Source organism: Ischnura elegans, chromosome 8, assembly GCF_921293095.1.
Source record: "Ischnura elegans chromosome 8, ioIscEleg1.1, whole genome shotgun sequence".
NCBI classification, from domain to species: Eukaryota; Metazoa; Arthropoda; class Insecta; order Odonata; family Coenagrionidae; genus Ischnura; species Ischnura elegans.
The window spans coordinates 24,516,825-24,805,182 of NC_060253.1; the positions used below are offsets into that span (position 1 = coordinate 24,516,825).

General features: G+C 39.3%; 9 protein-coding genes across 17 annotated transcripts; 6 read left to right on the forward strand and 3 right to left on the reverse strand.

Annotated features, from left to right (window-relative positions):
• Nucleotides 1-873: 873 nt before the first annotated feature.
• Nucleotides 874-15,407, reverse strand: LOC124164266. 5 transcript variants are annotated; one of them, XM_046541511.1, is made up of 10 exons: nt 15,316-15,399; nt 15,079-15,116; nt 14,753-14,995; nt 14,513-14,675; nt 14,194-14,365; nt 12,369-12,892; nt 10,227-10,296; nt 10,018-10,140; nt 6,892-6,991; nt 4,585-5,134 (listed from the first exon to the last, which is right to left on the reverse strand). In XM_046541511.1, exons 3-10 carry the CDS (start codon nt 14,965-14,967, stop codon nt 5,056-5,058), a joined length of 1,446 nt encoding a protein of 481 aa, XP_046397467.1. In that variant the 5' UTR covers nt 14,968-14,995; nt 15,079-15,116; nt 15,316-15,399; the 3' UTR covers nt 4,585-5,055. The 5 variants fall into 5 exon arrangements, with proteins under 5 accessions (XP_046397466.1, XP_046397468.1, XP_046397467.1 ...); XM_046541510.1 differs by lacking the exons at nt 4,585-5,134; nt 15,079-15,116 and adding an exon at nt 874-4,222 and having other exon boundaries at nt 15,316-15,407; XM_046541512.1 differs by lacking the exons at nt 4,585-5,134; nt 15,079-15,116 and adding an exon at nt 874-4,576 and having other exon boundaries at nt 15,316-15,407.
• A 152-nt stretch (nt 15,408-15,559) lies between these two features.
• Nucleotides 15,560-49,312, forward strand: LOC124164265 (splicing factor 3B subunit 3). Of its 2 annotated transcripts, XM_046541506.1 has the most exons (21): nt 15,560-15,651; nt 15,816-16,106; nt 16,186-16,356; nt 16,442-16,614; nt 19,467-19,721; nt 20,358-20,468; nt 20,579-20,709; nt 21,702-21,880; nt 24,210-24,365; nt 26,902-27,053; nt 28,863-29,018; nt 29,516-29,671; nt 30,409-30,663; nt 32,209-32,403; nt 33,642-33,776; nt 35,399-35,604; nt 36,371-36,490; nt 37,304-37,469; nt 43,614-43,826; nt 45,548-45,895; nt 48,865-49,312. In XM_046541506.1, exons 2-21 carry the CDS (start codon nt 15,881-15,883, stop codon nt 49,003-49,005), a joined length of 3,645 nt encoding a protein of 1,214 aa, XP_046397462.1. In that variant the 5' UTR covers nt 15,560-15,651; nt 15,816-15,880; the 3' UTR covers nt 49,006-49,312. The 2 variants fall into 2 exon arrangements, with proteins under 2 accessions (XP_046397462.1, XP_046397463.1); XM_046541507.1 differs by lacking the exons at nt 28,863-29,018; nt 29,516-29,671; nt 30,409-30,663; ... (6 more) ...; nt 45,548-45,895; nt 48,865-49,312 and adding an exon at nt 24,662-24,710 and having other exon boundaries at nt 26,902-26,944.
• A 1,887-nt stretch (nt 49,313-51,199) lies between these two features.
• On the forward strand, nt 51,200-127,032 carry LOC124164586. 2 transcript variants are annotated; one of them, XM_046541991.1, is made up of 13 exons: nt 51,504-51,594; nt 51,707-51,893; nt 92,934-93,011; nt 96,816-96,910; nt 97,563-97,652; nt 108,208-108,390; nt 111,596-111,671; nt 113,854-114,047; nt 116,145-116,289; nt 118,859-119,044; nt 122,435-122,559; nt 125,884-125,989; nt 126,450-127,032. In XM_046541991.1, exons 2-13 carry the CDS (start codon nt 51,750-51,752, stop codon nt 126,927-126,929), a joined length of 1,902 nt encoding a protein of 633 aa, XP_046397947.1. In that variant the 5' UTR covers nt 51,504-51,594; nt 51,707-51,749; the 3' UTR covers nt 126,930-127,032. The 2 variants fall into 2 exon arrangements, with proteins under 2 accessions (XP_046397946.1, XP_046397947.1); XM_046541990.1 differs by having other exon boundaries at nt 51,200-51,893.
• A 153-nt stretch (nt 127,033-127,185) lies between these two features.
• On the reverse strand, nt 127,186-131,180 carry LOC124164587 (ribonucleoside-diphosphate reductase subunit M2 B). 2 transcript variants are annotated; one of them, XM_046541993.1, is made up of 7 exons: nt 130,945-131,180; nt 129,789-129,866; nt 129,521-129,703; nt 129,196-129,431; nt 127,899-128,127; nt 127,553-127,771; nt 127,186-127,468 (listed from the first exon to the last, which is right to left on the reverse strand). In XM_046541993.1, exons 1-7 carry the CDS (start codon nt 130,993-130,995, stop codon nt 127,316-127,318), a joined length of 1,149 nt encoding a protein of 382 aa, XP_046397949.1. In that variant the 5' UTR covers nt 130,996-131,180; the 3' UTR covers nt 127,186-127,315. The 2 variants fall into 2 exon arrangements, with proteins under 2 accessions (XP_046397949.1, XP_046397948.1); XM_046541992.1 differs by lacking the exon at nt 130,945-131,180 and adding an exon at nt 129,993-130,155.
• Nucleotides 131,181-131,638: 458 nt separating this feature from the next.
• On the forward strand, nt 131,639-134,521 carry LOC124164588 (40S ribosomal protein S28). Its single transcript, XM_046541994.1, has 2 exons — nt 131,639-131,930; nt 134,380-134,521. Exon 1 carries the CDS (start codon nt 131,719-131,721, stop codon nt 131,914-131,916), a length of 198 nt encoding a protein of 65 aa, XP_046397950.1. The 5' UTR covers nt 131,639-131,718; the 3' UTR covers nt 131,917-131,930; nt 134,380-134,521.
• Nucleotides 134,522-138,976: 4,455 nt separating this feature from the next.
• Nucleotides 138,977-175,709, forward strand: LOC124163610 (tRNA (guanine(10)-N2)-methyltransferase homolog). Its single transcript, XM_046540627.1, has 12 exons — nt 138,977-139,187; nt 139,277-139,342; nt 142,374-142,485; nt 146,842-146,975; nt 147,092-147,226; nt 148,237-148,393; nt 155,243-155,349; nt 158,714-158,852; nt 160,302-160,420; nt 163,241-163,341; nt 164,758-164,887; nt 174,159-175,709. The coding sequence occupies exons 1-12, from the start codon at nt 139,122-139,124 to the stop codon at nt 174,264-174,266; spliced, it is 1,374 nt and encodes a 457-aa protein (XP_046396583.1). The 5' UTR covers nt 138,977-139,121; the 3' UTR covers nt 174,267-175,709.
• Nucleotides 175,710-186,749: 11,040 nt separating this feature from the next.
• On the reverse strand, nt 186,750-192,498 carry LOC124163761 (ER membrane protein complex subunit 2-like). Its single transcript, XM_046540844.1, has 8 exons — nt 192,388-192,498; nt 192,106-192,219; nt 191,864-192,014; nt 191,596-191,739; nt 191,349-191,505; nt 191,121-191,216; nt 189,432-189,529; nt 186,750-187,930 (listed from the first exon to the last, which is right to left on the reverse strand). Exons 1-8 carry the CDS (start codon nt 192,419-192,421, stop codon nt 187,828-187,830), a joined length of 897 nt encoding a protein of 298 aa, XP_046396800.1. The 5' UTR covers nt 192,422-192,498; the 3' UTR covers nt 186,750-187,827.
• Nucleotides 192,499-192,677: 179 nt separating this feature from the next.
• Nucleotides 192,678-227,355, forward strand: LOC124163760 (double-strand-break repair protein rad21 homolog). Of its 2 annotated transcripts, none has more exons than XM_046540842.1 (14): nt 192,678-192,938; nt 193,312-193,495; nt 193,858-194,087; nt 194,434-194,620; nt 195,815-196,052; nt 196,736-196,994; nt 198,368-198,693; nt 199,096-199,316; nt 204,443-204,685; nt 205,274-205,669; nt 214,359-214,586; nt 215,032-215,160; nt 217,286-217,447; nt 223,047-227,355. In XM_046540842.1, exons 2-14 carry the CDS (start codon nt 193,352-193,354, stop codon nt 223,170-223,172), a joined length of 2,889 nt encoding a protein of 962 aa, XP_046396798.1. In that variant the 5' UTR covers nt 192,678-192,938; nt 193,312-193,351; the 3' UTR covers nt 223,173-227,355. The 2 variants fall into 2 exon arrangements, with proteins under 2 accessions (XP_046396798.1, XP_046396799.1); XM_046540843.1 differs by having other exon boundaries at nt 198,371-198,693.
• A 41,695-nt stretch (nt 227,356-269,050) lies between these two features.
• On the forward strand, nt 269,051-270,978 carry LOC124163839 (leucine-rich repeat extensin-like protein 5). The gene is made up of 3 exons (XM_046540943.1): nt 269,051-269,311; nt 269,781-269,829; nt 270,488-270,978. The coding sequence occupies exons 1-3, from the start codon at nt 269,051-269,053 to the stop codon at nt 270,976-270,978; spliced, it is 801 nt and encodes a 266-aa protein (XP_046396899.1).
• Nucleotides 270,979-288,358: the final 17,380 nt, after the last annotated feature.

Sequence of the window (288,358 nt, forward strand, 5' to 3'; positions counted from 1 at the left end):
TGTATTGTATGAGTCATATTAATTTTTATTTGCGTTACAGGCAGTTTGATCTGTTTTTACGTTAAAATATAGGATTTCTTCTATAAAATTCGCGCAACATTATTCATTCAGTTATCCAAATAAACCATGATTTTATAGAAAATCAACAAAACCCCCGGGTTTCTGGCAACGCGCATATGAAAATACCCCGGACCTCAAAGAGATAAAAAAAGGCCGGTGAGGGTCTGACCTGGAGTGTTTTGCATTATGGTGTAGGCATTTGGACAGGTAAGAAAGAGGATTAAAAAAGGAGGCATTCAAGATGTGGCTGTGGAGAAGAATGAAGAAGGTGAAGTGGACGGAGGAGAGGTGGAATGATGCAGTGGATAATCAGAGGAAGCTTCTGGATGAGATATTGAGGAAACAAGGTTTGGATGGAACGAGTATTAAGAAGGGAGTGGAATCTTAAGTCAAGACAAGTCATACGGCATTATGATTAATCATAAAGCATCAAAAGAAACCAATGCCAAGACTATGAGCAATAAAAATCACCAGAAATGGATCTTCTAAATTTTGAATTATCTGGAGGCACTTCCCTCATTGCTGTCAATAAAAATCAGCAGTCTATTTTATAAATCTTTCCACAATTCCAATAAATGTGCAGAAAATTAGCATTTAAGTCATACATTTGCCACCCATATTGTTTGGGAATGGGCTTGTCATCACTTTTTCGTACCGTAGATTGTGTTGGAGTTTGAAAAAGAGACTTATATTTCCTCTTTTCTCGATCCATCATCCACTTCTTGAGATAATCGTGAAATATAGGACTGCTTGCAGTGGTAACTTGAATGGTTAATTTAAAATTGTTGGTTGTAAGCAAAAAAAGATAATAGGTCTTTATGTAAACTATTTAATATGCCAAATTTAAGTAACATAGCAAAACAACTCTTATAACATTGAGCTGAACAGTAATTTTTGTACAACTTCAAATCTCAATAAAAGTTAAAGCACAATTTACTATATGCGCTGTATAAAATTACTACTGTTATACAGTCATTCACAGCACAATTAAACAACATATGTAGACCTGTAAAATCACAGAATGTCTTTCATTTTTATCAGATTTAATTCAGTACAGAACAGGCAGAGAATAATTGAAAAATCAAATTTCACATTAGGTAATCATATTTCAAAGAAATTTACATAAAATGAAATTTATGACATAATTCCACTTAGTGGATCCATTTATTTTAAAACCTTATATCACTGCAGTTATTGAAAAAGCGCTGAGTTTAATGCATGACAATATGGATTATATAAGTTATAAAATATCATTGATGGCAGGACCAAATTTAATATGAAGAAGTAAATATATAGATATATGAATATATATTTTAATTATACAACATAATGCAAAAACAATTAAAACAATATCCCAGGAATAATTCATCACAGGCATACAAAAGCCCACTGCACCACCATATTCAGTGTAACAGAGCATCTTGTTAAAAAGTATACGGAAGTAACATCAAAAATTAGCAATGGAATCAACAACCATAAGAAAAGACTATTGCATTCCATAATTTGCACCAGAGCAAAATTGCACAAGTATAACATCAAGTGTAAAAGTTACAAATATCAATGTCATATCACAAATAAATTAAAATTGCCTTCGGAGGGGCACTGCCAACTGACAGGATATTTTTTAAAATTTGAATTTCTTCCTTCAAGATGACAGCATTATATGTAAGCACCCACAGTTTGTCTTAATTAACATCCACAATATTGAAAAAACATGCAAACCATACAGGATATTACTATGAATGACCTTTCAAATCGAGCAGATCGACAATAACCGAAGAGCTTAAGGGAAAGGGACATAGAAACTAGGAGATTATCAATTCATCAATAGCACACCAACCTCACACAAGTCATACACCACCACATTTATACATTTCTTTACCATAGACAGCATATCAAACTTGAAATAAGCATTAACAATATTGTTTTGGAATGCTAGTGATTGAAGAGATTTTATTTGCACTGATATCTATAGAGCTGTGGAATATATTTATACATACAATACTGCAGAAGGAAGAAGAGTGATGTGCCATAGGCCAGACACCTGGGTGCTTACGCTATTTTATGTTTATGTACTGATAAGTAACCATAGGAAATATATACCTACAAGAAGCAGTTTATTCTATGACACTGGATTTTTGTTTTCCTGCTTTTACGTCATCAAACGTGTCAGGAATGTTCTCATAAACACAAACAGCGAGTTGGCAATCACATTCTTTCCTGCATCCTACCCTGAATCAATCCACTTTTTCAACCGATGAGGACCAGGGGACCACCAAAGTTTCACATTTGAAACATATCCATAACATTCAGAAACACAAGCACACAAGAGCACATATAAAATTTCTTCCCTCTTGAACAAGTATGATCAGGAGGAACTGCCTTGGACCACACTGTCCTCACAAAGTTTCTATTCATGAGCTAAGAATTTTATCACAAAAGTACAAACAGGTAAACAATAATCAACCTTCAATATTTTTCGATGAAGCTTGATATAGAATTGTTGCATGCAATGGCATTTGTAAATTGAAAACTGCCGCATGCTGGTCCAAAGAAACTATGGACAATATAGACCTGGGAAAGGAACCTTAAATTCTCTCGGTACTCATGATGACTCACTGAAAATGAACTATGAAAGAAAGGCCTAGCATTCACTATTTGCATAAATGGCAACCAAAACCAGCTCACTGAGGCCAAGATATCACTGGTGGTCTTTAAATTTTTCCAGCATGCAGTTGATAAGTGTGAACAGCCATAAAACCACTGGCCGAGAAACATCATCAAAATTTCTCTTCAGTCTTGACCAATTTTAGAAAGCACCACGACAAAAACAAACAAAAAAATTAATAAACGAGGATATGCTCAGCTTGATTGAGCAGTAAGAAATAAAAAAACAATAATTGCATTAAAAACAATTTCATTACATCAAGAATGGGAAATGATGCTGCCTTAATCACTGGGGAATACTGCTCCCTTAACACTGACAAATATTATTCACTTATTCTATAGACATTAAAACATTATATGAAATAATGAAGTTTCTGAGACATTTACATCAATTGAAGCATTGATAAGTATTGCATGTGTTCCATTTTCACCAGGGAATATGAGAGTGCCTATCAATTAGTGGGTATGAAATGGAATGCGAGTAGCAAGTTATTGAGCCATCTGAATTCTATTAGACATTCTAATGCAAAGGAAGAGGTTGGTATAGACACAGACACTTGGTGATTGAATTCTTCACAATTCTTGAAGAGTATACAAATAAACAAATAGCAAAATGAATCTGACATGTGAAGCAGAATTTTATAGTGAACTGACTTTGAAAACATTTCGACATAATGCACGAATACTACGCATCTGTGAGTGACCACGCCAATTGAACCAATCACTAATACCACTTCCAAGACAAAGTCACAGTTAAAAGAAACCTCAAACCTGAGAAATAGATACCAAGTGATAGCACAATTTTTCACACATTTAGAATTATCGGTGAACAAAAAACTATTGCCCAGGAAATATGAAAGGAAAGTTGTCACACACTTTACTTTGCAAAGCAGTCAAAAATCATTCTTCGTACGATCGTTGGTTCAACAGGGTATAAACCAGAACACAGAATGTCAGGCATCAGTACAATGTCAGATTATTATCCACATCCATGGGGTCCTGAGGATAATGAGCTTTGGTTCCTCTTGATAATGCACGAAACACTCTTCTGTCTGTTCCACACACTCCCATTCAGGACTCACTCACTATTAGACAGGACACTGAAATTTCAGTCACAAGTTATCACAGATATTTTTGCACTCACTCTCACTTTGGTCTGACTAGAATACTGTCCAAACTGCCTCCTTCACCACGCTTCCTACCCCTTCTGCAAGTGGCACCCCGCCTGCCTCCACCTATGCCAACAACACCAACTATGCACTCTGCTTAGCCTGAGCCGCCTTGTGCACACACGCACTGGATCTCCAGGGCACACGCATACGCACACACAGCCAGAGAGAAGAGATGGCCAACTGTCATTCAATCGGAGAGGGCAGCACCCAACAGGGACAAGAGGTGGGACGAACAGGTCGACTCTCCACTCCTTTGGAACTGCGGCGCCTACTCCCCACGCAGCTGGTGCACAGCAACATTGGCATCCACTTTCGGATTTTGGCTTCAATCAATCAATGAAGGCCATTTATGTCGCAAGTTGAAAGGGAATTTGCACCCAATACCAGAGCTTGAATCATTACTTCCCCCAAAACCTAACTCCCCATATCTACCTCCCTCAGGAAAGCTCCTCCATGTGATGTCTCCTCATTTTTTTACACAACAAACGTATCTGCACAATTACTATCCACCATACCAGACATTGCCATCATATATCTACTTTCCTTTCAATTTATACCCTCATAATGATTTATTTTCTTAACGCCTCAAGAAAGTGAAAGCAAAACAACTTTAAAATGAAATTGTGCTTTATATATTTTGTTTTAAATTTTGCTCACAAGCTAATTTTTATTTGGTCCTGAAAAAGTTAAGCAGATAATAGACACAAATCCAGACAAGAGCAACACTTTCAAATTAAAAGGGCAAAAAATCAACATCAGCAATCAAAACACAAACATTTACAAGATAACAATCACAGACAATACTTCTTTCTGGACTGCATGTGACTGACATCTTCCTTTGCCAATACATATGTATATTTAAAAATGAGATGCTAAAATATGAATCATGAAAGAGGGATATCCTGTCCCAGCAATTTCAAAAAGCAGTGACGCTCATACATTGCCATAATTCTATACATTTTCTATTGTCCCATGCACCACCAGATTCAATGGCCATGCAATTTTTACCAACTCAATTTCAACAATTTTCACCTAAACATGTGAAATTCACATTAATTACTAAAGAAAAAATTCCTCAGGAGAGCGAATTGAACCATGGACCTTAGGATTTCTAGGCCACTGCACAAACAATTACTCTATCCAGGTTACTTGAATCCTACGGCAATTTACAGGGGTTCGACCTTCTTCCAAGCCCATATTCCCTTGCATTACCATCCTTGGTGGACTGCAAGGGCCTAGAAAGTAGAATCATGAACCTCAGTAAATTGCCATGGAAATAAAGGACCCTTGATAGTGTAGTGGTCTGCTCAGTGACCAGGTAAGCCAACTTTCTGTGGTTTGATTCCGGTCCAAGGGAAATTTTCCTGTGGCAATTATGTAATTTGAATTTCTCTGCAATTCAAATAGCAGAGCTGGAATATGTCACACATGACATTCTGGTTAAGTCCCAGAGTATTTTGCAACATAATTTAAAATAACAGATAGGTTTATGGACCAGAGGAAACTATTGACATCAGATCTGAATATTTCAACAGCTTATGTACCATTTTCATTAACCAATAGCCGGGTGATGTGCTAAAAGCCTTCATGATAACACTTATTGGCACAAGAAAGTTTGCAATTTTATTATGACGCTTTTCCTCAAATGCACACATACTATAGTGAAGCCACAGAGTTAGATTATTTGGCCATTAAAAAGTCAGCCAATCGGTGAAGATCTTAGATGCTGGTTTGACACAATGGGTCGAGGTATTGGAGGGAAGCAAATATGGTGACTTGTTTACATCAGGTGACTGGGTCAACATCAATAAGTTTCCATTTATTTATTAAGACCATGAGTAGATTGTCAATATGCTCTTAATATACTCATTAAATCACAGAGGATATACCGTATAAGGGCATGTAAGGGCTGCACACGCGTAAGAGACACACCCCTATTTTGAGCATCAAAGCTAAAGAAAAAAAAATTTTGCAACATTTTTTTATCCTATCGCGGACGTATGCCTGGACTTTCGACAGATATGAAAATTTCCTCTTTCAACACTAAAGATTTACTCGGCAATTTTTCAGCTAAATTTACACAATATGTATGGTGCTCAGAGATATGTAGGTAGTCACTTGTAGTCTTAACCTTATGATGCTTACAAGGGATGGTCCGATCTGATACCTCCGACAGGATACCTCGGATCCAAATATCCACGGATAATGCCCTTCACCTTAAACTCAGGATCCAAATTCATCAAAGAAATTGAATCTGAAATTTTAAATCAATGCTTTAGTGAATGCAAAATCCTATAAGAGGGCGTAGAAAGAGTTCTGATCCTCTCTTCGCAAACGCCGTTGCTTTATGGTGCTTGTCCTACTCACAAACAATTTTGTTTAAAAGCTCTCGTAAGAGTATTGCAATAGAATTGCAGCCGTGGAAAATTTTAAGGCAAAACACGACAGGCACATAGCATGAACCTTCCCAAGAGATTGAACAACAATCAGGGAAATCTCATTGCCGTAGGATAATAACCACGGCATAAATTTCATGGAACCACACTAGGCCCTCCATTAGCCCCACTCTTGTAGAAAATTTAGCGTGCCCTCTGGAGCAAAAAAAAATGCGCGATTCGTTTCCTAGTTCAACTCTGAGGTACAGACGCGACGGCACAATACTTACGAGTAAGAAATGCATACAGGAACATTGTAAAAATACGCCACCATGGGAGGAACTCCCATGCCTGCTGCTTGTTTTTGACCTAGGGTTTCAGATGACTGACTCACGCTGAAAACCAAGGCCACTCACTTCCTCTTGTACTTGTGACTGGGGAAGAGGAGGAGGGAGGGAGATAAGAAATTCATGTAAGAATCGCACAACCATTTTTGGCTGGCTTCAATTTCTGGGAATAAAGGTGCATCTCTTACACGCATTTATACGGTATATCACCAGGAATCATCAAGAAAAGAAACCATTGGATCAAAAACCAACACTTTCCATTGTCTTTACCTGTGCTTGTGCTCTTCATCCTTCCAGCTAGTGACTGCAATGTGGGGAGGAGGCAGGATGGAGCGAAGTGATTGGACAAGCTGAATGGTGTCCACAAGAGCTGGAGATAAGGAAAATGAGGCAATGAGAAATTTGCAAGTAAATATGAGGTGTGATTGACCTAATCAAAAATATATAAAGTCTAAGACAATGATTCATCGCATTTCATCAACTCATGTGTAGAATACTCTTTTATTATTTCATTTCAAATACACAGCACGTCCCCCCCTTGAATCCATGAGAATCTGTCAACATACTGCATTTCAAATATTGTGACGGATAGCAATTCACAGTGATTATTATTATTCATCTAAAAGGCATCCCTAATAAATTGTTTTCAGATTTTAAAACCTCTACGATTTTTCTTAATGTTATGCTTTACAAAATAGGTCCATGAAAAATTTATTGAGAAATGCAACAATACTTAATGTAAATAACTCTTAAATGAAGTTGAATCTGTCACATTACAGACATTTTTACTGTTCCATTGCATGCAACTATTTCTCAAACACTTTCATACTTATTAAAACATTTAATTGTGAGAGTGAAGAATTCATTTTTATTCTATCTAAAAAATTCCCGTGCCTCAAGAATTTTCATTTCACTGATTTAGTCAGAAGAATACTTTTTAATAAAGATTTTATCACGTTCTATGAAATCAGTGTATATTTAGTTCTGTCACACTAAAATACATGCATCATATACCTATGAGTCAAATCAATCGTAACTATGGTGAAGAGTTCATTTTTATTGCCAACCTGTATGGCCATTTGTCAGAATCTAAAGACGATTCACCTCCTTTCATGGGTAGCATCAACGAAGTCAAGCCGAATTCAAATCATTCTTACTGAATGATTTGGATCTTCCATCAAATTATTCACTTTGAATTGTTTGAGAGGAAAATGTAGATTGAATTCATTCGGTTCACTTTGAACGTTTCATTCATGAACGACACAGCTCTAATAGGAAGGCCCCATGAACCCTCCTCTCATAGCCAAACAATTCCATTATCGAAAAAAGCAGAAAAGAATTTAAGGATTCTTCTGGTGAGTAACCCATCGTGCGAGAAAGAGGGAGAGGGACATCTGAGTCGTATAGTAAACATATAAAGCACAAACAGTAGAAATAAAATTTTCGTGGCATTTTGAGCATAATACTCCAATATTTTTTTCTCCTCATCGTTGTGAAAAATACGTAAATATATCTATATATTTCAAACAAAGTCGAAAATCATGTTAGTTCGAACATTTATAACTCGAGAACGGCTGTACCGATTTTAATGATATTTGGTTTTTTGGATTCGTCTCTGCCCCGGATAACAGAATAAACAATAAAAAATAGTGAAAGTTGATGAAAAAATTTCTCTTGATCTTGGGGGTATTACTTTAGGAGTTGGTAACAGTACAACAGCAGTTAAGATGGTAACAACTATTAATTGAATTGTTTGTTTTCTTTTTACCGATTTAAAAACTGAGCCTCGCAACAACATAACATTTTAATAGTTAATAAGTGAGGGATAAGTGAGGGTAGAGATCCCCCAGACTAAGCCACAGACAAGCAAAATTCACACAATTAGGTTAGGGTGTTCCTTAACTGAGCCACATTTCACTTCAGGATTTTTGGAATGGAGCGCCGAAAGGCTTCACCTAGGATATGAATCCAGGATCCAATGGTTATCTCTCAACCCACAAGGCTAGCACACTCCCAAAAATTACTATTTACGACAATCAGTTTCTATCTGACACATAGAGGATTGCAAACTGTAACTGATTACAGTACATACATAACAGCATAAATTTACCAGCAAAATGTGTCCGTTGAAACTTAATTAGCAGCAAAAACAAAAACATGTGACGAAATTTATTTTACTAAAATCAGCAGAAAGAAGTGCGGTATCCTAGTGGCTGAGTGCCTAGGTGCTGATCAGAACCCTGGGTTCAAATCCTGAGTGGAGCCTTCGGACTCCCAAAATGAAATCCTCAAAATGCAAGGTGTCGAAGGGAAAGCAACTCGCCCCTCTACGCTGAATGCATGATATTCTGATGCCTGTAGCAAGTTTGGGGTGAGCTCTACTCTCACCAACCCAAACCAAACTTAGGGTTGAATCACTGAGTAAGTTAAAAAAATGGTTTACAGTAGGATAAGATAAAATGAGGGCTGAATTCCAACTTGATGTGCACGAGCCGGTGACTCAGTTAAATTACCCATCATGCTAGTCTATGGTAATTTCTTTGAATTATGTCTACAATTACCTTAAGCTCAAAGTTCTGGCTTTACACCTTGGGACAACCATATTGAGTGAATAAGCATGCAGTTTTCTGACATTTTATATCTACCAACATACACCACCATGCCCCCAGAATTCAACAAACCTGAGGAAGAAGATACCTTGGTAGCTTAATTACATGAGTACCAGCAAAATCTAGGATCACGTCCCATTCTTGGCCAACTTAACCCATTAGTGCATAGCGTCCGATATATCGGACGTGTGTACTTTATTTTCTTATGGGCTCCAGTTGACTGCCGCTACATTTTAATTACATTTTAATACTGTATTAAGTTCAAATGGATGTCTGTCTTCACCCCCCTGCTAATATTTTAGTTGACTCATTGAATTTATCGACTAGAGAAGTATTTTTGTGAGACATGGCACACGTCCGATATATCGGACGCTATGCACTAATGGGTTAAGGGTAGGTGGGAACATTTTATGGAATCCTATGACAGATAACATAATTACAGACAAAGTTTGCAAGGCCCACAGATTTTAAATAGCTTTGCACCTGTGCACATGACTGTGCACAAAATACTTGCTCTATGCAGCTCTTTTAAATTTGTGATCCCACTGGGTGTGGAGTGTGGCAATGACAGATACAACAAACCTTGAGAGTGACACAGTTTCTAAATATCCGAGTTGGTTAATAAAAATATGTGGACTTAAGTCTGTGATTATGTTACCAATTCAAGACAATTATTGTCACACTGTGAAATTTCCACACTAAATGTTCACTTGCAGGTGACACCACATGATATGCTGCGCTCAAGTCATGACTATTTCCTTAAATAATGCAGATATCAATGACTTACTTTTCTGAAGTGCTTCCGATTGCTTCCCATAAGGCTTGCACATTGCAGGTCTCACACAAGATTTGATCCTGGCCATGTTCATCATAATTTCAGCAAAAGTCCTCACAATTTTTTCCTGGCCTGCTTAGTGATAACAGGAATAATAAAATTAGTGAAATAATCAGAAGCAAAAACATTTTCAGCACATTTATTCCACAAAAAAGACTTACCTTCACCACTTGATTTCTTGTCACTACCTTCACTAGCAGGCCAAATACCATTTTGCAAAGCCAGAAGGTCCTGCAGGGATGAAATAAAAACATGGTAACTAGTTCGAATTATACTTCAGGGGAGAAGAAATGAATTAAATAGTGTACTCATCACTTTAGTGTTTTTATAAATATTTGTTTAACATTGTTGTGTTGAAGTAATTATTATTTGAATACGGATTCATTCAATGTATCGACTCAGCATTTTGAAGTTGCAAAAATATTCACTGGTGATTAGTGCTGATAAAGTTTATGTTTATATAAATTACATAATATGATATTAATTTCTTCATGGTGAACATACTGGCTCATAAATATGTGAAATAACTAGAGATGTGCAAAGAGTATCCGCAAATACTCGAATACTAGACAGTATTCGATATCTTGAATAATTATGCTAAAGGTACCATTTCGAATACCTCGAATACTTTGAATTTCCCACCATACACTGCCGCACGCACGTCATTGGTAGTTGACTCGGAAAAATGTAGAGAACTCTAGTCATTTACAGAGTCCTCTGGATGGCAGTTCTCTACACTACTCCCTCATAGGGTCTATGTAGTGTATTATCAACAATCCAGAGGACTCTGGTTGTTTAGTGCATGCAGCACCGATTTAGGCAAGTTGAAGAACTGCATCAAATTCACGGATTAGACCGGTGAAAAGAGTTCGACATGGGGAACCGAAAATGATCGAGAGAAATAATCTGAAAATCCCCTGTTTCCCCCACCAGGAGAACCTCAGTGCCGTGGGATAGTAACTACGCAGCACAATTCCCAAAATCCGCTACCCCCTCCATCTATCAGCCCTCGGCCCCTCCTCCAACGCTTTCCTCCTCTCCGAAATCAAACAGAAGGCCCCAGCTCCCACAGGGTTCGTATTACGAAGACCATAAATCAAAAGCTTCAAAAGAAAATATCAAGTTACAGGAGAATAATAGAATCATGTTTCACTCTTCCCTCTTTCTCCCCCACTGACCTATTTCTTCTCCCTGCTTGCTTCGAAGTTACCCATTTCTGGAGGTCAACTGCAGCATGAGTCATCTATTAGCCCAAAAGGTGTCTAAAGGCCTGTTTACACGGTACATTAACACGTACGAGTTAATGTACGTTTGCGTGAATGATTTTTGTGGACCGGAACGGAACATGTACGAATGCATGAACCAAATTAGAACAGGTTCTATTTTCTGTGCATGCATTCGCACAAGTTGGGTGGTTACACAGTGCATTTTGGCATTCATATATTTAGACATTAACCCGTACGAGTTAATGTACCGTGTAATCAGGCCTTAACAATGACTTTTCGCAATTGATATTACTCCTTTATTGGATTGAAATCATAGTAATTTGCGCATAATTTAAAGAAGAATAAGACCAAACACGACATATTTCTGACTTTATTTAAGCATTTTACGGGAGGAAATAAATGTCAAAATACGACGGAGACTTAGCATTCTGGCGAACGAAGGGATATTTTCTCAGGACATTTTGTTTCTCCCTGCTGGCAATTCAAATTCATCTGCTTATCTCGTGAGAACTTCCAAAGATGGACTGAAAATAATTGAAGAAGAATAAAATCCGGTGGAGAAGCGCGTGTATTTTGCAAAACGCCTAGCACTTGACAGTAAGAGTGGGGGTAAAGCAAGCTAGCTGTTGAAAATAAGAAGTTTGATGAAGCCGAGTGTCAGATGGGCATACCACTGAAATGGCATTTGGTAGATAAGAATGTAAACATCAGACAGAAATCCATCGTAGCATAGGATTACATTGGAATAACTCAATATGCAGCAGTTGAAAAGAAATGTGAAGCTGAATCGGTTTAGGTTGCGGAAAATTTAATGTCCATTTTAAGCCACAATAATTTCTTCCAGGGAGTTACCTGAAGCAATTGATCAATTTAGTCACTAACGGATTCCTCTCATGGTGAAATGAAAGGTGTAAATAGACGATGCACTACCCTCACATTTGCAGTTTTGGCATTTTCCCATTAAAATAAATGGAAGTCAGCCATTTTGGGAAGTCCTGGAATGAATTCAATGAATCCTGTATGTGACATATTTGCCCCTAGCATTACATTGTTTGACATTCAGTGGATATCACACACCTTGGCTCCAGTTAGCCCCTCCAGGCTTTCCAAGTTGGCACGAAGAAAGTCGGTGAGCTTGTACTGGAGGAGCGGGAGGGAGGGATCAGCCATCATTCCCGCATGAGTGCCTTGTCCTTCTGCAGCCACTCCACCAGAGGGCACACCAGCCATGGAGCCAGAGGGGGGACCAAGGGGAATCCTAGTAGAAGACATTTTCATTCCATGCATGGGCATCCCCATGGGGCGGCCAATATCCCCCTGCGACTGCTTACCCCTCTCGGCCAGTTCCGCCGGGGCACGGTGAAGGTGGGGCAGGGTGTGGGGATGGGGTTGGGGAGGGGGAACATGGGCGGATGCCGAGGAGGGAGGGTGGTGAGGGTGAGTGCCATGGGGTGGCATGTACACGGACGAGGAAGGGTGCGAGGGAGGACCACCTCCACCACTCGACCCCCCTCCCTCCTGCGGAGATGGGAACTGCGATGAAGATGCCCCCCCGTGCTGCTGTTGTTGAGAAGTCGGCACCTGGGTGCCACCCCTGGGCCCTGCACCACAAAGAAAAGAGTTAAGAGAGAAGTGAGTGACACATGCTCAGCAAAAGTGTCATCAAATCACATGATCACTATACATATAAGCTAAGTAACGGCAATCTTCAATTAAGTAAATAGCAGATCTACATCTACATACTAACCCACAAACCACCTCAATAGGCTAGTGGAAGGGAGTGTTAAGACGCAAGTCATTCACAGAAATAAGTAAGAAAGGGAAATTAGATGCACATTGGTAATATTTGACTGATGAATCTCACCAAGCATCTCTCCAAGGAGCTCTTATTTATTGCTAGTGGGAAAACAAATTTGTAAAACAGCGACACAATTTCAGCAAAATATTTCTCTAATTTCATTGTTTCTGACTGACATAGGAACATAGAGACGCCGTAAAATGAAGTTCACCGTGTCAATCTGAAGGATAAAAAACTGCTCAGGAGCAGTCGGTTAAGTAGTTTCCGAAATAGGGAATTTTGATTGTTTCTTAAAAAGTAATAAAAACCATCAGTAGAATAAAAATTTTCATAACAAAAGATTCTTAACATGTTCATTTTTACTATGATATGTTTTAAATTTAGACATTTTAAAACGCAACTGTAGCAAAATAATTCAGTCTATTTCCTAAAAAAAGAGAAAATAATTCTTTTAATCATAAATTATTTTATATAAACTTGAAAGACATTCCCTGACCTAAATAAATGACTTAGAAATAAAATTCTTTCAGTAGTGTTCAATGATTGATCTATAATTTTTTCCCAAAATTAAAAGTGAAAAAAAAATAATTTTTGATAGTTTGTGTGATGTGGATAGTTTGTGCAGTGAGGACCAAAGTTAACTTTTATCCTGTGGCTATCGTTTTCATCATTTCATAAGTTACCACATTTAATGAATTGAACACAACCTTATCCAACTAGTAAAAATAAGGGTAACTCTAATGCTTATCACATTAGGTTCTTAAGAAAATCAATCATCATTTCAAATGCTATCAATAATTTAAACAGTGGAAATCATAACATGTGAAACTTACTTTTTTCCTTAATGTACGTAAGAATGATGGACCGAATGAGAATTAAACAATTAGATGGCAGAAATCCATAGACATTTTACAAACAGAGCTACAGCATTTGACCGATTACTTCGACATTTTATGATAATGGGAACAATATTAAGACAGAGGAGGATGCTGACTACCTGATGATTGAAATACTGATTACTCACTGAAAAGTTCTGCTTTGATTTCCAAAACAAATAAAATAGGTATGAAAATACTGCACGTATTTACACCAAATAACACTTACCCCCAGATTCCATGATGTAAGTGGGAGCATTAAGATGGACAGATTTCTGTGACATGTCAACTTGGGCCTTATAATATCGGCAGGCAGGATTTGGACAATTCTGTACAACTTCCACGATGAAGTCTTTCTCCATTCCAAAACACTCTCGACCGATGGTGTAAGACTCCATAACCTAGTCAAATGAAAGAGAAGTTATAGCTGGATCATGATATCTCGAGATGCTTGATAATAATAAAAAATATAATTCCTAAAGCATAAATATGCATGTGCTACACCAGGATAGTAAAAATGCAGAAAATGATAGATTATGAAGTCTTACAGCTCGAACAGTGCCCTCCAGACCCAAATGAAGCCCATGAGGACCATTCATGTGTTTCAACATAACAGCATTTGCAAAATGCTCATATGGTAGTATTATTTTTCCATTCTCTCGCAAAACAAGCCTCCCTTGATTGTCCAGCGTGACTCTAGCGGCAATCATTCTATAAAGAAAACGATCATTTAGATGCTGACGAAAACTTCAAAACAAAATCACTACATATAATTTAAAAGTATATACTGTAAGTATGCTGCACTTGGCAGCATCGAGGATTCCATCAATTCTGAAAAACACTGCAACAGTTCCACGGAGGGGTTCCAACTTTTGTTTTGAAGGTAGAGTTGTAGAAGCATATACAGTTTCTCTGAAACATATCCATTTCCAGGGAATGGGGACACCATCTCGGGGTGAATTCCTTTCACTGCGGAATTTTTCATGGCATCAACAAGGTCCATTGGAAAACTACGATTTAATTGTTGTAGTCTGGAGAAAAAAATCAAAGACATACATTCCATGTGCGTGAATAAACAAGCTTAATCTAAAGCTTTCGGGCCACTTCAACGAACCCAGAGAGAGCTCCAAAAGCCACGAAAACCGAAGTCCACTGGAATAGATAAGCTACATATTCAGCAACACACTTAATTCGAAGAACAAAATTCTTTCATTTACTAAATTCAAAGAAACAAACGCTCCTTCCCCGTCATTTACATGATTTTTATGCTTACAGAGAGATGGCGTAACAAATTTTTCGCTAACTACAAGAACATCAATTTAATTCCATTTATTGAGCAAATGAAACTTACCCTTGGTACATGTACATCGACTTTTATAGCATTCGATTTTCGGGACCTTCCGACGTGATCTACTTGTTCTATGCACCTCTGCAACAATGTAATAATAGTTTAAGATGAGCAGTTGCGTCTCGTTACCATGGCAACAGGTGAGATGCCTTCGGAAGGTGGACGAAAGACGTCTTTTCAACTGTTCCCTCTCCCTACAAGGAAAGTTTGATTGATATATCGAACATCTTACGTGGTTCGATATAAGGAGAAGGGTATCGAAGTTGTGAATTCAGTGAACGCGTCTGGCTCTGAGATACGAGTGGGAATTAATTCATCTAATCTCTCGCCATCTATAAGGTAATTAGGATTAAAATATATATGCAGTAGAGAGAAATGATGTAATAAATCGAGGCAATCCCTTGTCCCTAGTATGTTCTGAAATAATGGCGGTATTCAGCTCATAATATTTCTTTGAAATTTGAAGCCGGCCGTGGTCTATTGTTGTTATTTTGATATTTCAGATGGTGGAATCTTTAACGAGCGTTTTACGTTAATTGGATATCAGACCTTTTTTATAAGTAGAAAAATGCATTTATACAACCTTACTTTGCAAAGAGCCACTGGAATTACTCATGCAGTGCATGGGAATTTCAGTGGTAGCAAAATGCAAGAAATCCTCGTTTCTCGAGGGAAGACTTTGGAGTTATTAAGACCAGACCCCAATACTGGTAAAGTGCATACGCTCTTAACTATGGAAGTATTTGGAGTCATAAGGTCATTGATGTCTTTCAGATTAACTGGAGGAACTAAGGGTAAGTTCATTACTGTGAGTGATCATGCTGTTGCTTTGTAAATTTCTGTTGTAATCGCATTTTATTATTATTTTTTTAGATTATATCGTCGTTGGTTCTGATTCCGGAAGAATTGTGATTTTAGAATATATTCCCCAGAAAAACTTTTTCGATAAAGTTCACCAGGAAACATTCGGCAAAAGTGGTTGCAGAAGAATCGTCCCTGGCCAGTATCTGGCCATTGATCCCAAAGGAAGGGCTGTGATGATAGGTGTGATTGGTGTCTTATGTTTATGCAGTGCCTTACGTTCATTGTTTACTTCGAATACTGACATGTATATTTCTTCTCATTTTAGGGGCTATTGAGAAACAGAAACTTGTATATATATTGAACAGAGATGCACAAGCAAGGCTTACCATTTCTTCCCCATTAGAAGCTCACAAAAGCAATACTTTGGTGTATCATACGGTCGGTGTTGATGTTGGGTTTGAGAATCCAATGTTTGCATGCCTGGAGATTGATTATGAGGTATGGTTTGATCTATAACTATACGTTTTGGGAGTCATGTTAGTTTGTCGATTGACAGTGTGTTTCAAGAAACACTTTACTTCCCCTCTATAGAAACACTTCACTGCTACTATTTCTTGTGACTAGCATTTTTACTATGTTGAAGGGAAGTGCCTTTTCTACTCTGCAAATCTGTTCTTGGGACTGGTAGGCAAACATCGAGCTGAATAGTCGTGTATTACTTTGCATTTGTCTTCCATTTAATAATACATTTGCTTTCGCGTAGAAGCTATGTTTTTCATCAGTGGATATCCCACGTTGAAATTAATTGTATTCAGCCAAGTGTGCATCAGTTACACGAAAATTAGTATAAAATTGAATACATGGTGTAATTTTCTGATGATGTGTCCCCAGTAAGCTCTTTTTTCCCCTGACTTTTCCATGGAGTTCAGATAGAATAATGTTTGGTTGAGTACATCTCATATTGATACCTGGATATTAATGCTTAAACTTGTGATAATATTTGGATACATATCGCTGTTTAAATTTCTGTGGGGGCTTAAAGTGATGACATAATCATTTTAATATAGAGAACGGGTGAAGTAAAAATGAGGTGATAGCAGGGTTTTGTTGAATCAACAGTTTTTCTAGAATGGCACTAAATTTAAGACTCATCATTTATTTCAATTTCTAAATAGAACAAACTATGGATGAAAGCACTGCAACAATAATTAAAATGTGTTTGATAAATATGGTAAGTACTCATCTCATTTACAGTTGGGTATCTTGATTGCTTTGCCAGCCCTTACTGACAACAAAGGATGGTCTAATCAAGAATGTGAATGGTGAACCTTACGATGTTTAGTTCTAATTTAAATGACAGATAGGATAATCAGAGAAAAGGCTGAAGTTATTAGGAACCTAAATTTGGTAACTCTTATCTCAAATACTGGCGATTGGATAAAACTCTTCTGTTGCCGAAAAATCACAGGCCCCCTAAGTGCCTATTTTTATTGGCAATTTTGAATTTAGCGATTGTAGCACAGGATCCAGATTTATTTGAAGAGCCTTGTTAGTGGAAGTAGAATTGTCAAGTGCTTAATCATTCTCTTGTGAAGCTGTGTTGCATAGTTTGTCCATTCAAAGGCATTTCTAGTTTGTACGCTGTAAGAAGAATTCTACTGCCGTAATTTCTTTTGTATTAGGACTAATAATATGGTGAGCTCATTTTAAATTGTAAATACACCCACAATTTTTTTCCTGGATGCTGTCACTGTTGTTGGATTTTTTTTGCATAATAGCATTCTATTCTGAGAGTGTGGTGTCAGGTTTTTGTCCGTTTAAGGAAAAATAAAACTGGCAGCATCAGGGCAACATTATTGAATTAGACATGAGAGACATTATTTAAACTTTGATATATTCTGCACAGTAATAATGGCTAGCCAGTTATAAGTTATAACACTGGTACAGACATTGTATACTATATTTGCTGGCCTTAGTGACAGCAGGGTGAAGCCCTTGTTCGTCAAACTGGAGGGTGCAGGTGCTACTCCCACCTGTTTAATATTTATGCAGGGCATGGGTGTTTGTTATTGTCTGTTGTTATCTGTCATTAGCCCCAGTGTAAAATGCCCATAGAGGCTGTTTTCAGGTGAATAGAAATAAGTAAATAATCAAGGTATTACAGAATCAGTCTATTCCCTTTCTGGCCAGTCTTGGCAATGGTAAGGATTTATTCCAAAACCACAGAAGAATCCTAATTTTAGTCATTTTTTAAGTATTTCTTCATAAAATGTGTCCTATATAACGTAAATTTCAGTTGAGGACCAAAAATCCGGAAAGCTTGGGACCAAAGGGTTTCTGGATTTCTGGTCTCACGCAGAAAAAGTGGTTAACTTTTTTTTTGCAAATTTTATTGCAATAAACCCACAACTCAGAAATTATACGTGAAAGAGTTTTAGCATTAACTAGCATAAACCATAGCAAAAGTACACTACATTGAAGGAGGCGTAAAACTTGCCGAGTAAGTCGTCCAATCACGACCGTAGTTTCGGCAGCATAAACTATACGTGCTCAATACTGGATGAGAAGGAGCAAGAATACATCTTTTCTTCATGCTTAATAGCTTTCATTGATAGCATTCGCTAGCAGATGTTGTGATATCTATTGATACCTTCCTTAGTTGGACAAAAATCTGTGCAAATGCTTCTATATTGTGGTAATTAATTAATTTATAAATGCGTCCTGGCTCTTGTGCTTGATATTAGAGATCCCTACATGTGCCTGTCTAGGTTGTTAGCATATGTTCATAGCACATACTAACTTCCTACTCGTCCCAGAACAAGGCTCAGAGAGTGGTGATTTTCAAACATTCCAGATTTCTGGTTTTGCGGGTTTCTGGATTCCAGGTTTGAGGTCCTCAACTGTACATGTCATATTTTCTATCCCCAAACCTTTGTCTTTGTAGTCAATTCATAATTATGCTGTGAAAGATATGGGTTTTCAATAAATTCTCATGATTGCATTTGCAGTAATCATATTTTCTGGGCTTCATCCACTTTGTTAGATGTATAATGGCAACAGTTTCAACTGGCAATCCAACCTGCATCTTCAGGTTAGAAATGGAGCAAGAAATATAAGGTCATTCTGTAACAAACTCTGCCTCTGATCTGAAGATGTCGGAGGTATTGCTGGTGAAACTATGTTCATTATGCATCAAACAACCTGGAGGAAGCCAGGATGACATTATTGCATTTCCAAGAAATTAATTTGTAATCTAATATTCCCTGAAGAGTGCATTGAATTGATTTCCAAATTGACTTGTTAAGTGGATAAATGGTTTCATGATTTTGATAATCTTTTGATTGTGGCAGGAGGCAGATTCAGATCCTACTGGAGAGGCAGCACAGCGCACGCAGCAAACACTGACTTTCTACGAATTGGACCTTGGGCTCAATCATGTTGTGCGTAAATATTCTGAGCCATTGGAGGAGCATGCTAACTTTCTAGTTTCTGTCCCCGGTGGGAATGACGGCCCATCTGGAGTGCTGGTTTGCTCTGAGAATTACCTCACGTACAAGAATCTGGGGGATCAACATGACATTCGCTGTCCTATTCCTCGGCGAAGAGTAAGTGTCATATTTCTTGATTAAAACTTCCACTGTGATTACAGCTCTTATGTATGTAGTGTGTTTTGGGTATACCACATATTCTGATTCGGTTATTGCGCGACATTTCTTGGATGTTGATGGTCACTTTCTGAGGGCATATGTTAACTTTCCCAAAGAAGGTTTTTATATTGGGTAATGGGTTGGAACGGGTGGGATAAGAGGAGTTTTCATTTAGCAGAATTCAAAGACGGTTGTTGCGTATGCCATCCTGTTTTAAAAGCTATTTTAACGAAATCCCGTACCCTTCCCTTTCCAATCTCTTCCCTTACATGGACCATCAATCAGTTCACAAGGCAAAATAGGCTAGCACTAAAAAGGTGACGGATACCCTCTAGGGATTACAGAAATGCGATAATAGCTGTTGCATGGTTCTGGAAATGCTTAACAGTGAAGTGTCTTATTTTTCTTAAATTGCTTTTATTATTGTCTTTGACAATTTTGGGTGCTTTAAATTGTATTATTTACAATAACTAGCATTAGTGGTGCTATTAGCATGATATTTCATCTTTTGAGAAATTTATCAAAGATGGAGTAGTGGAGGAGGTAGTAAAATAGCTATGCTCAATACCTTTCTGTTAAACTCTTCACCCTCAGAATGACCTGGATGATCCAGAAAGAGGCATGATCTTTGTTTGTTCAGCCACTCATCGTACCAAGTCTATGTTCTTTTTCCTGGCCCAAACTGAGCAAGGAGACGTGTTCAAGGTAATTCTTATTTTGAGTTTATGTGACCTAGTTGCTTGATATATGTACCGTTTTCACTGACGTCAATTTTTTCTCTAATTTTTAATTTGTTATTACATTTTCCTCTGTAGGTGACGCTGGAAACTGATGAAGATGTTGTTACAGAAATCAGATTGAAGTATTTTGACACAGTACCTGTGGCATCTGCAATGTGTGTGCTGAAGACTGGTTTTCTCTTTGTTGCATCTGAGTTTGGGAATCAGTGAGTAATTTTCTGCAAACATTTAATTCTCTGTGACATATTTTGGTAGTAACTTGTAATTTCAAGCTAGACTGTGCAGAAGCCCTTGCAATAATTGCACTTGAAAATATATGTAGTTTCAAGTATTAAAAATTTTGCTTGTGAAACTTGCATATATTTTCAGGTGCAGTTATTTTTCCTGTATTTACCAAACATTCCCTAGAATTTAAAAGGTTCTTGCTGAAATTTTGGTCAAACATGAGTTGTGTGTTAAAAATCTTGTTTAACCCATGATAGCATGGGCTTCTTTTGTGAGGCGATAGCAACTGGGGCCAGAAAAAGACGGAGGCAAGGTATACATTTAAAACTATGCAGGTGGTACTCAAAACCCATTGTGGCAAAGAGGAATTTCTTTGCTCAAAGCTGAGTACAGGGGGATGCAGTGCATGCATGTCAGAAGTAGCTGATGTGAATTACTGTCTAACTTTGATTAAACACTGTATGTGCCTTGGGTTGGAAAGAAACCTTTGATTTGTAGAAATAGTGTGTTTTGAGGTTATACATTTTCACTGCATAATTTTGTGGCATACAGTTCTCTATTGTCCATCAAAAAATTTTGAAATTTTGATGGCATTGTCTTCTCTATCATTTTAAACTAATTCATTCAGTGATGATAATGACCAAGAAGTGATTGGAAGTATTAGTTAAGATGCCAAGGTTAATTTGGTGGAACTGTTCGATTGTGTAAGAAAGAATTGCAGTTTTACACTTATAAAATACAAATCATGAAAACAACTTGTTTTGTTCCACAGTATCAAAACTATTTGTCCTAATAAATTGCTTTAATAAAATAGTTAGAAACTGCCAAATAAATTCCTACAGTACACACAAGTGAGAATAATTTGTAATATGGAGCAAGATGTGCATCTCATTATAATGAGGACATTTAACATTGTAACTGATCATTAGTATGGTAGTAGTTTAATTCAATGGAAACTGTCAATTCTTTGTAGTTATCTGTATCAAATTGCCCACTTGGGTGATGATGACGATGAGCCAGAATTCAGCTCTGCCATGCCTCTTGAGGAAGGAGACACCTTCTTCTTTGCTCCGAGACCCCTGAGAAATCTTGTGCCTGTCGATGAGATGGACTCTCTTTCTCCAATCTTGGCCTGTCAGGTTGCTGACTTGGGTAAGTCAACTTATCTCTCTTACTTTAACCAAATCGGAAACTTGCATGGGTTGTTGATGGCAATAAAAACTATTTTGAACAGGTAAACCGGATATATTAGCTCGCAAAAGTACCTAAAATTTCTCCGTTCAGCATCAAAAGAAAAGAAGAAATTGACTTTAAAATGGAGCAAAATTTCCCACAGCCGACTGTGCGAAGACACTCACAACTCTGCCCAAGCGAAGCGTGACATCATATGTGCCTAATCTGCCATTGAGACGGGAAATACACTGAGTGCATGATGTAAACATTGTTTTTAGGGATGATTTAGCCACTCATTGTCACTTGTTTATGTGCTGTTATTCTTCAGTAAGTTTTCCTGTTGCTATTGTGCCACAATTATTATTTGGGATATTAAAAATGAGACATCAGGATGATGAAATTCAAGGTTTTTACCCTGTATAATTCAGTTTACAGAAAAATGGATGATACAGTTGCCCCTCTTCGGATAGTGGACCTGAAATTGATGCAACGATCCTCATGTAATTTGTTGTGACAAATTATTGCTATATGTCGGCAGAAAATCGCAATGTAAAAGAAACTCGCAGTGTTGGAGGATAATGATAGGTTTAATTATGCATGAATGCCTCAATTTTCCCAGTGTATCGGGATGTTACATACCTAGTGCATTTTCTAGCCATGTACCACTCCATTTATTCCTTTTTCATCTAGTTTTATGTTTAGGTCAAAATACTTGACCTAAACATATGTGCTTGATGCACTTGTTGATAATCTTTGATGGATCTTCGGAAAGTACCTACGGTTAAGAGTTACTGGTTGAAATTGCTGTTGTTGGTCTCAAGAATTGTATATCAACGCATCTTTAAAGGCATTGACTGTAATATGTTTCAGTTTTAACAGGGTCACAAGCCCCTGCTTTTGAAACAAGGGAGTTCAACACAGTAGTGGTGGCATAAACTACTCTTTTTGGTGAACTGCCTCACCGCTCACAGCACACTACGCTGACCACTCGCACAGTGGGACTAGCGATAAGCAAAGCATTTCTGGGTTGTGGGGGAAAGAGGGGAATGGAAGAAAGGGAGGGGAAGGTGGTGAGGGGGGGATTATTTAGCGAACATTCGAAATGCATAATTTCCTACATCACTCACAGAAATATTTATATCATATCAATCACATATTAGCATTCAGAAACAAAATATGGGTAACTCTCTCCTCTGAAAGTTTATTTTGTATGGCAGTGATAGCTTTAGAAAAGATCCTTTTGCTGGGAACTGATCTACCTACCTAACAAAGTGTGGACACACTCAGGTACGCCATTAAATGAACCAGTCGGTATGCAACTCATTGCAACTTAACGTAAAATTTAGCATAATTTAGTGTATTCACAAATTAGAAATTTTCCTTACTGAGTTTTGACTAATAATACTTAACAGGTGATTTAACTTACCATTTCTGCCGGTACGTTAATCATATATTATCTTTCATGGAAGACTGACAATATATTTTGTCTTCTGTGCTTAGAGATGAAGACCAATTTAAAAACTTCATTGTATAAAAATATTCTCTCCAAAACTTCATGATCATGTTAACAATTCAAAATGCTTTTCCCCCATTAATCTCAGTTGTTTGTGCTAGAACGAATTTTCATTTCTGTGTCGTAATATCATTGGTCTGGTATTATTTTCATAAATTTGCTGATGGCAAAAACTTATACATAAGCATCTTCAACCCTCTTTCACTCAAGATGTAAGGAAAATGCAGGAAAGAGATTTACGATAAGAGTCATTTGAGATTCTTCAGAGCAATACCCAGAAAATGAATCAGAAGAACCTTTCAAGCGGCATGAAAAGGTGAGCAGTGAGCTTCCTGAGAAGAGTGTCTTGTGCTCCCCTTAACAGGCCAAATGTGCAATGAGCCTTGCACTCAAACATGCTGCCATTGTTATATTTTTGGTAATGCATGGAATATTTATCTCATTTTGAAAAAAATAGGGTAAATTCCTGGGTCATGGGGTCCATAAATCCTTGAAATTTTTTTGGAATGAGAGATTTATTCTTAAATGTTTGGTTAAATTAAGATTTTAATTAAAATTTGTTTTAGTGAGAGATTTATTCTTTAATCTTCAGTTTTTGGTTAAAGTACAACATTTTACGCCACGGCTAAGCTGACGTAAGCTTCAAGGCGTGATTTGCAATAGATAGTTATTTCCATTAGTCTAGTCTCAAATATTTGGGCGACTATACATATTTGGGAAAATATGGTATCTTTTGACCGGAGTGCTTCATGTTTATACACTGAAGGCTAATTTTATATTTTTTCTCCTCTCTAGCCAATGAAGACACTCCGCAGCTCTATCTTCTCTGTGGCCGGGGTCCAAGGTCCTCTGTAAGAGTTCTTCGTCATGGTCTGGAAGTATCAGAGATGGCTGTGTCTGAGCTGCCAGGCAACCCTAACGCTGTATGGACTGTGAAGCGCCGAGCTGATGGTAGGCTGTGAAATGTCATTAAATATTTTCCCATCCTCAATCAGTATATCCTTTTGATGCCATTTTTTTGGGCATTGAGAAAGTCACTGTAGAGCACAATTTTATTGTTTTGTGCAATGCCTCAATGGTAATACGAATACTCCATAAGTATAAATCGAATTCACTAAAAATATGTGATGAATTTCTTCTCCTTGCATGCCATTTATAATGTCAAAGGTAACTCAAATCTTAAATGGAAGTTACTAATCTGGTGGAATTGATAAAATCTATCAAACACCAGTCAATCTCTCTTACAGGCTGACTATAACTACTTGGCTGATGAAGAATTCCTTTTGGGCTTGGAAGGTGAGGATTGAATTAGTTTCCCATCATTTTACGGGAGAAATAAGAAATGTTTTGTGGGTCTATCATAATAGTGATGGTACCAATCTCCATTGTCCCTCTCTTGTGGATTGGCATTATGTAATTGAGAAGATTCAAGCAGTCTGCTCATAGCCATTTACTATCAAATTATTTCAACTATACGATTTTTATTTCATACTTAAATAATGATAGACATTGAAGTTCAAGGTTTTTTTCATGAGTTTGTTGGATTGCAGGTATGTTTAGCTTATTGCAATTAAACCATAAGTGCCTATTTTAAATATTATATGGTTTTGGTAATTTTTCCTTTGCCCCTTTTACTTTTTACCATCCACAAGTTTTCCTTGAGAAGCTGAAATTTACCATTTTGTCATAAAAAGTTAGCTTTTTTGTTATGCATAATTTTAGCAGGCAGTGGTCCTTAACTGAATCATCTAAAAATGCACCAAAGTGCTAAGAGGGATGTTCATTAGCTTCATCCTGTACTCACCTGATTCCCCTTAAATTGTGCCTTGTGCTTTCAAAAGCTAAGCTACCATTTCAGCCTTCATTGTTTAAAAAGAGTTAGGTAAGTATAATTTTTTGCGAGGAGGGATGGTAGCCTAACTGGTAAAAGAATACACTTCAAGCCTCTTCACATGATACTTGATTTTGCGAGGATGCTTAGCAGTAAAGTACATGTATTTGCTGGCGATGATGTCATCTCTCATCAAATAAGTGATCACTCCAACTTTGAAATTCTAAAATCAGATTTGAACTATATTTAAGGCCCTAGCAAACAAAATTACTCTGATTTTGTGGCTAAAAATTTCATGACCCTTCAAAATTGAGCTATCCATTTTAGAAAATCATGTCTCCAAACTTAAAGGTTTGAGTTTTCCCTCACAGGTAGTGAGGGGCAGCATGGCTGCCCAACTACAGTTCCAATTCCCCACAACAAAGTTTTGTAGATAACGCAAGCACAATGAAGGTCATTAGACCCTTGTCTATGGGTGCAACCACATTGACTATTTCACAAATTGAAATAATTGAAGTACAGTGCAACCTCGATATAACGACACCCCACGGTGCACTAATAAACACTCGCTATAGCGAATTGTCGCTTTACCGGAGGTGGAGCAAATAATAGCCAATATACCTGTTGCGAACAGATATACAGGAACAGGAGTGGTGCGGCGACAGATAAACATCTATCCGATAAACGTAAGCATAAATCCAGGCGAAAGGCGATGTTTTTTTGCATCACTAAATTTCCTTACTCAAATAACGACTAACTATTCAAACAATTTATATGCGCCGCACTGAATAAAAATCGTGCAAAGCATTGTTTCGTCAATCATTATATTTATCGCACGACAGTTTACCACATAAATTTGAGACTGAGCACTCCATTAACTTCATTTCTAACAGATCGCTAGCAATTACAGAGGTTAAGGAGTCTTGATGAAAGTCTTTCGGCGGTGAAACCCTCGCTATGGCGAGAGCCAACACCGAAAGGGTCTCGTAAAAACGAATTTTTTAACACGCTTATTATAGGGTCAATTGACGGTGCATCGGCTATCTCTCGTTATAGCGGGGGTGTCGCTATAGCCCGTACTCGCTTTAACGAGGTTCCACTGTAATTATGCCTGCCTGGACCGTGAAAATTCATGAGGCAGGGTTGTTATCTGTGAAATGTTAAGGAATCTTGTTTGATGTGCCAGAAAATATCATGGCGAGGGAATCAAAATAACATGCGGTTAACAGGCTTAATGGATTTTAGGGGGTCTAGTCTTCCCCCTTCCCCTTATGAGAAATGTGATCTCTGTACACAACTGATTTGCAATGGATTAAGGAAAATTAAAAAATTTGTACAGGAAATCAGTGAACTTAAAGGGAAATTAAAAATGGAAAGTTGGTATTAATCATGTGTACTCATTAGAATGTTTGCTAATATACTTGGAATCGTTCAAGATCAAGTGTCATGTTCTTTAAGCCAAATCTCTGGCGGTTAATGGCTTGAGTCCAGGTTAAGGTGAATGATTTTTCATCTTTGAAATTTCTTGTGTCTTAATTAGCATTCATAAATGGTAGAAAAATGTCCTGATGTGTTGTAAATATATATGGAAAGCAGTCTGTGCTCGTCAAATGAATTTGGATGAATATGTTTTGTGGTTGTTCTCTCCCTTGACAGAGGAATATGATGCGTACATCATAGTGTCTTTCGTGAATGCCACCCTTGTACTATCCATTGGTGAGACGGTAGAGGAAGTGACGGATTCAGGATTTCTTGGTACAACACCCACTCTGTGCTGTTCTTCCTTGGGCGATGATGCTCTTGTGCAGGTAAGAAATGCCCCTTTGTCTTTGCATCATGCTTTCTCTCGAACTAATATGTGAAATATGTAGTATGAGGTGTTTTTCCTTTGTATGCAAGTTGATATTAAGAAGACCAAATTGAATTTTTGTTAAAATTTTATTTTTACTTTTGGCCTTCCCTTTTATCTGGAGGGATTCTCAATCTGTGGAGGCAGGTTAAAAGCATAAAAAAATGTTTACAGGATAAATTGTTGTGGGTTGGTATCTGTTGCTCGCCAAATCATCTATGCAGTGTGCATGCATGGCACACTAACTGCAGCCCTGCCACAGCAGAATTTCAAATACATATGTGCTTACCTAAGAAACATGCTATTTATTTTACCCTCATTGTATTATTTTGACAAAGTAGCCTAATATTCTTATCTTAAAGTATTGGAAGGTTTACTTGCTATAAAAAAACAATCTTCTTGCTGTGTAGAGTAATCATAATTTTCTATTTCACTCATCACTGTGATGCAATTTGTTCTTCACTAGTTTTTTCAGAATTTTCCAAAATGGTGGAAGATGAATCAAAACATTTTTTTCAGTGTCTTTCTGTTTGAAAAAAGTGACTTTTAAGTACTGAAGTAAGATATGATGCTTTCCTTTCGAATTATGCAGGTAAACTTCTCTGGGGATTCCTACCTAGTTAAATACTCGATTTCTGCCAACGTTTTGAGCTTCGACTCTGGGCTCAACCAGAGGTCTGCTGAATGTCATTTTGAGGAAAATGGCCTTTTTATCAAGCTTACCAAGTTCCAGCTTATCTTGATAAGAAGACCACCTTCCTCAAAAGGACATTTAGCAGCCTTGAGGATGAGCCCCGAGTCAGAGCACAAAACGTCGGCAGAAATGGAGTTTCTACCTTGGTGGGAATCCTGGATTACCCAAATGTTGAATGCTGTTAGGATTGTACTATAGAGTCGGCTATTTTTTTGACCCACCTCAGTAGCCAATATTACTTCAATTGCGCCTTCATCACAACTTAAAAGGGTAGCACATTGCCTTCGTTAGCAATACACAAATACTGCTACATATTTCCGTGATAATGAAGCTTTGAAGATATCCCTAAATTTTTCTTTATTGCTTGAAATGTCTTCAGCTGTTTTAGTTTCAAAATTTATGCTTCTCTTTTTGGGTGTATTTGCTACTCTGCTCCTGTGTACTTGTTTTGCCCTGTATGCCACCACCAGCCAAATTTTAAACAGCATCTACTAGTACCATAGTATAAGTATACTTTAATTCATGGGAAATTCAGATGTTATTCTTATAACTTTGACCATTTGAATTGTGCACCTGGTCATTTAAACGCACTGTTAGAGATTGATATTTGTGTATAAAGAAATTAAATTTTGTTTATTCCCACCATTGTAACTGAGTGATGAGGCAGTTTTTTTCTAAATATAGGCTATATTTATAATTCTAATGTCTGAAATCAACGTTAAAGTGTATTATATTCATTTACTCCCCTATGTGTATGTTACATAAATGTGTAAACTTGCTTTCAGTCACTGAATGTGGCTGTGTGCCCATCTTTAGCATAGCACAATGTTTTTTTCCCATGCCTCTTCCCTGCTGTGAAGCCAAGTGCAGGCAAATGGTGTATTCTCCCTCCATGTTGGGGTGATGAGAGGGTGGGTGGAGTTATCCGCTTACCTGCATGGTTATTCCTTCTGAGCCCATTGCTTTCTGTGTATAAGTGAAATAATGAACCATATGGTACTTTCATTTTAGGCATACTTTATTGCTTGTAAATCTCAGATGTGCAAACATGTATCATTATTTCTATCTGGTTAGGTATACCCTGATGGAATTCGTCACATTCGTGCTGACAAGCGAGTCAATGAATGGAAGGCTCCAGGCAAGAAAACTATTGTCAAATGTGCTGTCAATCAACGTCAGGTTGTGATTGCATTGACTGGAGGAGAGCTGTTCTATTTCGTCATGGATCCGGTGAGTTGTTGTCCCATAATAAATAATGGTGGAATGCTATATAGTTAACTCTGTTTAATCCTTATTTCAAATTTGCTCACTTTTCATTTAATCAGGTTGTGCATGACTCCTTGAAAACCATTAAGTATGACAATTATTCTTAAATATACAAAACTGTGAAGTACAACTTGTTGGTTCCACATTTTAATTGTTATTTTTTCTGGTTCAATTCTTGGTATAAGTTCTCGGTTCAGATTCTTTATCATATTTTTCATTTTAATTGCTTGATTTTCAAACAAAATTAAATGAATTTCAGATGGGTTGTTTGAAAACCGCCTTAATTAATATATTAAGTTATCTGGTAATTGATTGGTTCCATCAAATTACTCTATGTAAAGCATATAGTTTAAATTATACCCAATAAAAGTTTTCATAGTGGTATCATCCAGCTGTGGTACTTGAAAAAATGATTAGAATGTGTTTGTGTTCATACTCTCTCTGTTCTGGTTGGAGTGCAGACAGGACAACTGAATGAGTACACTGAGAGGAAGGAAATGCCGTCAGATGTGGTTTGCATGGCCCTGGGAAACGTTCCAGTTGGGGAGCAGCAGTCTCGCTTTCTAGCCGTTGGACTTGCGGATAACACAGTGCGGATTATCTCCCTTGACCCCTCTGTAAGTATTTTAAAATCTCGTTGAAATATATTGCCAGTAGTGCAGTGTTACCCTAAAGAAACTTCTATGAAATTTTCACCCTGATTAAGATAGAGAGGAAAAATATTATCTGTTCTACACAATATTACATGTGACACTACTACCTTGCAGTGAAACCATGCCCTTCAAAGAAATCTGTGTTGATGAAATTGCTGACTTTTCTTTTCTTGTGGAACTTCATGGTCGAGATGCCAACTGCCTATGGTCTGTCATTGGATGCATTCTCAGACAATGTCTCGGAGCTCTCACTCAGTATGGGAGTTGACTGCTGCATAGCATATTCACTACCTCCCATGTTGGAATAAGTTAACTAAAAGAAAACTGATTTAAATATTAGGACCGATTATAAAATCTGACCCAATTTAAAAAGGGGCCTGTTATATCTGGCAATCATTTATCACCAAACTCAGTGTTTGGGTCCCAAAAAATTTAAATACAGTAGACCCTTGTATTAAGATGGATTTCATTTGCATATATGTTTGATGTACGATATGTGCTGATTTAATGCGTGCTTCTTTCTATATTTCAAATTTGCCATTTTGTTTTCACCCAATTAATATGACTGATTACTGTCGTTATGTGAGGGTCTACTGTATTTTGATATCTTGTGATTTATCACCCAGGCCTGAGGATAGTCTTTGCTCTCTCCTTTGTCTCTGTTTTTGAATTAACAAAGTGTATCTTGTCCCTCTTTCCAGGACTGCCTGTCTCCTCTTAGTATGCAGGCACTGCCGGCAGCTGCCGAATCACTCTGCATGGTGGAGATGGGAGGGGGTGTAGAAGGAGGACGAGGAGGTGGGGGTGCCCTTCACCTGAACATTGGCTTGCAGAACGGTGTGCTGCTCCGAACTGTGCTTGACCCTGTCTCTGGTGATCTTGCCGACACTCGCACTCGCTACCTGGGATCGAGACCTGTGAAATTGTTCCGAATTCGAATGCAAGGGAGCGATGCGGTGAGTGGGTGTTCCAGTGGAGGAATCGTTATTCTTGAAACCTATTTTTATCGGTGTGGAAACAAAAGTCAAACTTTGCTGGAATTCGTCTCAGGTTCTTCACTGGGTCAGCCTTTCCATGGCTGATCTTTCGATGCTCGTATTGTGCAAAACTATCAGGGCAGAAGAGTGTCAAAGTTAGGTTTTCAGTAACTACACGTACCTATGCCCGGGAGTCTATAAGACGATCGAAAACCTCAATTTAACAATCATCTGCCCTGAAGATGATGCACAAGTCGAGTATCTGAAGTCGGCCATGGAATACCTGACCTGGTTGAGAACCTGAGAAGAATTCCTGCAACTATTTAATTAGTTATGATCTCATTTCAGTAAAACTTCGATTTCACTCATCTTGATTTATGTGTAAAGATGTTGCTTTTCACCAAATGTCTTCAATATTTATGCTGATGATCAACAGTAATCTTTCTGAAAAACCAGGAATTCTCTGGGAATTCGATTTTCTCTGGATATATCACGGGAATGTGAAGTTGATATTGAAATTTTCTGTGGTGTCAAAAAATATGGAATAGCGATAAAAATCTGTGCCTTTATCTTCAAGTATTTACCGTATTTCTCCGGATATAGTCTCCTCCCTAATTTTGAGACTTAAGTTTCGGGAAAAAATTTAAAAAATGCATTTGAATCTAGTCCCCCTTTTACCTTTACCATGGGCATGTTTGGGAAAAAAGTGGGACTTAATTCAGATAAATATGGTATGTAAAATTGCCCTTCTGTTGTCTGCTATGTGTTCCTGTTATTATAAAAAGAAGATGCAATATTTTATGCATGAGTGCATTACATCCTTAATGGTCAAGGGATTGTGTTAGTTTGGTGGCAATAGTGCTGGCTTCCCACCCAGTCGATACAGGTTCAAATCCCAGCAGTGGCAGAGATTTTTCATAGTGCGATCCCTGCTTGAGTGCCTTGTGGAGGGATATTCAAGTTCAGTACTCCGTCAATCCTCCTCCAAATACCATGCCATTGTATAGTTTGTGAATCAGTGGCATTAAAAAAATGTGCCTTTTTTTTAACAAGTTTCATAGTCTTATTTTCCTTGCATTGTCACATTCTCATTAGCATTCCATCCATTACCTGGAGTGCAGCATTTGTGTAATCTCTGGAATCTCGAATTTTGTTTCTTTTCCTTCTTGCCGCCCTTGAGAAGTATGTCGAAAAAGTTTGATTCTCTCAGTTTGTTTTTTCCTTTTACAACAATGCTTTTAATAACTTAGTCTGACTGTAATTGAACCTTATTCCTGAGTGCCAGAATGATGCTATTTAAATCCAAGACAGGGTGTTCTATTGTTTTTTATATAAACTACCTTAAAGTTTTATAACATGCTTTTTTTATTTTCCTCCAAATATACTTGCTCAAAAAATATCTTCAACTTTAATCATCTAAAAACGTAACAAAAATTATGTCATAATCAATTAGAACATGTATAAATATTTAATGTCATTGTAATATTATGATGTAGTAAGTGATCAGTTTCATTCCTTTCAAAGGTTTTGGCCATGTCAAGCAGATCGTGGCTCAGCTACTATTACCAGAGTCGTTTCCACCTGACACCACTGTCATATGAGGCCTTGGAGCATGCATCTGGATTTTCATCAGAGCAGTGTCCTGAGGGCATTGTGGCCATTTCGACTAACACCTTGAGGATTCTTGCCTTGGAGAAATTAGGAGCTGTGTTCAACCAGGTAATTATTTAGGTATTAATGTAGGCATCTATTGATTTTGTTGGACTACCATCCCTCATCCTGCTCTCCAGCCTCATGCTTTGAACTCTCATGGTTTCTTCTGTTTGCACATGTGCAAACAATTCATTCTTTCAATTAGGACTTAGAATGAGTTATGGGACCAGAACTTTGATTTTAGCCACTCATGAAAAGTGAGTGGCACTTTTTTTTTATTTTAAACTTGTGAGAGAATAACTTTATACGGAAGACATTTTTTTTTGTATTTGCTATTTTTCCCTTTCATTGTCTGCAGTTGTTTAATGAACTAAGATTTCATCTCTGAGTTAATATCCTGATTGCTTGGAAAATTGCTTTTTCTTATGATGGCTTGGTGATGTGACTGATAGTATACCTGCTTGAAATTTGGGAAATACGAATTCGAATCCTAGTCTAGTCAATTAAGTTTTTGTAGCTAATATCCTTTTTTTATTTTAATAACTTTCCATGCCTGCATGCAACAACGCACAAAGTTACCTGTTTATGCAGTGCATAAGAAAAGTTTAGTCACTCTTTAAGTAGCATCATTGGATTTGAATATTTCTCTGAAAGTGGTGTGATGAGCACATTGCCATTGCCTTTGCTACAATTTGGATTGGTGATACAAATGGCTTTTTCACTTTGAAACCATGCCAATGAATTACTTTTTATACTTCCTCTCTGATTACATGATCACAATGGATATAAACAATACAGAATTATTTTAAAGGTATCTCTTGAAAATGACTTTTTATCATTGAAGTCAATTGAGATAATGTTATAAGAAATGTTGAAATGTATAAACTCAAATTATTACGGAGGCTTCCGCGGTGAGTTGATTGGTGATGGTTTTCCGGGTTTACACCGCGTTGATTCATGTTTTTGCGGACGACAGTTTTAGGCGCGTTCCAGCTCCCGTCTTCGGGTCCAAAAAAAAACAAAAACTCAAGTACATAAGTATTTCCTGTAGTAAGTATATTTTGGACCCGAAGACGGGAGCTGGAACGCGCCCGAAACTATCGTCCGCAAAAACATGAATCAACGCGATGTAAACCCCGAAAACCATCACCAATGTATAAACTCATTTGCAAGTGTAATTACTCTTACTATACTCCACAAAGTAACACCTCACTCCATCTATTTAATCATAAATAGTGAAATTCAGTTTATCACTGATTGCTTTAGACATCCATAAGTATTTCCTGTAATTTTTTTCTGCTTAGGTTTCGTTTCCAGTGGAGTACACACCGCGTAAATTTGTGATCCATCAGGAGTCAGCCCACCTCATCATCATTGAAGCAGACCACAACGCATACTCTGAGGAAGTTAAGAAGCAGAGGAGGATTCAAATGGCCGAGGTAATTGTCATGGGTTTGTTCACCACTGTTTGTTTGTGCTCTGAGTGTTTCTTCACTATCTCATCACCTCCACATCTCTTTCTGGGGAATTACTGGTATTTAGTAGGAATGTTCAAGCAATTTGTAATTCAAGGCATGTTGAGTTGAAGAAAAAAATTTACTCAACCTGTAAAATTAGGTGTTTCAGGTGAGATGTTGATCTGTTCCATCATGAATGAGATCCTTTGTTGATTAACCCAGAAACTTAATGAAGCAGGCAACTCACTAAAAAAAATTCAGATCATCTCAATTGTGTCCTTAGCTCTTTTCTATCCATAAATATACCAACATTTTGGAGGAATAGAAAAGTGGTTTTGAGATGAGATTAGCTGTGGAAGGATGTTCTACGAATTGGGTGGGGAAATAGGCGAGGGTTTCAGCGTGGCAACAGCTCCATCCTTGAAGATCTGTCTCTGTAGGTCTGTCAGTGGCATCTTGGTGTCCACAGTTCTCCAAATTAATTGGAAATGGTTACCCAGGGTGGGCCCTATGGGTTACTCCTCCCCAGTCCAAGACTTATGCACTCATGTTCCTGGAGAAGGGGGGAGGATAGTGGAAGGAGAAAGGGAAAGGAAGCATCACTGCGATGAGAGCAAGACAACGCCTCCAGAGTAGGAATAGGGATGGAAGGGTAGGGGATGGGAGAATTTTGAAGGTAATGCGAGTTACTACTTATGAAACTGAATTCACTCTACCTAGTGAGATGGAAGATTTTTCTATGATGAAGAATAACCCAAAGATTTTTCTCTAGGTATCCTCTGAATGCAGTGTGAGGTGGTGGGTGGGTTCTTCTGTTAGACAGGAAATGTGGGGATTGGGCATTTGAAAAAGTCGCATGGTTGAAATATGCCATGTGTTAAATACCTAATATTTCTTGTGTAATCTGAAAAGCATCCTTTACACATGCTAACCAAACCACTTTTTCAAAACTGAAGTTAAGGCGTTAAAGTTAGTGTTGGAAAAAGGATGGCACATGACTAAATAATGGTGAATATGTATGGCTAGTAATCCCTTCAAATTTAGTTATTCAAGGGAAGAATTTTTTAATCCAAGTACTCCTCTTTTTTCTCTAAATCTTGGGAGAAAATTAGTTTGAGGAACTATATTTGAGTACAAGTGACTGAGGCACCCTGAAAATGCCCAGGTTCATCGCAAAGTACCAGAAAAAGATAGAATAGTAAAGGTACTTATCTATCTTTTTCAAAGTCTTCTAAATATTTTTAATTTTAGTTTGGAGACCAGTATCTGTCATGTTTATTCCGAATTTCACCTATTTGAAAAGTTGATTTCATGGATTGGAAATTAAGTATGCCATAAGTGGCAATGGTGATTTTTCTCTGTAAAAATAGAATTTCTGATTAATACATATTTTTCAAGATTCAATGCCACCCCATGTAGCAAAATCATCCAGTCATGTTTATTTTAATCCTGTATGTCTCTGAATGTAGCTCCCTCTTATACGGCCTAAAGATCCTGGAGAAAAATAATAATTGGGTGGGGCCTTGATTGAATTATTAGGAAACCTGAGTCATCCTCAAAGCCCATTTTTTCCCAATACTCTATTACAAGAGTTCTTTTTGTAGGAAATGCAAGAGGCAGCCGGTGAGGAAGAACAGGAGCTTGCTCGTGAGATGGCAGAAGCGTTTCTGAATGAGGACCTTCCCGAGGCATCGTTTGGAGCCCCAAAGGCTGGCCCTGGACAATGGGCCTCTGCCCTGAGGTTGCTCAACCCATCCGATGGCTCCACTCTTCACATAGAAAGGTTTCCTCAGAACGAGGCTGCGTTAAGGTTAGCCTAATTTGTTTCTTGATGTTGAAAAACTTGGTTTGAAAGTGCTCCTCATTTTTAAATTCCGTATTTTTTTTAAATCTATGTGCCTTTATGAATGAGTTTGAAGTGTAAAATTTTCACTGATTTTCAAAATTTTAGTGTTTATCATGGATGGTTTCTATGAAGTAAACTGTGCTTATGGGTGGGAGTAAACAATCTATTTTGGATAATTGTCCAAAACCACGAATTATGAAGTATTCCTGTCATTCAATGGTTGAGGAAAAAAATAAAATGTTGCCTCAAATATATGGCTTTGAACTTTTGGCTGCAGATGGCACTTGCTTTTCTAAAAACTATATACCAGTTGCTGATGATATTTGTTCACTAAAATATACCGAAAAAATTTAATAAGTTTGAATCATTCAAACTCATCATATTATACAAGGTGATACCAATGGATCATTCTGAAGTGAAATGTTTCACTTAATTTCTGATGAATGGGGAACCGAGTTGTCATGCTCCATTAATGCCTCTAAGTAGATGGATACAAGAAATGAACTAATTCAATTGGTATAAAAGTGGGACAAATATTTTTATCAAGCTTTTTGAGGTCTTTTAAGACATTAAGTTTTTCAATATTTAATTTTGATTTCAAGGTTAAATTTTGTATTCAATCTCAATATTCAAATTTGGAGAAAAAAATCTTAATTTGCTGTAGTATTACTTTATTTGTTCATCCATTGCTGGAATGGGTGACTGAAACCATCATGTATTTTTCTTGCAGCATAGCCCTTTGTAAGTTTGCTAATCAGCCGGAAGGGCAGCAGTTCATTGTGGTAGGAGTAGCCAAGGATTACCAGCTGAACCCAAGACAAGTTGCTGGTGGCTTTCTCTATACATATAAGTGAGTTACATTATTTAAACTGGTAACTGTATTTATCTGATATTGTTTTTCACACTTCTGCCCTTCAAAAGCAAGAATATTGCTTCTATTATTTATTATAAGTTAAATTGAATAGTTGAGCTCCCCAAGTGCAGAAACTGTTTCCCACAGATAGCAAAGCTTATCCCTATTGTTGCTGTCGACAGAAGAACTTGTAGTTACACTTATAATACTCTCTTGCCAAATTAGAGACTACTACATGCTCGGCAAATGCTATGCAGATATGATTCAACGTGCCCTGACAATTAGGCTGTGCATTCTGGGCCCCACCGCAGAGTAAACAAAATATTGACATGAATATCAGAAGACTTTTTAAATACATTACTTATTGTAAAACATGATTGTTAGAAAATGCTGCACCAAAAAGATCTCTATTTTAAAAAATTAGAGACACAGCTATGTATTACATATTGCATAGCTACCTTACGGCCGAGTTGCGAGTGTCAGGTCATGAATATGGTGCAGTAGAAAAAGAGAGTGCTGAACCTATATATTTTGTTGTGGCTCTTGCAAAGAAACCTCTTTTAAACCTGGGCAAGCCTATTTTTTCCAGCACATCTCCGTTAGGAGAGTTGGTGAATTTTTTCCTCTCTTTCCTCTACATACTCCTCTTGAGACACTCTTCAGTTCCCATGTTTTTGCCAACCAATCCTCCCTTTCCCTTCCTCTGCTTGGAACCAGAAGGACACAAACTTCCCGGCAATAAATTGATCATCAGTGATTTTTGTGATCTATTTTTTTTTTTTTTTTTCAAATGGATTTTTGCCTTTTCAGGGTGAATCCAGAGTGTACAGAAATTAATCTTGTTCATAAGACGCCTGTCGAGGATGTCCCTGGAGCTCTGTGCCCTTTTCAGGGTCGGCTGCTTGTTGGTGCTGGGCGGATGCTACGATTGTACGATATGGGCAAGAAGAAGATGCTGAGAAAGTGTGAAAACAAGGTACATACTTGCCTCTTCTTTTCATACTGATATTTTAAGGCCGCTATACATGGTGAATGATCACGTGATCATGCTAGCAAAATAGAACATGTTCTAATTTTCACTGAATGATCATGTGCATGATGGTTCATTCGTGAATTTTTCAGATATACTCAGCGAATGATTTCATTCACATTATCATTCACCTTTTGTAGCTCCCTTTATACTTTTCCATAAAAAATTTTATTGCTCACATTAAACATGGTTTCACAGCTTAGCTGCATCTTCTGGTACAACATTAATTCAGTGCATTTTTTTTGTTTTTCCATTCATTACTGTCTTGGATAACACAACCATGGGCAAGCGGTTCTATGGTTCATAGATTTTTATTTATCAACCCTTGTTTAGAGAAAATGTGTCATTTTCATGGAAGTGTTTCGACTTTGAAAGTTACACAGTTTGTTGAAACCTGGGTTGGTTAATAACAATCTTTGAGCCATAAAAATGTATGTCTATGATTATATTACCTAAACAAGGTTCCTCAAATATAACCATCTAAAGGTTAATTGTTGCCCAAGTTACACGGGTCATGATGATGAAAAAAACATTTCATGATATTTAAAATATATAACTAAATTTGCATGCTAAAATAAAAGGAAAAATATGAATTAATTAAAGAATATAGGGTAGGATTGTAGCAGCCTGGTAAGCTAGAGTGGAAATAAATCTGGTTGAATGTATGCTAACCTTTTCTTTATATTCAATATTGTGTGCTTCTGGGATAAAGGTTATTTGATTTTAAAACCATTCCCGACAAGATACACTACAATTCTTCTTGAAGTACCTTGATTTAAGTAGACAAATACTCAACTCTCATGATGATTGTGGGAAAGAATCTATAAGTCTAAAACTTCGGAAAAAAATTAAAAGAATGGTGGTAATTATGGATCAGCATAACAGGTGGGATTAACAATTTAAAAAATTACCGTATAAGCTTGTGTAAGAGGCGCACCCCTATTTTGAGCATCGGAGCTATGAAGAAAAAAAATTTACGGCATTTTTTTAATACTGTCGCGCGGTGTTGCAGACGTACGCCTGGAATTTCGACAGTTATCGAACTTTCCTCTTTCAATATTAATTGAAAGAGGAAATTTTTATAATAGCGGCATAAGAGGGAGTAGAAAAAGTTCCGATCCTCTCTTCGCATAGCCGTTGCTCTACGATGCTTGTCCTATTCACGAAGAATTTTGTTTAAATGCTCTCGCAGGAGTACTGCAATAGAATTGCAGCCGTGGAAAATTTTAAGGCAAAACACGACAGGCACATAGCATGAACCTTTCCAAGAGCTTGGACAACAATCGGGGCAATCTCAGCACCGTAGGATAATAACCACGTCGTAGATTTAACGGAACCACACTCGGCCCTCCATCAGCCAATGCCTCTGCCGTTTTTTTTTCCTTTCCGAGACCCCACAGGAAAATAGGAAAACATCAAGTTACAGGGGAACAATCGAAACGTGTTTCATCCCTACCCTGTCTCACCAACTGACCTTGATGGATCCCCCAGTTTATGGAGGCCAAATGCTAGGTGAGTCATCTACTGAGCCCGAAGATATCTCGATAGCTTTCAATAATTGTATGGCACGCACGAGGTTCAAAAAGAAAGAGATCTAATAACGCGACGCATATCTGATAGAATTTAAGTTTTTTAAGCTCTAATTTGTTTGACACAAAGATTTATAGTTACAATAAGGCTACTAATATTCAAAATAGTCGAAACAGGACAATTTCGGAAGAAACAAGCGTAGCGTAAGCGCATTCAAACAAGACAAGATGGACTGGAAACTTAGCCAACGCAAACTGCGTATATCACATTGCTTCGCCTTCGGCCCTTCGCTTTGAAGGCAACGACGTCACATGCAAGTTCAGACGTGTTCTTCCCGTGCTCCTTCGCTCATAGCCTCGTAGCTTGAAATACGGAGGGGAGGGAGCGCGCTCCTTCCCCTCCGTATTTCGTTGCTTGCTTCGAAGACGGAGGGATCGCGCTCCTTCCCCTGGGCCTCTCCTTCCGCGCTCTTCACTTGTAAGCATTTCTGATTTCTTCCATCCACAATTTAGTCCAACAATGAATACACTCGTTCGAATTTTTTAAAGCGCAGGTTTTGGCACCAATATAATTTTCAGTTGCAATAATCCTCATATTAGCGTCTGAAGATAATTTTTGGAAAATCAGGTCCTCAGCATAATGGAAATTACTCGGCAAGACAGATATTGACTATTGACCAGGTATGTCATTCAAAAATACGCGTTTCTCTAAGTTTGATAACCGATTACTATATGCAGTATAAATGCCGCGGGATGCCCACTCATGGCAGTAAATTAAGCGCGCCCTCCGGAGCAAAAAATCCCCGCGCGATCTTTTCCATGTTCACCTCTGGGGTACCGACGTGACGGCGCGATGCTTACAAGAAAAGCGAACAGTAGCATTTTAAAAATACGTCACTAAGGGAGAAACTCCCCTGCCTGCCGCTTGTTTTTGACCTAGGATTACAGATGACTGACTCACACTGAAAACCAAGGCCACTCAATTCGCCTTAGACTTGCGACCGGTCAAGGGGAGGGGGGAATATAAGAAGTTTGTGTAAGAGGCGCACCCTCATTTTCGGCTGCAATTTCTGGGAAAAAAGGTGCGCCTCTTACACGCGCTTATACGGTAACTACGTGAATTGATCATGGTAATGTAGTCCAGTCTTAAATGGTTAATTTTATTTGCTAAAATTTTACATCAAACAGCTGATAATCCCTTGGAAATTGCTCGCCCTATCAAACACTCATTATATCTGAAGTTGTTCCATGATCCCTTTATCCAAATGTTTGTGGAAGATATGAATTTATTTCTATTTATTTTTCCAAATAAATCATTTTCAACTCTAATAAGAAGCCCATTTTGAAGAGGCCTGACTATTGATGATGATAACAATACTGTTCTATGATTTACATTCGTATCGTAATGGTTTTATTAGCATTTTAGTTTATCTTGAAGGTAAAATTGGTTAACCCATTAATCCCCAGCGTTGCGTAAACGCAACATTATTGAATTGAAATTATTATAAAAAACCTTTGCTTCAGGATAATGTTTTCTCAGGGTTTCCGAATTCCTGAAATACCATTCGCTCTTTTTCAGTTATTTTTGGAAAAATATTCATTTAAATAATAATTTTTATTTTACTTCGAAATTTGCCTATTTCGAAGCGGTGAAGTACTACAAATTGTAAATATTTTTTTACAAAAATTTATTGGGCGATCTTGCTAGAGGTAATGTTTTCTCTTAGTTCTAAGCTTCTTTATTCATCATGTTTATTTTTGTCACGAACCTTCATCGCTACTGGTATAAAAATGGTTGTTGTAAATAATGTTGCGTTTACGCAACGATGGGAATTCTCTGGTAGACCAGAGGGCTTGTCTCAAAGCATAACGAAAATCGTCAATATGGCTTTTAATCGACAACGTAGTCTTTTGGAGGCAGTTTAGATGCATTTGTGGCACTCACAGGTTGTGAGTTTGCATAGTAAAGGGTGAATGGTATCTTGAATTCCAACATGGCCATCGGTACGAATTTTACATCGAACACTCTGGTACTTCGTGGAGTCAAAATGTTGCGCGCACACGTGGAACCGATACAGGGCAATGTCATTCCCATGTCATTGAGTGAAAGGATTACTTCGTTGACGTTAAATTCAGCTTCAGATGCATTCATTTTCAGAGATGGTAGAATGAGAGGATGAGAAACCTATTAGTTGAAGCAGGATTGTGATGGAAGGTGGAGCGTTCCTCTAGTCGCTCATTGGAATTTTCTCCGTGCAATCCTGAGTAACCTATTTTTTCTTCTATCGCTTAGGTGATGTAAGGCTAATAATCTAGCTTCAGTTGGGTTCGTATCAGTGAAATTGTCCTCTGAAATTCATCTTTAATTCTCATTCATTAATTATGTCAATCATACCGCAGTAGTTTTTGCTCGGCTTTTTGCTAAATAATTTGTTCAGGGATTTCCTTCAGATTTAAAATTGAAGAAAATTTTATTCGTTATTTCTATGCCTCAGGCGTATACTTTATAAGAAGCGTCAAGAAGGTAACTGAAGAATATAAATTGACAGGAGAGGCGATTTATAATATTTTCTTAACTTTGGAACTACAATGGGGATTACATCTTCTCAGTATTTTGAATATTGCAGGAGGTGCTGCAAGGTAAATCATATTTTACTCAAGCAGTATCAAAAGAAAAATCGTCCAGTAAACGCGCACGCCCAGGTAAAAGATGCAGAGAACAAACAGCGGTTCATCTAAATGTGAAAAAATAGAATCTACCTCCGTAGGAGTCCCGAATTTCTGTGTGAAAAAGGGAATAGAAACACTTATTACTCAGTATGGAGGCCACTCACCAATTAAGCTCCGTCACTTATTTCTCAGTGGAAAATTAATTGAATTAATTTTGAGCTACTCAATAATTACGCTGAGGAGATAAATAACCATACATTTACTCAGAGTGAGGCAGATATAAAAAAAATGATTGGAATGGAAATGTTGTCGGGGTATCATGTATTACCACGCACTAAGTTGTACTGGACAAGCCAAGAGGAGATGTCTGTCGCAATTGTGAGGCAATTTATGACGACGATTTGGTTTGATGAATTAAATAAATATCGACAGCTCTCCGATAATTCTCAACTACACAAAGTGATACATTTTTGAATGTTGGACTTTTTCTCAATAGACTTAACCAAAATTCCATTCAGTTAGGAATTTTCCCAACAAATGGTTTCATATTTCAGGTAGCACGCAGCTAAAATGTTAATTCGTGGGGAACAATTTAGAGTAGGTTATACATTGTGGTGTCTGACCTCATCTACAGGCTATCTCAATCAATTTTTGCCATATGGTGAGGTGGAACTTGAAAGTGATATGCCTAGGATTTGTAAGTTCACTAGAAGAAAGGGTTGTAATAAATTGGCTGAATTTTTTTGTTAGTCTCCGAAAATTCTTGCCAAGTATTTTGATAATTTCTTCATCAGTTACAATCTATTAGTAACTCTTAAGTGAAAATTGTTATTTTTCAACGGGAAAAGCACGAGGAAATCGAACGGAAAACTGCGCACTCATGTCTTCGAGAGATTTGACAAAAAAACCTAACGGGGATTTCTAATATTCGTTTGACAGGTCAAAAAATATTCTCTCAGTGCGATGGCAGGATAACTCTGTCATCGCTGTTGCTCTAAATTATGGGAATATGGTACCCATAGTAAGGACGAAAAGATATTCCCGGAGATTCCCGTAGAAAATCGAAATATCATCAACGATTACAATCAGGGAATGGGAGGGGTAGATTTTCTCGATAATTATGTTGTATGTTACCGTATCCACTTTATGAGCAAAAAATGGAGGTGGCCTCTATTCCAAAAAGGGGTTGACAGTGCAGTGGTGAATCCGTGGTGATTTTACGCCTAAGTCACGGGCAAAGCAATTCCTCAGTTAGAATTTCGGTACGAGATCGTAAAACTTTACTGAGAATAGAAATTGTTTCCAATACAATGGCTGATGACATTTGGCATAAAAATCGATGTCCACATGCGGGACACCTTAGGAAAAATAACATGTATGTGGGGTTAACCGCAGCATGCCCGTGAAGGGAGAATACGGCATTTCATCCGCAGGCTATATATAATTCCCGGCGAAGATGTCAAATTTGCAAATCAAGGATAATTATGTTGTTCTAAGCGCTACGTTTAAATCCGAGCAGCATATTATTGAACATTACATCAGAAAAAACGATGAAAAATAAAATATGCAACCTAAGTTTTCACAATTTTTTTTTGCTTTTATTTTCCGGAGTTTTCCCAGCGTTGCGTAAACGCAACATTATGCAAATCATACATTATGCTGAATATATTAATTTTGTCCAAAAATTAATCTTAATTAGGCCATAATTAACCGTAAAATACGAAATAACCGGAGTTAAAAGCCCTATGTGCAGTCTGGGGAATAATGGGTTAAATCAGTAACCAAAATTGTCGACAATCATGTGTGTTTAAATTTTAAGGGCTGGTTGTATTCTCTGTGGTAGTAAAAGAATTATATTTTGAGTCCAGACTTTTTTTTTTATCTATTTCAGCACATACCAAATCTCATTGTTAGCATACAAAGTATGGGGCATAGAATATATGTGTCTGATGTTCAAGAAAGTGTGTCATTGGTGCGGTATCGTCGTCGAGAGAACCAGTTGATAGTTTTTGCAGATGACACCCACCCAAGATGGATAACGACGACTACTGTGCTGGATTATGGCACCGTTGCTGCTGCTGATAAGTTTGGAAATATTGCCATTGTGAGTGAAATATTTTTTTTATGTTTCCAAATAAGCTGGTCTTGCTGCTTATAAGCTCATCTTACTGGAAGATTGGTATTTAAAAGGATCGGATACCTACTTCATGCAATTTCTAATCTTTAGCAGACTCTATGTATTGGTTGCTCTCATCACAAAAAAAGTAACGCTTTGTTTTCCTTTGTTTTTTATTGCCCTCAATTTTTTTACATTCTTCATGATCAATTTCTGGTCTTTTCTGATGTTCTGCGATTGTTAGAAATTTACGAGTACTTCAGCCTTTTGTCTTGGAGTATATGAAATAGTCTCAGCAATGCCTGTATTAGAAATCATTTGAAGCTTGATGCAAACAAATGAGAGAATGTTTTATAAGTAACTATGACTCCCTTGTGGAGCCAAGCTATTTACAATCATTGTTTGATCTTGTTTCAATTATTTTGAAATTTTCACGATTGAATTCCACTTAAGCAGGTAAAATAGTCTTATGACCAATGAAGTAATATTCAGTCATGGTTTTTATGTTGTACTTGTGAAGAAAAGACTCATTACCACATAGTTACTCAGCAGTTGCTTTACAGTGGACGCTTGAAATAATGATACCTCACAGTGTCCTATTAAACCCTCGTTTTGGCAAATTATAGTCTGATAGGGAGTGGAGCAAATCGCCCCTATTGTCAGCATCTTTTTAGGTGCTGAGGTGGTTTGGTGGTTTAAGTACTTCCATTTAGGGAACTTATCGATAAATGTTAAAAGAAGAAGAGTGTTTTTATGGCAATTCTTATACTTTATTTACCAATTAGCCTTCAATGTACAAGCTCTGAACTGGCTCCAAAATGTACAAAAATTATCCCAATCCATAATTGAGCAAACCACACACATATGTGTATACACAGTGTATTTATTTCGCGACTCTTTTGTTTTTTTAATTCATATTACAAAAAATTCAACCATAGGTGGGTAATCAAAATTGAATCATGGTCATTTGTTGCCTTTCTTGTGTTTCTTTTGATCGTAATTGGTTATGATTGTTGCAGTCACATTTTGTAAACACCATTTGGAATCATGTGTCATAAATGTTTTGGCAGACAAAAGAGGACGAAAACAGACGGGAGTAAGATCCTGCCTCGGAAGATGTTTACTTTCATTAGCTGTATTTTTCGCGTTGAAAAGTAAACTGCTAATAAAGCAAAGAACACATTTGAAGTTGCTGATTTTTCAAAATGTTCTTTTTGAGATTGTATTAGGCACTCAGATCTATTAGAATATTCTGGATTGAGTAAACACAACCCAGAAATAATTTTAATAGAAACTTATATTTTTGCCTTCTCAAACTTTTGGAATCATGTTAAATGGAGAGGGACCTAATTATAACTATGCTGTATTGTGTTGATACAGGGATTTTTTAATAGTTTTAGAAGCCCTTCAATGGCGGTAGTGTGGAGGCAATTTGGAAATGGATGGTTTTTCTCATCTGACTTCAAAGTCAAACCTTGGAAAAGAGGAGGGAGGAATTTTTGTTTTTAAGGCTATCAGTTCAGTTGCAAATACCTTATGAAGTAGGTGGCAGATCAGAAAAGAGCAAAATGTGGGTGTTTATAGCTTTTTAAACTCCATAACAATTGCCAATAAAAGGAAATAGGTGAATGAGCTGATTATTATTATTAAATTTTACTCTGTGGCTTTAGTGGACGACATGTTTATGGATATGTTTTTTAACTTCGAAGGTTCGACTGCCGCCTGGTTGCTCAGATGAGGTGGAGGAAGATCCCACAGGCAGTAAAGCTCTTTGGGATCGAGGTCTCTTAAATGGAGCATCGCAGAAGGCAGAAGCAGTGTCATGCTTCCATGTGGGTGAGATTGTCACTAGTCTGCAGCGGGCCACATTGATTCCAGGAGGTAGCGAGGCTCTTGTGTACGCAACTCTCTCAGGCTCCGTGGGTGTATTGGTGCCGTTCACATCCCATGAGGATCAAGACTTCTTCCAGCACCTGGAGATGCACATGCGGTCTGAAAACCCACCTCTCTGTGGCAGGGATCACTTGTCCTTCCGGTCTTATTACTACCCAGTGAAGGTGAGTCAAATGTTTTGTCCTAAGAACTTCACACTAAAAAAGAGGTGACTGTTTCAGTGAAATTCACCACAAGAATAATCTTGACCGTGCAACATGAAGTGATTTACGGCATTAAACTCTACCAGTGCTATCAAAAATAACTTAAATAATTTTAAAAAGTTCTGTGCGAAGGGAATCCATTTCATGGGTAAAATATTTTGTGACAAATACAGGCCCAATATAATAGTGAACTTAAGGAGCATCAAATACAAAACTGTTAACTATGCTCTCAAGCAGGCATTCCTGCTGTTAGCTTCTTTACAAAATGTGATGTCTGCTGCACATTCATTTGAGTATTCACCTATTTAATACAGTCCTAAGTACTGAAGTTAGAATGAATATGCTTTTTGGGTTCTAATGATAGTGCATTCACAATCGCTTCATTGTTTCTGAAATTAATACCCCATAAACTCGTGTAAGAAATGCACCTTTTTTCCCAGAAATTGCAGCTGAAAATAGGGGTGCATTCCCCCTTCCCCGGTTGCAAGTCCAAGTAGAACTGAGTGGCCTTGGTTTTCAGCGTGAGTCAGTCATCTGAAACCCTAGGTCAAAAACAAGCAGGAGGCAGAGGAGTTTCTCCCATAGTGATGTATTTTTACAATGCTCCTGTTTGCGTTTCTTACTCATAAGCATCGTGCCGTGGAGTTGGTACCTCCGAGGTGAACATGGAAAAGATTGCAAGGGGTTTTTCGTTCTGGAGGGCGTCCTAAATTTACTGCTATGAGTGGGAATCCTGCCACATTTATACTGCAAATAGTAATCGCATATCAAACTTAGGACAATAGCTGGTTAACAGTTAACATCTGTCTTGCCGAGTAATTTCCATTATGCTAAAGGCGTGATTTTTCAAAAATCATCTTCAGACGCTATTATGGGGATTTTTGCAATTATAAATTATGTTGGTCTTTAAACAGGCAGTTTAAAAAATTCAAGCGAGTGTGTACATTGTTTGACTAAATGGTGGATAGAAGAAATCGGAAATACTTATAAGTGAAGAGTGCAGAAGGAGAGGTAGAGGGGAAGGAGCATGCTCCCTCTGTCTTTCAATGCCTGAACTTTGGACAGTTATCAAAATTTCCACTTTACATTCTAAAACTTTACGCTGCATTTTTCAGCAAAATTTACACGATGTGTATGGCACTCGGAGATAAGTTGGTATTTATTCACTTGTAGTCTTAACCTTATGATGCTTACTAGTCATGGCTGAATCGGATACCTCGGATCCAAATATCCACGGATAATGCCCTTCACCTTATACTTCGGATCCAAATTCATTGAAGAAATTGAATCTGAATCCAAAATTTTAAATCAATGCTTTTGTGAATGCAGCGTCCCATAAGAGAGAGTAGGAAGAGTTCCAGTCCTATATGCTATGCAATGCTTAAAATAAGGGTAAACACCACGTCACATTGGACAAATCAAAAGGCACCAAATTCGAAATTTGAAATTTTTGCATGCTCGTATCTCTGAAAGTTTGCAAATCGATTGTGCGTAGGAAGAAGACTAACTGTACGTCCAACTTACGAGCAGTTATGAGTGGGTAACCATGATTCCACAGGAATGAAGTTTATTATATGATGTTGTGTACAGTGGAACCTCGTTAAAGCGAGTACGGGCTATAGCGACACCCCCGATATTACGAGAGATAGCCGATGCACCATCAATTGACCCTATAATAAGCGTGTTAAAACATTCGTTTTTACGAGACCCTTTCGGCGTTGGCTCTCGCCATAGCGAGGGATTCACCGCCGGAAGACTTTCATCAAGACTCCTTAACCTCTGTAACTGCTAGCGATCTGTTAGAAATGAAGTTAATGGAGTGCTCAGTCTCAAATTTATGTGGTAAACTGTCGTTCGATAAATATAATGATTGACAAAACAATGCTTTCCATAATTTTCATTCAGTGCGGCGCTTATAAATTGTTTGAATAGTTAGTCGTAATTTGAGTAAGGAAATTTAGTGATGCAAAAAAACATCGCCTTTCGTCCGGATTTATGCTTACGTTTATCGGATAGATGTTTATCTGTCGCCGCACATTTCCTGTTCCTGTATATCTGTTCGCAACAGCTATATTGGCTATTATATGCTCCACTTCCGGTAAAGCGACAATTCGCTATAGCGAGTGTTTATTAGTGCACCGTGGGGTGTCGTTATATCGAGGTTGCACTGTATATACTGAAGAAAGAACCATAATTGATGCTCTTGCGCAGTCCACAAGGAGAACTTAAACGTAGTGCAATGGTGATAACGTAGCATAGTGTATGTTCACCTAAATGCTGTTACTTATGCATGGAACTTCGTAATAAAGTTCATTTTGTAACTGCCAGAACCGGGACTGAGGTTTGTGAATTTCGTATTAACGAAACTTTCGTAATAACATTTATTTTACTATAGATTGGATAGGCCTTTTCGGCGGGACCAACTACTTGCTTCGCAATGACGAGAACTTCTTAATAACGTTGTTCATATTAATGAGAGTCTACTGTACTGTAACGGTTGAGTCTAATGTGATGCAGCCTTTTTACTCCAAGAAATGATTAACACTCCATTGAAACTGGTCACTGAGTAAAGATATACCTGAGCAAAGCTTTGCAGTGGTACTAGGTAATAATGCAGGTGTAAATGTAAAAACAGCAACGGTTAAAGAGCTGATAGGAAATACCAGGTTTGACAACTCAGCTGGAAGGCTTGCAAACTTGCTTGCAATCAAGGTCTGAGAGCAATTGTGTTTCTGAGACATCCTAAGTCATGCATTGTGTCATCTGAAGTGTCAAAGTCATGTATTGAGAAACATTCCCGCCACTTAGTCCTTTTTTTTAGCTCACTCTCTTACCTACAAAAGGTATTTTGAACCCGCTGTATTGTAAGTGTTATAAAATTTGTCTGTATTCTGAGATTTGTATTTTTCATTTCTTCTCTTTCCCCCTAGAATGTTCTTGATGGTGATTTGTGTGAGCAGTTCAACTCCATTGATCCTGCTAAGCAGAAAAGCATTGCCGAGGATCTTGATCGTACCCCCAGTGAAGTGTCAAAGAAACTGGAAGATATCAGAACAAGATATGCATTTTAACGCAAAGACAAATCAAAATCTCAATTTCAGCTATCAGTGTTGCAGTTTTGGTGTGTATGTGTGTGTGTGAATATGTGTGTGCTGACATCAGTTGCTTTAAAGCATATGAAGACATTCCGTGTGTGTGTGTAGACAGCTCTCACATCCAAGTATATAATAATTAAAAATTGATCATTTGGTGTTTTAATCTTGTGGAATACACCTTTTAGTGAAAATGAAGATGAATGCTATGTGTGAATTCAGACTGTATGCATATTGATTTCAACTCCCAATCTTTTTTCTAGGAATAAATCCTATTAACAACTTCTGTCATTCTTGTAAATAAGAGTCCTAATTAGTAAAAAAATGTGTTTAGGTAAAGAGTAAGGGTTCCAAACATCTTAGTGGGTTAAGCAGCTGGACTACAGTCCGGCCGCCGAGAGTTGTCTGGTGACAGGCAAAAGGGGTATGGGGCAAGGTTGCCAGGTAAAAAGGAAAACCCCCACCTCACATGTAATGAAAAGGCTTCCCTTAAGAAAGGAGCCAGAAGGGACGACGAGCTTTGAAGGACCAAAGGAAGACTCCCTTGTTTTGGTAATTCTAAGAAAGGCTTGTTTTGGTGGTTCAGGCTTGCTTGGTGCTTCATATGCATGTGACAACATTGTATGACTAGGCGAGGGTGTGAGGTGCGTTTGGGGGACAGCGATTGGCTGTAAACCCTTCTTTCGCAGGTTTCTTTGCCCCTCCTTTAGAACTGTCATCGGACAACTCTCGTCGGCTGGACTGTAAAACATGGATGAGGGTGCCCATCATGTAAGTCTGGGTGTAGTCAATGGGCTTCTCTGATGGACAATGGGGTAAGATCTGGAGCTAATTAGGTATGTACCAAGTATGGATACTCACATCTACTTGTTTAAGGAGTCTCGTAGTCTTGTCTTAGATCTTAGGTAAGGACACATGAGGTTGTCTTTGCTCTAGTGCCATGACAATGTACGAGGGTAGAGGAGGATTTGGAGAGGATAATCTTCCCTCAGTGGCCCAGGAAAAGGTCAGCCACCCCACTAGAGCTGGCCCAATGCATCTTAAATGGTAATGAAATTCCAATTTTTGTTTCTGCTTTTGTCATTTGGTTAATACAAGCTTTGAAAGACGATTGACTGTGACGATTTGTATAATATTTTGGGTCATAAGACAGACTGTCTGGTTCCTCAGGCCGGCCATAATTTCTTGCCCGATGGCCATTTGCAATAGCAAATTGTGAGCTGAAAATATTGAGAATTGCAACTACCAGTGGAATTTCAGATGTGATTTGTCAGTTCAAAAACCAAATTGCAACTGGGTCATAATGGTCCTGAATATCACAACTTTTCCCATAATCTTGGCAAAAAGCATGGTGATGATCCCACCCAGAATAGCAACTAATGTTGGTGTCTCAGATTTTTCAAGTATTTGTATATGTGGATGATGAGTCTTTTTTCAAGTTTTTGTGATATTTTTTATGCCGCAAGAAAAGTATTTATGGAATCATATGAAAATTCCTCATTGGAAAAATTATTTACCTTGACCAGACTTCAAACGAGATCTCCTTAACTCCACATCCAGCTCAAATCCCTATTATGGTTCACAGGCTAGGTAAATGATTTTTCAGCCATGGACTTTTGCTTTTACTTGAGCTTTTGGGTGACTTCATAAGGGTATTCCTCGTGCTAATCTTTGGTTATTTGCATGAATATTTTTGGGAAATTATGAAAGCAGCCTGTTTTGCATTCTCAGGGTATGGAATTTGAGCTAATGGGCCATATCTGAACCTAAGAACATGTTCTTTTAACACTCCATAGTTAGACAACATTTACTATAAATGAAGCTGCTGCTTGATTCTTAGTAATTAAGAGGGAAGATTCTTGATATTAACACATCTTATTTACGCGTCATCAATCGCACAAAAAATTAATGGCTTGTGGTCCATGCGTTTGGATCTCATCAGCAGCAACATTGTTTTTAGAATTACTTTAATAAAGCGGATTCCGCTTCGTAGTGCCTAAGTAGCAGTTCTCGAAGTCCTTCACTGTAGTCATCTAAGATAAAACATTTTTATCCGTATATTTCTTCGATAACGATAAGCCTTCAACCGAAAGTTCAAGTGCCTTGAAATCTGTATATCCCGGTTAAATTCGAGCGTATCTGATTGTGCTGCCACCTTTTAAGCCGCGACATCGTTGCGGGAAACTGTCAGTTGGGCGGCAAGAACGGAGGCGTTTGGATGTGACCCTCGTATGAGTTGTTGAATCTATCCCAGAGTTCATTGATTGAATTTGTTGTGACGTTGGCTTCTTCTTAAGTAATTGTTGATATATTTTGAAATGGCCGGCGTACTATTCGTCGTTACCTTGCCTACAGCTGCTTATGAAAAATCAAGTCGAAGGATTGCGAGTGAACATGGTGTTACCAGTGCATTAGGTAGCGAAACTCCTGATCGAGGTTCGAAAACTTTAGGAAATTTTTCTACAGACCAAGGGAATCTAAAGAGTGATGGTAGTAGGTTAGCCAATTCTCCTACCAGTAAATCTGTGCCGAGCCTTTTAGAACAAACTCCGCGAGTGAAAAGCATAGGTCAAGAACTTTCAGTGTCAGCTCCTAGGATTCCTAATCTTGAAGGTTCTTATGTTGTAAATTTGGAAGATGAAAAGAATAAAACTTTTGCTTCTCCTCCATCACTGTCTAGGGCTGACTCTACTGAGGTTCTCATTGGAAAAAATGTAGGGGACATGAACACAGAACATAATGGTGAATCGGAAGGAGTGTCAATGGCACATGTTGACCGTGCAATGGCAAGTGTTCCTCCACCAGTGAAAGGTGTGCCTACTTCTGAAGCCTTAATTAAACCAGACATGATTTCTACCATGGAGATGGTATGTACCCAATGCTGAGGTAGAATTAGAAGTTGTTTTCATTGCCGCATGCAACTATTTTTGTCCTCCATTCAAATGTATCAAAATGGCGTTCTTTTTATGGAAACTTAGAGCCAATCTATCACTGTTTCTAGGCTATTTATATGATCACTGCCGTCGAAATGAGAAATAGTTATTTTTAACTTGCGTGTCCAGTGTGTGCAGCAGACGCTGTGTTCGTACCGTTCGTACGTGGTTCGTCTTTTGTTCAATGTATTGACTTCCCCTAAGCCCGCCAGTTTCATTACTCCCATAGCATGCCGTAGTGAAAAATCGTTGTTTGCGATGAATTCGCAAGTGGCACAGGCTTATTATTCATCCTGCGTGGTTTAATAGAAGTTTTCTTGGATTTTATCCGTAAATAGAAATTAATAATACTTTCCAAGGAATTCTCTGTCACAGAGGAAAAATAAACGTAAGAGGCATAAAGAGTCATCCGTCACGATGTGGCTGTCCTCATTCTTGCTTTATTGATATGCGTATCTAGTCCTTAGTAAAATACTTATATTCCACTTCTGGAATCTATGAAGGTTCTAAGAATCTGTGATGTTTTATGCTTCGATGCGTGTGAGCTATTCATCTTCAGTACTAGTTTATGCGGGACCCAGCTTCTGACTAATCGATAGATTATTAAGAGTAAAATTTAGTCCATTTTAACACTTAATGCAAGAAATTCAGTATCTTTCATTAAGGAGGAAAGATTACGTTTTACCGGAAACATCTTCGTCATTTCTTGAGAATTTAGCTATCATTAGGAAAATGATCTTGTGTAGAGTAAGAATTTTATATCGTTAAGAATGAAGTCTTCGAGGTGACTTTTAACCTCTCCTTTGGTCGCAGTATCTCGCCGATATCATACGATTTTTTTGAGGTCAATGCCTGTTATTTTTTTACCAAATTATTTCGAGAATGATGCTTTATGCCATGACTGACACTTGCAGACGAAGCACAGAAGTTGGTCGACGACCTGAGTGGGTGTTTCCCTACATAGTATTTGTCATCCACAATAATATTCCCGTGCCTTAAAAGGACGACGCATCATGTGCCTTTGGGCTGGTGAATCAGCCACTTGACCAAGAACTCTTTAAATTGTAAGGTTCTTGTGCTTGACCCTGGCCAAAGTTAACCGACTGAGACTGATTAAGCGCATGGATGTCTTAATGGTGACTTCCACGGAATGGTGCATTGGGAGCAGCTTGGCTTCGTCATAATCTACTGCGTTCACTGTTGTTGGTTGGTTCTTTAACGACAGTTGAAGCGGTCTTTGGGATACTCTTCTCCCTTTCTTTCTCCCGTACAACCTTTTCCTTACTATCCCTTCCAGGGGCGCAGCAAGGAATTACGGCTGGGGGGGTGGGGGGTTAGGTACAACCGGTACCACTAATACCGGGGTGTGTTGGGGTATGCAATACCCACTAGGATAAGTGGTAGGTGCGAGATTAATAAATTGCGGAATTTTAAGATAAATGTTTCAAAATGGTGAGTTTTAGGGCTTTCGGAGGGATATTTTATTAATTCTTAAACTATTCTATTAGTAATATAAATCCAATTAAATAAAATGGATTAAACTTAAAATTTCTCTGAGCTCTGGGTGGGGGGGGGGGGGGCTTTATCCCCCAAAACCCCCCCCCTCGCTGTGCTACTGATCCCTTCTGTAAGCACATTGTGGCTTATGCGCACTCACCTTTAACTAAACGATATGTGTATTATTGTGGCGGGGCTTATTAATATTTTTTGTACCTAGTTTTAATTCGTGGGGGTATAGTTGGTTTTACCAACGATAGAGAAGTAGGTTCTGTTTTTATTTCGGCCTAATGTTGTCGCTGAGGCTGTTTAGTTGTCACAGCAATGGACAGTTACACCTGGTGGAGAACCCGAAAGGTATGAGTACGTATAAGTTCGTGACGTCAATTACTTATCGGCGAAAGGGCGAATGCCGTTGAATTTTCGGGGCGAAAACCTTCTGAAGTAGGTGGTTTATCGAAAAACGGAGGTTGTTTTTTATACATAAATTGCTATGTGAAAATATCCCCCTGGAGTGGGAATCGAATCATGATCCTTTGGCTGTCTGGGGCGCTGCGCAGACCACTACGCTATCCAGGTTCCTGAATTCCCATGGCAATTGTAAGGGTTTTTGTTTATTTTTTCAAACCCTGTCACAGGGAACAAAATGACAAAATTGGTTTACGAACTGATTCCCCCGCCTACTTCTTCTTTCCTCCGCCCTTCCCTCAAGTAACTCGTCCGCTCATCCCTCGGCGTCCCTCTGGCCGATATAACTCCCCATTTTCCATTAGCAGACAAGCAGGAATGTGATGCTACTGAAGAGTGATGAAGACGAAAAGGATGGACCGAGTTAGCAATAAGAAAGTGGCTGCGAGAAAAGAGAAGTCTTCTCAAAAAACGTTACGACGACGCGATGACTTAACCGGCCTCAAGAAAGGCCAAATACGTATCTGAATGAGTTACGCAAAACAGGTCATTAAAGATGTAAAACAGAAGAAATACTTTGATATGAAAAGGATGGCTGAGAGAAGAGCTTAGTGGAGAGCTATTTCAAACCGAACCTAACTGGTCGCCCAATGGGTAGGGCGCTTGGCTACTGGTGGAATAGTCATGGTTTGAATCCGACCTGAACTCTTCGACTCTCAACTAAAGGAGGCAAAGGGGAAGGCCCTACCCTGAATGCGTGCAAACCACGCGCCATTGGCTTGGGATGTGTTGAGCTCAACTCTCACTTATCCAAACCATCTTTTGGCGGTTTAATCATTGATTGTGCAGGTAATTATTGGTGAATGCCTCCGTGATAGCTAGCCAGCGTATCAAATTACCCTCCTGCCTGGTGGGAAAAGGCTTTCCATGCTGATCTATGGAGATAAATGTGTTTTTTCCAATTCATGAATTAATTTCTAGCTAATACTCTTAGCCTTTTAATGACTTACTTCATAAAGAACTAAAGAAGTAAACCATAGAGGTTACAAGGGAGAAGTAAGTTGAATTAATTCATACACTCTTAGGTATCGCTCTCACCGTTCGATAGATTGACGCGTAGGAAGAAGGTCCCATTCGTAAAAGGGATGCCTTTCTTGACGAGCATTTATAAAGTTAAATTTTGCTTACTGATAACCAATAATCCAGAAGAAAGTCAGTACAAAAATGCATCCATAAAATATGTGCAGTCTTCAAAGAAAGCTAGCCTTTCTAATCGTAATTTCAACGTTTTCCAGACGAGATTATTTGTTGATATTCTGGGATACATCATACCTCAATAGTTTTTAGAAATACGCTCAGCTAATTTAGCTTTTCTTAATAAGCCAAGGTGAAAGCACTGTGCATTTGAAAAAAAGGACCACGATTAACGCCTACAGTCACGGAAAATTCTTAACCCGCTCACTGATCGCTAGTTTCCTCTGTGTTGCGTGTTTTTCTCGGTCAAGTTTCATCAAAATTTCGCGATTTATGGGTTGGAAGTGTTTTTTTCTCACCACGCTAAGCGATGAGAAATGATATGGAGTTAAGCGAAAACGTGTTTGCTATCTTTTTTCACTTGGGGCGTCTAAAGCCTGCGCTGAATGTCATTCCTCGCTCTGCAATTACGTGAATACACTTCTTCGCGTGTTCCATGCTATTAACGCGAATAGTAGTCGACGAGAGGTACATTCCAATCCCTTGGGCATAACTCTACGGTAGGCGCATAAATCTCGTGGACGCAAATTTTTATACGAATAATTGAACAATAAAACAGAAAAACTAATTGTACAATAATTTTTCTTGCTGTTTAAGGTTACATTGTAATTCTAGGAACCTCAGCAAAAGCAATATGGTTTTCGCCATCGAGGCGAAACAATAACTTTCATAACTCAACTCGGAAGCAAGCTCGAAGTAAATGTTTAAACAGTATTTAAGTAAAATATGATTTAATGCTTTCCCGGCGAATAATGTGGATAAACTTTTCTCGGGATTCCCACCGGGTTAATGTTTTAATATCGGCCTACGTTTCAAGTACCGTCTCGGCACTCATCTTCAGGGCTGAATATAATATTGGAACGTTGGCCGATATTAAAACATTAACCCGGTGGGAATCCCGAGAAAAGTTTATCCACAGTCTTTAAGTAGGCTGCGCGGTAATCAATCTCCGAGGCTAACTTTTAAACCATAGTAATTTTAAGTCAATTTCAAAATGTCAATTAGTTATTTGGCTACAGTGTTTGAAAACGACTTTATTTTTGTAGTGATTTTTTCTACTACTTACTTTAAATTGTTGGGAGTAATTTTATGTTGAATTGAAAAATAAATAAGAATTTCACTTTTGCTTAAAAATAACAAAATTGTGGTAGCGATGACACTTTTTAGACCCAAGTATTATTATGTGGATAATAGAAAAAATTGATAAATAAAATAATTATACATAGGTTTTATATAAATCCTTATACTTCTCCATCTTCGTGAATAATCTACTCGAGGGAAATAAACTTTCCAATGTCATTGGAGGGCATCAAAATAAATTCTATCGCCTCTTAGTCGACCCTATACACGACCATTTTTCCATTTCAATCTCGGTCGCAGTCGCAGAAGCCGAAAATCGCCCTTTTCATTGCACGGTTTTTCTTAACTTGCTTCATGTCTTTGTGAGTTCAATCGATGGAATCTTGTTGTTGATTTTTAACCGACTTCCGACGTCGGTTTGGCTTGAAATTTTGAACACATGCGTGCTTCTGATGGCGATATGGATATTCAATTATTTGAATTTTTTCCAGTGTTCTCTAATTAAATAACTAAATTTCCATGAGGAAAAATGATTTTAAAGATTCTCAATTGATGGCGTCAGTCATAAATGCTTTGACTGAAATTTCTTTATCAGCTCTGGTTCAATCGGTTGCATGATTCACAACTAAGAAGTGGAAATTTTAAATGAACTTAAATGAGTAAAAAAACGGTTTTTCCAAAAACTAGAAAATGTTCTAACGTTAAAAAATAATATTTTGATCTCTCGGAGAATAAAGCGTTGGCGCTGATTAAGTTTTGATATTAATATTGCGTGTCAGTCCTTAATCAGCCATCACTAGAAATGGGACGAGTCGTTCAATCATTTTGATTCAAGTCACTTGAATGATTCAATCATAGAAGAACCATGATTCTTCTCTCATGTGGGATTCACCGTTCCCCTTCACGATTCACGTCCTCGATATTCATGGGCCTGGTATGTACGTAATAATTGGTTGATTAAAAATCGCTTTAAAAAATTTTTAATCGCTTCTATATTCTACGCAGTGGATTCAATTATATGTTATAAGATGTGATGGATGCACTTTTAAAATTTATAGGTTATTTTAAATTAAGGTATTGATGATTATTTAATGCAGAGATTTTGTTACCACATCTGTGACGCACACTCACGCTGCTGTCAGTTTGGAGTTTTTTTTATTAAATCTTATTTATCTATATGACTATGGCCCCTCATTTATCAAAAGATTTCTCGTTGGGAGTGCCTATTTCGAGATTCGAAGGATTCGGTGGTCACCACAATAGAGGTTCTATCCTTCATGATCAGCACAATCGACGTTACACACATTGAAAATCATATACTTAACCGTTACTTCTAAATCAGGAACTGATACACGGTATCACTATTGTGGCATTCCATTTCTCAATCAATTCCTGAGCGTTTTCCAAATTTCAAACCAATAAAAACCTTCAGATTCCCTCAGATGTCCCGGCACTTATTTCCGGAAGTGGGACTGATGGATTATGCTTACGAGAAAAGAATCATGAGTCTTCTGATTCACATGGTGATTCAATCGTTTTGAACGAATCAATCGCGAACCACCCATCACTACCTATCACACTCTTTTACACTCTTTGGTGTTTACAAGGGCGTACCCAGGATATGAACTAGAAGGGGGCAAGTCGTGGTCGTTCAAGTTATAATACAGAAAAGGTTAAGAAACCAAAATTTCAAGAAAATTATAACAGCGCTTTAAATTACATATTTTATACTAATGTCACTTTCCATGAATTTACAGAAAATTTTTTCGAAAATTTCGTTTTGAACTAAATTTTCTTTTGCTTCTAGGGGGGGACTGCCCCTTACTCCCGCTGGGTACACCCATGGCTGTTTAGTCTGATCAGCACCCATACTTTACTCTCCGAATGATGATAATATTAATTTTGTCTTTTTATTGATTTTTCTAATGTTTTTAGCAAAAGCGTGTTTTTTAGCCTGTATATTTTTTGTTTCCCTGATAAGACAAGTCTTGGAGTCAAGGCAGTCACGTTTGCTTGCAGACAGGAAGATTCCCTCATGTCAGTGTGTGTGTGTGTGACGGCGCTTTGGCGGGCGAGATTCACTACGGGCTGTAGCGCTCCAGAAATTTCCTGTGACGCCCCTCACTCGCCGCAAGAGAGGCGATCCGTCGTGGTTTCTGGTTTCCCCCGTCTCCTAGACGCGTGTATTTGTGGGTCAGGCTAGTGAAGGCGACGCTGAGAATGGCTTGCCAACCCGGCATGCCAGGGGTTTATTGGCTAACTTTTACTTCGGAATCATAATTGGATCGTTCACTCAGATCCGTGATCGCAATTCATTAAAGAATCCGGTAGATGAAGTGAAAGATGAGTTACGAAGAAAATAATTCGATAATAATTTATAATTTCAAAATATAAAAATCGTGAAAGTTGCCACCCACTTTTCATGAGTTGGTGACGTCAGTAGAGTTTTGAGTCTCCAACTCGTCCAGAGTAACCGCTCGTTGAAGGAAGGAATCCCTAAAGAGAGTGAAAATATCTACTAACAAGACAGGGTTGATGAGCGAGGACCAGAAGTAAGTTGAGGCATGGTGACCCGCTCAGCAGAAGTCGGTGACGTTATCGACTTATCTGCGAAAGGGTTAAGGCAGTCAAATATTCGCCGCGAATATCTCGATAAGTTGGCGACTGATCGTATAAGCGAAAATTAAGGGTCTATTTAATTTAAAACTTTATCATAATCGAAATTTAAAAAAATGTTAATGGCAAATCCCTGATAATTAGGAAACAAACCTTTGTAAAGAAATAGGAATCCGAATTCATACGATCCCAATTAAAAATCTGAGGCGAAATTTGGCAAATAACCCCTAAGGATCGAATCTCTTCTGTGGCGGAGAATTTTCTATGGAAGTTATTACAGCAGACAAGTTGTAACATTTTGGTGAGACTTCGGAGGAAAGTAGAGTATGGATTTTGGATTAGAATTTTACCTATTGCCCTTTTTAAAATGCATGGTATTCTGCGTGATTGGTTCCCGTGAGCGGCGTATAGCAATCTTCATTCCATTGTTGTTCAATGGTTACAACAAGATCTATCGACACTAATCTTTATCGCGCGGCTGTGCGAATTATCAACTCTCCACGGTTGGTAGAGTGTGACGCGTAATTAAATTTGCGGGCTTGGTCTCGGCGCATGCGGTAAGAGAAAGTATTGCGGATAGTGCACGCTCGGGCGAAGTGACACTACTGGCATGCTCTTTACGAGTCAAACCAATTTCCCCGTACAACCGTGTCCCATTCTAGCGTGATAGCCCCGCTTCACTAATCCTAAGCGAGGTTGCACAGCGACATTAAGGAAAGATGCGATCATTAGGTGTTGGCTTACCCCACTGTCGATTTCCGTCCTCGTCTTTCAATGGTGAAATTAAATCGATTTAATTTGATTTATTTCTTTTACCTAGCCCAGATGAGGCCACGATCCTCTGGGCTAGGGCTCTCTTTCCAAGCTTACCAATACGGAAATATAGGAATACGAGCGTGATGCGCCCTCTCCAAGCGGGCTTCCCCGCTCTTTTCAATGCAGGTCCACTGAGGGATAGGCGCGTTTCTAATTTTAAAATGTAGAAAAAAAGGCAGGGTCTTATGTACAAATTTAATTGGAATGTTCATGTAAAAATTGAGGTCAGAGGACCTCTTTAAACACAACATTGGAAGTAATTACACTATCCTCTGTTAAACGCACATGATGACTTACGTATATACGGGAGACTTGAATGTGGAATCAGCTGCATTTTGACAAAAGTTATTTAAAGAATGCGAGATATTGTTGCAAATGAACAAACGTATTAGTTTGTGCGCCGTTAATGTCAGGAATATTTACCGGTTTTTGTTTTTTTTTATTATTTAAAAACCAATTTAAACTACAGCAATATTTAGAAAGTAAGATATGCCGTCGCATGTTCTCTGATAAATTCTGTGCTTTTTGGTACCTCATTTGTAGAGTTTGGTTGCGTATAAGTTGAGAAAAGTTATCTATACAGTAGAAATAATATAGAAGATAGACATCAGTAAAAAAAATTATATGATGTTAGTTAAATTTATATTATAATGTAGTTAGGCCGCGTTGTATTTTTTTCCAGCTGTCGGATCATCTTCGCCCTTGACCAGTCGTGTCTCTGGTCATCCGACAGGGCGTTAAATGTGCGGGCAAAGATACATATAAATGATCCCGCCATACGCGAGGACCTATGGATTGGGATTAGAAATTTGTTTCGCCCGTGTCGCGTGTTCCACGTGTGGATATCGCTGAGGAGAGCCATGCTGTTGTGGATGAAGGATGGATCACGGTGCTTCATTGATCGTCGATCATCATCATCACGGTGCTTCATTGATCATCAATAGGGCTACGATTTCGACGGTGGGAAAAATTTGATGCCGGAATATGGGCTGTTAAAAGAAAGATTGAAGATGGCTAAAAAAGAAATTGTTGGAATTCCAGCTGATCACCTTTTTAATATTTATGGTTTTTAACCTGGAAATCTTAAACATTCGAGAAATGAATTTAACTAAGTCCACTTATATATTAAAAAATTACCCGCATTGAGCATCACAATTAGGTCCAGCTCAGATATAGGGAACCTAGTTGGGTTTTAATACTTAAATGCATTTTATAAATGCCATTAATTTTATTTATGAATCTATGATTATCTATTTGGAAGTATCATCTAGTTTTCCATGGTTTGTTTCCCCATCAATTATCGTTGTGTGCAGCTGAATGGAGTTAGGGGAGCTAAGAAAGGCAGGAGAAGAGGACAAGCGTTGTCCTCGAATCAGCATGCCAAATATTGAGGGAGAACTTTTGAAAGTCAACGATTTTCATTTCTAAAAAGGAAAGGTATTAAGTGAAGTTATATTCATGGTAATATATCTTGCTCAAATAAAACGTGTTGAAAGCAAGGGCATTTTAATGCAAGTATCCAATAGGAAGTATACTATATTCAAGGCATGTCAAACAATGTTCGTGAGAATACAGCAGTTATAGGAATTATAGTTTTGTATCCTTTTGAAGTTTAGAGAAATTATTGAATATACATTTTTTAGTACAGCCGACGTATCTGTAAATTTTTTTAGCTTCCTCAGGGATAAAAATACAAGTAGCAAACGATAGTAAAACAAATTGGCTCAAACGATGAAAACTATAACTCGGTTTTAAATAAACTCTCCTCTCAATTTTGAGAAGGTGATAAAATAATTACCAAATCTATATCTGACTTTTTTATCATTAATTCATTTAGGCTGTTTTGGTTTTTTTTCAATATATTAATTCATGAGCCAAATTCGCACCTTAAATGTTACACAATTTTGTTTACAAAATGTGTGTATATGCAAAACTTTTCATTATTATTTTGTGAAAGTTTATGCTGTTTTATTTTCTTTGCTTACCGTTCAGTAATTAATTAATGAATTTCTTTAGGGATTTGCACCAGGTCAATGCGTTATTAATCGCCAACGTTTTTGTGGCTGAATACGAGTCCGCCATCATCTTCAGGTTCATACGGACATTTTAAGAGTATACGATTGAAAAAACAGACTCTGAATTTGTGTGTAAAAATGTCAGTTTTTGCCCTGAAGACAGTGAGTGCCGTGGGTGGGACGGAATAGGTACGCAGCCGCAGGAATGATGGCAGTTAGTAACGCATTGACCTGCTATCGTTATGCACGCTTATTATATAGTTCATGTTAAATTATTCACCAGTTGAGCCAATAATGTTCTCGCCATTATTCAATAGTCTAGTTGAATTGATGATAGAGTAAGGTAAAATAAGTAGTTGGTATTGTCATTTTAAGATTTTGTCGATTGCGAGTATCGTTTCCTTTGTAAGCAATTCAAACTTTATGCTTCACGACCCCTTATTATATATATATATTTTTTTTAGATCACGAGAGGTGGGATTGACCCACATCTCGTGATCTAAAAATAATATATATTTGTAAGCAATGGCGAATCTATAATGCTTAAATTTTTTGTTTCATAGTGATTCTTAGAATTGAAAAAAGCCTCAAAAATAAATAAATGGAGGAATAAAAATGACTTACTATAAAATAGAAACTTAGGAAACGGCAAAGTCATCACAGGAAAGTAAGTCAAAAAGTGGATGCCCTAATAAGACTTGATGAATTGATGAGTTGATGAATTGATGAGTTCTTCATAGTGCAGACGTAAATACTAGTTTTGTGTGTGTTGCATGAGTGTATGCTTCTCTCTGAAATATTTTATATTTGATAGTTCGTATTATAATTAGCTTCTGCATCGTAATCGGGGTTAAGTTTTTTGTCGTTCATAACGAAGGTACCTCATTTCTCCCCGTGGACTCATAAATCGCCCTGCCCTGCGTTCCCATTTCGGCGCGTGAAGTAGTACAAAGGCGTTGTTCTGAGAGGTTTCATGTATCAGCGTCATAAATCTTTCAAACTTACCCTTCTTTCTATTGTTAGTTCCCTTCAATCTCTTAATTTTATGGCCTCATAGAGGTGGTCGACTCCAAGTATTATATATTTTTTATATTCATAGTACAGCGTTATCTTTCCCATCGCTGGCCTTTCGCGTTTCCTGATACCTTAGTGTAATATTTTCCCGGCAATAGCTTTAGAAAAAATATACATTTTTCTCAAACTAAGAGGAGCTGAAAATATTTCTCTTTCGCCACCGGAATGCCTTTCGTCTCTTTTGTCTTCTACAAAGTATTTCGGTACTCCTGGGGTATTTTTGTGTTTTTAGCAGTTGTGAAAAATCGTTTTTGAGCTTCAATCATTATAAAGTCTAATTTAAAGTGTGCACCAGGCTCTACTGTTGATACTGAAGTGAGTGGGGAATACTTTTTGTGGGGTCTCTCAAGGACTCGGATAATGCTGTGTACACACGCCTATCCCGATGAAGGATGGATTGGTGGGAGCGTGCATGGCTTCGATTGATGTCACGCGAAGTGTTCGCAGAGGGTGAAAATAGAGGGTCTCCAATCCATTAGTTCGGTCGAAACTCTCATGACCTGTAGAACTTGAGGTGAAGCATCGAGCGGCGAAGGAGAAAGGTCCCAGGAAATTGCCATGGGAAAAGGAACGAAGCCCATTGCTCAATTTTAGGGCGATGCTTAAAATCAATCAAATATATAATTCATACGCGGAAACTGAAGTTGTTCTCCGCTTCCTTATTCTCAAGTTGAAACTAAAAGTATTTCAAACGTAAAAAGTCGCTTCCAGTCTCAAATGAGATTTCTTAAATGTTTACGATGTAATTTTTAACGAGGATTTTAATGAGGCTAGTTAATAAGTGCAAATTATTTTCTTTCTGCCCGAAATATGGGGGAAAAACTTGCATTCTATTCGTATAATAAGTTAATTTCATTGCAAAAAATAAGGTTGGCGTTGGATAAGATAAAAAAAATAAGTTGGCGGAACAATTTCACTGGCCACCTCTTCAGGCGCAATGGCTGATAAAAGTATTAATTAGCCGGAGATTTGAGTGGAAAACTGTGTCCGACCAATGTTACGATTGCGAACCAGTGATGATGATGAAATAATTAGCTGTTTCAGGCGTGACTTTATTTATGTGGAATTACAAAGTTTTATTTACTTTTCATTATGATGATGGGAGTTAAAAAATGTAAGTCAAAGATTGGCTTCACGGGTTTTTGCGCCCACGGTCACCTGATCTATGTCTATTGTAATCTCCTGGCATGCGACCAAGATTCATTTCCTGGTTCCGTGAACATTTTACCATAGCAAAGGAATGTGACAATACTGCGCATTTTGATCTGGTGCTAATGGTTTATCGGCGCACCTTTGTTTGGTGAGAGAAGCTTTTATCTCGTCGCTTACCCAAATATGCTCCTAACCCAAGGATAGTGACCACACCTAATGAAAACTAGTCACCGAGTAGAAGTCTCTCTTTAATGTAACGCCGTCTGCTCTAATCTCAGACCAAGAGAATGGAATTACCAAGCGAGCTATTTCTTAGAATTACTTCTTTATCATGGGATTATTATGAAATCTATCTATCAGAGGTTTTTCAAGATAGGCATTTTTGACGTAACCGTGTATTTCCGGTTTATTCGCTAAAATTTGACTCTAAATTCTCATACACGCCCTGATAAAGATACCTATTCGAGTTCTAGGAACACCTTTCATGACGTCACGGTAAAGTACCTCTTTCACCTCGCCTATTTGTTTGCCTTTTCCTTCCCGAATTTCACTCTAGGGCTTCTTTCACGAGTATTTCGCACACTTACGAAAGGTTCTGAATTATGAGAGGGAGAAATAAGATTATAAAATTCTTTTGACACATCTTTATATCCATATCATGGAACCCCTTACACGATATATCCAACAAACTTCATTTAGTGTTTTCTTTCTTCCATAACTTCGGGTACTCGCGAGGACTGATGGAGAGTATACGTATACTGAATGAGGGCATTTTCGACAGCACAATTAATGGGACCAGTGGCGCAGCAAGAGGGAGGTTGGGGGTATAAAACCCCCCCAGAGCTAAGAGAAATTTTTAAGTTTAATCCATTTTACTTAATGGATTGATATTACTAATAGAATAGTGTAAGGATTAATAAAATATCCCTCATAAAGCCGTAAAACTCACAATTTTTAACCATTTATCTTAAAATTCAGCTATTTATTAATCCTGCACTTACCGCTTATCCTGGTGAGTATTCCATACCCCCACACACACCGGTATTAGTTGCACCTAACCCCCCCCAGCCTTAATTCCTAGCTGCGCCCCTGAATGGGGCCAATTACAATGCTAATTTGTTTTTAAATCTTTGTCTGAGAGCGTGTCCTTCGATGCTGCAATTTCGCTTTTTCTCAGTGGGCTACATTTCTCTTTCCTTGTCGTCAATCCGAAGATGGGTTTTTTGGGTCTAGTTCTTTCTCCAATCCACCCGGTCTTGAGCCAGCCTCTTGAATTCCAAGCAGGAACGACAGCCCATTTCCACCGCAATCTGCTAGATGTATTCCTTCCTGGGTCTACCTCTCGCATTTTTTCTCTGGGGCGGAATTCTGTACACCGTACCGACGATTGTCGGTGCCGGTAAGCTGGTCCTACCGATAATTCTCGGTACGAGCGATTCAGGTGACAAGTTCTACCGACGATTGTCGTTATCCCACCGACAGTTGTCGGTAAACCCGTCGGTAGCTACCGACTATTTCCAAACGCTCGGTAGGGCCTACCGACACTTTTTTAAGCAACATGGCGGACTTTTGTTTACACTTTTCGGCCTAAGCTGACGATTTTAAATTATAATCTCCGACGCAAGATCCGTGGAAGCGCCCTAATTGTATGTTCTTTATAATAAAAATGATTGATAACATACTTGAAACATAAAATTTACGTAGTGGGGAGTATTTAACTTTGCCAATGTTACACCGTACACGTATATTGCATTATGCATTTAAATAGCGTAAGTTATTTTACATTATATATATTCCGTCATTTTACGAATGTAACGTATTGCTTTGCTGAAATTACTCATTACAAGAAACGATAAGTATCCATGATTGACTCGCGAAGTTTGGTTTCGAAATTAAATTATATTTTCAACAAAAGCGAATGGGCTGGTATTTGGGATTGATGCACTTTTATTGACATATTTTCATGGACATTTTGTTCACGGGTTTACCGACAACTGTCGGTGGGATAACGACAATCGTCGGTGGAACGTGTCACCTGAATCGCTCGTACCGAGAATTATCGGTAGGACCAGCTTACCGACACCGACGATAGTTGGTACGGTGTACAGAGTTCTGCCCCTGGGCCCTCTAAAATGATACCTAATAGTCTCTCATGTCTTATTGTGTGCCCTATGGGTCTCGTCTCTTCCTCATGGTGTTCCACAGGCAATAAATTTTATATACTCTCCGTATAACCTCTTCATTAGTTTCTCTATCCATTCAAGATACTTTATTGATTCTCTGGTGGCTCAGCATCTCAAACGCCTTTATCCTCCTTCTTCCTTTTCTAATAATAATTTCCCATGTTTCACTTTCATACGGGAAAATTCATTAAACAAACACCTTAAGTAGGAGTTCTTGAAAGCAAAGTATTGCCGTTTGAAGTTCACGTTTGCTGCACTTCTTTACATTCGAAGTTGATGAAATCTTTGGACTAGCCCCGTATGTGGCGACTTCTCTTTCAAGGCACTGTGACTCTTTACCCCATTGATCTTCGTGTTTCGATCCGACTAACTCTATCAATATGTTTAATAAGCATTCTCCACTTTCCACTGATACTGCTATATCATCAGCAAATCATAACACATCAAGCTGCCTGCCTTGAAAAAACATTCCACCACTTCCTTTCCTTTATAGCTCTATCCATACGTGTTACTTTTTAAGGTATGAATAAAAAAAAAGGTTTTCATCAATCATTCTGGTAAAAAAATCATAGGAGATGAAAAGAAAATTTCCGCCAATCACAAGGTCTCATATTCCTGACGGTGAAACCTTGGAATATCAAGAGAAAATATTCTTCTATAGTATTTTTTCCGTGGTACTCGCCTATAAAATATTTTTACCTTGGTCATATCTGCTCATTTACGTTCCAAAGATTGTTTATGAAAGAATGACAAAAGATAGTGGAACTATGAAATAAATCGGTCGTTTCGAAAAGGCCATAACTCCAATTTTTTTCTCAATCATACTAAGATGGTCAACAAAATAGTTGGTGTACATTCAAGGTGTACGTACATAGAGGTTTTTTTGAAGTGCTTTTCACATGGCCTGTTACAAAGAACGATAATGACGAGGAGGAAAATGTTTGAAAAATATTTTATCTAGCACTGATGTGAATGATTTCATGACGTCATTTAATTTTTTTAATAAAAGTATAATTTTTTTGCATTGTAATGTACATTGTTGAAAATTCCACAAAAATCGTTTGATTAAGAGCAAAAATAATACTTAACATCTGAAAAAAACGGTTCCTCTCACTTCTGTTCATTATTACGAGTTACTTCCAACCAAACAAGGCGTGAATAAAGTATTATTCCAGTACTGCTTCAAGGTAATTGTGAATTGTTTCTAATACTGTGTGCGGATTTTATTTAAAATACTTTTCTGAGTTCTTGAAAAATTTTGTTTTATGGAGATATATTCTTTATATAGAAATTACCGATTCAAATCTTTCCGTACTCTCCCAATATTTAATGATTACTTAACTTATATCCACATTATTTTTTTGCTCCAATGCGGTAATTTATATTCTGCCTTATGCACTGTGTTTTCCCTGCGATCAGAAAAAATATCAAAGGGGGATTTTTTTCCGCTAGCATCCCGTTGCTGGCATTTCTTCCTCATTCTTGACATATCTTTTGATTTATAACCTGCCTTGCTTTTTAAACCGGTTTTATGCTCATGTTTACATGCATTTGAAAAATTTTTTCTCTTGAAAATTTCAGGTTTAAATTACTTGGTGTGTTCCGTGCTATTGATTTTTCTCTTGGTACTTTTTCTCATTGGATATGTGTAGTATTTTCGTACGATATTTCAGAGTATTTACAGAAAATTATTTCTTTATGTTACTTTCCATGTTTCCACAACGAATGGCATTTCTTTTGCTTAATATGATGTGTAGATGAATAAAAACATTCTAGAGGACGTGTATATGCGTCAATAAGCGTTTACTTGTCTTGCTTCACCCTGAAGTCTCTCAACTGCAGTTGGGTAATCTGAGACAAAATTCTTTGCAGATTACCGTCGGCTTATTGGTGAGCATTTTTTTCGTTTTTTTTTGTGAGAAATTACTTGTTGCGAATGGAACGGACTGTCCGAGATAGCAATCGCCGCTTGGAGACCCACCTTGCCATTCATTCGGCCCCCGCGACGGGCAGTTATCGATCCGCATTTCGCCGCCCCCACATCTTTTTTAGGAGGCGCCACACCGACTGCCCTCCCCTACACCCCTGGCGGAAGCCGGTGACCTGCCCCTGCCACTAGGCGTCCCTCGTTTCGGGGAGTGTTCACCGCAACATCATTGATGCCTCGTTCTGATTACGATTGTTCCAGCAATCGTCGGAACAATCGTGCATTCACACGACGATGGTTAAATCTGTGCTGCCCTCTAGTGCTGACATCGTAAGTGAACGAGAAATTGACGGTTATAAAGCTGTTGAGGCTTGCTGGGTCAAGATATTACTGTGTTCAACGTGTATTTACCGAATAATTTTTCTTCCTCCCATATTCTTCCTTCCTAGGACAAATCCATGAAAAATAAATAGAGCGAAGAGAGCCTCACTAACTTTTCGTCTTTCTCTTGTCGCTTCCGTTTCCGGTCTCTCAGCGTCTAACCATCGTAAAGTGGCAACGTTCGGAACTACGTGAACTATTGTCAGGAGATGCATTCACACGGCTAATTCGGCCAACTATCGTTAGGACGATCGCTCGTACAATCGTAATGTGAACGAGGCCTGAGTGTAGGTAGTGGGATGATGAAGGGTCGGTAGTAGGGATGAGTCGATTCCACTTTTTTTTTCGATTCCTATTCTGATTCTTTGAAATCGATTCCGATTCCATCGATTCTTATTCATACTAACTGGTAGGATATTGATCTGTTTGTAGCATTGCTGTCATTAAAATTTAAGAATTGAAAGGAATAAAATAACAAAGACTAGTATGTGGCCCCAAAAGTCTATTTATTGAAAATAGTGAGTTATTATTGTAGTAATATGTCCTCAGCTTTAGTAAAATAATAAACACCTTACCTGTTTCAGACATTAATTGTGAACTTAATAATGTGCAGTGCTCAATGGCTCAGATGTGTGGCGGCCTTTATGTCCCAAGCTTATAGTCTATTTTCAAAATGCTTATCTTCCCGCAGTCGATGGAATCGAAAACGACTTTAGGCGATCGATTCTCAATTCCGATTCCGTGCTCGATAATCGTTGAAATCGATAATCGACATTTGGAATCGACTCATCCCTGGTCGGTAGTGGTTTTCTAAGGCTGAGGCTAATAATAAGTAAGTATTCATTAATAGGAAGCATAATGGGGTCTTGACCGAAGGTATTTCGCCTTTCGCTTTTTACCGCTGTAATACTTGAAATCGTCTTGAAACTTTCAGGGTGTATAGCGTGAAATTTTTTCAATACTTTCCTATATCTCAAATATTATTATGTATCCTCTGAGAAAATGCTGAGCTATACTTTTAAAATGAAAGTTTCAGGCAAATTTCAACATGGATCTACTTCATTAAAATTTATGATTTCAAGGTGACAGTCTAATTTTCATGCGAGTAAGACTTCCTAAGAGAGGACGGTGAAGCAGGGTTGAATCGTTTTCTTATGGAAAGAAGTACACGGCACTAATCGTAACAAATAGTGTTTGCGCATGTGTTAAAGAAAATATACACCATCATAGACGACATCCGAAGACAGGAAAGCCAAATTCCAAATAAATTTGGAGGGAAATTATCTCCATAACAGGGTTTTTGATTATTAGGCAACATAGAGAAGAACAGGTGTTGATCTTAGTAAGGAATAGCGGAGCGAGTAGCTAGCACCTTCGGTAAACAAGTCATCCCACACATCACGTGACGTGGTAAATTCGCACATCAATGAGCCCGAGAGTAATAATTAAGCACATATCAAAATTAAATGCGATATATTAAAATATTTTCAACTTTACACCTAGAAAGGTTGTTGGACATCCTTGGAATGATTTCTCGCGGTACGCAAATTCACAGCAATAGTGTACCATTCGCTAATCGAATGCAAGCCACATGGCTGGTCAACGTTATCATTGAGACAATTAGGTGTTACTGCCTTTCCGAAATTACCCATTCATTTCATAGTTCAACTGTCTTTTATCATTCTTTCATAAGCAATTTCTGGAACATGAATGAGCAGATATGTTGGAACCAAAGTAATGACGTCACCCGCCATCTACTTATATCTTTAGTCTATGGTGTAACCCCCCCCCCCCCCCCCCCCCAGTTCCACGCTAATAGTTAAGTTTCGATTTCTGCCCGGCGGTAGTATAATGACGTAATTAGAAGCTCAACTGTATTATCTACTGTTTTATGCAGTTGAGCTTCTAAAATTATCAAAGGGATAATTTTTTCCCCCTAAAATCCCGTTGCTCGCATTTCTTCCTCATTCTTGTCAAACCTTTTATATATTACCTGCCTTGCTTTTTAATACGGTTTTTACTGATGTTTCTATGGACTACATCCATCTAAGATAAAAAATCAAAAATTAGGGTATCTACATAAAATAAGGATAAGTCAATCCTAGTTTTAAAGTGCCTAATTTTTTTGAGCTTTTGAATCAGCTGTTGCGCCATTTTTAAGTAACTAACGTCATTGAACTTCAGCTACAGTATTATTTTTTTATCGACATAAAAAGTTGTCTGTAGACAAGGCAAAGTTTTTTTTCGTGATATCTGCTTAATGATTAGTCTTACGTCAGTTTTTTTGCCAATAATACTTATATTTTTCATTAATTAACATTTTTCGTATGCTAAGGTTGTACATCCACGACACTATTGATGATATTGCATCGTTTCAAATACAGTTTCCGGAAAATATTGGATTGACTACCTTTTAGGCCGTTAGACGGAAGAAAAAAATTAGTAGAGGATATTTTGGTACTTTCTTAGTAAAAACCTGAAGATTGCCTTGAATTAGTTCTTCTCCCGATTTTTTATCACCAGAAGATTTCCCCACCCATGTCCATGGCGAAAGCGAGCTGGAGTATAGAGAGCGGTCACCTATGGCGCTCAGAGTTTGTGATTAGGGGACCCGCGAACTCGTTGGAGACTTTCACGCCTGCGTAAGCATCACGATATAAAATTAATTAATAAATATTGAATAGATTGGGAAAACCCATAGTTTTTGGTTTAAAACGATGCATAATATTCTGTAATTTTTTGTTGTATTGTTATTGAAACGAATCCCTGTAAACTACTACCATGCATTTCACATATGAGTTGAGAGAATCGTACCTCTAAGGATATAAAATCAAACATCCCACTTCCGAACATCAAAATCGGAAGTAAATTTCCTGCAGAATGTAACTCATGACATTAGTGGAAAAGTGATGAGTAAATTGATTACTTAAATCGATGATTCTGTTGAGTTTCCACTTTTTAAAGAATAAAAATGTATATATGTAGGCTGAGAGCTTAGCACCTTATCCAGTGGCGAATTTAAGAGGGGAAGCGGAGGCAGCAAAAATGACACCCCCTCTCCCGCCGTAATGGACAAATTTCATCGATGATAATCTTTAAGGTGGCTCTCCAATGACATTTTTTATTCCACGAGCTTAAAAAATTATGAATCAAAATAATTGATGAATATCTGAAAGCCACTTGTTTACTCATATCAGGTCTCAGACGCATTATCTCTGAGAGCAGTTGGATACCACCAAGGAGCAAATGAAAGTTATTACTCCCAAGCACAATGACCTTAATCTGACCCTGACCTTATATCGCTCACCACCGCTGGGGACGGACATTCTGCCGCCAAATTTCGTAAATGGCTGAGCTGACCGAAATGCAAAACCGGGAAAAACCTCTGAATGGCCCTTTTCATTATTTTTGGTTGTTGTCGAAACTAACACTGAAAAATGCACCTCGCTTAAAAGAATCACAATAAATTTTGTATAAAACTAATCTCGAGTTGACGTCGGTGATATCTTGTTGCTGTCGATGGCTCGACGAGTTTGAACGTGAAAAAAAAGATTTATGAACCCTAATTTAAAAGTGAATTGGTTTTTGTTCGTTAATGTTATTGCTCCTCATTATTTAAGTGTTATGATCAAGGAATGTGAGGCTCAACATAAAAGTAGATGGTCTCAAACTTGAGCAGGTAGTGCATGTAAATACTTGGGCAGCACTCTGGAAGAAAAGGTGGAAAAGGGGGTAAATGACATCAGGAAGAGCATTGCGTTGCAAATTAGTCGTTCATGAACTCGAAAGTGCAGATGAGAGGATTATTTTTTTAGAGTTAAAGAAAAGCCTACTGAGACTCTAATCTGGTGTGTAGCCCTCTACGGTGCAGAAAAATGGGTAATTTGGAAGGAGGACGAAAAAGACTGGAAGTACTCTATATGTGGGTACGAAGAAGAATGAAGAAGCTGAGATTGACGGAGAGGAGAAGGAACGACGAAGTGCTGGACATGGTGGGTGATGGGAGGGATCTTCTGGATTAGTTACGAAGGGGACAGAGAGTTTTGATGGAGCGAGTAATGAGCGGGGAGGAGATGTTAAAAACCGCGTTAGAGAGAAGAAAGTTAAGTAAGGGATGAAGGGGAAGGAAAAGATTACGATTTATGGATGGAACCAGGACCGTATCTTGGGCGGGGCAGAGGGGGCACGGGCCCCGGGCGGCAGATTTTAGCGACCGTAAAATTTTGAAAACTTTATTTAAAAAGTTATTTAGTTTTTCTAATTAGATTATTTAACTATTATCATTAATTTATAAATTTAAACAAATATAACAATTAAACTTCTTATTAGCAAACTTACGTTGTGTAATTTCAACTACCGCATCTCAAAAAATACCTTACAGATGTAAAATATTTTAGTGGGGGGGGGGGAGAGAGGGAGCGAGGGGCAAACTGATCTTCGCCCCCCTGACAAAACTCCTAGTTCCGGCCCTATATAGAACGAAAGGGAGTAGACCTAGTGAATTTATGAGGGAAGTCGAAGCTGGGAGGGTGGACAGGTCGGGGTAATCTGCAAAATCCTCATTGTAAACCTACCTTAACCTGTAGAATACTTTAATTGTAGCAATGCAAATCTGGATGTGTTATTTTCGTTCTGGCTTCCTCATTCGATTTATTACAACAGTGACTTTTATAATCCACTATGGTCAAATAAAAACTTGCACAATTCGGATTTCAATGATGGAGCATCACCATCAGATGTTATATTTCAAAGTGGGTGAAGTAAAATTTTAAATAGAAATAATGTCTATCCCATTTCCCATGCTTTAAGAAATGGTGTATGATATGGATCAGAGTTAGCTAAATTGAGTGGCTTTCTCTATAGTACGGTTTTCTTTGAATTGTAATTTGAATCAGATGTCCTTAATCTTGACTGTTATTGACTTAAAAGAATCTTACTGCATGGTGTATTCCTCAGCTAGACCCACGAAGGCCAGTCATGCTATTCTCAGAGTTTGAGTGTTTCGTATATGTGGCGACAGGCGGTGATCACCACATTGAGTTGATTTGCATTTGAATCGTTTATATTCATGGGGTAATCACCGTAATCTTTGTCTCCGGAGTGAGTGGATGCGGAATGAATGAAAGGCATCTCCGACATCTTTTAGCGCGTGCTTTATTTCCCATGATGGACTTCATAATTTCGTTTTTTCCTGTTGATCTACGACCACTGTCATTAGGTATTTCAGTAGATATCCATGCTCCAACGATTGCATGTTTTGAATTTTTACATTTTCAAATTAGCGTGTCATATTTATTACTTTATCAAATACAGAGCTTTTTCTTAGCCTTTTTTCATTATCAAACGTACATGTTCTTTATCTTTCCCATCATCCGATTCCCGTTTATTTTTCTCCATCAGTTCATTACCATTTAGCGTTTCGCAAACTTGACGCTGCGGATGAAAGCGCGATGATGTAGAACGTAATATGGACTCAGTCGTTATTTTTTATTGTTAACCAATGCAATAGAGTTAAAAAATGATGATATCCACATTTTTACGTTTTTCGATTCGACGCGACGCGTCATATCGACTACTTCTCGAGATGTTCATGTGAAATGTTGACAGGCTTACCTCTTTCGCTGATAAGTTCATGACGTCACTGACTCTTGTCGAGCCGCTCACCGCTTCTCTGCTACTTCTCGGCCACTTGAATCCGTCTCACGTGGTTCGTTTTCATTAACACTCTGATGAGCGATTTTCTCCGTCGGGTATCCGGTCACTCTGAACGACTCTATGAACCATAACGTTAATTACGTGACTAACTCATGGAAAATTGGCCGCAAGTTTTGCATTTTTTTATTTTAAAGTTATAAAAAAAGCCTGTATGTTTGAGAATTTTTGGTATAACTTATGTTGCCTATCCATCTTACGAATTATCTTATTACAACACAATTTCGGATCCGATTGAACGGACCCGTTGTGATTACCACTTGCGTTGAGGATAACTTTGCTCAGAGTAATATTCAAGAATTAGTGGGCGATGTCTCCTGTGGTGAATTTATGATACAAATCCTCGTAATGTGTGTATGTCATTGAGTTTCACATGTTGGGTTAGGCTCTTTTCGTTTTTCCACTGCTCTTTTCAGTATCCGGTAGCTGTGGATTTTTTCAACTAACCTCAATTCTCATTTCCAACTAACCTCAATTCAGGATATTTGCATCGTGCGGCCTATTTCATTGCCCCAAGGTTGTCTGCCATTGCGAAGATATCGCAGAATAATCGTCGCCAATAATTTTCAAGATCTGTTTTCATTGATTCCCTTCGTTCACACTTCACTGGCTTTAGATGTTAATTGTCTGATCACCGCTCGTTATATCTAGTTTCTTCCAACCTTTTACCTAGATATCATCGCTTTACCAGTGTTATTCAGTCCTCCCACTTGAAAATTTGATCCTTTTTTTTTTTTTTTTTGGAAAAAAACATATTTATCGATAATTTACAATCTTTAGCTTGGCGTGTGCCCCTATCAGATAAAGATCATCGCTGGAGCAATGGAGCCGTCACCTGTTATCTGTACCACTTCAATCCCATTTAGAAATCCGCTCCCAGAGAGATAGTCCTCGTCTTCGGTTGTTTTTAATCCGAGTCGATGAGGCGATAAAGTAACTACGCATGAATTTTCAATTTTCATTTATTTACTAAGTCGGCTTGTGAGATATGCGATTGAATATTTGATTTTTATCTGCTATATTTTCTGTTCAAGTCGGCCGTGTTCGAAACACGGTAAACACAAGATATTGTACTCGCAATATTATTACAGAATGGCCAGGCAGAGGCATGTTCCACGATTATTTGAGCGTGGATCGTTCCACTGCCTTTATTTTAAGTACTGTCATGAAGTATTCCCATCATGTTTCGCCTGACGCTGTTTAATTTATCACAATATTATTTTCTGGATCTACTTCAGTCTCCAGCTCATTTTAATTACAATATTTTTCTAATGGTATTCTTCCTTTCCTTCTTTCTTCCTTCTTTTCCGGTAATGCTTCCGAATTCATATGCATAGAAATAAGCTATATTCAGGGCTGTACACCGAAAGTAATATTCATAATGATGTGATTTATCAAATTCTTAAACTCTTATTCCTCACGATTGTAAATATTAAATTGTTAATAAATAGAATAAAGGGATCGCTCTCACCTCATCGCCGCACTACGGACATTTTTCAAAGCGATTACAATACGTTGGAAGTGGCAAAAAAATCAAGCTTAACCGGTGCGTGCTGAATCGGCTGGGGGCGGCCATTGTGTCTTTGCAAAGTAGTCGACCGCGTTCCAATCGCTGTCCCAAATCTTCGACGCCGCCTCCCCCGCGGCTCCAGCCGAGCCTTCGACATCTCAAGACGCTCGCTATCGCTGCTGATTGACATTTTCACAATTCTCCTTCTTCGATTGACTGATAAGAATGGGATGCGGCGCCAAAGAAATCGCGGCAAACAAGGAGGGATCCCCATTACCCCTCGCCTCTGTGGGGTCGGTCAGACGGCGATTGTCCAGTTTTCTCTTTGGGATTCCTCTCTCGCATATCTAACTCTACAGTTAATTCCACGGTTTCAGGTTACCTGTAGCCTTGTATCTCCAGCTATGTGTTTTTCCCTTTCTCTTGCAGTCTTGATAAAAATTACTTGTCCTAAAAGTTATTCGTCGAAGAGTATTTTAAAATCATTCGTGTCAGCTCATTGATTGCGAAAAAGTAATATTGCTTTCGTGGCAAACATTTTTCAATACCATACAAATATTTTGTCAGCATAGTATAGAAGGTAGAGAAAAATTGTCACGAAGTTTTAACCTCGACTCACGACTTCTAATGCTTTGCCTGCCGGAGATCGCGGTGTATCCATGGCAATCGGCAACAGGGAAAACTCGCGGCCAATCGGAGCTCTTGACTCAACAAGTCTGTCCAGGGTCAAAATTTCGTGACACAAATTTCCTCCCCCCCTGTATATAGAGGGAGAGGGTTGAAACGTGAGATCCAATAGTAAAAACTACTTTTGGTAGCGGTGAATCCGGGATAGCATATTGACCTAACTTTACCGAGCATTGACAAAATATTCCTGCTACGGTATCAAAGTTAAGCTGTGATTGCGTTATCCAAGCCCAAAGTCAGTATTGGGAGTCAAAGTGCTGAAACCCATCCAAAATTTTCCCGGTTTGGGTCTTGAAATTAAGAGAGGTTGGATAAGTAGCCATGCATACTTGCATTGCCTCCCCCTTCGTCCTTCATCGTCTTACCCCACATTCTTTCATTGCCAAATCACACGATTGTCACTTTACGCATCAAACGCGTGTGTGTATATAATAATATGTATTAAATTTGCCGATATTTATTCATTATGTTCCTACTTATGGAAGTCAGCAGCAGTCTTGTCGCTTCGTTGACAAAATATTGCCTTTTTTCTAGAGTTTTTACCGGCATAATCGTTAAAATTTTCATTTATGGACTCAAATTCTGGTTATTCCTGGCTGCAGGTCTTAAAATAAAGAGCATCATTTCTTAATTAATAAGAAAATTTGTGCAAAGGTGCATTTCTCCTTAGGACAGCCTGGTGATTATCATTTTTCCATTATTTCCAGCGTTCGCCGCTAAGTGATCCCGTATTTGGTTGGAGTCGCCAATTCCTTCATATCTGTGGTTCCTCTCTCCATTCCCTTCCCCTCATCACCCAAGAATAGACCTGGTAATTGAAATTTTCGGAGATAACTCGGCCGTGGATGGTATTTAGGCCACATGGTACTCGACCCACATTTAAAACAAAGCCAACGGATGTATTTTTGCTTTTTTGCGTTTCGCAACGTATTCGCGGAAAATGATTTGGAGTGTTACCGCCCGAGTGGATAATTGATACATTGGAACAATCTCAATGTCCAAATGGACACGGACGAAAAAAAGCTCTCCCTTCCAAGCTATGTCTTATGAAAAATTATAAGGACCCATCAACAGTAAAAATGTAATTACATTTATTCCGCAATCAAATTACATTAAGTACGAATGTAGCTCACAATTTGTTGAGTAAACTTTTTGTAGTTCCAAAATCCATTCATGGTGCTACAGACCTGAGATTGGTGTACTGTATCCCTCCAATTTTCTTTTTCCCATGCCTGTTTCTTTTTTCCTTCCTATGTTTTCCATCTTGTTCTCTTTATTTGCCTGATGTACTTTTCTCGCGACCTTCTTGGGAGAATTTTTCTTCAATTTTTTTCCCTTCATTATATTCCTCAATCCTGCAATGTCCCCTCTGGCACAGCCTATCTTTCGGTTCCTTCTTTATCGTATGTTGCTACACAGTTCCTTCTCTAATCCTATTCTGCAGTATTCTCCCACCATCTTACCCTGGTCGACCATTTGATCTTCGGCACTCGCCTCCAGCGTCACACCTCGACGGTCTTTCTTCTAATAAGATTCTCCAAAGGCCCCTGATGGACCAGCCTTTTCAATTTTCCTGGGATTCCAGTATTGCATTAATAAAATTCATTGCTTGGATACTCGAATCGTAGATAGTCAATCCTTTGACCGGAATACCTAATTCAACCTTCCATATTCCGCCATCGCATGGCATTGCCTATACTTCCAATTGTCTTAGTTCGAGGCCAAAATACTACATATTTCAATTTTTTGGCGGCTTCTGACTCACACCAAGAAAGCTGTAGCGAGACTAATAATTTTATCGCTAATCAACGCCTTAATATTTAATACAGCTGCCACCATTGTGCACTGGCCGTGATCAAAAACTCATCCTAATTGAAGGAGCAATATTAAATAATTTTAAAGGATTACCTTCGGAGCATGCTTTTTTTACGAATAGGTTTGCCCTCTCCCTTTCCTGCTGACAATAAGACATTTGCCGCACCTTTCCACGTACATAGCTTATTATGCTCGCTGGTGACAACGGTGATGAATTTAATGAAAATTGTTCCAAGCGTTCTGGACTCAAGTTGAGAGATTAAAATGAATATTATAAAATAATTGTGTTTAAACATCATTTCCTGGGAGCTGTTTAGGCTAGTGGTATCCTTCGAGCTCCCAGAGCTGAAGCAAATCATCGAAGTGCGAGGTGAGAAAGAAATTGGTTTTTTCCTTCCCTGAATGTGTGGACGCTTGCGAATAAATCCAAGGGAGCTCTACCCTCGCCAATCTAAACCAACCTTCGGGTTGAAGCACTGACATTGAGTTAGTAGACGGCTGCTCCCTCATAACCATTCAACATACAAATTCACCCTCACTACTGAAAACAGACGTTCAGTGCTGATCTACATAATTATTTATTTTTTCTTATTGATTAATTAATTTCTACCAGTACAAATTTATGTACTCTTTCGGTGCTTCAACCTACGAGTATTATTTTGACAATATTTTTGAGGATGATACTCATATGTTATTTGATTTTTATGGTAATCTCGAAAATTTTCTCGATCGATCCTAAGTTTTGTAAAACGTTCATCAAGAACCAGTTCCTGATATGGTGATTTTAAACCGCCTTCGATATGGCTAAGCCATTGTAATGTCACCTCAGTTGGGATTACTGTAGACTTAAAGATTGTAATTTTTTCATTGGGAAGGTAGTAAGTACAGTAGTAGGAGGACAATAAGTTTCAATTATAGCCACTTGCATTTCATCATTTTCATCAGTAAATCATATTCTTAATTAGAGATGAAGTCACTCAGCATTAGTTCGAAACCCGATTATCTTAATAGTGATGCCAGTACTCATGATAGGACATAAAGTGCAGGCATTGAAATTTCCGACGGGGAAGGTAATAATGCAAACGTAAAGCATTGGCGGTTTCGAGTGGGTGAAATTGGAGTTGCAAAATGTGTTTGAAGTGCATCAAGTACGCTTTCATCGAGGCACAGAGAGATCATTGTATTTATTTCTTCGATAGTGCGCACTCAGCGGTGAGATAAGCAGCAGGTAATTAGAGCCTACACGTAAGAAAGTTGCAAAACAAAGGAGAATGGGGCGTGCGTTAGGTGTTAAAGCCATGTGACAAGGATAGCTAATTATATTTTATTAAAATAGTTAATTATATTTATGTGGTCATTAAGTCATTCAAATGACGCGTAAGTTGCGGCCGCAGTACCACCTCGAGAAATTACTGAGCGTTCACGCTGAGCTACTGTGTAGTACTGCTGACTACTATGTAGCGGTCTCTTTCAGGGGGCTGTTGCACAACTGTTGTGGTAGAGCACTCTGAGCTCTCTCTCCTTCTGAATTCACCCATAGATTTCACTTTATTCATCAGAGTACTGAGTCCACGTAATAATGTAATTTTGATATTCAATGTATTGAGTCGAGTATCGGTGTAATCATTGCAGTACTCGAGTATGAAATTAAAAATCAAGAAATAATATTATATTGGCAATCACCTGAGTATTCGGGTGATATTTAACAAGTACGTATTCGGATAATTAATATTAGCCTTAGAGTCACCTCTTCCGGTGGCATAGGAACATACTATAACACCGTTTGTATCTGGATAGCCAATGGAAAGATATTAATTCTTAATGTTTGAATGGTGATTTTTTACGATAGGATCTATCTGGATCGAGTGTGGAGGAATATAGGTCGGCGCACTTTATCTGGGAGTGATTCTTCAGCTAATTGGATCAGGGCGATTGATATAGGGACGATTATGTCTACCTGGATGCATCCGGTGCGATGCTATGCCAAGGCCAAGATAAAATACTGCGAATTGATCGAAGTTGTGTTTTTCCCGCGAGCGATTTAATGTAATCGCCGTCACCTATGCATTGTCAATGAAATTGCTGGGGCTATAAATATGGACGGCCAAGAGGACACGAGCCTCCCTCCCCTCCTTCTCCGAAATTCGGAAAATTTTTATCGTTTAAGCTATAGCGCTATGACGTCATAAACTGCTGTGTACCGTGTTTCAATTCCACAGCAGTTCGTAGGCACATACAAGTCAGTGGTTACAAAACAGGCATATGACAGTTCCAAATGGCTTACACAGCAAAAAATTTCCTTGAGCACTCTCTGTATTCCTCTTCTATCTCTCCATACCCATCTGAGTGCTATCGTAATTCCTCAATTTTTAAATTTCAAAATGTAATCCGAAGATCCAAGCGTGATGGAGTGGAATTTTTCCACATTGAAAGGAGCACTTGCCATTGTCCACGTATTTAATCGTGGAAAATTGCCGGTGTTTATTTCAGTATTTTTAATTTTACATTTAAGTATAAGATGTCGTGAGTTTTCTTTATTTGCAAATACCCAGGCTAGCTTTATGTAGATCTTCGCTCTCCCAAATATGTAATTTATGAACATTTCTGTTGCTACGTTTAACATGGACAATGATCACAAAATCAGAGAAATAGATTCTAAAAGGTAGAGGTTCAAAAATCCATACTTCCCGAGAATGATAAAAGACCTCATCAGTGTTCGCCGCTAAATTAAAAATGATCTTCCGTACGACAGATCTTAGTTATTTTTTACTATTTATTACCGAATATTCCCAGGTGTACATTAAAATTTAAGCATTCCATGTTATTTCTTGAATGCCCTATAACCCATGTGGGCCAAAGCACTGCCGGACTTGTTTTTGGACTGAATGGCAGCCGGCCTCGGTGGAGGAGGGGTAAAGTCCTCGCATGACAAACAGGAGGTCGGGGGTTCGAGTCCCGCCTGGGTAAATTATCCCTATCCAGGGCATGGTTGTTTGTGTACGTTAAACTCTTAACATGTTATTATCCCCGTTGTAAAAAGCCGTATGGAGCTGTTTTCGGTGGTATGGAAATAAATAAAATCTTGATGAGACCCATGCCACTTAATTCATGTGTAATTTTGGTAGTACCTATATGCTGAGTGCATATTAGGGCAGAAGTATTCACCCCCTGCCACACACCCTGGAGGTGGCTCGTAAGGCTTCCTTTAAATGTATATTTACTTTTTTTGAGTCTCCGCTATGATCATGCGATTCCAAACGGGCAGAGCTAAAATTAGGAGGATTAATTTCTTTCGGACTCCATTGCGTGTGTTGATATTGCCTCCAAGGATGAAATTCGACATGAATTACTCTGTTAAATAATCGCATCAGATGATTATTTGTGGAAGTTGTTGACCGTCGCAAAAACACAATTGTAAACATCGCACTTATTTTAATGTTAACGATTACTATGCTAGTAGTAGTAGTTACTATTAGTGTAGTAACTACTACTAGCTTCATTATTAGTTATTTTAATTTTTCGGATGCTCAGTGCCATTTACTTGGCAATAACTTGCCAACACCGGGGTCTGTCGACGAGAAAGTAAGTGTGGAATTCGCACTTGTGTTTTACCAAGAAGATGGCGTAATCATTTATCCTATCCGGTATTCGAACCTGGATTCAGGCATTCTACCAGTTTCGACTTGGAAGAAGATGGCACGGTGGTGTAACCGGTATTATACCTGACCGGCTACCGGAAGATCCGGGTTATAATCCCGGCTAAGCTAAAACATTTTTTCATGGGGATTTCTCCCTTGGTGGCTATGACTAAGCACCCGTGCGCGTGACTGCGAAATAAGGTTCTTGTTTCGTGCAATGATTGACGTAACCGCTCCTCTTCAGCCTAGCAGCCCTCTACAGTTCGAAATGATTACACAGAAAATTGACCGGGTTACGTAGGCGAGCCACTGCACTCGCCCGACTGGTAATCCAAGGCCGTTAAGTTCGGGCGACCAACAGCTGCCCGATCCAGTCAATACACGTGACGGCATCTCGGAAGAATCTTCCTGCATCTGAACGACATCTTGGAAACATTCGCAGAAAGTAATGCTAAACTTACACTTATGGACACCTCTAACTAAGGACATTAATTCCACAGCATGGTCATCAAAATTCGTATGAGAGTACACCGTCTTGGGCACCTTTTTGTTGATAATGGCGCACAATACATTAATTTTGGTTGAACCTACTTGTATATTTTAATTGCATTTTATATTTTTATTGAGAATAAAACTGGTTATTTTGGATGTGATGTGATGAAACCGTTCCATCATAAGTAAATGTAACAGACCCTTGGTGTGTTTCGTTTTTAAGATTGCTCTTGTAAGTTGAACCTGAAATGATCTTTCATTCATGATTTATTATGAGTATACTCAATGCCATAATTGCATATTAAATTTCACAGAGTACGCCAGAATTACAAATATATGCCTAGGTAACTTAAAAAATACCATTTTTGATGGGTAGGTATTCGATGGAGTGGAACAAAATTGCCTATTTTGTATTTCCACATAAATGGCAATTTCCTCCGTTACTAGGAGATTTCCTCGTGTTCATTTAGGGAAATACATTATAAACTTTTCACAAACTCATGGAGCTCTTTAAGAGAAATACAGAGCACATGTAGGTTTTAGCGAGACAAAAGAAAGAACGAATCCTTTGGGTTGACTCTGAAATAAGTTCTAGCAAAAGATAAATAAAAATTGTGATTGACGGCGGAGTTTGATAGTGAATTTAATAATTCATGAGCTTAATATTGAGTGTTCGATGGGGCTCACTGACATTTCATCAGCTCTTATATTCTCTTGTTTCCTAAATGAAACTCTCCGTGTTGCTTTTAATGATAGCGCCTTCGAGTTCTCTGAGATCTACTAGCTCAAGCTATATCTTGGAAATTGCTCTTTGCACTTCAAAGCCATTCACTATGGAGGGAATCGGTGGTCGGCCTGTCCTCGAGTCTGTGGTAAAAAAATATAATTTTTATGTGTTGATTGGCACATTTCTAATGCATGAGCAATTAGGTTGCGACGGTTACTTTGGGTTATGGAGTAGCCCCTGATATTGGTATTTTTTACTGTGTCTCGTATAAAAGGAAGAGTCCGCATGCTTAACTAAGAGGATAATGCGCGTAAATATTAGGAAGTTTCCACGGAGTGGTGTATAGTTGTGTAAATCATTATGCAAAGTAAACAATAATGCAAATTCGAGCGCATCTTACAACTCGGGAAATGGATTTGTATGATGCATCACGTATGAGAAATCCTCTTGGAGAGAGAGCTGCGATTCTTGTTTGCGTGGATAGGATAGATTAGTTTGTTTGATCCACGATGTTTAACATCCTCCTCAGGTACCCGGTGCTGTAATAGTTACTCTCTTTGCATGCAGCGAAGGTTGTGTCCGGAATCATCTCCATCGTAATCTGACTGCACCAGTGCTCGAAGTATCACCCATCAAGTCCCCAGTCGTCATCCGAATGAATTAAATGTCTTTTAATTTCTTCGATTGGCTTTTCTACGCATTCCTTCGTCACGGACATTCAATTCTTCTGTAAGGCCAGCGTCGCATTGACGCCTTAGCATTGCCTCAAGAAAAGTTTTATTTAACGAGATGAATCACCAAATATTTACATTATTATACCCTGCTGGTGGATGGCGCGGAATTAATTAGGTTTACCGATACTGTCTTCGCTATATTAATTCATAATGTGATATTAATTCTGAGGAAATTTTCATCAGCGAATTTGTATTACGTAATTGAGAGACGTAATGAAAATGGCAACACTAACATTGCCATTCGTATGGGTACTCGACTGTGAAACGGAGACGAGCGGCTAATGTCCTGTGCTCGCTTGGAATCACGGATCCGCGTTTCTTTTGTTTTCCGCTGTCCTTGAAGCAGGAAGTATTCGAAGGGGAGGGTGCGGTCACCCAGGCACGGCACATACGATTGCCTCAGCATTGGCCTCTTCCCCAATAACCTCTTCCTTCCTGCTCCCCCCTCCCTCCGCTTCCTCGCTCTAGTCGTAAGCCATTCACTCCAAATGCACGCAGCATAGACAAGGAAGTAGGCTAGCGCAAACTACACGCTAAACTTACTTAGGTATTTTGGAGAGGATTTTTTGTCAGATAATATTCTGTGATTACCGTCCTACTATGGTGGAAAGGACCATGGGTGTAAGGTAGAGGAAATGGATTGCAGAGAAATTGAATGTGTCATTCTTTCCTCGCTTTCTACGTCTGAATTATACCCTGCGAGCCGCCAATAGGGTGTTTGGCAGGATATGACCAGCGTGCATTAGGTTCTCCACATGCACACTACATGGTTATAAGAAAACATCATTATAAGTGGACTTTCCTAAGACTAGTGTGACGTAGCTCGTCATTCGCTCTCTTTGGGGATGTGCGAGAGTACTTTTTGATCTCGAGTCGAGCGTCGAGTCGAGTATGGCGATTGTGATCCAGGCAATACAGCAATGAATGCTCCAGCATATTCTCATTTTTCCCATCCCCAATTTTCTATTCTGAATTCTTAGCTTGATGTAAAAAGGAAAAGATAATGAGGAACGTTGATATAAATCGTGTCAGAATTAGGAAATGAATGAAAATTAATGCGTTTTAAACAGTTTCATAAGTACAATTAAAATGAATTAAAATGTAATAAAACGTCGTCAATCCAATTAATATCTCTATCCAAACTACTCCGAAGAGCCCTCGTTTAAGGTATTTGCACTATTGTAATAAAGATAATATACGTAAAAACGCATTATTTGATATTTGATCCTCTCAAATTCTTAAGCAGAAAAAACAATTGTATACATGCTCAGGCAGCAGGGTTTGACGTCTCCATGTTACAGATTTACCTCCAGAAAGTTGTCTTTCGTAACACATTTGTGCGGCTGGACAAGACTTCCTCGCCAAAGTTGCAAGAATTGGGAACTTTGGGAATTTATTAAAATTGAGAATTTTTATGGATAAATTTTCTTTAATTTTTACTTTGTAAAAACAACCACATCAACTCATTTTTTGTAAAATCAAGACGGACACCAAACGAAATAAAGGAATAATCGAAAATTAATTTCGGAAGTACGTAGTATTCAAAAAGGCTAAAAGGTTGCGCTCACTTGTGACGTCAAACACCTGGAAAATCGAAATTGTCCGCTAAAACCTAAAAGTGGCATTTTTTCCAATGAAATGTTAACAATTTTTACGTATTCCTTCAGTGTTAGGGTAGAGTACAAAAGTATCTCACAAGAAAGTATGAGCGGTACCTACAGCATGAGCGGTCCACTCCGATTAAGCCGCCGGGTCGGAAGACGATTGGTCGGCCACCGCAAATGACGAAAAGGTATTCTGTGCCCACTTCCACTACTATAGTGGCTGATTGCTACATTTACAGCAATCAGAACTTATTAGGCCAAGGGACTAGAACGACTTATCGACTTTGAAAACGATATCATTACATGAGTTTCCTGATAGCGCCTCCTGCCGGCAGATTTCTGAACACACTGGCCTCGACAGTTGTGTAACCGAAACTACTCGACTCTACTCAGCATTCGCAACACTTGGTACTCGACTCGAATTTTCGAGTACTCGCACATCCGTAGCTCTATTATCCACTTGCCTTTTCATGGTGACGTATTTCTTCTCTTTTACATCCCCTATAACCTGTTCCCTATGCAACTCATTCGGGCCTGTCCCTTATCCTTCCCTTCCGCCTGTCTTTTGACTATTTTCATCAGGTCATCATACCTCAGAATGTGGTCAACCAAATTTTCCCGTCTTCCCCTTAAGGTTTTTGTAAGTCTTCTATTTTCTCCCACTCTTCGTAGCACTACCTCATTACAAACACAATAATAAATTTAACACGTCCAAAGTCATGGAGGTGTTGTGAGCTCCCGCCAAACGTGCGTCGCTCCATTCAACCCGGGACCACAACGAAAATACACTATCGTAGAAATCTAGCTATCGATTAGTAATTATTACAATATTAATTACAATTGCAATATTAATTACAATGACAATATTAACTGTAGGTTATGCAAGGTTATAATAAAGTCAAATGTACTGGTACAAAGCAACTAAAGTACTATGGAATGAAGGGTAAACAATACTCGACGATGAAGGAATGGTAAAAAATACTGTGAAAAGTATGTGTAAACAAAATACAATGCAAATTGCTAAAGGAAGTATGCTATCAGTCTTCCTAGTGAGTCATGCATTTAAATTTATGAGTTGAGAAGATGGACACATTCATGGAGAATGGCAATGGCATGTGTGCAAAGAATCTCCAGAAAAAGCCTACTTGTATTGAATAACGTCATGGGGCTACGGTATTACTTCTTATCCATCGGGCGCAGTTATCATAGAGGTTCCTATATGGCAATTACCTTCATCATAATCGCTATCCTAGTTCTGATAGTCTCCAAAGTCCTGGAAACGGTCCCAATCGAGGCGAAGGTCGCCGCCGATTCGGCGTGTGTTCAATTTTATTCAATTCACATTGTGGAGCTTTCTGACGCTTTAGGTTTTATGAACGTAGTAATTTAAGGTAAATAAAATGCACAAACAAAAAATTTGCAATAAAAATTTACAATAGAAGTAAGTTTTGGGGGTATAAAGAAAATGGGGGGTATTTTAAAGATTTTGGGGGGTATAAATAAAGAAAAAGAAATTACGAAAATCATCGGTGAATGTACAAATATTTTAAACGGAGTAGAAAAAAAGAAAAAACCTCATATGATAGCGATAAAAAAGATTTGAAATTTGATTGAAAATAGTAACAATCTGGAAAGACAATTATGAAAAGTAGCTGATATTGTATAGATAGAGTATCTTGTACAAAATACTTACTTACAGGTCTTTCTGCTCTAAAATTACAGGAGAAGTATACACACTGGGAATTGTAAGATTTTTATGGAGTTTGTTGAGTAATTTAGTTTTGAACGATATTGTGGATTTTTGTTTTCTGATATGAGGTGGCAAGGAATTCCTTATTCTATCCGCTATTACGGTGTCGAGAAATATGGATATTGGGTAGCGTGACTGTTGTCCTAAAGGAATGGTGTCCCTTGTGTTTGTGTGCACACTGTCGAAATCGCACCTTTTGCGATAGCAAACGATTACTGACGTCTTATCATATCTTATATTTGATCGTTTTCGGTCGGTTGCTTTTTCAAATAACTCGCGATTACTTTCCGAACATCCTCTTTCTTGAGTCACCATCGGGAAACACACTTTACTTGCGGAAATATACGGTATTGCGCATTCGAAGATTTCGGTACTTGAGGGACCATTTCCTGGAAGACATTTGGGACGGGTTGTAAGTTTGCAAGCTGAAATCGAAAAAAAGCGGAAAAATTTAGGACTTCGTTTTTTGAGGTAGATACTTGATGCTCTAAAACTATAATATAAGTGAAATGACTAGTTCATAAATGAATTGGTTATCAATTGCTGCATAAATTCGCTATTTTTTTTAGATACAGGCATAAATATCTTAGTAATAATAAATATCTTCTCAGGCGTTCGTTTCGACGTCGAGATGCAATTGGGAACAACACACCATTTATAATTCTTTTTTGTATTCCTGTTCTCCGTACTAGTTGAAATTTTTAGGAAGCAAACTCCACCGATTCCCGGAAACTCTCACCACGCTAAAGAAGGCGACGGAATACAGCGATACTCCACTGCGTGTACTGCCTTGTGACGCCACATCTCAATTAACATGGAGGCACTGTGTTTCAGCGCAACATGAAATTTTCCGACTTTCAAAACGTTTTAAAGTGCATACCCCAGATGCAGGAAATAAAATCGACTACACTAATATTTCTTTTTTAGTCTAAACTTTCAAATTCGGCAATAAAAAAAATTAGTGCACTTCCCTATTAAGACAAAACCTTCTGTGGAGTGGCCGTTTTGAGTTTCCTTTGAATATCTTGCAGGTTTAGTACCTGCTGACGCTTTTGAATTTTTTCTATACGATTAAAGTGGTGATTTATATAATTATGATATTTTTTCTTTATTTTATTAAAGTTTCATAGATTCGGGCTGAGTTTTGGTTCCCTTGCGTTACAAAATGACGGACTCTAATTTTACGCGTTTCTTACGTGAAAGAGAACAGAAATCGTGTTTGAAAACATGTATTTTGCGAAATTCATTTAAAGGACTTTTATAAATTCTAATAATTTTCCTCGTTCCTCCTGTATGTAGTTTCCTAGGGTTTTTTTAACCTCAGAAGAAAGCGCTTGGGTGTCCAGTGCGTCCTCTCCTCTGCCCAATCCCCCTTCCAACCTCGACCTTACGCAAAGGAAAGAGAAGAAGAACCCATCTTACTTGATACCCTTATTCATGTTTTGGTGACATAGACGCACAATTATTTTGAATTTTATTATTTTAAAGTTTGTTTTCCTGATCATCACCATAATCACTAATCATCAATCCGAAGATTGATTTGAAGCAGTTCTCCACTCAATTTTCCTTTCAGTTTCATCTTTGAACGGTTAATAAATTCTTTTGATTAACATCCTTCATCACAGTCTGTATGTATCTCATCCGAGATCTTTCCTTCAACCTGATCAACAACAATAATTTTCATCCGACTGTTGTATCTTATGATGTAGCCGATTAAGTTGTCCCGTCTTCTACGCCCGTCGTCTAATGTATTTCAGAAAATTACGGAATAATATTTACCAGTTGCGTACAAATATTTACATTTATTCACCCTATTTGTAGAATACCTAGCAGAATATCTTTTCTGGAAAAATATAATTGCACGCATTTCCTATCCATTACACTTCATTTGGCATTTAAGACTTCCAGAGACCTTTAGGGACAACATTTTCGTTTATGATGCTACGAGAGGCCCGCATTATGAAAAGCCAAGAAGTGAACTTACTTTATTTATACTTAGTAGTTGATTGTATTGTCATGAATGGAAAACTAAACTGTATGAAATCTCCCGTGTCTTTAGAGCCGAGCTATTGCAATTTGAACATTTATGGCTGGCAACGACAGCACTTTTTTTGCGCATATAACCACTAGTAGCCAGGTGCCGGCCATAACCAACTCCACGACTCCGCAACCATTCCGCCTGGGTTAATATGCGTCGTTTGGTTTACCTTTAATTTCAAAATTTCAATAACTTTGCTCTAAAGGCGGGCTCCGGACGTTTCACACGGTTCATTTTCTCATCAAAGGTTATGTTACGTACAAGATTTTAATGAAGTCGATGAGAACTACTTCTTGAAGGTTCTTTGTAAGTCCACTCACGCGTCTTTCCCTCCTAAACCAACATCACTGTCTTCGCTGCAATCACGACACTATCTCTCAGCGCCCACTTGCCTCTGAGAGACGTATTGGTGACGTACTACGTTCACCTTGGCGAAACTGTTATCAATCCAGCGTATTGAGTAAACATGTATTAGTTCCAGAAGAAAATTACTTTCCACGGATTTCGTTATTATTTTAGTTTCCCAAAGGAAGTGTCTCTGACATCACCTTATCTGACGTCCGCTCATCCGTCCCCGACAGTCTCGTCCTTCATTGCTTCATGAGTGTTTCGAAATCTCACGCACTGAGTTATCGTTAAGTATTACACTGTGGGCAGCTAATTCTTATTCAAAGTCATTGCCTCCTCGTTATTACTGTGCCTATTAAAATATTAAAGGTACAACATTACTTCACCGTGAAATTAGATAGATAGATATACAATTAATTGGTTTATGGCATGCCATGTGAGACGAAGTACATTTTCTCAAAGTCGATGCTCTGTTTTACAAAAAAAATCATTACATAGTTTACATATTACATACATACAATGCAAGATCAATGGGATACGTGGTTTATACGTACATATTAAATAATATTTTTCCATTACACCTATAGATACACATAGCACAATCGTTATTTTATAAATATTTGTACACACTTTAATAAATTATCAGCGCCGGATCCAGGATTGGGACAAGGAGGGTTAAGCGGGTAGCCTGGTGGTTAACCTCCTACCAGTAGTGGGAGTTCGAACAAAATTACCATCATATGAAGTGTAAATTAGATACCCAAGTGGGGGGGGGGCTAATGCCTCTCCTAGCCCCTCCCTGGATCCACCACTGTTAAATATTATTTTAACAGTTTTTTCACCCATTTTTACTAACTATTTTAGATTAATAATTACTTTGCCGCCACCCATATCAATACCTCACTTCCTGTATTCTGTTCAGTCTATGAATGTTCATACAACTTTTTTTTTAAGATCTTGCCGTTGAAATTTATTTCAAAGCTAAATGGAGGGAGTTCCAAACTTTTATGATGTTATTTGGAATGAATTCTGAAAGGTGGTCACATGGTGCATGGGGATAAGGAAAATATCTGGATCCGAGCGGGTGAATTGAATCGGCGTTGAATTTTTTACTAAACATTTTGAACAGATAATAGGGGGTTATATTTTCAAAATTTTACATAAAAACACTCCTAAGCTATATTTTGTCTTATATTAAACCTTAAGCCACCTCAATTGCATGAGGTAGTTATGTGTTCGTCTGTAAGCAGCTGAAATATAAAACTTATAAATGAATTTATATTCCTTTGAATTCTTTTACTTATGTGAGGGGAAGATTTAGTCAAGCTAAACAACAATAATAAATTAGAGGGCATATCTGAATAACAGAATTTTGGGTGAAATTCATTCATTATATGTTTGTAAGAAATACAATTATTTTATCATTTGTGTCGATGTAATTTTTAAAAAGATTTATACTAAAAGAATATTAAACGAGGGGGATAAATATAAATCTATCGAAACGAAAACGCATTAATTATTTTCATGTAGTAATTAACCTCTCTGGATATTTTTCAAATGTTTTCAATGAAAGCAACTGTAAATTTAGTTATAGCTTCTTTCTTTTTAAAATTTTTATTGGCCATGTTAACTCACAGAAGATTTTAAATTGTATCTCTAATTAAGCCCAGTTACCTTTTTGGCACTTTGTCCATTTTTGAACAAGACAGCGCATAGTAATTTTCCGATCGACTGAAACAGGATTAATGAAATGACTCCACATCAAAAATATTCGCGAGTGCGGAGTACGTGCCGCGTCTTGCAGGAATGCGTAAATTGGGGCAAGTCGATCGTGGTTTGCGGGACAGAAGAAATTTTTGAAAACTAAATCTAGGAATTCAGGATTTTCTGCTTCGACAGCCTCAACTTAGCGAACATAAGCCTGCTTGAGCCTACCAGCCAATGACCAATATGTAAAAATTTGACCAAACTGTACCATACTGCTTCGTAGCTAATAAAGAAAGTATTTGAAGCGGTGTGTCATCGATTTTTATGATTCTTTACTTCATGAAGAGGTTAGCTCTGGGACTACTCGATTCAAAACCAATTCTCTATTACAATTTAAACGTTGATTAAAAAATGCCAATATCGCACATGTCTTTCATTGGTACTCAAGGGCTTAGTTAGACTTTGCAGCATGCGTCAGTAAAAACTCTTCCAGGCTGTCGAAGCCAGGTGTGTTAGGTGTCATTTTCATGGGCACTTTTTGATTTGACTGCCCATATTTTTCATTAGGTATACAAGTAGAATGGTGAGGAGCCTTCACTTTAATGCATCGCTTATACATAATACGATATGTCATGCATAACTAGATGATATACATAATACAAGAGTTTCTCAAAAGTCTCATTGATACATAATTACATGTAAAGACAATTATCTACTAATGTAATTTCAATTAAAAATTCTTCGATGCAAGGGCAATATTGTCATAAGATTTCATAGATATTTGTGTATTTTCGAATGTGTTCTGTATTTTCATTATTGCTACATTAAAAGCCAATTTGTTTACTGATGAAGACCTAGGTCATATTTTGATATTTTCACAAAATAAGTTCATATTTATATATTTTTATCCTGCGTTTGTTTATCACCTTGTGCGAAAAATTCGGTGAGGCAGTGCTCGCATACCGCCGTGATACTTGAGGGCATCTGCCATAGATTACAACGGGATATTCATGAATTCATTCGTAGGTCGAGGCTACAGTAAGATATAGGGCTACGGATACGCCATTTAAAGCAAATACTTCTCTCGTATGTATTCCAAAACATTTTCGAGTGAATACGATATCTATCGAGGTTAAAACGAAAATTAGGGTACATAGAATAACATAGTGAACGCCGCCAACCAGGACAGTTGGAGAGTATTGGCACCCAAAAGAACAAAATACGACCTACTTATATTAGCATCATCGGCATCACAATCGCCAACTGTCTATTGGAGGTCGTAAAATTCTTACCTTCAATTTAGTTGACCACCGAGTCGTTACAACAAAAGATTTCATGCACTTGATATGCAATGCCGAACGGGAACGCGCGTTTCTAGGGAAACTTATTCCAGCAAATGATCTGACATAAGGTCACAAAGAGTTGATCTCGCGCTCAAATTTTGAGATGCCATGGTGGCATCAAATATGTGTGTGGACTATAGAAAGGTTCGCGACTGCGCGAATCAAAACGAAAAACATTCCTCAAATTTTATGAAGGATAACTTTTCATCCGTTTCTGCTCTATGCATATATTGCAACACGCACGGTGGCATTAATCTATAATTATCTACGCCGAATGAACTTAAATGGTTTAGTTGAGTGTTACTGCCGTGTTTGTGTTTCGTATGCAAACACCGCGAAGTGGTGCCTTATTCGAGGCTTCGAAGTTTTCAGAATTTTAGTTTTTCCGAATAACCTGTGAATAGTTGCGACATGTGAAATATCATCTTGAACATCGATTTCATTTTTTTCTTTCTTGTGATTTCAGTTGCTGTCACTAGCCTTACAGAAGCTCGGCGTGGATAATGCTGTATGGAACCTCGATAAGAGTGGGCACTTCTTTCAGGTAAGTGGAATTCTCTGGACAGAGTATGGTAAGGTATTTAGAGGAAGCGACCGACAGCTGAGGTCATTTGCGCCATAAAGGAAGGTGGAGAGAAACCCGGCGTCGGCATTAGTCTCCCTTTAAAGAAAAGGCAAATGGAAATGGAGTTAATCAAAATTGATATTTTACTTATTTTTATGACATCTGATGGTATGAAACGCTGTAAGGTTGGGTTCACACGTCGGCATTGACTGTAATAGTAGTCAACTATTAACACCTATTGCACTCGACTCGAACATGATGAAAGCGACTTCAAAGAGAGTACGAATCGATAGAAGTTATCCCATCTATTAGCGAAGCTGAAGCAGTTCAACTTTGAGTGCAGTAGGAATGGATGTTTATGGAGACATTGCTTACGGTAATTTTCTTTAACTACGCAGGCAAAAACTTTAGATATAACTCACTATTTTTAAATTTCGTACCCACGGGGGAGTAATCGTACAACTAATTGTAAGTATATGTATTTTATCAAAAGCTGAAGAATTAAAATGTTTCTCTTTCATCACCGGCATTTCTTTCGTTTTTTTCACTTCCGCAGTCAGGAGTTTGACACTCTTGGGACTCATTTGGCTTGATAAATTGAGGGAGATATCGTTTTTTATATGCTATCAGTGCAGTTAACTTTGAAGTGTTAATTCGTAAAGGATTGTTTACCAACCAGTGTTTGCGGCACCTTAAGAATGATACGTTTGTGAAGGGCCGTGGATGCGCAATATTCTTTTTGACTGTTCTACATGGAGATTGGCGAAAATAAACACTAGGAACAGCTGAAATTATATAATACTGCCGTATCTACGTATTATTTGCATCTTTAGTGTGCGATTGTCCTGATCATGAATAAGAGCTTCGTTCTGATAACGTTGCGTGTTTCTATGTAAAATTCATTATTTTAATCTATAGGAGGGAGCGCTAACTCATCGTTAAAAGTCACGAAGGTGGTGCAACTTTAAAGTATTTGAAAAATCGTATGTTCCGCTTTTAAAGTTGAGGTCTAAATCGTGATAATAGCATCCATATCTATGTCGAGCAGTGTCCTCTTTGCCATGTGTAAAACGCGAGGCGTTCCCTTTATTGTGATCTGATTTTAGGGTCACTGCTATGCTATGGTTGTGAAAGTATAGTACAGTAATGAGTACAGATTATTTCGGAATTGATAGAATCACTTTTGTAAAAAAAAAGTTGACGTGGGTTTATAGATGGCACCGATTAGCTAATTCTTACGATTTTCGTTGCTAGCTAAATTGGCATACGTCTTCAATGGCTTCTATATTCCCTCAGCTCATCGGCGCCTCTGTGGAGGGGGCTGACCTTTCCTTGGCGGAGTTGGAGAAGGGACGACAGGGCTATATACCTCCTCCACTATGAGTTGCAGTGGGTCGTAATTCGATTACTTCTCTTTGTCCACTTTCTTGAAATTTCTTCCCGTTGACCGAGCGTCTGACGTGAAATCGGGTTTTGTTGAATGCGTGGCAACGGATGGGCACTGTCTGAGCAACCAGGAAGGAGATAAGATTAGATACTTTTGGAAATTCCGATCGTACATTCCTCACACATTGTGCAATAGTAATTTAAAGATAAAGATAGATATAGACTAAAAACATAATAATAACATCGTGTTATTTGATTTGCCCTCGTTAAGTCCTCAGGGGCCAAAATGAGTAATTTATATTGGAATGCACCTTTGAAATTAAGAAGGACTTAATATTGACTTCCAGAATAGTAAAATAGAGTACTACTTATCAGGCGTATGCCAACATTAATTCATTTATTTCTCATACAATTTATGAACAACTTAAGACTGGATGGCGATACTTGGTGGAGCTTGGTGACAGGAAGCATAATAAAATATACACTGTTGAACTTCTGTGTAACATACAACAGTGAATCTTTTACAGTGTATGAAGTAGTAGTGCATAATATAGCCCCAATAATTGTTGTCGATCTCACACAAAAATGCGTAAAGCAAAATTATGGAAGTTTTTATATAATTTAACTTATTAAAATATTATGTACCTAATCTAAACGCTGTATCTTAATTCAGCTTATTAAAACCACTTGTCTGTTTCCACACTATTTTATTTTGACCTTATACCTTGACAATGGCACAAGTTGCCGAAACCATGGTCGGTGAAAATAAAATAGTGTGGAAACAGACAAGTTGTTTGAATAAGCTGAATATCAAAGATTTCCACCGCATCACGCCGGACACTGTAGCTTAAAATACCAATTAATAGTATGAGGCGTGATTTCAGTGACAATGGATACATGTGCTTCTTCTCTAATTTTCTGTATTTATTTAGGAAAAATACTATCAGGCCAGCGCATGAAATAGAGTGGGAGCTAGCTGTAGATGATTCGTGTTACCGATTGAATGATATGCTTCCAACGCTTTGATGAAAAATCATCATCTCTTGTGGACATACTAGACAGAAGTTTTTTTGGTCTAATAACTCATTTAATCAAATTTAAATTTTAAATTGATTTAAGTTTAAATTAATTTAAACATCAAATAAAGAACTTAACCTGTGATGTAAATTTTTTTATTGCTGTTGAAAATATATTAGTCTCTGGTGAGATGTCTTTGAAAATTAAGGAAAGTGTATTTTCCCTAAATTTTTGAGGGACTTTTACCTACATACTGAATGTGCATGACGAAATTGCCGCAGAAAGAACTATAGCAAAATATTGAGGTAGTAGTTCAAGGTTGACGAAAATAATATGGCTCTATGATTTTACTCTGAAGTTTAGTTTGAATTAAAAAAAAAGGAGACGGCAATCATGAAAAAATAAAGCCGTGAAATTCAGGAGATTTAAGAGACAGACCAATTTCTTTGAATTTACTACCTACTATTTAAAGCTACCAAATCCATCTCTTCAGCTTTCCCTGTAAATAGATATGCTCTACCATGGTAAGATCGCTCGAAGAGAAACGCAGGTATTAATATGTAATTGAATGATATTAATACACCAAGGATTTACTCTTTAGCGGGCAAGTTAAGATAATCGATAAATGAATGACTTATTTGCTCTTAGATCTCAAGCATGCACACTGTGCGTTGCACAGTCTAGGGTAAGAATTAATTTCTTTATTTTCCCCGGATTTTCGAAGTAAAACATCTTAAAATATGCTTTGGGGAGTATGATCGATATTCTACAAATGTCAGGTCGTTTGTTATTATAATTATAATTTTATCCTTCGACGATTGTTTTTATCAGACTATGAAGTGACCGATGAGGTCGACACGTCTTCTTCTTTATTTTTTCCCATAGACGTCTCTCTTCTTCTTCTATTCTTAAAACTGAAACATTAATCATACAAATGCGATATGTCGCTGGTATCACTAAGGACGCAGCCAAGCCGACATAATTCATCTCGTTGGCGGAAATTTGAAAAGGAAAGAGATTACCTGAAAGCAGTTAGCGAAAGAGATATATTATAGCCTCCTCTTGTTGTTTTTGGCAAAATATAATTTAATTTTGGCTTACAATTACTCCATCAATTGGGAGAAAATGACAAACACCAAGCTGTAGTCATCATACCTATCATCGCGTCCCATGATGTGTGACACAAAAGGAATTAAAGGCAGTCACAATAAAATACAGAGTAAATAAAAGAAAAACTACATTCGCACGCTCACTCCCTCCCCTGCAAATTTTTGCTCCAGTTAGTTAAATTCTGCGCAGGTCTTGTGCGCGAACCTGCTTTGAGCATAATGTGATTTCTGATTCAAGGTGGGCTTTTAACATTGTCTCTTTTTCGCATAGGTGTACTTCACTGTGGACTCAGGGGAGCCTTGTGAGGACTGCCTGCAGGTGTTAAACGAGCATGGCTTCGGAGTTCGGGCGAACACAACCGTCAGGTAAGCCACCATTTACCTAACTTAAATAGAAGACAAACACTCACGGGACTGCTTTTGTGGTGCTGCTCGTTATTTTTATTGTAAAATTATTGTTTAAAATCTGTTGCTTTAAAATACGATTTTTTCAGAGTTAACCTTTCCGAAATTTACTTACTTACTAAATATAAATACTTTTCCTCTTCGGAGGTATTTTACGGAGGTATTTTTTCATAAAAAGCATTAAGATAAATTGTTTGAAAGATTGTTAGAAAGCGTTCACCTTATAAAATCTGAAAATTTCAAGAAGATAAAACCTCTTCATCTATGTCCTAATAGTTACTGTTTCTTTCCATCATAGTCTTCTCAATGTTATGTTTAAATCAAATAGCTATATAACTACAAGGAACACAGTTGTCTTTTATCAACGGGTGTGTAATCTGGTCGATGGAGAAGTACTTTGGTTGGTAATATCTGAATATAGTTTGAAGTATGTGTTCTCTATAACGGATTAATTATTATTGTATTATGGCGGGCAACTTCTATGTGCCGCATCTTGCCAATTTTTTGTATTTTTTTATGCCAAGTTATGCCGGTGTAAATAATTGTTTTATTCGATGGAGTGAATGGAGTAGTGTGGTTAATGGCGGTGTCTCTCTCCCTCTTTCCTTTATAGTGTCATCCCTTGCACCCTCTTCTACAAGGGTCTGGAGGACGAGCCGGATGGCGCCATTGGCGAAAGCAGTACACGCGAGCTCGAACCAGAGTAAGTAAGATACATTTGCGCAGTGGTTCAACGTAAAGGTGGGTTTGGATAGGTTAGGGTAGAGATCATTCCGGTCTAACCCACTGGCGTGTACACAGGGTGCGTTCCGAAAGTAATGCAATTATTTTTTAAAAGAAATTTATTGAACACATTTGCAAAAATACTTTAAATTTTTCAAAGTACTGTCATTGGTCTCCTACGTACGAGGGCCGTTTTTTTTCAACCTCCGATGGGTCATGATCGGAATACGAAGTGATTGATTTAAAATTATTTCATTGCTAAATGTTGAGCACACTTGTGGTGTCCTTTCGACATAATCACCTCGGCGATTGAGAAATTGATCGTGCCTGTGGGCAAGCTTGTCTATACCTTCTTCATGGAATGTTGCTGCCAATGACTTCCGATGAATTTAGCCTTTGTCCTGAAGCTCATCGCCCGTTTGAAAACGCTTTCCATCTAGCCACATATTCATTAAAGCTAAAAGATTGAATTCCCCCGGCACTAGGTCGGCATTGCACGGCGGGCGATCGAAAATGTCCCACGGAAATTGCTCAAGGAGCACTTTGGCAGCATCAGCGCTGAGATGACGTGCGTTGTGATGGATCAGAACACTTCCAGAAGTCAGCATCTCTTCTTTTGTTTTGAATGGTAATGGGAGTAATGTTTCGCACTGTTACCACATTGCATAAAAGAAAAATTCTCTTTTATCGGCATAAAGGTGAAGACGTGTCAATGCTGAAGCCATTCGACGAGTTTTATGGCTGTCTCTCCGCAGTGCACGCTTGGCGTGAGAATCAATCGAGGCAGTGTAGTTAATGAGATTGCTACTAACCTTAAACCTTCAACTTACGGTCAGAAATGACTTGAGCTTGTGGTGCGGAGACACACACCATTTACAGATTTTATAACTTTTAACAATATCCTTTAACTTAAAAATTTAATGGATATCTACAAGAATTTTTTTCCTGCCATCATTTTCAGTGGCCAAGTTTGTACTTCCTTCGAATAAGAATTGATTTATTTAGATTTTCACTGGTATTTTAACGCATCGGTCGTTATGTTTTCGTATTAACCTAATCATTTTGTAGCTATATTTCCATTATATATTCTATCATATGTTTTTCCACGTAATAACATAGAAAATCAATTATGTATTGAAACTGTATTTTCGCCGTATCCTTCAGGTTATACTGCACACCTTACTCCTTGCATCCCGGCAATTTGTGTCCGAGAAAAGCGCTTTGATGGAATTTTCTTAGTTTCTGTCACGACGGTCCCTTTTCATTGAGTCGTATTGTACTTCCATAAAAATCAATTTCTCACGATCATTACTATTTATTCCATTATTTCCAACTTCTCTTAAGTCTCTAGTCGTCTTCTCCCGTTCTCTTTTATCTCTCATAAAATATTTTCCTGTTCTCATGCCTATTAAGAGTATTTTCATCGCCATAATCATCTTACATTCACCATGATTTTTTAAAAGATTTTCCTCCCTAGTCCCTATCCTTTTCCAGAAAAATCACGTATTTTTTCCGTTTTAAGACTAATCATCACTATTAATTTTCTTGCTCGTTCTCATCGCTAACTGGGCTCTCTCATCTCTTATCATTCGCGTCTGAGACCTGACAAAATTAGCCTCCACTCGTCATACGCACAACTTTCTCTCTGTAAGTTTTCGATCCTGATACTTCCGGCCTCCACTTCGGATATCGCTGCAAACTTTTCCCTTTCATGCTCTCCCTTTGTTAACACCGTCCTCGCCAGAATAATTCTCTAGCCGACATTATTACTCTAAAAATACGATTTCAAATTCTCTCAGTAATACTTTTATTACGATGTAGGTTCTTACTTGTCGGAAGAATAAAATACGAGTCTTACCATCCATTTTTGTATGTGTTGATGACGTCCTTTTGTTTCATTTACTCGATCAGGAAGAGCCTTTCACTAATGGAAGGATTCATTCACAATAGTGTAAACAACAAGGAACCACGTGAGGTCCATGCACAACACTGAGATTTGCTGAGAAACGGATATACTCTCAGGAATATCTCATGACTTCATCAACTAATCTACGAAAGGGTTAGGACCGCCGATTTTTCGTCGTGAATAGCTCGATAAGGCGACGGAAAGAAAAAGTACTTTTATTTTTAAGAGTATCGCAATTGATTTTTTTTAATCCTCCGAATTTCCCAATGTCAATAAATTAGCGTAAAATTTGTATGTATTTTTCTTAAGATTTTTCACCTTCCATCATGCTCTGTGGCCAAATTAAGTTCTTTCTTCAAATAAGAATTGATTTATTTACATTTTAAGTCGTATTTTTTGCATTATTCGTTATGTTTTCATATTAATCATGACATGTTTTCCATGATATATTCTGTGATATGTGATTTACTTTACCATGTACCACCATTGAAAAATCAATTATTGAAACCTGTATTTTCACCGCACCCTTCCGGTTGTACAATGCGGTTATACGACATTGAATTCTACCCAGCACAGCCGCAATTGAAATTACTTTATCACGTCATTGAAATAGTTTTCAGAATAAATACAAATAGCAAACTGTTTTCTGAGCATTTTGTGGAAATGCTTTATCCTCTCCTCTATACAATCTCGTCTTAGCTTCCTTATCTCTGGAATTCCCTTAATTTTCACTTCCTCCCTTCACGCACTCAAGCTGTTGATTGTTTGTCCTTGACTAATTAATGGAAGCTCGGTCATCGCCCAACACCACTAGATACATCCGCTTCATTCCTGCTAACCCCTCTCTCGTTTTCCTTCTTGGAAGATATCTGATGTTGGGAACCCAGCTTTTATTGTCCAATCGAGACCCGTACTTATTTTTTGTGGGCCACTTTGAATATCGCCTATAGGTTCAAGAATAGATCCTTACTTTTAGGGGGTTAACAGGCGGCAACGCCACGCATATTTGCTGCCAAGTTCGAATACAAGAAGGGACTATGCGAAGGTGTTAAAGGACAGCCAATTATGACGGAAAAAAGGGACAGTGATCCCTATCAGTGTCACTATTCTGGGAAAATCGGTGTCTGAGAAAAATAACATGAGCTGTTATTGATTCTAATTCCGAACTTGTACTCGACTGTAATTCTATATTAGCCCCTAGTTTCCAAATAACCGCGCATCCCTGACTTCGCGATGTTGTGATCGTGCGAAAGTTGCCTTTACGAGACCACTGTGCCACTGATTTCCAAACAGTATGGATTTTCTTCCCCTCCCACACCGCATGATGGATGCCAATTGCCATAATAGAGAGATTGGCAGAATTTCAGGTCAATATTGACTCGTAGTTCACCCCGGCGTTGATTTCCAGATGTCTTCACTGCTTCTTGATTTCGCCGCGTGGAAATTATCTGAGACGGATTTCGCTGGTATTCTTACCAGCTTCTTCAGGTCGACTGTATGTCCCGAAAACGCTTATTGAAAAACGAACGAAACTAGTTTCATAATAATTTTTTTACGCTGTAGAACACAGAAGCAATGGAGACTTCAGCTTAGTGAGTGAGGCCTCAGCTTGGAGTCGGTCGTGAACGACTGACATGCGCGATTGAGATCTTAAGTGTGACCGACCGATGAACGGGATCGCTCCAACAAATGGCACAATTTTTTTGGCCGTTCGCGACCGATTTCTTTCGTCGGTCATTCGCGACCAAAGTCTTTGGTCGGTCGTTAGTAATCAAGAAAAGGTTTCCAGTCATTCACAATCAAAAACGGTCGCTCGCGAATGAAATCCTTCATCACCTGGGAGAACGTAGTTTTTCCAAGTATCGGATTAAGTGACAAATTATTGAATTCTATTCAGAATATATCGTCGGAGTCATTTTATTTGAATCGTAAACTACTGCACTATCATATATCTTATCGGAATCTGTATAATTTGCATGCGTTCATTATTTGGCCCCATAAATATGAAAAATATTGGGATTCATTTATTACCTCTACGCTGACAAACGAAATAAGAGCTATGGGTAAATTTCTATTCAATTTTTAGTGATGGATGAAAAATTGTACTTTCTACATAAATTTCATCAATTAATTAAGTTTGTTAAAAAAATAAAAAATTGGCCGGAATTAAGAGCCTCTGGGATAATTTTCATGACTTTGTGTCGATTAATTAATTCTGAGTTTAAATTCAAATTATAGGATCTTGGCGATACAAGTTATGCGTTGGGTTACTAATGTCTGTCACGCAACGTGGTTAAATATTTACCCGCGGATGATTCACTCGCTTATTTTTTTAACCAGAACAACATACAACCTCTTATCATAACATGGGAATGTTACCTATTCTATTAAAAACAGTTAAAAGAGGTTCGATTTTTTATTTAAGTTCCAAGGTATGATAATGTTTCCTACAATGCAATCGATGTTTGAAGAGTGTTTCATTACGATGTTTTTATTTTTCTCGAGTCTTATCACCTGCTGAAATCGAAACAACTCAGACTGTCTCGTCGGCCTTTTTTCGTTTGATCTGTAATTCGAATGAAATTTTGGGCACAGAGATTGCGGTGGCCTCTGCGTGAGTCTATCGAAAGGTTTGTCGGTTTGAGGTTGAAAATGCAGTCTTGGACGAGAGTGTGAGATAGGGTCGTTAACATTCGTCCGAGGTTGAGTGGACGGCAAGCTGCAAAATATGAGGCACGCCGACGAGACAGTCGAAGGGAAGAAAGCGTCTGGGTTGGAAGCGTACAAAAAAATAAATGCCTTGTTTTCATTAAACGCCGTCCCCAACGTAGACCCTCGACAGATCCAGGAGCGCTTTGCGCGGCTTTACTTTTTTTGTTTGAGACAAGTTAAATGACTCAATACGTACAATTCATGTTCAATGTATTATTCATGGTTATATTCATGTTGAATTTTACATATATATTATGCATAAATTATATATATTATGTGTATTACGGCAAATATTTCCTGTCATTTCGCTGTAATTGTTTCATTATTCATTATAAGTGCATTAATTAATTTAAATTCCTTTATTAAAATTCTAAACTTTCTCCAGTACTTATTAATTACGTTTAAAACTACATAGCGTGGATTCACATGGTGTTTTTCTTACTATCTTTCCAGAAAACATTATTAAAACAATAAGATGATCAAAGGTTATAAGAACTGTTGTAATAATTTTACTCGTCAGTACCTCTAGTACCCTGCGTAATTTGGTGCTTGGAATAATATCGGTCGCGAATGACAACAGTTATGATTGATTTATATCAATCACAATGGTGACCTAACATGGACCATTGGATTGACTTACTCAAGTGTATGGTGAAGCTCAAATGATAACATTAACTCGTCCCTCATTGAGGGTTCATCATCATTAAGTGTCAACAATGCGTAGGTTTGTTTGATTCAGCTCTCGACTCGGCGCAACTATCTCCTATCCTCTTCATATTTACGTATTTATTCTCTTTTTACATCCCTTTTCAGGGGCGCAGCTAGGAATGAAGGCTAGGGGGGGTTTTAGGCGCAACTAATACTTACGGGGGTGGGGTATTGCATACCCACCAGAGTAAGCAGGAGTTGCGGGGGCCCTCCTCCAGGAAAATTTGAAGAATACTGGTTCAAAATGGCGAGTTTTATGGCTTTCTGAGGGATATTTGATAAATCTTATCACTATTCTACAAGAAATACTGATCCAAAAAAGTAAAATGGATAAAACTTAAAAATTTCTCTGAGCTCTGGGTGGGGTTTTATCCCCCAAAACTCCCCCTCGCTGCGCCACTGTCCCTTTTAACCTGTCCTATGTAACTCGTTCAGCACCTTTCATTACCTTTCTTCGACGATTGTCTTCATCGGGCCATCATGTCTCATACTCAATGTTGTTCCATCTTCTTTTTAGGTTTTTTTTTGGAGCTTTATCTTTTTTCCACTTTTCCAAGCAGCTCCTCATTACTATAAGTTCGACCCGCCCCTTTTTATCTCCATCATTCTTTGGTATATCCACATTTGGTGCTACCGAAGAGAGTTTGGTCATTTGCTATACATTAGTTGTATAGTGCTTTCTTCGGTAATTTGCCTTCCCTTTGAACAACTTTGCTGGCCAAGGTGGCGGCGGGGTAAAGTCCTCGCTTGCCAAACCGAAGATCGCGGGTTCGAGTCCCACGTGGGTAAGTTGCACTTATCCAGGGTATGGGCGTTTGTGATTGTCCTTCTTTGTTGATTGTTGTTGATTCCCGTTGTAAAGTCCTTAGATGAGCTGTTTACGGGGAGATGAAAATAAAATAAATTTTAAAAATTAAAGATATCATATTATGATTGCTAATGTTGGATGGGATATTTATTGAAAAGAAATCGTGTTATTAAAGAAGGAAGAGGGTGGTTTCCTATTTTTTTTAATTGCCTAAATCGAAATATTATTACTCCTGGAGTACGTAATTCACACTTTTAGACTTTTAAATGGCTATATCCATTTTTCGCGATTAAATAAAAAGTGAAAATTTTCAAGCGCGCGAAAACGCGACGGCTAAGTGTGAATGTTGGGAAAAGCCTGTGTGACGTCATTCTGGTTCCAGCTGGCGACGTGTGAGGCCACCTTGGTGCGAGGCTATGAACGCCGCTACAATTCAGGCTGATAGCAGGTAGCAGAATACCCAGCTAGCAGGTAGCGTTTGGTTTAAATAAGGATTATTAAAACCCTATGAAATGAAGGAAACTTTCGGACCTTAGGCAGTTTTAATAGGTGATTATTAAGATATGTTTCCCTCAGCTATGTGCCTCATGCATGCATTGGTATTCTCAGTTGATGTAAAACTCCAATCTACTCGTATAGAAACTAGGTCCCTGTAACGTCACATGGAGTGGCATCGCATGGGCGCCAATCTGGCCTTTTTCAAATGAGGTTTAAATTGACCATTAACATTCGTCTAAACTGGGTTTTCTAAAACCAAATAAATTGTATATTATGAATACACTAATGGTGGGCAACGAATCGCAATCAATGCTTTTCGTTTTCTTTGATGAAGGAAACTACCCTATTAGTGGGATTGCGAAAGTGTAAACGAGGTAGAAGAAGTAAGGAAATGACAGAGGATTTGGAAGAGGAGACTCGCAATTGGGATTGAAGAGGAAGGCGTATAAGACAGTCAAGTCATCTAAAGGAGAGGTTACAGAGGACCTGATTATGAACAGACTACCGCAGTGACGGTGAGATGGTAGTCAATCTATGCCCTAGTTCATCTAGCATCGGAGGCAGTAAGCGTCATTATCGGCTGCTACGTCGATTATGTACTTAGGCTGTTATGACCGGATCGCGCATAAAGAAGCCGGCTGTTTTGCGTAATCAGAGCGTGCCGATCCCGTGTATCTTATACTCGTCGTGGGAAATTGTCAAAGGGATTAGTGGGCGCGTGACCTCACAGGCGGGATAATATCTCCTCGGTGCGATGGATCACGCGCACCGCCGCCGTGCAATTATGCCGTGGTGCCGCGGGATATACGCAGGGCACGCGAGTCGTGACGGCTTCGTTTGTGTGCCGGGCGACGACACATCTCCCTGTAGGCTTCTGACTCTCGAGGAAGGTCACGGTCAAGTGTACTTCATAGAGGAGGCCATTTGTCTCTCACAAAGGAGCTTGATATATTATGTTTCCAATTCGAGCGGATTTTAATCGGTTTACATAAATGTCCGTAGAGCGGCGATCAGTTCAAAGCCATTAATGTATTCTAGGATGGCCAAAAATGTTTTGGGCCAGACCGGACCATAAATATTGCCGGGGGTCTAGGGTCCTTAGCAGTGGCGCCGACCACATGGGGCCTGAGGGGGCCCGAGCCCCCTCAAAAATTCGTAATGGGTGTGTGAAAAAAATGTGTCAGGCTTGTCGATTTTTCCCGGAGTGCCCAGATATCGATATTTGAGTTATCAGGGTTCTATTGTTGATCATATGACTGTTCTAAAAAGCTTAAAAAACTTAAAACTCACTACTTATAAAATTTCCCGGGGCAAGATCCCCGGTTTGGGCCCCCCCAATATTTTTTGTAAGTCGGCGTCCCTGGTCCCCAGTGAATCCAAAAACCTATAGCATTACTCCGTATAAATGGTTTTTTATCAAAAATAAGATTATTATTTTTTTCATTTTTTGACAAATTAAAATCTAAACTCTTATTGTCGTACTCTGTTATGCTTTCTGTTGTAAACTGTTATTATAAAAAAATATTCCCATAGTTTTTATACGAAACCGGGACATTGTAAAGAATTTATGGAAACGGACGGGACACCCTCAAAATCGGTCTAAACGGAAGCTGTTCCGGTCAAACCGGGACGTATGGCCACTTTAATTTATTCTCAATATTTGCAATGGAGCACTAGCACTCACGAGGAACAGCATCGCAAATTAATGAATTTTATAGATTATATCACCGCGAAAAGTCCTAATTATAGACAATTTCTCCAAGAAATTCGGTTGGCTCTCCGATCATCGACACGAGCGGTGACTTTTGTGAACCCATTAAAAAGCAATTTGGATGGCAGCACACTTATTGTTAGTGGTAGCCTGATGAACCCTCTATGGTAACATTTGTGGTCACGACAGTGTGCAGTAGACGAGCACAAATGGGTGAAGTAAACTACCCTGGGCACACGTGTCAAAGACAATTATCCACGGAAAAACCGTAGGATTATTCTTCCTCGCAGAATAATCTTTCATCTCTCTAGGAAAATTAAATATAGTTTTGTTGGTGGTAGCCCGCATCGCCTTTGTAACGACGTCGAGATTCTATCATCCCACACCCTTCCACTCATATCCCTACCCTGGTGGCATCGTCCGGCTCCTATCGCGGCAGCGTCTCCTTTTCTTTTCTTTCCGCCCCCCTCCGGAAGCGACTGGGCGAATAAGCCTTCAACTCTTGGTCTCTGCCCTCAAGGGGGCCACCCTGGCCTCCCAACCGATGTCAAAGAAAGTACCCGGGCTCAGTTACACGGAGGTGAGTCTCGAATCACGCATGGTGCGTATCAATGCCGTAACGAATCTAGCTTAGGAGCGGGCCCGGAGCGAGCGTTACCTGTAAACGGATGATTCGTAACTCGGACAAAATACTGGGTTCAGAATTATCTCTTGATTAGGTTCTTGACTTGAAGCGCGAGCATCGCACAGTTTGTGAGTCGCACTTTGCATGCCCGACCCGCAACATCTCTCCAAACCCTCAAAACTTGGTGAGGAATGAGAAGAGTGGCATGCCAAGAGGTGAAAAATAGGACACGCTATGAAAAAGGAGGATGAATGGAGAAAAGTAGTACAATTAAAAAATTACGAAAATTTCATAATTAAGAACAATAAAAATTTATAAGCACTATGATTTTTCTTTGGATCAAAATTTTTCAAGAAATTTTTGCGTTTTTACAAACTCTTTTCATACATTTTAACTGAGGCAATGTTTGATTTTTGTTTCTCTCAGCAATCCACTGAGATGAAGTTAGAGAAAATACCCTTCTGAATTTGTATTGTGAAGTAAGAGAAAATACCCATCTACATTTGTATTTGCATTGTGCCCTGGAATGCTGAAGAAATATTCAGAAATTTTGAGAAGCTTTGAATGGCTATTATCAGATTTACTGTCATACATAATAATGATTTCCAAAAAGTAGAACATTTTCTGATTCTTAAAAAATCTGCCCGGGCACCAGACAAACATCATGTCCGGACTTATCGGACTTCACCCTCGTCACCCTAGGAATGAGTTCATGAGGTGAAAATATAAACGTTGGATGTCATTAGTTTAGGTTGATGTTGAGATAAGCAGCCTCAATTGTAAAGTATATAAAGGGGTCAATTGTTGACTTATAAGATCTAAGAAGTGCATCAAAAAAGTTTCATGCGATGAGATGAGTCGCTCCAGTGGCGCAGCGAGGAGGGGTTTCGGGAGATAAACCCCCCCCCCCCCCCAGAGCTCAGAGAAATTTTTAAGTTTAATCCATTTTACTTAATTAGATTGACATTACTAATATAATAGCGTAAGGATTAATAAATTATCCCTCAGAAAGCCGTAAAACTCACCATTTTGAACCATTTATATTACAATTCCGCAATTTACTAAGGTTGCACCGCTTATCCTGGTGGGTATACCAAACCCCCACACACCCCGGTATTAGTTGCACCTAAACCTCCCCCAGCCGTAATTCCTGGATGAAAGGTTAATGTGGCCCATACCCCACTAACCTTTGGCCCTCATGTCACCCTTGAGGTCGATCTAAGAATCTTATCATTATTTTTGGGACTGTTTAAAAACCAATGTTAAGACTGCTTTTTCTTAGCGTGACACATATCTCAGTGACCAAAGACTCCTGAACAACCCCTGGTGAGAAAATTATTGACAATAATAATAAGTAGGAAGAGAGAGAGAATGAAAGCTAGTATAACATATAAAAAAATTACTCAAAATGATAAGGAAAATATCTGAAGTAAGATTCCACTAAAACAGCTGAGTGGCAATTCAAAAAATACACTAGCAGTACAAGAAAAATATGTGAAAGTGGGCTTGAGGTGTATGACATACCCTGGATCCTCTACTTCTAACATTTGCATGTCTCCTCATCCAGAGACAAAGACCTGAGCGGTGGTGGCTACACGTCCCACAATGGCGGAGGCAGTGACAAGGTGTGGAACTGGAACCGGTTTGTGTCCTCAGTGCGAGCTCGCCTCACAGTGGCACAGGTGGTTGAATCAGTGCGGGCCAATGCTGAGCTCACGTTTGACTTCATAGCGCTTCTGCTCGTGGCCGGGTGAGTATACTCCCCTTACATTTACAATCCAATCTCATACTGTGGAACTGACCACGTATATTGCCCTTCCTTCCATCAGTTTTACAGTACATATATCTCATGTATGACATACATCAATATAATTAGATGGAATAATAAATAAAACAATAAGAAAAGGTACGACAAAATGTGCATGGGTATTTGTGAAGAGACAGATAGTAGCATCTGATAACTTGGTGGGTAAATTTTCTTCTATATGTCTGCATCCAATTTTTCTGTTGGTGCAAGCTGAGCTGCTATGGTACCATCTATTGATCACTCCTTTGGTTCCAAGCTAAAGAGGGTTTTCTGTTGAAGAAATCCCCACTGGAATCATGATAAACCCAAATGTTCTGATGGCTTAGCTTGTAGAGGACCCATCACGACATCAGAAGGCACAAGAAGCCATGAAGCCACATTGTGAGGCATTTCTTTCTTAGCACTTTTTAATAAAATATTTTTAGTGGGATTATAAATGTATATAGAAGCTTATTCAGGGATGCCGACTCACAAAAAATATTGGGGGGGCCCAAACCGGGGATCTTGCCCCAGGAAATTTTATAAGTAGTGAGTTTTAAGATTTTTAAGCATTTTAGAAGCATATATGATCAACATTAGAATCCTGATAACTCGAATCTCGAAATCTGGACACTCAGGGGAAAATCGACAAGCCTGAAACATTTTTTTCTCACACCTATAATGAATTTTTGAGGGGGCTCGGGTCCCCTCAGGCCCCATGAAGTCGGTGCCACTGAGCTTATTCCCTATCAAAAATTTTATCTAGTTCCCAATCAAAATTAGATATACAATTGGTCAGATCATCTGTGGAACAGTTATGGAACTGAAGTTCCTTATCTGGAATGTATGTACATATAAGGAACAGAGGTTCCTGCTCTGGAACAGTTATTAATCAGCATACCACTAGTTCTAACGGTATTAAAAACAAGAGTATAGTTTGTAGAGTAATTGTTGCATATAGTTTTTAATCTCAAAGATGAGAAGACTCTTTGTCAGACAGACCCTGTTCCCCCCCCCCCCCCCAGAAAAAAATCCTGGCTAAACCCTTGTCCCTGCATATCTTAATTTTACTAGTTTCCAATCGATCCCAAACTTCATACATTTATAGGTAGTTCCCAATTGATTTGATTTTCGAGTTCCATGTGTTCTATATCGTTTCCATACGCTCCAAATTGATCCTATACTGGTTCAATTTCACGTCCATACTTCTTCCCAACAGTCCAATTTCAGACCTGAAACATAATGTTCTAGATGTGAAATTTTTAGATCAGAAATTGTTGGTGGGGAATTTTCATTCAATTTATCCTGCCAACTTTAGAAAAATCCAATTCTTTTTCGTCAATGCATCGATTAAATGGGATTAGTAATATGGTGGTATATTTTATTTTCAATTTTGTGGCAGAATTGTGGCATACCGTAAGAACTTCTATTTTAGGAAATGCATGGTACATTATGAATACTATATAATTCATATCCCATTTATTTATTCCAATGCTTGGAAAATTAGTAATTTTATGCTCCCCCATAGAAGGAGCATGATTTTTTCTAGAAGGACTTAAGATTCTGCATCTTTCAATTGCATGACTGATCTCCGTATACATATAAGTAATCTTTTGTAAATATATAGCTTTTCTGTGAACCTCTTGAACCTGCATTTCATTTACTGTTTGAATTTGCCCCCTTCATTTCTAACCTAATTGATTGCCTATTTTCTTAAAGTTTTCTTTTCAGCTATCTTAAATCTCACTTGAACTTGAATATTTCTTCTTCACTTGCTCTTTTTTGATCTCATATTAAGGTAGCATGAAAATTTTCTCACATCAAAGAAAATTTTATTGGATAGTGGTGATTGTGTTTTTCTGTGGAACCTTTACCTTTTGATCAGTAATATGCGGTACAGACTGTAAATACCCAATGCTTGACTGACTATGGTTCTGACTATGACTCCTTGTTCAAGTGGAGGCATAGTTCCAATTAGAGACCAATAAGGTGTCTCATATTTCCACTTTTTTATCTGAGGGAGTCATAATACCCAGTGAAATTACTACCTCCTTAAAGTATAAGGCACAGCACCCTCCAGAGGGATACCATGTATGATAAATGATATAACACACGAAAAGGATATTCTTTTGACTCACATAATTTTATAGCATAGAGTTACCATGACAAAAATGAAATCAATTCACATCAAGGTGGCATGAACAAGCTTTAAACATTTCATTGGTATTTGTGTCCTACCAGCAATTTTGTATGCTGGTCACACTGTGTGTATCATATTTAGGCAAATTACCATATCATGAGATTGATTTCTTTAGTAAAATGTTGGGATAAGTAATTTTTGAAAATTATTCTCATAATCCAAATCAAAGGAGAATTTTATCCTAGGGGATTGTAATTGAACCACTTGTAATAAAACTTAGTGAGAAAAACTCAAGGTAGGAGGACTGGCACAACACTGCATTTTCTTTGTTACAAGGGATTAATCCTCAAGCACAAGGAATTCGGATGCTGGTAAGATCCTGATATACTATCCACTTATGGGCTCATTTACCAATTTTTAAACTCTTCATTTTGATGCGGTTTGAAAAAATAAAGATTGACCCTTTGGCAGATACGTATCTAGATAGTATCAAGAACTCATTCTGAGCTATTCACTGCTTATCAGCCAGTTTTGGACCTTGTTCAAGGTCCTTCGGGGTTTATTGTGGTTTAAACTCATGTGGGTTATTAGTTCCCTCGATGAGCTATTCACCATGGAATGAGTTTACAAACCAGAGTTCTAATTAAAAATAGATTTTAAGAAGTATTTGGTGTTTTTAGCTGATATGTATTAAATTTTTTTGTGCAAGATTTCTTACGTAGGATAATTATTGTTTTTTTCCAAATCAATTAATTGATTTGGAAAAAAACAATAATTATAATGTGTGAGCAAATTTATCCAGATATTCAAATGCACTCAAGAGACAAAAGTGGAAAAAAACCCTTATTTGCCAAAAATCCAAAAATTGACTGAAGTAGTGGCATTAGTTCCCTAAGGTAGAGATTCCACTGAACCTTTCTACCCTCTCTTTCTTCTCTTTTTTCTATTGGAGAAACATTTGTTATTTTTTCTAGTCTTTTTATCTTGCAGTGTCATGTACTGAACATTACTTTATTTGCATGCTTGCAGTATGGTGGCAGCCATGGGTCTGGTGGAGAATAGCTCTGTAACACTGGTGGCCAGCATGCTTATTTCTCCTTTGATGGTGAGGGGTCGTATGCAAACAGCTACATTCTACCTCAATTAGCCACTATTGGAAGTGTTTGATGAGATGAAGCTTCCCCGTACATTAATCACTAAAGGTCAACCCTTAAAGATAGCCCTAACATATTCATGGCTTGTAAAGATGGTTTCATTCACCTTTACTATGGTCAGTGATCAGTTGCTTATGACGTCATTATCACTCATTTTAAAATTGATTTGATTAAATTTGGGAAGGAAAATATGTCCACAACCAGTTTTTCAATTGTGTTAGGCAATAATCAAAAGGGAGGAGAACAGTTTTTAACCAGACAATTACGCTAAGAGGCTGCGGCTCGTATTCTCAGTCAACCCTGTAGGGCCAACTGACCCTGGATACGTCATCAGCCCCTACATAAACCGATCTCGCCCTACATATGCCAAATCAAGCCCTACATATGGCCGTTTTTGGAACTAAACAGGCCCTACTTGATGTAGGGTACCCGAACCAGCCCTACACTCTACAAAAACATGGCGGCCTAATATCATCTGCTGATCACTTTGATTAAAGAAACTACGTTATAAGGGATATTAAGGGAGACGAGCTCACACAAACCATTTTAAAATGTACAGTAACACAGCGGAAAGGCAATAATACTACCACTTCATAGCCACCAAGTTACGGCCATGAGGCATAATCAATTGTACTCCGCTTGTTAACACCTGTTCTCTCCCCATTGATGATTACCTGAGACAATCAAAAGCAAGGGTCCAGCAACATTGACACACTGGTTCCCGTAAGATCACCAAAGCTAAGCAAAGTTGGAGCTGGACTGAGGTTGGATGTGTGTCATGTGTTGACTGTGGTGATTTTGTCTGCTGTCTCCAAAGTCAGGATAAATATGGTATTTATACATTGGACCAAGAAAGGTCTAAGTGCCAGGGAACTGGACAAAGTACCCACAATCAATTAAGATAATCGATAAACTGGTCTTGGGGATATTTTTCCTTCCAGCTTAAGTTGACATTTGGATTTCCTGTCTACAAACATATTCATTTAGCCAACTATTACCTCAGCTTAATTATTCAACTCAAATTAAGGGTGCCTGTTTGCAAGGAAGACTTTCTTATCTTTTCCTTCCATCTGCTTGCAAGTGATTTTGGTGGTTATCCATTTTTTTCTATGTTCACCAAATTGGCAACATATCAATCCTATGACATAATTTTCCTCTGGCCAATAAAGTGACAACATTCAGTTGACCAGTGAGCAAAGGTGATTGTCAGGTGTGGTTCAATGCACCCAAAAATGTGCACTGAGGGAAACTAATTCAGAAAATATCTTGCATCAGAATCCTTACATCTAAGCAAATATATTTGGTCAATACATCATCATTTTGCAATGTCCTATAGATTCTTAGATTGTCGAATTCTTCTCTCGATTCCTTTATTTTTCCACGTTTTTAAATGTATGCATATATGTATTCAATTATTCAAGTAGTGGAATTCATCGGGGAGCATGGTAGCCTAGTGGGTAGAGTGCTTGGCTTCTAATCTTCTGAGCCTTTGGACATCCCTAATCAAATATCCCCAAAGTGCAAGTTGGACCAGGGAAGTGAAAAAATTCACATTCATGTGTGTCAGTCTGGGATGAACTCTACCCTCATCTAACCAAATGCATTAGTTGTTGGGTTGAAACATGGAGTGAGTGATGTGATTCAATGAACCAATTATCTCAGAAATGTCCATTTGAGGTCCTATCTACCTATTGATGAAAATAATTTCTAGGAAATTTTTTAACTGGATTAGTGGATTTAGGTACTTAAATTGCTAAATCATGTCATTCTAACTCATCAAATCATTCTGCATCCTGAAATACGCACCCTTGCTCTTCAAGCAGTTGAGGTTGGTTGTGGTATACCTTTTGGGTTGATCATTTTGTCATTCCCGATGCAGAAAATTGATGCTAGTCAGCTTAAAGCTCTCAGTATTTAATTCACTGGTAATAATGCTTTTGGCCAGTTACAAAATCACTGTTGCAGTGATTGAAATGTTGAAAATCAATGGTACCAGTGTAATACTAGATCTGTAAATTTATTTTCTATAAGGGTGATCTCTGCTAATTTCAGATCTAAATTTATGCCTTTAGCAGTATGTTTGCCGAGCAAGAGTATTAATTTCTTATGCAATGATTTAATGTCTATATATAGGGTCCAATAATGGCTGGCACATTTGGAACTGTAGTGCAAGACAAGCAGCTTCAGAAAATAGGCCTCCTCAATGAACTAGTGGGATTGGCATCATGCATCCTTGTGGGCTTCATATACGGCCTTGTGATCGGCTGCGTCACTGACCACTGGGGATCTCCTGATTCAGATTGGCCAACGCAAGAGATGATGTCCAGGTAAATTCTATGGAGGACTTCATCTTAATTACATTTAACAGCGTGAGATACAAGTAAATACTTTGATAATGTAAATACTTTGTAACCAGAATATTCTATGTCACATACATATTCTATATTATTGGCTAATTTTGCCCATTCATTGCAACTAATAAATAGAAAAGTTTAAGAATGAAGGAGAAGTAGTTAAGAGGTAGGTGAGCTATATGCCAAGGTAAAGTCACTATGGGGCAGTAAAAGAGGGGGCAAGCCATGTCAAAAATTAAGGCTAAAGATGTAAGGATGCTAACTGAGCAAAGCGAGGTTCAGAGGAGGAAGGAGTATGGAGGATCTGTATGATGGTAGTAACTGGACAGAAAAATTGATCATAGAGGAGGAAAGTGCTGTGGAGTAGTGTAATCTTGGGCCACAAATCTTAGACACAGAAATCGAGAGAGCCATCTGTCATGTGAAGGCTTGGATAGCAGTGGGAGTGGACAACACACCAGGGGCGCCGACTTATGAAAAATATTGGGGGGGCTCATATCGGAGGTCTTGCCCCGTGAAGAGGTTAAATTCAAAGTGTGTCGCAGCACCGAAACAGTATCATGATTCACACCACCTGATTCAGTTAACCTGCTTAACCTTATAATTAGGTATTTGTTTCAACACACATTGTTGAATTTATTTAAAAGGTAACTATCGTCAAACATGGGAAATAAAAATTACTAATGTATTTTTGTTATTTCACAAAGCATAATATAACTTAATTATTTTCTTGAATTATTGAAGGGGCTCCGCCCCCCCAAACGAATCTTTGAGGGGGCTCGGGCACCCTCAAGCCCCATGGAGTCGGCGCCACTGCAACACACCATGTTAGTTGCTGAGGAATCTAGGTAAGAATGGTAAGAAAAAGTTTTTTGAAATAGTCTGCAGGATCTATGATGAAGAATGCTGGGTGGAGGGTTTTGTGAAAACGGATCTAATTCTGCTTCCAAAAAAGAAGAAAGCTGTAGAATTTTGAGGTTATAGGAGTATCAGCCAAATATCTTATTCGGTGAAAGTGGTACTGAGGATATAAAATAGAAGAATGGAGTTGAGGTCAAACATGTATTTAGGCGAAGGTCAGTTTGGTCAGAAAAGGAAAGTGGACTTGAGATGTAATTACGGTAATGAGGCCCCTAGTGGAGATAAACCTTTAATATGACCAGGACGTGTATGTAGCTCCGTGGATTATGAAGAAGCATTTGATAGAGTAGACTGGGTAAAGTTAATGGATATCATCAAAAAAATAGGCATAGATAGGAGGGATAAGCGACTCATTCATAATATGTGTACGGCCCAGAATGTACTAGTGAGGGTAGCAGATGGAAAATCAAGGTGGGTAAGCATTGGCCAAGGAGTGAGGCCAGGCTGTTCACTATTGCCATTGCTTTTTAACACGTACACTGAGGAGATGGTAAGGGAGGCGTGGGATGAGTTGGAAGAGGGAGTAAAAGTGGGCGGAATGATGTTTAACTCAGTGAGGTCCTTGGATAATCTGGTGTTCATTAGCCATTCAGAAAGAGGGCTTCAGGCTCAAGAGGATGTGTTAGACAAGCTTTCCAAGGAATGTGGCATGAGGATTAATCACCAGAAGACCAAAGTTATGCAGTTCTGTAATGCATCACAAGCTAGGAATGTGAGTCTGAAGATAAAAGGTAGGCAAAAACTTTAGTGGGTAGAGGAATTCAGCAACATATTTGGGCAGCACATTAAAGGAAAATGGATACAATACTTAGGACATGAATACGAAAGAGCTGATGGGAGGATTGTTTTGTTAGAGTTTAAAGAAATAGCTAGTGAAACCCTAATCTGGAGTGTAGCACTTTATGGAACACTATAGGTACTTTGGAAGGAGGACAAGAAAGACTGGAGGAATCCAATTTGTAGCTACAAATAATAATGGAGAAGGTGAGGTGGATGGAGAGGAGAAGGAACGATGAAATCTTGAGGTGCACAATTTTTCCATAATCCAATGCATTTGATGACACATAACTGAACATGGATTGACTCTTTATAAGAAATTTTATAATGCTGGAGAAAAGTCATAGCAATTACTTTCTCTGTTTGAAACAGGGGTGTACTACGGTGTCTATGGGTTGGAGTCCTGATTGCCCTTCCATCTGGTGCTGGCGTTGCCCTATCTGTCCTCGGAGGGAACACAAGCTCATTAGTTGGTGTAGCTATATCTGCCTCCCTTCTCCCACCAGCTGTGAATGCTGTAAGTACTCCTTTCCCACATATATTAATGAAGGAAAGAGCAATGTTCCACTTTTTTAAATTATTTAATTTACGGGACGACTGGTTTTCATACACTGCATCTTAATAGAAAATCAAAGGTTTTCCGAGAAATTTATTCTAGTATATTCTTTCCAGGTTTACTACCATATTAAAGTGTCCTGTGTTTTTCTGTGTTTTTAAATGTTCATTTGCCCAGTTTTTTCAGACCTGAAGATGTTGGTAAAGTCTCGCAGTTAAATTTTTTTTCATCATGCTGAATTAAACCTGGTGTGAAATCCAAGAAGTAGTTACCAAAAGTAAAAATCCTTTGACAATGTTTTGATAGGTTTAACCATTTAGCTGTGGGAGTACTTGATTATAGCTATCAGCCTGTGTGGGAGAGAACCAAGAAATATTTTTCCCTCTAGCCTGGCCAAGTGTCTTGCGAGGAGTGAACCCTTATAATCCGGGGAAACCCATCATTCTTCCTTACCAAGGGATGGGCCTACATTTGGGTACTTGTCGTAGGCATATTTACCGAGTGGAGCGGGAAGGAAACAATACAAAATGGGGAGTATGATAGGAAATGCCGGGAGGAACACTCCCTGCCGTGAGGGATGGCCATGGAGAGTTAAGCTGCATTATCGACCCCTACATTGTGGGAAAGTGCACTTGGGCTCTACCCTTGTAGCGATAAAAATTTTGGGAAACTGGCGTAGGTAGTTGAGCAATGGTCAAATGTTGCAAAACGTTTTTCCCGCAGTCAGCGTACAACCCATTTAAAAACGTTCTCACAGTCGAAGGAATAAAAAAGATTGATAAGTAAATTCATTAATGCTCTCTCTGCATCTCTGGCCATGATAATTTGGATTAGGAAAAATGCTGTAGTTTTCACCCAGGGTTTTGGTTTCACTTGAAAGCTCCAGGCTTTGTATTAAATTGTTCTTCATCATGTTCCATTTTTATAGTGAAATAAAATTATTATTTGATCTAATGGCCATTTCAAATTTAAGTGGCATATCTTATGAGGAGAGATGTCAGTACATGCCCACAAATAGATATGCATAGACCATCTTAACAACAACCCAACCACATACACTTTATTTTTGTTTCATCAGTTGTATAAAAGAATTAGTGTTGGCTTGATTAGACATATTTATTGCTCAATCGCTGCAGGCATGGGCGGAGGTTTGGGGATCCAGGGAAGCTTCCCCCTCCCCCCCCCCAATTTAACTGGGTATTTGTCCTAAAAAAGTATGAAACCTGTACATTCAAGTGCAATGAAAACAGGAAATGCTGTTAGGAAAGAGGTTAATTTAAACAGGGATGCCACCTCCCCTGAGGGTTTCAGGGGGGGTTATTCCATGGCCCTTAAACCCCTGGGAGGATTACTGGCCCCCCAACTCTTAACTCTGCCCATGCTGACAGTGATTGAAATGAGTGCTTCAAAATGTGAAAGTGAATTTATCAAAGGAGTAGCCACAGATTAGCCATATACCCCAACCTTAACGGAGGCTCTGCTAAGTACACTGAAAGTGTAAAAATTCCATGTACATAGGTTAAAACATTTGACCTGACCAGAACTTGAACCCAGATCTCCTGACTATGTGCCAGGTGCTCTACCGCTAGAGCTACCAAGGCATCTCCTTCCCTTGCAGATTCCGCAAAATCTATTAAGGCATATGACTTTTCCTCTGCGGATGTTTCGCACTTTTAGTGCACTTGCAGTTGACTCCGTTAAGGTATGCCCCTGGTCTATAGTTACTTCTTGAATAGCATCTTGGTGAGGCCCTAGTGTTCATAATTCTTGCATTAGCTTTGGGATTGTGGCACTGAGCTCATCAATATTCTGCGTTGTGTATTTTATGTGCAGCCGTATGAACCTTTGTGTCCTCTAAAGCCAATGAAACTCCCCATAGGAAGAAGATGCCTTGGTAGTTCAAAAGGTAAAATATGGGGGCATATTCTGGAGATCCTAGTTGAAATCCTGGTCAAGGAAAATGATTTATCATCCGGAAAATTTCACAATGAAAGTAGAATACTTTCAGGGAAGTTCAAATCTTGGCTGTCAGTATATAAAACCTTTGTTGCAACCTATGCACTTATGTTTCAAAGTAAAGCTGTGTACTTATTTTAAAAATTCAACGTGTCTGTGATGATGGCATAGCTCTCAGCATTAATCCTATCTGTGTTAGATAACAGTGCCACACCAATGAGAACCCAAGGAGGGCTCTTTCAGGTTTCCAGCCACCGGGGCTGGGACCCAATAATACAATTGATATGCCCATGTTCCCGGAGAGGGGTTTGGAAAGGAAGGAAAAAGGTGCCCCCACAATAGGAGCCCAACGACGCCTCTGCGATAGGAATAGGGAAGGAAGAGAGGGACGGGAAATACCCTCACCGCTATAGAAGCGACCAGGGCCCACTACTTGCGAAACCTGGCATCAGCCATTAATGTGCCAACGATTTTGGAGGATTTCCCTATAAATAAGAAAAAACCATCGATCAAATTGTCGGATAGATAATAGTGCCAGGGAATTTCATGGGTTTCTCTCTCTCTCTCTCCTTAGGGTTTATTTTGGTCCCTTGCAGTCATCAAAGCTCTCAGTGATGCCACAGAGCCGGAACTGAATTCAAAGTACCACTTTTATTCAGATAATCAGTCTGCAGAGTTGGCTATGCTGGGAGTAGTGTCTTTGTGCCTCACTCTGGTCAACATTGCCTGCATATTTGTTGCTGCTGTGCTTGTCCTAAAGGTGAGCTGAGTTGATTTCCCTGGGTGTATTTCAATTAATTTCTTGATATTCTTTATAATATAGTATAGATAGCTCAATCTCTACCAACCTCACTTCATGTTTATTAAGTCCCATTATTCAAAGCTAGATATTTTTACACCCTAGTAGCACAAAAAGGATTATATCTAGATATAATACGTATCATTGTATACACTGTATACAGATTATATCTGTATAAAATCCATGCAAATGTCCTCTACCACGCATATAATATCTAGATATTATACGTATTATATCTGCTGCAATAATATGGATTTTATACAGATTAAATATGCGACATAATATAACCCTCCATAATATATATTCAAAATATAATCCATAATATAATAAGATAATATATATTAACCCTCCATATACCTACGAGATAATAGAGAGAGACTATACTTGCCACAAAGAACTATTAACAATGTGAATTCACGAGTATAATAATATTTTCAACTAAATATGTCTGAAAGGATTGTACTTCCACTATGCCAGCAAAAGCAAAGATCAATCTAGACCTCAACTACTAGTCCAACCTCAGCTACTAAAACGTACCAGTCCCAGGCGGATATGTATTTGAAATATTGTATGGGATGAGCAAAAGTTTCAATGTCACTTCAGTAGATGTAACAATCTAATAAAAATTTGAAAGTCCTGCCAAACCACCAGCATAAAAATATGTATAAAGAATATGATATCTCTTAAATCACATCTCAGCTCTTACCATGCATGAGGACATCACCATAATGAATTTTAGTGGCAGGAAAGAAAAAAACAATTAAAATACAGATATTTTTTTATTTTCATTATTCAATCACAATAATAGCTGCAATCCTCTATTGTTACCATGAAATACTTTGCTGAAACAAATACTGTCATTCTCTTTTGAACAAAAATTATTTTTAAGTGCATTGACAGAAGCCATACTATCTTCAATAGTTTCTCCAACGAATGTCTATTGTCACATCATCCACTTAAAAAAATCCACATCCACCATAGTTCTATACGTCACTAATACCACTGTCTTTCTGTCTTCTGAATGATAGTTTGGTAACTGAAGAAATGGCACCTTCCTCCAGTCTCGGCACCTTTAATTCAACACGAATTATCTCCCCATCTTCTCGTGCAAGGCCACAGATTCTTTTCTGATATCAATCGATGTGAAGTGCAGCTCACACACCTAAAATTAATAAATAAGAAAATACCAAGTAAATTACTTAGTCATTTCATTTTCAATTTAAGGCATTTCTGAAAGAAAAATATATCTAATGACTTGGCTGGTAAATACAGGAGATAACTATATACCTCAATGATTTTTTTATAAAAAAACTAGATATAAGCATAAGATAATTTGAGCTGATAAAAGCCGGACACAGTTAAATTCCAGTTCATTGCACCACTCACGATTGTAAGAGAAAAACGCATATTTCCATTCATGGCGGTTCATACACACTAATAGTATATAATTTTCTGACGAGACCAGTGGCGGATACAGATGGGGGGCGCGCGCCCCTCCCTTGAGGGGTCCGGCCGCATTGCCAAGCATTGCAGAACCAGAATTATGACTATTTTACATCATAAGATGGCATTGTATTATATATGTGTATACTTACCTTAATTAAAATTTTATTTTACTCTGCCTGTGATTTGATTACTTTTTATCACGATAAAAGTGAAGGCAACTCAATTTATCTTTTGCGCCCCCCCCTTGAGTGTTTTCTGTATCCGCCTCTGGACGAGACTCAATGAATTTCTCAGCATTGCTTTCCATGCAACTTATTAAGTGAGTATCACTGGTCTTGCGAAATGATACATAAGCTCAAATTAATTCGAAAGCATGAATACCTTAAAAGGTATGTGCTTTCCCCCGTAATATACGGTACTACGCCAAAAATACAATGACTCAGAAAGCCTCATCGAAAATACCCTAGTATATAACTTAGGGCGTAAATAATTCAAACAGCTTTTCAAATCTAAGTTAAATAAGTATTTTTAACTGAGTACTGAGTTTCAGACGCATAACACACCAAAGGGCAAGCTAAGAAATAATATTCGATACCATAAACTTGGCTGCTGAATTATAATTCCAACTAACTCCTTCAACCACACGTTTACTGAACGAAATAATACAAAAAACAACAAAAATAAAAGAATTTTCAGTCGAATTGCCGCTACAATATTTTAAACCACCACTTTTAGTATTGGAGACATTCATCAACATCCCCAAGCCACATCTAGCTAGAAATTACATCCAAATAATTACAGCGTGAAAGGGTACATACCTTACTGTTTTTCGTGGAGGTGAAATTGTCTCTTCTGATCGCCCGAATCCACTTGATCTCCAACTCAAGATATTTTCGAAAGCTAAAAACTTAAACTTTGGGTCCACTATGGAGTTTTCTTCGCACCCCGGTAGGTACTGAACACATGAAAGGCGTTTTTAACAAAAATGTCTCACAAACACACGTTTCTTAAGCCCAGCGGATGAAATTCAAGAATAAAGGAAAATTCACTATCCTCAGAAACTTCAATTTTCAATAACTTACACCACAAAAATCCCTAAAAAGTGGTGAAACGTAACGTAAATTCACTCGTAAACAACGTAGGAGTTTCAAGGATGTCACTACTTCGCTCAAAGATGATCTTATGAGTGGACTCATTAAAACCGATAATGTGCAACTAGGCAATTATTAGTTTTCAGAGTGAATATTAATCCAAAAATATAATTTTCCTCGGCAGTATACTCTTCTATATGTTACATTAATATTTTTAGTCGCTAATATGAACTCAGAGGTTTATGCCGGTATGGATACACCAATATCAACCAATATACATAATGTCCCTTCATATAATAACGCTGTAATACAGCAATAATACGTTACAAAATACATTATGTATAGTATACATCAATTTCCTTGTTAAATACATTATGTACGCGAGTTCTTGTGCTGTGTGGGGATGTTTGAAAGAGAAGCAGAGATTTTAAAAGATATGATAAATATATATATAACACAGATATGTGTATCTGTATATGATGTATACCAGAATCTTTAAAATATACAATTAATATCCTTATGGTGTAACCATGGATCATCAGACATGTATAAAATATGTATGATATACAGATTTGCAAATATGTATACCGATGTATTTCGAAATCTTAAAAATATACAGATATAATCCTTTTTGTGCTACTAGGGCAGTTTTCAATAAAAATTCAATAGTGCCAATTATATCTATGTATTGATTTTACCTATTCAAAGAAATGCAAATACGAGTGCAAAAGACAATAATCAGTCTGATCAGCCTTTTTAGATATGTATAGTTTGTGCATTTTATGTAAGTTTAAATATGTATGTTTTCCAACAGGTGAAAGAAGTTGCTCCCCAGGCAAGCAAGGATGAAATGAGGAGATTCTGGAAGCATGACATTAAAATTGCAAGAGATTATAACAGAACCATGCATGGAGACACAGCTAAGAACTTGGGAAAACAGTGAGTCCTCTTCAATACCTTAATATATATTTGCAAAACTAAAGAAAAGTCGCTTGCCTGCTGGAATATGACAGTATTTGCAAAGGAGAGTTATTTTTGGGTTTCCCAGCATCAGTTGTAAGATCAGCCAACATTTCTCCTCTGCTGTAGATGTCACTAGAGGTAATAATCTTTCCTATGTTGCACATCAATATATAATGTATCTGTCAATGGGACATTTTCAATATTTCAAGTATTGAAAATCTCATATTTCTTTGCCGAGAAATACTGAAATATGCTGGTCTCCAAAGCTTGTAGGGTCCTAGGACGGTTCACATCAACATGAGAAAACTCACAGGAAAATATCTCAAGGGCCCAAATCGGGAAAGCGGACCAGCCACTCTCCTTGGCGCTGAATTGAGATGAGGCACACATAAAATCCACTAAAAAAATAGGCATTATTGGCAAGTCGACGCTCCTCACTGATCCAACAAGTGATGACGACTGAACTTTAAGGGAAAAAAAACTTTATAGCCTCGCCCATATTGTGTTTATACATATTACAGTTGAAGACCTTAAATCCGGAAAGCTTGAGACCAAAGGGTTTCTGGATTTCTGGTCTCCAGCACGCGGAAAAAGTGGTAACTTATTTTTGAGAATTTTAGTGCAATAAATCCATAATTCAGAAATTACACATGAAAGGGATTTTAACATTAATGTGTGGATGGTCTGTTGAATAACCCCAAGAAGAACATTCGTCGCCTAAGATGGATTCATGTACACTTCATTGAAGGAGGCAAAAACTTGCTGAATGAGTCGTCAAATCACAACCGTAGCTTCCGCAGCATAAACTATACGTGCTTAGTACTGGATGAGAATGAGCATTAAATACATCTTTTTCGTCATGCTCAATAGCATTTGTTTATAGCATTTGGTAGCAGACGTAGCAAAATCTATTGATACCTTCCGTAGTCGGACAGTACATCTGTGCAAATGCTTCTATATTTTGTTAATTAACCTTTACCCAACTAAAGACGAAAATATACGTGTGGACGTTTCTTGACACTGGAAACGAAAGCTGCATATTTTTGTTGGAGGTTTTCTTACGCAAGTGAAGGAATGCCGAATATATACGTTTCCTGGCTCTCCCCCTTTTATGACGGTTGGGGGGCGACAAACGTCTTTGTTTCGGGACCCAACACTGCAGGGTTAAGGCTTTACCCTTGAAATCCAGGGGCAGGTTGAATTCTTTGTCTTTTGAGCAGCGTTTAGAATTTTGAAACGAAATTGTACGATAAATATTAACTTATATCTCGAGTTCTGTATAAACATCAACATGGAAATTGTATCTGCATCAAATGCGTTAATATTGACCTTAGAACTTTGTTTAAAATTTGACAATTCTCAGAAAAAAATGTGAAATTCAATTCAAAATCTGCAATTTACGTACAAACAACAATTATCCATGTGCCAAGTACATTATAAGCAATCCATAAGTTGACCGCGAACCAATGCCGCAGGTAGGGTCGTAAACCCGGAAAGGAGGGAGCACAACTATTCTCAGAGTCCAAGATAATGCAGAGTCCCCGCTGGGAGGGGTCGAAAAAGGTTGGAGATGAGAGCTTGTGATTATCCGCAATACCCTTTTTAACGAATGTCTCACAAAAATGCTCCGTACCAGGGGATAGAAGTCTCTTGCGGCTCAGTACAGCAGTCATGCTAAGACAAAAAATCCACTGTCACGAAAGGGTTAATTAATTTACAAATGCATTCAGGCTCTTGTGCTTGATGTTTGAGTACCCTACGTGTCCCTGCCTAGGTTTTTAGCGTATGTTCATAGCGTGTGCTAACTTCCTACCCATCCCAGAACAAGGCTCAGAGAGTGGTGCCACGAGGAGGCAACCAGAAACACTTCGCCTTTCAAACGTACCAGATTTCTGGGTATCTGGATTCCGGGTTTGAGGTCCTCGACTGTACTATCAATTTTCATGGCCACGTGCCTTGAACAAGACCACTAGGGATCCCATACTACATCAACCGGCTGAATAGCACGCATTTCAAAAATGGAAGTTATGTTGCCATACCCTGTACATATTAATGCACTACATAGGCAAGATTATTAGACCTGGCAAGTTCCCCATTAGAGGAGAAGAAACAGCCATTCTTACAACTGATGCAGGCAAACCAAAAAATAAACCCTCTTTCACTTGTGAACACCATCTACAAAAGTTTTAATATTCTGACGTAGTGTTTGGATATTAAAATGGCAGCAATGAGTATTGAATTTTGATACTTGATTAGAATTTCTGCAGACCATTGATTATAAGTAAATTTCTTCTTTGGGTGTTTTCCATTTAACACCAAAAAAGAAATTTATTTTTAAATTACGACATTAAAATTCTTTCATAAAAAAGTCATACTGAATTTTTTAAGTCACTTTTTTACATGGACTGCTATTGACAACATTCTGGAGAAAAATCTCTGGATTATCTCCTAATCATTAGAAGAATTAAGCTGAGCTAATTATCGCCTGAAGTGAAAAATTTCTGTGGGCATGTTGTTCGGGCATTTAAATGCCCGAAGACAGGGAAATTCAAATACCAATGTCAGTTGGCAAGTTAATTTGGAAAACCATATTCTTTAAACAAGTGTAGGCGTAGTGGGTAAAGCATTGGTTTGGGAGTCCAAGGTGAAAGGAATAGCAGACTCCTGTAAACGAAATTGTCACAGAGTATCCTGGCCTAGAGAAAGGAACTAGTCGTCATGCTCAAAATGTGAGAACTTCACATGCATTTAGCATATTCTAGGATGAGCCACAGCCAAAACTGATTACAAAAGTTTATTGTTAAATAATACTATTTAAGCAAAGATTTTGAATGATAAAATAATTCCATGAAGTCACGCCTGAGGCAACAATACACCACTTCTACTTTCAAACAGGCATATTGTATGAAATCATGCTTAAGTGCAGACAGTGCTCTGAAATAGGTTGGAAACCAGTTGCACTGGAGTCACGTTTCCAAGTGGAGTTGCAAAACAGACTCATAGGTGTAGCTGTGGCAAAATCTTCTCAATAAACCCTTCTTTGGAAGTAATTTTTCTTAATTTGTGATGGTTGGAAGCAAAGCTGTACACAGAGCTTTGGTCACCTCCCACCTGCATGGATGATGTCCCTAAGTCTCTTGTAACATTTGCAAACCCCACTAATAGGATTAAAGTCACATGTACTGCAGATCACAGGGCAGGACTTAACTCGATCACTTATTAATCCTATCAAAACCAATTTACTGGTCAAGGGTGGTTCGCAATAGAGTGCTGATTCTAACTTCACAACTGTCTTTCCAGGCTACTGGATGAATTGGCAGGATTGCCCAAAGAGCAAGTGGAAGCTATCGTTGAAGAAGCAGCTAACAGCAGACAAAGGTTAAGCATATCGAGGCATATATCTGAAGTAAGTAGTCAGAAATATTTGAGTTTTGAATGAAAACAATTTCTGCACTGATAATCTGAAAAATGAGTGAAAAATTAAAATATGCCATTAACACTAGGAGGATGAAATTTTGCCAAACCTTGGAGGCTGGAGGGGTCAATTTGAATGAATGCCCCCTGATATCATTTTAATCAGTCCACAATTAAGAAACCATCAGCAATTTCAAATTGTTGAGGGGTCAAATTTGACCTCATCGGCCTTCTAGTGTTCAGCTAAATATGTACTTGAATAGAAGATCTGAGTGCAAGCACTCAAATGTGGGTTACAAATGCATCTCCTCTACCTTAGGCAGGTACAGTGTCATGCATGAATGGGTAAAAGATAAGAAGAGTTAAACAGGCATAAAATAATACACATCGATGACAATTCAGTGCTCTCAATCTAAACTTTGTTCACTCATCCATTATTCTTTGTCTTTCAGAGTGGAATTCTGGATGGGATTGGAAATGCAGCCAGCCAATCTAACAGCCACCAATACACTTGGACTCCAGGAACTAACACAACACACTTCCGGAGAGCAGCATTCCGACGTAATTCTATATCTGTTCCTTCTGATCAGGAAGTTGAGGACATAGCTTATGCAACTTTAACAGCTGGATCCAAACTTGGCTACATAGATGCTGTAGTTCGTCCAGGGCCTCGTTTGACCAATCGCAAAATCTCTTCAACCAGCTGGCATGGGTCATGTGGCCCTCAAATCAGGTCCCCATCACGTATGCACACCTTGGAGCCACAACTTGACACTATTAAAGAGAGTACTTCCAGCCTCTATCATGTTCAAGAAGCGGGAGGTACACGGGCACCAACTGGTTCTAGGAGGTTTCAAGTGACACCTTGTGCTGACGATGTTGGAACCACGAAAAAGGGTAGAAAGACTTCTAAAGAACAGAGGGACAAATGAATATTACTCGCTGTCATAACTTATTCAGTTGTAGTTTTTATAATGATTTATAGTTTATTTACAGTTTATCTTCGTTATTAAAATTTATTTATAATCTTAACAATCTTCCTAAAGTCTTTTACTAGTGGCAGTTCCTGCTAGTTTACAGTATTCCATATCCATGGATTAAAACCTACTGCATTTACAACGTTAGCATGTCATTTCAAATGACAAGTTGAAAGTAGGGCCTGTCCAAGTAGATAAAAAAATACAAGAATACAATATAAATATATTTTATTGTATAAAAATGTACATGTCTCAATTAAATTCTGCATTTCCTACATATAAAAGCATTTTTTCCACATCAGGTAATGTCAATACAGGGGTAAATCTCTCATCCCACTGCTCTAAAAGTCAGCATCCAAAGTAAAAACAGATTCTTCCTTGGTGGCCATGACACCATATTTCTGATACTCTCCTACCTTCTTCTCAAAGAAGTTGGTTTTGCCCTCCAGTGAGATATGTTCCATGAAGTCAAATGGGTTCTCAGATCTGTAAACCTGTCAAAACCATAATATCAACAATAATCATGAAACGGTCAACGACATGATAAAACAATCAAAAATAATAACAGTAACTCCTACCTTATCACAACCAAGTTCCACAAGCAAGCGATCAGCAACAAATTCAATATATCTGCACATTAAATTGCAATTCATGCCAATCATGTCTACTGGCAGTGCATCAGTCAAAAATTCTTGCTCAATTGCCACAGCCTCCCTAATAATACTAGTTATCCTCTCGTTGGTTGGACGATTTACCAGATGCTTGAACATAAGACATGCAAAATCACAATGAAGACCCTGAAATGAAGGATTATGGTTTGATGTTAAGAGATACATTTTCATACAGGAATATAAGTAAGCAACAGATACTACTGGGCAAATAACATCCAAAGTTCATTCAATTAAAATTACAAGACATCATTACCTCATCACGAGATATAAGTTCATTGGAGAAAGTCAGTCCTGGCATCAGACCTCGTTTCTTCAACCAGAAAATTGATGCAAAGGAGCCAGAGAAGAAGATGCCCTCGACAGCAGCAAATGCTACAACCCGTTCCCCAAATGTCGCCTTATCGCTAGCAATCCATTGAAGAGCCCATTGTGCTTTCTTGCGTACACATGGTAAGGTCTCCACAGCATTGAACAGGAAATCCCTGAAATGATAAAAAAAACCATTAACACTTGAAAATTAAAAATGTGGTTCCACATTCAACTGTTATTTATACTTCAGCAAAGCTAATGTTGGTTTTCTCTTTGCATTTCACAACTTCTCACCATGCACAATAGCTAGAGCCGACTCAAAGTTAGCCATCCCATTCAAGATATTCTCACCCTGAAAATAATCTAATAAGAATGCTACTGAAAAAACTACTATCACCGACAAAGACAGCAAGAGACTGGAAAACATAGTAAAGAAATCAGTCTTGTTTATTAAGAAATTTAATGTCATGAAAAGAAACGCTAAATTTGACTTTAAATACACTCAATACTTAAAGAGTTGAAACAAGTAACATATGAACACAGATATAAAATTATCCTGATGGAGACCATATCCTGATGGCACCTTCACGCCCTGCAAACAATACATTTTCAGAAGAACTTTCATACCCATATCATGGCCTAACATAAGTATTTAACAGAAAATACTGAGTTGCAAACTGGGATAGCAACAGCCATTATAGCTCTCATTACTAAGATCTTAGGCCAACCACCTTCATACTAACAGTTCATTACCCATACCAAGTTCAGAATTAAATAAATCCAGAGTCAATTAATGAAATCTTACAATTTCAAACATAGATTTACTAAGAAAATACTATAGGCTGTGAGGAGGAAGAATTTAAATACTCTTGTAGATAATGACGAAGATAACTATAGCCACAAATCAATTTCACCAAACATTTAAGACAATTTGGCATGCAACCCACACCACGAAAATGATTTCGACGAAAAAGGCCAATATAATTTTAGGCATTCCTAACATGATCCCCATCACTTTCAGAGGTAATTAATTCTGGTCGAAACACTGTATTTAGAATTTACAACTTAACGATTTCACTGAACACTCCATTCTATACTGTAATAATATATTTTTTAGACTTCAAGGATTAAGAAATTTTAAGTCGTGAGAGAGAATCCATTTCGAACATTTAATATAGAAAAACATCCTGTTAAATTGTTCCCCTACTTGGATAACGTCTTGCTGAGGTATTGTTTCTTACCTTTCTTTTGGATCTTTGATGTAGGTGTCTATTAAGAGTGAGTACATCTCAGAGTGCACATTTTCCATCGCGATTTGAAAGCCGTAAAAGCAACGCGCTTCCGGTATTTGAACTTCTTGACTGAACCTTTCCACCAGGTTTTCATTGACAATGCCATCGGAAGCGGCAAAAAAGGCAAGTACGTGGGACAAGAAGTGGCGCTCTTCCTCCTTCAACGAATCCCAATCCGACATGTCCTAAGGGAAAGAAAGGAAAATGTTAACAATAATTGTTAAGAGCATAATTTAATGGATATTTTCGGGCAAATCTGAATTCTCATTCTTACCTTTGAGAGGTCTACCTCTTCAACTGTCCAGAATGACGCTTCCGCTTTCTTGTACATCTTCCAAATATCATGATACTGGATAGGGAAAATCACGAATCTACGGGGATTTTCCCTGAGTAAAGGCTCACTTTGTACATCGTCAGCGGATAACTTAGGGTTGGCATGCTTCTCGCCCAGAGGAACCTACAAATAAAATTTATTAAGCATATAACGCGGGAAATGAAGTATATAATGGCGGCTTCCTGATCCCAAGCATATCTATATTTACCTTTCCTGGCTGGTCGCCGGTCTTTATGTTTATTTTATCACTCAAAACCTTAACACCTGATGATCCAGAAACCTGGCCCTAGTAGAATAAAAGCGAAAAATGAATAAGGCACATAATTAAAGCATATTTCAACAGTAATGCCCGGTATTCTAAGTTGCTACCACTGTGCGCGAAAATATTCGGCAAATAAATAAAAACGCTCACCTTATCATTGACAGTAAAATTAGACAGCTTGTTTAAAACATTTTCCTTGTCATTAGCGAACTCCAAAGGCATTTTGACGAGGAACTCAACTTAGCACAACCGTCACAAAGAGAAGCTGTTGTCAGACTGGGAGAGACACCAAACGCGCGGCAAAACCCACCAATTTTGCCGGTCGTATCTGCCAATAACATTGTTCCAAATAGGCGGGAAGGGAGACGCAACAAACGTACGAAATGCGACGTGTCAGCTGGGCACAGCTGGCCAATGGCAGGCTGCGATTACGACGCAAAAAAATTAACCGTTCGTATTATTACAAATCAATGAACTAGAAGCTGAAGAGGCTGCTTATTGTTGAAGTGGAAGAATTACCTTAAATTTTGTATGTCAGTTAATGTATAATTTCATCGAACCAACCCATTGGCGGGAAATAAATTCATTAGCTGGCAACATTGAATCATTAAACGGATGTGAATCACCTGAAGCGAGACCCGAGATTCCGGGAAATAGCGTATTATCGCGAGTATCTTCGCGCGGAAACCACTACATAGTAACTTGCATGCCTGCTCGACAATATTCGCTTGAGAACGTCCCGTTGATTTGGGTATACTCTCTAATTACGGACCATTGCTCATAGCTACAAGCTTAGTACCAATAGTACTAATATATTAGTACCGTGGCTACAAGTGAGAGAGGTAATTTAGAATGATTTAGAAGCTTTAGTGATCTCCTTTGATGGAACGGATTATACAAGTCGTCGATTACGCCGTAACATTCTCCCCGAAAAAGGGTATAAATACGCTTTGTTGATTGAGAATGGCTCACGTATTCTGGCGGCGATGATCCCTATGACACGAGCAAATCAAATGTAGTTTCTTATTACTCCCCGAAGGATATATATTTTATTCATGGCCATCATTCACTGCATTGAAATTAAGAGAGTTTGGAGACTTACTGCATTGCTATCACAGATGGAAATGGATGTCCCGTTGGTTCTGTCAGCCATCAATATCGTTTATCAGTCCAGTCGTAACGCAGTTTGTAAAAACCATTTGGCTGTTCTCGCCAAATCACTTCGAATACTGAAAAACATCCGTGAATCAGAGGCGGTGTTACACTAGAAAAATCATGAGTGATCGCAAGAATCACCGCAAGATCAGTATAACCTCGAGTAGGATATCCATTTGTGACTGTGTAATATGAAATTCACTGTGGAACAAATCTTTACACTGCGCGGCTCGTTCGTCTTTGCTTTCCAAAATCCATGCTTTGAAATTGGTTAGAGTTCGAGCCTCTTCCATGCCAAATTGCTTTGTAGTTGAGCCCAAAAAATTATTATTATATCGGCGATCCTCAATACTAATCACATTATTCAACTTTTGTAAGCATATCGCTGCCATCTTGTTATTTATCCCTCTTTGTCATTCATGAGAATGGGCTCAGTGCCAGTCATGAATGCAAATTTAAAGGGAGTTTTGTAAATATAATTAATGATCTTGTAATTTTATCCTCCATATACGCATAAAATAGCATATTGAAAAAGTATTTGATTTAAAGCTGCCGCCAAATATACGATATAGGTCCATTTCGATGAATCGACTCTTCTATCGATAGACAGTTGGCTTTCGACAATTTCGAGAGTTGTATCCGTGTTATCGATCGTCCTTCAATAATTTCTCTTCGGCCATTACGTCTTGTGTACCTCGTGCACGTGGGTTAGTAAGTCAAAATGGATAAACCAGCAGTGCTTGCTCGAGTAATGAAAGTGTTGGGCCGTACAGGATCCCAGGGGCAATGTACGCAGGTGAAGGTTGAATTTATTGGTGACCAGAATAGACAAATCATCAGGAACGTTAAGGGCCCGGTCCGGGAAGGTGATATTTTGACCCTCCTCGAGTCTGAGAGGGAAGCCAGAAGGCTACGTTAATAAACCTTAAATTGGTAAGTATTGTTTGAACTTGCATTTGAGTTATGTATTATGAATCATTTTGGATGGTTTTGCTCGTGATATTGTACCCACTCGCTACATTTCACTCAGCGTGTCATATTAGTTCGTTACGTGGCTCGGAGTGAAATTTGGTAGATGATCATTAGTTGGAAACTTCTGTTCTACTCACGGAGTTTATGACTTAAGTAATATTTTAAAGCTATTCTTTAAATTATATGTCGCTATGTCAGCGTTGGGTGCGTTGGTTACAAGTTTGCCTTGTTGTGAGTAGAGGGATTATTTACCGCGCGTCAAGCCATGGGGCTTCGACGCAGGGTGTTTAACTATTATTTTAAGTAATCAGTGTAATATCTGTACGAAGAGATGCTTATTGTAACCGTGTTTTTAGCCATGCATTTGCATGGCATACCTTTTAACGTAAAAGTACACTTGCGCTAAAAAATTAATCTCAGCTGCGTTCGTGCAGAGTATGGTGTGACTGTACTATTTGGAAGATGTGTGATTCCGTCGCTCGGAATAGCATGGATCTTTTGAATTGTGTGTTCTGAACACTTCGATCTTGCGTGTGGTTATCCAATTATTAGCTCATGTTTTAACTCTGCGAAATTGCTCCATCTTCCCGGTTGGTGCATGCGTCTTGTGTACATGGTGCTTGATAGTCGCTTTCGCTGATACTCATGTGGCGGTCTCCTCGCAAGTTGTGCCAGATGGCTCGCGGAGACAGCTTTAAAGGGTTTACTCACGCTCTGTGGTTAATCGGCCGATAGAAAATCTCGCATTTGAATTTGTAATATTCCGTACCTTGTGCCCTGTAAATTGACTACTTGCATTATGTGATAGTAGATTAGCGGGAAATTCACTCGCCATTACCTCATGCCCGTGCTCGACTTGAAACGTGAAAAGAATGGCTTAAACGTGGCAGATTCAGTTACATATTTCGAGAAATGTACCGAATGTGTTGATAACGAGTTGTCTGTGAAGTCCTAGGCACGCGAAAAGTACTGCAAGAAATCAGCAATATTTTCATACCCAAGGTTCCTATATTGAAGTGATTATGTGGGGTGCAAATTCTTGATTGCCAAGAAGTAAATTAGTATGGTATTAATGCAGATATCTGAAAGCCCTGTTAGTCATGGTATTAAATGTCTAGCCCTCTCTTATTATTTGAGCCCCGTGAAATAGCTTGGTGGAGCGTTGGGTCTCTAATCAATGTGTCCCTTGTTAAATTCCTGGTTGAAGCCTGCAGTCCCTCCTAATAGCATCCTCTGGTTGCGAGGTGGTCCAGGATAAGAAACTGACCCCCTACCCTGAATGCATGAAATACACATGCATGTGCCTCAGCCCAGAATGAGTTCAACCCTCCAATCCAGACCAACTTTCGGGTTTAATCATTGAGTTTGTGAGTGTGTGAATTAGCTTTAGAGTGTTAAGTTTATCAGTCTATTTTTGTTGACCACCTGTTATATTTTCCCTGTAGCACAGGGATCATTTCCGCTACATTTTCTAATATTTTTAGCTAGTCATAGAAGTACCTGCTGTCGTTTTGTTAATTTCGTGACCTGCAAAGTTTGATACGAGGTGACCAGAATTTTCTCTCATTCATATTCAGGGGCAGAAATTTCAAGTAAATTGACTATAAATGAAGTTCCACACATTAGTACTGATAGCAACCCAGGTTTCAACTGTGCTACAGAAACGATCAAGGTACCCACCTTGGTGCAAATAGATTGTGTTAGGTGGTACTAGTTTATTTATTTTCATGAGCTAAGAGGTTTACTTTTACTCATGCTGCCATCAAGTCAGAGTGGAAAAGTGCTTCTGCCATTGATGGATAAAGACAATGAAGCGCTTACCTTTGCTTCTCCCTATGAGCCTTTATTAGAATAATGTTTTTTTGTGAGATTTCATGCCCCTAAGAGGATAATCTTAAGCAATTGTTAACGTATAATGACAAATGAGGTATGGAGCCTGCTCTTGTGATCTCTTTCATGCAGGGTGTAATCAGTCTTTTTTGTATTTTGCAAGTGGTGCATTCGATTTAACAGTGGCTGTTAAGGTCATGAGAGGTTTGTGGAGAGCGAATCTGCTATTCCTACCACTGTTGGCTGGTCAAGTTGAAATACTGGAGCTCTATTATGCCTAATATAACTCAATTGTGTCCTTTGAATACTTTGATTACAGTAAAATTGACGTTTTTTTAACATGCACACTTGTAAGAATCAACAAATATTTGGTTATCGTTATGGCTTCTGCTGGCTCACCTATTGCAATGCTCTTTCAAGGAACCTCTATGGTTGAGATTTTTTTTTAAAGAGTCTGTGATCTTGGTGATATCAATAAGTTAAATGCCCAGAAGATGCCTTCATTTTATATATTAGTATCTTTGGAATGCACAGTTCACTTGTTTTGTTGTTCCTTAAGTTTCATTTTTGTCTGTTGCAGAAGCTGTTTGCCGCATTCAAGGGGAGCCACCCAACCTTTACCATCATCATGGAAGCCCATCTGTCCTCCACGAAAATATTCCATACAAATACGGCCGTGTATCTTTCTTATGTTCTATAAAAATAAAATGTTATAGGCAAAATATGGTTTTATTGCATTATTTTCTGCCTTTAGTCTTCAGCGTTAGTCAGTGAAGGCTTCAAAATTAAATTTCCTTCCCTCGTTGCGTGATTTATCAACATGGGTAGAGACCTGAAGTGCCTTTTTAAACTTTAATTTTTTCTATGATCTTATTTTATGCTGCATGCCTTGGTTGCGGTTTTCTCTGAGAGAACCATTATCCTCTCTTTTGCTGAAAACAATTTGCTCCCAATCAGTGCTTTTAGCACACTTCATTCTATTCCCAAAAAATGGTCACATTTCTTTGATCTTCCATTTAAAATGGAATTAATTTATTTTGACTTCAAAGTTAGCATGAAAACGGCAGTTATTTTATTTACATAGTTAAACTTTTTAAAAGGAAAATTTCATTTGTCTTGAGGTCTGGTGCATTCTGAAATTGTCACTTAATGATAGGAAAAAACTTATGCACAGTATATTTGTCGTATCTGCCAGGTTTGGTGTTTGTTAGCCATTCAGTTATTGTGAAATAGTGCCATTGGTCTTAAACTGTTCACAGGTAATGCATGTTCACTTGAGTTGGTGTGGACTGTGTTAGTCCTGATAACCTCTGATTTAAGCTTGAAGCTGTATATTCCTTCCCCCCCCCCTATATTGCCTTCCTACTTGCTTATTTTGTTGTAAGCTGAGATGGGGAATTAAGTCAGTGCCTTATTACTTCTGAGGATATATTTATAATTCTCATTGTGTGTTCCTCTTTCTTACTTTTAAACTCCTAATTTTTATTTTATTTATTTCATATGACCTTTCAGGGCTGATCTTATGCTTTTTTTTGGTTCAAGTATTCTAAGATTTCATCATCAGCTCAACTGGTCTATTTTCGTGATTGATCTTGTAATGTTTTGGATATCCTGAAAGTTTCAGGGTAGGTAAGGTAAGTATTTGCAAATTTTACCTCCTGGGTATTTTGTCACTTTTGAAATTCATGTTGACAAGGGTGTACTCAGTACACCCTGAAATTAGCCTGTTGGCCTGTTATTTGGGCTATGGAATTCTTATGGTATTACACTGCAGGCTTTCTGCAATTTTTTTCCATGACTTTTCCAAAGTTGTCGTATTTGTGGCCTGAGTTCTTTGTAACATTCACATTGGATTTGAGGCAGTCTTCCCCCCCCAGGGATTTTTTTTAAATGGCATGCCTGGAAATACATTTCTCATGATTTTGACTCTTAAAATATGGGTTTCACTCGTCACTTCATGTGTGACTGATTTAGAGCAGGCGGATAAGTATGTGTAAGAGGCATACTCAGTTTTTGCTGTGACTTCTGGGGAGAAAGGAAGCCTTTTACATGAATTTATATTGTTGGAAGGAGTATTCATTTATCTAGTAATATTTTGGAGCTATTCCCAGCTCTATGTAATCTGCTGATGTACTGCTTTTCATTCAGCCCCAAGGACATCAACATGGCAACATTTTATGTACTTATAACCTTTCAGGGCTTAGTTCTTCCTCACTCAGGTGGGGGCATGACCCATCTATCAGTGCCAGAGCTTGCTGCTCTCTGGTGAGTCCATTGCAAACTCAGGTAGTCATGGGTCATGACTTTTGATTTTAGAATAACGCGCATTTTGATCACACTCTGCTCTCTAGAGGATCTTGTCGCATTACACCTTACTGCTTTTTTGTACCATGAATTATGTCATTTTGGTATGGGATATGTCATGGTTAAAAGCCAGTTAACTGCTACTGGTTCCTATGCCTTTTTTAATCTTATTGATGTACAGCTGTACTACTCAATTTCTATTGTTTTCATTTAAACCATATTTAAGGCTTCAGTAAAAGTCATTTTTTTATTACAACTATTATTGTATTATTCATGAATGAATTGTTTTTGCTTGCTAAAAAAATTGAAATCCCTCTAGAGTCAGGAAAGGGAAGTGTTGACATTTATTTTTAATAACCTCGAAAAAGAATTCAAACCTAGATTTGAAATTCATAATTATATTTTATTTGGATCCCAAGTTGATATCCATGGAATGCACTAAATTTTTTTGTATCAGCCTCCTGTTAATGCCATGGTATAAAAGGTTAACCTCTGCCGTTTGATGAAATCTGTAGCATTTGTTTTCCTCATTCAGTTTTTCCATGAGTGCCTCATGTTGACTCACCTCAATTAGTATATCTTGGAGAAACCCATTTGCCACTTTTGGCTTTCACCTTCCCTGCATGAAACTGGAGGAGTCTCCCGAATTCTGTCATCTGTGCCTTCTGCTCCATTGCAACCTCAGACTCAATGATACTGTAGTACTGGGGATGATGGGAATTCATTAGGATAAGTCTTAATCGAGAAGTGGGCATTGAGAGTTGAACTTTTAATTAATGTTTATGAATTACCCAACTGTCATAAGATGTGCAGAGTTGTTTTTTTTTTCTCAAAATGTTGAGTCCTGAAAAGTTCCTGCCCATGGAAGTTTGTGGCAATTGGATTGGGATGGCATGGGCAACTTTATGTGGCCCAGTCAGTCTGGGAGGTCCTGGTAATTGGCAATGATTGATTTTAATGTGTACTTGGCAATTTGGAAACATTGGGGTGACTATAGTAGTAATTTAGGTTTGATATATGTATAGAAAAAGTCAAGTGTAAGTATTATAATATCCAATTAAATATTTTATCTATGAAATCCAAGACTAGATGTGCCTTGATTTTACTTTAGTAAAGTTTCCTTTTTACATTAATCTGCATAAATATCTTCAATCCTTCTGTAAGTGTGCATGCTATATCACCAATAAAGAAACTGGCTGTATACTACAGGCATTTCATTTGGTTCTTGGGATGGACATTGAGAGCTCTTGTAATACTGTGGAAATGATAGCTATTTTGTTGAGAATACTCTACTCTTCTCCTTACAATGGCACGACGTCAGGCCCATGCTGGACCCCTTCTTAAGGCCTGTTTACATGGTACATTAACACGTACGGGTTTATGTCTAAATGTATGAACGCGAGAATGAACGCCAAAATGCACCGTGTAACCACCCAACTTGTGCGAATGCATGCACAGAAAATAGAACCTGTTCTAATTTGGTTCATGCATTCGTACATGTTCCGTTCCGGTCCACAAAAATCATTCACACAAACGTACATTAACTCGTACGTGTTAATGTATCGTGTAAACAGGCCTTTAAGGCTGTGAATTTGCTGAGGGCGCCAGTACTATGCAGGGGTAGTATTTCAGGGACGTCTGGGGGTGTGGAATATTATAAATAAATTTTGAAATTTTAATCCTTACCCTCATGAGATTGAATTGAATCTACCAGATTGAAATGTTGTTTAAATTATTTTCTTTACTCAGTACATGAGTGTTGATTTTGCTGCTATAATGAGAGCCGCTCCTCAGCTACACCTCACACGTTCGGCTACACCCAGCTGCTACACATCTCAAGAAGATCCAAACAACAGATAATAAAATCATCCGTAGAATAATTGGTGCACCGTAATTCGTTAGAAATCAATATATTTGAAAAGACTTGAACATTACACCCATTCCAATGAAACTCAAAACATCTCTATCAAAATTCTCCCTTTCTTACGACAAAACTGACAATGCACACCTCAGGAACTTCCAACCTCCATTAAAACCCATACACCGCCTAGCTAAATGTGCCCTTAACCCATCCCATATTCCTACTCCATAACCCCTTTCCAAGCTTTTTGCCATGACTCCAATTAATTAAAAATGTGATCTAAGTATTGCTTGAAACATCAAACTAGCGCATTGCCCTGGAGACAGATATCATCAGCTGGGAACTGCGGAACTAAGTGAAATCTACTTGGAACAAAATATTCTCTTTTTGTTTTAATATGAAAGTTATTAATAAGAAATTAAATGACTGAGGCTCCGCAATACGCGGTACAATACAAACATAATGAATGTCATTTTAAAATCTTATCCTTTAACCATAACGTCTGGGGGGGGGGGAGGCGTGCCCCTTTCTAGTTATCAGAGGGTATTATTAGATCATTTCACTATTTCTGTTTATCACAGTATCTGTTTCTCATGTTTTGTGTATTTTTCTATGGAAAAATTCTAATGAAAACGAAATGGTGTATCTTGAAATTTTTATAGGAACGAGGCTTGAGGAATTCTCATGAAAGAAGATATATGATCTATCAGTTGGTTCCGTACGTATTAACCTTAGCGGTAATTCATATTGAAGAAATAGGTTATATCTTTGATTATGATTCATCAACCATCATGTATGAGTTTGAGGCAGGGTTAAATTATTGACCTTTTAAAAGATTTGTGAACATTTGAGCTGGACGTGTATCATTAATTTTATCGATATAAAAATTAAAATTTGGCACTCCCTGTATTAATTTTACTTGTAATGAATAGCTTGGAAGCTTTGAACGAACAATCAATGAAACTTTAATATTCGTTTTCGGCGCCATTCGTTTAAAATTCGATGCGCTTAACCACAGTGAAATGTTATCACGTCGGCATGGATGGTTTTTACATCAAATTCAAGCGACGATGAACTCCTTGTTTCTCTGAAAAGTGTATACCTTGCATTATTTTCTCTTTTATTTTTTCGTTTATGTTAGTTTTTAAAGTATAATTATGACGCATCTATGGAGGCGATATTTATTGTGGTTCGCTAACGAACACGTGAATTTTCGTATTCCGGTGAGCTGGACTTTTTGAAGTGATTTTGCAGATGATTATATTGGTAAAAGAAATAACTATCAGCATAATTTATTTCCTTCATTTAACAGGAGCTGGAATCGATCCTGTCCATGTACGACATTCCCTTGCGGTGGTTGGAAGGTCCATCAGCACTAGTGAGTGCAATGTTTTGGCGATTTTACTATTGTTAGATTTATCATGTCAAGCAATGGAAATGGAAATATGTGAGGCTAATGCCCCTGAAGTAAGATATCGATAGAAAGACTACACGGTGGTGAACAACGTTTGTTGTGTCATGCAAGTTGCTAAGTTAGAGACGTTTATTCCGGGGAGAGGACAATTCGATGAAAGTTCCGTGCTTTTTTTATCTGAGAATAATTTTTAAATGTAGTGATGTTCCCATTACATGAGATATTGTCTATAATTTTACTGCTGCTAAACTGTACTACCAAATGGAAAGAAAGTTCACATTTTTTGGAATTGTGGTAGTGAAGAAGTCGTCCTGTGGGAAGGCTTAGGTTTTCGATACCTTGCGTCCAAAATGTAATACTTCACAAGAAAGGCTGTCACTTGACACGTTTAAGCCTCACAATAATCGGTTATATGCCAAGTATCAACTTAGGACGCTGGTATTAGGTCATATCCTAAAAAAAAGGTATCAAGGAAACTGGTGTGGTGGGAAAACATCATTGACTGATTAATTTTAACATAGTATAAAAATCTATCCGTTGCTTACCTCAAGTAACTGGTACACCTTTACTCGCAGGACTTTTAAAAGACTTTTGCTTCCCTAACTATTCTTTATTTATTTTATTCTCAAACCACCTGATACAGCTCTTATTGGCCATTTTACACCGGGGTGTTCTACAAATGTAACAAGTAAACGTACACAAACGACCATGCCCTGGACTGGGGAAACCTACCCAGGCGGGACTCGAACCCGCAACCTCTTGTTTGGCAGGCGAGAACGTTACCCCGCTGCCTCCGAGGCCGGCAATTCTGATTTGTAGGAGCAAAAATTCCTGGGTAACAGGGTGTCTATTGATGTCTTGTGTTGTAATAAGTTATGGAAGATTTGGAAAATGGTTTTCAGCTAATCATGAATCTTAAAAGAAGCATAATTTTCGTAGCAATGTGACACTTGTAAGTTTTCCTTGGGTGTATGTAGGACATACATCAGTGGGTCGATTATGTTGATGCCATAGGCTTTGTACGTGTAGGTTTTAATAAGACAGCATTTAGGTCTTCTTGTTAACCCTTTTACTGCCATCGGGCCGATATATCGGCCTTCGCTGGTTGAGTGAAAACTGCCAGGGGCTGATTTATCGGCCCGAATTATTTCACCTTTTTTTCGTGATTGTGGCCTTTTCAACGGCTGTAATTTATGTAAATCCCCATAATCTATCTATGGTTATAAGATTTCTATAAGATATATATCTTAAGAATTGGGAAAAAAATCTAGACCCATTAAATAAAATTAAGTAGCTGAAAAATTTTTAAATCTGAAATGTTGCTTATTCCGGCTTGGCAGTATTCGCACATCCTACCTGAAATGGGCTGTCAGTAAAAGGGTTAATCATAAGTCTCTGTGATAGCTGTGTCGTGACAACGATACAATGGATGCCTTTGAAATTTACATGTGGTTGACCTGCTGTTGTCAGCTCTCCAGGTGTCCTATTGGGTTCTGATGTCTGGCATCCATACAGTCCATCCATCCATCCTGTGGAGGTTACCAAGTCTGCTCTTTTTTTTTCTCCCAGTGTGCCATCTATCAAGATATTCTCACTTACCATGTGCCGTCATGTAAGATGTGCACCTTGTTTTTTTGAGAAATAAATTCAGGGAAACGATAAAAAAGAAAAGGCATTAGATAGCATGTTTTATTTAACTCTTAGAGTGCAGGAACGTTTTTAAACGTTTTGCACACTGACTGCGGCATTACCCAAAATTCCCTCACCCTAAGGATCGCTAAAGGGATGTAACTTGAGGAAAAGTATTGTATTCCTGGAAAACTGTTAAGCGGACGTTAAAATGGAGTGAATTTCGGGACTAAAGGGCTGTAAAATTGTGCATTGCCTCTGAGAATGATGTTATTTCCTAAAATTGGGAAAATTGAATGTTATTGCATTTATGCTCTTTGAGCGACCTCTAAATGTTAAAGAATTGGGCTGAAAAATTTAGGATATCCATTATGCACCCCATTGCATATTTTAAGAAGTAGAAATTAAAAATCCGAGAAAAAAAAGCAACATCCTACAGGGGTGCCTCCTGCACAGGGGGTCACTGGCTGGCAGCTAAAATCGTGAACTCCCGCAGCCCAAGGGTTGATGAAATTGTTATACATTATTGTAATGGAACGGTATTTTACCGCTTCCTCAGAAACAATTACATAACTTGCTTACCCACCATGCATACAAGGCAAACGGCAGCTAGTACGATTGTGGTAGGTGGCCGGACTGAGCGCTGCAACAGTCATAGTAAGATTTAAATATACAAAGTAATTGCTCAGCTGGAGCTTGTTGATTGTATCTCTGGGATGTGCTCTTCCTATGGATACAATTAAAAATTGGCGTGACCTGAGATGATGATGAAGATGTAATGAAAATGGACATTTACTCCACAATCTGGAAAATATTTATGATAAATGCAAATACATTTAGATGAATTTTATTGAGATACACTAAGCTTTTTTATATTTTTTTTGCCTTCAGAATATTCTTTTAAATTCAGTGCTCAGCAAGATGAAAAATTGTCTTGATAATCCATGAACGGAATAATTGGGAGCTGGATAATCAAGTTAACTGTGTTTTAAATATAAGAGAAAATAGATAGATGAGGAAGATATTATCCTCGTCATAACTTATCTTTCCCTTTCATCCACCAAATTCTTTTAATGGATTATAATGTCATTTGAGGGACTCCATTGTATATTTTGATCTACCTATGGATTTAGGTTTATGATTTCATGAGGGTTTAGTCAAATGCCTGACAAACTTGCCTGACATTTGGCTTTTATTTGTAAAGTTTCGGTTCATAGGCACAGTATTCAAGTAATTAATTGACAACTAATTACTGCCCTCAAGAAGTTCACTTAATAAACACGTTAAAATAAGTGGCCAAAAAACTAAGTTATCAATAGAATCAGGACTCTTTTCTTAAACTATGCATCATTTTTTTCTGTTTTAGCCTTATGTTATTGCAGAGCTTCCATCAGAAGAGTCTGTGAAGCTTCTTGCCAGCCGTTCCGTGAGCTTGAGGTGTGCTGTAGAGCTGTGGGCAAGAGCCAAAACACGAGATGGTAATATGAAATTTTTATTGATATTTCACCATAGCTTCTTCTCTTGTACTCAACTAATAACTATTTACTTATTTGTTTCCACTGATATTTAGTGTCAGAGATGATATTGGTTTTGGAAAAGAAATATATTAATTTATATTCCACTTGATTATTTTTTTTGTAATTTTTAGGTTAATTAGTTGGTAATTTTTGTCAGTAAAATCATTTTTCTGAAAATTAGCAGCCACTAGATTTGAACGGTTCACAGTATTGGATAAAAAGGTGAAAATGGGTGCAGCAGTATTTTCTACTGGAGGTGGGTTAAACAGGTCATTTTGAAGAACTTTTCACTTTGATCTTGTTGAGTAAAAAGGGCAGTTCAAAATATTTGTTCCTGGTACACAATTAGGATCATTCAGGTAGAAAGTACTGTTTATCGGGTGTTTAGAGTACAGTGGAACCTCGATCTATCGTTTTTCAGGGGGACGGATGAAAAAAACGATGAATGCGGGAAAACGATCGATGCGGGAATGTTTGACCAGGTTGCCTATGTCCCAGGAAACTCTGGATTTTTGCGAATTATGATATTCATTAAAGGATTCAAACAAAATTTTAGCTGATTACAGGATTATTATAACTTTATCGAAACATATTGTTGATTCGAGTTATATCTCTTTCAAATATCCTAAAGGAACACGCCACCTCGCTAAAAATGTTTGCACTGCACTTGGCATTTTCACTGTTATTATGGATTTCTGTCTGATTTAAAAATTCTTAACCATCCACTTAAATGGCATTTCAAGTACATGTATTTACGAGAGCAATGTGCATGGTATGCCTAAAACAACCGCTTTTGCCGATGCAGTGATTGATTGCGAGATGGATCAAAAAGGCCAAAAATAGTTAATTACTTGAAATGTTCCTTTCTAACAATTTAATTTTTGATATGATTGAGGCGATGTGTAAAGCGTTAACAATGTTGCATTAATCGTCAGTGGCACGCCCACCTGATCCTCGGCTTCATGCCACTTCTTGTTTTCACCAGGTATCTCGCTGTACCCCCACCCCCTGCCGTCATGTGCTAGCAGACAACCCGAGGCGCTCTGCAATATTCACGTGCTTATAGCGCAAATTCTTTTCTTTGTCTTCAATTATTTTCAGCCCATCTTTTAAAGTTCTCACTTGTTTCTTCGGAAGGGCCATGGTCCGAAGGCGAATAAAAATAAAACCATTAAAAATGAAACCGGACTTGATTGAACCCACACGGAAAACATTCACTGGTCAACTCACCCTGGAAAGTACGGAACCACTCGTACGAGGTGAAGTTCGGCACTAATGGTATCGCGTACGGCGTAAGCAGAGCTTACTGCAGAGGGTGAAGCATGACCATATGACTGCGCAATGAAATTTTTTGTCCTATAGAGAAGGCAACTTACCCACTCATTTCTAACAATAAGTAGCGTAGCTCTAGATGAGCAGATGAATTCAGTTTGCTAATAGGGAGAAACAAAATATTATGAGAACGCATCGCTTCCTTAGCAACTCTGACAAGTGAGACTTGTAGCATAATTCGTAAGTTGTAACCTGAAGCCCTGATTTCGAAAAAAAAAATGCTGCATCAACTGCCGATAAGCTCACAATCAGTGTGAGGATATCAAGATTCGCCAGAAATAACCATCGTTTTATTCCAACTATTTCCTTGCTTTAAATGCTTAAATAACGTTAGAAATACGTCGTGTTTGGTATCATTCTTTTTGGAATTACGTGCACATTACTAATATTTCTATCCAATAAAAGTTTAATACCAATTGCTGAAATTCATTTTTAGACACCTTTTGGGCTAATAGGTGATTCATAGGCTGAAAAAATTCAGTGGGCGAGAATCGGAGAGCATGAAACACGATTCTATTGTTCTCCTGCACCTTGATATTTTTTTCGAAGCTAAGGTCTTCATAATACGATCCCTACGCGAGCTGGGACCTTTTTTTTGTTAGGGAGAAGAGGAAAGCTTCAGAGGGGGAGGGAGGCTAATGCTCAATGGAGTGGGATAGCGGATCTTGGGAAATGCACTAATGTAACTATCCCACGGTACTCAGCTTCTCCCTACTGTATTTCAATCTCCTGGGGGTGTCTGTCATTATTAGCCACAAATAACACGTTGTAAACACTTTGTCTCCTTTTCGTTAAATGATGGATGCGGGAAAATTTTACGACGGGACTGCGGTCTTCAAACGATCAATGCGGGAAAATGATACTTTGGGGAACGATGGATGCGGGGAAAAATTACATTGTCTTTATGGGACTTTATTTGGGACCAAGAACGGCGAACGATGAATGCGGGGAAACGATCAATGCGGGAATTATAGATCGGGGTTCCACTGTGTATGAAAGCTTAGTGTGGTGTCATAAGATTCGTGAAGTGTGTTATTGTAATTTCAAGCAAATTCTGTCCCGGACCTTAACTTGGATATCCGTGTGCATATGGGCGTACCCAGCAGAGGGAGGCAGCTGCCCCCTCCTACAAGCATAAGTAAATTTAGTTTGAAAAATAAGGTTTTGAAAAATTTTCTTTGGATCAAAGAAAAGTGATATTAGTATAAAACATGTAATAAAAATAAAAATATTTTTTCCGACCAAATAATTGAAAAAATAATAAAGCGCTGTTTTGGTTTCATAACCTTTTCTGTGTTACAACTTGAACGAATACGGCTTGCCCCCCTTTAGTTTTGATCCTGGGTACTCCGTTGCGTGTACAAGAAATTATCTGCTAACCACTGGTAGAATAAGGCAGAATTAATAGTTATCAACTCAGCATGTGATGTTATTTGCATATTTAGCACCAGAATAGTTTTCTCCTCCATGCTCCTCTTATGAGCAACTTAGACTTTTATGTATGTACAGCTGTTCTTTATAAATATCTTGAGCATAAAAATCATTTGTGAATCTCTTTTTTAGAATCCTTTGTGAGGTATCAATTTTTTTCCTGGTTACAGCCTGTGTCAGGTATCTATCCCCTCTAACAATGCGATTAACAGGCAGTAATAGTATGTGTTATACGGTGAGAAATAATCAGTTTCATTGCTAAATTAGTGCTTTAGGTAGAATGTAAAAAAATAGTAAAAATATGTTACAGCCATGGAATTCTGTAACATATTTTATTAATGAAACATGGAAAACAAAGGAAGAGTTAACACTTTAAGGTTTAAATTTTTCTGCAATCAAGCTTAGTGATCATAATATAATACATAAAATGTCGCGACATAAAAAACCTTGACTCATCGAATTAAATCGTTGTAGATACATAACATTTTTTTCATTCCTTCAAAAATGATGGATATATGCCTCCGTAGACTTTCTCCGGAAGAGTATGAAGGATTCCTTCACACTCTTCCCTTCGATGTCTAATTACCCTACAAACAAGTCATTTGAGGAAAGCTGGAGCCAAATTTGTGTTTCCCACAATCATCAGTTCATACCTCTTAGAGCAACGCCGGGCAAAATATAGATTAACCCAGTTATAGTTAATATCATCACGAATAATTAAATGTCAAAATTAATGGGGGATATAGCATAATCTAACAATTTCTGTTTAACTTTTCTGTTTGCTGAAACAGATTTTTTGCATTAATATAACTAGTCAAAATGAAGTAATTAACCAAATGTTTAAATTAACTTTGAATCATAGCAAAAATGACAAACAGATATCGACCCGTGAAGTGCCAGGGAACCTGAGCCATCACATCTTGTTCATTGAGTGCAAATGTTCAAATGGACACAAAATCAAAATGAACACGAGATCCCAATTGAATGGCTGGAGGGAACCAGCAGCCTCCGAAAACTGAATGCCCTGGGAAAGTGAACGCCCTAATATTTTGAATGCCCTTTCAAAATATTACGGGGTTTAAACCGTTCCGCAGTTAAAGTATTCGTTTTCATGGACTGAGGGGAATGGTAGAGAAGGAAGGGGAGGGGCTCGGTCGTCTATTGTGTACTTCAAGCAGCCTTGGATGGTCTGCCTCGTAACCGCCATCTTTTGTAACCACAATGCACTTGCTGAAGTAAGCTGCAGTTCAAAATGTCTCTTGGTGAGCATACCTGTGGGACTGAATGTGCCACACGTGTGCAGTACAGACATGAACAGCGAACAGGGAGTTTTAGAGAACTGTTCATTTTCAAGCTGGTTTATTTCAGTGACCAGTGCCTCCCAGTGTATAGATTCTCATATACATATTCTCTTATTCTTTATTCATTCCATGACCTGTGGTGTGATAACAAATGATGGTTCAGGTGAAATACTAAATCTGTCTGCTAGAAATTCTAAGCTTGTTGAATACTAACAATGAAACATCCTTAACATTAACAGGGTTATTTTTGCAGGGTTGCATGAAGAAATGAAAGCATTTCCATCTGAAAGGACGTCATCTTATTTTTCGGCGGACAAGTCCTTTCGAGTGACAGTTGAGACATTTTGCAAGACAATCAGTCAGAAAGAGAAAGTGGAAAAAATAGAGGTAAGTGATAATGAAATGATACTTTTGACATGATCAGGGAATTTTTTATAGGAATTGGTCACGTCTAATTTTCTGGTTTGTGCTCCTCTCCTATTCTTAAAAATGTCTTCCATTAGGAATTTAGCTACCTACCTATAGAGGGTCCAGTAAACCTTTCAGATCCAGATGTTATTCTTCATCTCATAGAATATTATGGCATGGAGCCGAACAACATTCCAGAGAAGCCCTATGACTTGTTCTTTGGCCGTTGGGTGAGTGCAAATAATTATTATTGTGCCTTTACATAGTTGAGTATCTTATGATACAATGATATGGATGTGTTTATAGACTCAAGTTGTTGTTGAAACTGTAAAATTGTAAATTATAGGGGTTGTTAATGAAATTTGATTACTTTTGCTTATTGACAGCTGTCCCAGACTTATTGTTTGTTACCATGAGGCAAACCAAGTTTTGTTCTTCTTGTAGAATTAAGTTCTGCGTGGGAAACTGATTGAGCTAGTTGCTTAGTGAGTGATGAAAAATGTTGAAAATTTTGGGCATTTTTTGTTAGGAATTCAGAAGTCATTTTTTCAATTTGGCTTCAGCTTTTATTTACTGTCCCGCCACATTGAACAATCTTATTTACTTTTAATTTACACCGTATAAGAGCACCAAAGAGTTGACATGAGCATAGGCTGTAATTTATTTTCCTGTGTTCTGAGCTTGTTTTATGGCAAATAGAAGATGCAAATCAAAATGACACTTCTCAAATAAATTTTTACTTGTGTATGATGAGTTGTATTTTATGTCATTGCTAAGTACACAGTGTGCTTGATGATGACGTAAAAGGCATCACTTCATACGCCTGTAAAATGTGAGTGGAAATGCATTCCCATATTTTTTATTTGCATTATGATGTCTTTCCACTAAATATTGTACGTGTACTACATTTACAAAATATATCAAGCCTGCAGGAGCCAATATTTTTTATATCCATCACCCTGTAAACAGCTCTATTAGGCCTTTATATTGCGGGGCTGATAAGAATGGACTTTAAAAAACATGGCTGAATATGAGGAAATTAGCTCTACGGCCTTTGGCAGGTAAATGTAAAATGAGTTGTTCCAAAAGCGGTATCAAAAACATCCATTCGCTTGATAGAAGTTAGTTACCCAGGTTAGACTTGAACGTACAGCCTTCGGTTTTGCAGGCAGAGAATGTACTCTATTACCACCAAGGCCGGCGTATTGCTTAATTGGATATTTTTTCATTTTATTTCTAGGTCTGTGATGGGAGCAGGGATTTAATTTGCAAACTATCATTGAAGAAGCGCCGATTTATTGGAAACACAAGCATGGACTCTCAGCTGTCCATTCTAATGGCCAACCAAGGGAAGGTCATGCCAGGTGATTTGGTGTTGGATCCATTTGTTGGAACTGGTGAGTGAAAATTGTTAATTTTTTTACAGTTCCCAATTCAAATACTTTCGTTTGAGAAAATTACCATCGGCGCCAAAAAGGTAGAACGATGAACCTTAAGCATTTTTATAAAATCTTGCTTAAGCTCCATGTGCTCGTGTCATATATCATTTTACTCATTGTTTATTCGACTGCAAAAATGAATTATTAAACATGTTTTAAACGTAAATATTTAGCTTCTATGGTCGAAAAAGTGAAGAAGAACACGTGAAAAACCCAAAATAAACCAAATATAAAATTTAAAGTAAACCAAAAAGACGAAAATCGCCCTGCAGCAATGCAATCTACCAAAACGACGATTTTTGTCATTTTGGTTTAAGTAAGAGAAACAGTATAAACATTTTCTTGCGTGAAAAGTTTAGAAATATTTTGTACAAATAGAATACGTAACTGCAATTTTCTTTTTTACACCTGGGAAATTGAAATCTACCTTTCGGCCATTTAAAAAATCAAAAAGAATGGGTGAATTTTAATAAAAAAATTATTTGTTATAGGAATATGACGTTCTCTCTCTAACATATAAAATGAAATGCTCCAATTAAATGTTTTTCCCGTGACAAGATGAAGACTATTTGCCATTTTCATAGTTTTAATGCGTGTTTTTTTTCACTCTTATGACCAGAGATGCTAAACGTTTATATTTTAACAATGTTTTAATAATAGGGTAGTTTCCTTCATCAAAGAAAACGAAAGGCATTGATTGCGATTCGTTACCCACCATTAGTGTATTCATAATTTACAAATTATTTGGTTTTTGAAATACCGGTTTAGACGAATGGCAAGGGTCAAATTTTATCCTCATTTGAAAAAGGCCAGATTGGCGCCCATGCGATTCCACTCCGCATGACGTCACAGGGACCTAGTTTCTACACGAGAGGATAGGAGTTATACATCGTCTGAGGTTACCAATGCATGCATGAGGCACAGAGCTCAGGGAAACATGTCTTAATAATCACTTATTAAAACTGGCTAAGTTCGGAAAGTTTTCTTCGTTTGATAAGGTATTAATAAACCTTTTTTAAGCCAAGCGCTACCATGCAGCAAGGTACTCAGCTATCCGCTAGCATCCTGCGACGTATCAGCGCTAAGCCTCGCCTCAAGGTCACCTCACCGGGCGGGAGGGGGAACCAGAAATACGACGTACGGAGATATTTCCCGACATTCATACTTAAGCGTCTCGTTTTCGCGCGCTTGAAAATTTTCACTTTTCATTTAATCGCGAAAAATAGATGTTGTCATTTAAAAATCTAAAAGCGTGAAATACGTACTCCAGGAGTAATAATCTTTCGATTAAAGCAATAAAAAAATAATAGGAAACCACCCTATTCATTGCTGTAGTGAAATAAACAAAGAGTAGAACGATATATGACACGAGCCCTTGGAGATTTGGCAGGATTTTATACAAATGCTTTAAGTTCAGTGTTCTACCCTTTTTTGCATCGAAAGTAGTCACTACTACTCTCCCTACATCACTGAATTCAGATGCATACAAAAAATTATTTTTAGATGAATCACTGGCAAAAGTACCATGCGAACTTTGAATGGACTGCTAATTCATTCTTTTTGATGTGAATATCTGACTAGGTAGGCATGCGCTGAATATGACATTATTGTTTTATTATGTACAATTACACAATGTATTGATAATTTCACGTTTGTGTAGCATAGACTGCTCTATTACTTTGATGTTGTGTTGAGTTATTCTGGACAATTTTGACATGCTAATGACCACTGAAAACTGACCCTCCGATAAAAATTGGATACCATGCGTAGGGGTCAGTAACATTCGCTAATATCTGTTCTATTACCGTATTTCCTCGTGTAGTATTTTATATTTTCACTAAAAATTGAATTCGTCCTATTTAAAAATGGAATACAAATTTTTAATACATACTCACCCTTTCACGTACAAGATGGCTATAGCAGTCTTGTCTGAAAATTTTGTGTGGTTAATGAAACAAGATTCAGAAATTTACTTGACTTTTATTGCTAAACATTAGGAATACTTTGATGCCCCTGAACGGATGCTACTTGCATGTGACATTCATACTGCAAAACCCCCTACTGCATAATCATGATATTTCTGGCCCCAAAAAATTCATTGTGTGAATTTTTAACTGTACAATTACAATGTATGCCTGGATGTGATTTTTTCAAGCTCTTGAAAGCTGTTTAAGAGTAGGAGTTGGCAGCTTTAGGCCCTTAACCCGCCGTGACTCGCGCCCTAAATACGAACGTGAGAGCTCGCGTGGGGTGTTTCTGACACCCCACTCGTTTTTTTCGCTTTTTTCAATTGTTTAATTGTATTTTGCCTTAATTTTTGCTATTTACCTATCCTTTCATAACTCCTGATAATATTTGTTTGTTTGATATGAATAATTGTCGCATAGGAATATTTTGTTGTAATTTTGTTAATTTTCAAAAGAATTTGAAGTACAAAAGATGCGGACGTTGATACAATTTGTAAACATTCTTACATATTGGCTGTATTCTAATTAAAGCAATAATAATTTTGTTCACATAAATTAACAAATTGCATTACCTGGCTAAATAATTTTATACGTTACTTCGTTTCAATATTTTATATGAATTGATTTTTGATTATTTGATGGAAAAACCGGCCGCGAGTCTTGCGATTTGCCTGCTTTTGAGCTAATGGAAATGATTTGATGATTAGGGTTTTTTACATTTGTTATAACGATCAAATAGTATTCTAAGTTGTTAATAATGATTCTGAAAAGTATTTTTGAAGAATTTTATCTCAATCACTGGCTCTTTCAAGTGGGAAAATTCTGAATAATCTTCTAGTCTATAAATTCCAAATTTGCCTGGGAAATGCTGTATCTTTTCGGAAATCGAGGGTGGACCTGTAGTCTGTTCAAATAAGGAAGGATGGGTGAGAGATTTGGCATGGATCGAGGGCCCAACGATAACCGCGTACCTGCCGTCAGCCAAAAATTAGGTAGGAAGCTATGGTTGGACCTCGAGCGGTGCCTAATCTCTTACCCGCCTTCCCTGTTTGGATAGACTATACCAACGATCGGAAAATCTGGACTACTCCTTCCGTTGTTTATTTCTCACGCACAAGAACCCCCTACACGGGTTCTTACTCACGCCATTCATTGTGCCCTTGTATGTCATGTTATGACCGACTATCTCGAATTTTCGTCATGACTCACGCCAGGCTTGGGGAAGGACAGGGCATGGCAAATACCGCAGCAAGAAGTGTGAAAACCCCCCTACGCACCCAAGACTGGAAGCAATAAAAAGGTTTCACAAATGAAGCGGCGGTAGACGGAGGGGGAAAGATTCTCTTTCCTTTGTACGCAGCTGAGTCAGGGTCATTCGGATTTCGGAAATGTTTTGGGCTTAGGCCGGAAAGGATCTAGGTGAAGGTCTTCCCTACTCTCTTTGCTGAGAGGTTTACCCTGCAATAAATCCTTTTGTTCTGGCGGTCTCTGTATCCCAGTAAAAGAGAAGTTTGCTCTCCATTCGGCAATTCAAATATGAATTTTTACTTCTCTAAACAAGATTTGTCTTCGTTACTTTGTGCATGCGGACATCACGATAGTTACCACAAAAATTTCCCTGCGAAATCCTCGCTATTATTGATCAATATTCATATGCTCCTTTGGGATAGTTGCATTTTGATCAACTTTAGATATTATTATGTTTAAAATGAGACAGAAAATATTTACGAATTGTAGCAAGTTGGTATAGCCTCAGTTGACATTTGGAAGGGCTGATGAATGACACGAAAAAATCATTTACACGAATTCCTTCATGAAACTATTTTTTAATATTTTCCAAGCACTCACTACATACTTTCAACATGTGCGATGCACACATATTCCTTTCACAAATTTCACAAAACAATTTAGTTTTTATGTCTTTGGCTCTGGGGCAAATTACACACCTTCCACTTCCTCTTCTCCGCTTTTCCTGTGGCTCCGATATTGATGGCTCTCCGTATTTCTCTAACGTTTTCCTAAATTCTTTTGGCAAATTTTTTTGTGTACTTCTCTGGGCAATAAAAGGTTTTGTTAAGCCTTTAGCAATTTCTCGGAGGAATGTTCTTCTATTTGTCTTAATTTCAGGATGTAAGTTCCTGAAAATAACGAACGCATTGATGCCCAATGCATTCATCAAATGATAAAAAACCACCATAGGCCATCTCCTTGTGTTTCTGGCAACACTATAGGTAGCGCACATTTCATCTACCGTATCTACACCACCTTTCGTAGAGTTGTAAAAGGATATCATTTCCGGTTTTTTTTCTCACCTGTGGTCGGATCAATGCTAATATCGCTGTGCATACTCGAAATCATGAGGACGTTTTTCTTCTTTTTAGGAATATATGACACAAGAGTCATATTTTTTCTGAAGAGAAAAATGCTACTATACTCATCTCTATTTTTGACAAAAACAATTTCAGGGGGAAGCTCTGCCTTATTCTTCCTAATGGTCCCCACAATAGTAAGTTTTCTTAGAAGTAGATCTTCCAAAAGTGGCACTCTCATGAACCAATTGTCCACTGTAATGTTCCTCCCCGTTCCCAAAATTGGACTGACAATCCTTTTTACAACCTCCTTTGGGCTGTTGTCTACTCTAAAAGGACCATCTGGCTGAATACCTAGGTAAACCTCCATTTTTTGCGTGTAATACACAGTGGCATCTACAAGTGCAAATATTTTTATGCCGTACTTTGCGGGTTTATTTGGTAAATATTGGCGGAAAGAACATCTACCCCGAAAAGGAACTAATTGCTCATCTACTGTAGCAAACTCACCGATGTTGTACAATTGTTCAAATTTACGGATAAACATTTCAAATACCATTCTTATCGGAGCCAATTTATCAGTTTTTCTCCTATTTTCTCTGTCTCTGATGTCATCAAATCTTAGACATTGAAGCAGCAATTTAAACCTCTGGTAATTCATTGATGCCCTAAATATCTCCACACCCAAACCATCTTGATCCCACATATCTTTCAAGTTCTGGCGACCTGATTTGTTTGCCCCTAAATAAAAAAGCAGGCCAATGAGACATCTGATTTCAGATTCGTCTGTTGGCTTAGCATCTCTTTCTTGAGAATAATTTTGCACCTTTTCTGCAAGTTTGATATTTGTACTATTTACAATTATGTGACAGATGTTCTCATCAAAAATTATGTCAAAGCAATCTAGCGGAGAATTTATATCATTCTTATTTCCCTTGAAGCCAGCTGCCTGAGATACAATGTTATGAACTGGTGTTCGAACATTACGTCGTGGCTCAGAGGTACTCCATTTTGTCACTCGATCTTTGCCCGTTAAAAAATTATCGTTAGTCACAGTTGTATACTCAGTCTCTGAATCACTGATGTCCTGATCGCTACATGTGTCGTGCTCCGATTCCTGTGCTGAAGCTGATGAGAATTCAGTGTCTGAATCAAATTCTTCCTCTTCGGATAGTCCACTGGAAAGCAGAAGAGCAGTTTCTATGTCCCTCTCTGATCGTAAATAGGTCATCTAAGGGAAAATATAGGTTATATAAGATTCTGAATGATTTTCAGTGATTCCTAAAATTTAAATTTTTCATTTATCAAAAATTGAAAATGACATGAACTTACCTCGAGGTCTCTAGAGAATTTCTAGGCTTCCCACTAGCAATCACTTCTAAGAGAAAAAAGTTATACGAATTTTGGGATGAAATTCTTCCCTAAAATGGAAAAATAAAAGAAATATTGCGTATAGTCTCCTTTGAAATAATGAAGTAACGAAAAATAATGGTGAAATAAGCGTTGAAAATTTATAAAACGTAATGAAGCATTAGGTATCGAAATAATGATTGTAAAAATAAGATAAATTTTATAATTGTAAGTGAAAAGACTCACCAAATAAAAGAACGAAGTATACTTCGCGGCAGTATTCAGTAGAGGATCCAATGAACACAAAAAAAAGTAAACGCAAAAAAGTTTACGGCACACATTCAAGCATGAAACCAACACTCGAAAATTTCGCTCCGACGGGATGCGCACTGTCTTCACAAAAGCGTCTGATCTCGGCCGAAAACGGAAAGAAACTAACCAATTTTCCAGGACAGCTAGGAAATATCCCTAAACTCAGCTACTGAAAAGATGAGACCATAAAACTAGACCCGAAACGAACTCTAACCAAAACAAGATGCTGGGGTGCCTGGGACACCCCGCGCGAGTCACGGCGGGTTAATTTAGAAAAGCAGTCATTTTCACTGAAGTAATGGAGTCTTTTTTCATTGAAGAATTCTTGCTAAATCTCTGCTACTAATCATCGTAAAACAACTGTCAATGGAGGAATTAATTGAAATATGCTCAGTTTTGCAATTTATTTAATGCCTCAGTTGCATTTAGTATTATGTGGAAAAAAGTTTTAATTATTTTAATGTCGGCCCTGTTGTTTTCTTCTGGGTTAAAATTTCTTGACCTAATATATATTATAGTTGTGCATACTTTAGTGAATTTGTGAATAGAACAATGCAGATAAATATTTGGCATTTGATGATAGAGTTGGTGCACTGTAGTGCCCACTGTTACTGACAGGGTGAGGTACACTAACTTCCGGGAATAAGGCACCAACCCCTGTTACCATTAGTCCTCTAGGGCTAGAGTATCCTCTGCATCATCTCACCCCCTTTAGGTGCTTCCTTTTGGTAGAATTACGTGGTAAACAAATGCAAAGCGCCATCTGTGGAGAACTTGCTGCAACCTGCATTATTAGCATCTGTGTAGCATTGAGAGATGCAAGATAGGGATCTTAGATGTAACATCAATTTGTATATTCCATATTTCAGGTTCCCTCTTGGTGGCTGCTGGTCAATTTGGAGGATTTGTTTTGGGAACAGACATCGATTTCCTCATGCTTCATGGGAAGACAAGGCCATCTCGTATTACACAAAAGGTAACTACTGTATTATTTGTATCCTTGCAAAGTTTGCTGGCCTTGTATGGGTTTTTGGTGGCAGAAATTACCTTTCCAAGAGGTGACTGTGCCTTTACAGCTCAGCATTGCGTTGATATGATGAGAATCCCTGCCAATACCAATCCATGGGAATCCATACCAATGCCAATTTTTGTCTTTCCCAGCTCTTACTGTTACGTTTTGGTAACAAATAAAAGGCAACAAGCATCAGCACTCAAAGTGGCCCAAATGCATTGTGTAGCTTCAGTGAGACACATCCTGGTGGTACTATTAATTTATTAATACTTAAGCCCCTATAGTTGCCAGAGATGAGCTTCCATGCTGTGTACGTTGTATTAAACAGATGAAGGGCCACTTCAATGAGAATTTGTGCCCCTCAGCCATTGCAATAAAATTTGGGATACCATTTTGCTGATTTATGTGGGAAAGTCTCACTATTTAGTCTTTAGAACTTCAAAATGAAATAAAATATAAAATAAAGTACATTCTAAACTCCTTGAATATCTACTTCAGATTATTTTTACATTTGACCTTACAGTTTACCAATACCAAATGGAAATCCTCAGGGTAGTGATTTGTTTGTACCAGACATTGGTGTCAAGAGGAAAAATTTGATAGCAGTAGCTTCCAGGTGCATTGTTTGCATACTCTCATTCACGATGATTGTCTATATGGCTAGAATTGGTCACCACAAATTTAAAATTGAGTTCCAGGAATTGAGAAGTGCAAAGCTAAGATTAAATAGATACGTATTGAGTTTTTATTCTAGTACTGAGTATCTTCATGGAGGTAAATATCTTATTTTCAGTTAAATTTGTAGTAATACCTTTGTTTGGACCAGTTCTCGGTGTTGGCAGCATGGTGGTGATTACCTTTAGTTCTCACAAAGATTTCCAACATGAATGGATTTTTCTGTGATGATGGTAGCAAGCTTGTGACATGATGTTGTCAGTTCTCAAGTTAGGATAGGATTGGCTCATGAGTTGCAGTGTCAATGCAGCACCAAACTGTTAAGGCACTCTTAGGTTACTCTGAAGGCCGTTTTACACGGTACACGGAATTGCGCAATCTGAAGTACGTGCGAAGGCGCAATCAAAATTGCGTCGTGTGAAGCAGTGAATTGCTGGAATATGCGAGAATGCGTGGATGCGAGACTGCAAAATAGCCCCTGTTCTAATTTCGTTCATACATTTGTGCAATTCCACGCCATTTTAGAAATTAATGCAGCTCTAACCTGTGCAATTCCGTGCCCCGTGTAAACGGCCTTGAAGGTTTGTACACACAGTGCATTTCCTGGTGTGAGTATGTACTTGTGTGTACGCATTCATCATAAAAGTTGCATCCTGTAAACACCCAATAATGCAAAAATGCATGTCCAAGAAGTAGGATGTTCTAATTTTGTGCATTCATCCGAGCATGTGTACTTTCGTTGATAAAATCATTGTGTAAACACGGCTTTAATGCACTCTCTCAGTGCATCAATCAAAGGTTATTTTGTAGTGATGGGCAAAGTCGATCTTTTTAGTGATTCAATCATTTTGACTCGAGTCACATAAGTGATTCAATCAATTGATTCAATCACTTTGATCGAAAAGACTCAAATGAATCAAGATCAAAAGACTCAAAGGAATCAAGATCGAAAAGACTCAAAGGAGTCATGATTGAAAAGACTCAAAAGGAATCATGATCGAAAAGACTCAAAAGGAATCAAGATCGAAAAGACTCAATCAATGGATGTAATAAATCACTTTGAATAATCGAATAAATACTGCCTCATCTGCGAAGAGCATTGGTAACGCTGATTGCTATCCATATTATCATTTCATATACTATTTTTATTGTGAATTCCTAGATGAGTAAATTAGATTTCAAAAATGAAGGAAGTAGTGTCATGAAAATATTTGGGAAGGCAAAACTGCCTCAGTTTCTTAACACTAATAAAATAATTTCTAACTATAGTTGATGAAAATATAACACAAAATACACCACACACTATGCATGAATCTGATCTGCAGGATAATTTTATGAACGACACAATAAAATGTAACCAGCTTTAACTTCTACTTCTTAACGTTCTCCTACAGGAGTCATCTTAATATTTTCCTTATACGTGTATTGGTGTTATTAATACTGATAACTGCTGGAAAACATTTAAGAAAAAGATTACACAAGTATTCAGTTCTTCATAACATAGTATTTAATTTTCTCACAACTATTTCTGCCCTGAGGAAAAGAGATCAAGCATCTATCGTTCCAAATTTTGAAACAAACCGGAAACCGAGATGATTGATATGAAACCGGAAGTCGGAGTGATTGATGATTGATGATCGACTTGTTTAACGAAATGAATCATGAGTCATTTGATTCACCTAGTGATTCAATCTTTTTGATCGAATCGTTCATGATCGACCCATCACTATTATTTTGGGTCGGTGAGGATATGGTAGTCTGAAGAAAGTCAGGGAATTTCAAAAGCTTCTGGAAAATGGGGATAAGTTGTGGTATCTCGTCCATGGTAGCAGGGAAAATAATGCCATGACATGCGAATCAAAAGAACCTTTGTGCTGTTGGGTGTTTCAGGGCTTGTACCTTAAAACTGAACTCATAATAAGGAATGTAATCGAGGGAAAAATTAAAGGATTGGTTCCTAGGAGAGATATTTGGCAAAGTTTTGCTAATACATAATTCAATTATTTTTTGTGCTGTTCATTGGATTCCTAGTTATGTGCAACTCTGAATTACAGACATTTTTAGGTAGTTAACTCACCCATAATTCAAGAAGAACTCAGTCTGTGGCTCAGCCTAGAAGAATTTTGCCGTAATCATAAATGTAATAATGATTAAGTTGTAATAATCCTCACAATGTTTATTTACCTAATCTGTTTATACCCTTACGGTGCCATTATCAAAGGTATCTTGGAATGGCACAGTTGGTGCTGAAATCAGTTTTGTGAATAAACATTGTATGGAGTATTGCAAAGTCATTATTACTTCAATAGACTAGTAGCCCTCCGGTATTGTCTAGTGGTTAGGTTGCTTAGCCTTCACAGGAAGGCCCAGGTTTGATTTCTGTTATGGGAAATCTTTTTGCTGGCCTTGGAGGTGGTAGGGTATATTTGTTGCTTGCTAATCCTGGGTTGGCAGGTTCGAATCTCATCTGGATGGGTTTTTCCCGATCCAGGGTTTGGTTGTATGTATATGAATGTCTATATTATGTCAATTTTTTGAGAGGACTAGATATACAGTCTTAAAGTTGCTTGATGAATTATGACAAGATTATTGTTAGTATGTATTACTTATTTTGTTTACCTGATCCTATAGGTGATGTTATATGTACTTTCAGAAGAGGGAAGTAGGAGAGAGTGTTAAAGCTAACATGGAGCAGTATAGCTGCCTTGACAAGTACCTGGATGTCATTGTGGCTGACTGTGCATTGCCCCTCTGGAAGAGCTCACTTGTCCTGGACGCTATTATCACAGACCGTAAGCATTACAATTTTTTGTAGGCTTATTATTTATCTCTTATGAATTTAATGCTTGTAAATCATCTTTTGTATTGAGTACTAAAATCCTGCCTGCTAGAATTATATTTAAAACAGGATCATTCAATCAGACCAGAAGCCACGATTAATTGAAAGAATTCTGTAGGTGGAACAGAAGGATATGTTACTACAAAAATTTATCTTCTCCTTTAGTCATATCCTCCTGTTTAAAATAAAAACATGCAAAATTGCTACCAATTTTTCATGGATTGGTGGCATCAATCGAATTAAATTCATTCACTCATTTAATGATAATCTTTCATTGATAAAAGGAATCACTAACCAAAGTTTCGACTGCAACGGACCATACAAAGTCCATGTGTAAGGCCAGAGAAGTGGCAACTCACTTGGCATGAGTTGTTGATGTCATCAATTTATCTGTTAAAGACTTAATTGATTTCTCATCACAAATAGGTGGAGAAGTAGGCAAATGGTCAGGATCTAGTGGGATAGCATAGGATTTTAAGGGCTGCTTCCACCAAGGGCAATCAAGTCTTGGTGGCATATTAATCCCTTCCTATGTCAGTTGTTTATGCTTACCTCATTTCACCAATTTTAATGAGGGTGGTAAGAGATAGCAAAAATCATTGGTATTCACTTAACAAAGAACTAAACTTTATTCTAAACTATTCTACCTCACAGCCAATCAAAACCAATGAAAATACAACGGTAAGATGTGTATGAAGAAAAGATTAATATTTTTATTTTCTGAATCTACTTTTAGCTCTGTTTTGGCCACGGTTCGATACTGACTACAAAAACTTGAAGAAACAGAACTATGCTGTGCCAGTAATAATCCTGTAATAATGATGTGATATACCACAAAATGGAAGTTAAAATGGTGAATCTCATGAACGATGCATTTAAATTTGGTAACCTGCTACCTCAGGATTAGCAAGCAAGGCTTTCACTCTGCCTCCGCCAAGGCAGTCAATTAAGATTTCCCTTGCGGGGAAGCCTGGACCTCCCGGGTAATTAGAGCCAGGCATCCTAACCACTAGAAAGTTAAGTTATGATGTGAACTAAATCTCCCCCATTCTATTGTTTTTTCAGGGAAGAAAAGTTCATCGTAATAAAATGTGTAAGTTGCTACTGTCTTTTCATGAGTTGGTAACACCATTAGGATTCTGGTTCATATACTCGTTCAGGGAGGAATAATGTATTTTTTTTTGGGAAGTGCTTCAAAAAAGTCTGTGAAAGACCTTATTTTTAGTGGTGGACAAATGAAAGAGGAACACCTTAAATGGGAATGCATAGACCAGTAATAGTGTATTTGTTGACAGCCAGAATGCTACCACAGGCCAGCTCTTGTATCATGCATTCTTCTCTTCTCTGAATTTCTGGTGTTTTTACTTTTGGTGTTGAGAGATTTTTTTATTTGAATTTGCAGCTCCATATGGAATTAGGGAGGCTGCCGAGAGGATTGGGAGAGCGGTGAAGCCTGGGGAAGAGGATGTAGAATATCGTATAAGTGAAGAGCACATTCTGGCCGGCCACGTCCCATCCAAGGTGAAGAAACTCTGTACTCACACTCTAAATAATGCAATAAACAGAGTAGAGAAAGGAAAAACTCTCTGGGAGGCTTCATCAACATCAGTTGATGTCAATCCATCATGAAGCTGGTGTAACCAAAATTATCGTATGAAAAACTGCAAAATAGGACAAAACACTCATAGAAAGTCTCTACACCCATGTCTCGTATAGCGCAATTTCGATTAGCGCAATTTCGATATAGCGCAAATTCGTTCCTCGGGGAAACATTGCAACGCAGTGTAGCCTATTCAAAAATTTTAAACGCTCTCGTGATAAAACGTGAACTTGCGCTAAGTACACACGTAATTTCTACCAATTGACGCATATTAATATTATTTCTTGCCTCAAATCTTCTTTTTTGTTTATATAATAATCGAAATTCATTGCTGTGCAATTGCCAAAAGTATTACTCGTCATTGGGTCCAGATGGCCGGCCTACCGAAGTAATTTATCTCGTCTCCTTAACAGAATGAGTTAATTTAGATCATTTAGATCATAAGCGTGGGGCTAGTGGAAATGATTTTTTTTCAGCAATACGGTTTGAGACGTATCTTTGCCGTCATAGGTTATCGGGCGATTGACTTCCAGGTAGAGGGTCTACGCTAAAGCCTTCAAGGTCATCGGTATTCACGGGGGAGAAAAGAAGCGGTGGCCGAGTGGCGCATGAATAGCATCAACACATAAAAGGGTCCGCTATAGTCTCAAACACAATGGCTTCGTTCCCTCCCCGCAGTCGCAGGCCTTCTGCGTCTCAGGAATACAGTTCAGCAGTGGAAGGTGATATAGATAGAGCCATACAGAGTAAAAACCAAGAGAATATGGCAAAAAATAGGAATGCGTGTAGAAAAATCAAGAATTTATCAAGAAAAACTATAAACCTAGAAGAGGAATTGAAAGAGGTCAATTGCTTTGAAAATGGAGAGCCTCAAAGCGATATTGCGCAGAAGTTTAAACGCACGATGCCTTATTCTGAATAAAGACGAAGTTAAAACATAATAGTGACCTCAGCCGCACCAACTTCAACCAAGCGGTCTACACATACGGAAAATTAATAGTGAATCAGGACAAAAAGACGAGAGTGGTAATCGCTCCGAGACATTTAGAGAAAGCTCCGGTTGGTTCCAGAATTTAAACGGCAAGCAGGTATTTTCAGTGCGGCGATATCAGGTGAATCTGCAAGTGTTGATAGCGCAGTCACCGCAACATTTTCTGATGAACTCCAAGCTGTTATTGAAAGTGGCTCCTTTCCCCCTCAACTAGATCTAGTGTTGACGAGACGATATTCTTTTGGAAAAGAATGCATTCTCGTTCATTCATTTTCAGGGAAGGAAAACCTGGGTGAGGTTTCAAGGCATTTAAAGACTGTTTCACGTAGCTGCTAATGACTCGGAGGACTTCAAATTAAAATGATTTATCATTCATAAACTCCGCTAGCTATGAAATGGCATTTAAAGTAGCATTTTCCTGTCATTTCGATGAGCCACAAAAGGGCCTGGGTGACACAACAGTTGTTTTTAGACTAGTTTTAAAAATCGTCAACTGCCGGCAACGCATTACGATCCCCTGAGATAGCAGATGTTAGCCCACCCGCACGACAGGATGGAATTTCGAAAGCACGTAAGAATTTTTTTTAACGTGAATAAAAGTCTTTGAATGCGTGAATACTATCTTTAAAGATGTTTTAAACTATAAATATTTATAGAAATAATGTTTTCTAAGGCTATTAATGGGAATATAGATGTTTTAGAGGAAATTCAATACCAAAGACCTATGCTCCCAGGAACGCATCCCTATCTTCCCTATGTTAAAACGCTCTCATATAACGCAAATTCGTATAGCGCAAAGACCCCAAGGAACGCATCCCTTGCGCTATACGAGACATGGGTGTATGTGATAATTTGTGCTGGAGCTTGCTTAAATATGTTGATTCTTACTTTAGAAAATAGGGTAGCCTCTTTGTGATATCCCCTGTACCACTCACCTAAAAAGTAAAGGTAAAGTTAGCTACGTCTCGGAATGCCTAGCATTCTCTCTTACTTGTCAAAAGTCGAGACTAGATATTATTTGGGTTAAAATCCTCTTGATGGTTCTATTCAATCAAATATGAGTAGAGAAAGAAGTATTCTTCTTTTTCAACCTCGTATTTATTGTATTCCTCCAAATATAGTCCCCCCCCTAATTTTGAGGATTGAGTTTCGGGAAAAAATAAAAAAAATGGGTTTGAATATAGTCCCCCCCTTAATTTTTATCACGGGCATTTTTGGAAAAAAAGGGGGGGACTATATTTAGACATACGGCAGTATTGGTGATCTCGTAACTTTATTCTTCTGACCTCTGTCAAACCCCTCTCGACAGAGATTGCCCATTTTCAGCCCTGTGTCTACCCTATCCCCTCCCTTTCATGAGAGACAAGGCAGTACTTACAGTATAGTTCCCCTGGAGGTGAACTATCTCATCCAGTCCTTGGTCAACGTCTGCATAGGAGCTGAAGTATGGTGGGGTGGTTTCTTCGTTCCCTGTAGTGAAAGAGCATATTCTTCCTCTTTTGAATGACATCATGAGACATTTTCATTGTGTAACTATTGCCAATTTTGATTTAAGATGCGGAAAACTATCACGTGGAACTGGTTTGTCGAAAAGACGTTTTTCTGCACACAAAAAACTGGTAAAACCAACTAGTAGAGGATCCTGTCACTCAAAATAAAAAAAAACATAGGAATTAATAGATATGCAAGGGGATGGGGATGACCTGCCCCTATGAAGGAACGTGTCAAATGTTTTTTCTTCCATATACAGGTTGTGTATTCACTTAAGCAGATTTTCCACGACCTTTTGAGGTTTGCTGCTGACCATTTGAAACTGGGCGGAAGGCTGGTTTTCTGGATTCCGATAATCAGGTATGTTTTCAGAAATCCATTGGAATTTGGACGACAGCATAGCCATGGAACATTTTAGAGAGTTGGGGTGTTTCAGTCTTGCTGCATGAATGATGTTGAAATTCTCATGAATTGCCATGGTAAAAAATTCCCCTGAACCAGAAATCGAGCCTCATCTAGAAGTCATTTCATGACAAGAAATGTGAATTTCTTTGCTGTTCATGTGGCAGGAGTGAAACATTCTACAGATATCGCCAAGTGCCGCTGTAGGGCTGGAATGAAGTTCACTAATGGTAATAACTTCTTGGAAGCCCATATTTCTCTTGTTTCCATCTGTAATAGACCGTAACGGCCTGACATATAGCACTATGAACCTCCCTGAATTGCCATGGAAAGAAAGAAAACTGGATAGTGAAGTGGTCTTAGCAGTGGTCCATAATGCCAAGGACCTGTAATTCCATTCCTATGCCTCGGAATGTTTCTACTACTTACAAGTATTCAATGATGCTTTGATGGGTTTTGTCTAGCACTCGGTCAGTCGGGAATGAACCAATGAAAATGTGAGATCTACCCTTGATATCATGGTGTACAGCCGACCCATGGTGACAAATATATGCATATGAACTTATCTTGTCTTCATTGTCCATGCATTTTCATGAACTTGCTCAGTCCCAATTTCTTCTACTCTAGCATGGAGTCACTTTTTCATAAGGGTGCTAATCACTTACTGAAAGTGACTGTGGGATCTTTGAATTCGATCATATGAAATAAGACTCCAATTTGTATTTGCTGCATTAAATTATGGTACAGAGCAAATAAAAAAGTAAAAATAACAGTTATCCATATGTATTTGCTATGGCTTTACACAAGCTGCCTCAATAGGCATGATGGACATGTGAGCTTAAGCTTTGTGTAAACATGTTTTTGTAATTTGTGATTATGCATGTATTTGCAATACTTCGCTGTGTCATGTTAGGGTGTTAATGTGACCTTTTTTTCCCATTACTGACCTATACTGTATGAAATTCTAATTTTTATTTGAGTGCATAATTTTTTGATGTATCTCATATCTTTCTTACTCTAAGAAAGGTCTTGACTGAGATTCAAATCCAAATCTCCTGAAATCTTGAAATATTTAATGTCTATGATGAAAGTCCTATTAGTCAGCTATAGCCTTAGCTGTGGGACTTTGGCACAATGAGCCCAAATATTCTGCCTTGTGGAATTGTATGTCTGGCTGCATAAATTATGTTGTTCTGTAAAGCCAGCCAAACTCCTGAGAGGAAAATGCCATTGTAGCTTAAATGGTGGAGCACTTGATCATGTTTTGCAGTCTTAAGGTGGTGTTCCTTTGCCCACAAGGGATGACCTTTTTTTCAGTTCCATTCATTCATTTGTGGTGTTGGAGTCATTTTCTCTTCTCCTCTTTAATTCAAGGAGTGAATACCAGGATGGAAGCGAAGGAGACCTACCCAAGCACAAGTGCCTCACCCTGGTGGCAAATTCTGAACAAGTGCTGTCTGCTCACTCCAGCCGACGGCTGCTCACTTATGAGAAGACAGCTGAGGTGTGTCTCTTTTTTTTATCTCTGTCTTCAGTATTTTCTGAATGTACATTATTTGACACTGGGCTCAGTCACTATTTTTAAAATCATTGTTGATGGTGGTAGTGTTTGAAAAGTGAAGATGCCTTTCATTTTCCTTTTTCCACTTCTATTTGTGATGAACAATCAGCGGTCTTATCCCTTTAGCAGATAAGTTGAGGTGGTCACAAATTCATGCCAAGTGTCTCTCTTCTTCTCAGCTACTCCTCAGCTCTTTGCATGAGCCTCGCAATTTTCGTTGATGTTTACTCTCTTGTGAGCGTTTCCTTGCCTTACTGATAAAGAATTATACAGTTGATAAATTATCTAGAATTCTAATGTCGCCACGAACTCATGAAATGTAAAAGGCAACCTTGGCATTTTTTTATTGTGAACTTATGAGGGAATGGCTGAATGGAGAAATTTTTCATCTGAACTCATCTTTACCTTCCCTGTTCCGAATTCCTTTAATGAAATGCTCTTTAGGGTCTCATTGAATGACCCCTTTAAAGGTTTTGGAAGTGCAGTAGCCCTGTGTGCAGATTGCTTGGCTATGGACTGAAAGGCTCCAGGGTCAGATTCTGGGTGAAATCTCTGGACACCCTTAATATGGGCTTTGGGATTGGGAGATGACCTAAAGAAAGCAAATGTCCCCCATAGCCTGAATGTGGCAAGGTCACATGCCTGTGGTTTTGGCAAGAGTGAGCTCTACCCACATCCTGGATACCATGATAAGTTTTTGCCTTTGTTCACAATTTTAGGTGGGTCTACATTAAGGAGTGTGCAGTTCATGTAGGCATGCTGAATAACTTAAATATTGATAAGATAAATATGTACTGCAATCCACAAGAACAATTTTTCTGGCATAGAATTAGTGAGAAGAGGGTACCGTAAGTTGGGGCGAGTTCGGACACGTGGGGCGAGTCCGGACGATCGCGCCGGCTGATGCTTTATTTGATTTCATGCACCTAGCTCCGAGGGCAGAATGGTGAGAAATTACGCAAGGGTCGTTGGAGGCCGGCGCTCACACGGACACGACAACTAACAAATTGAGAAGGCTGTTGAGGCTGTGAAATCTGGAAGAATGAGTCTTCGGGGGGCCTGCAAGGAGTTTGGAGTGCCAAAATCCACAGTTCACGACATATTGAAGGATAAACACCCAAAGAAATCTGGAGGACAAACGGTTTTATCCGCCAAGGAAGAGGACCAGCTAGCGCAAGGGATTCTCAAATGTGCCGAGTGGGGCATTCCCTTGCGAGCAATAGACTTAAGGTTAGTCGTTCGGGAATACCTGAACAGGATGGGACGAAAAGAAAAAGTTTTTAAAGACAACTTTCCGCGAATGGAATGGGTTCGTGGTTTCTTGTCAAGACGGCGGGAACTCACCGTGCGTTTGGGAGAGAACATTAAGAGAGTCCGCGCAGCAGTGACAAGGGAAGTTCTGGAAAAATACTTTAATAATTTAGAGGTGGTTTTAAATGGTGTTCCTCCGGAAAATATTGTCAACTACGATGAGACTAATTTCAGTGACGATCCTGGAAAGTCCCGGGTGATTGTTAAGAGGGGGGAGAAACATCCGTCAGTGATTAAGGACACCAGCAAAACGAGTGTTTCTGTAATGATCGCCGCATCAGCGAGCGGGGAACTTTTACCCCCATACACGGTATATAAAGCCGTTCACTTGTATCCTACCTGGGTAGAAGGCGGCATTGAGGGATCGAGGTTCAATAGGAATATTAGTGGATGGTTTGACATCACAACCTTCGAAGACTGGTTCACCACGACGTGCGTGCCATTCTTCAAAAACAGGCAGGGGCCGAAAGTTATGATTGGGGACAATCTATCGAGTCACCTCTCGGTGGAAGTAATTAGGAAGTGTGAAGAAATGGGAATAGACTTTGTCATGCTTCCACCTAATTCGACCCATTTTTGCCAGCCCCTCGATGTAGCTTTTTTTAGACCTCTCAAAATTGCATGGCGAAAATGTTTAGACCAGTGGAAGCGCAAAAATCGTGGCGTTCTTCCGAAAAGTGAGTTCCCCAGGTTATTAAAGTCTGCCTTTGAGTCCATGGGATCTTCATTGTCTCCCAATATTTGTGCAGGGTTTAGAGCCACGGGAATTTTTCCATTCGACAAAAGTCGAGTCATTAGTAAAGTCCCCTCTTTAAATCCAAAGGAAAATTCTGACGCAGCCTCCGATGCTTGGTCCAACGCATTTCTGGAGATGTTAGCATCATCCCGCGCAGAAACACCAGAGGGTAGAAAATCGCGGGGGAAGAAACTAAATGTTGAAGCAGGAAAAAGTGTGAGTGCTGAAATTAAAAATGAATCTGTTTGTGATGATGTGGTTGACATTTCCTCAGAGAAAAATCTGTCTGTTGATGAGGTTTTGGCATCGCATGTCAACAATGAAGTCGATTTTGAAATTCCCGGCTCTCTCACAGAAAATTCGTTCGTGTTATTAAAATTTGGGACCAATAAACGAGATAGGCTGTTTGTAGGGAAAGTGATTGAAGTCTGCTCCAATAAAAAAATCCGTGTGCAGTGCCTTCGAAACAAAATTACAGCGAAGGAAACTTATTTCAGGTTTCCAGATGTTGCTGACGAGTGCATAGTGGGAAAATCGCAAATTGTTCGTCAGCTTGCTCCGCCAAGGGACTTGCGAAGGGGCCGCTTCGTTTTTAGTTCTTTAAGTGATGTTAATGATGTCGATTAATATGTCGAATTTTGTATCTGATTGTCATTAAAAATTCATTATTAAAACTGGTGAAAAATTGATATTATTGTAAATTTTTTCATTTCCGTTTTCATCGACAACCATTTCGAGGCCTCGGAATTTAACCTGAGCTATTCGGTCCGATTGAGAGTTTAACCTAAAGAAATTTCTTGTTTCAATGATACTTATTTCATACCAAAGAGTTAAATTAAAACTCCGTCTGTATTTAATGTATAAAATTGACGCGAAATGCCACCATATGTTAGGCCACATCTATCAATGCAACGCTCGCGAGATATGCGATTCGCTTTTCAATTTCAACAAATTTGCTGATAGTAAAATAAAAATAAAAGCTCATAGTTGCCGTTTAACATCACCAAGATAAGTAGAAAGTAATATTTTTAATAAATTAACTTGTTTTAAGAAAAATATTTCGTTCACAACAACATTAACGCTAACAACTCGCATGCGTCCGAACTCGCCCCAAAACGTGAGGCTTGTTCGAATGGTGTTATTGATCATTTTTCGAAGTTAAATCTAAGACAATATCTTATGATTCATTTGCTTAGTATTTTCAAAGGATTAAGGATTTTAAATTTCGATTTTCACGCATTTTGACAAGTTTTTCGATGCGTAAATCGCATTTATATGTAAAAAAGTGTCCGAACTCGCCCCAACTTACGGTATATGAGCAAAAATAGCCTATGCATGGTCAGAGGCACCCAATTTTTGAAAACAGGAAAAATGCAATGATGGTGAAAAATTGACTTGGTTATGCAAAAATGAACATTTTAGTGCTTTTTTGTGTGAAGGAAATGCTAACAGGAGAGGAAACAACATTGAATTACCTGAAGCCCTTTGCACAAGGCTGAGGAGTTGCTGAAGAAATGGTGAGTTTTCCTGGGCATCACACAATCACTCATACCACTTCTTTTTTACAGAGCGTGACCCAGGTTACAATGAATTATCATCATCTTCAGGTGCAAATTATGATTTAGGAAGATGATGATAATTCATTGAAACTCAGGTCGCGCTCTGTAAAAAAGAAGTGGTATAAGTAATTGTGTGATATCCAGGAAAACTTATAATGGAATACCACAAAGTCAATCAAGAGTTAGTGAATTTTGAAGAAATGGTGACCTGCCTGGCAAGATTGCATGACACCAGCAACTTGCCTTGCATTATGACCTTCCTTTTTTAGACAGATCAAGAAATAAGTCAAACCTATTCAGGAATGATATAGTGGAAGTTTGACTTGTTGAAATGAAATTAGTTGCACTTTTCCAAATAATTTAATGTGCACTACATGTTTTGGCTCACAGAGCCATCATCTGCTAAAAGACATTTTGGTACAGGGAAACAGCTTTCTACTCTCATGTTGTCACTCTCCTTTGGTGTTCTCATCTACTACAATGTCTTGTATCAGATGATGGCTCTGTGAGCCAAATGCATCGGATCTCCACATTTATCAAACTATGAAAATCAAGTATAATAAAAAATTACATAATAACTATAAATATAATACTCCAATTCCTCCCCATAGTGCCCTTTCCAGGTTTCGACCACCCTCGACCCATGAACCTAAACCTCTCCCAACCGGCCACCCAATTGAAATTTTTATAGATCTGCTGCTTTCAAAAGTCTGCAACCATTCTTTCCTAAAATCTCTTCAGCTCAAACCCAACCTTTCTCAATCGGAGAACATTGCCCTCCGAAAACTCATCCACAATCCTGATATAGTCATAACCTCAGCTGACAAAGGATCCACAGTAGTTCTCCTGAACACTTCTGATTACATTAACCCCTCAACGCCGTCATGCGTACCCAGTACGCGCCCTTTAAATTTCGTATGCCGCCGTCATGCGTACCCAGTACGCTTCCAGACCTACTGTATATAATATTTTTTCTCCGCCAGACATTGCATGTTAAATTAAAACTAATTACTCTATCATTTGAAGAAATGTTTTTCCTCTCCAATAAAATATCTACAACGGCTTTATGCCTTCAAAATGTTTTTAAAATGCTTCGATAAAATTCCGTTTTAAACCAGTGCGTTGACGACTTAGGTCCAAAAACTCAACGCCTTCCTTCAATTGTTCTATCATGAAAACTTCCGCCTATTCTGCTTGAGAGACGTCAAGAAGGGTCAGCTACTTTAGCTTGAGATACGGTATCTTCAGAACTGAATGCCTTCTCTCCGTCTTCTGCTTGTTTGTCGTCACCTCGAGCCCCAAGTGTGTTTGGCCCGCCTCGTTAGTCCTTAGCGTCCTAGGCGAAGGGGCCATGTGCCTCGCTCTGCATTTATTTTTTTATATTTTTTTTCTGGACAGTAATCAACGAAGATAAGATTCCATCTAAACAGTCAGCATATACTAGGGCCCCTTCGAGATATTTTCTCGTCTCTTGAGGGAGCTTCTAAACCACGAGCTTCAGTCCACTAGAGTCATTCATGCTGCGTGGTGTTCTTTCAGGCAGTGTGTTGAAATTCTCATCGGATGTACTTACTGTGAGTGGTATTTTTTTACAATTGGGGATCCTACGAAATGGGAATGGTATTGAAAGGCAAAAAAGAGACTCGGAAGTCTGTCAGTGTGTTAGGTTATAGTAAATTCATTGGTGGGGTGAACTTCAAGGACCTGTTATTGCATTCGTAACTAACGCAAAGAAAACGCCATTACAAGTGGTGTATGAAGTTATTTAGGAGACAAATGAATGCGGCAGTCCTAAATTCATATGTTGATCATAGGAAAAACACGTATAAAAATTTGACTTATCATTTCGCGTGCCATTGGTCGAGGTAATATTTTTGAAATATCCGACGTCATACGAACTGTTTGGACATGGCCGTCACTCATTGCACAATTTAGTACCAAGACTCGCAGAAATACATATCCTAAAGAAAATTCCTGCAGCTGGGAAGAAATCAAAGTCTCAAAGGAGGTGTGCTGTTTGTGCCTAATATGGGAAATGAAGAGACTACGTGTACTGGTGTGAAAAATGTGCAGTGGGATATGTTTGGATTTCTTCAAATCATGTCACACAAAGCAGATTTTCTAAGGTAAATCGTTTGAATATTCACATATTGACGTTCGAAACATTAGCACGTGATTACCTAAATGAAATGATACGGTAATAATGGAACAAAGTCAGAGAAGTGGGCGGAGCGGTAAATTTCAAGTAGGTGAAACGGGTAATCATATTGAAAGTATCCAACCTGTTATGACATTTTCAACCCCAAATAACTAAATTACATCATGTAATTGTATTTTTTAATGCATGGAATGTTAGACATCTCGTAGCATATTCGAAACCAAATTAAAATCTTTCGAAATTGAAAATTTATTCATTAGTTCATAAAAGGAGATACATGAAACAATAAATATTCTTTCAAATCGCTCAAAAAATTATTATGTAGTAGCGTATTATATTACGCAAGTTTACTCAAATTTTCAACGATACTGATTTCATATTATGAAAGATATAAATTATTGAATGATAGTATGCCAAAAAGGCGAAGTTATTTAAATCTCATCCGGCCGCTGAGATGGGATTTAATTAAATGCCAGCCGCGCTTGAGGGGTTAAGGAAGCTGAAAGACAACTGACTGATACCTCCTCATACACACTCATGCCTCATGACCCTAACCCCACCTTCCAGGAAAATATCAAGTCTTTTCTCAAGGAACATGCCCCACCGGAAGGCCTCTCTTCGTCTGACATCTCCATCCTTTCCCCCCCAAACCCACATACTCCACATTTTTACATTTTGCCAAAAATACATAAACCCAACCACCCTGGCCGTCCTATTGTCTCATCTTGCAACTCACCCACGGAAAGAATATCCGCTTTCATTGACTATTACCTCCAACCACTAGTTTTGTCTCTACCATCCCATATCAAAGACACATATAACTTCCTAGACCGTCTCCAATCCACCCAAATTCCTCCTGACACCCAAATTGCCATGGCCACCATAGATGTCACTTCTCTCTACACATCAATTCCTCATTCTGAAGGTCTTTCCTCCCTCCGCCACTTCCTTTCCCAACGCCCAACTCCTCATACCCCTAGCACCGACTTCCTCTTAGACCTAATTAATATCGTCCTAACACACAATTCGTTCTCATTTAATAATAAGCATTATTTACAGATCAAAGGTTGCTCAATGGGTAGTAGATTCAGTCCCTTCTACGCAAACCTCTACCTAGGCCACTTTGAACAAATTTTCCTTTCCCAATATCCATTGAAACCCCTCCTTTGGCTCAGATTTATTGATGACATATTCCTCCTATGGCCACATGGTAATGATTCCCTCGAAAATTTTATTGCTACTCTCAATTCCTCATCCTCTCTTTCTTTCACCTCAACCATTTCTAATTCCCAGATTACCTTCCTTGATGTCAATATCTCTCTTGTCAACAACAAATTTCTCACCTCTGTCCATGTAAAACCCACGAATAAGCAGCAGTACCTTCATTTCAGCAGTTGTCATCCTTCCCACACTGAACGCTCCCTTCCCTATTCCCTTTCCATTCGAGGCCACCGTATCTGTAATAATCCTGATGCCTTAAATAATTTTTTTCACAACCTTCACCGTTCCCTCCTCCAGAGAGGCTACCCAGAGTCCCTCCTACGTAAAAAAATTCTCAAACACAAATGCCCCCCAGAACCGTGCAATAGAAACAAACCACGAGACCTTTCCCTCTGCACCACTTACTTTCCTGGAATACAATCCCTGCAATCTATCCTTAAAGACCTCTTCCCTATTCTAAAAAACAATAAGGCGACAGCCAATCTTTTTGCCAAACCCCCTACTGTCACATTCAGACGACCTGCAAACCTTTTAAATTTATTCTGCTCAACTAACCCCTTACAGAAGTCACCCACTACTCCCATCAGCACACCTTCGCCCTGCGGTCGTCCTAGATGTAAGACCTGCCCAATTTTTACCCCTCCTTCATCTTGTCTCCTACCTACCACCACCTCCTGTACTTCAAAAAATGTAGTTTACCTTATTCAATGCAAGCACTGTCCCTCCTTTTATATAGGCAAATCCTCAACTCCCCTTAACCTTAGAATCAATAACCACAGAGCATCATGCTCTTCCTCTGACTTTGCATCCTTCCCGGTGGCGAAACATGCGGCCACTCATCAGCGTCAATTCAATGATTGCTACAATGTTTCAGTTTTAGCCTCCCTTCCCCCCACAGACCACCCACTCAAACTTAATTCTATTGAATTAAGTTACATTTGGCTATTCAAAGCATTTCTTCCTCCCGGCTTAAACATCCACCGATAATCCCTTAATTGCCTCAGCTCACTTCTTTCCCCCCCCTCTTTGGACCCTACCTCCCCTCTATTTCCCCTTCCCTCAGCTATCCTTTACCCTCTACCTACAGTCTTTTACCTAACTCCGAGGAAGGTGGTAATGCCACCAAAAATTTAGTGAGTGTGAGTTTATAATCTTTTTCGTGTGTGTTCTGATACTGCCCATCCTAGGGTTTTTTATGTTATTGTATAAATAATTATATACAAGGGCTGTACCAAAAGTAAGGTTCCCATATTTTTTACAAATACAAAACTTTGTTTATCTATATTAAAATTCACATTGTTGAAAAGCTTACACTTTTGATTATTTTTCAATTTAGTCTCAATTTTTTTCGACGCCCTTTCAAAGACAGTGGTCCAGCTTTTCTATCCCTAAGTTGAAGAAGTCTCCCACCAACCCGTTGAGAAAGACTGCAACCTCTGCTCGGACTTCATCGTCGCTCTTGAAGAGTTTGCCTCCTAAGAGTTTTGTTTCAGGGATATAATGAAATATCCACGCTTCATCTCCGGTGACGATAGAGACCAACAACTCCTCCCCCACCCTAAAATTGTTGAAGAAATTTGTGAACACAGTCAAGGCGTTGCGGCATGTGTCCGTCAGTCAGCATATGGGGGATCCAGCAAGCACACATCTTGAAATAACCTAACGTTTCTGTTAAAGTTCTTCCAATTGTGCCGAGGGAAGCTTCAGGAATGCGTTCAACAAGTTCACGGACAGTGACCCTCCGATCTTTGAGCAGCTCACTGTTAATCTTCTGGACAATCCAAAACTGGCGGTCTTCCACTCCGTTCTTCATCGTGAACTTCCGTGCGACCCTTGGCAAAAGCCCTGCAACACTTGCGGAGGAGCTGAAAGGACAAGCACTCTTCACCATAAAGTTCAGTCAGTTGCTGATGAATCTCCAACGGCGGTAACTTCCTTGCAAGGAGAAATCGGATTACTGCTCGATCCTCACAGTTGGCGGGAACGGGGATCATCACTTTCATTGTTGACGGTTGCTAAGCCAATAATGAGCGACACAGTGAATCGTGGACTGGCGGACTCGAGAGTAGGGGAACCACTGTGCACGGCTATGTTGTGGAATTTAGCCTAGCACCTTCGCTCAACATTGTATCTCATTGGGAACCTTACTTTTGGTACAACCCTTGTAATAATATGACAAAAGATCCCTATCTCTGCCAGTCAATTAAGGATTGTTATTATTTCTTTCAGGTTGGTGGTTCTGAAGACACCTGCGAAAGTGGTGTTGAAGGTGGACGTTTTGACAATAAGGCTTTTCGGGCATGTTACTTCAATCAGCTGAGACAGTCGGACACATGAGATTCTCTGCATGAAAGTGCACTGACATTAAAGGATCTTGTGAAGCTTACCTGCAGGGGATGTAGAATGGCATAGAGGAAGTTAGATGACTTTCTCATTATTTTTGCATCTTTTGGAGAGTGAAGGGAGAACTTAAAGCTGTTTTAGCATTTTTTGGCCTGACTGACTCTCCTCAGGTGAGTCACTCAAGTGTTTACTTTGGGTCAAAAACTGTTTCCTGGCAAATGGAGCTTGTGTGCCACTTAAGACTCTCTTTGAAAATTGGAATTGTTACTCTACTGTTGTTTGTTATCCTATGGCCATGCTCAATAAGTAAGGTAATATGGTAATAAATGCATTTGTTTACTTTTCGATCAGAAAATAATACTACAGAGATTACCCCTTTTCAATTGTCCAGTAGTAAAACTATTTAAATTGATTTGTCCCGTGTTCTGTTAAAACCTCGATTAAGGGGATGAACATACTAGAAAATGGGCATAGCAAAGTATGCTAGCAGTGCGTGGCCTTAAATATATAGCATACAAATATAAAGAATGTTTGTTCAAGAAAATAAGTGGTGCCACTCAATTTGTTTGGAGGCTTTTTTGAATCATAGTACAAATTACAAAGCCTATCTCTTGATGTGCCATCGCCAGGAGACATCCAAGGATGAGGAAAGATTGACTTGTTGTGGACCATCCACAAATTTCAAAACATGTTGCTGCTGTGTGGCAAGATGTCGTGAAATACACTGGCAGATAATTATATGAAATAATGAAGAAAATCTATTAGTACCTTAATTATTATTTCATATAATTATATGCAAAAACTGTTTACCTCTACATATTCCGAGTTCGTTCATATGCTGACACTGTTGTCCTTAGGAAGCATAGAAAGTGTTCAGAAGCTTTTAACTACTCCCCTTTATTAATTTAAAATGTTTATTAATCAGCCCCTGATACTCCTTGTATTTTAAAGTATCCTGATGAAATGCATCTGTAGAAATTCTTTTCATGTTATCAACTGGGCGAATGGCACCATTCATAAGGAAATGGAAGATTTAGAGATGGAGTCATTCACTAGGTTGACACTCTAGAAGAATTTTGCTTGCTATCCACTGGTAAAATCTCAAATCTTAAGTCTGAATTGCATCTTTTTACGAAGCAATTTGGGTCACATCGTCCAATCATGTTCTACCTCATAGTAATAATGTTGATCTACCATGGTTTTTGTTCTTTAAAAGAAGCTTTTCAGAATGAAATCTAATTCCCTTAACCTTTCAAATGTAGATTGACTGTTGAGGAGTGTGATCTGATGAAGTGGTTACATGTGTTTGTCCTAAATGTCTTCATTTTTCATCATTTAAGCTAATTTGTTGAATTTTACTCTGTATTCACAATTATGATACCCAATTGAATCAGTCCCTCACTGGTTGTGAACTAAAGTTGCCTATTTGAATGATAATGTACTTATTATTTTACCTAATAGTTGTTTGGGTTTTGATATGTGTAAGAAAATAGAGGCATGATATTTGGATGAGCTAGTGCAAGAAAACCAGAACTGGTTACCATAGTCTCTAAAATTGAGTGGCTAGCCTAAGGTCATGATATGGAAGTTAGAGGATGGAAATGCTATTCTATATCCTTATAGTAAGGTTTCATGTGTAAAAAAGTTTTCCATATGGAATCTGTGAAACAAGAGGGTGTAGGTTTTCTGTTGTTTGGTTGACCATTAGTTAGATTTTGTATCAGCCTATTCCTTCCCTCACCAATCCTCTAAAACATAACCCCCTCTCCCTTTCCAATCACAATCCATTCTCTCCTCATTTCATGATTCCATCTCATAACAACTTATTCATTCACAAAAAGACAAATTCTTTGCTGTGGAGTTGCTACTTTGGAACCGGCTCGGAAGGGTGGCGAGGATTTGAATTTGGTTCCCAAAGCCAAAATGGTCTACAATGAGGCCAAAAACTGAAAAGAGATGCATATACCGTATTTATCTGAATGTAGTCCCTCCCTTTTTTTTCCAAAAATGTCCATGGTAAAAGTAAAGGGGACTATATTCAAATGCATTTTTAAAATTTTTTCCCAAAACTGAGGCCTCAAAATTAAGGAGGGACTATATACAGAAAATACGGTATTACTTTCCGATTGCATGGCTTTCACATTTCTTTTTTTTTTTTGAGAGTTGCTCGCTAACTTGCGCATTTAAGGGTTCGTCAGTTTGTCGCTCTCGCCAACGTTGTAACATTTCCATGGTCTTTCCGCTCTCTAATGAGCTGACTATTTGCCTGCCGCAGTCCACGGCACGGCGACGCTCTTTCAACTTACCATCGGTCTCTATGGGCGTCTTCAAATGAGTTGAATCGTGCCGTTGACGGCACAGCGCCCATTTGACCCAGCGATGTGCCTTTCTACAGCGTGAAATACGGACAATGCTACATTGAGTCCGCTTTCAGACGAAACACCTTTTCGTCGGCAGCCATTCACGTGAAATTCAGGCGGCTTTCAGACAAGATGACCAGAGACGACTCTCTGCAACGCAGTGTGCCGTGCCGTGAAATTGTTTCGTCTGAAAGTGATCTTACGATTGAATCATGTACATATACAGTAATTCTTCGACATATGAGCAAGATCCGTTCCAAGAGTTTGTTCGTAAGTTGAGAAACCTACGCAAGGCATCGAAAGGTAGTGTTATCCTGCAGAATGCAACACTGCATTGCAATTTTGCGTTAACTCACGACCGCCCAGTTTATCCATGGTGTCGCTGTACCGGCATGTTGAGGGAGTTTCCCTATTGATTCTGATGCAGTATGTAAACTGTGCTCCAAGCATATTCCGTGCGGCCCTTCAAAATCAACATCGGCCACTACTGTTTTCAGTGAACGCCTGTTCATGGCAATATTTCTGCCAAAAAAAGAATAGATTAGACCCAGATTGGGTAAAAATGTTGAATTTTTAAAATCAAAACCTGGGGAAAGAATCAGTGGCTGCCTGATTTAATGTGACATATTGGTCGATCATGCTTTCTTTAGCATGCTGTTTGAACTTTTTTGCTTGGCAAATAAAATTATGGAGACGATCCTAGTTTTTTTAAGAGTGATTTCCTGTTAATTTACATTGTAGTGAAATTACTTTCATTCACTTCTCGTGGTTGTTTATTTAAATTTGCCATTAATTCAGATACTAAGAGTTCATCCGTGGAACTGGGTTTCGAGAACCGATGGGGGAGAACTGGACCGGTACTGAGAACCGAAAAAATTTAAGAACCGACTCATCCTTAGTAAAAATTACAAAAAGTCACCACGGATAGTTTATCCATACTTTACCATTTGTACTTCCCCTCTACATAGATTATATCCATTGAATAAGCAAATCTTGAAAGAAATAAGAAGTACATATCATGGACAATACACAATGGGGGTGGTATTCGGAGCATAAGGACACCTTTGTAAGGTATACATTGTACTTGAGTTTACTACTGTCGTTTTCTCTCAATATTGTTCCCCTTTATAGCTCACAATATCCAGAGGAAAGTTATTGGTGGAATGAAATTTAGAGTACAAGCAAATTTATTTACAACATGAACCACTGTGAGTTATAATTAATGACATAGCAGACAATATTTTTGCTTAATCTTTATAAAGGTGAACAATACTTAACACCTCTTCAAGATGACTTATTATTTTTACTATAGAGCGTTCCACATTTAGTTGACAGTATGGGCTCTTATGGAGAATCGTTTCCCATGTTAATCTCCATAAAGCCAGGAGCGCGGTGTTGTCAATAACAGCACGAAAATTAATGTTGCGCTACACACTGATTGAAAATTGCATTGTAATGTAGAAAGAGATGCTGCATTCATTGATGCTAATAGTTTTTTGATAAAAATTATAACAAAAGCTATAAAAAACATTTCCTTAAATTTCCGTCAGAAACGTGTATTTTTTTACTTTATCTTCTTCTCGCAATTTCTGCCTGACCGTTGTCCGTAGTGAATTGAATCTTCTGCAGAAAATTCTTCACACTATTTTCTCTTTGAAGGTCTTCACCAATTGTACAAATATTGAGTTAAAATGTTGTTATGCCGACGTAACACCCTTAAAGACAAGAAAATTTTGATTTTTGCAAGGTAAAAAGTAGTCGCTTACTAAATTACGTTTCTTACGTGGCAGGTCCCTACATGCTGCGTATCAAATGTGAAGAAAACTACAAAGTTATTTTTGGTGAAAAAACCATTAACTTACATCAACTCTGAAGCGAGTTTCAAGGTTTTGATCGTAAGAAAAAATATTACGGCCCCGCTGGGCCGGGCTTCTTGCTTTTTCTTGCGCGCAGAGGGAAAATTCTCGGGCGGAAAAGGAGTTTTTTGTCAATACATACTATGAATTGTATTTATCTATTCGTTTGATATCCTAAACAGAGAATACTCATACGTCGTAACAGCAGTGTTTATATCTGAATACATTGATACGCCAAAGTAAGCAAGCGGCTTGGAAATAAGACGCTTTCGCCTTGGGTGTTTCGGTCCCATCGCGGAAACCAAGAAAGAGAATATCTCATAATCTGTGCGAAACACTACCCCATCCAGTGCACGCCTTTTACAAAAGGGGGGCTTGGGTTTTTTCTGAGTTCCTTTCATAGGGTACCATAAAACCTGCACCAGAATCGACCCTAGCCGAAGGGGCCGTGGGAAGAATTTACGAAGGCGCTCAGTTTGTCATTGCATTTTTTTGGAGTGAACAAGTGTTGTGTGGTCTGCTGAATTTGAGAATTGTGAAGTGTGTTTTACACTTATCTCTGCTGTAGCACGCCCAATTAATATGTCCGTTACGAAGAAGAGGAGAAAAGGTGAGAAGCTCATAAGCCACGGAAAAACAGTTGGTGCTCTAAGTCTTCTCGTACTTAAGGAAATCTCTCAGCATTAGTGAGGCCTGCCGAGAAGCTTCGAAGGCTACTGGGTGCTAGGAGTCCTCTCTTAACAGAGTGAGAAAGGAAAGCTCCCGTGGTCTATTGGTAACTCATTCAAAAACTAAAGAAATTAGACAGCCTTACAAAAATTCAAAGGCAGTGATTTTCGACGATTTTGTGAGATCGGGAATTAGAAGGAAGGTACATGAATACTTCGTGAAAAATATTCTTCCGACTTTAAAATCCATCTTAAACTTGGTAGATATGGACAGTATTCTCCCAGAATACAAAAGGACAACACTATATCGTCTTCTTTTGGACATAGGCTTCGTGTAAAAACGCAGAGGGAAAAGATTCATCCTTATCGAAAGGGATGATATTATTCGTTGGTGGCACAATTTATTATTTAAGACAGCTAAAAAAATATCGTCGCGAACACGGGACGAATGTATTCACAGGCGAAAGTTGGATTAATGTTGGACAAATAGTGAACATTAGTTTGCGAAACAAACAATTAGAAAATCCGCGTCAAGCTTTCCTTGCTGGACTAAATACTGGGCTTGGCCCCCACTTCCCGAGGAGGACGATTCGCAATTTACACGCGAGAACGGAAAATGGGTTCATAAAAGGAGCATCGCATGTGTTTCTGTACAAAAAGAACTCAATGGATGATCGTGAAGAAGTGGGTGGCGAGTGTTACGAGAGATGGTTTGAGCACTCACTTCTTGCAAACTCACCCGAAGGATCAATTATAGTGGTAGGTAATGCCTCTTATTACTCAAGGAAATTGGAATCCTTGCCTACTACAAGGTGGATGAAAGAGAACATTAAGGAAATTAGCTTTGAAGATGTCAGCTTGAAAAGAGATCTTTAATAAATAAAGTATGGGTAATTTTTGAAAAATTAAAGATTTATGATGTCTTATACAACATCGCCTTTCATGTAATACTAGTCAGAGCCCAAAAATATTGCATAATATGGAAGGAATAGAAATTTTGTCTCATTCAGGAGTGGCGATAATTTTTATTATCCTTCAATTTATTGTTATTTTTTATATTACAGATTATTCATTATTCAGCTTGTGCATTGAATAAGTACATACATAAAATAACAAAAGACTTTTCCTTTTATATTGCAGCAAAGGTATTGTAATTTACGATAAAAAATTCCTTAATTTACGCCGTCTTTCGTGCGATCCCTAACTCCTTTTTGAACTAAACCATTTTGGCACTCTATTATGTGTGGTTGCATCAGTGGCGGTTTGCCCATAAGGACTCTCGGACGCCGCCCCTCCCAAATATTTGAAAAAGTAAAAAAAATAAATATCCATTAATTTATAATTATGCATCTGATTAATCAAAGCGTTTTTTCAGTCCCATACATCGAAAGTGTTGGAAAAACACGAAAAGAAATAGCGCGAGAAGTTCGTATTTGTAGCCGTGGGGCGCTGGCCAGAACGTCCCAATCCATCCCCATGCAGTTATATGGAGAGTGGTAGTGGTGGGGGCCGCTGGTGCTATGACGCGTCTAACGTTGTGTCTTATGGAAGTCTTGGGACGTCGTCCGAAAATGCGCAGAGCGACGAGTGAGTTGACATCGCTGCGCAGGCCGGCGGGCGTATAATCTGGCGTCTACTTGGTGCTGCCACAGAAAAGGGACCTACGGAATCAGAATGGTCACTGTACTGGGTGTAGTTATACGATTTTAATTTTTAATTACTGGTAGGTATTGCTACAGTAAATAAATTATCCCATTATGCTTGCATTTTTTGGTGTTTGAATTCTGGAACACATAAAATCCAACCAGTTAAAGGCTGTATTGACGAAGGAAAACTATTCTCGAGTATTTGACACAGTTCTGTTATGATTACCTAAGAATTTCAAGAACCTTGGGGAAACTAATATTATAATATTTAGGCCTTAACAATGTATTCATACCTTCCCGATGATTAGAAATGCGGTACCTATTTTTCAGAAAAATTTATCAAAAGACCTGCAGTATTAGGAAAAACAGTTAACATTCCCCACTGATTTATAATTTAAGAAATAGTTGCGTGCGTGATAGGGTGAAGGATTAAGTATGATTTAAATCGTTAAGCGCGACTTTAAATAGAGTCATTCAATTAATGTCATGAAGTTCCGCGTACAATGCACCTTTTGTGTGTAGGTTCATCATTTTTCTAGCCGTCCTTGTTGTATTAGTTCATGTTCACCTAATTCCTCAGCGGCAGAGCGGTAGCTGTCTGACGGAAAATGCCCACTTGGGTCTGATTTAAGTGGCCTCGAAGAGTTCATATCAGTGCGGAAATCCTTACAGCTCCTATCTGTGGCTCAGTCGAGTCGTCTTCTTTTACGATCTAGAACTTATTTTCTATTATATCATGGCAATGATTTCGAAGACACGGTTATTCCAAATGCGATCCGTTGGCGTCTCGTGTGTTTACCACATATGAATCTTAGACTCAAGGAGATGGTCCGTGACGTCCTTTGTTTGCTTGAATGGCTTTGCTGACCTTAAATTCGTCCCTCAGCTGAATCAGCATTAGTGGACCACGACTTCTATCTGCCTTGAGTCGTCCTTATAGTAACGGCAAGACTCTCGGAAAGAACGGAGTGAAATGAGTTCAGACATCATTTTCGAGGAGTTAATTGTGCGTAATTGCCGATTAAGAAGTTTCTTAGTGCTGTGTGTATATTCAAGAAGACAATTTTGAATTAATCAACAGTGCTCGTTTTTTTTTAAGGGAAATATAGGGAAAAATTTTCCCAATTCTGTGTCCAGGCACCTTGTTCTTTTTGGTCGTATTTTTCGTCGGCCTATTTTGTGTCGTCCCTTGTTTATTTATAGACTAGTGTCCTTGCCATGTGTTCAATCAGAAAGAAATTGTTGTCCAGCGCTGATTTCAACGAACGTGTAATTGGGAACGTGTAATCACCTTGCTGGACAAAATGAAAAAGGATGGACTTTTGCAATATAACTAAAGGCCTGTGAGTATTTCATATTTTGTTAAAAATGTGTAAGAAATGTTTAATTGTTGATTTTAAATCATACTGTATTCAAGAAGCAACGCGAACACCGCCATCAAAGTTTACATCTGCAATAGCAAAGCGCGCGCATTCTAGTAGTGTTTGTTGCCGAGTGGAAGTCAGTGACACTCTCCTCCCTCCTCAGGTGTTAAAAGTGTCATTGCTACCTAAATCATTGCAAATGTTGTATAGATTTGACAAATAACGCATTATGATTGCAAAACGAACAACAGAAGTGTATTTCGGGCATATCCGCACGAAGAATGTAGACGCTAAAACCTAAAGTTACGTATTTTCGTTTGTATTTGCAAAATATCGCAGCAAATATATTTTTATTCTTCAAGATCATTGATCAGTATCATCGAGAGTCCGGACTAAGCCGATCCGTATGACCGAGAGTCTACTGCATTTAGTATTTATTAATCAAGCTTTATTAGGAAAACTAGGTATTTTTGTTGAAAAAAACGGAACGTATGGCATCACAGAATTTAATTCCTAGATTGCCGTAAAAACTTAATAAAATACACGAAATATTAAAAAATTATGACCCCCCGGTGGAGTGCGCCCCCCCTAGCATTTGACTCACGAGCCGCCACTGGGTTGCATACGCTGTTAGGATGCCTGCCGGCGGAGCGGAAGCTTGGCAACACTGTTATCCATAAGGCCCGTACTGTCAACTAAATGTGGAACGCTCTATAGACGTGAATTATCTTCCATCAGGGTTAGCTTACAATTGACTGATATAAAAGAAACAATTTCATGATTCTAAGGTCACTTTTTTTTCCTAATGGTCATGGTTGAGTAAAAAAATTCTGCCCTCCTGAAATGGGGTATTTCAACAGTTTTTTAACTGTTGGTTGTGTTTAAAATAAATAGGATCCATATTGTTCTGTTTTTCAATCTGTAGCCTTCGTCTCAATCTATTCACAATGAAGATTTTACGGGCCTTTAGATAAGTTGAAGATGTCATGAGCTCATGCCAAGCAGCCACCTTTTCTCACCTACTCCTTGTCTTTGTGCATGGGCCTCTTGTGGTTCGATGCTGCCACTACTCTGTTGAATGAGTGCTTCACTCAGAGAAAGGTTCTCCCTGCACAAGTAAATGAATAGGAACTGTAATAATGTAACCAACTCATGAAAAGTGGGTGACAAATTTTCCATTTTTTACTTTAAAATTATGAGAGAAGGCTGACAGAGGAAGAAATTATTGCCCTAAATTATCTTATCCTTCCATTTACCAAAGACTTCTATTGAATTGCAATTTTGGGTATCAGTGACAGACCTCTTGGTAAAATCAATTCATCCCTTCATTTCAAATTTAAAAAAAATTCAATTTCTCTTTAAAGTTTCCTTAAATAGATTTCAGGTAACTACAGTGGATGGCTTTTTAACTTTATGGTCTTTTGTAACTTTCAAAATCAAACCAAACAAAGAAAACGCAAAGGCATCTTAATGTTATCCTCTACTAGGGATGATATGTACATTTTTTTACCGAAAGAATTGTTTGTTTTGCAGTTATGTGCTGAGAAACATGGAAATTCCAATATTTGCTGGGGAGAGACTAAATTGGAAGAAAAACGGTTAGCTCTTAAGTAGGGATGAGTCGATTCCAATTCCTTCAAATCGATCCCCGATTCCATCGATTCTTACTCCTTGTAGCAGGTGGGATTTTGATTTATCTGTAGCATTGCTGTCATTAAAATTTAAGAATAGAATGGAATAAAATAACTAGGGATGGACGGATCCAGGATTTTTGGAGCCAGATCTTTCGAATCGGATATTTTCGAATCCAAATGCATTTTCAAATTCCTGCCATTAAACAAAGTCATTATTCAAGTTTATTCTGGGTACATACAATCAATGGAATGCTTTTTAGATTTTCATACACATTTTTATATTTTTATAAATTAAAAATTATTTTATGGGCTTTCAAGTTGTTTTTTTTTTTTAAACATCTTTACATACTCAGGGCCTAAACTGTTACGCTTGGGTTTGGAAATGAAAATAGGAAAAATCTTAGGATGAACCACTGACCAGTGGCTAAGCTGCACTTGTTTCTTTGAAAATTGTGCTGTTTGGACAATGTTGCATATCAGTAAAGTCTAATTGTAGATAGAAAACTGAGTGGCAATCAATTAGAGCTGAAAAATAAACTGAAATATCGTCAGGAATGCGTCTCGTTTGGTCTAATTCTTTTTTAAATCTCGTGCATGTCATCTAATTGTCGAAGCTATCAAGATATCTTCGGGCCCAGAAAGTCACTCTTCTAGCATTTGTCGTCTAGAAATGGAGAATTGAAGCAGGAAGGCCAAAAAAGGTCTGTTGGTGACACGAGGTAGGGATGAAGCACGCTTCAATTGTTTTTGTGTGATTTGTTATTTTCCTTGATTTATGGTCCGTGTGATTTCGGAAACGAAAAAAAAAAAACAACAGAGGCACGGGCTGATGGATGGCCGAGGGTGGTTTTTTGAAATCTGCGATGTAGTTACTTTTGACATCGTTATTATCCTACGGCGCTGAGATTCCCCCTATGATTGTTCAATCTCTTGTAAAGAGTCACACTATGTGCCAGTCGTATTTTGCCTTTTTTATTTTCTGGCTGAAAATCCTGACCTGAAATTCTACTCGTAACCTCTGCGAGAGCTTTCAAACAAAACGGTTCATGAGAAGGACAAGAATCGCATGCGACGGCACATTCGAAGAGAGAATCGGAACTCTTTCCACCCTGATGGGGCGTTGCATTCACTGAAGCTATTATTTAAAATTTCGAATCCAGATCCGATGTCTTCTGCGACTTTGGATCCGATGTATCCGATGAAGGGCAATATCCGCGGATATTTGGATCCGAGGTATCGGATCCGACCATCCCTAAAAATAATAATAGCCGCGGTGGCTACATTCTCGTTTGGCCGCGGTGGCTGAACAATAATGTAGCGTTCATTGCGTCCATACATACCAGAGCAGCCTGGCGGGTGCGCGGTGGCAGCGGAACGTAACCTGTCGAGTCCTCCTGAGGCCGTGGCGGCTTATGCCAAGCAAGTATCAACTTTCTCAAGGGTTGCATTGATGAAACTGGGCTATACAAACGCGAATGTGTCTAAATTTTTTATTATTGATGCAGACGCGTGTTAGTCTAGAAAAGTTACATACAGAGCAACCTCGATATAACGACACCCCACGGTGCACTAATAAACACTCGCTATAGCGAATTGTTGCTTTACCGGAGGTGGAGCAAATAATAGCCAATATACCTGTTGCGAACAGATATACAGGAACAGGAGTGGTGCGGCGACAGATAAACGTAAGCATAAATCCAGATGAAAGGCGATGTTTTTTTGCATCACTAAATTTCCTTACACAAATAACGACTAACTATTCAAACAATTTATAAGCGCCGCACTGAATAAAAATCATGCAAAGCATTGTTTTGTCAATCATTATATTTATCGAACGACAGTTTACCACATAAATTTGAGACTGAGCACTCCATTAACTTCATTTTTAACAGATCGCTAGCAGTTACAGAGGTTAAGGAGTCTTGATGAAAGTTTTCCGGCGGTGAAACCCTCGCTATGGCGAGAGCCAACGCCAAAAGGGTCTCGTAAAAACGAATTTTTTAACACGCTTATTATAGGGTCAATTGACGGTGCATCGGCTATCTCTCGTTATAGCGGGGGTGTCGCTATAGCCCGTACTCGCTTTAACGAGGTTCCACTGTATATAAAAGAACCCGCTCTCAGCACGTATTTATAAGAAACTTTTTTTCACCGGAAAACTAGCTCTCTGCACGTTTATATTATTATCAGACTTCAAATATCATTCGAAAATAAAAAAATATATTACGATCTATTATACTTTAAAATTTGTGGTCCAGATGAATTCTCCGAATGTGATTCATAATTGCAATAATTTGATTTGCCGTGACCAGCGGTTAATAAAAGAACGGAAAACGCATGCATTGCTTCCTGATCCCGTGGTTTCCAATTTTCTTTCTCTGAAAGTTGCTCATGAACACGCACCATTTCAGGGTTTGTCGGTTTGTTGCTCTTGCCGACATTTTCATGTTTCCGAGGCCTCTTAGGCATGTTCGTCGCAGCACCCGCGTGCCGGGCGTATCCTCCGCGCAGGCAAGGCTGACACCGCGGCCGCTTAGGTGTGTGGCAGCCTTTATGCCCCAAACTTATAGTCTATGCTCAAAACATTTATCTTCCTGGAATCGATGGAATCGGAATCGACTTTAGGCGATCGATTCTCGATTCCGTGCCAGAGAATCTGTGGAATCGAGAATCAACATTGGGAATCGACTCATCCCTACTCTTAAGTGCAACTAATAGCACTATGAATCACTATCAACCAGTAGGCATACCCATTAATCTCAAGGAATTTCCTTAATACTGGTAGAATGTATACCAGTTATATTCAGTGTTGTTCATTATGAAATAGCTTTCAATGATAGGTGGCTATAAATGTTCTGTCAAGGATATGTACTGATAAAATAACAGTCTGAAATTAGAATAATTATACTGAGATTGATCATCTCCAGAAGAACAAAGAAAAACATCCAATTTACAACAAGTGAAATTCTTTATAAATAATCCATTCACATTTACAAAGTTGAGAACAGTTTCAACCCTGAGGCTAGAAGCTCTCATAGATCAAAAACCCACCCTGTTCAACAAATAGATCTGGCATGACAGCATGAGCATCCATCATACATTTCTAGATATTTTGGCTCATACACAGCCATTAAATCCAATAACTTAGCCTGCTTACGGTCAGACCCTCCCATTTCCAAGATTAAAAATCACTTGTTTCATGTAACAAGCATTATTAATTATTTCTCGATAAATATTCTCCGAGTAATACATTTTGTAAATGAAATATAAGAATAATCAAAATTTTTAGTTGTAAACTCAAACAAAAATACCTTGGACTTCAAACTTAATGCTGGAGGTTAAGGAGAATTTTGAACCATGGTACAAAAGCACAGGAAATTACTTCTTTGAGACTCAATAACTATGGAATGGCATGGCTCTCCGTAGCCACATGCATACTTTTTCCTGAGCACCGTTCAAATAAAATAATGGATCATTTCAAGAATTTTGAGCACATACCTTTAGAATAAAGGAGAGGTGCAAGAATGTACCATTTAGTCACCAAAGAACATTCAGTATTACTCACATATTTAAGTTATTTAGGGTTATGTGAAATTTTGTCTGACTTCAGAGTGGCAATATCTTTGGCACTTGTTTGCTCCACTGCAAATGTATCCTTATGCCCTCCTCTCACTAAAAACAGATCACAGGTACAGTGGCATGCAAAGAAATAAACATTCACACAGCATGTACCAGGCTGTGGGTTGGCCTTTGTCCTAACCAAGTGATCATCGACTGCTTATCATCATTAACAAATAACTACATTTATGATATAAATTGAATACTCCATAAAATCTTCCCTCCATTGGCTTTCAGTTAAAAACCATAATAACATAAACAATAATAATAACATGAGTGACTCATTGATGACAGCTGCAGTTCACTTTCCACCTCCAGAAAGTAATACTATTTTTCCAGAAAAGTGATTGTCTGCAATCGCCTTCAGATTCCAGAAACATCTGCCGTGAGAGGGTACCCATATGAAATCTCATTGGCTGGAAGTCTGGGGAGGAGGGGCAGCAATGGCTGTGCCCAGCTGCAGGCCACCCAGCATTCCCTCTAGGGCTTCCACCTGGCACGGTTCCTCATACCTGAAAATACCATAGGGAAGTCTCAGTCAGATTATATCATTTAACACTACAAGTGATTTCATCCCTGAATTCATCCACGCCAGCTTCACAAACATAAGATGAGTATAATGAAGGGACTATTAAATTGCCCAATCCAATAAAATAAACACCCCTAAGAAGGCCAAGAAATGAGTACTTGGGGCAGTAAATGAAGAAACAAAAGGAACTAGCTTAGGCAAGGGGGAAAACAAAGGACCGCACTATAGGAATCTTAAGATTCCTGTATCATGAATCAATGAGCATTACAGTCAAGAGAGGATGATAGGTAGAAATGCTTTCAGCATCAGTACGTATATATTTAGTTTCTCATACAAATTAAGATCTGTTTCCATGAAGTGAAATAAAAGGACATAGGTGGAACTACACCCAATCCTCAATTTAAAAGCCTTAACTTGTACCTTGAAACACTGTTTTGTAAAAAAATGCAATTTAAGGCATCAGACTGATTTAACGTAAGTTCAGTTTACTCCTGAGATATTGCTCACACTGAAGAAATTTAGTAACTTCTACTTAGAAAAGAATATGATGTGGTTAACATTGATTTACAAATTATAAAAACGTTATTATTCATTCTTTTTTATCCATTTGCTTTCACTTCCGAGGCTCATATGAATAAATAATAATGAAAAGTAGATTCCATAAAGTCATGCCACAAGCAACTAATTATAAATAAAAAATAACACACATTCTATTACACATTAATGACAAAAGACTAAATATAACTGTCAGAAACTTTTTTTGTGGTTTCTCTTAATCACCTCTGAAAATTTTAATTTTAATTATAATTTTCAGAGATGTTTAAGAGAAACCACAGAGTATTAAACTGATATAAAGTCTCAAAAAATAAATAGTCTATTTATTCTTCAGTATTTTCTAATTTATACTTAATGTAAAAAGGGCCTTCCAAGCAGTGGCAACGTTATATTATGTACGAAAAAACACACCCCGAATTTGCCGGACTGTAGTTTCCGTATTGGGACAATTTATTTCAATGAGTTTTTCTGACAGTTACTGAGTGAACATACATATAAATGTCCCACGAAAGATGGGCAAGTTGAGTGGTATATGCCTCTTGTCCTCTCCTGACTCGAACTGCTGTCCCCGCCACCCCCGAACACTCCACCCGCAAATCGCGGGCAGTGCCATGCCTTGTCTCTACGGCAAACCACGGCGGCGGGATTATTAAAGGCCAACAAAGGGGCTTCTCTGTTTTTTTAATAGCACACGTGATAGTTTCCACACACAACCTTTCTTCCACTGTTCCAGCAAAACATTTGATCGTGGATTATAGGATACCTAATTAGGATTCTTTGCGGTACAAAATTAACCCACATAACAGACAGCCTTTTCAGGAAATATGAATGGCAAGGAAACATAAAAATGAAGTTTTCAAACACTATCATTACTGAACTCTAGAACTGACTCATGTCAAATCACTGAGCTCATCAGTCTTAGATCATACCTTTCTTGTATCTGCCTTAATGCCCACTGAGCTAGCTTTCCAGCATCTTTTCTCTTTTGCGATGTAGTCTTTGGTGAAAGAGCTATATTTGAAGATGTCTGTGGAAAGAAAAATTAAAGCCATTAATCAAAGATATAAAATCAATTTTAACCTTAGCAATAACTGACATGTTATCCATCAGAAAAATATCAGATATATTTGTGGTGAAAGCTTAGGCTGATAGTTTTTGCACCTGATTACGTCCATTACAAAATTATAACATTCCCTTCACTCAGTAACTTCACTAAGTTAATATTTCACACAAATCAAAATGACACAAATTTTATGAAGAAAATTGGGGCAAGAACATGCACAGCAAATTCACAAATTGCAAACACATTTTTCTATGAAAGGTACTCGCAACAAAGACCGGGAGTGACAACACATTCCAATACTTCACAAATTTAATTTTCACTAGGTTGGCCAACACAATATAAAAGCTCTTCCCAAGAAAACATCGGGAGTGATGATGAACACACCGGCACGCCACTATTTTCATTGCAATACTCAATTAGTTTCCTAATCTTTGTTCTGCACCATCATCAAGCATTGTCATTCATTATTGGTCAACACCTTTGTTTCCATCTTCAACATTATCTGTTACAGTATGCACCAAATAACCTCTCATAGCCACTCTCTCTTCCCTTCCCTCAATAAATTGAACATGATAATAAAAAAATATAAAGTTTATCAAAAGTAATAGAAAAATTTCATTTATTACATATCTGATATTCACCCTGGAAAAAACGCTTCCACCAAATTCAAATACTTGTGAGTTATAGAAGGTGAAGTTGGCTTTTAAAAGCTCCAATGCTGGGTCGTGATGTAACGAAGCTGATCGTATCTTGCTTTTGAAATGGTATTTTAAACAATCTTGGCCATGTATTGTATAACTATAAGTTCAAGCAAGAGCTTCTATGAATATTTACATGAAAGAAGCTCATAGTGATGCAAAATAAGGTTATCCTTCTGCAAATGGTATACAACAACGTTAACACATTTTTATGTTTATTGCATAACACAAAGCATCAAACAAAAGAAATTTACCTTATCCCACCGCAATTAGCAACCTTATTATACAGTTAACCAAATAACTAAGAATTCTTAAGTTGATAAGCTTGGGAAAAAGAAGGGTTAAAAATACATGTGTTAAATTGGGTGTGTTGGCCAAGGGTATTTATAATTCAGGACGAACATCACAGTGTTATCATTTGTGCTACTACCTGTAATAATAAGAAGTAATTAACATTATATGGAGAAAGTAGGTTAAAAACTTACTATGCTAAAGTATCCTTGGAGAAATTCAGGAGAATTTACGCATTACCAATAATGAAACACTAGCTTATATAACCATGTTTTCCACCACTTGTACTTGGAAGTGGTGATTACTTGTAATCTCTGTTCAGCAACAGATATTGTGGTCGCGATTTACTCTGAATGAAGATGTAAATAAAGTTATTGTTCAAAGATACAGCCCAGGAGGGCAAGGATACATAATTAGGCAACTCAATTACAACATATGTAATCAATCAAAAATCTACTAATAATCATGGTAAGTGAATTTTTCCCATACGGCAATTAATTTAAATAGGAAGAATGGACAAAAGCAGTCCTTAAAGACTTAACTATTTCTATAGTTATGGTACTAACCAAAAAGAGGCCATACAGCGCTCGTATGTTGTTGGGATTGAGCTTAATTGCTTGACAATAGTGCGCTCTCGCAAGCTCCATATTTTCGTAACCACCCTGAAACATATAATACAACAAATGAATCACCACAGGTATCATTGTATTAAACAAATTTTCATTCATTGAAAGCATTTTTACACCACTATAATTACATCTTTGCTGAATTTGATGCTCGAACACAAGACAAACCTGAGTATAACGAATTTCTGCGTAGCGCTGGTGAACTAGATGATTGTGAGGATTTTGAAGGAGTAATTCTTCCATGCAAAAGGCGGCTCGAGGGAAGTCTGTTTCCATTAGGTATAGATCGGAAAGTTCTTGCCAAGCTTCTTGATCGCTCATAAATCTACAATTAACGAAATGAAAATAATCAATAAACATATTTTTCTCTGGAAATGACACAATGTTAAATAACAACGACGTAATGTTCACTCACTTCTTAAGGTACTCCGTCAGCTCCTTTATAGCTTCTGATATTCTCCCACGAGCTTTCAGTATTGCAACACGACGCTTTCTAGGGGCAGCATTCGTTTCATCTCTTCGAATGATATTATCCAGAATCTCTAATGCTTCATCATATCTGAAATCGTCGTCGTGATAAATTAAATTCATTCGAAAATATTGTGAAAAGTGACACAAGCATCATGAGCTGATAACCAGAAAGAAATGTAAAAAGTTGGGGTGGTGATATCAATTCTATGTACCTTTCCATTGCTTCCAATTTCATTGCTTGGAGTTTCCGGACTCTTAAGCTGCCAGAAAATTCTTTCTTAAGTGCCAAAAGGCACTGATCCGCAATGTCCATCCGATTCGTGTCCAAAGCAGCCAGGCAAACTTGTTCATATACCATTAGTTCTGCAATATGAGGGGAGAAAGAGGACATAAGCGTTACATCCTAATAGAGACATCCGCTCTTCTAATCAAGGAGCCATCGAGCAGCACCTACTCTCATCGCCAAGTTTATGAATTTTCTTCCGCAGAACATTTTCCCAGAGGTTAACCACCTCGCAGCTTTTACGATCGTTCAATTCTCGCCACGACCGAAACAGATCTCGAGCTTCTGCAATAATAAATTCCAGATTATGCAGAGAAAAAATAATGAATAAAACTCACACATAAATTAATTTCTGATGGCAGTCAGAAAAATGGTACTCTGGAATAAATAATCAAAAAGGGACAAGTTGTTTAGAGGAAGTTCTCTTTAAGGCAATGAGGAATTTACATTTACCTGGCCAACTCATTGATGTCTTAACACCCGCCATTGTGCTCCAATTTCTTCACTTTCATTGCCGGGATTAGTACATATTTTCTCCGGCAGCCATGGCACTGCATTCGAACTTGATGACGTAGCGTGGGTTTTCACTTTGGCTATTTTAAAACATTTAGGGACCAGATATCATCTCAAAGCCACGAATTAGATGAAAATTTTACACATAAATTTTCTCTAAGAACAAATATTCACAAAAAAATCCAATGCATCAAACTGTTACATTAATTTGAAAAAGGCGCCAACGTTGCCGAATGTAATCGACAGACGCCATTTTACTTTCAGTATGAAGTTTGTTTACAGATGTTCGTCATCGTTTTGTTTAGGATGGTGTTACTGAGTGAATTAATAATTTACGAATGCGTTTTAAACCTGACGTAATCTTGGAGTACATCCGCAAGAGTATTAGCAGCAAGTGATCGTGTCTAAAGTGGTGACCATGGTCTATAAGTTGTGAAATAACTTGCGTTGGACAGGTTTCGAGGTGTATGTGACTGAGAGGAAGCCGTAGTGTAAGCTTTTTCACTTCGACCGTTTAGGCTATAAGTAGTGTTCAATAACTTTCTCAAACTACCATAGATTGCGAAATTGTGTGTTACTTATGTCAACTTATCGTGTAAATCATAACTTGTTGATCTAGAGGCTCAATTTTGTGCCCATTGTTAGTGGCGGTGTTCATTTGTTCAGGAAATGGCGCCACGAATGGGAGTTACTGATCTCCTCGAGTAACGGTTTCAGGCATTGATGAAGTTTTATTCGTGCCCTTGTTTTTTCATGATTGCTCTAAATGTTTAATATTATTATTCTATCACAATATCATGGGTGGGTGGATGAAGTAAGCAATTTAAGGATGTTATTAATGTGTGTCAATTTCTTTACTTTCAGGTTTGTTGTTTTGATAATTTATCCCTAAAACGCCAATAAAATGTTTTACGCACATTTTGTGTTGGCCAAAAAGGGGCCCTTGGCCCGTATTTGGTTGGCAGCGCATTGGGATAAAAAATTAACCAAAGCTCATGTATTTGAAACCAACATAGAGAAGTCTGTTGATGGCATACTACAACCAAAGGTAAGATTAATCACTAAATGACGTATGCATTGAATCATGTTGCAGTTTATTGCATTCTAATGCAGATGTAAGGCTTAAGCTACAACTCTAACTAGACTTGGAGTTGCTTTTAGTGGAAATTGGAACCATGGAGTTATAGGAATGTGTTGTTAATCTGCCATGGTAACTTATTCAGTTTGATGTCATAGTTTTGTAAGTAATTCAATGATTTGTGGACATGTAAGTTTGTGATCAGCATTTTTAGAGCACAGACTCGATTTTCGTATATCCTAGATCTGAGGAGATGGTATTATGGACCTAATTCGATGGTCTAAGCTTTTCCTTAGCATGGCTTATTCATTCATTACCATTTCTTCCTGCAGGTTAAAATGGCCTTAAGAACTTCAGGCCACCTTCTATTGGGGGTTGTACGAATTTATTCTCGGAAAGCGAAATACCTCCTCGCGGATTGCAATGAAGCTTTCGTCAAGATTAAAATGGCATTTCGGCCGGGAATGGTTGATTTGCCCGAAGAAAATCGTGAGGCGGCAGTAACTGCTATTACTTTACCTGAGGTGTTCCATGATTTTGACACCGCCATGCCTGAATTGAAGTAAGTTATCTGAAGAAGTTCATATCCTATTAAAATGAAATATTTATATTTTGAATAAATAAATATGAATATTAATTGGTGTTAATTTCTTCGGAAGTTAGTGTATGATTCTAATATTTGCAAGTGGCTCATTGTTTGTTTGCTTTTTGCAGAGGCCCTTTGTTTCAAATGCTTAAAATTTAAGATTCATTTCTGCCATGACTTAATAATATACGTCGATAATTTTCCATTGATTAGATCCGGAGAAATGCTCTGGGTCTGATTTAATTAAGAATTTCCTATCAGTGGACTAAATATGTTACTAAAATTGTTGACATTCATTGAAAAACATATCTTTCATTTGTAGTGATGTCGACATTCAAGCACAGTTCACCATGAATCAGTCTAGGGCAGAAGAGATTACAATGAGAGAGGACTATGGTAACATTTCTCTTGTAACAAATGGTGATGAAGGATTTGGAGACATGGGCTTTGATACGGAGCCGCCTGAGCTTATGCGTGATGCAACACAAGTGGAAGCATCTCTTGAGCAGGTAAGCTGTTAAGAATGTGGCTTGGCCAAGTTGTTTAAGTTACGCATGCTTTGGAGCCAACAGAAGTTCAATGTAACCTAGGATTTCAAGCAGTGGATTGGGAATTGTTTGAGAGGAAAAAGGCTCCAGAATTAACAGGATAACCAAGCTCCAACCTTATCATGTGCTAGGAGAGCAATGAGTTGAAGTTTAGTGGCAATATCTGTTTGTTTGTTACTATTTTGCTTACACAGTTCTAGTTTGCAGGCTAAATGGTGTGTGTGTGTTGGATGGATTCTCAAATCATTGAATTGAAAGATCAAGGTTGTGAAGCATTTTGTATAAACAATCCCTTCAATTGTTTTCTGTATGTGAATGTAACTCTTGCTGATTGGACCAAATGTTAGGCTATATTTCCATAGTAGGCCTTCCAAGTCTCCACTTTTGGCTGTTATGAGCTTTATATATCTCCACTTATTGTGATAAGAATACAAGGCACATCAGAGTGATTAACTGTAATTTTGGGTTTCAAGAAATCCCTGTATGATTAGAGTTACTGTTTGAGTTAACTGTTACTTGTGGGATGACTGCATTGTCGTCATGGGGTAAGATTATATGAAGCTTAGAAATTAGCAATGGTCATTGTTTTTAATTTTATTCCCTTGTATGTGAAGGGAATGTTGTTTGGCATGAAGACTGACAGTAATGGTCCAAGTATTGACGGGTTAAATCCCATTGAGTTTTCCCTAAGCATGGGGTGTAATCTTGCAATTCTTAGTTTTGTGATGACTTGTTTTGATATGAAAACAATTGAAAAAGTAATCATTGCCTGGGAAATATATTTAGTTTTTCTGGCATCTAAGATGGTTATCTGTGATAAATGTAAATTATGGAAAAATATTGTTGTTATGGGTTTCTTCAGAGCTTCAGGTTACTGTTAATATTTGCGGTGATATTTTGTTACTAATTACATGCCAAGTTAAGTTTGGGAAGCCATCTAAATGCAGAGGAATTCATTGCTTTCACATGATTTCAATGGTAACTAGTGCTCAATATTTTTAATATCTTTACTTTATATTTTTTTTTTACTTCAAGCATACTTGGAAATATTGATTTTAAGTTGCCTATCAATCTAAACTTTTATTTATCTTCCTTAAACATTTTGTTCAGTTAGATATCTTATAGTTTGGTAATACGTGTCTCCTTGATTTGTAGGCGAATCTCTTGTTCAGTGAGAGTGTGGATATTGGCAGAGGCAAAGGAGGAGGAGCTGAGGGAGGGGATGTTGCCGGCCCATCCTCGGCTGTCACTGGGAATGCTGGGCCAAGTGGGAGTGTTGGCATCACACTCATCCCTCGTCCACAGCGCCCTGAAGTATCTGCCTCTTCCCTTGAAATTGATGCACCAATCCGAGATGATGGCTTTGGTGGAAATCTTGGGCAGGACATTATAGGTAATGAATACTTAGTATCACTCCTCAAATCATTTTGTAATTAGAGACCTTAATACTAGTCTACATGATAAGTGTATATTAATGAACTTGGTCACAAATTTGCTCTTTTTGCTTAAACTTCAGACAACTATTAAGGGAATGATTGTCTTGGTACTTGGAAGTACCTGGATAGTTGGATAAAGTACTTTGAAATTTGGATTGTCATTAGTTGCTTATCTCTGATGGAAATACCTTTAATATGTAATGCATGCACTTAAGATACAATCAATATTTAGAAGCAGTAGATAGGATAAAAAAATTGAAGGAAAGCAATTGTGGTTCAGGGCAGCTTAAAACTTAGACAAACCCACTTCTTTTTGTAAGACCAGTCAGGGAAAAACGTTAAGGTATTTATACATTATATTTATACGTACAAAGTTATGCATACATTTTTTCACGATTTTATTTTATACATAAAGTAACCTACGTGAATGATGAATAAGATGTAAATCTTTGGTCCCTTTGGCACCTTTTGTCAAGAGCAGGCTAATGTCAATGTTGGGCTTCTCTCAACCCTTCTTTTCCTACTGAGCAAATGATGTTCTAGAATGTTGGTCTAATCCTCCTAACACCTACCTTTTTTGATCAAGTTGCCAGGGATACATGACGTTATCTCACCAAGTGCTTCTCTATTTTTGCCACAGATGGAGGCCTCTTTGAGGGTGGGCTGTTTGATGACGCTCCAATGGGAGAAGTGCCTCCCGTGGAGACAAGTTCCATGAATGTGGGAGACGTGACGTTGGGTGATAAGGTTGGGGTGGACGGCATGGATGGTGGTTTGGATGGAGCCAAGGGGGTTGCGGGTCTGGCTGAAAAGGGTGCAGCATCAGCTCGTGACACGGATGATGAGGATGACATGGGAGGAGACCAGTTTGGTGGTCCTCCCTCTGTTGGAGGAGCAAGGTTGGCTATCTAGCTGTTTTTTTTTATTTTTCTTGGGCCCTTGAAAAACTTCAATTCCTGAAATTATCTTTGAATGTTCAGAAAAGGGATATTTCAGTAAATTACTTTTGATTTTTGTGTTTAAATTGTCATGTTGTACAAAAGTCAGAATTTGGCTTTCCTGTATCTTCTATTGCACTTTTTTCTGAGCAGAACATAAACAAGTACACTCGTGATAATTCAAATTCATCAGGACTCAAAAATCAACACTTAGCAGTATAAAATTAAGGATGTTCAACAATAGGGCCTCGAACTCTGCCCCCTGAGGTGAGAGTCGACTACGCTAAGCCCTACATCATCTGATCCATCGCGTGGCAGAATGTCGACATCCATTGCAATATTATTGTTTGAGCTTAGGCTGTTATCCTCCAGTAAATTCTATGGATTTTATTTTTTTCTAGGATTTCCGCCTGGAGGATGTCACAATTTCCTGCAGCTGCACTTAAATGAAATGTCTTTTCAGTGATAGGAATATCTAATAACCTCTTCAATAATTTTAATTTTTTTGTGATAATATTTTCCTCTTCTTTTTGGTTGTAAGACTCCTGTCCAGAAATTTCAGATCAATTCACAATGGAAACATTTCTTAGCACGTCCCTCTGCACTTAAATGAAATGTCTTTTTAGTGATAGGAATATCTAATAACCTCTTCAATAATTTTAATTTTTTTGTGATAATATTTTCCTCTTCTTTTTGGTTGTAAGACTCCTGTCCAGAAATTTCAGATCAATTCACAATGGAAACATTTCTTAGCACGTCCCTCACTGTATGATGCTCAGACACTTGCTAGGCACTCAACTGAAGCCCAACACACACTGTCTCGTAAATTAGTTGGGGCCCATGCTGTACTATCTGTGATTCTGAAGTGAAAAATAGCCAGCAACCTTGTACCACAGCACTCCATAGGAAAGCTAGATTAGTGCTTGTGTGAAGATATAATGTGAGAGTCATTCTAATCTCTGCTTGGAGAATTGGCTGCTACGAAGCCATTTTGCCTTCACTCAGGGCTTAAGCATAAAGTAAACTTATTTTCTGTGATTTTTTCAACCTCTTCTACCTAATCATAACTATCTGAGTATTTTCCCAACCTCTGTTGGTACATCCTATATAAAGTTCAAATGTGAGCAATTCAAGGGTATAAAACTTGATACATGGGTAATGGTTGCATTGTTTGGGCTAATAAATGAACTCCAGGCATAAATAATACCTGGTAAGCCCTTGCTTTTAATAAAGTCAGTAGTTTATTCAAAGATTGTTTACTTCGTCTCTTTCGACTGCAAGGTGTTTTTCCATAAACTGGCCTAAACCGGAGCTTCTTAATGTTTTTATTCCAGCAGTGATGGAGATTCCCGCCCTGGCAGCCCAGTGACTCAGGCAGCAGAGGTTGGGAAGACTCCTCCGAGTGCCACTCCCATGCGTGAAGATCCAACGCAGCTGGGAGGCGAAGGAGACGAGGTGACCACAGTGTCTGACCCATTGGTGCCATCATCTCAGCTGCCAATTGAGCCAGTGGACATGGGCCCTGATGGTCTTGCTGAGGAGTTGAAGGGAGAGGAGCAGAATGCAGCATCTGCTGCCCTTCCCATGGATCAGACGACCTTGCTCCACAATGAGGAGGAGACGTTTGCATTGGCACCTGTGGATGCATCCGCCCTCAAAGGTAGGCTATTACCGTATTTATCTGGATAAAGTCCCCCCTTTTTTTTCCAAAAATGCCCGTGGTAAAAGTAAAGGGGGACTATATTCAAACGCATTTCTTAAAATTTGCCCAAAGGTGAAGCCTCAAAATTAGGGGGGGGGGCTGCTATATTCGGAGATACACAGTATGCTTTGGTCAAGGGTGTATAAGGAAACAAGTTAGAACTGGCATCACCTTAAGGTCATGATAATTCTGACTATTGATGTCATCATTTGTATGAATTTTTTAAAAATCGAATTTTACTTCAAGCTAGGGATTGTATATCCAGCAAGTGTCACCTTGAGATGCCTTGGTGTTTCTTGTTTCTATTTAACCATAATACATCATGTTGTACCTGGAGTAATTTGATTCTTTCGTTGTTAGGTTTCACCAAGACCAAACGCAAGCGTAAACTTATCGTTGATGAGGTGAAAAATATCAGTGGAGAGGAGATGAAAGCGCAGCTCTCGGACACGAGTGATATAGTGACCACTTTGGACTTGGCTCCTCCCACCAAACGCCTCATGCACTGGAAGGAGACAGGTGGTGTGGAGAAGCTGTATGCACTTCCAGGAAGGCCAATCCCAGCACGTGCGCTCTTCAAGGTGAGATCTGCCATCCTATGTGGCCAGCTTTACTTTCTTGGTTCAAAGTATCAAATTTACTTGGAATTTTGTGATGCACTTTCCTTTTGGTTCCACTGATTTTACTCTTTTACTCACTTATTAAAAAACTAGGTGACTTCTCATTACTTGTAAAAAAGCTCACTTTCCTGTTGCGGTAGCTCCCCAATTTTTGATGAATTCAGCATGCAATATGAGTAGAGACATGTAAAATGCGGGGTTATTTTAGGAAGAAAGTGTTGTAGTTTTACCCAGAAATCATTACTATTTTAACGACGACAAGGTGGAAGTCATGATTGCAATTCTTGCAGTATTATTTCAGACTTTGACATGTGGTAGACTGGTAAATTTTAGTGAAAAACTTCCTCTACACACTTTATGCACATTTTTTAATTTTCAACAAAATAACATGAGTGAGGGTTAAATCACCAACGTCTGTTGCGTATGGTAATCCCTGTGGCCAGCAGCAAGCTCCGAACTGTGCCGCACATTCGGAATACCGATCTTATTTTGGGTTCGCTGGTGGTCGCAATTCTCCTTTTGGTATCATACCTTTTAGGTTTTGTGTTATATGCGGTGTAAATATCTCGAGGTAACTCGGTGATCCTTTTTTTATAATCCTACATATTCATAAAATTTTGACGAAAAACAGGGTCCGCCATTTTGTATCGTATTGGCCACAAATAATACAACTGAGTCGTGAAAGTTACCAAGAATTAACAATAATAAACTGCATAATAATACAGTGAGTCCTCGTTTAACGTTGTTGATTCGTTCCAGAAAAAGTCGACGTTAAGCGAAACAACGTTAAACGATGCAGTGTTTCCCATAAGAAACAATGTAAAAAATTTAAATTGGTTCCTAGCCATGTTCCTAACAATCCATTTCTTCGTGAAGAATCCAGAATTTCCCGGGCGAGAATCCAAGGAGGCCAATTATCGGAGCCGTAACTTTAAGCAGACTTCGTGACCAATCGGGAGACACCAGAATCGGGCCAAAATGAAAAAATCTGAATCTGACACTCGGAAGCACGAGGATGAAGGGCGAGTCAATTTTCGTGATGATATGAATTCTTTAACCCGGCGGAAATCGCGAGAAACATTCATTACCGATTATTCACTTCAGCATGATAACGATTCATTCGAAACGAAACGAATTTTCATAACGAAAAGGTTGGGAAGAAGGCATTATTAAATGAAATATAAAAACTAAAAAGAAAGTATTTTAATGGCGAAACATCGATATTTTCAGTAACAGAAGAAATTTTAATTGTAAAAACTCGACCTGTAAACCTAAAACTCGACCGATCTCTCCAGCAGTTGCACCTTCTTCAATTCTTTTAATAATACCAAGTTTTTGTTCTAATATCGCCGTTTTTTCTTCACGTCTGAAGAACCACCAGGATAGCCACTCTTCTTCGTTGACATTTTTTTCGGTTGGCATCAGAAAAATATACGGATAATGGGTAAATGAGGCGATAATTATTCGCTCATATGCATATTTAACATACGCTACCCACGCCAACCTTTTCTGTCGAACGAAAATTACCAATCGCATTAATATAGTAGTATTTACTATACATCAGATGCGCTTGCGTCCTATTTGCCATTCATTTTTTTTCGCCGCGCATAATTTGAACAACGTTATCGCGAAGCAATAACGACGTTAAATGATGAAGGGTTTCAATTTTTGGACAACGTTATCGTGAAACAACGTTAAACGGGACGACGTTAAACGAGGACACACTGTATTGTAAATTTTTATTCCATTGAATTGCTACAGAAGGTGTTGCATTAGTTTTAGCATGCTGAATTTCGAAAAAAATTCAATGAGGGCATTTTTTCCTAATTTTGTTCAACTTTAAGGACAAGTAATTCGTTTAAAAAATTTACTAATGAAAAACGGTTTGCATCAAAAAATGCACTAATGTATTGACAACGACTGTGCAAAGTTTAAATTTCCGCACTCAAAAAAATCGATTTCGAGGTTTTGTCCAGCTTTTTTTAATTTCAGCCCACTGTGGGCGGTGGGAACAAAAGCAAACATATTTTCGTGGCTTATTAAAAAGGTTTAAAATTACGAAACTCAATGTTACGAAGTGCCTATTTTCTGGTCCCGCTGACTTCGTATAACTGAGAGTTTACTGTATATTGAATTTCTCAAAAATAAATTTCACTTGGTACATTCTGTACCAGATAGTTTCTGGTTTTGTCACAAGGGTTCAAGGTGTATGTGTCCATATATTGCCCAATTGATTGCATTGTAATTTTTATCTTAGCTGCTACAGCTTTAAGAATTAGTTCCTGATGAACATTTGAAAAGGGTGGGGTTTTAGCCAAGAATCGATACTTGGTGCCAAATATTTCCATGGGAGAGGAGGTGGTACCAAAGCAAATGGGGGATGGTGCTCTTCATGCAAGCCCATTGGACTCTCCATGAAAGACATTGTTGGTGGGCTCCACTGATGGGAGGGGTCATGGAGTGAACCGTGCATTATCAAATGTACACACTCACATCTACTTCTTAAGGAAACTCTTTAACCAAAGTTATGTAAACTACACAATACAGTAGACTCGTTATTACGAAAATCATGGTACCGAAAATCCGGAGGTTCGTAATAACGAAGTTCGTATGAACGTTTCTTTTAGGAATCGTCGAAAAAAAACTGCATGTGACAAATGCGATTAAATTATGCGGAAATATATATAAACAGGAAAATTCGTTTCAGTTTCTGTATGCGGTATGACGTAATCGAGGGTTGATATCCTCCCGAGTACAGTAAATCCGATTTACGACCTAGATGCGTTCCAAGACCTTGTTCCTAAGTTGATAAACCTATGGTCCGACCACCGAGAGTTGTCCGATGACAGGCAGAATAGTCTAGGTCGGGGCAGCGTTGCCAGGTGAGAAAGAGAAACGCCAATAAAGGCCTCCGTGAAGAAAGGAGACGGAAAGGACGACGAGCGTGTAGGACCCAGTGGAAGAATCACTTGTTTTGGGGATTCGAAGAAAGGGCATGTTTTAGCGGATCAGGCTTATTTCGCTACTCTTCATACATTTGACAACGTTGTATGCCAAGGCGATGGTGTGAGGTGCGTTTGGGGGACAGCGATTGGCTGCAAACCGTGTTGGCGAATGGTTATCTGCACCTCCTATTGTGCCGTTATCAGACAGGTCGTACTGTAAGCAAGGCATCGAGGAGTACGGTTATCCTGCATAATGCAACACTTCACAACAATCGTGCGCTAACTCAAGATTGTGACGAATTGATCTAGCTGGGAGTGCAACGCAGCCGGAGCCGAAACAATCGCTATCCGCGGCAAGGAACATCGGGCGAAACGCTGAAAAGTTCCTAACTTCACACCGGAATGAATGATACTTTGTTCAGATTATGCCCAGAGAACGATTTCCTCTACGCCGCACGGCGTAGCAACGGCCAAATCAAAAGGCGCCAAATTCGAAATTTGAAATTCTGAATGCTGTCATCTCTGAAAGTTCGCAAATCGAATGTGTGTTGGAAGAGAACTAACTGTACTTCAAATTTACGAGCTGTAATGAGTCTGTCACCATGATTCCCCAGGAATGAAGCTTATTATATGACGTTGCGCGAATGGTGAAGAAATAACCATAAATGACGCTATTGGCCCCAGTACACGAGGACAACTTAAACGTGGCGAGCTTATTAAAACTTAGCGTAGTGAATACCCATCTAAATGCCATAGCTTAGGCGTGGAATTTCGTAATAAAGTTCATTTTGTAACCGCCAGGACCGGGACTGAGGTTTGTAATTTCGTAAAAACGAAAATTTCGTAATAACGTTTCTTTTACTATTGCTTGAATAGGCCTTTTCGTTGGGACCAACTATTTGCTTCGTAAAAACGAGAACTTCGTAATAACGTTGTTCGCATTAACGAGAGTCTACTGTATATGTGGGTCATCATTTGGGGAGGAGTGAGGATAAAGCTCCGTTCAGTGCCCCAAGAAAGGTTCAGCCTCCTACATGCACTATTTCCTGAGCGGGTGAAAGGCATGCCTGCCGTATGGGTTTGGATAGAAAAGGGTTAGGGCACCAGTGGGAAATGAAAGAATTGACATCTCTGCATGTAGAGTAATGAAGTTAACATGATGGTGGTCTTGATTTGTTAGGTTCTATGCCATGCCTTTTGTCACTTAATAGGGTAGTTTCCTTCATCAAAGAAAACGATAGGCATTGATTGCGATTCGTTGCCCACCATTAGTGTATTCATAATACACAAATTATTTGGTTTTTGAAATACCGTTTTAGACGAATGGCAAGGGTCAAATTTTATCCTCATTTGAAAAAGGCCAGATTGGCGCCCATGCGATTCCGCTCCGCGTGACGTCACAGGGACCTAGTTTCTACACGAGAGGATAGGAGTTATACATCGTCTGAGGTTACCAATGCATGCATGAGGCACAGAGCTCAGGGAAACATGTCTTAATAATCACCTATTAAAACTGGCTAAGGTCGGAAAGTTTTCTTCGCTTGATAAGGTATTAATAAACCTTTTTTAAGCCATGCGCTACCAGACAGGAAGGTACTCAGCTATCCGCTAGCATCCTGCGTCCTATCAGCGCTCAGAGCCTCGATCAAGGTCACTTCACAAGGAGAGAGGGGGAACCAGAAATGCGGCGCACGGACTTTCCTACTTACGCGTCGCGTTTTTGCGCGCTTGAAATTTTTCACTTTTCATTTAATCGCGAAAAATAGATATCGTCATTTAAAAATCTAAAAGCGCGAAATACGTACTCCAGGAGTAATAATCTTTCGATTTAGGCAATAAAAAAATAATAGGAAACCACCCTATTAGCTATAGAAAAGTCATATGCCTGATAAATTTTCCCCTCAACATTTCCATTTGCTTTATTGATGACCTCTCTGCTGCTAAGCTATTTGGTATCATGTATAATATGCGGTAAAAATGACTACTGTTATTCGTTTCTATTTTTCCACATTCTCCTCTTACTCTGTCGCAGTAAAAATGCTCTTTTTAACTTTTATCTGTTAAAAATTGATTAGAAACTGTTTATTTATTCATTAGTTTCTTTCACATTTCTTTACTGGTGTTTCTCTCTTACTCTACCAGAATTACCAAAGGCACCTCACCAGTCGTGCTGCCGACAATGAAGATTTTGGCATGATGGGGGATGAGGAGAGGGAGCAGATCCCGTTGGAGCAGGTGAGGGGAGAGGGTGGAGCTGGTGGCGAGTTGGATGGCTTCAACAATCTTCTAGATGGCGGCCTAATGCCCCCAGGAACTCCATTGCCACCAGGCAAAAAGGGCCGAAAGCGCAAGCACCAACTGGACACGGATGATCTTTTGCAGCAGGTGAGTTTTTATGTTAAGAGGTTTCATTGAGGTGATGAAGGCTATGCCTTCCCATGAGATCTTAATACAACTATGGTTCTTTGGGTCCATATCTTCTCATGAAAAATTTGTCAGATTCAAAGATTTTTTCAAATTCATGAATTCAAGATTAAGTCGAATCTTGGATTTGGAATTCAGTTCGTCAGATAATCTGGTAAACCAAAAAAAACTAGTATAATAAGGGAATTGTGGTAATTAGGGAAAGCTCTCGGGTTATTCAGGGAGTGTCATGGATTAATCAGCTTTTGTCTCCTGAAAACCATCCCAATGAGTTTTATAGTCCTGGCGCAACCAAATCAAAAATAATTCATTTCGTTTTGCTTTAAGTTATTTTGATATTCGCATGATTCTTGCTCATGATGTAGAACTGAATATTCTTTCTATCAAATCTACAAGTGCTGTGGTTAGGTAGTCTATTGATATTTCAAGAGTATTCTAATTCCTAAAATTCATTTGAAATTATAAGTATTTCATCTCTGGTTGACCTTGTGCCATAAATAATCGTGTAGTTTCTTTAGGAACTTTCCTCTGATTTATGTCCTGTTTCAGCAAAAGAAAATGATGGAGGAGGCGACTGCCAAGCAAGCCGAGTTAGATGCTCAGCAGCTCCTCGGAGTTCAGCTGGCAAATGAGCAGCAGTCGGTGATGACCCCTGCCCCCGAGCAGTCCTCCCTCATGCAGCATGCGCTTGACGAAGAGCTTGGCCCTGCTAGCATGGCTCCCCCGCCCTCTGTTCTTCCACCAACGACCATTGAGCACATGGAGATTGACGGCCAGCCCCCACCGCCCACACCCCAGCCTCCTCAAACACCCCTCATGCAGAATGGCTCTCTCCTGGCCCCACAGACCCCTGGACCCCCTCCCTCGGAGCAGCCCACCCTTGACCCTACCAACATGGACCCAGCTGATTTCACTAAAGAAATCCCTGAGCTTCATGCTGACCAGGTAAGCTTATGGGTTTGTTCAACCATATTCCTCACTTCCTGAACGTATCTTAAGCCTGAATCACACGATCATTTTTTTTTCGTCGCGAAAGTGATCACTGTCGCGATCACTGCGCAAAATGATTGTCGGCAGCAGTTGTTGATCGCGATGAGGATTCCCATCGCTATTTTTCATCACTCGTCCGGTCTCTAAAACTGTCACTAAAATCAGAACGCATGACCGTATGTACGCATGACCGAACGCAGAAGCAGCCAATCAGAACGCATGACCGTATGGTGTGATTGCAGCGCAGCGTTTGACAATTGTGGGAATGACATAAATAAACAAACACGCTACAGTAGACTCTCGTTAATACGAACAACGTTGTTACGAAGTTCTCGTTTTTACGAAGCAAATCGTTGGTCCCGACGAAAAGCCTATTCCAATCTATAGTAAAAGAGACTTTATTACGAAATTTTCGTTTTTACGAAATTACGAACCTCGGTCCCGGTCCCGGTGGTTACGAAAAGAACTTTATTACGAAGTTCCTCGGTTAAGCGACGGCATTTAGTTGGATTGACACTACGCTACGTTATTGTTATTACGATACATTTTTCTCCTCGTGTAGTGTGATCAAGAGCGTAAATTATTGTTCTTCATTCAGTAGGATACAATCGGAATCCACGCAACATCATATAAGAAGCTTCATTCCAGAGGAACCATGTTGACCCACTCACTACCGTTTGTAAATTGGCCGTATTCCGGAAGATATCAATCCTCTATTGCGTCATGCAATGCCAAGGTGTTGGTGTTTCGCACGTGGATGTGCTTGATGCCGGACGGCCATCGCAATGGAAGACGACAAGGAACTACCGGATGAATTCGGAGGGCAAGATCTAGGCTGTCGAAAATTGTTTTCTCCTTAGGATTAATCTCCAAGCAGATGAGTTCAAAGCCAACGAGAATTTTTTAAGATATTATTTTGTAAGGAATTTAGTCTTTAGTAGCAAACAAGTTCTAGAGAGCTCCATTAATGCATAATTTCATTTCAATGATAAGACGTCATTGTCATTTCATAACTATCATTAAGTCAATTTGATTTCAATCGAGCTATCCCCGATAGTTCTACAGCTTAATTACAGTCACGTATTATCTGGATTTTTTATGAATGACATTTTGTGATTGAGGAAGTGCCGATATTAATAACAGTCAGGGTCATCATAGGCTGATGGACTTCGTATCACTTGCAATCATAGGCGGGTCCAGGGGGGGGCACGGAGGCACGTGCCCCCCCCCCCCCAGACCCTTAAAAATATGCTAGATTTTATATACGGTCACATTATCATTTCGTTCGTTTTTTATAACGAGGTATCCTTGTGCCCCCCCCCCCCCCACCGAACAAAATCCTGGATACGGCCTTGCTTGTGCCTCTCCCAGAAAGAAATCCTGGATCCGCCCCTGCTTGCAATGCAAAACGTTTATATCTTTCTCACCTGAACTACAGAATGGACGGGTGCTTGATGATTGTGAAAATATATTGGACGTCTGTTTACATTTACTCGCGAGTTAAATTGTATCGAAAAGAGCGGAGCGAAATCGTGGTGTCGAAAATCCAGCGGCATAATTTTAAAAGACACTATTGAAATGTGCAGACAATATAAAAATGAGTTACATAAAAATCAAGCTTGACAATGAAATCCACGAATAAAATAGAATCTTTCTTCTCCTGGATAGAGATTCAAACCACATTGCTAGCACGTCATTTGATATGGCGTACCTGGCATTATGCAGCTCATCCTAAGGGGAGAGTTTTCAGCGAGCCGCCACTTTTGGGAGGCCACGGAAGGGCTCAAAAACACAATCGTGGAGAGGGGAAGGTGAAAAGACAAGCTTATCTCAGGGCCCCCAAATATCTCCGAGCGTTCCTGAGATGCAACGGGTGTGTTTAACATATACAGTGGAACTTGGTTAGTACGTTCCTCCTTAGTACGTTTTCCTCCTTAGTACGGCGATTTCCCTCGGTCCCGGTACCATCCGAACAAAATACAGGTAAAAGAATTTGGTTAGTACGTTTGAAAAAATTGCGCTTTCCTGGTTAGTACGCTCAATTGCTTGCCGTGACGCAACCCGCAATTCGTTCTCTAGTGTCTTCTTAAGGGTCGCAAACGTCTGAATTCATGATTTAATTTATTATTATTAGCCATTAACTTTCTTCCATTCATTCCACATCTCTTTCTTCTACCGTAATTTATCCAAATGCATTTCTGAATTCTTGTGACGTGCTGAATCATAAAATGCGGCCATTTTCCGGGAATGTCTGACTATGAAAAACTACAGCCAATAAGAAGCCCCAATTTTCCCCACCCCGAGCTCCTCACCTTCTGTTGCCTTTGGAGCGCTTGGGAGTGCCCACTGCTGCGCACAAAGTTCGTGAGTGGGCAATTGTTGCTATTGCACGAGTTATCATGATGAAGAAATGAGTCTTAACGGTATTAGACAATTCACACATTATCTAAAGCAGTGCTGCTCCATAAACTCGACGTCGGTGCGTATTTACTTGACTACTGTTGCGGGAGCAGACGATCCTCTGGATCTCCACGCGAAGCAAAGCTTAAAAATACTTTATCTCGGAACGAAAGCAGACGACATTAGTCAAATTTTGAAAGTAAATTTCAACTGTTTAATATAAAAATTTCTTGTTATTACGTCGTAATCTAATAATCTTGCGTGTCATCAGTCGATATATCGATCGATTTTACAATCGAAATGGTATCATTCCAGAAGCGAATGTCTACGGCTGTTGCCGTAATTTGAAAGTCAATATAAATTTGCCCAATTTTTATGATGTTTAAAAAACCAGTTGACTTACTCCGGGTTGTTGTTATATTCTCCGAGTACGCTGTGAGAGAGAAAAATGACTTGTCTTCGCTTGTCTGAGCTTCACTCGTCCTCGTTCTGTAAATATATATAGGTTAAATCACGGGAGATAGACGTCGTAATCATGAAATTGTCTCCGCGACGTCCATGAAAAATTGCGATTTTTATTCACATGGTATTGTTTTTCATGGTAGCGCTCATTTTCTTGATTTTAAATGTGAAAAGAGTTCAGGAAGGCGATCTTATGAGAACTACCGATAGTAATTGTAATTATGACGACTTTTTCACTGATTGCAATAACCCCGACTGCTATTATTTACTTTCCTCGTTAGTACGTTTTCCTGGTTAGTACGTTCATTTTTCGTGGTCCCTTCAGAAACGTACTAACCAAGTTCCACTGTAATCGATTATTTAGTGATTATATAATATATAATCGATTATTTAAGTGATTTATATTGTTTGAGTTATTTTCAACGAATACGATGTTGTCGTCTTTTTTAGTGGCGAATATGTTTGAAGTCCAAAAAAGAGAATTTGGTATCCAGCCAAAATATCGTAAATAATATTTAAAATATGGATGGAATTCCATTATCCTCTTCGCGCATACTCTTGATTAAATAAGCTTAAAAATTTCTCAAGTTTTGTCAAAACTACGACGTAAAGGAAAATTAATACGAACACATGAAGAGATAATTTTATAATTGAGTGGAGATCTGCATTAAACCATTCTACTTTGGCCTGTTGATGATTATCATTCCTTGAGTGATTGGCGCTTCACAAATGTGAACCGTAGTCTCACTGATTTACTGATCAATCTAAAAACTCGTGGGATTGGCAATATTACGCTCAGTCGTCAGAACCATTGTACTGCAGCTATCATAGGCAGATTAAGAGGGGCCACTGGGGCATGACGCCCCCCAGACGCTTAAACAATAGACAAGATTTTTAATACGGTTTTCAATTCGTTCATTTTTTGTGTATTACAGAGCCTCAATCTAAGCCTTGAACGCAAGTCAAGAAGATATATTTGCTTTTATTTGGCCATTCGCTAGTCAGAGTTCGAAAAAATGCATCGCCTCAGTGAGAAAGGGGATCGGTAGAGCGGAGCTTGTCATTCTTCCTTTCATCTTTTCTTCCTCCCTTTCACCCATCACCACAAGCAAGAGACACTGGAGCCCCATACATCCTCTCCCTCATCCTACCATCACTTTAGACCCTCCCCTTGCAACCTTCCCGTTTGGCGTCCCATACCCTAATACCTATCTCACCCTCCATCACTTGCAGACCCCCACCATCCCCCATTCGCAGTCCCCTTGCACCCTTGCTATGGACCAGAGAGTATGACAAGGGCAAGCCCTCATTCCCCAGAGCGTATGCGTTTTGGAACTGTTGCAGGTAGCACTAGGGGCTCACAATTCCATGGATCCGAGGCCCATTTGATTTTCTGCCGAGAAACAATCACGCACCGATTTTTTGGAGCGTGAGGCATGAAGAAGGGGGTGGGGAGAATGTAGGAGTAAATCAGTGACCTTGAAGCTCATATATCACAGAGAAATACGAACCAGAGAAGCGCAGGGTTACCAGAGAAGAGTAGAAACTGATACTTCTCCGATTACATTATAGCTTCCTTTACCCCTCCCTCTCTTAACCGATGATCTCAGACTTGCCACCTGCCTTCACACCCCCATAATATCAACTCATGGATGAATCAGCTATTGGCCTCTTGGGTGACTAAAGCTAAGGTACTATTCTCATTTAGAGTTTTACCACCGCGATCGTATAAGTATAGTAATCTGCTCGAAATTTATAAAAAAGAACGAGTCTAAACACGATCTAATTCTGACATTATTGAAGTGCGTTAATTTCATTTTATCGTGGTGAAATTTAATGGTACTCTCTGCTTGCACCTACCCTTGTCCCCACCCGCATTTTCTTGAAGGCTTCCCCCCGCTTCTGTCCCTCTTACGTACCACCGCCCATACTTCCCACTCATATCTTACCCCACCTAAAGTCCCAAGAACACCCACCCCTGCCTACCTTACCATCCCTCCTTCTATTAAGGCCTTTTATATCCTTTCCACTCCCCCTTCTTGACCTTCCTTCCACACCTAAAGAAAGCATACCCTTTTCATTCTTTACCTCCCCTACTAAGTTGCAATGTTTTCACGGACGCACTGAATTTCCCCTCTTCCCTTCCACCTGACGAAGATGCCACCGCCGCTACCCTTTAAAATAAAAACAATGTAAGTAAGGAAATCTTCCTTGACTAAAGCTATGCTCTTTATCCTCTACTCACGCAACTCTTTTTGTCCCTCGCTACATTGTGTTACTTTGACACTGCGAGAGTGAGCTACAAAGCAACTGCAGCCACATGGAAGTCGGCACTGCTCTGGAAAGTTAGGGGTCTGATGATAATCTAGGCAGTCTCAACTTCACGAGTGCGAAGGTGACATCGTCGGTTAACTGAGACCTCGAGACAGTGGTGAGAAAACTTCATTTGCAATTGTGACGACTTACGTGAATTGCACCGAAGATGAATAAATCGAAGAAATCGAGGAGGAGCATTTTGTTAGAAGAAAAGCTTAAGATGGTTAAAGAGGTAGAAGAGAAAAATATAAGCAAAACAGTAGTCGCTAAAAAGTTTGGAGTTTCTCTATCTACGCTCTCTACCATTCTCTCGAGTAGGGAAAGAATTCAAACGAAGGTGGCGGAGGGAATGGCGCTGAAGAGGAAGACTATGCGTGGTGCTAAATTTAGTGAAGTAGAAAATGAATTATATGCTTTTTTTGTAAATGTCGGCAAGAAAATCTTCCCGTCAGTGGCCCTATTTTGATGGAGAAGGCAGAAACAATTTCATTGAAAAAAAATATCGAGGGTTTCAAAGCCTCCGCGGGTTGGTTGACGAAATTTAAATCTCGATTCAACATAACTTCTCTGAAGATATGTGGCGAAGAAGGAGCTGTCAATGGGGAGACTATAAGGGATTGGCACAATAAATTTGATGCCATCATCAATGAATACAGTCCCGATAATCGTTTCAATTTTGATGAGACAGGGCTCTTCTACTTCGCTCTCCCAGAAACAACTCTGGCGTTAAAAGGAGAGCGATGCCATGGTGGGAGAAAAAGTAAAATGCGAGTGACGGTAGGTCTGTGTGTGAATCAGACTGGGACAGAGAAGATCAAGCCAGTTTTTATCGGAAAGCACGAGAAGCCTCGATGCCTTAAAAATATTAGACAAGAAAGCCTTCCTGTTTTCTACGAGTTTAATAGAAGTAGTTGGATGACCAGGGAAATTTTTCACAAAACGGTAATTCGACTTCAAAGAAGAATGGCTGGAAAGAACAGAAATATTCTCCTCTTGCTGGACAATGCTAGCTCCCACACGAATCTGGATCAACTAGACCTACCAAACGTACGAATTATCTTCCTTCCACCTAATGCCACAAGTAAAGCCCAACCATTAGATAAGGGGATAATTCAAAACTTTAAAGTAATGTACAAGATGAGACTTGTGCAGTACTACATGCGCTGGATCGGTATGTACACTTTTTTACCCTTTCTAGTTACATATCTCTATAAATGTAAGTTCACCTTTTTGGGTAAAGTTAAAATCATGCTATATTCAACTTCTATGTGTAAAGAAATGGGGAAGACAAGACAGGACATTCCAAAATGGACTATCCTGCATGCCATACACGCAGTAGGCGAGTCTTGGAAGGATGTTTCTACCCAAACAATTGTTAATTGCTGGAGAGCGGCAGGTTTTCCTTTGGCGGTAGCTACTTCCGACATTCCCGAGGTCAGTATGTAATAAGCTCACAACTGAGTTATTTCCAGTTTATGTCCGTGAATGCAAATTTTTATGAGCTTTTAAAATTTTTAGGGCGTGGAAGACTCGATCGCTCAGGAAAGGAGTTTAGGAAGTGAAATTGACGACTACATTATTCACTTCGGAGTTTGTTCGTCAACTACAGACTACCTTTCAATTGATGATGATGTTGAAGTGTGTGACGATGACGACGAAGAGATCGACGATGGAGATGACGCTGTGGCAGGGACTAGCCAAGGAAGCAGCGAGGACGAAAATGACGTGCCTGTTGTTCCGCCAAAAAGGAAGGACGTTATATTTGCGCTAAACACACTCAAAGCATTCCAAATGTGCAATAATGTTAATATTGATTTCGATTTTCACTTAACGAAAATCGAAGGTATGGTTAAAGAAGCGACGGAGAAGAACAAAGTTCAGACCCAAATAACGGGTTATTTTAAAACGGCGCCAAAATAGATTTGTTCTGATACATTTTTGTTTAACTTTAATAATAAATATTATTTATTCAGCTGTTGAATGTCTTATTTAGATGACATTTATCCCATCTATGATTTCTGATAGTAAAGTTACCGTTAAAGCTCACCAAATACTTTGATCGATTGAGCTGCATATCGGTTTTTCTCGGATGTATGTATCATTCGCCGTTTGATTACCTCGCGTTAACTTCCACTCAGATGCTATTTACTTACGTGTCCGTCTTTCCCCGACACGTCTACTTATGAACTACACTATATTCATCAATTGGAAATGACTACTACACGTTGGCATCATCCGAATTCTTCAGTTGATAAAATCAAGCGTGATTGTTTTTTTATTTATTCGCGGGTAATTTAACGCGTATATCATACGCATTACTCAGAAGGTAGTCCGCTGTGCGACTATTAGTAGGGGATATTGAAGAATACGAGAAATTTTGGCAAGGTTTGTTTTTTTTTTTGCGATGATTCCTAAAAGAAACTTTCTTACGAACTTCGTTATTACGAACCTCCTTTTTTTCAGTCCCGTGAACTTCGTAATAACGAGAGTCTACTGTATATAATTTCATGATGTGGGTCCTATGACAACGAGCTGTGATATTGGAAACGATGTGAAAAGCGACGGCGGGAGTGACCGTGTGATTCAGAAAAATGATCACTAGAGGGATTGCTTTTCGCGACGGGAAAAGTGATCTCGATAGTGATCACTTTCGCGACGATAAAAAATGATTGTGTGATTCAGGCTGTATATTCTTCGTTAAAACTTCGCAGGAACAAGTGGTGCGGGCCGTACTTCAGCGGCGCCGCAGTGCAGGGTGGCGCCCTGGGGGGTGGATTGCATTACTACGGACAATATCTCGTAAACACTTAGAGATAGGTCAAAACAAACAGAAAATCGGCCCTAAAGGGCTTTATTTTTACGTTTTACATAGAAATATGTAGCACTTTTTCGGTCTCAAAAATCTCAATTGAGGGTCCTCAGTACTTAGGGCCCTTGGGGCACGGGTTGCCGTTATTTTAAATTAACCAAATTTTAACATGTGAATACGAACCTCATTTGGATCATTTTGAGATTAGGAAATCATAACTTTTCTCAATTTGCAATATGCAATAGGAAATTAATCAATTCCAAAGACAAACATTTTAATCATGGTTTTATGGGCTACATATTTTAATCAGTCTCCAATATTCTTCTTAAGTTCTAGAAGCATGTTCTTCTGGTTTTTGCTTGACTTTTCGATGTTTATTTTGCAGAAAATTTTACTGCAGTATGAGGTTATCCCGTGAGAATAACGATGTGCATTTCTCAGTCAACTTTAATCACTAGTGAAATAGGCCATGATATTGGTTCTGGTTGGTTTGTGTTGAGCGGAAATGTGTTTTTGGAAAGGAGAGAGTGCAATAGTCAGGGAAAATGAAAATTTTTGTCCATAAATTTGAATATGGGGGTCTTCCAACAACCCTGACTACATATAATTTCAAGGAGAGTGGTCGTTTCTTACTGAAGTTGTTAATGGCTTCCACAGGTTCACTCAATCCTTGAGCAGCAGGCAGGTGGTGATGCACCAGACTTGACGGCATTAGCGGCAAGTGTGGTGGAAGGCCAAGTGGTTCCTGGTGCACTGGACCTTGTTCCTGGAGATGCTGATCCAAAGGGAATGGAAAATGGGACAATGGTGGGAGCTGAGGGAGTTATGCCCTTGCAGCATGTTGCAGAGAATCTGCCTCCAATGGAAAACATGGGTTATGACCAGGTATTCATGCTTTTCATTTAACCAATTACAGTGCTGAAATACCCTTCTCATTAATGGATGAAGATTATTCATGCCAATTTATGATTGATTATACCTCATTATACTGTGGAATTTAGCTTAATATTATTATAGCCACTTCTTCGTACATAGTGTTCACCACTGAAATGGAAAGATGAAATGTGTATTGTTTTTGTTGTGCAAAACTGTGGAGAACTCTTATGTTGCTTCCATGAGTGCAATGATAACTTCTCATGTCAAACTTCTCAAGTCTCATTTAAAACTGGGATGATATTGACTGGAATGTGTCTGAAACTTGACCATGCTTCAAATTTATATTTTAAAATTAGTGCTAATGGAATAATGACTAGATAATTTCAAAGAGTCAGTGCTCTCTGTATTTGCATCCTATGTATTGTATGCTAAGTCTTTTACTTTGCCTTTACAGAGTAACCCTCAGATGGCGAACATGGGCTATGAGGAAGGAGCCCACCATGCCCAAACTCCAGGTGCCATCTCAGAAAGGGGGGCGACAACACCATGGCATGAGGATTATGAGTTCCCTGCATCAGTTCATGTGAGTGTCATCGTAATGGTTGATTTCACCACATTTTGCTCCCCTAATTTATTATGGTTTAAAATTGGATATAGCATATTGTAACGGTTCGAACCTCAAGAGCCGCCCGCTCGACTCCCGTTCGATCCCCACCGGACATGTGAATATAAATTCCCCAATCCCCAAAATAAAATAATGCCCCTACTTTGGCTTACCTTTTCTGGGCCCCAAATCAGGTCCCCCACTGGAACGTGCCCACGCGCACACTCACTTACAAATGGACTGAAGGCACTTGTGGCAATGATAAATAATAGCAAATTCCATAAAATCCTTTTTACAACTGATTTTAATGTCGATCCAAAATTTTACACAAGAAAAAAAATATTACCCCAATCACGACTGACAACTCTTAGTCAATAATTCAACGGGGTCACCTCCGACATGAAATTTAACCACACATCTTCTCCTTCAAAATACCAATAGCACTTCACAAATAATTATTACACAAAAACAATTCTCTTTTCCAATGAACAAATGTGATGGTGTTGAGTGAACCTCACAAGAGTTGCGTTTCATGGCAATTATGAAATCAAAATAAGTTAGTTCAAATGGCCACCCGTCTCAAATCAGGGCTCAATGATACGCCAAGTAACTACCAAAGATTCATAATTATTGCTCAATCTTCTCAACGCGAGCACCCAAATCTTGCAGGGCCGTGACGAAAGACCAGTCGTTTGCCCGTCATTTACGGAGCGAAGGTCGACAGCGAATTCATTAGGGCCTTTAATGGAGAGTTCACTGGGGACTTTCGGAGGGGGACAATCTGGATTGCAAAGGAATTTTAGGGCGTTGGGAAAATTCCATGCTTACGTCCTTCCTTGATGTCCAAGCCACCCCTCGCCAGCCGTCCATGTGCGTGAACTCCGTCCACCTGCCGAAGTTGGGCTGTCACTGCACTCACAATTCAACTTGATTAGTGCCAGCGCGTATGAGAGAGAGAGAGCTAGACCTCGTGTCCTCGCCTTTTATCACTTCTCTTCTACCCATGAACACCTCCGATTCACCCACTAACGCCCTCTTTCACACAATTTAGAGGCGGGTTTTCGAATGCTTTCCGGGAGAGAACCACAACGTCGCCTCTCCCGGAAATCCAACTTAACATATTTTCACTGCATTTCACTTTTGTAACACAAATATTATACATTCAAACATAACATTAACGCTCCACACAGATATTTTGTGCCGCTTTTCACTCCCCGATGCCAAAATGCGAGTGTGCGCGTGGACGCAACCCAGCTGCGATTATATTAATTTACGCGTCGGGCCGACTCCGATCCGTACCGTTACAGTATTTCTCCGAATATAGTCCCCCCCCCTAATTTTGAGGCTTCAGTTTCGGGAAAAGTTAAAAAAATGCATTTGAATATAGTCCCCCCCTTTACTTTTACCATAGGCATTTTTGGAAAAAAGGGGGGACTATATTCAGACATATACGGTATAGTGGGCATCTGTCCAATGTGTGTAATAATTTGATAGTAGAGCTCACCAGGGGCACAGTTAGGAATTAAGGCTAGGGGCATTTTCGGAGGAACAAACACTGGGGGGTCTGAAGGTGTGGAGTACCCGCCAGGGTAAGCAGGTGGTGCAAAGTCCCCCCCCTAGAAAATTTTTATGATAAATGGTTCAAAATGGTGAGTTTTACGATTTTTTGAGGGATAGTTTATTGATCCTTACGCTATTCTATATTTAATATTAATCCAATGAAGTGAAATGAGTCAAACTTAAAAAATTCTCTGAGCTCTGGAGGGGGTGGGGGGGTTTATCCCCCAAAACCTCACCTTTGCTGTGCCACTGGAGCTCACTTATCCTTCAGTCTTAGCATACCTCCTGGCTGGTCAACATCAGTGGATGAATGTTTAAGACAGTTGAAATACCGCTTTTGGAGGCATTTTTCCTTCCAAATTTTAATTTGCATTTGGGTTTCCCATCTTTGGACATATTCATGATGCGTGGTTGCTGCAATATGATGGTGAAATTTGTTTTATTGTTGATATTTATTTTTAATTAATGGCTTATGGTTAAAATCCGTTGCTTATTTTTGTGTTCTTGCTGTTGAGGAGACTAAAGTTTTTGTCATGCTTTTCAGGGTGAAGAGATGCAGCAGCAAGTTGATGAGACGTACGAGCAGTTCGAGGAGAGGGTGCTTAACAAGCGTGCCGCCCACATGTATCACATAGTTAAAAGCAAACTTAGTCGGGATGATAAAATTCGGTTCTCCGATATGACTCAACGTAACAGTCAAAAACAGGTATGCTCGATAATTTTTTTGTGGGAGGAGAAGTCATACTTTATTTCTTGCATGTTTACCTGTGGTGAATTTTGAGGTTTAAATATATGGTTATTTTTTTGCTGGTATTTCTTCATAGACATTTCTGTATTGCAAAGATGGCTGCTGAAAGAATGAATCTTAGGATGAATGTTTCAACATAGCCTCACCTTTAAGCAATTTTTTTTCCGTTTCTCAAGAATCTATTACAATAATTGTTGCGGTAGACTCTCATTACTACAAGATTCACAGGACCTAAAATTTTGAGGTTCATGTAGGTGGACTTTGGAAGACAGTTTCTTTTCAGAAATACAGTGGAACCTCGATTTATCGTTTTTCAGGGGGATGGATGAAAAAAACGATGAATGCGGGAAAACGATCAATGCGGGATTGTTTGTCCAGGTTGCCTATGTCCCAGGAAACGCTGGATTTTTGCGAATTATGACATTCAATAATGGATTCAAAAAAGATTTTAGCTGATTACAGGAATATTATTCCTTTATCGAAACACTTAGGTCATATTGTTGATTCGGATTATATCTCTTTCAAATATCCTGAAGGAACACACCGCCTTGCTAAAGAAATGTTTCACTCCACTTTTCAATGCTATTATGCATTTCTGTTCGACGTAAAAATTCTTATCCATCAAATGCCATTTCAAGTACACATATTTACGAGAGAAATGTGCGTGTTATGCCTCAAACAACTGATTTCGCTGTCGCAGTGATTGGCTATAGGACGTATCAAGAAGGCCAAAAATAGTTTATTATTTGAAACGTTCCTTTCTTGCAATTAAATTTTTAATATGATTGAGGCAATGTGGCGTTAATCGTCAGCGGCATGCCCACCTGATCCTCGGCTTCATCCCACTTCTTGTTTTCACCAAGGATCTCGCTCTACCCCCACCCCTGCCGTCATGTACTAGCGGACATAACGAGGGGTGCTGTAATATTCTCGCATTTCTAGCCAGGATTTTCTTCGTTTTCAATTATTTTCAGTCTATCCTTTAAAGTTCTCACTTGTGTCTTCGGAATGGCCATGGTCCGAAGGCGAAAAAGAATAAAACTAATAAAAATGAAACCGGACTCTATTGAACCCAGACGGAAAACACTCGCCGGTTTTAAGTCAACCCACCCTGGAAAGTACGGAACCACTCGTACGAGGTGAAGTTAGGCACTAATGCTATCGCGTACGGCATAAGCAGAGCTTACTGCAGAGGGTGAAGCATGACCATATGACTGCGCAATTAAATTTTTTATCCGATAGAGAAGGCAACTTACCCACTCATTTCTAACAATAAGTAGCGTAGCTCTAGATGAGCAGATGAATTCAGATTGCTAGTAGGGAGAAACAAAATATCCTGAGAAGACATCGCTTCGTTAGCACCTCAGACAGGTGAGACTTGTAGCATAACTCGTAAATTGTAACCAGACGCCCTGTTTTCGAAAAAAAATCTGCTTCAACTGCCGTGAAGCTCACTATCAGCTGCGAGGATATCGATATTCGACAGAAATCACCATCTTATTATACCAACTATTTTCTTGCTTAAAATGGTTAATTTATGTTAGAAATACGTCGTGTTTGGTATCATTCTTTTTTTAATTACGTGCACATCACTAATATCTCAATATAATAGAAGTATAATACCAATTGCCGAAATTCATTTTTACACACCTTTTGGGCTAATAGGTGATTCATGCAGCAGTTGACATCCAGAGGTGGGGATCCTAAAAGCAGGTCAGCTGAAAAAAAGTCAGCCGTCGAGAAAGGGGGAAGCGTGAATAAGGTTTCTTTTGTTCTCGAGTAACTTGATATTTTCTTTCGAAGCTAAGGTCTTCGTAATACCATCCCTGCTCGAGCTGGGATCTTTTTTTTTATTTCGGAGAAGAGGAAAGCTTCAGACGGGGAGAGGCGAGTGCTGAATGGAAGGGGATACCGGATCTTGGGAAATGCGATAATGTGACTATCCCACGGCACTCAGCTTCTCCCTATCGTATTTCAATCTCCTGGGGAAGATTCAAACTATGTGTCTGTCGTTATTAGCCATAAATAACACTTAGTAAACACTTCGTCCCATTTTCGTCAAACGATAAATGCGGGAAAATTATACGACGGGACCGCGATCTTCAAACGATAAATGCGGGAAAACGTTACTTCGGGGAAAGATATGTGCGGGAAAAAACTACATTGTCCTTATGGAACTTAATTTGGGACCAAGAGCGGCGAACGATGAATGCGGGAAAACGATGAATGCGGGAACGATAAATCGGGGTTTCACTGTATTGTAAAATATTGCTTTTTTTTAATGAAATAATCCTCATATACTCAATACTTTTACTAAGTACAAACCTTCTGTACAAATAATTTTCTGCGGTCCTGATTACATCTACATGTAAATGTATGCAGAAGCTGCATTATTTAAAAATTTCACTATTAAGAGCAACGTCATACCTACTGTCTGTAAAATAAACCTGAGTTAAAGGATCTCTAGTCCTTAAACTCTAAACCAATTTCAATGTAACAAAAAACCAAAGAGAGCGACCTTTTATTTCTACGTTGGATCAGAGAATTTAAAAAAATTCTCTTATCTTGGTATTTCTTGTACGCAATTTTTTTCTTAAAAAGTGTCCCTTTTTTGCTCGAGAAATATTGTTGCCTAACTTTTAGTGTTTGGTACTCATCTAGTTTTCATTCGTATAATTTACGGTTTAAGGCAATTAGAGCTTTTCACAACAGCAGAAAACCAATTGTTTATGCTATTATAACGAAAGAGCTTCTATCAAATTCTTGATCATGACATAAAATCATTATTACTGACCAAAAGAGCTTTTAGACAACAGAAACTGTTCAACACATTTGTAATAGCGTCTGTAGCACGAAGTCTCTTAGGCTGAGGCTGCACTGTAGGTGGGTAGCTTCTGGTATGGTGCGTATTCAATGCCAAGTCTACCCATAAGGCAAGTTTCTGTCTAATGGCTTCTTACTGGGGTGGCTGCAGAGAACCCTCCTAAATACCCTTCCTGCTTACCATCTCCCTTAGCGGGCATGCCCTGATGCATCTGGCAGCCATCAATGTGTGGTTCTTAGAAACCAGCACTTAAGGTTGTGAAACCACTTTTACTCACAGGTGTACTCAGTACAGGTGTGAAAATGAATATTTTATTGTTTTTCATTCTTGGTCTCTCAGGGTGTGTTTTTCAGTTGTCTTTTACTAATTCATGATGAGTTGCTGGTGGAGTGTTGGCGGACGCACCACTGCCTCCTTCGAACTTTGTTGGAAGGTGTTCATTTTGAACGGTTTTACCTTAAACAAATTTAATTGTAATTTACGTTTTAATGAGAATCAATGCTCAATGTTGATGAATTCTTTTGGCTTTATTGAAATTTACAAGCTATTATATCATGGAAAATTTTATGAAAAAATTTTAGCTTTGCAATAACATGTTTGCAGTAGCAAATTTGCTACTTTCTGGTTCCCATCAATTTTGTTATATAGTAGAACTTCTTTGGTAGGTTTTTGAAGGGGCCACAAAAAATGAATGTGCTATCCCGGGAAGTGAATAATAGAAATAGGGGTTAATGCAATCCCTGGGAAAGTCATCATAAATACAATTATTGTCTGAAGTTCTTGTAGGATCGCCTTCCTGAACTCTTCTCACATTTAAAATGAAGTAAATTAGTGCCACACTCCAAAAAGAAACACATGAACGAAAATCACAATGTTTTCATAGATTGCCCTGAGACAATTACATAAAAGCATCATTATTCTCCCGTGATTTGTCATGTATGTTTTAATAGGACAAGTTTAGCTAGGTCATTTCTTCTTTCTCAGAGATTACTAGTAGAAAATGACGATAACCCTGAGTATATCAATTGGTTGTTTTAAAAAAATCATAAGAATCGTGCTACATTTTCTTTACCATGGATCCCGGCAACAGCCGTACACATTTGTGCTTGGAACTAATCCATATCGATAAATATATCGATTTATATGACGATTAATAAGACATTTAAAGATTATTATTAGCAGATTTTTATATTCTACTGTTGAATTCTCTTTAAAAAATTGTTCAATGTAGTCTGTGTTCTATTTCCGAGACCGAGTGCTTTTGCGCTGTATGTAGATCGAATATTTTTGTGCTAAGTTTCAAAGCATCGTCTGCTCCTGCAATACTTGTCAAGTAATGACGCACATACTCTTCGCGTTGAGAAATGCATTTGGATGCATCATGGTTATAGAAAGGGAGGTGTGGGATGAATGTAAGAAGGTCAATGGCTGATAATAATTAAGTAACCAGGGTTCCCACTCAACCGTGAAAACCTTAAAACCGTGAATAAGCCGTGAATTCAGTGTACTGTGATAAAACCTGGAATAATCCGTGAATTTCGCCATGAAACGTTAAAAATCTCTCCAAATTTGATGTAGAACTACGATTGACAGATGAAAAGAAAATTCAATATTTGGATCATGTTTCAAGGTCGAGTCACGTGCAGACACTGTCCACGCATTTATCTACACACGTGTATTCGAAGAGCAGTTATTGGTCCGTGTGCCATCACGACACATTGACCTGTGACTGGAAGACTGGTAACCGGTAAAGTGTTAATTAACCGTTGCGAAAAATCAGACACCTCTTCACTTCCCTGCCACCCTCCATTTTCCCGCTCACAACCTTTAGTCGGCCCTGAATTTTCCTAACGATAGGTGACGTCATGTGAGATTATTATTTATTATAGTATTCTACCGAGTAAGGTAGGTTTCCATGGAGTATTCAAGAAGTGATTTGGGAGCCTCCCTTTCCTTCCAGCACTGCGTTCTTTAATTCACTGTAAGGCCTACTCCCTTTAAATCTATCTAAAAATCCTATTCTTTTCCTTCCCCTCCCTCGTTTCCCTAACATTCTACCCTCTAACACCATTTTCAACATCCCCTCCCAACTAAGCACTAACTCCATCCATACCTTCTGTCTCCCCCGTATCTACTGTCATTGCTGCATTTGCACTCAGGGTGTCTGTCGCGTTTTTTTAAATTTGTATTTAATCTGCGGCCGATGATTGTTACGTGATCAATATTTCTACCTAAAATGGCGTATCAACAGACCGTGAATTTGACGACATTCAGACCGTGAATACCGGGAAAAAACTGTGAATTTTATAATTTAGTTAGAGTGGGAACCCTGGTAACTAATGAATTCAGAGGCTTACACACTTGGAAAACACTAGGAAAAGACTTGCAGGTTGCTTCATGGCAAGTAATTGAGCACACTACCGAGTAAAGTGCCACTATTTCAAGCGGACTAACCTAATAGTTTTACCTGTATTTTGCTCGGATGGTACTGGGAGAATCGTACAGACTAAGGAGAAAACGTGCTAAAGAAGAACGTACTGAGTTCCACTGTATTTAGATTCTACTGTATTTTGCATTAAAAGAGTTACTTGGTTTCTGTCGATGAGTGTGGATTTAAAAGAGTCTCTTAATTTCTTGCATTGCCTCTGGTAAATGTTTGATATTGAAAGGAACACTATTCAGTGAGACTAATGCAACCCGTCCGGTTCTTTGCTTTACTCTCATGAAATGCAGGTTGCACAGAAGTTCTACACATTACTGGTCCTCAAGAAACACCAAGCATTGGAGCTGGCCCAGGAGAATTCCTACGACGAGATCTTCATATCAAAGGGAGTTAAGTTTGACTGTGCATCACTCTGAAGGGATGATGGGCTGAACTAACTGGCTGTGTAATCGCACTGCCGAGTCCACCATGTCAAGGGCCTTCGCCACAGTGATGCCCTCTAACAGGCCCCTCCTTCCCCCCCATGCCCACCTCCCGTCTCTGTCCCTGCTGACGTGGTGTGGAAGGCAGCATTGATTCTCAATTGTTGAGGGAGACAGGGTACGTGGCAGATGTGGGCTCGTCCGTGTGCCGGGGAAGGGACCCAAATTCACTTACATTGCATTGCTCACTCCCATACTTCATCAAAATGCCATCTGTGATGCTTGCATCATAATTTTTCCACCACCTTGCCTTCAAAAATGGTGTTGTTTGGTGGTGGTCAAGGAAGTGGTCAGTGCAACTCTGGTCACACTTGGCGCCTGCCACCTAAAAATGTCAATCAGCACCATTAAGTATAGCTTCATTTAATGACGCCGTCGGCGTGTCCTCTTTGAGTGTGTGGCATCCCGTTGTGATCAAGCCTTGAGCAGAAGGGTATTTATAGCGAGTGTGGTTGGGAGGACGGCAATGCCGTTGCTCGTGTTGCAGGTGCAGTTAGTGTTTGTTGGAGAATCTTGTTGAGCTATGTACTTGTGTGTGTGCAGTTTTACCAGAGTGGAGTGAAGAGTGCTGAGTGGCATTTTGCGTGCTTTGAATGCAGGATGGAGGATGCAGGGGTTTGAGGAAGTTGGACTGCCATTCGCCTGGTTGCACTTCTTTCTCCAGCTGTGCAAGGGTTGAAAGCATTGTGCATTCAGCAGAACAGTTAGTGTGTCATCTTGTTGGAGGGTTGCTGGTCATTGTGTCGGCCACAAATGGCCCTGTTGCAAGAGAGTGTGGTTCTGAGAAAAGTTTATTATCCCAAATTAGACAAAATAGTTGAAGAATGTTGGATAAGTTGGAGAATGAATGAGAATGGATTGTCCTGTGCATGTGTTATTTGCGTGAGTTGAACAATGTGTATGTGTGCATGTGTTGTGTGAAAGAATGAATAAAAGTTGTATATTTGTTAATGAATGCCAAAGTGTGTACGGAAGTGTTCTACAAGGGCGGGCAGTGGGCAAAGTATAGTGCTTTCAGGCACATAGAAAGAGATCTATAATGACCTACAACTGACCTGCCCTCTTTCTTCAGAGGTTTATATTGGCATGTTCACTTATTACCTGTGGTGAGTCTGTTTTAAATTCTACTATGGAGATAATTTTTCAATATTTCTAAGACTGAATGACTAAGCAACATAAATTATCAAAACGTTCATTTTTCCTTTATGGGGTATTTCCTTCTATATGGCTTCTTTTTAATATGTAAGTTAAAATGGCAAAATATCTATCTTGGCAAAGTGTTGGCCAGTGTAATGCCTAGGATTTGTCTTTTTGTTGGCCTGTAAAAACGAAAGCATAGTCAAGTCTGTCCAATTTACTGGCTGCCCTTGTGTGTGAAGCCACGCATCCGAGTGTGTTCGGCTCTGAAGCATGCCTGGTTGAATGATTGTTCACTTGATGTCTGTTGCAGAGAAATCTATGTTGTCCATTTCTTAAGGATGTGGATGAAAGACAAACAACTAAGCTCGTCCTTGGCAAGGAAAAGAATGCTAAATGGCCTACTTCCGGTACTAGGCCTAGCAATCAAATTTTTTAAATCTTCTTCAATTACCCGTCATTGATGATTGTAGACCACATTGACCAGACTCAGTTACTTCCCTTAGTATCTTTCGGGACAGATTTGACTTTGTTCTATATTGAGGACCATTTACGTTGACAGTTGGGCTCCTGTCACTCCCTAAAAATATTTAACATGCTGTAGTATTTGCAGATTTAAAAAAATTCTATATTCAGTTTCGTAATGGGAGGCAGTCAGCTAATGCTGAGCTGATACAACACGCCTATGTGAGTATATTCATGACAACAATTGATAGCCATGGAATTTCTTTGTGTGCAAATGCGATTACTCCTGTTTTGAATTCACCTTAGCTGTGCCACAAGGCAAGGAGATTCCAGACGACAAAGGATGGCATTGTTCTCCCGTAACAGAGAATCTGGTTGAAGCTGAAATTTTAGCTGGGGCTAGGTGGAGGAGTGTTTGACTTCCCACTTGACCTGTTGTTTTTGCTTCTAGGTGCTTTGTATCTTTCCAAGTCATAGGTCCTCAAGGAGGAGATGAGGCGGGGGTCAGGGTCTGCCGCCTTAGGTGGATGAAGTTTTAGATGTGACGTTTTAGGGTTGCGTGCCGATTTTACTGTCTTCTGCATGGCAGTGAGTGTGTTGTTGCTGTGTTAGTTGCCCGTGGTAGAATCTTTATAATTTCAAAGCTAGTGTTGATGATAAATTGGAATATCTTGGAGAGAGTTCAAATATTTTAATACAGTATATTTAAAGTCTTGACGTGAAGGATTTTGCACATACTTACCTTCTTAGTATACAATTAGGCTATTGTCATTGACTTATTTAATTTATTTTTATTTTGTGTTGGCGGTACTGTTTCAAGGTGGTTGATTAGCGCATAAATATGCAGTCAAATGATCTGAAGTAATGGAGACTATACTGTGATGTGTTAATGTCTTTTACCTTGTTTTCCCATTTAATTTTACCTAAGTGCTCCCAACTGTTTGCCACTTATATTCTCTTTGTGGGTGATTTCTTGGCTTGCGTGAGCTGGGCAAGGGTGTGTAACCAGCAAGTGGTTTACAATCAACCTGTGCTTTTATTCCATTTGATATTGTTTTGAAGTAATTCGGCATTTAGCTCTTTGAGTTAGGAGGCTGGGGTAAGTGAGCTTATTCAAACAATAGGCCTTTCTAGTCTTATGTTAGTGTGAATGATTCTAGTTTCGAGGTTCATTGCTCAGGATACAGGTGTCTTCACCTTTTTGTGGAATTCGCCTGTGGCTGTAGATTTCATTGTACATCTCTCATCCAGTGGCTATATTCATTTCAAATACATGTGCTGAAAATGGGCCTTAACTCTGCACATTTAGTGTGTGGTGGATCTATACAAACTGAGGTCAGTATTTTTCAATGGGCATATATGGGTTTGAAAATACACACAGTTAATTTTGAGTCTGGAATTGAAGTGAATTCCATTTCTGAACTTTGAAAATTTCTCACTTTTGAAGTTTCCTGTGCAGGCATGTGTCTTAAAGTGTCAATGAGACTAATGACAGGACTAGTGGAGGACGCATTTCTAAATTACTAAAACACTGGGAAGGAGGGGATAGAGGTAGAAATTTTTATGGAAGTGGAAGAAAGTGCTGCTGATCAACATTTTAAAATCATTTTTATGTTCTTTTAGGTTCATGCTACTGCTAAAAGTAGTAATACTTGTCAACTAGTGTTTTCTGGCATTATGTGCATCCATAACTGTGGCCTGCTTTATTTTCCTGGAGTCTGCATTTACCAAGGGTCAAATTGAATGATACATATCGTGTAACAGCGGAATAATTGGTGTGGTATGTTGCACCTATAATTTTCCATGTATGTAAATGCCAACTTAAATTCAATTGCAGAATCTGATAATATCTCAATTTTTCTTTGTGAAACTATTACAATGATGTCCGATAAGTGTTGGTAGAGGACATGTAAGAGGCATGGTGTTAGATCAGATATGGCCAATCAGGATTTGGCTGCATATGCCATTCCCGTTGTAATCTGCTCTCTAAATTTGGAGTGGGCAGGGGCTGGTTAAGGAGTAGGTGATTAGTGGAAAGTTGCACTTAATTCTCTATTCCCTTCCTGCAGTATTAGGCATGCTCAGATTTTAATTAATATAGTTTTCACTGCCATAAATTCTTTTCAATGCCAAGGATTTGGAGGCATAAAAGGTAAATCTGCTGTGTGATTGGAATCATGTTCTCCATTCCATTATGTTGGTCAAAATTAGTCTCTTGTCAAGTATTTGGTACAAATGTGGCAGTTAATAGAGGGCAGAAGTATGTTCTGTTATGTGCCTTAGTGATTTTTTTCAATGATTCCCTCTGTTAATTATTGTGCATAAATTGGTTTTATTTATTTTAATTTTGTTGTTGTTCTGGTTTTGTGTCAGAAAAATAACATGCAGTTTATCAAACCTGTGCAAAATGTTTCAGGTCACATGCTAACATAAGTTAAATTGATATAAATTTTATATTTCATTCATCAGTGATGTGTACAGAGTACAAAATATTAAACCATGGTTAATTTCCTAATATGCAATCGTATTTATGACCAGTCTATACCCCCAATTAAGCTCTGGTGAATTTTTAAAGAGTAGCACACACTAGTTGCGTTTCTGTTGATGGCGTTGGTTGTGTGTGCTATGGGTGAGTGTGGAGTTTGTGAAGGAAAAGGTTTGTATCCTGTTTTTTTTTAGCATGAAATGCTCATGTTTTCCTTAATTTTTTTCATATTGATTGCTTTGTCTTTCCCCCCCCCTGCTTCCTCAATGGTTTCGGTCTTTGTGGATAATTGTTTTAGTGGTACATAGTATTCTGTACTTTTCCTTGGGATTGTTTTGGAGTACAGTGATTTATGTACTCTTTTATTCTTCATTGGCACATTTTTTTCATTTTTGTGTTGTGGGCGTGTGGTCATTAATTGCCCAGCATCAGAGAAAAGCACAATTGTCCCGTCTCTTTGGCATACACTGGATACTTTTTTAAGAGGACCAGGATGAGCCTTATCTCATCCAATTAAAGTTAAGTTCCTCTGATTTATGGCACCAGCTTATATTGGACACAAGCAAGAATCCACAAGTAATTTTCATTTGTTTTTTGGTGACATGAAATGGCATGACTCTGGGACTGTTCTGAAAATGATTCAATAAGGTGCTGCAGGCCAGATGCAATCATTGCTGGAATTCATGAATTGGTCCTACAAAATGATTTTTGCCTTCATTTCAATGGAAATTGATGACATTAGGAAATGAGTTATCTAAAAATTGTTTGATAATACTTTTGTATCTAAATGTTTAGTTTTAATAGTCAAATTGAGTTAATTTTAGTTTCCCTCTTAGTCTCAAGCAGAAACATTTCTTCCATGGAATATTCATGACTTGTGTAGGCCATTGTCAGAAGCGAAGCATTCTCGCTATGCTGTAATGTTTCCATTTCTTTCATTTAGCTCCTGCTTCACTAGGAAAAAGTGATTTGATTAAATTTTGGTACATTAGGTGTACATTGTCTTTGTTATCAGGGCATATCCCACAGTATTACATCGCATGCCATTCTGTCTTCACATTATGTGTTGTCCTGTTCTTTCTCTTGCAGATGGTATGAGTAGTTTTTGACATCCAGAATCATGTTTTCACTTAATTGCCACACATGAAAGGCACTCTTTTACTGACATCTTGTCATCCTAAGACTTCATACCAAAGTTTTTCCATTGGTGTAAACGATAATTTTTGGGTTTTCAGGGAGCTAGTTACGAATGTTGCAACTTGATATATATTGGGGAGACGAGGCTTGTGAGCAGCATTTGCCATGGTTATATAACTATGACATAGACCTTCATCCCGCCTGGTTTGGAAATGGTGAATACTTGAGTTCCTCAGTTGAAGGAATAGCCATCCCTGCAGGGAGGGGATTAAGAATTCTCCTGCAGTATCTCTGCTTGTCGTAAAAGGCGACTAAAAGAGTTGGTGTATATTTTCCTTGCTGGGCCATCTCCATTATGCATTTGCCTGGTCAGATGTCTTGTTTAGGAATTGATTATCCGGATATGTTGATGGATGCCACTTCTGGATAATATTTCAGCATGATTATGCATAGGTGGAGCTATTCGCTTAGGGGCTGAATATACAGCGGCATTTCAGGGGTAAAGCCCCTTCTTAAAACATCCCTACAACTTGGTTAATCACCAGTGTGTGACCCAAGACTGGTCTCACCTGTGAAAATAGTCAATCATAATTGTTTAATAACTTCTATAGTGGAGAGCATGGTCTAAACAAAATCAATTTATGTTGCACTTCGATCCAGTATGCATTGGCATTGCTATCACTCAATAATCACTGACAGAGAGTAGGAACAGCAGATCTCTAAGTGTAACAAGGGTGTTTACCAATCCTAAGCATATATGGGAACATGGACTCAGGGAACGCTAAGTATTATTTTCTCTATCACATTTTTTAAAGTCTTCTTTGAACAGGCCAAGGAAAGATTTGCAAAAGGACTAAACCTGCTTGCACAGCCGGACACTTGCAAAATACATAAATGCCAAGAGAAGCCGCAAAAAACAAAGACACAAATATTGGTGTAGATTCAGATTTTCAATCTTTTCTATGTCTTCTTTGGGAAGGAGAAAAGTAGAGACTGACAGGATGACCGGAGGATGAGGAGATTAGGATAAGAAAGTGGGTGGGAGTGGTGGGAAGAGGGAGGGGAAAGTTGATTGGGTTAAAGAGATTAATGGGCTCTGTGAAGACCAGGAGGCTTGGTGTAGCCATATGCATGATTGCTCCAAGGTTTTCAATGCTAGCGGTAAGGCGAAGGGTGGAAGGAGGCAAGTGATCCTAGATAGAAACAATCATCAAAATCCACACTATGGGAAAAGGCATGGGTGGGGACAGGAAGCAATGCAGATGGGGATGTTGGATTACAGGAAGCTCGATGGTTATCGAGCTGTAGGTTGAGTGAAGTGGTATTAAAAAGGATGTGGAAGGCAGTGCAAGAATTGCTAAGAGGGTGTACATTACATTATTAATGGTGCATGTGGGAATGGAGTGAAAGGAAGGGGAAAAGCAAGAAATTGTTTGGGAAGTGATTGGGTAATGAGGATCGAATAAGTTCTGCAATGGGGTCCGTAAGGTGTTTGTTCAGGATGTGAATCTTGAGAGTGATTTGGTGGTTTTGAGAGTGGAAGGCAGATTGGGTGGCCGATGGAAGGCTAAGGATGGGCAGTTAGTGAAGATTTTTCCAGTGGTGAGGTCATTAGAAAGAATAGTAAAGAGGCTTTTAATAATTCTGTTCAAAGCCTGCGTATCATTGAAGTAGGTGGAAAGGGAGTGTTATGTGGGGGTTTTTGTAAGAGTGACTTTAAGGTGTGTAGGCTTTGTGCAGGATTCTCTTACGAAGAAGGTTTTCAGGATATCCTTGACGAAGGAGAGAGTGGTGAAGAGTTATGAGAAAATGAAATGTCAACACTTTTGGACTCTCGCTTTAGGTGAGATTTTTGCTTCAATTTAAGCTAGTACAAATACTAACTGCTTTTACACTTAAAAGTAATCCATCAGTGCTCATACAACGAATGAGTGAGATTAACTAAAAATCACGCATTTTTAAGTAATAATAAAATTAATAAGTTTTATTTTTCTTGGAATTCGTCCAATTAGAACATAGGGGTTATGCCACACAAAAGAGCTTATAATACACAAATAATTTATAATGTATAATATAGGGATGGGTGGGTACACCGCAATGAAAATAGAAAGTATCACCCACGAATGCTAATCCTATGCTTACCTTTTTTATTTTGTGTCACTGATAGTTCTAGATTGCCCCTCAACCTATCTTAGGCTACACATTCCTGAAAAAAGTATATGAAACAATGAGTTTCCGTGAAGAATTTTTCTTATATTTTTACGAACTGATTTCACAGCTATTTTCTCCGAGGCATTTCTTTAATTAAAATATTCAATTCTTGCGTGAAAACGTTTTTATTACAACGTTGCTTAAATAAGTTCTTCATAATTGTTTTTACAGTGCCTTACTTGATGTCAAGCTGCCATTGATAACCACATTTAAAGAAATGGTCGTGTGACGCGGGGCATTGTCATGATCGATGCTCACTTGTCTGCAGTGTCTGGTCCCCGCCGCTGTTACTGCCGAGAAATAAGTGGCTTGTTTTTGAGGCCGCGTTGAAAGTCGGAACTAAGTGGCAGCACCTGTCCTCAACCCTGGCAGACGTCGTTATGGCATTGAAACCCGTGTAAATTAAGGAAAATTTTTTGGAGAATATGCTGGATTCCTGAGATATAAGGCCAAATCTGATTATTTTACATTCACTAACCATTCTTTCATGTGAACTGTATGAGTTCACGCAGGGATTCTAACACTCGTACATTAATATTGCGAATTATATGCCGGTATGTCTTATCCTTAGGCTACGAACTTGTATCTCTGGAGATAGTCACTGTCACCCTATGCGAGGGTAACCTGGGGCAATGGAGGCACGTAGAGCGAGTCACAATATAAACAGGAGCACAGCTTGAAACTGTAACATAGGTGAAAAGGAATATACTCAATGATTTCCCTGATAGCAGGAGGCATCTATCTCGGGAGATAGTCACTGTCACCCTATGCGATGGTAACATTGGGCAATGGAGGCACGTAGAGCGAGACACAATATAAACAGTAGCACATCTCTGCTTGAAATGGCGATTTTAATGGCCCTCATATCATGTTTTGTTAAATTTTGCGCTTTTCTTATATTTGCGATTTTCCCTCGTCGCTTCCCTGTTTCTTTGTAAAACCCACATCTTCATCCTCATGCAAACGTATGCTTGGATTGCCCATGCCATTACTTCCTCCTTATGGTCAGGGCATAGGAAAAACAAACGTCCAGAATCCAAAACCTCATCCACCGTTGCCCTGTAAGCATTAGCTTCTTCAGCATGCTTAGTGAAGCATGTTTCCACAAAACGGATAAAATTAAATAATTTTAAATTTGGGTGAATTAATTTACCACCAGTTTTTGAATTATGCAAGTGAGTTGACATCCCACCGTTGCTGTCATTTCCAATAGACTGGCATATGAGACATTTGCTATGTTTTAAAATTTGTTTACACAAATACCCAGTGACAAAATACACTATGCAGTCCACTACTGGGGGAAGATTGTAATCATGCTCTTCAAACTCAAAAATATCCAACTCTCCCAGCTCTATCAAACCATTTTTATCTCTCTTAAACTCTTTTAAGTCCTGTATTTGTGAGGAGGCACCTTTCTTGCAAATGATTTTAATTTCTTGAATACAAATGAGAGGCTGGGTTGATGAGCCATCTTCTATGGAGCAGTTTCCATACTTGGGAGGCTTTAGAATGCCATAAACCCCAAGCAATTTGTACAGCTGAAGGAACGTAACTGCTGCGGGATGATCATTCATGCCAATACTCTGACGAATTGCCCCAAAATATCTCTGAAAATAATATACAACTTATCAAGATTATCGTCCACATGGAAGATCAGAGAGAACTCGACCTTCTTAACCATTTTCTTTTACTTACCTCCAAAGAATCCTGATTTATTTTCCCAGTCTTAACAGAATCAAAGCCAAACCCCTTTAATTACACAATGATATCTGAGCATGACTTGAGTGTGATCCTTAGACCTTCAGAGGTACTTGTGGTAAAAAATTCTGTGTCTTTTATTGCGCAGTTATTTTTTTCCTTCTCCCATTTATCTAGCGAAGCTAGAGAATTCTGTAGTATCTGTGGGTGCAACAGTTAGTTACTCGTTATGAGAAAATGCCAATTAAATCTTGTGATTCCAACAACAATCTGAAGTCATTAACTACAAAATAACTCTTTTAGTATAAAAAATACTCACCATGAAATCAGGTGAATTTTCCCGCACCCCTTCATGTCTACCGTTCCGATTTAAGGCATCAAACATGCTATTTATCATTTTGCAGAAATCTGCAGTTGCCTCAGCATCCTGTAGCCCAGGCACATTATGTTTCTGATAAAATGCTAGGCCTTGAGCAACAGAGTTGCTAAAAACCTAAAACATACATTATGAAGAATGTGTATTTTGCAGAGTGCGATCAAAGTTACAGATCATTGGTAACACCTCAACTCCCCAGGAATCTGCTGATCAACATGGTGAAGCGTGGTGATGTGGCTCCACTACTCGGGTGATTGATTACGGTTTACACGGACAAATTAAGTTTACGATCACTATTATAAGAACCAAATAAAAAATATAAGCAAAAATTACGAGATTATTATATCAAAAATGACTTAATTTTCATTACATAAATTAAACAGGATTATTTGATTGCTTGTTTTTGTTGAAACTTACCCTTAATTCTTTGCTGTTGTATAGCCTGTTGCGAATGTTTTTGATCAGGTGAGGAGTGTCTGCAAATGCAAAAATGTTCTCTTTTCATCGAGGGAATGAGGGAAGTAATTTCTTATGTTCCCCAATTGGCCATTAATGCCGACACATGACCACATTTTTCTGTTTGTGGCAGCGCCATCAGATACAAAGCCATGTATTTTGGCTCCTGCCATGGCCTCCTTTATAACAGGCCATGACATGCAATTTGGCACCATCGCTTTACGTGACGTCAGGGGTCCTACCAAGCGGCTGGGGTCCCCCAGCCCAGCCCCCGAAGTAAGGGGTCTGCTTCCTGCGTCGTCTGTCAATGAATGGTGAGCGACGAAGGATAGATACGATTCGTACCGCTTAGTGTCACATAAACTACAATAATATTGTCAAGCGCTACGACTTCTAAATAATACTCTAAAATTATACGTTAACAACTTAAGTTTATCTGCGGAATATTGTAACAAATTCGATAGCTTTATTGTGAAAGAACCAGTCTTCGGCGTAAGCGACTAAAGCGACTATCTCTTTGAAACTCTCAAAGGCAGAGCTCACCATGAAAGCTTGTACAGTCTTAGCAGCTTCGCAAGGGTTGTTCACAGCATAGCCAGTAAGAGTCCCTGCCTTGTAATTAATGCCTGGATTGACATATATTTCATCAATTTGCAAAATTACATACCTCTCCTTCTCACTTAAATGCCTTGATGACACTGTCAAGAAATGTTTGTTAAGAGCCTGATAATGGGGAGACACAACGCAGACTGCACTCGCAGCAGGTGTCTAGGATGAGGCAATATAATCAGACGACTCTCTCTCAGGGCAGAGTAGCATGCTGAGGAAATAGTAAACACCATGAATGAAAATATAATGGTACTGGTAGAGTACACTCTCTTTTCCTAATACGAAATGGAACTGCTCCATTAAAAACTGCAATGCATGTGCATTGGGGCAATGGGTTCCACTCTCAATCATGGCATTCAACATTTGAAATTTCTTGGAGATATTTTCCAACATCACTTCTCAGTTGTAGCAGATGCATGCCTGGCCAAAATGTTCTCCATCTGCGACCACCTTTTCAGCTTCCCATTATCAGGAAGAATCCTTGCCAAGGCTTCGTTTCCTACTTCAAGCTCTTTTTGGAAGACTCACTTTGAGACTAGCATCAATGGTAATGCTAGCTCGAAAGCACGGAACCGGAGTAACCTCAACAATGTACAGGAGGAGAAGGTCATCACACTCCTGAACAGTCCACTGCTTAAACCTGGTCAGCAACTTACTCCTATAGTTCATCAAGAGCTCCCCATAGTCAGATATAATATCGGAATCCAACCATTCCTGTACAACCGACTCGTGTCTAGACACCTGTTCGGCTCCTCTCTCCTCGGGATCTCTCATTTCTGGGGGTTCCACAATGCTCAAGTATGTAGGGAACGAAGGGAAAATGCAAGGGACTGCACTAGGGGACAACTTGGGGCGATCCAATTCCAAGGATCTGGAATTCCCTTCCTTGTCATCGTACTCCACACTCCTGATGACATCTCGCTCAGCGAAGTGCTTGATGCACACCACTGTATTTGTGGTTGGAGTCCAATTACTACTGGGGATATTTTTCATCCACTGCACCTTACTTCGTTCATCTTTCGGAAAGTAGAACACACTGACGTATCCACTATCCTTCTCCGAACAATAGTTGCTCTTGCAACCTGGCACACAACAACGCCGGGGCATCTTTAAAAGTAAAGTTGACACTCGTTAGAATGAAAACATGGACAAAGGTGTAAGTCAAATGGAAGCGCTATGCCACAACAGCAAAAGTTCATTCCCTTCATAACTTCAATTTAATGTCCATCGACAACAATGTGAATTTCACTACACATTTCAATGGCCACAAATAATGCAATATTACATCTCTCGTTAACAGTCTTCAATCGTAAAAAAACAAATCAATAAATAAAGGTCGCCTATTTCTACGAAATCCAATATTTGCATGACTTCACAACTAATGACATTCAAAAGATGACTATTTCACACACTATCATGTATACCCAGGAATGAGAATATTATGGATTGAAATTGACGGATAGGAAATACTGCGTTTGGAACACATCCTATTCCCACCTTCGTCGCGCATACATGATGGGAGAAGATATATATCACAATTAATCTCAAACCTGCATACTAAATTGTCCAACACAAAAAGCCGACCACATGGCCTCACTCACAGATGACAATATACACATCGCATTCCAACTTACACCCCTAAATGCATTATAAAATCAATCCACTAACCTTTATGAACGTTATAAACTCCAAAATTATGTAATTACAACGCTAAAGACGCTTAAAAATGAGCGTTATTCACACGCAGTACAGCAGCTTCACATACAACACAATAGCGACGGAACTTCTCTGTAGGACCCCTGCACAGCGTTGCCATTTAACCATGTCAAGGCCTGTTATAAAGGAGGCCATGCTCTTGCCTTTTGTAAGAGAATGATAGCCTTAATGGCTATTTTTGCAAGGGTTTCTCCCTTGACTGAGCCCCTTGAGGCAAAGACCGCTACTGGCTGAGTGTACGAGTCCAACAGGAGCTGGAACATAAGTACTAGAGCATAGTTAGCCTTTTCTGATGCCCTCCTTGCACCTGGCTCCTCCTCACCAAATTCAATAAGGCCAACATAAGTCAAATCTCGAGGGGTAACTGACATACTCTCCCTGACAGCCATCTCATCCCATAGGAGGATGCCATGTCTATGAGGCTCGACCATGTTAGCCAGCTTTAATGTCAGCAACTCAAAAAAATTGGGATCGAAGACGCAACTGGTATCAATTAGCCCTAGATACTTCCTAACGGTCCTGACATGTGGAAGGATTTCATTATCCCGGATGAATCTATATCCCACAGGAGACCTGATATGCATTATCATGCACAACATCATCCTTCCCTCAGAATACCAAATACCAAAGCAAGTCTCTCTCCTAATCTCACACACTAGAAACAGACTGCATATATTCACTTTTGCTTCCTTGGGCAACTGAGGATCTAAAAGCCTATTACCTCATGGCCATGTATGTGCATTCTCAATGTAAGGTACTTCTGGATTACCAAGTCCAGTACCGAGTGGCAACTTGGAAGACAAACCACATTCTTCCCAATGCTTCTTCGTTAACTCAAGAAGGTACAGCTGAGCATTCTTCTGGTGCCGAATGGTGCCCACACTGTACCTAAACAGACTCTCCACCTGGGTTAAAATTGTATAATGGCGGCTGTGGGATGGCTAAGATTTCTCTTCTCTGCATGGCCAATCATGGGCCAAATTTTCTAAAGGCAATTGGTATTTAATGGCATCCGTGCATGCATCACAGTTTAAATGATTTAACACAGCAAACACAGCCCATCCAGATACATAATACATGACATTCTCGTCAATGATGTCATTCCAATCCTCCAATGGAAATTCTCTATCCTCCTCCAATGGCAATTCTCTATCCTCCTCCAATGGCAATTCTCTATCCTCCACATCTAAATGTACAGGAAGTTCAGGTTTCCACTTCAGGAAATCATGGAAATACTCATCATCGTCGCAAAGGTACGAGGAGTACTGAGGCACATGGAGGTACTGAGACACTGATGAGTTTGATGCTGTGTCTCAGTTTATTAGGGGTGGGATGCATGTCCCCTTGACCTATTATCAGTGAAAAAAGGTTTTCCACAGAGTCGGTGGTCAACATAGAGGTCTGCAGGTACTCCATGTCTCCATTAACTATCAGGTCATAGTACAATGCAACAACAGTCTTAGTATCCAACTGTATACCAGTTTGGAGTGGCTTCCAAACACTACTTCCATTAAATTTAAGGCCCTTTTCACTGTATCTAAGTCCTCCATTGCGCTGAGTTTATTCTTCGCATTTTGCCTCCCCTAAGCATCAAACTGAACCCTGGAATTCATATGGTCAAACCAGGAATTCATTTGTTGAATAAACCACGCAGTGCTTAATGCCTCCTGTGGTAGAAGTCCTTTCGCTACAAAGAGATAAAGAACACCAGCTATAGTGTGGCTCAACACGCTGGAAGCATGCTCTACCCTCATTTTTTGGAACATGGGAGGAGTAGCATGGTAAAGAGTAAGCTTTAGTCCCCTTCCCTCCTGCAATTCAATGACCCCTCTTACGTCGTCCAATGCCACTAGGTCAGCAGGTAACTTTGCTCTCGGACGACGTAATCTGGCGAATGGATAGTATTTGACAGCAAGTCGTTCCTCACATTTTTCAGGAAATGAGGGACATCAGGCATGAAATACAAGCTTCCATTTGATGCTCTGTGGGGAACAAAGTTGGACACTTGAAATTTTGTGGAGTGTATGCCGAAATAACTCCACAACCTCGTGTTGTTTGCTCCTATGTCACTGGAGACACAAACAACATTTATGCCACAATTAGTAAGCAGGGTAACTATTTATTTCCCCAAGTGTTGGTGCCTCAATGGAATCCCCAGTGAGCTAATAGCCAACCACATGCTTCCAGTGAAGTGAAAGACCTCTGATTACCAATGCCAAGGCATCGGTAGCCAGGTGACATCCATCCTTTTCACCTTCCCTGCAAATTTCTGGTGAAATCATCCCGATGAATATTTTCTGGCCTTAGTCGTATTCCAACGTTAGCCTTAATTGCATTTCATCAATGCAGAGGACACAGTTCCTGGATTAATTGGCTTCCTTTGACAGTTTGACAACAAGCCAATGAATAATGTCATGCTGCAACCCTGTAGCAAAGATGGATGCCTCAATCCCTCTACACAGGGTCCTATATGATGGGAGAGGGAAGCCTATACTGCACAGGTATACGTACCCTTCCTGTCCAGTGGCAGCCCTTATTTGTAAAGCCTTCTTTACAGTCTTTTCAGACCATGGGTAGGGATTACTACTCCCTTTATTTTGTAAGTGTAGCATTTGGTCCGGCTCAAACAAATGCTCCAACTTTCTCTGCATCTCCTTTTTCTCCTTTGTCAGCTGCAGGAATTTGAAATATTAATGAGATAACATTGGCTCGCACATTTTCGTGGCGTTTACTAAATGATACCTACATTTTTCTGGGTATTTGACCACTTTTGTTGTTTAATTGACAACAGTTTCACTGACTCTACTGCAACCATCTTCAGGTGAAAAGTGTTTCCATCGAAACGTCCTCAGGTTTAAGGAAAGGACATTTGACCTGAAAATGCTATGAGGAGAGTCAGCCAAGCTGTAGTAATTAAATAAGAAACGTGATCGCATTCCTGAAAAAATGCAGACATCTATGTTACACTATTTTTAGCATGTCTGCAGAGGAAGACAATATTTAATAATCAAGAACATGATATACTACTCTTCGACAAAAATAACTTTGAATTGCTTTTGTTTGAATAGACTTAATGCGATGAAAGAAATGTAATTTTTATTTATTAATTTTGATTTTATTGATTTTTATTGATCAGTAAGCGTAAAACGCCTTACCCTAAAACTTCGGCAACATTACCTGTTGTAAATATTTATTTTTCATAAAATAAATTTCAACATACAATCTAAGTGCAGTATTTATTTATGCATATTTGTGCCGCAAATACTTTTAAATTGTTCATAAAATAAATCGGTAATTATTTCTGATTGTACAAAATGCATATCATTTCTAAGAACTGTTCACAAAAATATGGTACTTGTCAAAACAATATACGCACAAGTGACATTGTACTTATTGCATGTTTAATATATCGTTTTAAAAAAATCTCCCGCACACGTCTTCTCTTATCACCGTTCACAATTACAAAATGGCGAATCGAATCGCATTTCTTCTGTAGCGGCTCTATTTCTTACATTCCCTCGTTTTCCATTTTGGTAAGGTTTAACATATTTCAGAAGGTAATGTTCGATAATGCTTCTCCTGAATTGCAATTGCGTCTAAGACTTCCGTGAATGCCGCATCGTAACCCATGCATTCTGTACCGCAGCATCAATGATCCAAGTTAGAATTTGCCAGTACCATTTTTTCCCTCTGATAGCGATTCGGCAATTGCTTATATTTTCGTTCATTCTATTCACTTCGTTCATTCTATTCATTTCGTTCAGTCCCTACCATGAAAATATTATACTCTCGAATCATGCGTGGTCGTTGCATTTCAATGCGTTAACCGAGTTTTTTTGCACCAGCGTTTCACTTTGTCTGCAGGGTGAATACCATGGCAATTGAAGCAACGGTAACAATGGAATTATCTACTCACTTGCACAAAATTGCGCCCGAGTTTTTCTCACAACGATATGCATAACTTCCCCGAATCATCGTTTTCATTTCACCCTTAGATGGTGATGGTTAGTCTTTAGGGATTCCATTTTCTTTTAGTTCCCGTCCCACCATACCAAAATTGTAGGGGATCCTTACTCCGCCCGAGTAAATTCTGATTGAAATATAATTTGTCCTTACGAGGGACAGATCAAGTGCCAAGTGCCGGGGTATCTAGTGAGTTTAGAGTAGCTACCTTTTCATGGCTCGTTCAGATCGAAGATGAACCCGCTCCATCTTCAGCTGCATGCGTTGGTGACCCATTGGTTTGAAGTTCTGCTGGCATCTTCCTACCACCAACAATTTAGTAGTTTTAGATTTAGTTTATATCTTCAAAATAAAAATATCATGGCAATAGTAACAATTGAGATGGAGAAATTTTAAATAAGAATATAGATATTACATTACATATACCCCGCACGGGGGGAAGAGAGTAATCTCTTCCTTTGGGGAGCCGCGCCCCCACGGACCCGAGCCCACCGGGGAGACAACCTCGTCAAAAAACCCTTCGCACGCTAGGATAGCGTCCAGACAGCATGTGACTCTGCTGTGCTGAGTAGCCGATACATCTGGCGTCCAGATTCACCCACGTGTTTGCCGTGCGTGGAGACCCGTACAAGGGGGAGAAGGGGATCCTGGTGGGTGAGTTCTCCGGCTCCCAGCTGGGCGTCGGAAACCCGGTATGGGCCGGAGTTCAATACCCCACTTCGGCCCTGGATTCCCCGAAAAACGGGCGGCCGAGAAGAGCCCAGCTCGGTCAATCGGCTCCTGGCGGCTGGGGAGCTTGGCGGCTCCTTCCGAGCGTACGCCAGGACGGGTTAGTGCTGGAGATATGGGGGTCTCCGTAGGGCGGCCGAAGGTGCGTGGGTTCGGAGGGCCCCCGCGCTGGAGGTTCTAACCCAAAAGAGACCCCCTATCAAAGGTTCCTATATCCCTTGGGTAGCCCTGGCGACCACACCGGATCTCGGTGTGGCGTCCCGAATGTGTGGCTCCGTGGTGGGTGGGGAGCCCAGGGGATGAATTATGTTCTTACTTTCATGGTGACGATTACTCTTCCTCCACCAAAAAGATCCCGCCCGGACACGGGCGGAGGAGAAAAGTCTTTTGAAAGCTCGAAGCGTTTTTTGTCTATGAAATGCGCCAAAGAAGGTGACACTCTGAAAAAGGTGTCTCCCTTTTTCATAAAAAAAGCTATGCAATCGATAATTACTGGAGAGCCAAATTCGGTGAAAAAACTAAGAGATGGTACCCTACTAATAGAGACTGCGAACAACATCCAAGCTGAAAAATTGCTTAAAACTGAAAAATTACACGACATCCCAGTTAAAGTCGAGATCCACCGCACTCTAAATACCTCTAAGGGAGTAATAAGTCACTACGACCTTCTTTACGTGGAACCAGAAGAGATCAAGAGAGAGATGGCCCCCCAGGGCGTCATCGACTGCCGCAGACTGACTACGAAGCGAAACGGTGAAGTGATAAATACCACGTCAGTAATTCTCACGTTCGCTCTAGACAAACTGCCCGTTAAAGTCTTCTTAGGATACGAATCTGTAACTGTGCGACCATTCTTCCCTCAACCGATGCGCTGCTTCCAATGCCAAAAATTCGGCCACATCGCACCGCGATGTGAGGGCAAGGCCACCTGCCCGCGCTGCGGCAAGGACAAGCACGATGGGGACAAATGTGCGGAAGCGGCCTGCTGCGTGAATTGCGAGGGTACCCACGCGGCTTACTCTCGCGATTGCCCGAAAATGAAAGAGGAACGGAAGATTATGGAAATAAAAACTATGGAAAAAATATCTTACCTGGAGGCAAGGAAAAAGTTCAAAGCCCTTAGTGCCCCCTCTTTCTCGCGTTCCTTTGCCGCAATCGCCTCTGCTCCAGTTAAGAAGTGCACCATTTCTACACAGACGGAACCTGAAAAGCAGATAGATTTATTAAAAAAAACAAATGCGAGTAACAATAGCAATACTAAAAAAAACACCCCTAACTCCTCCGTAGTGTCTCCCAAAAATACAACAAAGAAAACCACCAGAAAACCTGACCAGCGAGAGAAAACTCCCTCTCCTGGTCCCTCCGGCAAAGGTATGGAACCGATGCAGGAGGACATAGACGAAGATCTCTGTATTTCGGACACAGAGATCGAAAAAGTCAGGAATAAGGGAAGGAAAAGTCGCTTAAAGCGATGATTCCACAGACTTCCGGGCTAATGCTGCTCCAAGTTTCAATATTGACATCCTTTTTTTCTGTTTTTATTTATCTTTTACCCTTTTTAAACCCTTTTTATGAATTTTATATTACAATGGAATTGTAATGGATTTTATCGGCATAAGGAGGAGCTGGCTGTTTTAATAAATGATTTTAACCCTTTCTGTATATGTTTGCAGGAAACGCGTTTTAAAGATACAGACAAGGGATATTTAAAACATTTTAACACTTTTAGACTGGACGATACTAGTGGCCAACGAGCCCATGGTGGAGTTTCGGTTTTTGTCCGGGAGGCTCTTTACACCTCCCGAATAAATCTTAACACACCGTTCCAAGCGGTAGCGGTGACGGTGCACGCTCCCGAGGCGATAACGGTGTGCAACGTTTACCTGCCGGAGGGTGCACCCGTCACCCGTTTTAATCTAGAATCCCTTGTTCACCAGCTACCTCAGCCTTTTATTTTACTCGGAGATTTTAATGCTCACGATCGTCTATGGGGAAGCACCCCGGAACAGTGCAACCGCAGGGGACGTATTTTATCAAGTTTTATTAGTGATTTTAACCTTTTTTTACTCAATAACGGCGAGAAAACCCGTTTTAACTCTTATAGCGGCGATTCTTCCTCCATTGACTTGAGTATTTTATCGACTAGTTTGGTCAATAAACTCAAACTCTCTGTGCATAAGGATCTTAGTGGGAGCGATCACTTTCCCCTTTTAATCAAAAGGGAGCAAAATATAAACCCCGATTTTATTAGACCAGGCTGTTGGATTGTCCGGAAAGCTGATTGGCATCTTTTTAACTCAAATTTTAACTACGTGTGGGATAAAAACAACGACTGTGTAACAAACGTAAATCTTTTGACATCCAGCATCATTCAAGCCGCCGAAATTAGCATACCACGATCTCGAAGCATCCTTCCAAGAAATGCGGTGCCATGGTGGAATGAAACCTGCGCAGAAGCCATTAAAAAACGTAAGAAAGCTCTCCGAATTTTCCACAAGTATCCTACAGCAAATAATCTCTCCGCTTTTCGGCGACTAAGAGCGAAAGCGCGTCAGGTAATAAAGGACGCAAAGAGGATTTCTTGGATGAATTTTGTCTCCGGTGTCAACCACAGGACTCCACTTGCACAGGTATGGCGTAAGGTGAGGAGCATATCGGGTAGCAGCCAGCATCTAGGTATATCCTTCCTAGAAGTCGAAGGAAAGGTTATCACTTCTCCAGCTGCGATAGGGAACGTATTCGCCCAATTACTCGCCAAAGTGAGCAGCGACGAATGCTATGACCCTTCTTTTGCGATCCTCAAGAAAAGGCTCGAGAACGTCCCTATATCCTTTATGGAGCCTAAAACAACGGCAGACTACAATATGCCATTTACCATTTGGGAGCTGAAATCTGCCATTCATGACTCCCACGACACGTCCCCAGGACCCGACGAGATCCACAATGCCTTCCTCCGAAATCTATCGGAATCGGCGTTGCTGGAAATCCTTGAAACTTTTAATCAGCTCTGGGCCAATGGGGATTTTCCTCCGTCCTGGCGGGAGTCCGTCATTGTCCCCATCCCAAAACATGGAAAAGACCGAGCTGACCCGAATTCTTACCGGCCGATTTCTCTCACCAGCTGCCTGTGCAAGTTAATGGAGCGAATGGTAAATCGACGTCTCATTTGGTGGCTGGAGCGTCGAAAACTCCTCTCTAGGATACAATGCGGATTCAGACGGAACCGTTCCACAATGGACCAGTTGGTCAGAATTGAAAATTTCATCCAAGAAGCCTTCCTTCTCCGCCAACACGTAGTCGGCGTATTTTTCGACTTAGAGAAGGCTTACGACCGGGTCTGGCGACGTAAGATTCTACGCGTATTACGCGAGTGGGGTTTTAGAGGCTGTTTGCCCATTTTTATACAAAATTTTTTAACCAACCGTGTTTTTAAAGTAAGGACGGGACAGTTGTTGTCAAATTTTTACCCTCTTGACAACGGAGTTCCCCAAGGCTCGGTTCTGAGCGTGACGTTGTTCGCTATTGCGATCAACGACATAGCTCACTGCATCAAGGAGCCAGTGTTAGGGTCACTGTTTGTGGATGATCTCGCGATTTTCTGCAGATCATCTAGGGTCGTGAATGCATCGCGTATGGCGCAACTCACCATCAATAAACTTCACAAATGGACCCAAAATAACGGCTTCCTTTTCTCTTTGGAGAAAACAAAGTGCGTTCACTTTTCTCGCACTCGGGGCGTCCATGTAAATCCCACGTTACACCTAGGTGGTAGAAACCTCCCATTTGTGGAATCAGTCCGTTTTCTGGGGATGACCCTCGACCACAAACTCAACTGGAAGGAGCACATTAATTCTGTCAAGGTAAACTGTTTGAAGTCTTTAAACATTTTAAAGTTTTTAAGCCACGCATCTTGGGGAGCAGACCGCACCACCTTAATTTTACTTTACCGCACACTGGTGCGGTCGAAATTAGACTACGGCTCATTCGTGTATGCGTCCGCACGCGAGACGTATTTGAAAGCACTTAATTCAGTGCACAACGCAGGTCTGCGACTATGCACTGGGGCGTTTAGGACCAGCCCGATTCCCAGTATATATACCGACGCAGGCGAGCCTCCTCTATGCTACCGAAGGACCTGGCTTCTTTGTAGCTACGTTTCCAAAATTTTAGCAATGACGAGTCACCCATGTTATAGTTTACTTTTTAAACCCCGTTTTATTAATGTTTTTAACCGAAGGACTAAAGCAACCAGACCAGTAAGCGTTCGTTTTAACGATTTTATTCGCGGATGCGAATTCACGCTACCTGAAGTGTATCCTGTTTCATTCTCGGAACACCCCCCTTGGATTACTCCCACTCCGGTGGTGAATATTCTTTCACGATCTCGACCGAAGTCTTCCACAACTCCCTCGGAGTACCAGCGTTTGTTTGCCATGTTCCGATGGAATCACCCCAACCTTACCCCCGTTTACACTGACGGTTCGAAAGATAACTCTGCTTGTGCATGTGCAGTGGTCTCCCCTATCCACGGGAACATCAGAGCAAAGCTTCACCCGATGTGCAGTGTGTACACGGCGGAGCTTTATGCCATAAGGACAGCTCTAGAAGCCCTAGATGACCACGGCGGCTCCTTTGTGATATGCACTGACTCCAGGAGCTCGCTACAAGCCATCTCTGGCTTCTCACCCGTGCACCCGATCGTGCAAGAAATACACTCTCTCCTGCTGACCCTTTCGAGAAAGGGTTTGAATATCCATTTTCTGTGGGTACCGGGACATGAGGGGATAGCCGGGAATGAGATAGCAGACGCTATGGCCAAGGAAGCTCTGAATAACGAAGTTCTAGTCTCAACGCTGGTTCCCCACGAGGACTTACGAGCATCTCTAAGAAACGTGGTATTTGGAAAATGGAGGGAGTCATGGAGGATTCTAAATAATAACAAGCTCCGTGGCATCAAGGACACGGTAGCAGCGTGGCCCTCCTCAGCTCGTAGTAATCGGAGAGAGGAAGTAGTACTTACACGATTGAGGATAGGGCACAGCCCCCTGACCCATGCGTATCTCTTTACTGAAGAGAAGGAACCTCCCCAATGTGGGGATTGTAAATGTCCATTAAGTATTAGACACATCATGCTAGATTGTGTTAAGTACCGCGAAGCGCGAAGGCGAAATAATCTAGGGGGAGACCTAAAAACCCTTTTAGGAGACCACCCTACCAACTTAATCTGTACATTTCGGTTTCTCAGAGAAATAAACATTTTTAATAAAGTCTAATTATGTACACTTTCAACGAAGACATCAGATGCATTAGATTACTTTATACATAACAATTGTAATTAAATAGCACAGTAGTGGTGCAAAATGACCTTGCCGTCGACGCACCCTAAATCCAAACACTACTACTACATTACATATAAAAGGCAAAGCATGCTGTAGCATCGTATTCGTTGTAACATCTGCTAAACCTGATTAAAATAATATTACCCAACAGAGAGGAAAAAAATTAATACCCAATATAAAAAGTCATAAGAAAAATTCATAAACTTTCAAACCACAATGAATATTAACGACGCATATTTACAAGAACTTTATATTTAAAAAAATACTTCTCCCAGTATGCATCGTAAAGAAGTCCAAAGAATAGCAGCTGATGGCTGTGTCCAGAAGACAACCATGTTCTCTCATCTGTCAGAACGTTGTTTAATATAGAAAAAGTGTGCTTTGACGGCACTGATGTTCCTAAGGCACAAAAATATTTGCGAGAAACTTGGTACATCCCCGGAAAGGCCATTTTGCCATCCTCCCAAAATTGTAGAGGATCCTTACTCCGCCCGAGTAAATTCTGATTGAAAAATAATTTAACCTTCTGATGGACAGATCCAGTCCCAAGTGGCGGGGTATCTGGTGAGTTTAGAGTACCTACGTTTTCATGGCACGACCAGATCGAAGATGAACCCGCTCCATCTTCTTCAGCTGCGTGCGTTGGTGACCCATTGGTTCGAAGTTCTGCTGGCCTGTTTTCCTATCACTTGCATGCGTCTGTATCTGACCGAGATACTTTGCAGCAATTTTCCCATTTTTTAATATATGTATTTTGTGTCTTCGACATGAAGGGACATTTGATTTCAATTACATATTCACTTTTTATGCCATCTGGAGATGCTTCTGATATTTGGCACCCAGGAAAAAGTAATATACCATATTGATCAATGTTTTCTTCTACACCACAGTCTCGTACAGTTTATTCGTCCCAATAATGTTCTGCACAAAAGAATTGCCTACTGATATAGAGTGAATTACACCATACACTTTAGATGCAGTCACTCTACCAAATCGTGGGTGTTTTTGTTTCACTCGATTCAACGGCTTCAACGGTACCTTCTCGTGCATTGACTTTAAGTATTTCGACAGGTGGCCTAATGCGTAGGCTTGAGTGGTCCGTACATAAAGATTTATGCGGTAGCGACCACTACCCTATTTTAATTACTAAAGGTGGCGGTTTTATCCACCGTCCGACTCAACCAAGCAATTGGGTTGTCCGCAAGGCCAATTGGTCTCTTTTTAAAAGAAAATTTTATTTTAAACACGACAATGTGAATGGTGTGGGGAACATGAAAGTATTCACAGATAACATTCTAGAAGCCGCAAATTCCCATAACTAATTCCTAATAATTCAAATTTAGCATTAATATAGGTTGAAAGATTAATGTCCAAGCTATCTGCAACCTTACAGAAGAAAAATAGGATATTGGATGATGTTACCACTTTAAGCTGATCATGCTCTGTATTATAAGCATGTTGAGAACAAAGAAGTGTAGGTTCTTTCAGTTGTAAGGAAAAAGTTGCAGCCTGTTGCTCCACGACAATTACTGTTCTGTTATCTCCTCCTGACACCAATTTTTCAGCTGGACCTTCATAAAGCACCACATAACTCCTAGCATTTGAACAGTCTTCATCCTGTCGATTGGGCCAGAAGATATACCCGTAGTTTCTGTCCAATAATGCCCCTTCTTTATAGGGTCCCGTGCTGCCTAATCCAGTGATCATTAATCCTCCCTCAGCGTCGTGTGTCCCATAACCTGTTTTCAGAATGATTTCATAAGAAACTTGCATTATACTAGCACTATAATATCGGCCATTTGTAAGTCGTCTTCGCCGACGATAAAGGAGTTCGGGGGAAACAAAGCAGGGAACAAGTCCAAATTCTCAGACATAGCAACTTGCTTTATTCAGCCCAAGCTGTACACACTGTTTCGCTGCCAAACCCCAACTGCCTCTCCTAGCCGCCACCAGCCCCACGACCCTGGAGTCACCGAAAGAGATCATTTGTTAAGCGACTCTTCCGATGACAGCAGGAATGTGCTTAATGGCTGGGTCCCAAACGAAGTCCGTTCAAGGCGACCCTCGTCGGAGACCCTCGTCGTCTCGCAGCTTATAATAATCTTAATGAAAGAGCGCTTACATCCACATCCCTCCCAAAGTGAGTGGCTGACTCTCCCGAAGCAACTCATGGAATTTAAAGCATCATAGAACAAAAAGAAATACAAATAAGCCAAGTCCAATAATCAAATGACCCCTTCGTACGCCACTGTGACTATTAATGGGTAAACGACATCACAAATATTAAAAATAGTGATTACAGACATGTAATTTTTTAACAACATGATGTCCATTATAATTCCGTTATTGTCTTTAGTCTGTTGCACATTCTAATGGAGTCCCATGAGTCGGAAAACCTCAAGGAACGGTTCATAGCGTTCCCTGTCTTCACCACTGCCCTAACCTTAGCGGGCTCACTCTTCTCCATTGCACGCAACCATTCCTTAGACGGAGTGAGCATCGACTTCCGTATTTCCGCATCCGACATGGTTAGTGAGTCTACGCCTTTATAGCGGCGGGTTTTTAGGATCTTACCCCCAACCGCCACTGCCGCTTTTTCTCCATCACCGGTTCTGCCTCTCATCCATATTCCCTCCGATATCCAATCATCTAGGGATTTAAAGTGCCGTAGCCCTCCCGCTCCTGGGTCGACGGAGCGCATTAGGTACCCCTCCACTTTCTGCCCAATTGCGTCACAAAACCGTGCGCTTCCTCCTTCCACGCCGTCTATGCATACCGGGTCCACTAACCACTCTTTCACCTCCTTCTCGCACGCTTCTGCCCCTCTATATTGCCGATATCCGAAGAATACCTCCCAGTACACCAACCTATCCCAGTCGCGGGTGATGAAGTCACCCCCATATTCAATAGTCCTGTCCTCTCCTTGAAGTACCTACGCACCCGGCACGGACACATGTGCTGCGTCAAGTTCCTGACTCTCAGCAATTCTCTATACATGGGCCCCCTGGCCGCTCTCCCCAACATGCTAGCGAGGACATGAACCCCCCTCGCCAAGGCGCCCGGTATCTTCTGGAACAAGAGGCTCCACCCGCACTCGCAGTACCGAGCTCTATACCTCCTCCCGTTAGCGGAGATTTTTTCCACTTCTTGGTCGATCCCTCTCACCCCCTTGTGTTCTTCTGAACATTCACAGTCCCTCTCCCCTACCTTTTCCACTACTCCCGCTTCCTTTTCCATATACCGGGTCCAATCCCATGTCCAATCTGGTTCGCTGGGCTCCACGTCTAAACATTCCCCTCCTCCAGCTTCCGAAAGTCCCTGTTGTTCGCCGCTTCCTCCACCGTAGCTCCCGCTTTTGGCACCGTAGTGGGCCGCTGTCCTATCACGACCTCCTGCGGGCCCTTTGCTGCGCCTGCCACTGCAACCGGTGCCGGAGAGACGGCCGGAGTTGGGGTCGTCCCAGCCGAGGGGCCCTTCGATTGAGTGGCGACTGCTGGCTCTTTCGCCGTGTCGGCGGGTGGGTCCCCACCTACTCCGGTGCGCGAGGCCGTTACGCGAAAAACCGGACGGATGGGCCCGATACCCTCTTCCGTCGAAATGAGAGGTAGATCCGCCGCGCGATAATACGTCACTGCTTCTTCTCCTCAGCACCACCGGGCGTTAGTCTCAATGTTACCCTCGAGTGCTGCGACCGCCCCCGCCGTAATGTCAAGGGTATTGTACGTGGAGTTCCACCACGCACGGTATCTAGACCTTAAACACCACCCTATCTTAACGTCTTCTCTCCCGGGAGAAAACTTGTTCTTCCACCCAGCCTCCCGCCAGGGATTCAAGAAGGCAGTGTCTTCAAGGACGTAGGCAACCCCTCCTCCTTGTGTTTTCTGGGGATACTCACACCACACAGCACTGCGGGGAGCCCTCCACCAGTTGATCCTCATAAGGTCCTTCTCCATAACCACATTATCACAAACTGCTCCAGCCGTCGTCACATCACATCAGCAAGCTCCGAATACGTAGGTGTGGGCTGGGGTGGAGTCACTGTTGGCCTGATAGTACTCCCTTGGATTCCAGAATCCACTACGAGAGTAGGGGTCATTATGTGCTTCCTCCCCAATACTTCATCCATGGCATCATAAAATTTCCATGTTAATGGACCCTTGTCTCCCCCTTCAGTACCCATCCCTGTCTTGGGATATTTACATTTCTGAAACGTAATGGAAAAGGAATGTGACTCAATAAGCATTGCCTGTATATTATTGAAACTTTTCCATGAAATCCAACGTGGATACAACGTAAAAATGAAAATATTCAGTAAAATAGTGCTGACCTTTTAGGTAAATTAATTTTTATGCACAATTGGAGACTGATGTCATGAATTATGTATTATGACATTTGGTAAAACCAATTCATTCCATCGACAATTTAGTAGTTTTAGATTTAGTTTATATCTTCAAAATAAAAATATCATGGCAATAGTAACAATTGAGATGGAGAAATTTTAAATAAGAATATAGATATTACATTACATAAAAAAGGCAAAGCATGCTGTAGCATTGTATTCGTTGTAACATCTGCTAAACATGATTAAAATAATATTACCCAACAGAGAGGAGAAAAATTAATACCCAATATAAAAAGTCATAAGAAAAATTCATAAACTTTGAAACCATAATGAATATTAACAACGCATATTTACAAGAACTTTATATTTAAAAAATTACTTCTCCCAGTATGCATCGTAAAGAGGTCCAAAGAATCGATCATTGGTAACACCTCAACTCCCCAGGAATTTGCTGATCAACATGATTTCTCAATGTAAGGTACTTCTGGATTACCAAGTCCAGTACCGAGTGGCAACTTGGAAGACAAACCACATTCTTCCCAATGCTTCTTCGTTAACTCAAGAAGGTACAGCTGAGCATTCTTCTGGTGCCGAATGGTGCCCACACTGTACCTAAACAGACTCTCCACCTGGGTTAAAATTGTATAATGGCGGCTGTGGGATGGCTAAGATTTCTCTTCTCTGCATGGCCAATCATGGGCCAAATTTTCTAAAGGCAATTGGTATTTAATGGCATCCGTGCATGCATCACAGTTTAAATGATTTAACACAGCAAACACAGCCCATCCAGATACATAATACATGACATTCTCGTCAATGATGTCATTCCAATCCTCCAATGGAAATTCTCTATCCTCCTCCAATGGCAATTCTCTATCCTCCTCCAATGGCAATTCTCTATCCTCCACATCTAAATGTACAGGAAGTTCAGGTTTCCACTTCAGGAAATCATGGAAATACTCATCATCGTCGCAAAGGTACGAGGAGTACTGAGGCACATGGAGGTACTGAGACACTGATGAGTTTGATGCTGTGTCTCAGTTTATTAGGGGTGGGATGCATGTCCCCTTGACCTATTATCAGTGAAAAAAGGTTTTCCACAGAGTCGGTGGTCAACATAGAGGTCTGTAGGTACTCCATGTCTCCATTAACTATCAGGTCATAGTACAATGCAACAACAGTCTTAGTATCCAACTGTATACCAGTTTGGAGTGGCTTCCAAACACTACTTCCATTAAATTTAAGGCCCTTTTCACTGTATCTAAGTCCTCCATTGCGCTGAGTTTATTCTTCGCATTTTGCCTCCCCTAAGCATCAAACTGAACCCTGGAATTCATATGGTCAAACCAGGAATTCATTTGTTGAATAAACCACGCAGTGCTTAATGCCTCCTGTGGTAGAAGTCCTTTCGCTACAAAGAGATAAAGAACACCAGCTATAGTGTGGCTCAACACGCTGGAAGCATGCTCTACCCTCATTTTTTGGAACATGGGAGGAGTAGCATGGTAAAGAGTAAGCTTTAGTCCCCTTCCCTCCTGCAATTCAATGACCCCTCTTACGTCGTCCAATGCCACTAGGTCAGCAGGTAACTTTGCTCTCGGACGACGTAATCTGGCGAATGGATAGTATTTGACAGCAAGTCGTTCCTCACATTTTTCAGGAAATGAGGGACATCAGGCATGAAATACAAGCTTCCATTTGATGCTCTGTGGGGAACAAAGTTGGACACTTGAAATTTTGTGGAGTGTATGCCGAAATAACTCCACAACCTCGTGTTGTTTGCTCCTATGTCACTGGAGACACAAACAACATTTATGCCACAATTAGTAAGCAGGGTAACTATTTATTTCCCCAAGTGTTGGTGCCTCAATGGAATCCCCAGTGAGCTAATAGCCAACCACATGCTTCCAGTGAAGTGAAAGACCTCTGATTACCAATGCCAAGGCATCGGTAGCCAGGTGACATCCATCCTTTTCACCTTCCCTGCAAATTTCTGGTGAAATCATCCCGATGAATATTTTCTGGCCTTAGTCGTATTCCAACGTTAGCCTTAATTGCATTTCATCAATGCAGAGGACACAGTTCCTGGATTAATTGGCTTCCTTTGACAGTTTGACAACAAGCCAATGAATAATGTCATGCTGCAACCCTGTAGCAAAGATGGATGCCTCAATCCCTCTACACAGGGTCCTATATGATGGGAGAGGGAAGCCTATACTGCACAGGTATACGTACCCTTCCTGTCCAGTGGCAGCCCTTATTTGTAAAGCCTTCTTTACAGTCTTTTCAGACCATGGGTAGGGATTACTACTCCCTTTATTTTGTAAGTGTAGCATTTGGTCCGGCTCAAACAAATGCTCCAACTTTCTCTGCATCTCCTTTTTCTCCTTTGTCAGCTGCAGGAATTTGAAATATTAATGAGATAACATTGGCTCGCACATTTTCGTGGCGTTTACTAAATGATACCTACATTTTTCTGGGTATTTGACCACTTTTGTTGTTTAATTGACAACAGTTTCACTGACTCTACTGCAACCATCTTCAGGTGAAAAGTGTTTCCATCGAAACGTCCTCAGGTTTAAGGAAAGGACATTTGACCTGAAAATGCTATGAGGAGAGTCAGCCAAGCTGTAGTAATTAAATAAGAAACGTGATCGCATTCCTGAAAAAATGCAGACATCTATGTTACACTATTTTTAGCATGTCTGCAGAGGAAGACAATATTTAATAATCAAGAAAATGATATACTACTCTTCGACAAAAATAACTTTGAATTGCTTTTGTTTGAATAGACTTAATGCGATGAAAGAAATGTAATTTTTATTTATTAATTTTGATTTTATTGATTTTTATTGATCAGTAAGCGTAAAACGCCTTACCCTAAAACTTCGGCAACATTACCTGTTGTAAATATTTATTTTTCATAAAATAAATTTCAACATACAATCTAAGTGCAGTATTTATTTATGCATATTTGTGCCGCAAATACTTTTAAATTGTTCATAAAATAAATCGGTAATTATTTCTGATTGTACAAAATGCATATCATTTCTAAGAACTGTTCACAAAAATATGGTACTTGTCAAAACAATATACGCACAAGTGACATTGTACTTATTGCATGTTTAATATATCGTTTTAAAAAAATCTCCCGCACACGTCTTCTCTTATCACCGTTCACAATTACAAAATGGCCAATCGAATCGAATCGCATTTCTTCTGTAGCGGCTCTATTTCTTACATTCCCTCGTTTTCCATTTTGGTAAGGTTTAACATATTTCAGAAGGTAATGTTCGATAATGCTTCTCCTGAATTGCAATTGCGTCTAAGACTTCCGTGAATGCCGCATCGTAACCCATGCATTCTGTACCGCAGCATCAATGATCCAAGTTAGAATTTGCCAGTACCATTTTTTCCCTCTGATAGCGATTCGGCAATTGCTTATATTTTCGTTCATTCTATTCACTTCGTTCATTCTATTCATTTCGTTCAGTCCCTACCATGAAAATATTATACTCTCGAATCATGCGTGGTCGTTGCATTTCAATGCGTTAACCGAGTTTTTTTGCACCAGCGTTTCACTTTGTCTGCAGGGTGAATACCATGGCAATTGAAGCAACGGTAACAATGGAATTATCTACTCACTTGCACAAAATTGCGCCCGAGTTTTTCTCACAACGATATGCATAACTTCCCCGAATCATCGTTTTCATTTCACCCTTAGATGGTGATGGTTAGTCTTTAGGGATTCCATTTTCTTTTAGTTCCCGTCCCACCATACCAAAATTGTAGGGGATCCTTACTCCGCCCGAGTAAATTCTGATTGAAATATAATTTGTCCTTACGAGGGACAGATCAAGTGCCAAGTGCCGGGGTATCTAGTGAGTTTAGAGTAGCTACCTTTTCATGGCTCGTTCAGATCGAAGATGAACCCGCTCCATCTTCAGCTGCATGCGTTGGTGACCCATTGGTTTGAAGTTCTGCTGGCATCTTCCTACCACCAACAATTTAGTAGTTTTAGATTTAGTTTATATCTTCAAAATAAAAATATCATGGCAATAGTAACAATTGAGATGGAGAAATTTTAAATAAGTCTATAGATATTACGTCACATATAAAAGGCAAAGCATGCTGTAGCATCGTATACGTTGTAACATCTGTTAAACCTGATTAAAATAATATTACCCAACAGAGAGGAAAAAAATAATACCCTATATAAAAAGTCATAAGAAAAATTCATAAACTTTCAAACCACAATGAATATTAACGACGCATATTTACAAGAACTTTATATTAAAAAAATACTTCTCCCAGTATGCATCGTAAAGAAGTCCAAAGAATAGCAGCCGATGGCTGTGTCCAGAAGACAATGTCCTCTCATCTGTCAGAACGTTGTTTAATATAGAAAAAGTGTGCTTTGACGGCACTGATGTCCCTAAGGCGCAAAAATATTTGCGTGAAACTTGTTACATTCCCGGAAAGGCCATTTTGCTATCCTCTCAAAATTGTAGAGGATCCTTACTCCGCCCGAGTAAAATCTGATTGATATATAATGTTGTACTTGTACAGTGGAGGTAGTCGTGGAGGACTTTGAATAACAATAAACTGCGGAGCATCAAACATACAACGTCAGCTTGGCCTTCCTAACAGGATCAATCGAAGGGAGGAAGTAGTTATCACTCGTTTGAGGATAGGGCACTGCCCTCTGACTCATGCCTTTCTTTTTACCGAAGAGAAGCAAGCTCCTCAATGTGATGAGTGTAGGTGCCCTTTAAGCATCCGACATATCTTGACAGAGTGCGACAAATACCGTGATGCGCGGACACGGTTCAATCTGGATGGGGACCTAGAATCTATTCTAGGAGACCACCCCACCGATCTAAATAGTAAAATTTTGTTTCTCAAGGAAATAGGTCTTTTCAACAAATTTTAAAAGCTTCCCTCTATTTTATGTTCAAAAATTGCATAGTAAAGATCCTTTTATAATGAGTCTTGAATCAAACGATTGAGTAGTGGTGCAAAATGACCTTGCAGTCGACGCACCCTTAATCTCAATTCTACTACTCCCTCGTTCGTCAGTTACCTCGGCCCTATGTTTTAATGGGTGACTTCAACGCACACGACACCCTATGGGGTAGCACAAGAACTCAGTGCAATCAAAGGGGACACATAGTTACAAATTTTATCAATGACCTTAACTTGTTTTTATTAAACACCGGTGAAAACACTCGACAGGTGGCCTAATGCGTAGGCTTGAGTGGTCCGTACATAAAGATTTATGCGGTAGCGACCACTACCCTATTTTAATTACTAAAGGTGGCGGTTTTATCCACCGTCCGACTCAACCAAGCAATTGGGTTGTCCGCAAGGCCAATTGGTCTCTTTTTAAAAGAAAATTTTATTTTAAACACGACGACAATGTGAATGGTGTGGGGAACATAAAAGTATTCACAGATAACATTCTAGAAGCCGCAAATTCCCATAACTAATTTCTAATAATTCAAATTTAGCATTAATATAGGTTGAAAGATTAATGTCTGCTGACTCTCATGAACAAGGGAATAAGTGTTTGCTTTCTTTGGGGTCCGGGACATGCGGGGATACGTGGAAACGAAAAAGCAGAATTGTTGGCCAAGGAAGCTCTTACTAACGAAGAGATTAAATCAAAGCTAGTTCCGTACGAAGACCTAAGAGGGTCACTAAAAAATGTTGTACTTGAACAGTGGAGGGAGTCGTGGAGGACTTTGAATAACAATAAACTGCGAAGCATCAAGCGAAATGTCCAAGCTATCTGCAACCTTACGGAAGAAAAATAGGTTATTGGATGATGTTACCACTTTAAGCACATCATGCTCTGTATTATAAGCATGTTGAGAACAAAGAAGTGTAGGTTCTTTCAGTTGTAAGGAAAAAGGTGCAGCCTGTTGCTCCACGACAATTACTGTTCTGTTATCTCGTCCTGACACCAATTTTTCAGCTGGACCTTCATAAAGCACCACATAACTCCTAGCATTTGAACAGTCTTCATCCTGTCGATTGGGCCAGAAGATATACCCGTAGTTTCTGTCCAATAATGCCCCTTCTTTATAGGGTCCCGTGCTGCCTAATCCAGTGATCATTAATCCTCCCTCAGCGTCGTGTGTCCCATAACCTGTTTTCAGAATGATTTCATAAGAAACTTGCATTACACTAGCACTATAATATCGGCCATTGAAAGAAAATCCGGATCCTGAACAACGAGCATCTCCACCCTACATTGACGCATGAGGTACAATCGATCCCGTCACAGAGGAATTTAGTACAGGAACATCAACGGGAACTCCTAAAATTACTACTGTTTTAGTTGCAATCGCTTTCTTACAAGACTCGGGGTTGAAATCTTCAATTCGCTGAGCAAACCCTCCATTAACCAACGAGGCATGGAGGCAGCGTTTGTTTGCCATGTTCCGATGGAATCACTCCAATCTTACCCCCGTTTACACTGACGGTTCGAAGGATAACTCTGCTTGTGCATGTGCTGTGTTCTCCCCTATCCACGGGAACATCAAAGCGAAGCTACACCCGATGTGCAGTGTTTACACGGCGGAGCTTTATGCTATAAAGACAGCTCTTGAAGCCCTAGGTGACTACGGCGGCTCGTTTGTCATATGCACTGACTCCCTGAGCTCGCTACAAGCCATCTCTGGCTTCTCACCCGTGCACCCGATCGTGGAAGAAATACACTCCCTGCTGCTGACCCTTACGAGAAAGGGTTTTAATATCCGTTTTCCGTGGGTACCGGGACATGAGGGGATAGCTGAGAATGAGATAGCAGACGATATGGCCAAGGAAGCTCTGAGTGACGAAGAGTTTGCCTTAACGCTGGTTCCCTATGAGGACTTAAGAGCATCTCTAAGAAATGCGGTATTGGAACGATGGAGGGAGTCGTGGAGGATTCTTAATAATAACAAGCTCCGTGGCATCAAGGACATAGTAGCAGCGTGGCCCTCCTCAGCTCGTAGTAATCGGAGAGAGGAGGTAGTACTCACACGATTTAGGATAGGTCACAGCCCCCGACCCATGCGTATCTCTTTACTGAAGAGAAGGAACGTCCCCAATGTGACGATTGTAGGTGCCCGTTAAGTATTAGACACATCATGTTAGATTGTAAGTACCGCGAAGCACGGAGACGGAATAATCTAGGGCGAGAACTAGAAGCCCTTTTAGGAGACCACCCTACCAACTTAAATAGTACATTTCGGTTCCTCAGAGAAATAAATATTTTTAATAAAGTGTAATTGTGCACACTCTTTGCACGAAGACATCATATGCAGTGGATCACTTTCTACATAAGTTTTGTAATCAAATCACACGTTAGTGGTGCAAAATGACCTAGCCGTCGACGCACCCTGAATCCAAACACTACTACTACTACTATTACACATTCGTGAGATTTGATGTTTTAAAATAACAAAATTATGAAAACTTGTAATCAAGAAATTCACCATGGAAGGTAAAATTTTTCATTCATTTATGTAACCTGTAAAGCTGAAAAGTGAAAGCACTCCTTTTCAGGGATTGTAGTACTCAATGTTACTCATTATAGTACTCAATGAGCACATTGCCTTGAGGACGAGTGCAACGAGCCCATCGAAACGTTGGCCGAGGTGGAGTTTATAGCCCGAGCGGAGGCCCAGGAAGTTGAAGAATTCCGGCAGCAGAAAATAATACAATGGTCTAACCAAAATACCCCATTGAAAGGAATTCAGAAGACACGTCTGGACTCTAATTGATGGGCAAACTTATATTACATGAACTTTAAAGAGCAAGATAGCAATTTCATTGGTCCAACCAATATCTCATAAATGCCTAGAGAATATTCAAATTCACAAACTACAAAGATGTTACGGACCCATGTTCAATGAACTGTATCTCAGGCCAAAAATTCTTTTGGACAAAACTAAAAAGCATATAATACTTCGTCCTGAAGTTTGACATGCATATGTTCAATTCAATAACATCTGAGACTATAAAGGTAAGATTTTTTCTTTGGCTGCCTGAATGCATATGGATTAGGCCGATAGCTTATTTGCAAAAACACATGAATGATAAAAAACAGTGATGGTCTAATGAATTTACCTATTCTAATGTATTCTAAAATTATCCTTAATTGTGCTAACAATTTCAGATGTCTGTTTACAGGGAGATTATTCATTAGTAACCCAACGCCTCTGTGAATATGTTAAGAGTTACTAACGTAAAAGATAATACAACAAATACCTCGTCATTTTCTGAAGTATAATATTGATAACTCATATATACCGGGAGGTTGATGCTGGAAATAAAAGAAGGTATCATTTCAACATTCTTTATTAACCCTCGCCACCTGTTACTAAAAAAATTACGTCCTACCTACTTGGGGTCTTTTTTGACCCCATCGTGGATATTATTTTTTTTAATGAAAAATAATACTCCAATGACTTATATTAATGAGTATTTTATTTGAACACATAACAGGTCAATTAACAGAAAAATCCCACTCCAATATATACATTGGATAATTTACAAAAAATTAAAAATATTACAATTTTTAGAATTGAATGAGGACACAATAGAACTACATATTTAAGTACATAGTTTGATTATCTGAATGCATATTTTTAAAAGTTAACATTTGCACTGTAATTTTAAAACTTTGTTATTACAATTTACAAAGAAATTGTAATAAAAATAAAATATTTTAACAAATTCTGATGACTCAAAATATTTGTGGCAAATTTTAATCTGAATCTTCATCTCCACTACCATTACTGTCACATTGCATACAGATGCTTCTCTTTTGAACATGATTACTTCACACATATCTATTGCAAATATTACAATGAGTATTGGTTTTTTTGTCACTCTTACGTGGGCATATGCAACATCTACCACGCTTATTTTTGGACATAATTTCGATTTCATTTTCTGGCAGAATGTTGCCAATCCCAGCATTTTTTATGGCATTCTGAATTCTTTTTGTTTGGCAACCGGTTTTTCCTATTCGACGATGAATTTCAGGCGTTATAAATTCTTTTGCTAATTCTAAAAGGAACCGCCGCACAGTGGGCTGAAATCGAAAAAAGCTGGACAAAACCTCGAAAATGGTTTTTTTAAGTATGGAAGTTGAAACTTTGCACAGTTGTTGCCGACACATTAGTGCATTTTTTGACGCAAAATATTTTTCTTTGGCTAATTTTTTATATAAAATACATAGCCTCAAAGTTGAACAAATTTGGCGGAAATTGCCCGCTTTGAATATTTTTCGAAATTCAGCATGTTTAAACTAATGTCACACCTTTAGTAGTTATTCAATAGCAACAAAAATTTATAAATTTGTTAAACGGTTTGTTATCATCGATTACCATCAACTTTCACGACTTAGTTGTTGTATTTGTGACCAATACGACACAAAATGGCGTACCCTGTTTTTCGTCGAATTTTTGTGTTTATGTAGGATTTTAAAAAAAGGATCACCGAGTTACCTCGAGATATTTACACCACATATACAACAAAGTATATAGATTATGATGATCGGAAGTACAGCTGTGACCACCTGCGACGCCGAAATAAAGATCGATTTTTCGAACGTGCGGCACCGCCCGGAGCTGGCTGCTGGCCACGGGAATTGCCGTACTCGACGGATGTTGGATAGTGAATCATTTTAAATAAATTTATTGAATAAAAGCTATGATATATAATTACTACATTTATTTTCCTTTTGTTGTAACCCGATTTCTGTACTGTCTTCTTATATTTATCACCGATGCAGTACAAAATGGCGGACGCTAATTTCAGTAACATTTTTGCCCGTGTGTGGCTGTATAAAAAGCAGGACACCGAGCTGCTCTCAGATATTTACATCGTAATAGCATCAAGCCTTTTAGAGTCTTCATCCACGGAAATAATCTGCGACCGTTGACAACAAACATGGATGGATACAACGTACCATTATATCAAATTCGGTATCACATGCGAAGGAAATACATCCAAAAAATCCATGGCGATCTTCTACGATGTTCTTCCCTTCTAATAATTTTAACATTCAATATGTTACTCATTTTATGATTAAAATGCTAATATTTATTCCTTACATGACAGAGTCATCAAAAAAGCAAACATTTGTTCAATTATTTATGAAAGACGATGATAATTCACCTCCAGGTGTTGAATCACGATCGGGGAGATTTTAGTTCCACATGCCCTACCTGGGGTCAGAATTGACCCCAAGCCAGAAATTATTTTTTTTTTAGGATTCTTGATGCAAATGCTTTGAAAATGAAAAATGGAATTGATGTAAACTTGTTTTATAGGAGCATTCCTAAAATAATATGAATTAAACTGTAAAAGTTAAAAAGTTATTCACATTTTTCTATGAGCTGGGGTCAAAAAAGACCCCAGGTAGGTAGGGAGGGTTAATAATGTTATTTAAATAAATTCTCAAAATATCATTGGATTCTTTTCTCAATTGGAGCAGCTGCTCCATTCTCTCCTCATGTCTCCTCTCATTCCTTACGAGCAGCTGGTGCAAAGGATCCTCCTCTTCCGACCTCTTCCTTTTCCCCACCGCCCTTTCACGGCAGGTTGGTGGACTTGCAATATATATTAATTCCTGCACATCAGCAAGCTCCGAAGACGTAGGTGTGGGCTGGGGTGGAGTCACTGTTGGCCTGATAGTACTCCCTTGGATTCCAGAATCCACTACGAGAGTGGGGGTCATTATGTGCTTCCTCCCCAATACTTCATCCATGGCATCATAAAATTTCCATGTTAATGGACCCTTGTCTCCCCCTTCAGTACCCATCCCTGTCTTGGGATATTTACATTTCTGAAACGTAATGGAAAAGGAATGTGACTCAATAAGCATTGCCTGTATATTATTGAAACTTTTCCATGAAATCCAACGTGGATACAACGTAAAAATGAAAATATTCAGTAAAATAGTGCTGACCTTTTAGGTAAATTAATTTTTATGCACAATTGGAGACTGATGTCATGAATTATGTATTATGACATTTGGTAAAACCAATTCATTCCATCGACAATTTAGTAGTTTTAGATTTAGTTTATATCTTCAAAATAAAAATATCATGGCAATAGTAACAATTGAGATGGAGAAATTTTAAATAAGAATATAGATATTACATTACATAAAAAAGGCAAAGCATGCTGTAGCATCGTATTCGTTGTAACATCTGCTAAACATGATTAAAATAATATTACCCAACGGAGAGGAAAAAAATTAATACCCAACATAAAAAGTCATAAGAAAAATTCATAAACTTTGAAACCATAATGAATATTAACAACGCATATTTACAAGAACTTTATATTTAAAAAATTACTTCTCCCAGTATGCATCGTAAAGAGGTCCAAAGAATAGCAGCTGATGGCTGTGTCCAGAAGACAACCATGTTCTCTCATCTGTCAGAACGTTGTTTAATATAGAAAAAGTGTGCTTTGACGGCACTGATGTTCCTAAGGCACAAAAATATTTGCGAGAAACTTGGTACATCCCCGGAAAGGCCATTTTGCTATCCTCCCAAAATTGTAAATGATCCTCACTCCGCCCGAGTAAATTCTGATTGAAAAATAATTTAACCTTCTGAGGGACAGATCCAGTCCCAAGTGGCGGGGTATCTGGCGAGTTTAGAGTAGCTATCTTTTCATGGCACGACCAGATCGAAGATGAACCCGCTCCATCTTCTTCAGCTGCATGCGTTGCTGACCCATTGGTTCGAAGTTCTGCTGGCCTCTCTTCCTATCACTAGCATGAATCTGTATCTGACTGAGATACTTTGCAGCAATTTTCCCATTTTTAAATGTATATAATTTGTGCATTTACATTCGATATCAATATCATATTCACTGGTTATGCCATCTGGATATGCACCTGATATTGGGCACCCAGGAAAAGTAATGTACCACATTGATCAATGTTTTCTTCTACACAACAGTCTCGTACATTTTATTCTTCCCAATAACATTCTGCACAAAAGAATTGCCTACTGATATAGAGTGATTTACACCATGCACTTTAGATGCAGTCACTCTACCATATCGTAGTTCTTGCTACAGTAGATTGGAAGACTGCCCTGCACTGGCTGATGCAATATCACCACAGATTGGATTGGTGAGCTTATTGGTAGAAAAGCTGAGGAAGTCATCAGCAGAACCAACTCCGTTCATTACAAAATCAAGCATTAAGTAATGATGGGATAGGGACCGTAATGTATCTTGAAGATTACTTCTTGCAAGTTGGCAATCGATGTTATTTTCCCTTGCTAAAGTGTCCATGTCTCCTAAAAACCTTTATACACAATGCTTTAAGCTCCACTTAGAGCTCTGACCTTAGAAAGTCAGATACCTTCACAAATTTTAAATTGCGACCAACTGTGGACAGCCTAGGCTTCTTCCAGAAGCATGAGACATCTATAGGTGCTGGGTCGTCCGAACATAGGTATAACATCAAAAAAGTCAAAGCATTCTTACAACCACCTGAAAAAATTGGTACATAAATTTCAGTAGGTAAGATACGGCTATATCATTTCATATATGAAATGCTAAATTATCTGCCATGCATCGAGAAAGATGAGAAATATATAAGTGGATAAATCCTAATAAAAGATATAGCACTAAACATGTTTGCCCTATGAAAAAACCTTCACATTGGATTAGATTTAATGCACCTCTCATCATCACAGCCAATACTTGTTTTCACTAGAAGTTTTTCTAAGCATTCCCAATATTCAAGATTGATTCCGATGCAGAAGAAATGTCATCTCAAGCTCTCTTATATCCTTGATACTCCTTGCCTTCAGTTTTAGAGTCACAATTCAGCATTCCTTAACCATTTAGATTCATCCACACCTTCTGCCCCTTCTTCAATTCATCAAGCAACTTCCTCTCCCCACCAACCACTTGAAACACTTCATGTGATTCCCTTATCACTCCAGCCTGCTTCTCTTCGTACGTTGACTTCGTATGGCGGTGAAAGGCGTGTGGGTTTTCGAGTGCCCCCGCGCCGGAGGTTCTAACCCGAAAGAGGCCCCCGCACGGGGGGAAGAGGGTGATCTCTTCCTTTGGGGAGTCGCGCCCCCACGGACCCGAGCCCACCGAGGAGACAAGCTCGTTAAAAAACCCCGTCGCTCGCTCGGATAGTGTCCAGACAGCATGTGACTCTTCTGTTCTGAGTAGCCGTAACATCTGGCGTCCAGAATCACCCACGTGTTTGCCGTGCGTGGAGACCCGTACAAGGGGGAGAAGGGGATCCTGGTGGGTGAGTTCTCCGGCACCCAGCTGGGCGTCGGAAACCCGGTATGGGCCGGAGTTCAATACCCCACTTCGGCCCTGGATTCCCCGAAAAACGGGCGGCCGAGAAGAGCCCAGCTCGGTCAATCGGCTTCTGGCGGCTGGGGGGCTTGGCGGCTCCTTCCGAGCGTACGCCAGGACGGGTTAGTGCTGGAGATATGGGGGTCTCATCGCACCGCGATGTAAGGGCAAGAACACCTGCCCGCGCTGTGGCAAGGACAAGCATGACGGTGAGAAATGTTCATCGGAGCCTTTCTGCGTCAACTGCGAGGGCACGCATCCATCGTACTCCCGAGATTGCCCCGTCATGAAAGATGAAAGGAAGATAATGGAAATAAAGACCCTGGAAAGAATCCCCTATTCCGAGGCACGAATGAAATACCGGTCACAGATGGCCCCAACATTTTCAAAATCGTATTCGCAAATAGTCGCAACCACCACTAAAAACACTACATGTACCATCTCTACGCAGACTTATAATGATTTTCGCATTGAGAGCACGAAGATGCCCATACGAGAACCAAAAAAAAAAACAGAAAAGCAAATTAATAAAGTCACAGACAGGAAAAGTCATACTAAGGCGGTTTCCCCCAAGAAAACCCCAAAATCTACTTCTGAGGATGTTGGAAAAAGCGGGATAAAACACCCCCACCCACATCCTCTAAAGATGCACAATATGATGCCATGGAAGAAGACCTCTGTGTCTCAGACACAGAAGTGTTCCAGGCCAGAATCAAGCAAAGGAAACAGCGGTTAAAACGTTGATCCTCCATACACTGTGTACATACGTACATTTCCAGATTTTAACCTATTTATTTATTTTAACTATTTATACCATGTATTTTATACTACAATGGAATATGAATGGTTTTTATAGGCACAAGGAGGAGCTGGTTGTTTTAATTAGAGACTATAATCCCGTCTGCATCTGCCTTCAATAGACGCATTTTAAGCTGACAGACAAGGCCGTTTTAAAAGGTTTTAAATTTTTTAGACTTGACGACACCAGTGGTCAGCGTGCCCAGGGTGGAGTGGCAATTGCTTTTCGGGAGGCCCTATACACCTCACGAGTGCAATAGAACACTCCGCTACAAGCAATTGCAGTGACAGTACACGCACCCGAGGCAATTACTCTCTGCAACGTATATCTGCCGGAAGGTGCACCTGTGAGTCGAGTTAATTTAGAATCCCTTGTTCGTCAGTTACCTCGGCCCTATGTTTTAATGGGTGACTTCAACGCACACGACACCCTATGGGGTAGCACAAGAACTCAGTGCAATCAAAGGGGACACATAGTTACAAATTTTATCAATGACCTTAACTTGTTTTTATTAAACACCGGTGAAAACACTCCATTCAACGGCTTCAACGGTGCCTTCTCGTGTATTGACTTTAAGTATTTCGACAGGTGGCCTAATGCGTAGGCTTGAGTGGTCCGTACATAAAGATTTATGCGGTAGCGACCACTACCCTATTTTAATTACTAAAGGTGGCGGTTTTATCCACCGTCCGACTCAACCAAGCAATTGGGTTGTCCGCAAGGCCAATTGGTCTCTTTTTAAAAGAAAATTTTATTTTAAACACGACGACAATGTGAATGGTGTGGGGAACATAAAAGTATTCACAGATAACATTCTAGAAGCCGCAAATTCCACCGCACCCCGTTCTAAGTTTAAATCTCACAGGCCCACAGTTCCGTGGTGGAACGAGGAGTCGCAAAAGCTATACAGGTGCGAAAGAGGGCACTCCGAATATTTAGCAAATATCCTACGGCGACAAATCTCACCGCCTTCCGGCGCCTCAGAGCGAAAGCTCGGCAAGTAGTTAAGGAGGCCAAGAAAGCATCATGGGAGGAGTTTGTGTGTTCTATAAACCACAGGACTCCCATATCCGACATCTGGAGGAAGATTAAAAGCATCTCTGGCTCTAACCACAACCTTGCAGTTTCATCCCTGAAGGAGTCTGACGGAGTCCTGATGACACCTCCCGAAATAAGCGAGTGCTTCGGACGTCGACTTGCGGAGACGAGTTATAACGGCAGCTACGACGAACCATTTAGAACACTGAAAGAGCAGAATGAGACGATACCTCTTACCTTTAACCCGAGAGACTCTGGCGAGGTTTACAACGACCCCTTTTCTCTGTGGGAGTTGACCTCCGCCATCCTCGAATCCCGTGACGGCTCACCAGGAATAGATACGGTGCATAACGCTTTTCTAAGAAATCTTCCCAAAGAAGCACTCCCCCATATGCTGCGATATCTTAACCAAATTTGGTCCGAGGGTAGTTTTCCAGACCCTTGGAGGGAGTCCATAGTCGTACCAATCCTTAAACAAGGAAAAGATGGATCGGACCCCAAGAACTATAGACCGATATCTCTCACCAGCTGCGTATGCAAGGTGATGGAAAGAATGGTAAACCGTCGTCCCGTTTGGTGGTTGGAGCGGCGGAACCTACTTTCAGATATCCAGTGCGGCTTTCGACGAGGCAGGTCAACTTCCGATCATCTCGTCAGGACTGACAATTTCATTCAGGAAGCATTTCTCTTGCGGCAAAACGTAATTGGCGTGTTCTTCGACTTAGAGAAAGCGCATGACCGTGTTTGGCGGTACGAAATTCTGAAGACACTTGATAAATGGGGGTTTAAAGGATCTACCTAATTTCATTGAAAATTTTCTGTTTGCCCGAGTTTTCAAAGCTAGAATAGGTGAATATCTATCTACCTTATACCCACAAGAAAATGGAGTACCCCAGGGGTCCGTACTGAGCGTGACCCTCTTTGCCATTGCGATTAACGATGTGGCCGAGTGTATCCGCTCCCCAGTTATGGGCTCCTTGTTTGTTGATGACCTTGCTATTTTCTGCAGGTCATCAAAATTAACGAATGCCTCTAGGCTGATCCAGCTGACTCTGGATAAGCTCTCCGTTTGGTCTCAGAGGAATGGATACCGTTTCTCTACTGAGAAATTGAAATGCATTCACTTTTACCGAGGACGGGGTGTACAAGCCCCACCGTCCCTATATCTCAATGGTAATGAGCTTCCTTACGTTGAGAACGCCCGATTTCTGGGTATGACATTGGACCGGCGCCTGAATTGGCGCGATCATATCCGAACTCTAAGAGAAAATTGCTTCAAAGTTCTAAACATTTTACGGTTTCTGTCACATTCGACATGGGGCGCGGATCGTACCTCAATGCTAATGCTGTATCGAGCATTAGTACGTTCAAGGCTAGACTACGGATCGATTGTGTACTCATCCGCCCGTGAGACCTACATGAAACCGCTCTCGACGGTTCATAATACTGGACTGCGTTTAGCAACCGGTGCCTTCAGGACCTCCCCTGTCTTGAGCATTTACGCCGATACTGGAGAGTCTCCCCTAGTCAATCGTAGAGAGACGTTGATGTGCAATTATGCCACAAAAATTTTATCTGCGCCGAACCACCCCTGTTTTAACATTATTTCTCACCCAATGCTTTTAGACCTTTTTAACCGAAAGACAAGATCCACTAAACCTCTAAGCGTTCGCTTTAGAAACCTAATCGCAGAACGCAATTTTACCTTGCCCGCCACGTACCCCACTGGGTACAGTAACATGCCGCCGTGGTTATTTCCCCGGCCAGCTTTGAGACTTGATCTTACTCGTTGCTCTAAATCTACTACTATGCCGGGAGAATACCAACAACTTTTTAAGGAATTCCGCGCCGAAAACTCCGAATTTACGTTCGTATACACTGACGGTTCCAAATCGGATACCGCCTGTGGGTGCGCTGTGGTATCCCCATATCATGGAGTCCTTAAGGCAAAATTGAATCCGTACTATTCCATTTTTACGGCTGAGCTCACTGCCATTAGGATTGCTCTCCGATCCATTAAAAACAGTGTTGCGTCATTTATGATCTGCACAGATTCATACAGTGCTCTCCAATCCATATATCTTTATTCTCCTTGTCACCCCATTGTTCAGGACATACAGAGCACTCTGTTATCCCTGAGTAAAAAAAGGACCACTTTAAGCTTCGCTTGGGTCCCTGGACATGTGGGCATTCCAGGGAATGGGAAAGCAGATTGTGCAGCCAAAGATGCGCTCAGGTCTCCGGATACAGATTTTCAGTTAATGCCAGCGGAAGATTTAGGGAATGCCATGAGGGGTATGATTAGACAAAATTGGAAGACGCAATGGCTCGAAATCCTAAATAAACTTCGGGAAATTAAGCCCGTAAGAACTTCGTGGCATACCTCTATAAGAAATGCCCGCAGGGAGGAAGTGGTTTTAACACGCTTAAGAATTGGTCACTGCTTATTAACCCATTCATACCTCTTCACCGAAGAGAGAATACAGCCCCAATGCTTAAATTGCGATTGTCCACTAACAGTGCGACATATCCTGACGGACTGTGCAAGATATCGTACTGCACGGGTGAATCACAACCTCGGAGTCAACCTAGCTGAGGTACTAGGAGACACTCCCGAAAACATTTCCTGACTGATAGCATTCCTACACTAAACTCGACTTTTCAATAAAATATAAATGATACCTCTTGTAAATTATTGACACGCTAAATTCAGAACGGGCCTAATGCCCTTTATCAATACCAGTCAGTGAGTGGTGCAAAATGGCCTTAGCCACCGACGCACCCATTAAAAGAAACACTTCTACTATAAAATCGGCCAAAAAGTTACGGGATGGATCCCTTTTGATCGAAACGGCAAACCAGGCGCAAAGTGAGAAGGTTCTCAACATGAAACTGATGCACGACATCCCAGTGACAGTGGAGGTTCACCAAACCCTGAACACTTGTCGGGGAGTTATTAGCCATTTCGACCTACTATACGTGAACGTTGACGAAATCAAACAAGAGATGGCATCCCAGGGAGTGTGCGACGCTCGTCGGCTGACAACGAAACGGAATGGAGAAATAGTAAACACCACCTCAGTAGTGCTTACATTTACGTGTGACCGGCTCCCTGACAGTGTTCATAGGGTATGAATCAGTGCCCGTGCGACCATTCATACCAGCCCCGATGCGCTGTTTCCAGTGCCAAAAATTCGGCCACATCGCACCGCGATGTGAGGGCAAGGCCACCTGCCCGCGCTGCGGCAAGGACAAGCGCGATGGGGACAAATGTGCTGAAGCGGCCTGCTGCGTGAATTGCGAGGGTACGCACGCGGCTTATTCTCGCGATTGCCCGAAAATGAAAGAGGAACGGAAGATTGTGGAAATTAAAACTGTGGATAAAATATGTTACCTAGAGGCAAGGAAAAAGTTCAAAGCCCTTAGTGCATCTCTTTCTCGCGTTCCTTTGCCGCAATCGCCTCCGCTCCAGTTAAGAAGTGCACCATTTCTACACAGACGGAACCTGAAAAGCAGATAGATGTATTAAAAAAAAACAAATGCGAGTAACAGTAGCAACAATAAAAAAACACCCCTAACACCTCCGTAGTGTCTCCCAAAAATACAACAAAGAAAACCACCAGAAAACCTGACCAGCGAGAGAAAACTCCCTCTCCTGGTCCCTCCGGCAAAGGTATGGAACCGATGCAGGAGGACATAGACGAAGATCTCTGTATTTCGGACACAGAGATCGAAAAAGTCAGGAATAAGCGAAGGAAAAGTCGCTTAAAGCGATGATTCCACAGATTTCCGGGCTAATGCTGCTCCAAGTTTCAATATTTACATCAATTTGTTTTCTGTTTTTATCTTTCACCCTTTTTAAACCTTTTTATGACTTTTATATTACAATGGAATTGTAATGGATTTTATCGGCATAAGGAGGAGCTGGCTGTTTTAATAAATGATTTTAACCCTTTATGTATATGTCTACAAGAAACGCTCCGCACCACTCCGCATTGCACCCAGCATTCCCACGGAAATCCTCCGGCTACCACCCGGGTTCCAACCTTCCCTGTCAGCTGCACCACCACCGGGCCCTTGGAAAGGGGCACCACCAAGGCAGCAGCTGTACCAGTAGCCCTTTCGAGGGCAGCCCCGGGGCCGCCGGGGCAGGGGACGTCGAGGGAGCTATTAATGGCGCCCTCCTGCCACAGCGCCGCAGCCCTGTCACCGTGGATGGAGAGGTGCTACTCCGGTGGCGTTACTTGACTAATATGGAAGGAATAGAAATTTTGTCTCATTCAGGAGTGGCGATAATTTTTATTATCCTTCAATTTATTGTTATTTTTTACATTACAGATTATTCATTATTCAGCTTGTGCATTGAATAAGTACGTACATAAAATAACAAAAGAATTTTCCTTTTATAATGCAGCAAAGGTATTGTAATTTAAGCTAAAAAATTCTTTTATTTACGCCGTCATTCGTGCGATCCCTAACTCCTTTTTGAACTAAATCATTTTGGCGCTCCATTATGTGTGGTTGCATACGATGTTAGGATGACTGCCGGCGGAGCGGAAGCTTGGCAACACTGTTATTCATAAGGCCCATACTGTCACCTAAATGTGGAACGCTCTATAGGTCAGCACAGTCAGATTCTATCTTGACTGACCCATTATTTGTTTTAATGATCCTTTTTATCCTAATACCTAGTTTCTTGGGATCTACTGCTTCCATTACTGCATCCTCGGTGTCATCGCTGGTATTATTATTTTTATTCTCAAGTGGTGAATCAATGACGGACGTTGTGTTACTTTCAAGCACTACCTTTTTCCCATCTGGAACTTTAGGGTATGCTATGCTTCTGGTAGCTGATGCATACGTATGCTGGTGTGCAGAATTTATTGTCTTATTAATTTCATCCTTAATGCATTGTTTAAGTTCCTTTAAGTTAGGTTTGCGATCTTGTATTTCCAATCTAGTTAGGAGTTAATGTGATCTTGAGTTAACTTCTTAAAAGAAGATTTTAATTTGTTTAATTCCTCAATTCCGTCTTTCGGCTCGGAAAGTTTTTCCGTTGAACCGATTGTAAGACAAGGTGTTAAACTTCTTCTGAAGGTCTCATTAAGAGATTTCAAATTTTCCTCTAAATCACTCGTGCCGACATTTGGATCGGCGGTCGTAGGTTTCTTATGTGCCATTATGCGGGTGGATTCGAGATCCACCGTCACCACATCCCTTATCCGTGCTTAAGCCGCGTTTAGCCGGGCCTGTGCCCGTTGCCCACCCGGGGCCACGTGAAGGCAGCGACTGAGCTGGTGAATATTGCGGCAGTGAGTAGGGATTAGTACTATGACAATATTTCAGAGTTCTGGAATTAGCTCCAGTCGCTAATGTGTTTCCGGATTACGCTCCGGCAGCTAGCAGTGCTCTCACTAATCGCACCGACAACGGGGGGTGTGAGGATCCGGACCTCACAGTTCCCCGTTGGCCCGATGGGCAAAAGGGAAGGGAAACGGCCGTTCTCCACCCCGGCCGCTCTCCACCCCGGCCGCTCTCCACCCCGGCCGCTCTCCACCCCGGCCGCTCTCCACCCCGGCCGCTCTCCACCCCGGCCGCTCTCCACCCCGGCCGCTCTCCACCCCGGCCGCTCTCCACCCCGGCCGCTCTCCACCCCGGCCGCTCTCCACCCCGGCCGCTCTCCACCCCGGCCGCTCTCCACCCCGGCCGCTCTCCACCCCGGCCGCTCTCCACCCCGGCCGCTCTCCACCCCGGCCGCTCTCCACCCCGGCCGCTCTCCACCCCAGCCGCTCTCCACCCCGGCCGCTCTCCACCCCGGCCGTTCTACACCCCGGCCGTTCTACGCACTAGTGGGGGCAAAGCCCCCGCGGACCCTCCTCCACCCCCCTAGGTTATAGGTTTGAAACCTTTTTCCTAGGGGCCGCTTTTTCAGCCTTTATGTAATTTATGCCGACTCGTTCGTCTGCGCTTAGCGCATTGTTTCATTTTGCCCCGGCTTTCGCCGGGCTAGTGTGTCCCACTCACCTACCGCAAGCTGCGGTAGGATCATTGGGATCGGCATTAGGCTGTTCGTACGTAGTTTCGGGTGCATCTTGTAGTTGATTCTTACTGGCGTTCATTTTTAGTTTCAAAATGTTTGACATTGTCTCTTTGGTGATTTTGAAAATTTCGGTTCTTAATATTGTTTTTCTGTCAAAATTTAAGCTATGCTCCATTAACTTTTCAGTTAAAGGACCCCTTGTTGCATTGAGATTGTTACAGTTTGCTAGCAAGTGCCAGGCCGTTTCTTCATGTTCGTTGCAGAAGGTGCATTTTGATGTATTTTTCAAGTTAAAAATTGTTAGTTTCTGGTTAAAATCTCCGTGCCCGGTAAAGAATTGAACCGTTGAGTGGTTCAAATCACTGGCTCTTCTTTTCAGTCGGTTGCGTACGTCGTCAAAATAAAAGTAAGTTTCTCTGCCCTTGTTTGAAAGATCCCATTGGCTCTGCCACTTTCTAATCGTGCTTTCTATAAGCATTTTTCTTCGCATCCCACTATCCGCGTTCGTCAGTTTATCGTTAAAAATTTTTATTCTTTCTTCGATTAGCAAGTCAATTGGGATGCATCCCGCCAGCACGCATAGACTCTCACTGGACACAGTTCGGTAAGCTTTTGTCACGATAGGTAGTGCTAGTCTTTGGGCTCTCAGAAGTTTTTCCTTACTTTTCTTTCGTATGTTTATTTCATTACCCCAGGCTTCACATGCATACAAGATGATCGGTTCTGCAACGCCAGTATACAGCTTTCTTAAGGATTCGCAGGAGTAACCATTATTTTCTTTTGCCATTCTTCTTAGCGGAACAAACACTTCTTTGATTCTTTTAATTAAATTGTCACTGTGATCGTTGAATTTAAGGCCTTCTGTTATGGTTATTCCTAGGTATTTAACTGTTCTTTTATATTTAATTGTCACTCCGTCCATTTTGACTATGGGTTTTCTTTTTAGTTTACCTTTCAGATGAGTGCACTCGGTTTTGGCCAGGGAGAATTTTAGTTTTTTCGAAGCACCCCATTTACTTATTTTTATTAAAGATTCGTTAGCTTTTTTTCAATTTAATGCCTGCTTTCTCCTTCGATTATTATAAATGCGTCATCTGCATATGCCAGGATTTCAGTACTGTTAGGTAATTCGATGTTTAAGAAGTCATTGAATAAAATATTCCAGTATAAGGGGCCAAGCACTGACCCTTGAGGGCATCCTTTGGTTAAAATTTTTGACTTGGATACTCCGTTTACTTCCAGTCTGGTGTGGCGATTATTAAAGTTGCTGAGACAGACTTAAAAGTGTCCCAAATTTCTTCCTTTACTAAATCATTTTCACTGGCTTCGATTCCAGTTTGGCTTAGTTTTAACACTAGTGGTTTCCTTTCATCTTTTAGTTTTTTGCACTCCATTAATGTGTGCTAATAGTCGTCTATGGTGCTATTGCATAGTTCGCAATTAGCGGTTTCTTTCAATTTGAATTGATGGAGTTTTCCTGCGAAATCTCCGTGGCCACTGATGAATTGTACTACGTTCCTGTCTAAGTCAATATATTTTTGTTTGAGTCGGTTTTCCACGTTTGGGAAGAATTTATGGGTAATTCGTCCTTTTGATGATTTATCCCATAGCTCTTGCCATTTTTTACGACTTTATTCGTTATTTCTATTTTGCTGATTTTTCTATCATGTGTTAGGGATTTTTGTTTCCAAATTTCCATCTTCTCCCAAATAATTAATTCAATGGGAATTGCGGCCGTAAGGACGCAGATGGCGTCAGTAGAAGTGGTCCTGTAGGCTTTTGATAAGGGTAGCAGAGCTATCCACTGTGCTCTTTTAACTAATTTGAGTGACTTTTTTCTTATCTCTATTTCTGAGCCCCACACCTCACAGCCATACGTAATTATAGGTACAGCCACTCCTTTGTACAACCTCATCATAGACGTATTATTGTATCCGTGGTTATCCTTGGCTAGTGTCGTGAGAGGTAGAGACTTCTTTTTAATTTTTCTCGTAATTTCTTTACAGTGGTCAGTGTACACCAAGTTTTCTCCAATGTGTATTCCCAAATATTTTGTTATTTTGGTGTATTGAATGCTTTGGTTTTTCATTTTGATTGTTGGTGGTCTTTTTAGTTTTCCTTTGAGGAGCATCATCGTGGTCTTATTCTCGGCGAATTCCAGCTTTGATTCTCTTCCCCAGGTGGTTATGATCTCGACTGCTCTGCTTCCTTTCTCCTCAATTTCCTTGCGGCTGTTTCCGGTTATGATCAGTAAACCATCATCCGCGTATGCCGCGCTCCTAACTCCTTCACCGAGTTCCAGATCCAAGAACTTATTGAATAGAGCATTCCATAGAGTGGGTCCCAGGATAGATCCCTGGGGGCATCCTTTAGTTATAGTTTTGGTGACAACAACTCCTTCCATTTTTAACTCCACTTTTCGCCCTTCAAAATAATTAACAATGATTTTTAGCAGACTTTGAGGCAATTTTACGTCCATGAGGTAACTGATAATTCCAGGCCACCAGGCATTGTCAAACGCCCCGGCTATGTCTAAGAATAGTCCAAGGGCATATTTCTCTATGCAATCATTTACTATGGAAGTCATATTAGAGATTGCGTCAATAGTACCTTTCCCTTTGGTAAAACCGTATTGATTTTTGTTTATTATTTTATTCTCTGTAAGATAGTTGTTTATTCTGTCACAGACCATTCTTTCAAACACTTCCGACGACTGGTAGAAGTGTAATGGGTCTGTATGATTTTGGGGAATAGGGATCCTTTTCCGGTTTTAAAAACACCTTTACTATACCCATTTTCCATTCCGTAGGTATTATTCCTGTATGGAGGCTTTTATTAAATACCATTAATAGATTCATTTTTATTCTTGATTAGGCTCTTTTTATAGCTTCTGACTTGATGCCGTCGTGGCCCGGTGCCTTATTGTTTTTTAGATTTTTAACTACTTTCGTTAACTCAGTTTCTGTGAATGGCTTAGCCATCTCATCTGAAACTATTTGTTGCCTGATTTTCCTTCTAATTTCTCGATGGAATTCCACTTCTAGTACCGTTTCATCATCGGGCAATAGGGTATCTAATAATAATGACGCTGTTTCTGACAGAGATGATGTGAATGTACCATCTTTGCTCTTCAGTGTTGCCGGAATCGTTGTTTTTTATAGCCTTTTATCAATTTATATGCTTTGCCCCAAGGATCGTCTTTGCAGTCTTCTACACATTCCTCCCATTTTTTTTGCTTTGCCTTTTTAATACTTTTAATGTATTTATTTCTCATTTGTACATAGTTTCTCGTTAATTCAGCTATGTTTGGATCTTGTGTTTTCCTTGATTTAATTAGTTTCTTCTTGGTTCTTCTTAGATTTCTTCTTTCTTCAGTTAGTTCTACCGTCCACCATGCCACTTTTTTCTCTCCTCCGGTGGCTTTGGGTGTTGAGGCATCAATTGCTGTTAATATGGCTTTCGTGATTCCATTATGGTCAGTTTCATTATTTATGTATTGGCACAAAGTTTTATCGAAAATTTTCCAGTTTGCGTTTCTTATTAGAGGAGTTCCCTTTTTTACTTTGTTTTGACTTCCTCTGTTTTTGTTTTTATTTTGCATGTTAATGGTAGTTTGTATTAGTTTATGGTCACTTATGCTTATGTCTTTAATTTCCCATGTTGTTTCGGATTCTCTAATATTTTTTATTAGAGTTATGTCTATGTTGCTTACGTGTCCTTGTGTGTTCTCAAAGGTTGTGAATTTAGACCATTTATTTAAGATTGTCAAATTTTGGGTGACAATAAGATCCTCTAATCTTTGTCCTCTCTGATCTGTAATGCTATTTTGCCACAGCGTTGATTTTGCGTTTACATCCGCTCCAAACAATACCCTTTCTTCCTTATGCAAGTTTTTTAATATTTTTTCTGTATAGTTTATATGTTTATCTATATCTTCTGAAAATTGGTAATAGCTACAAATTACTACTATAGGTTTCCTTTTATCTTCTATTTTTACTGTAGTTGTATGTGAGTTTGTACGTTGGGACAACATTATCATTTTTAATTTTGGATTTAACCTTATTATACAACTCCACACGTTTTCAGTTTCATCAGTTGGAACGTATTGGTAAATCGTTCCATTGCCCGTTTTTACTTTGTTTTTATGGGTGTATGGTTCCTGAATTAGTAATAAATCCAATCCAAGTTCAATGCCGATCTGCTCCAATTCACACATAGCTGCTTTGCTTCGTCCTGTATTAATCTGCCCTATTTTAATTTCCGCCATCGCAATATCCTATATTTTGAAGCTCTTGATCTCTTGCAGCTTTGTAAGATGGGCAGACTATCCCCTGTGCGATGATCATTTTTTAAGTTGTTACTGGAGCAATGGTAGCATTTACTTCTCTCACTTAACTTTTTACAGTCGTCATACTTATGCCCCACTTCACCCCACAGTGTGAGCATACTTCCTGTTTGCTCAGACAGTTGCTGGCCCTGTGGCCATAGCTTTGGCATTTGAAGCTCCTTCTGACTGAGATGTAGTCTTTGACGTTACAGCTTCTATCCCACGTGATGTTTATTTTACCCCGTTTTCGCATAAGATCTCTCAGTCAGAGGGTGCATTCAATAATCCAATGAGCGTCTTGTTCGTTTTTGTTACTCCTGATTTGATGTACTTTTTTGAAGTTATTTACAAAATCTTCTTTAGTAACGATGTTCTTGGCCGTTTGTTTATATGCTTCTTCTGTGATGTCGTCTTCTGAGATCTCCTTCGGTACATCATAGAGTATGATCTGAGGTCTTCGCTTTTCCATTTTCTCTATGATTAATCCTTTTCTTTTAAGTTTCTCATTGTTTATTATTTGATTCACCCCCGCACGGGGGGAAGAGGGTGATCTCTTCCTTTGGGGAGCCGCGCCCCCACGGACCCGAGCCCACCGAGGAGACAAGCTCGTTAAAAAACCCCGTCGCTCGCTCGGATAGTGTCCAGACAGCATGTGACTGCTGTTCTGAGTAGCCGTAACATCTGGCGTCCAGAATCACCCACGTGTTTGCCGTGCGTGGAGACCCGTACAAGGGGGAGAAGGGGATCCTGGTGGGTGAGTTCTCCGGCACCCAGCTGGGCGTCGGAAACCCGGTATGGGCCGGAGTTCAATACCCCACTTCGGCCCTGGATTCCCCGAAAAACGGGCGGCCGAGAAGAGCCCAGCTCGGTCAATCGGCTCCTCCTGGCGGCTGGGGAGCTTGGCGGCTCCTTCCGAGCGTACGCCAGGACGGGTTAGTGCTAGAGATATGGGGGTCTCCGTAGGGCGGCCGAAGGCGTGTGGGTTCGGAGGACCCCCGCGCTGGAGGTTCTAACCCGAAAGAGATCCCCTGTCAAAGGTTCCTATATCCCTCGGGTAGCCCTGGCGACCACACCGGATCTCGGTGTTGCGTCCCGAATGTGTGGCTCCGTGGTGGGTGGGGAGCCCAGGGGATGAATTTTTCTTTACGCATTCATGGAGACAATCAATCTTCCTCCAACCAAAAGATCCCGTCCGGAAACGGACGGGGGAGTAAATATAGCTTCCGCCTGCCGCAGATTTCTCGTAATGAAATGTGTAAACGAAGGGGAGACCCTTACTAAGGTGTCACCTTTCTTAATACGCAGAGTCCTTTCAGCAACGGTGACGGGTGACCTAAAATCCGCCAAAAAACTAAGAGACGGAACGCTCCTAATACAGACAACAAACGAAGCACAAAGTGATAAATTACTCGCATTAGAGAAATTTAATAATATCCCTGTCAAGGTTCAAGTGCACCGCACCCTTAACACTTGCCGGGGTGTAATCAGCAACTATGACCTCCTCTGCGTGTCCGATGATGAAATTAAGACGGAGATGGCTCCACAAGGCGTAATAGACTGTCGCCGATTAAAAATTAAAAGGAATGGCGAGCTGATAAATAGCACATCTGTAATCCTAACATTCTCACGCGACACACTTCCCGAAAAGGTATATGTGGGCTACGAATCTGTGTCAGTCCGACCATTTATCCCAAGTCCTATGCGATGCTTCCAATGCCACCGTTTCGGCCACATCGCTACAAGATGCCAGGGCAAGGCCACCTGCCCACGCTGTGGCAAAGATAAACATGATGGTGATTCCTGCACCTCAGATCCATCCTACGTCAATTGCGAGGGTACACACCCAGTGTACGCCCGTGATTGTCCCAAAATGATGGAAGAGAAGAAAATCATGGAAATCAAGACTGTGGAGAAGTTACCCTATTTTGAAGCCCGCAAAAAATTCAGAACATTAATGGCACCTACCTTTTCAAGATCGTACGCTGCAGTAGTAGACACCTCAGTTAATAATAAAAATAATAACAATGTGAGCCAAGGAAACAAAAAGAACGTGAAAGAAAACAAAACAACGGACAACAGCAACAACCAAGCCAAACCGGATTAGGCTACTAAACCGGTAACAAAGAACATTCCGACAGGAAAAAATGACGCCGTGTTGGATTCTTCGAAGAAGAACGCCAACTCAGGCACCCCTGGGACCACGCAAAACAAGCGTGGGAAGTCCCAGTCCCCCGGTCCATCTGGTAAGGCTATACATAGTCTACCAGAATCCATGGATGAAGATCATATCTCGGAGTCAGAGATAAACCGGGCTAAGGAGAAGAGACGCTTTAAGCGTTGAGTCTCCCTCTAGCCTAGTGATCGAGTTTTAGTTTATTTATTTAATTTATTCCCTATTTTAATGGCTTTTATCATACAGTGGAACTGTAATGGTTTTTACCGACACAGGTAGGAGCTTACCATTTTAATTCGTGATTTTAACCCTAGTTGTGTTTGTCTCCAAGAGACGCATTTTAAAGCTACAGATAAAGGAATTTTAAAGGGTTTTAATGTTTTTAGACACGACGACACCAGTGGTCAAAGAGCCCAAGGTGGAGTGGCAATTGCTATTTGGGAGACCCTTTACACCTCCCAATTGCACTTGACCACTCCATTTCAAGCAGTAGCGGCGACAATCCATGCTCCGGAGACTATAACGTTATGCAACGTTTACCTACCGGAGGGTGCGCCGGTCACGCGGTGCAACTTGGAGAATCTTACCCGCCAACTACCTAAGCCCTTTATATTGCTTGGAGATTTTAACGCGCATGACGCCTTGTGGGGTAGCACAAGGACCCAGCAAAACCGGCGAGGAAGAATTTTATCTAATTTTATTATAGATTCTAACCTTATTTTATTGAACAGCAAGGAAAAGACACGTTTTAACAGTTTTAATGGTGAGTACTCCTCCATAGATCTTTGTATTTTATCAAGCAGTCTTATAACGAAGACTAGCGTGGCCGTGCACGACGACCTATGTGGGAGCGATCACTTCCCGCTTTTAGTTACAAAAGACCACTGTGTAAATGACACTTTTAATCGACCGGTTACCTGGCTTCCCCGTAAAGCCGACTGGGACCATTTTAACCCTCGGCCTCCACCTGCTCAATACTTACGTGAACTCCACCTGGGGTCTTTTTTGACCCCATGCCGTAAATTTATAAACAAACAGGTATTTTACAGGATAATTTGAATTATACAGTTTTAAATTATAATAAATACATAAATAAGTAATTTAATTGCTTTATCAAGTAATATTAACATTTTGAACGGCAATAACATTTATCCTAGAAAACTCAACAAATTATTGTTCATACAGAAAATTTCTCCTATAATTTTTCCGTTACAGTCCAAAACAAAAACAAATATTTCTATAAAATTATGTATTGAAATAGTAACCAATCTATCTTACAATCCTTCTTATTTTCTGCAGGATATAATGATATTTGCATGATCATTACAAACAAAGACTTAACATTTTTCACACCTCGGATTCATTTTCGTACCGGATTATCTCATACAAAATGAACAGCGTCCACGTTTTTTTCTACGTAGTGGCAAATCCCTTCTACGCTGCAGTGGAATAAATGTTCAAATCCTGCAGAGGTAACTGCTTCCCTAATTACTTGCATTCGTGTCCGAGGATTTTTCAATCGTCTTCTTATCTCTGGTTTTACTAGCTCCTTTGCCCATTCAATAAGAAATTTTCTCCTTGCTCCTTTTCCGGTTTCCCCGTTGAACCTCTTCGAATTTAAAGCAAAGGCAATTATTGCTGCAATATCAATAATATAAAAATAGAGCAAGAGGTCATCTTCTTGTCCCATGCTTTACTGAGTAATGGCTTGTGATTAGATCTAATGTCGACGCCGGATTTTGTATGATAATAAAATAAAATTACGTTTTTATGTTTACCGCGACTAATATCAAATGACCGGCGTTGAGTTGAAAGTAGACTAACTGCCTTTCTCGGCTTTGGGATATATGAAACCATTAGCGTATTCTTTGCATAAGAAAAAATACTTGAATGCTCTTCTCAATGCTTGGCGGGTAACATCACCCTCGGAATTCCTTCGCGGTTTGAGTTTAGTGTACCTACAAGTGTTAATTTCCTTTTTAGGAGTTCCTGACCCAGTTCATTGCTTGTGAAGAAATTATCCGTAGTTATATTATTTCTACTGCCTAGCAAGTGGCAAACCAAATCTAGAACTGCGTGTTTACCTTGATTCACTTACCGTGATCCTTCAATTTTTTCAATGTATATTTGTGCATTTACAATATACTGAGTTTCAAGTCAACGGCTGCCCATACTTTTATTCAATATTCCACCGGCTTTGATGGTATGCACACTTTGAATCTAAATCTACCTCTAAATTTGCACAAATACTCATCAACTGTAATGTTTGAGGATGGTTTGTATGATAAAATGCAGGCCTCCGTAAACATTTTAAACACAGTTCTTATTGCCTCCACTTTATTTTTTGATATCTCTTGCCTAGCCGCACGAGTTTCATTATCAAATCGGAGGCACCTAAGAATATCTTGAAACCGGTGACGAGACTTTGTAGCTCTAAATATTAGTAAGCCATAGTATGCAGACCAAAACTCTGGTAGCGGCTTTCCTCGTCCTTTCTGAACACCAGACATAATCAGAAGACCAAGGAAAGAATTAAGCTCTATGATATCCAAATCCACCCATTTAGATAGCTGAAAGTAACATATTTATATTTTTATTAATGTTTTGGATATCACTTGAAAAATATCAATGAAATACAATGGCAAAATATCAATCAAAATGAAAATATATACATCTTTACTACAACGTTAGGAAGGTACAATTTTTTACTGATCCCACAAAATCGCTTGCGATATGGACTATGCACCTATGGAGCTGAAACGAAAATAAGGCCTGCCCTCCTTGACATGAGAGGTGTGTGAAAGACAGCGGTGGCTAGTTTGAAAATGAGGAGGAAGAGGAAATCCTGCGACAAAGTAAAGGTGATGAATCACCGTCACAGTTGAGGCAAATTGTCCCATAGAGTATTTTCTTTTCCTTCTCTCAATGCACCCACTGATGACATAGGGTTACGATGCTCAAAGAGGCCAAATAGTGCCCTAGACATAGGCGTTAAATGCTTTTGACATAAGCGTTACATGCTGTTATTATTTCATGAGTGAAAATGCTAAGTCTTTGATATGGAATAATATGAGGATAATACATCAACATGATACCCTCCGAGAGAACTCAGGCAGACGGTAACTATTTTCACTCAATCTTCACTGGGCCCACGTTACAATATCTGTGATACTTTATATTCAAAATATAACTCTAAACGGAAGAAAAGATAATGGAATCTACAAACATCTTCAGCAGGAATGACGGGAACCAACTACCTAACTCATGGAAAATAGTACAAATTCAGTAAAACATAATCACCCCCTGCCTAAAACCTTAAGAGGTGGCTAGGAGTTTATCATGTAAATTTAGATGTTGAACAGAATGCTCCAACATAATACGGAAAAAATATAGGGAAAAATGGAAAACACGAGGAAGTATTGACCAATGAGATGAGCCCAGAATGAACGAATGATACAAAAGAGGATCTCTACCTCCACTCTGCACTTCAGTGACATGAAGATGCTAGCTACAATGCCGGCGAAACTGTTGTATATGAGGAAAGACACGCGGTTTATAACCCGGAAACTTTGCTTCTGAATCTTTATCCCACCATGAAAACCTACATTAGGATTATCTACCTTTCAACACGTTTTATCAATTATATTTCCATAGATATATATTTCAAAATTTAATACCTACATAGTCTCCACCTGGGGTCAAATTTGACCCCACCCAGAAAAAAAATTCGGCCCCCAGGATTTAAAGCGTTAGCTTATTTCCTGGGGGCCGCTTTTTAATGAAAGTATTCACTTGAATAAACTCTTTTTTCGCTCATCGACCGCAGTCGATGGCCAGCTGTCCCCTCCCCTTCCTCGAATGAGGTAGGATCATCGGAATGAGTTTATTTCGTTTCTTGTTTAATTTTGGTGTTCAAAGTTGTCATTTTTCCACTTCCGTAACCAGGTTTCTTTTCCTTTTCAATATTTTCATGGCTGTATCTTTAAAAGTAGCATACATTTCACTGCAGACAAGATTTGCTTCTTGTAATTCTAATTGATTTTCCTCTAGTTTTTTCAGTAGAGTTTGTCTTTCTGCTCCGTAAGCTTCGCATTCAATTAGAGTATGCCAATAATTATCTATTATAAATTTTTGCAAGTTTGGCACGTTCTCAATTCTGTCAACTTGAATTGAGCTAATTTGTCCTGAAAATCTCCGTGTCCTGTCAAAAATTGAGTTATATTTTTATCCAATTCAAGATATTTCATTTGAATTCTATCTTTTATGTTTGGGAAAAACTTGTGTGTTACGCGTCCCTTAGTACTTTGATCCCAGTATTCCTGCCATTCAGTGATGATTCTTTCATTTATTTGCATTCTCTCTTCTTCGGAATCATTTCCCTGATCTCTTAGTATTTGGAATAGTTGCCTCTTTTTCACTATGAGATGTATTGGTGGTGAGCCTGTTAATACGCATAATGCGTCCGTGGACGTTGTTCTATACTCCTTTGCTAGGGGTAGTAACGCTATCCGTTGTGCTCTTTGGAGCATACTTCTAGATTTCGATTTTTTAGTGATTTCCTCACCCCAGGCTTCACATCCGTACACTATTATTGGGACTGCAACTCCGGTGTATAATCTCATTATTGTTTTACTTTGGTAACCATACTTGTCTTTAATTAATTGCATTAATGGTAAGAAAGTCTTTTTAACTTAGCCTGCGATTTCCTTACAGTGGATTGCAAAACTTAGTCCTTCTCCGATCTTGACGCCAAGATATTTTATTTCATTTATGTATTTAATATTTTTACCCAGCATTTTGACTATTGGGGTTCTTTTTAATTTCCCTTTTAGCAGCATCATTACTGTCTTGTCTTCCGCAAAGTTCAATTTATTTTTCCGTCCCCATTCAATTATGATTTGTAATGCTTCATTTGATTTACTTTCTACATCCTTCCGGCTATTAGCTTGTATCAGAATTACTCCATCGTCGGCGTAGGCTGCACTCGTTACGCCCTCTCCTAGATCTAGGTTTAGAAATTCATTGAATAAAATTGTCCATAATGTTGGTCCTAGTATGGATCCTTGGGGACATCCTTTAGTTGTTGTTTTTCTGTGACGCCTTCCAGCGTTAACTCTACTTCTCTATTGTTAAAGTAATTTGCCGCTATTTTTACAATATAGGACGGGAAATGCATATCTATTAGTGTGCTTAGTATTCCCGGCCACCAGGCATTGTCGAATGCGCCGGCAATATCTAAAAAGATTCCCAGCACATATTTATCCTTTGCCTCGCTTACGATGTTGTTCAGATTTCTCAGTGCATCCGTGGTACTCCTGCCTTTTACAAATCCATATTGTTTTGAATGGATAATTTTGTTGCTATCCAGATGGTCAGTTATACGATCACATATAAGTCTTTCGGCTATTTTGCCTAAGACTGGTAGCAGAGTAATTGGACGGTATGATTTTACCAATGCCGGATCTCTGTCCGGTTTTAGAAATACTTTTACAACCCCCTTCCATTTATTTGGGAACTTTCCTGTTTTCAGTATTTCATTTAGTTCCATTAATAAATTGTCTTTGATTCAATTATATGCTCTTTTGACTATTTCGCTTTTAATTCCATCATGACCTGGTGCTTTCTTATTTTTTAACTTTTGTATTGCATTTCTAAGTTCGGTTTCGGTGAAAGGCTCCGGTACTTTGTCCTGCAGATTTATCACTGCTATTTTCTGTCGTATTTCCATGTGTATACTTTCTTCATTTTGGACGTTATCGTCTGGGAGTAGTGTATCCAATAAGAGTTCACTCGTTTCTCTAATACTTGTAGTGTACTCTCCATCGGGTTTCCTTAAGGTTGCGGGAGTTATTGCCTTTTTGTTATGCCGTATTATTTTATATGCTTTATTCCACGGGTCTTCTTTTCCTTCTTCTATTATTTTCTCCCACTCCGCTTGCTTGGCCAATTTGATGTTTTTCGTGTATTTATTTCTATTTTTGGAATAATCCTTTAATTTTTCTTCTAATAGGGGATCTTCATTTTTTCTTGCTTTTCTTATTCTTCTCTGCTGTCTTCGTAGGTTTCTTCTTTCTTCACTTAAGACTTCTGTCCACCAGACTACTTTCTTTTCGTTTCCGGTAGCTTTTGGGATTGCAATGTCCATAGCTTCGAGGATTGCTTTTTCTATGTTACAATTTTGGCCCATCCTTTCGATTAGTTTGTTATCGAAAATTTTCCAATTTGCATCTCTTATCAGTGGGGTACCCTTACACACATTATTTTGACTACCTCTATTTCTGAGTGCAGTTTTATATTCTATTATTATCATTCTATGATCGCTTAGTAATGTATCTTGGAGTTGCCAAGTTAGTTCACCCGGCGGGATTTTCCTTGTTGCCGTTACGTCTATGTTGCTGCTATTTCCTTGATTATTTTCATAGGTACTTAGAGATATGCATTTATTGCTTATTTTTAGTTCATGGGCCAGTACAAAATCTTCGAATTTCTGTCCTCTTTCATCGATATCGGAATTGTGCCATAGTGTGGATTTTGCATTGATGTCTGCACCGATGATGATTTTTTCATTTCCAATTGATTGCAATATTCTATCTATATTGCTTATGTATTTTTCCATGGGTTCTGAAAATTGGAATTAACTGCCTATTATAATTATGTTTATTTTTCCTTGAATTTTTACTGCCACGTTGTGGCTATCCGTATATTGGCTTAATTTTATTATCTTAAGTTTCTTATTTAAGCGAACCACGCAGCTCCAAATACAGTTCCCGTTGGCTTGGTAAACCGTTCCACCTTGAAAAGTAACAATTCCTTTATAGTGATATGGTTCCTGTATTAAAATAAGGTCGAGAGCTTGTTCTTCTGCAATCTTCTGTAGTTCTTGCATTGCAGCTTTGCTACGTCCTATATTTATTTGGGCTATTTTAATACCCGCCATCGGTGAAACCAATTCTTGCAACTTCTTGTTCTTTTGCCTTCTTGTATGAGGGACAGTTCCTATCACCAGTGCGGTGATCACTTCTCATGTTGTTATTTTGGCAATGGAAACACTTACTTTCTCCTTCTTTCTTCGGGCAATCCTCATATTTGTGTCCTACCTCTGTGCAGTGCGGGCACACATCGTGTTTTGCTTGGCAATGGGATGTTCGTGACTGAGGGCAGAGAAGCTTGGCTTTGTGAAAGACTGGGCAGGCACAGAAACTACCTGCGAGGTTATGCCCTTTTCTTTTAATGTGACAATTTCATTTTCAAGCGATTTAATTTTTTCGTCGCGTGCTTTGAAACTATCCTGCTCGCTTTTCTGTGTCGCTACCACTTCCTCAACGTTCTTTTCCAACACCTCGGCACGAACCTTAACATACCCTACTTCGGAAATTACCACCTCTCGACATTGTTCGCGCACCTTCCTGGCGGTTTCATCTATTTTCATTTCACAACGAGTTTCTACCTCACCTATATTTCTATTCATTTGAGACACCACCTGAGAGAGAGTCTCCTTCCAAGTTTGAATCTCGACTTGTATTCTCTCATTATTGAGTTTAAACTCTTCGCGTAACGCAGCATTGTCAGCCTTTAGCTCATCACGCATTGACTCAGTTTTAAGTTCGATTCCGGTAATTTTACTTGTTAAATCATCATGCATCGACTCAGTTTTACTTGTTAACTCGTCATGCATCGACTTAGTTTTACTTGTTAGATCTTGGATCAAGGACACGAGGGTCTTAAGAGTGCCTTCCCTCGAATCTTCCGGTAATAACTCCCCCATATGGTCACTAATACGGGCAGTCGATGATGCTACCTCACGCTCGTTTGGGGTACGCAACACCATGCCTGCTAAACCAGTTGTTATGCAATTGGTTTCCGACCGACCGCTGCCCGCATCAGACTCGTCATCTTCGCTTTCATTCTCCCGATACTTAAAAATGCCGATTCTTTATTCCCAAGTTCTGCCATAGTGGCATGCGAAAAATAACCTCGATAAAACAAAATATCCCTTAAAAATACAAAACAATGCCAACCTTGTGAAGGTGTTCCTTGCCAGGGTTAAGACGCTTTTTATTTATTTTGCGTACTATACGCATTACCAATCGTGCCGCGAGTTGGGCGCCATTTATATGTGGCGGAACATGAAAACGCCACCTATTTTACTGGGTGGGGAGGGCATCAATGGTCCCGAGTACGGAATGATCGAATGATTATTGAGTACTTTGAAACATAAAAAAAATATATTTTCCACTTCAGACATAGCATACACACACACTTATTGAAATTAAATACCCTTATGAGAATGAGGTGAACGAAAAGTGCACAAGATGATATGGTTGAATTGCCCCCCCTCCAAAAGAAATACAAAAAAGCAACAATTTGTGATTGGTAGAATTCGTGGGCCGAGTTTACAATTTGCCCAAATTAAGTTTTTAGGCTGCTCTCGTGGTAACACTGAATCAGATTTCTGACAAGGAGTCAACAGTTTGGTGATTACATACGGCGCACCGGGATAGAGAGAAAAAACCCAAATAATTTGGATACACAGTTTGGGGATTAAATCGGGTCTGGGCGAACGAGCACAGGGACGGGTCGCTGACTGCGACGTTCTTACGGTTTCTCGGAGCCTTGAGCAGTAGGAGCCGTCGATGATGCGACACGTTGGACCCCAAATGTCCGTGGGATCGGGGGCTATCTTCCTCCCGACCTCTGGGCGTTGGTCCTTTTCTGTCGCTCGTCTGCAATCTTGCTCTCCGCTGCTGGCTACCTCCGTAGACAATCTCGTCCCGCTAACAGCACTCTTTGGGTACACCCAGAGAAAATGACGACCAATCTGGCACGTCATCAATCCCTTTCTGCGTCGATCAGGATAGCGTTTCTCGCCCGTCGACCAAACTAGCATTTCTCGCCAGGAGGCTCTCTCCGTCCGCCGTTTTATAGTGATATTGGAGGGGGATGATACACAGGGGATGGGTTTTTTTGGGAGAAGAGGGGTTACACTTGGGCCTCACTGTTGGGTGGGGCAACCACCGGTCCGAGCTGACCAAACACTGAACATTTGTGAGTCACTTTTACCTCATGCCCGGGGCATGACACACTATTACGCACACACTCAGACATACCCACGCTCATCCACACATATGTGATCATCCCCTACTCGGGTCATTACATAACGAGAGAAAATACGTGACATATGGTCAGTATGTCACAATATGTTAAGTTCTATAACACCTGAGATTGTAAAGGTAAGATTTTTTCTTTGGCTGCCTGAATTGATATGGATTAGGCCGATAGCTTATTTGCAAAAACACATGAATGATAATAAACAGTGGTCTAATGAATTCACCTACTCTAATGTATTCTAAAATTATCCCTAACTGTGCAAACAATTTCAGATGTCTGCTTACAGGGAGATTTTTCAACAGTAACCCAACGCCTCTGTGAATATGTAAAGAGTTACTAACGCAAAAGATAATACAACAAATTCCTTGCCCTTTTCTGAAGTACCATACTGATAACTCTTATATACAGGGAGGTTGATGCTGGAAATAAAAGAGGGTATCATTTCAACATTATTTATTAATTATATGGCTCAAATAACTTTTCAAAATATCATTCGATTCCTTTCTCAATTGGAGCAGCTGCTCCATCCTCTCCTCGTGCCTCCTCTCACTCCTTACGAGCAGCTGGTGCAGAGGATCGTCCTCCTCCGACCTCTTCCTTTTTCTCACCGCCCTTTCACGCCAGGTTGGTGTGCTTGCAGTGCGCATTAACTCCTGCACATCATCAACCTCCGAAGGTGAGGGTGTGGGCTGGGGTGGAGTCACTGTTGGGCAGCTCGTGCTCCCTTGAACTCCGGAATCCACTATGAGAGGAGAGGAGATTATGTGTTTCCTCCCCAATACCTCATCCATGGCCTCGTAGAATTTCCATGTTAACGGACCCTTGTCCCCCCCTTCTGTACCCATCCCTGTCTTGGGATATTTACATTTCTGAAACAAAATGTTAAAGGAATGTTACTCAATGAGCATAGCCCGGATATTATTGAAACTTTTATATGAAATCCAACATGGATACAACATAAAAATGAAAATATTCAGTAAAAGTGTTGATCTTTTAGGTAAATTAATTTTTATGCAGAATTGGTGACCTAACGTCATGAATTATGTTATACCATTAGAGTACCAAGCCAATACATAGCAAGGTAGCGATAACAGTGAGCCTCTTTATGCAATGATTGACCAGTGAGGATATAGAATTAGCATGGAAATCGAGAAAGGTTCTTCTTGTACATGACACTTGTACGGCACATGCTGATTGCCAAAATGTGTGTTAAAAAATTATCAGTTGGAATTTCTGCTAGGAAACAATGTCCTTGGAGCAACCAATGCATATGGGGATCATTAAAAATTTGAGAACACTTTACCGTGGGAAATAAGTAGATAATATTCTAGAATCTATAGAAGATAACCATCTGACATCATCATTCAACCCACAACGCAGTAAGCTCAAAGGTAAGAATTCAGCAAGCAATATTGTTTCTGGCTGAAAGCTGGCCAGGTGTCAACCGTCAAAACATTCAAGATTGTTTTTTCATTGCGATTTCAAAAAATTCAGTGCTGTGTTCAACATTACAGCAGAATCTGAACATGTATTCAACTCGAAACGGTGCCACGTAACAAGCCATGAATAGTTCGATAATATCCACTGCAATTTGGACCAAGAAAAACTGTGAAGTTGATATT

Bases quoted from the DNA above. Each gene is read 5' to 3' on its own strand.
- LOC124164266 (XM_046541508.1), bottom strand. The intron at 10,141-10,226 runs GTAAGTCTTTTT...GTTATCACTAAG, and splicing joins CAAGAAATCAAGTGGTGAAG to CAGGCCAGGAAAAAATTGTG. The intron at 6,992-10,017 runs GTAAGTCATTGA...CCTTATCTCCAG, and splicing joins ATCGGAAGCACTTCAGAAAA to CTCTTGTGGACACCATTCAG.
- LOC124164265 (XM_046541506.1), top strand. From the start codon at position 15,881: ATGCATTTATACAACCTTACTTTGCAAAGAGCCACTGGAATTACTCAT. The intron at 21,881-24,209 runs GTAAGTCAACTT...TCTCCTCTCTAG, and splicing joins CTGTCAGGTTGCTGACTTGG to CCAATGAAGACACTCCGCAG. The intron at 43,827-45,547 runs GTGAGTGAAATA...TTAACTTCGAAG, and splicing joins AGTTTGGAAATATTGCCATT to GTTCGACTGCCGCCTGGTTG.
- LOC124164586 (XM_046541990.1), top strand. From the start codon at position 51,345: ATGGCCGGCGTACTATTCGTCGTTACCTTGCCTACAGCTGCTTATGAA. The intron at 93,012-96,815 runs GTAAGTGGAATT...TTTTTCGCATAG, and splicing joins AGAGTGGGCACTTCTTTCAG to GTGTACTTCACTGTGGACTC. The intron at 96,911-97,562 runs GTAAGCCACCAT...TTTCCTTTATAG, and splicing joins CGGGCGAACACAACCGTCAG to TGTCATCCCTTGCACCCTCT.
- LOC124164587 (XM_046541992.1), bottom strand. From the start codon at position 130,064: ATGCCTTTGGAGTTCGCTAATGACAAGGAAAATGTTTTAAACAAGCTG. The intron at 129,704-129,788 runs GTAAATATAGAT...TTTTATTTGTAG, and splicing joins CCGGCGACCAGCCAGGAAAG to GTTCCTCTGGGCGAGAAGCA. The intron at 127,469-127,552 runs GTAGGAGTTACT...TGGTTTTGACAG, and splicing joins TGGAACTTGGTTGTGATAAG to GTTTACAGATCTGAGAACCC.
- LOC124164588 (XM_046541994.1), top strand. From the start codon at position 131,719: ATGGATAAACCAGCAGTGCTTGCTCGAGTAATGAAAGTGTTGGGCCGT.
- LOC124163610 (XM_046540627.1), top strand. From the start codon at position 139,122: ATGACGCATCTATGGAGGCGATATTTATTGTGGTTCGCTAACGAACAC. The intron at 148,394-155,242 runs GTGAGTGAAAAT...TCCATATTTCAG, and splicing joins GGATCCATTTGTTGGAACTG to GTTCCCTCTTGGTGGCTGCT. The intron at 163,342-164,757 runs GTATGTTTTCAG...CTTTAATTCAAG, and splicing joins TTCTGGATTCCGATAATCAG to GAGTGAATACCAGGATGGAA.
- LOC124163761 (XM_046540844.1), bottom strand. From the start codon at position 192,421: ATGGCGGGTGTTAAGACATCAATGAGTTGGCCAG. The intron at 191,740-191,863 runs GTACATAGAATT...CGACGATTTCAG, and splicing joins AAATTGGAAGCAATGGAAAG to ATATGATGAAGCATTAGAGA. The intron at 187,931-189,431 runs GTATGATCTAAG...TGGTATTTTCAG, and splicing joins TTAAGGCAGATACAAGAAAG to GTATGAGGAACCGTGCCAGG.
- LOC124163760 (XM_046540842.1), top strand. From the start codon at position 193,352: ATGTTTTACGCACATTTTGTGTTGGCCAAAAAGGGGCCCTTGGCCCGT. The intron at 196,995-198,367 runs GTTGGCTATCTA...TTTTTATTCCAG, and splicing joins CCCTCTGTTGGAGGAGCAAG to CAGTGATGGAGATTCCCGCC. The intron at 204,686-205,273 runs GTGAGTTTTTAT...GTCCTGTTTCAG, and splicing joins CGGATGATCTTTTGCAGCAG to CAAAAGAAAATGATGGAGGA.
- LOC124163839 (XM_046540943.1), top strand. From the start codon at position 269,051: ATGTCTACAAGAAACGCTCCGCACCACTCCGCATTGCACCCAGCATTC. The intron at 269,312-269,780 runs GTGCTACTCCGG...CCTAATACCTAG, and splicing joins CTGTCACCGTGGATGGAGAG to TTTCTTGGGATCTACTGCTT. The intron at 269,830-270,487 runs GTATTATTATTT...ACGCTCCGGCAG, and splicing joins CATCCTCGGTGTCATCGCTG to CTAGCAGTGCTCTCACTAAT.